General features: G+C 40.5%; 7 protein-coding genes and 3 non-coding genes across 31 annotated transcripts; 4 read left to right on the top strand and 6 right to left on the bottom strand.

The window, feature by feature from the left end:
* The first annotated feature begins 273 nt into the window (after positions 1 to 273).
* NEK4 (NIMA related kinase 4) lies at positions 274 to 41,777 on the top strand. Of its 2 annotated transcripts, none has more exons than XM_047776586.1 (15): positions 274 to 559; positions 2,145 to 2,411; positions 3,347 to 3,544; positions 3,726 to 3,833; positions 9,603 to 9,757; positions 12,781 to 12,922; positions 15,450 to 15,857; positions 16,373 to 16,522; positions 17,353 to 17,502; positions 17,955 to 18,021; positions 18,972 to 19,081; positions 20,163 to 20,251; positions 29,298 to 29,503; positions 30,234 to 30,367; positions 40,300 to 41,777. In XM_047776586.1, exons 1-15 carry the CDS (start codon positions 467 to 469, stop codon positions 40,390 to 40,392), a joined length of 2,370 nt encoding a protein of 789 aa, XP_047632542.1. In that variant the 5' UTR covers positions 274 to 466; the 3' UTR covers positions 40,393 to 41,777. The 2 variants fall into 2 exon arrangements, with proteins under 2 accessions (XP_047632542.1, XP_047632551.1); XM_047776595.1 differs by having other exon boundaries at positions 499 to 555; positions 40,300 to 41,776.
* Positions 41,778 to 44,900: 3,123 nt separating this feature from the next.
* On the bottom strand, positions 44,901 to 46,653 carry SPCS1 (signal peptidase complex subunit 1). The gene is made up of 4 exons (XM_047776571.1): positions 46,449 to 46,653; positions 46,050 to 46,109; positions 45,871 to 45,957; positions 44,901 to 45,386 (listed from the first exon to the last, which is right to left on the bottom strand). The coding sequence occupies exons 1-4, from the start codon at positions 46,482 to 46,484 to the stop codon at positions 45,261 to 45,263; spliced, it is 309 nt and encodes a 102-aa protein (XP_047632527.1). The 5' UTR covers positions 46,485 to 46,653; the 3' UTR covers positions 44,901 to 45,260.
* A 393-nt stretch (positions 46,654 to 47,046) lies between these two features.
* Positions 47,047 to 57,907, top strand: GLT8D1 (glycosyltransferase 8 domain containing 1). 2 transcript variants are annotated; one of them, XM_047776546.1, is made up of 10 exons: positions 47,047 to 47,177; positions 51,723 to 51,773; positions 51,858 to 51,956; positions 54,332 to 54,545; positions 55,833 to 55,950; positions 56,179 to 56,263; positions 56,428 to 56,540; positions 56,867 to 57,033; positions 57,128 to 57,240; positions 57,402 to 57,907. In XM_047776546.1, the coding sequence occupies exons 2-10, from the start codon at positions 51,758 to 51,760 to the stop codon at positions 57,590 to 57,592; spliced, it is 1,116 nt and encodes a 371-aa protein (XP_047632502.1). In that variant the 5' UTR covers positions 47,047 to 47,177; positions 51,723 to 51,757; the 3' UTR covers positions 57,593 to 57,907. The 2 variants fall into 2 exon arrangements, with proteins under 2 accessions (XP_047632502.1, XP_047632493.1); XM_047776537.1 differs by lacking the exon at positions 47,047 to 47,177 and adding an exon at positions 47,191 to 49,631.
* A 76-nt stretch (positions 57,908 to 57,983) lies between these two features.
* GNL3 (G protein nucleolar 3) lies at positions 57,984 to 65,612 on the bottom strand. 4 transcript variants are annotated; one of them, XM_047776505.1, is made up of 15 exons: positions 65,507 to 65,612; positions 64,564 to 64,622; positions 64,012 to 64,149; positions 63,787 to 63,900; positions 63,482 to 63,562; positions 62,352 to 62,484; positions 61,462 to 61,574; positions 61,087 to 61,204; positions 60,596 to 60,683; positions 59,674 to 59,848; positions 59,414 to 59,556; positions 59,195 to 59,331; positions 58,924 to 59,105; positions 58,603 to 58,669; positions 57,984 to 58,238 (listed from the first exon to the last, which is right to left on the bottom strand). In XM_047776505.1, exons 1-15 carry the CDS (start codon positions 65,517 to 65,519, stop codon positions 58,153 to 58,155), a joined length of 1,647 nt encoding a protein of 548 aa, XP_047632461.1. In that variant the 5' UTR covers positions 65,520 to 65,612; the 3' UTR covers positions 57,984 to 58,152. The 4 variants fall into 4 exon arrangements, with proteins under 4 accessions (XP_047632461.1, XP_047632479.1, XP_047632450.1 ...); XM_047776523.1 differs by having other exon boundaries at positions 58,929 to 59,105; positions 65,421 to 65,555; XM_047776494.1 differs by having other exon boundaries at positions 65,421 to 65,548.
* On the bottom strand, positions 59,909 to 59,985 carry LOC125114474 (small nucleolar RNA SNORD69). The gene has a single exon (XR_007131813.1). It is a non-coding gene; the product is annotated as a small nucleolar RNA SNORD69 (small nucleolar RNA).
* LOC125114511 (small nucleolar RNA SNORD19B) lies at positions 61,333 to 61,417 on the bottom strand. Its single transcript, XR_007131830.1, has one exon. It is a non-coding gene; the product is annotated as a small nucleolar RNA SNORD19B (small nucleolar RNA).
* On the bottom strand, positions 62,233 to 62,309 carry LOC125114461 (small nucleolar RNA SNORD19). Its single transcript, XR_007131810.1, has one exon. It is a non-coding gene; the product is annotated as a small nucleolar RNA SNORD19 (small nucleolar RNA).
* Positions 65,613 to 65,719: 107 nt separating the features above from the next.
* On the top strand, positions 65,720 to 194,591 carry PBRM1 (polybromo 1). 17 transcript variants are annotated; one of them, XM_047776354.1, is made up of 32 exons: positions 65,741 to 65,884; positions 71,248 to 71,400; positions 72,490 to 72,587; positions 84,197 to 84,344; positions 86,603 to 86,746; positions 94,999 to 95,115; positions 99,777 to 99,845; positions 100,854 to 100,952; positions 101,495 to 101,580; positions 105,553 to 105,648; positions 106,923 to 107,014; positions 108,456 to 108,669; positions 114,275 to 114,416; positions 116,643 to 116,740; positions 119,131 to 119,175; positions 124,888 to 125,164; positions 129,005 to 129,110; positions 141,737 to 142,379; positions 144,897 to 145,108; positions 155,554 to 155,739; positions 157,087 to 157,244; positions 157,943 to 158,206; positions 167,659 to 167,804; positions 170,705 to 170,862; positions 176,838 to 177,021; positions 177,732 to 177,942; positions 178,556 to 178,757; positions 182,252 to 182,416; positions 185,776 to 185,931; positions 189,055 to 189,125; positions 189,237 to 189,453; positions 191,716 to 194,591. In XM_047776354.1, the coding sequence occupies exons 2-32, from the start codon at positions 71,263 to 71,265 to the stop codon at positions 191,886 to 191,888; spliced, it is 5,115 nt and encodes a 1,704-aa protein (XP_047632310.1). In that variant the 5' UTR covers positions 65,741 to 65,884; positions 71,248 to 71,262; the 3' UTR covers positions 191,889 to 194,591. The 17 variants fall into 17 exon arrangements, with proteins under 17 accessions (XP_047632367.1, XP_047632310.1, XP_047632328.1 ...); XM_047776372.1 differs by having other exon boundaries at positions 65,751 to 65,884; positions 71,251 to 71,400; XM_047776362.1 differs by lacking the exon at positions 65,741 to 65,884 and adding an exon at positions 65,989 to 66,228.
* On the top strand, positions 173,221 to 174,149 carry LOC125125479 (40S ribosomal protein S15a-like). The gene has a single exon (XM_047776559.1). It carries the CDS (start codon positions 173,613 to 173,615, stop codon positions 174,000 to 174,002), a length of 390 nt encoding a protein of 129 aa, XP_047632515.1. The 5' UTR covers positions 173,221 to 173,612; the 3' UTR covers positions 174,003 to 174,149.
* A 3,689-nt stretch (positions 194,592 to 198,280) lies between the features above and the next one.
* On the bottom strand, positions 198,281 to 202,336 carry LOC125125387 (small integral membrane protein 4). The gene is made up of 2 exons (XM_047776324.1): positions 201,940 to 202,336; positions 198,281 to 198,385 (listed from the first exon to the last, which is right to left on the bottom strand). Exons 1-2 carry the CDS (start codon positions 202,088 to 202,090, stop codon positions 198,294 to 198,296), a joined length of 243 nt encoding a protein of 80 aa, XP_047632280.1. The 5' UTR covers positions 202,091 to 202,336; the 3' UTR covers positions 198,281 to 198,293.
* Between the last annotated feature and the right edge of the window lie 2,343 nt (positions 202,337 to 204,679).

Here is a 204,679-nt window from a genome sequence, read left to right as displayed (position 1 = left end):
CCCACAGTTAGAATGTGAGCTCTGGGAGGACAGCGATTTTGTCGGCCTAGTACATGGTTAGCAGTCAATAAATATCTGTGGAGCGAAGGAACAACACTTGCAAATTGCTTAGAAGTTCGCGCTCAATACACGGAAGCGGTCAGGAGTCTATTGTTGCTGGCAACCCGGAAGTTCTTCCCGTGGAACCAAAGCTGAGGGTGCGCGCGCAGGTCTGGCGCAGTCGCTCTGGCCGCCTCGGCTCCTTGGTAGGTCTTCCGGAGCCCGGAGCATGCGCGGATCTGCGCCGCGGGTATCGCTATGGCAGCGGCGTCGCGGTGGGTCGGGCCTCTGCGCTGGCGCGCAGGCCCCGCGATCTCAGCCGCCGCGGGCACCCTAGCCTCTCGGGCATGAGCGGTGTCCCCTGCTGCCGTTCGCTGGCCCACCCGCCGCTGCCGCCGCATCGCGACTGTGGGTTCGTGCCGGGATCATGCCCCTGACCGCCTACTGCTACCAACGTGTTGTGGGCAGAGGCAGCTACGGGGAGGTGACGCTTGTGAGGCACCGGCGGGACGGCAGGCAGGTCCGCGGGGTTGGGGCCCGGCAGGGCAAGGGGACAGACAGGGATTCGCCAAAGGTGCCGTTCAAGGGCTGGGCCCTGCTTGTCTGAAGGGAACGCACCTCGGATGGTACTTCCTCAGGGAAATCATCCCAGACCACCAAGACTAGGCCAGGCCTTCCTCTCATAATATGCGCCCTAAATTCCCCGGAATTCTTTGGTCTGCACACTTTCCCCTCACTCTGACAGTTCGTGCATTCCCAGCATCGAACGGCGGCGCCTGGCAAGTATTCCTTCTTCCTACCTGGAGACCGCTGGACTCACTCAAAACTCAGCTCATCACCTTCCCTCCAAACATCCTCTTACGGTCACCATTTCAGGGGTTAGTTCACCACCAACCAGCCAGTTGCCCAAGCTGGACATGAGTCATTCTGGGATCCCTCCTCCCTTTCCGCACTCCCACCCCCTTACGTCTGTCCACTAAGCCATCTGGCTTTTTCTTCATCTCCACAGGCACCTCCCCCCGTCCAGGACATCATTATCTCTAGCTAAGCTATAGCCATGGCCTCCCAGCTCGCCCTGCCACTTGACAGCCCTTGAGCAATTCACTTTCATTGCAGTCTCATTGATCATTCTAAAACTTGCCTCTAATGTGGCACTTTGTCCCATTACCTTCAGGAGAATGAGCCAGTTATTTAATGTAGTTTATAAATACAGTGACCATATAATGTATTGTACAAACTGAGACAGTATAGAAACGAAAAAGAGTCACTATTAATAATTACACCAGGACAATGGAACTACCCCATGCAAACTGAAAAGAGATGTCCGAATAAGTTTAAGTTCCTCGCCCCTCTTCTTTCTCAGGTGCTGGTCATTCCACCTGGAACACAAGCTCAGGCATAAGAGATTTATCCAGTGGGCAATGGGGAGGTGGGGGGGGGGGTTACTGGATTTTTGGAGCTGAGGATGGGATACTGGCTGTAATAATAGCCGCTCACATTTGAACAGTAGGTTACATTTACAAAGCACATTTATGATTGTGTTTGTTGAATAATGAATTGTATGGTCTGTCAGTTGATTGAAGCCAGTGTTTTAGGTGTTGGAGGACATTGATTTTTTTTTTTTAAACGAGGATAATTTTGGATGTTGAGGATAAGTGATTTTTAGCCTTATTGGACCACAGATCCCTTTAAGTTTCTGATGTAATCCATGGACCCATTCTGTCTGTAGATGTATGTTCAAACCATGTTATATGCACCTTTGTAGGGGGGATTTAGAGGTTAAAGAGCTTGTACCATAGATTTTTATGATTGATTCAGTGTATGTTAACATGGACTCATTTTTAGCCATTAATGAAATTGTAAAGTGCAGATGCAAAGTATGCTTTTTGTGACCCCTACCCTGATATAAGTTTAACCTATAAAAAGTATCGTTAGTGATAAATCTTTTTCCCAAATTTGTGCTTTGCAAATAACAAAATGAATAGGTTATGTGGCAGTCTCCAGAAGGTTGGTTTTGAGGATGCTCAGAACTGTTAAATACTTTTGAACCTATCAATATTGTATGTTTGTTTGCATATTGTGAAAACATGTGTGTTTTTTTGTAGTATGTCATCAAAAAGCTGAACCTCCAAAATGCCTCCAGCAGAGAGCGGCGAGCTGCTGAACAGGAAGCTCAGCTCTTGTCTCAGCTGAAGCACCCTAATATTGTCACCTACAAGGAGTCGTGGGAGGGAGGGGACGGTCTGCTGTACATCGTCATGGGATTCTGTGAAGGAGGTGATCTGTACCGAAAGCTCAAAGAGCAGAAAGGGAGACTTCTGCCTGAGAGTCAGGTGGTTGAGTGGTTTGTTCAGATCGCCATGGCTCTGCAGGTACTGTCAGGACTCAGAGCATCCCACTTGCTCCACAGTGACTGTGGCATGGCTGATGGGTTTTTAGGAAAATGCTTCCCCAAGTGCTTACATGAAAAAAAAAATTCTTTTAGAAATTCGTTTATGAACTGGACCTAGTCCTTCTTGCCATAGGACTGGAATAGTTCTGAATGAGTGATATCTCTATTGAAGCAGTCATGGATTTTGTCTAATTGCCCAGAAAGCCAGTTCTCTACTCATTTAATACTTAGAGCAAAATCCATTTTAAGGGCCCTGAATTGACAAAGAGCAGAGAATGACCATGTTTGTTATCAGTTGGTCAGCTATGTCATAATGAAAGATGGTTGGGCTAATTAATATGCCTAGACTGTGGGGCTTTGGGCTTTAGCTTTGCTGTGGCAGAGTGGAAATGAGAAACACGTTTATGTTTTAATATACACATATTCAAGATGAAACTGTTTATGAAATACCACTTTGGGACTGGGCAGACTTGTCCAGAATTAATTGACCTAGTTTAAGTCCTAGGGAACTCGTTCTAAATAAAAGTGATTGATCTTTTATAGTGGAAGATATTAAACTGAAGATTTCATGAGTATGAGAGGACTATGCATCTGAACTTATATAAGTCATCCGTCTACCTTCGTTAGGAGTTTGTAAGCATGTTTTAAAACTGGATCCATATAATGCTAGATGGTACAGTTGTCATGGTACCAGGGAACAGTTGTGAAGGAAGCTGGGCAAATTAATTCATGGAGCTTAATTTCTTACTTTGGAAAGTTGTAAATAGGGACTTTTTATTTAGAGATGATAAAATAGTAGTATTTTGACATGTAGGTAACAAAGGCACTTTAACTTATACAATTGTTGATGGTATATAAGAAGTCAGGAATAAATGAGTATATTTATATTTAATAAAATTTTATTTCTTTCCTCAGTATTTACATGAAAAACACATTCTTCACCGAGATCTGAAAACTCAAAATGTCTTCCTAACAAGAACAAACATCATCAAAGTGGGTGACCTAGGAATTGCCCGAGTGCTTGAGAACCACTGTGACATGGCCAGCACCCTCATTGGGACACCCTACTACATGAGCCCTGAATTGTTCTCAAACAAACCCTACAACTATAAGGTAGGATTGGACTGTGTATGCCAGCTCACCTTATCTCTAGGACAGTATTCATCATTTCAGAATCCATCTGAATAGTAAATTAAAAGAATTCCCTGTGAATTGCTTTAAGGAAATTTTTTTAAGAGGAAAAAATATAAATAAGGCATTCTCCATGTAACCATTTACTATTTTTCTTTTCTAGTCTGATGTCTGGGCTCTGGGATGCTGTGTTTATGAAATGGCCACCCTGAAGCATGCTTTCAATGCAAAAGACATGAATTCTTTAGTTTATCGGATTATTGAAGGAAAGGTAAAGAATATTCTGGAACTAATTGTTTTTAATATTTGGAGCAAGGTTAAATTACTGCAGCTTTGTAAGTAGTTACTGGCAAAAAGGAATAATCATTGATGTTGGTGGATAAGAATGGTGGGGAGTTCCTGTCATGGTGCAGCAGAAACGAAACCAACTAGGAACCATGAGGTTGTGGGTTTGATCCCTGGCCTTGCTCAGTGGGTTAAGGATCCGGTGTTGCCGTGTGCTGTGGTGTAGGTCGCAGACTCGGCTCAGATCCTGCACTGCTGTGGCTGTGGCACAGGCTGGGCAGCTACAGCTCCGATTCAACCCCTAGCCTGGGAAACTCCATATGCCTTGGGTGCGGCCTAAAAAGACAAAAGCCAAAAAAAAAAAAAAAAAAGAATGGTGTAGTAAGGATCCAGACTATTATCCATGAGGATGCGGGTTTGAGCTCTGGTCTCACTCGGTGGGTTAAGGATCCGTTGTTGCTGTGAGCTGTGGTGTAGATCGCAAATGTGGTTTGGATCCCACATTGCTGTGGCTGTGGCGTAGGCTGGCAGCTGCAGCTCTGGTTCAACCCCTAGCCTGGGAACTTCCATATGCTGCATATGTGGAAAGAATGGTGGGTTCTGTTCATGGGATAGGTTGAACTGGAGAAGGGATTGATTGTTTCTTTTTCAAAAATTTTATTGGCATATAATTGACTTATCGAGTTGTGTTAATTTCAGGTGTATAGCAAAGAAAATAAGTTATACATATGCATACATACATTCCTTTTCATATTCTTTTCCCATAAATTACAACACAGTACTGCGTAAATTTTCCTGTGCTGTGTAGTAAGTCCCCGTAACCTATGTATTCTAGATTGTAATAGTGTGTGTATATCAATCCCAACTCCGAACCTTATTTATCCCCTGCCGCACGTTTCCCCTTTGGTAAACATAAGTTTGGTTTCAAAATCTTTGAGTCTCTTTCTGTTTTGGAAGTTCTGTTGTATCATTTCTGTTAGACTCTGCATATTAGCAATCTCATATGATATTTGTCTGTTTGACTTTCTTCACTTAGTATGATAATTTGTAGGTCCATCCATGTTGTTGCAAATGGTGTTATTTAATGCTTTTTGTGGCTGAGTAATATTCCAGTGTGTGTATGTGTATATATATATACACATCTTCTTTATCCAGTGCTCTGTTGATGGACATTCAGCTTGCTTCCATGTCTTGGCTGTTGTAAATAGTGCTGCAGTGGACACTGGGATGCATGTATCTTTTCAATTTATGGTTTTCTCCAGATATAAGCCCACAAGTGGGATTGCTAGATCATATGGTAGTTCTATATTTAATTTTTTAAGGAACCTGCATACTGTTATCCATAGTGGTTGCACCAGCTTACATTCCCACCAATAGTTTAGGAGGGTTTGCTTTTCTCCACAGCTTCTCCAGCATTTATTGTTTGTAGACTTTGATGATGGCTGTTCTGACTGGTATGAGGTGATATCTCATTGTAGTTTTGATTTGCATTTCTCTAATAATTAGTGATGTTGAACATCTTTTCATTTGCTTTTTGGCCATCTGTCTTGTCTTCTTTGGAGAAATATCTGTTTAGATCATCTGACCATTTTTTAATTGGTCTGCTTGTTGCTTGTTTTTTTTTTAATATAAAGCTGTATGAGATGTTTGTATATTTTGGAGATTAATCCTTTGATGGTCACTTTGTTCGAAAAGATTTTTTTTCCCATTCAGTGGGTTATCTTTTCATTGTGTTCATGGTTTCCTTTCCTGTGCAAAAACTTTTTTTTTTTCCTTCTTTTCAGGGCCACACTCAAGGCATATGGCAGTTCCTGGGATAACCAATTCCCATCGGAGTCGGCGACCTACACCACAGCTCATGGCAATGCCTGACCCACTGAGTGAGGCCAGGGATCAAACCCCCATCCTCATGGATACTAGTCAGATTCATTTCCTCTGTGCCACAACAGGAGGTCCCAAAAGCTTTTACGTTTAATTTGGTCCCATTCGTTTTTATTTTCATTACTCTAGGAGGTGGATCAAAAAAGATACCACTATGATTTATGTCTGAGAGTGTTCTGACTATGTTTTCCTCTAGAAGTGTTATAGTATCTGGTCTAACATTTATGTCTTTAATACATTTTGACTGTATTTTTGTGTATGGCGTTAGAGAGTGTTGTAATTTCATTCTTTTACATGTTGCTGTCCAGTTTTCACAACATTACTTATTGAAGAGACTGTTTTTTCTCCAATGTATATTATTTCCTCCTTTTTCTTTTCTTTTTTTTTTGTCTTTTGTCTTTTTTGTTGTTGTTGTTGCTATTTCTTGGGCCACTCCCGCGGCATATGGAGGTTCCCAGGCTAGGGGTCGAATCGGAGCTGTAGCCACCGGACTATGCCAGAGCCACAGCAACGCGGGATCCGAGCCACGTCTGCAACCTACACCACAGCTCACGGCAACGCTGAATCCTTAACCCACCGAGCAAGGCCAGGGATCGAACCCGCAACCTCATGGTTCCTAGTCGGATTCGTTAACCACTGCGCCACAACGGGAACTCCTCTTTCCTCCTTTTTCGTATGTGACCATATGTATGTGGGTTTATTTCTGGGTTTTCTGTCCTGCTCCACTGATCAATATGTCTGTTTTTGTGCCAATAGCATACTGTTTTTCATGAGGCACAATCAATGGCCTCTTTATTTATTTGTTAATTTTGGGGGGCCACATGTGGCATGTGGAAGTTCCCAGGCCAAGGATTGAACCTGAACTACGGCGGTGACCCAAGCTGATGCAGTGACAACACAACCCTCTCTGCCACAAGAGAACTCCAGTACCATACTGTTTTGACGACTGTAGCTTTGTAGTATAATCTGAAGCCAGGAAGCCTGGTTCCACCAGGATTGTTTCTTAATGTTAATTAATAAATTGGTTTAATGGCTCTGAAGAATTGACTTCTTGAAAACCATTACGTTGTAGCCACTACCTCTAGGGAAGATGCCCCTAGAGGCTGTTGGTAGCTTCTAATAAGCTTATGGTTAAATGAGCCCCATTTTTTTTTTTTTTTTTTAGCAGCCGCACCTGTGGCATATGAAAGTTCCAAGGCTAGGGGTAGAATTGGAGCCACAGCTGCTAGTCTGCTGCACAGCTACAACAATGTGGAATCCAAGCCACAGCTGTGACCTACACCACAGCTTGCAGCAACACTGGATCCTTAACCCACTGAGCAAGGCCAGGAATCAAACCCACATCCTCATGGATACTAATCAGGTTCTTAACCCACTGAGACCCAATGGGAACTCCTGAATGAGCCCCATTTAAAATGAGTCCACTTGTTGCTCCTTTGATAATCCTCATAATCACTAGTAACCAGTTTAAAATTGCAGAAAGCAGAGTTCTTGCTGTGGTGCAATGGGTTAAGCATCCCACTGCAGCAGCTCAAGTTGCTGCAGAGCTGAGGGTTTGATCCCTAGCCTTGTACAGATGGTTAAAGGATCTGGTGTAGGTTGCACCTGTGGCTCAGATTCAATCCCTGGCCCAGGAACTTCCATATGCCTTGGGTGCAGCCATTTAAAAAAAAAAATTGCAGAAAGCGTTGTGTATAATAGATGCTAGAATGATCAACATTATATATCAATTTCATGAGGCTAGTTTCCCCCTGAAGTATAAGGCCCCCACACACCATTGAATTTTAAGACTATAAGCCACCTACTGATTTTAATATTATACCAGGACTCATTTAAGTTTTTAATTTTGAGAAATATTAAAAAACAAGGAGGAGTTCCCGTCGTGGCGCAGTGGTTAACGAATCCGACTAGGAACCATGAGGTTGCGGGTTCGGTCCCTGCCCTTGCTCAGTGGGTTAAGGATCCAGCGTTGCCGTGAGCTGTGGTGTAGGTTGCAGACGTGGCTCGGATCTCGCGTCGCTGTGGCTCTGGCGTAGGCTGGCGGCTGCAGCTCCGATTCGACCCCTAGCCTGGGAACCTCCATATGCCGCAGGAACAGCCCAAAGAAATAGCAAAAAGACAAACAAACAAACAAACAAACAAGGGGAGTTCCTGTCATGGCCCAGTAGTAACGAACCTGACTAGTATCCATGAGAATGCAGGTACGATCCCTGGCCTCAGTCAGTGGGTTAAGGATCTGGTGTTTCCATGAGCTGTGGTGTAGGTCACAGACACGGCTTGGAACCGTTGTTGCTGTGGCTGTGGTGTAGGCCAGCAGCTACAGCTCCTGTTTGACTCCTAGCCTGGGACCTTCCATATGCCACAGGTGCGGCCCTAAAAAGACAAAAAAATAAATTAAAAACAAAACACATGCACACACAAGGAGTTCCTATCATGGCTCAGCAGAAATGAATCTGATTGTCATCCATGAGGACACAGGTTTGATCCCTGGCCTCACTCAGTGGGTTCAGGATCTGGCGTTTACGTGGGCTGTGTTTTGAGTCACAGACGTGGCTTGGAACCTGCGTTGCTGTGGCTGTGGTGTAGGTCGAAGATGCGCTCTGATTCGACCCTTCGCCTGGGAACCTTCTTGATGAAAGATAAAAACAAAACAGGAGTTCCCATCGTGGCTCAGTGGTTAACGAACCCAGCTAGCATCCATGAGGTGGATGGATTCCATCCCTGGCCTCGATCAGTGAGTTTGGGATCTGGCGTTGCCGTGAGCTGTGGTGTAGGTCGAAGATTCGGCTCGGATTTTGCATTGCTGTGGCTGTGGCATAGGTTGGCAGCTACAGCTCTGATTGGACCCATAGCCTGGGAACCTCCATATGCCACAGGTGCAGCCCTAAAAAGGCAAAAACAAAACAAAACAAAAAACAACAGCAAAAAAAACCCACACGGAATGTAAAATTTGATTATAAATCCACTACTTAAAGAATCAAGCAAGAAAGGGGTGAAATTCCTCTCTGTTTCCATTTATTTCCATCCTCTGGAGATAACCACTGCTAACAGTTTGGTGTATAGTATTCCTGGCTTTTCCCTGTCTTTATACAGACATAGCTCTGGGTGTGTACGTTTAAAAAGTAACTGAAATGGTATCAGGCTATACACAATGGTACATCAACTTGCTTTTTTTTTTTTTTTGTCTTTTTAGGGCCACACTTGTGGCATATAGAGGTTCCCAGGCTAGGGGTCGAATCAGAGCTGTAGCTGCTGGCCTACAACACAGCCACGGCAATTCAGGATCCAAGCCACGTCTGCGACCTACACCACAGCCGGCCGGATCCTTAACCCACTGAGCAAGGCCAGGAATCAAACCTGTGTCCTCATGGATGCTAGTCAGATTTGTTTCTCCTGAGCCATGATGGGAGCTCCCACAACTTGCTTTTCTGACTTATATACAAGGGACATCGTTCCAGGTCAGTACCTGCAAATCTTCTATTTTTTTTAAAGGCTGCCTAGTATTTTCTTAGAAGGGTGTACTATATTCTATTCCACAAGTACACCATGAATGGCCACTTGCATTGTTTCCACTTGTTTACTACTACAAGAACAATACTGCAGTGAATATCCTGGTACATAAATCTTGAGGTACTCATGTTCTTATTTACGAAGGGGAGAGTCCTCAAATAGGACTGCTGGTTTGAAGGATATACTTTTATAATTTTATGAACTTGATATTAGAATCAGGACTCCAGGTGTGCCTCCTGTAGATTTATATGCTGGTTATTTTCTGCTCCCGTGGATAAAGATTTTAAATAAATATTGGGAAACCTCTACCTTCTTTTCTTCAGAAGACCATTAGTCATACCTGTGATATTATTTCTCTTTGTAGCTGCCACCAATGCCAAAAGATTATAGCCCAGAGCTGGCAGAACTGATAAGGACCATGCTGAGCAAAAGGCCTGAAGAAAGACCTTCTGTGAGGAGTATCCTGAGGCAGCCTTACATAAAGCACCAAATCTCCTTGTTTTTGGAGGCCACAAAGGCGTAAGATACTTCCCTTCCAAATAGCTGGGCTAAATATATAGATGGAATAAAAAGAGGGTGACTTCTATAATTTTCATGTGTGAGAATTTATGGTGAATTTATTTATTTGTTTATTTATTTGGTTTTTTACGGCCACACCTGTGGCATATGGAGGTTCCCAGGCTAGGGGTTGAATCGGAGCTGTAGCTGCCAGCCACAGCAACAGCCACAGCCACAGCCACGCAGGATCTGAGCTACATCTGTGACCTATACCACAGCTCACAGCAACACTGGGTCCTTAACCCACTGAGTGAGGCCAGGGATCAAACCTGCAACCTTATGGTTCCTAATCAGATTCATTTCCATTGTGCCACGATGGGAACTCTGAATTTTTTTATACCATGAAGTAGAATTGCCTGAGTAGAACAAAATTTGCTTAATTGCTAAAATCATAAATCTAAATTTGGAAAATCACTTTTACATTCCTCTGAGATTTCCAAGACATATGGAGTATGGTTCTTTTAAAAAGCATATGTTTTGGAAATCATAATTAACATCAGAGATTATCTAAGAAGCCTGTTATATTAGGTACTATGTAAGATAATAGTCACATTTAAAAAATTGTATTTGGGAAGTTCCTGTTTTGGCATAGCAGAAACGAATCTGACTGGTATCCACGAGGATGCAGGCTCACTCCCTTGCCTCTATCAGTGGGTTGGGAATCCAGCGTGGCTGTGAACTGGGGTGTAGGATGCAGACGTGGCTGGAATCCCACATTGCTGTGGCTGTGATGTAGGCTGGCAGCTGTAGCTCTGATTTGACCACTAGTCTGGGAACTTCCATATGCTTCGGGTGAGGCCCTAATAAAGCAAATAAATAAATAAATAAATAAATAATAGTAGTAGTATTTGAGAGTTCCCGCTGTAGTGCAGTGGGATTGACGGCATCTCTGAAGCACTGGGACACAGGTTTGATCCTCGGCCCAGCACAGTGGGTTAAGAATCCATTGTAACTGTGGTTCAGATCTGATCCCTGGCCCAGGAACTCCATGTACTGCAGGGTGGGCAAAAAAGATTTTGAAAAATAATAAAATAAAAAATAATGTTCAGGGGTTCCCATAAAAAATAGCATTCAGGAAACGAATCTGATTAGTATCCATGAGGACGTAGGTTCGATCCCTGGCCTTGCTCAGTGGGTTAAGGATCAGGCGTTGCCGTGAGGTGGTATAGGTTGCAAACGTGGCTTGGATTCTGCACTGCTGTCGCTGTGGTGTAGGCTGGTCACTATGGCTCCAATTCGACACCTAGCCTGGGAACTTCCATATGCTGCAGGTGGGGCTCTAAAAAGGCAAAAAAAAAAAAGTATTCAAATTTCAGAGAGCTTTTATAACGTTCCCTCTTCACTCACGTAACTTCTCAAAGGGTTAAGAATTCTTTCTTTGAGGAGTTCCCATCGTGGCGCAGTGGTTAACAAATCTGACTAGGAACCATGAGGTTGTGGGTTTGGTCCCTGGCCTTGCTCAGTGGGTTAAGGATCCAGCGTTGCCGTGAGCTGTGGTGTAGGTTGCAGACATGGCTGGGATCCTATGTTGCTGTGGCTCTGGCGTAGGCCGGTGGCTACAGCTCCGATTCAACCCCTGGCCTGGGAACCTCCATATGCCAAGGGAGTGGCCCTAGAAAAGGCAAAAAGACAAAAAAAAAAAAAAGAATTCTTTCTTTGATAAGAAATATCTTATCCTGGTCCTATTCACTAAATAGTCAGGATATCAGTCTTTGCCTTTTGACATGTTAAATTTGGGAGGCATGCTCTCTTTAGAGGCCCCAGCAGATAAAGAAGGATCATCTTTTTGTTTGCATTGCCTATAATCTCCCACCAGACAGACATTTGGACTTCTGCAGCTCTGGTCTTCTTGCTGCCCTTGAATTCCCCAGAGGTTTAGCTCAGTTGTATAACATCACATTTAAACAGCTGGAGATACTATTCCTGTATACAGTTACTTTGCAGGTCAAGGCTGAGAATACTGAGAATACTCTCAAACTTGGTGAAGCAGAAGCAAGCAATTGTGGTATTATTGCAAAGATGAAACTTGAGGTGAAAGTTATTCTAATACTTCTAATTTTGAGGCGATTTATCATAGACTTTTTTTTTTTTAAATCTTTTTAGGGCCATACCCACAGCATATGGAGGTTCCCAGGCTAGGGGTTGCATCAGAGGTGTAGCTGCTGGCCTGCATCAAAGCCGTAGCAACGCAGGATCCATTCTACATCTGCAACCTATACCACAGCTCACAGCAATGCCGGATTCTTAACCCACTGAATGAGGCCAGGGATTGAACCTGCATCCTCATGAATGCTAGTCAGTTTTGTTTCCACTGAGCCATGATGGGAACTCCTAGATTTTTTTTTTTCTTTGACCGCACTGTGGCATGTGGAAGTTCTCAGGCCAGTGATCAAACCTATACCGCGGTTGAGATCTGTGCCAGGGCTGCAGCAACACTGAACCCTTAACGCGCTGCACCACAAGAGTACTTCCTAATTTTTCATAGATTTTAAATTTTGGAATAATAATGTCTTTACAGAGAAGTTGCAGAGATAGCACCGAGAGTTTCCATATAACCTTTGCCCAGTTTCTCCTATCAACATCTTATAATGGTACATTTGTCAGAACTAAGAAGATGACAACAGTACCTTATGTTGACTAAACTCCAGACTTTATTTGGCTTTTAGCAATTTTTCTGCTAATGTCCTTTTTCTGCTTTAGGATCCAATCCGGGATACAATATTACATTTAGTCCCCATTTCTCCTTTTCAACTTGGCAATGAGACAATTTCTCACTTTCTTTGTTTTTCATGACCTTGACTGCTTCTGAAGATTACTGGTCAAGTGTTTTGTAGAATGCCCCCTGGTTTTTAGAAGACTGTTCTCTATAAATGGAGCAGTTCTATAAGGGAGTGTAACATGTATGCACATTTCCCCATATATATAGAAACCTTTAACCTTCACTGTATTGATAATAACTTTTTCTTCTTTTCTCCTTCATAAAGAAAAACCTCCAAAAATAATATTAAAAATAGCGACTGTAAATCCAAGCCTGTGGCTACAGTGGTTTCGGAAAAGGCCGAATCAAGTCCTGAAGTAGTTACCCCTCAACCACACTCTTCTGAGGGCTTCAAGACATATGTAATGGTATGTCTGTTTTTAAAGGATATGTGTTCTAGAAACTGAAAATGATAGGTTACCTAAGCTAGTTATTCTGTGTGAGATTATTAAGCTTCACTAGTGATTCTGTTGTATAATTAATGTTGTATTATAAAGAAGGAATACTGGAGAGGATGATTAACTTAGCCCACTTCTTCACAGTGGCCCATTGAAATGTTCATGAAGTCAGTGCTGTAACAACTTGACAAATTTAACATAAAGTTAACCATTTTAAAGTGCATCCATTATTTTATGCAATCATTACGTCTATCTCATTCCAAAACATTTCATCACCCCAATTGGAAACCCCACACCCATTAAGTCATCACTCCTCATTCCCTTCTCCATCATTTTTCTGGAAAACCACAGTGTTTTCTGTTTGTATGGGTTTGCTTATTCTCCATATCTAATATAAATGGGATCTTATAATATGTAACCTTTTGTGTCTGGCTTCTTTCACTTAGCATGTTGTTGAGGTTTATCCACAAAGCATATATCAATATTTATGTTTATGTCTAAAAAATACTGTCTTGTATGTATACAGCACAGTTTGTTTATCCTTTCATTGGGTCGTTTTCACCTGTTGGCTATTGCTGTGAACATTTGGGTATAATATTTGTTTGAGTACCTGTTTTCAGTTCTTTTGGGTATCTAGGAGAGGAATTGCTGGGTCATAGGAAAATTTAATGGGTAACTTTTTGAGGAACAACCACACTTTTTCCATCATGTCACACTTCTACAAACAATCCCTGAGAATTGTAATTTCTCCACAACTTCACCAAATCTTGTTACTTTCATTTTTTTTCTGATTCTAGCCATTCTAGTGGGTGTGATGTGGCATCTCATTTTAGGTGTGGGGTGTTTTTTTTTTGTTTGTTTGGTTTTTTTCTTTTTTTTTTTTTTTTTGCTTTTTTAGAGCTACACCTTCAGCATGTGGAGTTCCTAGCCTGGGGGTAAAATCAGAGCTGCAGCTGCCAGCCTAAACCACAGCCATAGTAACGCAGGATCTGAGCCATGTCTGTGAGTTATGCCACAACTTGGGGCAACACTGGATTCTTAACCCACTGAGTGAGGCCAGGGGTAGAACCCATATCCTTATGCATATTAGTCCGGGTTCATAATCTGCTGAACCACAATGGGAACTCCTCATTTTAGTTTTGACTTGCATTTCTGTAATGACTAATAACAAAGAACTTGGCCATTTGAATGCCTTTGTTGGAAGAATATCTGTTAAGTGCTTTGCCCATTTTTCATTTGGGTTTTTTGGGTTTTTTTTTTGTCATTGAGTTCTAAAAGTTCTTTCTGTATTATGGATACTAGACCCTCATCAGATATATGATTTACAAATATTTCCTCTCATTCTGTTGGTGTGTTTCCACTTTCTTGATAATGTTCTTGTATGCTTGGATGTTTTTAATTTTGATGAAGGCTAATTTATCTGGTTTTTTTCCTTTTGTTGCCCATTCTCATATCTGAGAATCCCTTGCCAAATCCAAGGTCACAAAGATATATGCCTGTGTTTTTCCTAGGTGTCTTATAGTTTTAGCTTTTATGTTTAGTTTATTGATCCATTAACCATTTTTTACTATGGTAAAATATATGCAACATAAAATTTGCCATTTTTAACCATTTAAAAATATATAATTCAGTGGCCTTAATTACATTCACATTGTTGTACAGCCATCACTTTGTCTTCCAAAACCAGTTCATCAGTCAAACAAACTCTGTACCCGTTAAGCAATAACTCCCAGACTGTGGTAACCTCTAATTTACTTTCTGTCTCATGAATTTGTCTGCTCCAGATGCCTTGTATAAATGGAATTATATATAACACTTGTCCTTTTGTGTCTAGCTTATTTCACTTAGCAAGTTTTCCAGGATTATCCACGTTGTAGCATATGTCATAACTTCATTTCTTTCTATGGATTTATAATATTCCATTGTATTTATTTATTTATTTATTTATTTATTTATTTTGCCTTTTTGCCTTTTCTAGGGCTGCTCCCACGGCCTATGGAGGTTCCCAGGGTAGAGGTCTAATTGGAGCTGTAGCTGCCGGCCTACACCAGAACCATAGCAGCACAGGATCTGAGCTGCATCTGCAACCTACACCATGGCTCATGGCAATGCCGGATCCTTAACCCACTGAGCAAGGCCAGGGTTCGAACCCGAAACCTCATGGTTCCTAGTCGGATTCATTAACCACTGAGCCACGACGGGAACTCCCCTTCCACTGTATTTATATAACACATTTTGTTATTCCATTCATCTGCTAATGGACATTTGGGATAGTTCCGTCTTTGGGCCACTGCGAATAATGCTGCTGTATACATTGGAGCACAAACATCTGAGTTCCTACTTTCAGTTCTTGGGGTGTATACCTGGGAGAGGGATTTTTGGGTCATATGGTTATTCCATGTGTAGCTTCCTAAGGAGCATGTTGTTCCATTTTGAGTTAATTTTTTAATGTAGTATAAGGAGTGCTATAATAAGTTGAAAGCATGTTTTCATTCAGGATGAAGACAGATGTTTGTCCCAGGAGAAACCCTTAGTCACTGGCCCCTTGAAGACACCCACAAGTGTGAAAGGCCACACCTACAAACCAGACATGAGCAATACTGCAGAATCACTAGCCACGATCAGTAGAGTGAATATTGACATCTTACCTGCAGAAAGGAGGAACTCGGTGAACAACAGCTTAGTTCAAGAGAATCAGCCAAAACAATTAGATGCCTCTAATGAGCTCCAGGTTAACTGTAGTATTTCTCAAGTGAAGGAGAGGCTGCAGGATAACACTAAATCCAGTACTCAGTCTGAAAACCAATTTCCTGTGTGGTCCTCTGACAATATTACTGGAGAAAAGAATGTCTCAGTGAAGCCTCTGCAGCTCCTAAACAAAGACCAAAATTTACCAAAGGACTGGGTAAGTGATATGCACAAGGCATTGGTTTCAGAGAAAAGACTAGAAAATGTAGTTACAAAGATGTGTGTTGTGTTCTTTGATTGTGCTTTTAGTTGTAGTGTTAGGGAAATGAGTTACTCCCGTATAATGGTTTAAGCATAACCAACCAGAGGAGAGGACTTTTGAGGTATTTTTAGATCCCTTCTGTGCCCTGGTGTAGGATACTTGCCAAGTTATAAAGAGATTTTTTGAAAAATTAAATTGAACATCAGTAGTTTCAGATTAATAACAATTGGAGCAATTTAATTATAATTACTTTTATTGAGGAAAAGAGAAAAAAGCAAAATATAAAGATAACTGATGTCAGCATTTTGTCTTTGCCTGTTAACAATGAAAATCAGCATTCATTCTGAGAAAACTTTCGTTTTTAATTTTCAAAGTAGACTTGGGGGGTTTGGCCATTTGAAAGTTCAAAAGACTTTCATTATTCTGTTTTGTTGTTTTGATGTTGTTTGTTTCATTTTGTTATTTTTAAGGATCAAGTTGCTGGTGGATGTGTTACAGAAAAGCAGGACAGAATCAACCCAAGTTTACAGCCATACAGGTCTGGGTCTGAGCCTTCCCTGTCTCGACAGCGGCGGCAGAAAAAAAGAGGACAGACTGAGCATAGTGGGGAAAAGAGACAGGTGAGCAGAGATCTCTTTGGAATAAGTCATTGTGCTGCTGCTTGGGAAATAGACTGTAGGAAGCTCCATTTCTGTATAGAATTATTAACAGTTGCGAAAAAAGTACATACAGATGGAAGAAGCATATGGAGAAGGGTAGAAATGGCAAGATGCTATATATTAGTTTTCAAATGTCAGTGAGTTAGAAGCAGAATAAGGATGTTAACTTCTCCAGCAAAGATAAACAGCTCATTATGAGAGTTAAAGGAACAGGCTGACAAAGGTAAATCTCTGATAACTCCTATGTCATATTGATGAACAGTTTCTCCCTCTACTTCTGCATAAGATTGTGTCAACCTCTTATTTCTGGAAGTAACTTCCACAGGCACCCTCTGTATAAGATTATTTTATTTTATTTTATTTTTTTAATCTTTCTGTATTTCTCCATGGCCGCACCTGCAGCATATTGAGGTTCCCAGGCTAGGGGTCTAATCGGAGCTATAGCTGCCGGCCTACTCCAGAGCCACAGCAACGCAGGATCCGAGCCATGTCTGCAACCTACACCACAGCTCATGGCAATGCCAGATCTTTAACCCACTGAGCAAGGCCAGGGATCAAACCCACAATCTCATGGTTCCTAGTAGAATTTGTTAACCACTGAGCCACGATGGGAACTCCTGTATAAGCTTCTTAAATGTTATTCACTTCTGCCAGAGTTTCTTCCCCCAAAAGCAGTATTTTGCAGTTTTTGAGAGTGAATCACTAACAAATACATCGATTTCCCGATGGGGAATCTTTGGAAGTGGATATACATGCAACTGATCATCTCCCTCTTTTTTTAATTATTTAAGTTCCAAGAGACTCCTCCCTGTCTTTTGCCTTCTCTTCCCACTATTGGAAAAATGGATGTCACATCAACACAGAATAATGCTGAAAACCAAAGTAAAGTGTTCACTGGATCTGTAAGCAGTTCAGGGAGCAGTGACATATCATCATCAAAGGTTGGATTTTTTTAAAACTTTATTATAAAGCTTTTTGATTGTAAAATCCTGCATATATTGTGAAGTTTTATATGAAAACATCTTAGCCCTGCTTTTTGCCAAACACTGGAAAGCACAAATTTGTGGTTCTCAACAGAAGCTTTGTTTGAAATGGATAGATTCTTTTGGTTCCAGGGCTGGTCACTTCCAGTTAATTAAGGAGACCAAGTGAATGCCGAATATAGGAAATATAAAATTTCCCATATGCCCTTCCAAAAGTGAGTTCTTCTAGCAATGAGTACTGTGATCATCCTAGCTAGTACTTATAACTCTGATGTGAACTGGTTTCAAATGGCCAGTTCTTTAAAGGCCTGTGTAAGGCCTTTGCCTGTGATGTTAGATGACACATCATGTATTGTAAGTGTTACAAGACTAGTGAGTAGAAATGGAAGTAACTGTGACTTTTTTAAAAGGACCGGCCATTATCAGCAAGAGAGAGGAGGCGATTAAAGCAGTCACAGGAAGAGATCTTCCCTTCAGGTAAAGTTGTTCTCTTTCCTTCATCTTTTTGGAGCTTGTTGATATAGTTCATGGACATAACATTGGTACTGGTTGTTAAGAATTTTGAGCATCAGTAATCTATTTGGGAAACTAATTTGGAAGAATTTTTGAAATTTCCTTGTCAAGCCTTTAAAACAAAATCAGCATAGTGTTGGATCTGGAACTTGTATTATTAAAGGAACAGGATACTAAAAAGAGAGCAAGAAGGCTTTGAATGGCAGTAACTCCTGGGAGATCTCAGACAGGAAATAAACCTGGTGAGTGTTTAATCTGTTTCCATGTTCAGAGTCTGTTGGTCAAAGAAGTGCTCTCTCTTTTATTTTCTTTTTTCTTTTTATGGCTGCACCTGTGGCGTATGGAAGTTCCAAGCCAGGGGTCAAATTGGAGCTGCAGCTGCCGGCCTCCATCACAGCCACAGCAATGCAGGATCCGAACTGCATCTGCAACCTACACTGTAGCTTTCGGCAACGCCAGGTCCTTAACCCTTTGATCGAGGTCATGGAGCAAACCTGCATCCTAATGGGTACTAGTCAGGTTCTTAACCCGCTAAACCACAACGGGAACTCTAAAGAAGTGCTCTCTTCTCAAGAACAGAGGGAGGAAGTCAGGAGAATGGTGATGCCTTGGACTAAGGGCCATGATTATTCCTATTCCTAACATTCTTACTTTGATTGTCAGAAGGGCATTATCTCTTTGCAGCTGAGGAGTCTGAAGCTCAGCAGGGTTAAGTAATTTGCCCAAGGTCACAGGGCTGGTAGACCTAGAGCTGAGATATGAGCCAAGGTATCAGACACGAATGATGATGAATATGCTGTCTGAGTTCCTTCTAGGTTGGCCCTTGCTGGGTTATCTTCCATACCCAGTGCAAAGCCCTCTTCTGTTTAGGCCAGCCCACTATAAACAGCCTCTGAGGCTGGTCACTTTTTCAGGCCCTTCAGTGAGGAGAGCTTCTTTGAGTCCATTGGAGCCAGGGAAACCACAAGAGGAAGGCCAGCCCATCCCTGCTCACTGGTTATCTTCTGACTGCAGCATCGCCCAGGTACATTACATAGTCCTAAGAGAAAAGGTGGATATGTCTACATCTGGCAAGCCTAATACAGTAAACCTCATAAATGCCAGCTCAGTTTATTTCTAGGACAGCACTGGCGTAAGTTACACTTTTCACACTTCCTTTGATAATTAAAAGAATTTTGTTTGCTTCATTAAGGAATGAATTTTTCAGGTGCTCTTATAGACAATGGGTGACGTAGTTAATATCTTTCTTAGTCTTTTAAATAAGACTTCCAAAGGGCTTCCACTAGGCAACACTTTGTTTCTTCTACTGTGTTAATAATGCACCAAACAGCATGGCCAGATATTTGTTTTACTTGCTGATCCTTCCTTGGTTTCCAGTTTGTCATAGTAGCTTACCTTTCCACCTAGGGATGATATAGGGGCACCATCTGGTGGCTGAATAAGTAATTGTAAGGTTTTCAACCCCATATTTGCTTCTCTGTGTAATAATACCATAGGAATAATTATCTACTTTTCTGTATTCCAGTTTTTGACGTTATTTCTTGGAGTATGTTATTTTTTTTTAAAAAAAAAGGAAGCGTCCTTCCCTTGAAATGAAGTTTTTTCTTTCACAACAATCTGTGATTTAGTTGTTTCACTAATTAAGAAGATCCTCTTTATTTTACAAAGTTGTAGGGTTTGTGTGTATAGTATCAAATAATCCTTTAAAGCATTTAATAGTGCTTTAAATGAGAAGGCAGAGATTACTTTTTTTAGGTGATATTCTGTCTAATTTAAAATGCCAGTATTGCTTATGGTACCAGCCTTCTGCTTAGAGATTGAAACACCAGAACTGTTTGTCCACTCTGGAAAGGAAGTACCATAGCTGAGATGTTTCAGAGCTTTATAAAACTTCACTTTAAAGTTCCTCAGGCTTCATTTATGAACTTCAAGGGTGACCTGGGACACCATTTGGGTAGAGTAACTTCAATTTTTATATTCATTTGTTCTAGGGTTAAATTGAACCTAGGTGCACATTGTATCTAGACACTGCATCTAAGATACTTTTGTGTATTACATTCTGGTTGTGTTGTCATGTGGAATTTTGTTTTTCCAAACATAAATAGGAAAGGAAACTCACCCATTGTCTCTCTGAGGATGAGTTAAGTTCTTCTACAAGTTCAACTGATAAATCAGATGGGGATTCCAGGGAACAGTAAGTTCTTATTTTTCTATCTCCCTTCATAAACTGTTTGTTTGAATTAATCCTAAATGTACATTTATAATAGAATTCAGACCTGCAGTACTGTCATTGATAATGTTGTAAATTTTTGGTATATGCTAGAGCTAAAGGTCTCTTCTACTGAACACATCTGTTTTTCATTCAGAATTCTTATAAAGTATCTTCTTAGCTCTGTGTTTATAGTTTTCGTCAGTAGAAACAGTTTGGCCATTATTTCTTCAAGTATATTTTTGGACTCCTTGCCCTCTTGAGGATGTGACAAACATGTAAATTAGATTGCTTAAAGTTGTCCCATATCTCACTGATGATGTTCATTTTTTAGACCTTTTTTTCTCTGTGTTTTGTAGATTCTATTGCTGTATCGTTATTTGTTAGTCTTTTTCAGGCTCTACCTGCAACATTTGCAAGTTCCCAGGCTATGGGTCAGATACAAGCCATAGGCAGCAGTGTACACCACAGCAACACCAGATCTGAGCCATGTCTCCAACCTACACCACAGCTTGTGGTAATGCCAGATCCTTAACCTACTGAATGAGGCCAGGGATCAAACCCACATCCTCATGGATACTAGGCAAGTTCATAACCCGCTGAATCATAACAGGAACTCCTATTGCTGTATCTTTGAGTTCATTAATCTTTTCTTATCTAATTTGTTAATCCTATCCCATGTATTTAACACATTTAACTTATTATTTGTAGTTCAATTGGATCTTTCTTATATCTTCATTACCTCTCCTTAACATGTTAATGCTTCCTTACCTTGGCCATATGGAAATATAATAACCATTTTAATGTCTTTATTTACTAATTCACTTCTGTCACTTCTGGATATATTTCTATTAACTGATATTTTTCTTTTCACAAATGTGTGCTATTTTCCTGCTTTGCATATCTGGTATTTTTGACTGGATGCTGGACGTCAATTTTAGTCCATTGGGTGCTGTTATTTTTCTTTTTCTCTAAATATTCTTTTCGGGGGGTCCCTTTAAAGTTTAATGTTATTTTATTTTATTTTATTTTTCGTCTTTTTGTCTTTTGTTGTTGTAGTTGTTGCTGTTGCTATTTCTTGGGCCGCTCCCGCGGCATATGGAGGTTCCCAGGCTAGAGGTCTAATCGGAGCTGTAGCCGCCAGCCTACCCCAGAGCCACAGCAACTCGGGATCCAAGCCGCGTCTGCAACCTACACCACAGCTCACGGCAATGCCGGATCGTTAACCCACTGAGCAAGGGCAGGGACTGAACCCGCCACCTCATGGTTCCCAGTCGGATTTGTTAACCACTGCACCACGACGGGAACTCCTTTTTTTTTTTGTCTTTTTGTAATGTTATTTTAATAAATGTATAATGTTTAAGTTTTTTTTTGTTTTTTTTTTGTCTTTTTGCTATTTCTTTGGGCCGCTCCTACGGCATATGGAGGTTCCCAGGCTAGGGGTTGAATTGGAGCTGCAGCCACCGGCCTATGCCAGAGCCACAGCAACGCGGGATCCGAGCCTCGTCTGCAGCCTACACCACAGCTCACAGCAACGCCAGATCGTCAACCCACTGAGCAAGGGCAGGGACCGAACCCGCAACCTCATGGTTCCTAGTCGGATTCGTTAACCACTGCGCCACGACGGGAACTCCATGTTTAAGTTTTGAGGAAAGTTGTTATATGACATTACATGGGTCACAAAGAATAATGTGGAAAACTAATTGTTTTCCTAAAAAATAGTTTCTCAAAGTTATAGCAGTTTTTAAAGTCTGACCTTTCTTGGACAGTAACAATCCTTTTTTCTTTCTTTCTTCACATCTTCCTTCCTCCCCTCCTCCCTCCTTCCCTCTCTGTCTCATTCTCTTTCTTCCTTCCTTTTTTTTTTTTTTGCTTTTTAGGGCCACACCCATGGCATATGGAAATTCCCAGGTTAGGTGTTGAATCAGAGCTACAGCTGCCGGCTTACACCACAGCCACAGCAGCCGTGTTTGCGACCTACACCACAGTTCATGGCAACACTGGATCCCTGACCCACTGGGCGAGGCCAGGCATTGAACCCACATCCTCATGGATACTAGTCAGATTTGTTACCGCTGTACCATAACGGGAACTCCCTTTTTTTCTTTCTTTTGTAGGAACAGATAACATAAGATCTGTCCTCTTAAGTATTTTTTCTTATTGAAATATAGTTAATTTACAATGTTGTGTTAGTTTCAAGTATAGAGCAAAGTGATTCACTTACACATGTATATATTCTTTTTCAGATTCTTTTCTATTATGTTATTATAGGATACTGAATATAGTTCCCTGTCTTATACAGGAGGTCCTTGTTGTTTACCTATTTTTTATATAGAAGTATGTATATGTTAATCCCACACTCCTATTTAGCACCCCCTACCCCACCCGCTATCTCCTTTAGTAAACTTAGTTTGTTTTCTTTGTGAGTCTGTTTCTATTTTGTTAATAAGTTTATTTGTATCATTTTTTAAGATTCTGCATATAAGCGATATATGATATTTGTCTTTCTCTGTATGACTTCACTTAGTATTATAACCTTTAGGTCCATGTTGCACAAATGGCATTACTTCATTCTTTTTTATAGCTAGTATTCCCTTATATACATATTTCTTTCCATTTTATACATACACACACACACACACACACACACACACACACACCCCACATCTTCTTTATCCATTCATCTGTCAATGGAGTTTAGGTTGCTTCCATGTCTTGGCCATTGTAAATAGTGCTGCTGTGAACATTAGGGTTCATGTATCATTTTTTTCTTTTCTTTTCTTTTTTATGGCTGCACCTGTGGCATTTGGGAGTTCCCAGGCTAGGGATCAAGTTGGAGCTGCAGCTGCAGGCCTATACCACAGCCCCAGCATTGCTGGAAATGAGTTGCATTTGTGACCTTTGCTGCCCCTTGTGGCAATGCTGGATCCTTAACCCACTGAGCAAGGACAGGGATCAAACTCTCATCCTCATGGAGTCCTTTTTGGGCTCTTAACTTGCTGAGCTACAGTGAGAACTCCTGCATATATCTTTTGAATTAAGGTTTTCTCCAGGAGTGGAATTGCAAGATCATATGCTAACTCTGTTTTTAGTTTAGTTTGTTTGTTTTTCTTTTTTGGCCACACCCTTGGTATGTGGAAGTTTCCGGGCCGGGGATGAAACCTGCACCACAGCAGTGACCCAAGCCCCCAAAGTGACAGCACCAAATCTTAACTACTAAACCACAAGAGAATTCCTGTTTTTAGTTTTTTAAGAATCTTCCTACTCTCTCCTCAGTGGTTGCGCCAGTTGACATTCCCACGTACAGTGTAGGAGGGCTCCCTTTTCTCCACACCCTCTCTAGCATTTATTATTTGTAGGCTTTTTTTTTTTTTTTTTGCTTTTTGGGGCCGCACCTGTGGCATTCGGAGGTTCCCAGGCTAGGGGTGGAATCATAGTTGCAGCTGCCAACCTGTGCCACAGCCACAGCAATGTGGGATCTGAGCTGTGTCTGTGACCTACACTACAGCTCATGGCAACACTGGATCTCCCATGCTCTGAGCAAGGCCAGGGATTGAACCTGCATCCTCATGGATACTAGTCAGATTCATTTCCACTGCGCCACAACAGGAACTTATATTATTTGCAGACTTTTTTTTTTTTTTTTGTTATTGTTGTTGTTGTTGTTGCTATTTCTTGGGCCACTCCCTCGGCATATGGAGGTTCCCAGGCTAGGGGTTGAATCGGAGCTGTAGCCACCGGCCTATGCCAGAGCCACAGCAACGCGGAATCCGAGCCGCGTCTGCAACCTACACATGGCAACGCCAGATTGTTAACCCACTGAGCAAGGGCAGGGACCGAACCCGCAACCTCATGGTTCCTATAGTCGGATTCGTTAACCACTGCGCCACGACGAGAACTCCTTTTTTTTTTTGGTGGTTGTTGTTGTTGTTGTTATTGTTGTTGTTGTTGTTGTTGCTATTTCTTGATTTGCAGACTTTTTAATGATGACCATTCTGACTGATCTGAGGTGATACGTCATTGTAGTTTTGATTTGCATTTCTCTAATAATTAGCGATGATGAGCATCTTTTCATGTGCCTATTGGCCATCTGTATGTCATCTTTGAAGAAATTTCTATTTAGGTCTTCTGCTCATTTTTTGATTGGGTTGTTTGTCTTTTTGATATTAGGCTGTATGAGCTTTTGTATATCTTGGAAATTAATCCCTTGTCAATAGCATTATCTGCAAATATTTTCTCCCAGTCCATAGGTTAGGATAAAAACTCTTCAGAAAGCGGACATATAGGGAACATACCTCAACATAATAAAGGCCATATATGACAAACCCACAGCTATCCAACATCCATTCATGATAAAAACTCTTACCAAAGTGGGAATAGAGGGCATATCTTAACACAGTAAAAGCCATTAATGACTAACCCACAGCAAATATAATACTCAAAGGAGAAAAGATGAAAGCTTTCCCACTCAAATCTAGAACAAGACAAGGATGCCCACTCTCACCACTTGTATCCAACCTAGTACTGGAAATCCTAGCCATAGCAGTTAGACAAACAAAAGAAACAAAATGTATCCAAATTTGAAGAGAAGAGGTAAAATTGTCACTATGCATATGACATGATACTATATATAGAAAACCCTAAGGACTCCACACAAAAAATACTTGAACTGATCAACAAATTCAGCAAAGTAGCAGGATACAAGATTGACATTTCAGAAATCAGTTGCATTTCTGTATACTAACGATGAAATATTAGAAAAAGAATACAAAAATACCTTTTAAAATCACACCCCCCCCAATTAAATACCTAGGAATAAACCTGACCAAGGAGGTGAAAGACATATGCTGAGAACTATAAAACATTAATCAAGGAAATTAAAGAGGATTCAAAGAAATGGAAAGAGATTCCATGCTCCTGGGTTGGAAAAATTAATATTGTAAAAATGGCCATACCACCCAAAGCAATCTACAGATTCAATGCAATCCCTATCAAATTACCCGTGACATTTTTCACAGAACTAAAAAGAAATCCAAAAATTTATATGGAATCACAAAAGACCCAGAATTGCCAAAGCAATCCTGAGGGACAAAAACCAAGCAGGAGGCATAACTCCCAGACTCAGGCATTATTACAAAGCCACAGTAATAAAGACAGTGTGGTACTGGTACCAAAACAGACAGACCAATAGAACAGAATAGAGAACCCAGAAATAAACTCAGACTCCTACAGTCAATTAATCTTTGACAAAGGAGGCAAGAATATAAAATGGGAAAAAGACAGTCTCTTTAGCAAGTGCTCCTGGGAAAACTGGACAGCTTCATGTAAATCAGTGAAAATGGAACACACCATCATACCATGCACAAAAATAAACTCAAATGGCTTAAAGACTTGAATGTAAGACAAGATACCATCAAACTCCTAAAAGAGAACATAGGCAAAACATTCTCTGACATCAACTGTACAAATGTTTACTTAGGTCAGTCTCCCATGTCAACAGAAATACAAGCAAAAATAAACCAATGGACCTCATCAAACTTATAAGCTTTTGCACAGCAGAGGAAACGTTTTTTTAAAAAAAAACAAAAAGATAACCTACGGAATGGGAGAAAATATTTAGTTTCTAATGATGCAACTGACAAGGGCTTAATGTCTAAAATCTACAAAGAACTTATACAACTCCAAAGCAAAAAACCCAACAACCCAATTGAAAAATGGGCGAAAGACCTGAATAGACATTTCTCCAAAGAAGATATACAGATGGCCAACAAGCACATGAAAAAATGTCCAACATCACTAATTATCAGAGAAATGCAAATCAAAACTACTATGAAGTACCACCTCATACCTGTCAGAATAGTCACCATTAACAAGTCAACAAATAACACATGCTGGAGAGGGAGTGGAAAAAAGGGTAACCTCCTATACTGTTAGTAGGAATGTAAATTGGTACAACCATTATGGAAAACAGTATGGAGGTACTTCAGAAAACTAAATATAGGACTAGCACATGACCCAGCAATCCTACTCTTGGGCATATATCCGGACAAAACCTTCCTTGAGAAAGATACAGGCACCTGTATGTTCATTGCAGCACTATTCACAATAGCCAAGACATGGAAACAGCTTAGATGTCCATTGACAGATGAATGGATTAAGAAGATGTGCCATATATACACAATGGAATACTACTCAGCCATTAAAAAGAACAAAATAATGCCATTTGCAGCAACATGGATAGAACTAGAGACTCATACTAAGTGAGGTAAGTCAGAAAGAGAAAGCCAAATACCATATGATATTACATATATCCGGAATCTAATATACAGCACAGATGAACCTTTCCATGGAAAAGAAACTCATGGACATGGAGAACAGACTTGTGGTTGCCAAGGGGGAGGGGGAGAGAACGGGATGGACTGGGAGTCTGGGGTTAATAGATGTAAACTAATGCATTTGGAGTCGATAAGCAATGAGATCCTGCTGTATAGCACAGGGAACTATATCTAGTCACTTGTGATGGAACATGATGGAGGATAATGTGGGAAAAAGAATATGTGTGTGTGTGTGTGTATGTGTATGTGTGTATATATATATATATATATATATATATATATATATATGTATGTATGACTGGGTCACTTTGCTCTGCAGTAGAAATTGACAGAACACTGTAAACCAACTGTAATGGAAAAAATAAAAATTATAAAAAATAATCTACAGCTAACATACTCAACAGTGAAAACCTGAAAGCATTTCCTCTAAGATCAAGGCCAAGACAAGGATGCCCACACTCACCACTTTTATTCAATATAGTATTGGAAGTCCTAGCCACAGCAATCAGAGAAGAGAAAGAAGAGCGATCCAAATTGGAAAAGAAGTAAAACTGACTCTTCGCAGATGACATGATGTTCTACATAGAAAATACTAAAGATGCCATCAGAAAACTACTCATCAGTAAACTCAGTAAAGTTGTAGGATACGAAATTAATATTCAGAAATGTTACATTTCTATACACTGACAATGAAATATGGAAAGAGAAATTAAGGAAACAATCCCATTTACCATTGCATCAAAAAGAATAAAATACCTAGGAAGTAAACCTACCTAAGAGGCAGAAGACCTGTACTCTGAAACTATAAGACACTAATGAAAGAAACTGAAAATGACACAAAGAGATGGAAAGATATACTGTGTTCCTGGATTGGAAGAATCACTATACTACTGAAGGTAGTGCAGTGCAATCCCTGTCAAATTACTAATGATGTTTTTTCACAGAACTCAAAATTTTTTAAATTTGTGTGGAAATACAAATGACTGAATAGCCCAAACAATCCTGAGAAAGAAGAGAGCTGGAGTAATTAGGCTCCCTGACTTCAGCCTATACTGCACATCTACAGTAATCAAAACAGTATGAACTGGCACAAAAACAGACATATAGATTAACGGAAGAGGATAGAAAGTCCAGAAATAAACCCATGCACTTATGGTCAGTTTATCTACAACAAAGGAGGTAAAAATATACAATGGAGAAAAGATAGCCTCTTCCATAAGTGGTGCTGGGAAAACTGGATAGTTCCATGTAAAAGAATGAAATTAGAACACATTCTGACACCATATACAAAAATAAACTCAAAATAGATTAAAGACCTAAATGTAAGACTGGATAATTTAAAACTACTGGAGAAAAACTTAAGAACACTCTTTGATATGAATCTCAGCAATATTATTTTGGCTTTGTCTCCTAGAGTAATAGAAATAAAACAAACAAATGAGGAGTTCCTACTGTGGTGCAATGAGGTTGTCGGTGTCACTGGAGCCCAGGTTTGATCCCCAGCCCCGCACAGTGGGTTAAGGATCCAGACTTGCCCTTGTGGCATAGGTCACAGCCATGGCTCAGATCTGATCCCTAGTGTGGGAACTCTGTATACCATGAGGTGGCCAAAAAAGAAAAAGCAAATGGGGCCTAAATGCTTTTGCATGCAAAGGAAACCATAAACAAAACAAAAAACCAATTTTAAATTTTTTTTTTTTGTCTTTTTGCCTTTTTCTGGGTCTGTACCCATGGTATATGGAGATTCCCAGGTTAGGGATCTAATCGGAGCTGTAGCCACCACCCTAAGCCAGAGCCACAGCAACTTGGGATCCGAACCATGTCTGCAACCTACATACACCACAGCTCCCAGCAACACCGACTGTTAACCCACTGAGCAAGGCTAGGGATTGAACCCACAACCTCATGATTCCCAGTCAGATTTGTTAACCACTGAGCTATGACGGAAACTCCAAATTTTAAATATTCTCGAACTTTGTACCTGGGTATAGTTAAATTATGTAGAAATAATTGGGCAGAATTTATATGCTGAATCTGAGACCTTCTTTGTCTGGCTGTTTCACAAGATTCCTCTCTCACTTTCTAGTGGCAGTTGTGGTCTGGAACTCTGTCGTAGGTTCTGCAGGCCAGAAGGACTGTGGGTTTTGTGTTGTACTTTAGCTGCCTATGGCCTGCCCTTAGGCTAAAAAGTATTGATTCTCCTCCAGAATCTGCTTGCAGATTTTGTCCATTCTCCACTGCCCTCACATAGTTTATTATTATTTTTTTTTTTTTTGTCTTTTTGTCTCTTTAGGGCCACACCCACTACATACGGAGGTTCCCAGGCTAGGGTTGAATCAGATCTACAGTTGCTGGCCTATGCCAGAACCACAGCAACACCAGATCAGAGCCGTGTCTACAACCTACACCACAGCTCACGGCAATGCTTGATCCATAACCCACTGTGTGAGACCAGGTATCAAACCCACATCTTCATGCATGTTAGTCATGTTCATTAACTGCTGAGCCACAACGGGAACTCCACATAGTTGATTTTTATGTTTTGCCCAGAATTTATACTTATTTGTGCAGTGACCTGTCTAGAAGCTTACTTGCTCTTTTAGAATCAGGACTTCCTAAAGCTTGTTTTATATCTAATTTCTAGTGAAAAATTCTCATGAAGCCAGTTAAATAATGAGAGAATTTTTTTTTTCCAGTAAAGGTCATACAAATGAAATGAGTGACTTAGTACAACTGATGACTCAGACCCTAAAGTTGGACTCTAAAGAGAGCTGTGAAGATCTCAGAGTACCAGATCCAGTGTCAGAATTTAAACTTCATCGGAAGTTCCGGGACACACTGATACTTCATGGGAAAGTTGCAGAAGAAGCGGAGGAATTCCATTTTAAAGAGCTACCTTCAGGTGGTCAGTTTATTGTTTTACACCAAGCTGGAAAGCATGTGTTTACTGGAGAAATGTATCAAACCAAGGAGATAATGCTTGCAAATTTTTATTATTTTATTCGGATATCTCCATAAAAGACATTTTTTGTAGCAGTTATGTTCCTGAAAAGTTGCATGAAAATTGATTTTAAAAATAAATGTAAATATGTGTTTGGAACTTTTCATGTGGATTTTCTTCAAATTAGACAATTGTAGTTTTTAGGTTTAGGAGATGGTAACGAGACATGAAGTGTTAGTTCATATATACATTTTAGTCATTAAAAATGCATGAAGTCATTAACCAAAATCTTGTCAAAGTGAAATGAATTTTTTTTTTTTTTTTTTTTGCTTTTTAGGGCCATACCTGCGGCATATGGAGATTCCCAGGCTAGGGGTTGTATCAGAGCTACAGCTCTGGCCTAAACCATAGCTGCAGCAATGCAGGATACAAGCTGTGTCTGTGTCCACAGCTCAGGGCAATGCCAGATTCCCCGACCCACTGAGTGAGGCCTGGATTCAAACCTGCATCCTCACAGATGCTAGTCAGATTCGTTTCTGCAGAGCCACAACGGGAACTCCCAAAGTGAAATGAATCTTAACATGACAAAATTAAAAAGAAAAAGCAACATAATTAAAAAGAAAAAAACAAACAACATTGTGTCCTTGTTGCAGTGGTAAAAGTGTTATTTTCCCCTGTTATTACTTTTTAGCTATCATGCCAGGTTCTGAAAAAATCAGAAGAATAGTTGAAGTCTTGAGAGCTGATGTAATTCGGGGCCTGGGGATTCAGCTTTTAGAGCAGGTGTATGATATTTTGGAAGAGGAGGATGAATTAGAGAGAGAGGTGAGTGTCCCATTATGTCAATTTCTTATGTTGTAGAATCTTTATAATGGCCTTTTGAGATCTAATTAACACACCATACATTTTATCTATTTAAAGTGTACAATCAGTGGTTTTTAGTATGTTCACAGAGTTATACAGCAGTTACCTCAATCAGTGTTACAACATTTAATTACCCCTCAGAGAAACCTTGTACCCATTGGCATTCATTCCCCACCATCTTCCAGGCTCTTTACCCCTAACGATTACTTGTATTTCTCTCTATAGATTTGCCTGTTCTGGATTTAAATGGAGGTGTACAAAACTATGTGGTCTTTTAAGATTGATTTCTTTTATTTGGCATATGTTTTCAAGATTCTTCCATAGGAAGTTCCCATTGTGGCTCAGCGGTAACGAACCTGACTAGTATCCATGAGGACGTGGGTTTGATCCCTGGCCTTGCTCAGTGGGTTAAGGATCCGGAGTTGCCCTGAGCTGAGCTGTGGTGTAGGTCAAAGATGTGCCTCAGATCTAGTATGGCTGTGGTGTAGGCTGGCAGCTACAGAAACAATTCAACCCCTAGCTTGGGAACTTCATGTGCCACAGGTGCTGCCCTAAAAAGACAAAAAAAAAAAAAAGAGAGATTCTTCCATGTTGTAGCATGCATCATGTACTTCATTCCTTTATATAGCTGAATAATATTCCATTGTACAGCTATACCACATTTTATCTGTTCACCAGCTCATGGACAGTTAGCTATATTTGGCTATTGTGAATAATGTTGCTATGAACATTTGTGTACAGGTTTTTGTGTGGACATACGTTTTCATTTTTCTTGAGTATCTTCTTAGCAGTGGAAATTGCTGAATCATATTGCCCTGGCTAGAACCTCCAGTACAATGTTGAATAGAAGTGGTGAGAAGAAACACCCTTATCTTGTTTCTGATCTTAGAAAACAACCAGTCTTTTATATTAATTTTGATGTTAACTATGTATGAGTTTTTAGATACCCTTTATCAGATTGAAGAAGGTCCCTTCTAGTCCTGGTTTGCTAAATGTTTTTTTTATCACAAAAAGGTGTTGGATTTGTCACATGCTTTCTATGTAGATGGTCATGTGGTTTATGCTTTTTATTCCACTGATAGAGGGTGTGTTACATTAATTGATTTTTAGATGTTAAATCATCCTTGTATTCCTGAGATAAATCCCACTTGGTCATGGGGTACACTGCTTCTTATATGTTGCGGGAGTCATGTTTCTAGTATTTTGTTGAGAATTTTTATGTCCACGTTCACATGAGACTTGGTCTTTAATTTTCTTCCCTTGTGATATTTTTATCTGGTTTTGTTATCAGGGTGATACTGGCCTATAGAATGAGTTGGGGAGTGTTCCCTCATTTCTTTCTTTCTTTTTTTTTTCCTTTTTTTTTTTGGCCGCCCCACAGCATAAGGTGATACTGGGCCAGGGATCAGATCTGAGTTTCATTTGTGAACTAAGCTACAGCTACAGCAATGCTGGATCCTTAATCCACTATGCCAAGCTGGGGAATCAAACCTGCGTCTCAGCGCTACCAAGATGCCACCAATCCTCTTGTGCCACAGCAGGAACTCTGTTCCCTCATTTCTTTTTTGGGAAGAATTAGTGAAGAACTGGTGTTAAAACTCCGTTAAATGTTGGATAGAATTCACCAGTGAAGGCATGTGGTCCTGGAAATTTTTTGTGGGTAGTTTTTTGAATTCATTGTCTTATTATATTCAGATTGTTTTTCTGTTTCTAAAATTTATGTCCTGGAGTTCCTGTAGTGCCTCAGTGGTTAATGAATCTGACTAGGAACCATGAGGTGGCGGGTTCAATCCCTGGCCTCGCTTAGCAGGTTAAGGAGCCGGCGTTGCCGTGAGCTGGGGTGTAGGTTGCAGAATCGGCTTGGATGCTGAGTTGCTGTGGCTCTGGCATAGGCTGGCAGTTGTAGCTCTGATTAGACCCCTAGCCTGGGAACCTCCAGGTGCAGCCCTAGAAAAGACAAAAAATAAAATTTGTGTCCTTCTAGGAATTTGTCTATTCCGACTGTTATCTAATTGGCATATAATTATTAATAGAAATACTTTTTAATCTAATTTATTTCTGTAAGGTTGGTTTAGGAGTGCATTGTTTAATTTCCGCATGTATTTCCACAAATACATTTCTCTATACGTTCAACAGTATATTATACACATACTTTTTTTTTGGTCTTTTGTCTTTTTTAGGGCTGCATCTGTGGCATATGGAGGTTCCCAGGCTAGGGGTCAAATCGGAGCTGTAGCCTCCAGCCTATGCCAGAGCCACAGCAACGCCAGATCCGAGCTGTGTCTGCAACTTACACCACAGTTCATGGCAACGCCAGATCCTTAACCCACTGAACGAGGCCAGGGATCGAACCCACAACCTCATGGTTCCTAGTTGGATTCATTTCTGCTGTGCCACGACGGGAACTCTGTACTTTTTTTTTTAATTGTAATAAAACATAATTTCAGATCTACCATTTTAGCCGTCTTTACTGGCCTTAAGTACATGTACATTGCTGTGCAAACATCATCATCATCATCCATCTTCAGAACTTTTTTCATTTTGCTAACTAAAACTCTGTATCAATTAAACAAAAACTCACGATTAACTCCTACTACCAGCTTCTGGCAACCACCATTCCAATTTCTGTATCTAGAATTCAGCTGCTCAAACCATTGATACAAAGCCTAATCCAAAGCCTAAACATGACGTCTAGAAAAAATAAAACTTGCCAATAAAGAAAACTCCAGGCCCAGATGGCTTTGCTGGAGAATTCTTCTAATCTAAGGAAGAAATAATACAAATCCTATGCAAAGTCTCCTAGAAAACAGAAAAGGAAGAGACATTTCCCATTTTTCCCCATAAGACCAGAACAACTGTAATGCCACAACCCAACAGGGATACTACATGAAAAAAGAGACCAGTATCTCTCATGAACACCTTAATCATCTAGTATTTTGTTGAAGATTTTGCATCAATGGTCATATTAGTCTATATTTTTCTTTTCCTATAGTGTCCCTGTCTGGCCCTAGCACCAGGGCAACATTGGCTTTACATATGAGCCAGGACATGCTCCTTCTTCGTTAACTATCTGTGGAGCGTGAGAATTGGTATCAATTCCTGTCCAAATGTTTCACCAGCAAAGGTCTGGGGCCTTTCCTGTTGGGAGGTTTAGATTACTGATTCAATCTCCTTGCTAGTTATAGGTATATTTAGATTTTCTATTTCTCCATGATTCAGTCTTGGTAGGACTTGTGCTTTTTGGAATTTGTCCATTTTGTCTAGGTTGTGCAACTTGTTGGCATATGTAATACTCTCACAGAATCTTTTTTATTTATGTAGAATTGGTGATTATGTTCCAAATCTATTTCAGACCTTAGTAATTTGAGCCATTTTTCCCCCTTAGTATAGCTAAAGGTTTTGTCAGTTTTGTTAATTTTTCTGAGAACCAGCTTTTGGTTTTATTGATTTTTCTCTATTTTTCTATTCTCTATTTTTTTTTTTTTTTTCATATCAGCTCTAATCTTTGTCATTGTGTTCCTTCTACTAGTTCCTGCTAGGTTTAATTTGTTCTTTTGCCACTTCTTCAGGTTGTTAGGTTATTGACCTGAGATCTTTTTTCTTTCTTTTTTTTGGCCATGCCTCCGGTATACGAAAGTTCTCAGGTCAGGGGCTGAACCTGTGCCACAGCTGTGGCAATGCTGGATCCTTAACCTGCTGCTCCATAGGGGAATTTAGGAGACTTTTTTTTTTAATTACAAGATGTTGAGTATAGCTCCCTGTGCTACACAGTAGGTCCTTGTTGGTTATCTGTTGGGTTGTTTTTGTTTTGTTTTGTTTTGGTTTGGTTTGGTTTGCTTTTTAGGGCCACACCCATGGCATATGGAACTTCCCAGGCTAGGGGTCTAATTGGAGTTACAGCTGCCTGCCTACACCACAGCCACAGCAACGCCAGATGAGAGCCGTGTCTTCAGCCTACACTGCAGCTCACGGCAATGCTGGATCCTTAACCCACTGAGCGAGGCCAGGGATTGAACCGGCAACCTCATGGTTTCTGGTTGGATTCGCTTCTGCTGCGCCACGATGGAAACTCCTGTTATCTGTTCTATATATAATAGTGTGTATGTGTTAGTCCTAAACTTTGTCCTTTCCCCTTTGTCCTTTCCCCTTTGTTTTCTATGTCTGTGAGTCTGTTTCTGTTTTGTAAATAAGTTCATCTGTGCCATTTTTTTTTTAGATTCCACATATAAGTGATGTCATATATTTGTCTTTATGTGACTTACTTCACTTAGTATGATAATCTCTCAGCCCATCTATGTTGCTGCAGATGGCATTATTTCATTCTTTTTTATTGAATCTACTGAGACCTAACTTGTGGCCTAACTATGTCTCTCCTTCCTGGAAAATATTTCATGTGCACTTGAGAAGAAGGTGTATCCTGTTGTTGTTGGGTAGAGTGTTCCCTGTATGTCTGTTAGATCTGGTTAGTTTTTGCATTGTTCAGGCCCTCTGTTTTCCTATCTTCTGTTTGGTTGTCCTATCCCTTATTGACTGAATATATTGTAGTCTCCAGCTATTATTTGTAGAACTGTCTATTTTTTCTTCAGTTCTGTCAAGTTTTGTGTCATATATTTTGATGGTCTGTTATTAGTACATAAATGTTTATAATTATTATATCTTCCTGTTGTGTTTATCTTTTTGTTAATGTATAATGTCTTTGTCTCTTGTAAACTTTTTGGTCTTCAAGACTGTTTTACCTTATATTAATAATCATACCTACTCTCTTTTGGTTACTCTTTGCATGGGATATCTTTTTCAGTCCTTTCACTTTCAATCTATTTGTGTCTATGGATTTAAAGTCTCTTATAGAAAGCGTATAGTTTTGTTATCCATTCTGCCCATCTCTGTCTTTTGGTTGGAGAGTTAAATTCATTTACACTTAAAGGAATTGCTAATAAGAACTTCGGTCACTTTGCTGTTTGTTTTCTGTAACTATTTTCTTTGTGGTTACCACGAAGATTACATTTAGCATCCTAGTTTTAATACTCTAATCTGATTTTATAGCAGGTTATCTTTAGTAACATACAAATCTCTGCTGCTTTAAAGATGTGTCTCCATCCCTTTTGGTTATTGATGTCACAAAATTACATCTTTATATATTGATCAGCCAAAAACATAAACTAGTAATTTGCAGGTTTTTTTGTTTTAATTATATTTTGTGGCTGTGCCTATGGCATGCAGAAGTTCCTGGGCCAGGGATTGAACCTGAGCCACAGCAGTGACAACACCAAATCTTTAACAGCTAGGCCACCAGCGAATTCCCAAGTAATTGGTGTTTTAATGTGTTAGTTTCTTAAATTTTGTAGAAAACAAAATGTGGAGCTATACACCAAAGTTAGATTAATATTAGACTAATGATTTTTTTATTGTATTAGTCTCTTAAGTCATGTAGAAAATAAAAAGTGGGATCACAAACCATTGTTACAATAATACTAGCCTTTGGAGTTCCCATTTGGCACAGCAGAAGTGAATCCAGCTGGGAACCATGAGGTCATAGGTTCAATCCCTGGCCTCGATCAGTGGGTTAAGGATCTGGCGTTGCTGTGAACTGTGGTGTAGGTTGAAGATGCAGCTTGGATCCCGCATTGCTGTGGCTGTGGTGTAGGCTGGCGGCTACAGTTCCGATTGGATCGCTAGCCTGGGAACCTCCATAGGCCGCCATTACGGCCCTAAAAAGCAAAAAAAAAAAAAAAAGGTACTAGCTTTGATAATTGCCCATGTATTTATCTTTTTTTTTTGTCTTTTTTTTTGTTGTTGTTGTTGTTGCTATTTCTTGGGCCGCTCCTGAGGCATATGGAGGTTCCCAGGCTAGGGGTCTAATCGGAGCTGCAGCCACCGGCCTATGCCAGAGCCACAGCAACGTGGGATCCGAGCCGCGTCTGCAACCTACACCACAGCTCACGGCAACGCCAGATCGTTAACCCACTGAGCAAGGGCAGGGACCGAACCCGCAACCTCATAGTTCCTAGTCGGATTCGTTAACCACTGCGCCACGACGGGAACTCCCATGTATTTATCTTTACTGAGACATTTATTTCTTCATACAGCTTCAAATTATTGTGTAGTAAGCTTTCACATCTACCTGCATGACTTCCTATAGTATTCTTGCAAGGCAGGTCTAAAGGTAACAAACTTCATCATTTATCTGGGCATGTCTTAAGTTCTCCCTCCCTCACCCCTAGTTTTATTGAGATATAATTGATGTGTAACATTGTGGCAAAGGTTGTACAACATAACAATTTGATATATGTATATATTGTGAAATGATTACTACAGTAAGTTTAATTAGCATCAGTCACCTGTCATAATTTTTTTCCTTGTGATGAGAACTTTTAAGATCTACTACTAGCAGCTTCCAAATGTATGGGTATAATTAACTATAGTTACTATATTGTGCATTGTACCCCCAAAACTTATTTACCACAAATTTATACCTTTTGACCACCTTTACTCCCCTCTCTGCCTCTGGCAACCACCAATTTGTTCTCTGTTTCTACAAGTTTTGTTTTTTTGTTTGTTTGTTTGTTTTTTCATATTCTACATGTAACTGATCATATGGTATTTAGCTTTTCCTGTCTGACTTATTTCACTTAGCATAATGCCTTCAAGGTCCTTCCATGTTGTTGCAGATGGCAAGATTTCTTTTTTTTCTTTTGAAGGACATTTTTGCCAGATACAAGATTTTTGTTTGACAGTTTTTGTTTTTTTTTTTTCACTTTGAAAATACTATCCCACTGCCTTCTGGCTTCCAAAGTTTATGATGAGAAATCTGCTTATTATCTTACTGAGGAATCCCTTGTTTGTGATGAGTTGCTCTTTTCTTGCTGCTTCCAAGATTCTGTTTTTGTCTCTGGCATTTAACAGCTTGATTATGTCTGGGTGTGAACTCTTTGTGTTTATCCTACTTGGAGTTTGTTGAGCTTCTTGGATATTTATTTTCACGTCTTTCATCAACCAGGAAGCTCTTGGCTATTTTTCCTTCAAATAATATTACTTCCCCTTTCTTCTTCTGACTCCCACAATACCTATACTGGTCTCATTAAATCCCATGGAAGTTACTTCAGCTAAAGGTAATGGTGTTTGTAACAATGTCAGTGAGGATTGCAACAGTATTTGCCTGCCTCTGTGTCTGCCTCTCTCTCTGATAAGAAGCAATTATCAGCTGTCACTGTACAGATCCCCAGTACTTGGAGGACAAGAGTTGTTTTTGTTTTTCTTTTTGCCACACTTGTGGCATGCAGAAGTTCCCAGGCCAGAATCAGACCCACACCAAGGCAGTGACAATGCCAGATCCTTAATTTGATGAGCCACCAGGGAACTCCAGAAAAAAGCTCTTACTGCCTACCCTGGCTCCTGAAACCTGTATACAAGCTGCTCCAGTAACTGCACAGTGGCCTGCTTCTGGGTGGGGGTGTGGGGTGTGGGGCTAAGAAATGAAATTTATCAAAATTTACTATCCCGGCCTTCCCCTGGATGTTTCAAGTCTTTAGTAGTCTGTAAAGTGCCAAAATATTTTCATCAGGCAGATTCAGCCCCTGCAGTTTTTGTCCTGGTAAGGAGGTAGATTCCTGGGCTTCTTGACATGCTCCACACAACATGGAAACTTCATTTTATGGTCTGGGGCAAAGGTGACTGTTCCCCAGTATTTTCAGTGGCCCCATACCCAAGATAGAGCCTCTATCATATGTGTGTCTGAACTTGGCATTAGAAAAAAAAAAAAAAAAAAAGCTCCCATCTCTTGGCTTCACTCTCTCAAAACTTATTGGGGGCAGGATGAGATATGCCAGTGTTCTGTCCCTCCCCGGAAGATAGCCTTCTACATAGGAGTTAGGGGGAAAGATTCTTGACATCACCAGTGTGGCGAAGTTTTTGTCTCACTGAGCTGGGAGTGGGAAGGGAGACATTTGATCTTAATTCAAATCACTGACTCTCATTGTTCTTAGTAGTTTTCCTATTTTTATCGAGTTTCAATAGATTTTCTTAGGGGGAAAATTGTCCCTATTTGCCATATGCCCTTAGGACCATCTCCAGAGACTTTATTTTTTTATGGCCACACCCACTACATATGGAAGTTCCCAGGCTGGGGGTCTAATTGGAGCTACAGCTGCCAGCCTATGCGACAACCATAGAAATGCCAGATCTGAGCCGTGTGCTCACAGCAATGCTGGATCCTTAACCCACTGAGCGGGGCCAGGGATCAAACCCACATTCTCATGGATACTACTCAGATTCTTAACCCGCTGAGCCACATTGGAAATGCCCTCCAGAGACTTTAAATGGTTGGTTTGGTTGTGTTTCTTTTTTGGCCCCACCTGTGACATATGGCAGTTCCCGGGCCACAGATTGAATCTGAGCTGCAGTTGTGATGTAAGCCACAGTTGCAGCAACATCAGCTCCTTAACTCACTGCACCAGACTATGGATTGAACCTGTGCCACCACAGAGACAACACTGGATCCTTAACCTGCTTTGCCACAGCAGGAACTCATGGTTCGTTTTTAAAGTAATTTTCACCAGTTTCACTGAGGAGGGGTCTGCAGAGCTCCTTGCAGTGTCATGCTGGATATGGAACCAATTAGGATTACATTTTATTTATTTATTTATTTATTTTTATTTATTTATTTGTCTTTTTGCCTTTCCTAGGGCCTCTCCCGCGGCATATGGAGGTTCCCAGGCTAGGGGTCTAATTGGAGTTGGAGCCACTGGCCTACACTACAGCCACAGCCACAGCAACGCGGGATCTGAGCTGCGTCTGCAACCTACACCACAGCTCATGGCAACGCCAGATCCTTAACCCACTGAGCAAGGCAGGGAACAAACCCGCAACCTCATGGTTCCTAGTCGGATTCGTTAACCACTGCGCCACGACAGGAACTCCTTGGATTACATTTTAGATTTAGTTATGTCTCCTTTAATCTGGAACACTTACTCAGTCTTTGTTTTTTCATGACCTTGACATTTTTTGAAGAGTATAGGCCATGTGTTTTATAAAATTCCCCTCAGTTTAGATTTGTTTAATGTTTCCTTATTAATAGATCCAGATTATGCATTTGGGGCAGGAATACCACAGAGATGATGTTGTGTCTTCTCCGAGCCTTGTATCAAAAACTGCATGACATTTGTTTAACACATTGTTAAGTGTTATTTTAATTTCAGGCATTTCTTTCAGCAGATGTACTTTGAATATCATATGGTACGTTTTAAATTTTTTGATTACTAGTCAGGTAGATTTTTATGTATGTTAATTGGTTGTATTATTTTGTAAAGACCTTTGCTAAGTTATCTATGGGATTGATTTTATCAATTCTAATATTCTAATATTGTGTTTTATTGATTTTAAGAGTTCTTTATACCTTAATTATATTAATTCTTTGGCATGTAGCAAATATTTTCCTTTGTTCTTTAATTTCTTATGAATTTATTTTTTGATATTTTGATGTTTTAATTTTTTTTTTTTTTTGTCTTTTTGCCATTTCTTGGGCCACTCCCACGGCATATGGAAGTTCCCAGGCTAGGGGTCTAATCAGACTGTAGCTGCCAGCCTACACCAGAGCCACAGCAACGCGGGACCCGAGCCGCATCTGAAACCTACACCAGAGCTCATGGCAACGCTGGATCCTTAGCCCACTGAGCAAGGGCAGGGATTGAACCTGAAACCTCATGGTTCCTAGTCAGATTCGTTAACCACTGCGCCACGATGGGAACTTCCGTTTTAAATTTTTATGTAAATAGAACTATTACTATTCTTCCATGAGATTTCCACCTTTGGTATCATCCTTAGAAAAACCCTTTTTAAGATTACAGAAATTTTTTTTTCTATCACATCCTGATTTTTTTCTTTTGTTTCCCAAATAGGTACGTTTGCAGGAGCATATGGGTGAAAAGTATATGACTTACAGTGTGAAAGCTCGCCAGTTAAAATTTTTTGAAGAAAATGTCAATTTTTGAGAATTTATCTAACCTGCTGCCAGAATATAACTATTTTCAAAGGTTTTTGGCTTATAAACAAGCATAACAATGACTGAAAGCCCGTTCACCATCCTTATATCTCCTTGGGTTTTTTTTAAACTGGAAAAAAATTAGACAAAAGAGTACCATGAAGCAAGTTCACAAAAGAAAAAACCTTTGGCTATCTTAATTCTCTTAATGAGGAAAAATCTGTTGTAAGATGTTTGTTTGGTTACTGTTTACTGAGCCTTAAACCACCAACTTATATCTAGAACTATTTTTTTAATGTACTTTTTAGCTTGAATACAGGGCCGTAACATACTGGATTGGAAGTTTTATATTATAGTGATAAAAAAAATAGGAGAGATAAATAGCATATATCCAGTGATACTACTTTTTATTATTAATAACCTTCAGTAGGTTGATAAATTATTTTTTTTATAATTCTGGGAGTAGATTTAAAAGTATGAAATTATATCTAGTACTTCAGCAGTTGAATTTATTTTTTTGTATATTGATAGATGTTTAACATTTTAGTTCCATTAAATGTGAACCTCATTCAGAGTATATAAAAATTGACAGTAGGAGATTGTTTTTACACATTGGGGTTTTTTGGCTACACTTGTGAGAAGAAGTTCCAGGCTAGGAATCAAACCCATTCTCTAGCAGTGACAATGCCAGATCCTTAAGATAGCTGCACCACAAGGGAATTCCTAGGGTTTTTAGATTTATTTTTCCATCAGTTAAAACATTTATTAAAGACTAATTCCTTTTCTGATTTAGCAGTTTTTAAGTAAAGTCCAGATTTTTTTAGTTATGCTATACATTAAGATATTGGCTCTCTTCCCATGTTTTAAATGTATGACATCTATTTTCTTAGTTGTCAGTTAGTTGTTTAATAAGGGGTAATGCTTATCTAGAAAATAGATTTTATAAAATAAAAAAGATCTTGGTTAGTAAGTTTTCACGTCTGTGTTCCAAGGACTGTAAAAATGAGTACTGCTTCAGAAAGTTTCAGTTTTTATAATTAAAAATGTATTTTACCTTTTTTGAAAATTACACATACACATAAAGTAATAAAATGTTCCGTTTCTAGTCACTTAACAGACTTTTACTTATTTTTTACTATGTGCCAGGTGCTAGGCCAGGAGCTGGGGACATAGTGTGAGTAAAACAATACTCCCTGCCATTACAGTGTTCACGGCCTGGTTTCTAAAACCTCTTCGTTTTATTCTGAAGGGTTTGTTGGAACTCATCTCTAAAACTCTTTAGTCCCAGTGCTCAGCTAGGAACAAATTTTTGGCAAAATGTTGGTCTTCCTGCACTATATACCATTCCTTGCGTGTTTTAGAAATCCATGTCTTTCTGGAGAGTCACCAATTTTACTCAAGTTTTCTAACTTATTGGTATAAAGATATACATATTAGTTTCTTGGAATTAAAAAAATTTCCCCCATACTTTTTATTCTCATTCTCTATACTTTTGTTTAAACATTCATTCAGTTTTTATCCCACTCTTCTTTTTTTTGAGATTCTTCGTTCTTGAGTGCTTAATCATTTTTCAGCTTTCTTATTATATTGTATTATTATTGTTATAAAACATATTTTTTCCCTCTTTGGGTGCACCCATGGCATGTAGCCAGGGACTTGGTCCCCGCCACAGCAGTGACAAGGCCTGAGTCTTAACTGCTAGGCCACCAGGGAACTCTTAAAACATATTTTTAAGACTATGGAGGAGTTCCCGTTATGGCTTCGCAGAAACAAATCTGACTAGCATCCGTGACGACACAAGTTTGATCCCTGGCCTCACTCAGTGGGTTAAGGATCCAGTGTTGCTATGAGATGTAGGTTGCAGACAAGGCTCGGGTTTGGCATTGCTGTGGCTGTGGCATAGGCCAGCTGCTACAGCTCCTATTTGACCCCTAGCCTGGGAATCTCCCTATGCCATGGGGAATCTCCCTAAGACAAAAAAAAAAAAAAAAAACTTATGGCTTTTCTTCTGAACGTGCCTTCAGCCACATTTGAGACTTTGATAGACATTAGTTTCTTTACAGTCAATAATTCTGTTTTTTATTTTCTTTTAGAAGGGCTTCTTGGCATTCTTGCTGTCATGTAGCAGGTTAAGGATCCAGTGTTGTCTTTGTGGTGGTGTGAGTTCAATCCCCAGCCCAGTGCAGTGGGTTACAGATGTGGACACAGCTGCAGGGTAGGTCAAATCTGTGACTCAGATTCAGTCCCTGGCTCAGGAACTTCCATATGCTGTGAGTGCAGCTGAAAATAAGTATTCTTAATTTCCATATAGTTAGAAAGCCCAGGAAATTCTATCTCCTTGCTCCAGATGCACTGCAGTGTTGTTACTGAATATGACGTGCACAACTCCTATTTCTTATCATCGTTTTTCCCTGTAACTCAGTACATGATCCATTACTGGAATAGTCCCATGTGTAAAGGTGAATTCTCTTATATACAGACAGAATCATTTGTCTACTAAATGTCATTCAAACCTTATATAAGATTTGATCAATAAAATTTTGGGTGTAAATGTTCTACACCTTCAGTAATACAGTAGCCAGTGGTCATATATAAGCTGTTGAGCCCTTGAAATGTGGCTAGTTTGAGAAAATCAATGTTTAATTCGAGTTTTAATTAAACTTAGACACATGAGACTTGTAGCACCATATTGGGCAGTACAACTGAGTGCCTGAAATGTGTCATGTACTCTTCTAAGTACTGGGCAAATAGCAGTGAGCAAAACAAGGTTCCTGTTCCCATGGAACATATGTCCTAAGGGGGACAAGTAACAAATATATACTGATGTGGTAAATGCCATGAATGTGGACATAGAATGATGGGGCATACACATACTTTATTTTGATAGCATAGTAGGAAATGCTTCTTTATAGTGACATATGCATAGAGACCTGAATGAAAGGAGAGAACAAGTCATGTATATCTGAGGGAATATGTTCCTGGTACACATGGAACAAGCACACCAGACTTTATGTCAGTTGTCCGTCCACTTTATCTATCAGAATCTGAAAAGTAGTGTTGGTCTCCTATAAGACTGCAGCTTTGCCAAATTCCTGTATATGTCTTTGCTTCATATACTTCACCACATCTTATTCAATGTATGATTCATAAGAGACATTTTAGCTATCAAATGTTCCTTTTTGCCCCATTTAATGCTGACATTAAGTATCTGACTTTTTCACTATTAGTCTTCCTTTCTGCTTGCATCTGCCTAATATAGCCTTGCTCCTGTTTTCAACCTTTGGGTGTCTTTTTTTGTTTTGTTTTGCTTTTTAGGGCCACATCCACAGCATATGGAAGTTCCCAGGCTAGGAGTTTAATTCGAGCAGCTGCAGGCCTACACCAAAGCCTCAGTAATGCCAGATCTGAGCTGCATCTGTGACCCACACCACAGCTCACGCCAACGCCAGATCCTTACTTAACACACTGAGCAAGGCCAGGGATCCAACCTGCATCTTCATGGATTCTAGCTGGGTTTGTAACCTGCCGAGCCACAACAGGAACTCACTTTGGGTATTATTTTGAGAACATGAGGTAACTTGATTCTTAACCCTATTGGGAGCTCTTAACTTTTTTTTTTTTTGTCTTTTTGCCTTTTCTAGGGCCGCACCCGTGGCATACGGAGGTTCCCAGGCTAGGGGTCTAATAGGAGCTGTAGCCGTTGCCGTACGCCAGAGCCACAGCAACTGGGGATCTGAGCTGCATCTGTGACCTACACCACAGCTCATGGCAACACCGGCTCCTTAACCCACTGAGCAAGGCCAGGGATCGAACCTGCAACCTCATGGTTTTTAGTCGGATTCGTTAACCACTGAGCCATGACGGGAACTCCAGGAGCTCTTCACTTTTTAATCACATTTATTACACTTGTTGATATGCTTGGTCTTATTTCTACCTCTTTATTTTTCTTCCATTTTGTTTTTCTTCTTCCCTTTCTTTAAAATCCTTTCCTGACTTTTGCTGTACTAAAAGTATTTGCTCTTTTTTTTTTTTTTCCAAACTCCTAGTTTGGAAATCATATATTCTAATATTGAGAAACAGAGTATTACCTGTAATAACCCTTCCACTCAAGACCTTTAGAACATTTTTCTCTTTAGCCCTCCAGAAAATTTTAAAGGAATTCACAGCTTTAAAGGCTCTCATTTTGCCTTTTTTTATTTTTATTTTGGCCGCACTCATGGCATTCCCAGGCCAGGGACTGAACTCATACCACAGCAGCAACCCATGCTGCTGCAGGGACAATGCTGGACAATACTTAATCCACTGTGCCACAAGGGAATTCCTTCTTTACCACAAATTTAATTACTAAATTTTTTTCACAGATGCTTCCTGTTGTGAAGAAAGATGTATAGTAGGTACTTGTAGGTTCAGAAAATAGAAATGGTTCTTAACACTTTCACAACCACAAACTTCTAACTTTGGCTTTTAGTAGTAGTCATGCTTGCAGAACAATGAACAAAAGACTCTTTAGACAATGACTGTACTCTTGAGTTTTAATTGAAAACATTAAAACAGCCTGACTACTCATAATGAATTACAAAACTTTGATAGTTAAATTGAACTATCATTTATGAGGCTTTTATTCTTCATTATTTTGTAGACCTGAAAGAAACTCTGCATACTTCTGTTTTCTGTTCTCCATTCAGAGAAGACTGTGAAGAGGTCTCAAATATTTATAAATCAAAACCTACTGAGAAGTGAAATATAGAGAACAAAACCTATACATAACTGAGCACAGGTGTTATTTTTAGCTCATGTTTTGGTTAAGAAAACAAGGTAGCTCATCTCACACAAAACAAAAGCAAGTGCAGTAGTAAAGCTGAATCATGAAATCCAGAATCAGTTATTTTTAGCATGCCTCTTAATTTTTCTTTCCCCTGGCTTCTTGTCTTCTGTGCCTGAGTCTTGAACAGGTAACCACTTGAGGGGGTGCCGGCGATAAATGGGCCACGGAGGAAGTGTCAGCTGGGCCAGAACAGAGGAAAATGCATCAATTATGGCCATTAAAAATTTAAAAGAACATGACGTATAATGCCAGGTTCCCAAACGACTCCTCTGCTTGAGGTAAAAACAATAAAACTGACATTCCTCTGAAAACTGTGCCACCATCCAGACAAGATACTCCAAGTGAGAACAAGCTTCACTGTTTACACACGGTTTTAAGAGCTAAAAGAGGAGGGAGCACTGTGAAGACCATAAAGTCTTAAGATCTAGCTTTGACTTTATAAGATTACTGCTTGGCGCACCTGCCAAAAGAAATGAATGAGCTGTATTCCTTATGGAGCTTAACCTCATGTGATACTACTTGGCACTTACTTTTCCAATAATAGCAAGGGAAGGATGAGGGAAAAGTTGGTGTTGGTCCTCACTACTAGGTCCGGCCAAAACAACCCAATTCAGAAAAAACCTGAGTTGCCACTAACATCCAAATATCCACAAATTTCCTTACCAAGCACGAAAAGGCAAATCCCGCCATAACTATATAGACAGTCCACCCGAACTGTTCAGCCACGTACCCGTAGATAAATCCAACTATCTAGAGACAAACAAAGTATATTAAATACGGTCAAGCTGGGGTGGGGGGTGGGGGAAGACGGGGAGAGAAGATTATGCAAAACCAATACTTACTGCAGAAAAAAGAATAATTCCCTGAAACATCTGTTCAGCTAGCTTCTGGCCCTTGTAATCCTAAAGGTGAAGGAGAGTAAAGCAGGAAATGGTTCCGCAACCTAGGAGGTACAATTCTTGCTCTGGCCTCACAGCTTTGGCACAGAGCAATCCCAACATCAGGGCCTCCCCAAAGAACCTGAGCAAGTAAAGACGTTCTGGGTTTCCCGAGGGTAACGAAGCATCCTCGCAGGGAAAGAACGAAGGGGACCCAGGAGGTACAATTCGGGGAAGAGAGTAGCCATCCAGGATACAAACTACACTGCACGGGATGGGTCGGTCTCGGACAAGGGTAGCGGAGCTGCCAGGCTCCCGAATGGCGTTCAGGGATCTTGGGGCCGAGGCGGGCAGCACCCTCACCATCTGCGTGGGCAGCGAGCTCAGATGCTCCAGCATGACTGGTTCAGGAGGCGGGCGACGAAGGGAGGGCGGCCGGGACTCAGGGACAGTAGGGACCTGGGTTAGTTTCGTACAGCTCAGCAGGCCTGCTGAACCGGAGGTTACGACGGCCACGGCGCCGGAAGCGGATGTCTCTTGCAGACTCGGACAGCCCAAGGCCCCGCCCCTGGTCTCTCTAAGCGACCCGCACTTTCGGAGCTGGCTGTAGGCCGGCCCTCTGTCTGCGAGGGCTGAAATGCTGACGGTAGCGGACGAGTCGAGGCATCGCGCGCCCGTGAGGGGTTCGCCGTCAGTGCTGTTCCGGGCCGGGAGCCGCGGCTCGGGTCCCGCGAACTATCATCGACAGTGCCCGCGCGACCCAACGGCGCCGGCGCGCGCCCTGTCTCCTTGGCGACGGGCTTTTCTCGGCAAGGACCCCGGCGGTGGGGCTGCCCGGTGGCGCCTGTTCGTCGAAACGCTTTTGCGGTCCGAGAGGCGGGCGCGCTGGGAACTCAGGGACTGCGTCGAGGCTGCGGATCTAGCCGGCGATTGGGCTCGATCTGGAGTGCAGGGGACGAGGGCGGCCCGGCGGCGGGCCAGGCCCCGGGACCTATGACGCGGGCGCTGAGCTGGCGGGGCGGGCCGGGTCGCGGGCGGCGGCTCCTCCTCCTCCTCCTCCTCCTTTTCCTCCTCCTCCTCCTCGGGCTACAGGTAAGGGCTACCGCGGGGAGCGACCAAGGGGAATGGCTTGCTGGAACGTTAGCCCAGGGTCTCGGGGCCTGGAGGGGGTAACCCCTGAAGCGTCACCCCGCAGAACACCTCTAAGCGTAAGGGAGCGTTGTTGACCCCCAGAATTTAGAGGGAACTACCCCAGAACCCATCATCCAGAGAAAGGGAAGCCCCTGGGAGAGGGGACTTGTCTTCGTCCGCTCTTTGCACCAGTATGGAGAGAGCTCCCACTCAGGGAGTCTCCAAGTTGGTCCGCCAGGCTGCTCGGCGGCTTCACCTTGCAGACTTAGGCTGGCGCTCCAGATAGAGGCCATCCAAGGGTTCTCACTGCTTCTCTTTTAAGGCTGGTGTTTATCTCAAAAGCTTAGGCCCGCCCCGGTTTCTCTGAGCAAGGTGGAATACCCACGTACCGGAAAGATAGCGTTCTGGGAAACCCCGGGCCCGTGAGTCCCAACTGGCTCGCTGGCCTCTGTGCTGTATTGTGCATCAGGGTTACAGATGGTGGGATTCTACTCACTCCAGGTCGGTCTCATTCATGCAGTCAAAAAACCTTGGCACCTTTTTTTTGTGCTAGGCAGTGGGCCAAGAATATGGCTATGACCAACACCAGGCCCTTACCTTCCTCAAGTCCAGGGTCTGTCAAGGGAGACAGTCACATACAGAAGCCAGATTTACTATGGGGTAGCGGAGCTCGGAGATGTGAGACCCCATTCAGCTTAGGTAGATTCAGCTGAATGTGGGGTTTGCAGGAGGCTCTCATGACTCCTGAAAGCCAAGTAGGAGCTAGCCAGATGAAGAGGCAGCAGAAAGTGGAAGCAGAGACTAAACAAACTTTCTCTTGTATGTAGAAGTAGACATGACCCTTTGTGTTAGCCTCTTTAAGTGCACTTCTCAGGGTGGCAGTTGCTGTAGAGACTTTACGGTATTTGAGCTGTAAAGATGTAATAGGAAAGGAGACTACCTGTCAGATTTGGTTTGAGAGAGTTCTCCATTGGAATTCATGTCTTTCCTTGTGTTTTGTTTTCATGATTATTATCAAAGATTGTATTCTGTTTCAGAGCTGAGAACCAGCCTTGTTCCTAGATTAACAACATCCAACATTAACATCATCCAACAAATAATCACATACCTACTACCATTGCCAGACACAGTAAGATACACCAGTAAATACTTTTCACCAGGGTCCCTGTTCTCATAGAGTTCACATTCTGGTTAGAGAAGGCAGAAATAAAGAAACAAATCAAACAAATGAGATAATTTCATAATTGAGGAGATGGAGTGGTGAGCTTTCTTGATGGCCTCTGAAGGGATGAGTAAGAGGACAGAAAAATGACCTTGGTCTTTTGTGACCTTGTCAAGGTCAGTTTGAATGGAGAAGTTGGGACCGAGCCTGGTTGGAAGAGGCTGAAGAGAGGACAAGAGGAAAGAAAGTGGGGCTAGAGATTTTATATCCTTTAAAGCTTTTGGAGTGAGAGGGAACAAAGAAATGGGTCTGTGGGTTCCACTGGGATATGGAAATGGTGTCTTTTTTAAAAAATTATTTTTATTTTTTAAATTAACTGGAAGATACCAGAGCCTGATAAGATGCTGCTGGGTGTGTGATCCAGCAGAGAAAGGAAGGGTTTGCTGATGCCGCACCAAGGAAGCAGCTACAGGATAGGTTGCAGAACATGAGTGGAATGGCCTTCCATGGGAGCATATAGCAATAGGAAGGAAAGCAGAAAAGATTATTGAAAATATAGGTACTAATGCAAGTCACTATGGAGTTAAAAAAAAACATTCTTTCCCCCTAAGGTTTTTTTACCCATCTTGCTGGGAATGCATGTCATATAGGTACATGTGTATGTGTGTAGTGTGTGTGTGTTGTGAGTGATTTGGGAATGTAAAGGTCCTATCATTTCTAAACAAAATACTAATTTTCATAATGAACAATTGAATATTACTGATCAAATTGTACACAGTTGTGTACTCTTGCAAAAATATAGCCACTATTGCACATCCCAGGGTGTACATGCATTTTCAAGAATTCTTTCTAACCAGATCAGTGAATTCCATGACCAGGAATTGCACCAGGAAAGGAAGTATGGATCAGACACTTCATAATTATTGGCATTTTGCATGGAGATAACTGTGGAAGAGTTTTAGGAGCAAGTGGTTTCTGCCATGCAGATTTATTTAAGTACATCAAATACCTGCTAGGATTGTGTTTTTCTTATATCTTGCTAACTGGAATAGCACAAATATAGGTGCCCCGTCCACATAGTACCTGCAGGTAATTGTTATTGGACATTGTTCAGCTAAACCACTGTCCCTTAAACCATTAACTAAATGAGATTTGTTCAAGTGAGATAGTTTTCTCCAGTCTCGGTGGAAGTTGGTTCCAAGCGGGCAGATTTTAGAACTGTCTGAAGAGCCCCAGTCTGTTGGCTTCTATAGGTAAGTCTCAGCCCTCAATGAGATAGAGGCACATAGCTCAAAGTATATGACAATGTGTATCTTTAGAGAGGAAGTTTGTTGGTATAATGTACTTTACATATACTATTCTAGAAAGAAAGAATGTGTGTGTGTGTGTATTTTAGATTGTTCTTTGAGAATCTGAATTACGTTCTCCCAAATTTGTAATCTGGCCTGTAAGTCCCAATTTTTTAAACAGCCCTTGAATATATTTCTCATTTCAAAGGCCTTGAGAAATCAAGTGCCTAATAGGTACACACTTTACTTTTACTTAAGATGAAATTAATTCAAACCAACTTCGATTTTAGAAATAGGCTGTATTTGAAAGTGCTTTGTAAAATTAATGGCCTTATGTTAGGTACTCCCAAGGGGGAAGATGAAGTAGTCAAAGTTTCAAATGTAGTATCACAATATCCTGGTTGAATAAAATCTGTTTTGTTTTGTTTTGTTTTTTGTCTTTTAAGGGCCACACCCACAGCATATGGAAATTCCCAGGCTAGGGGTGGAATTGGAGCTGTAGCCTCCAGCCTATACCACAGCCTATGCCACAGCAGGGCGGGATCTGAGCAGCATCTGCCACCTACACCACAGCTCACAGCAATGCCAGATCCTTAACCCACTGAGCGAGGCTGGGGATCAAACCTGCATCCTCATGGTTACCAGTCAGATTCATTTCTGCTGAGCCATGACAGGAACTCCTAAAATCTGTTTTTAATGAAACATTACCCAGAGATTGTTGTAGAAATCTAATTGTTTAATTTAACTCCACCTAAGGCCTTGAATTATTTTTGAAATTATTTGTTTTGAAAAAGTAGAGGCTTCAGGTGAGCTGGAGAGCACAAACCTCTGGCAGAGTGACAGTATTGGACAACACTCTTTCTTTCTTTCTTTCTTTCTTTTCTTTTCTTTTCTTTTCTTTTCTTTTCTTTTGGTCTTTTTAGGTCCACTCCCATGGCATATGGAGTGTTCTCAGGCTAGGGGTCAAATCAGAACTGTAGCCACTGGCCTATGCCACAGCCACATCAATGCCACCTCTGAGCTGTGTCTGTGACATACCACAGCTCATGGCAACACTGCATCCTTAACCCAGTGATCGAGGCCAGGGGTTGAACCTGTGTCCTCATGGATACTAGCCTGATCCATTTCCACTGAGCCATGATGGGAACTCCTGGACCCCACTTTCTTAAGAGATGGGTATTTCTGAGACTAGAGCTCTAAACTTTTGATCACAAGATTGGATTTTGTGAAATTTTGTTATTATGTTTTTCTGCTGTGAAGGATGAATTTTGGAATTGTTCTTTTTTTTTCTTTTTTTTAATTCCAATTTAAGGTGAATGGAATACAATTTGGAACAGGGATGTTTTGACCTAGGTTTACTTGATCACAGACAACTGAGTCCTGTCTGATTTAATTAGGAATTTTAAGTAGAAATTCATTTAAAAATGTTTCCATAGTGGTTAGACCACAGACATTCCTCTTGGTGGCAATTTCTTTTGCTTTTTATCTAGTGGTTTATGATAGACAAGGTTTTTTCTCCAAGTTATTGTAAGTATTTTTTTAATAAATTATTTGCAGTATAGGGAGTTCCCATTGTGGCACAGTGGAAACGAATCTGACTAGTATCCATGAGGATGGGAGTCCAATCCCAGGCCTCACTCATTGGGTCGGGGATTGGCATTGCCCTTAGCTGTGGTGTAGGTTGCAGGTGCGGCTCAGATTTGGCGTTGCTGTGGCTGTGGTGTAGGCTGGCAGCTATAGCTCCAATTTGACCCCTAGCCTGGGAACTTCCATATGCTGTGGGTACAACCCTAAAAAAAAAAACAAATTAATTGATTAAAATTTGCATTAAATTTTTTTATTGGATGTAGTTGACTTAGAAATTTGGGTTAGTTTCTTGAAAGTATTATATTATGATTGCCGTAAAAAATTCAGATCCCAGATTGGGTTCAAAACGAGTTTCTGGTAGAATATACCAAATGCTCCTCTTGTTTCTACCTGAGTAAAAATGTATAGGCATTTTGATGGCCATTTGAATGTACCTACTGACTTTAGGGGCTTGGTTTTGTTTTGTAGGGTTAACTAATATTTATACAAGACAGAAGAGAAAGATGTCATTCCGTAAAGGTATGTTCTTTCTACAGTTATGTTATGTTACACTGGGTCAAAAGGTGAAGAGATGTAATGCATGCTTTCTTCTCTGTGTTTCAGTAAACATCATCATCCTGGTCGTGGCAGTTGCTCTCTTCTTACTGGTTTTGCACCATAACTTCCTCAGCCTGAACAGTTTGCTGAGGAACGAGGTTTCAGGTATGGGAACTCTGACTGATGCCTTGGCATCTGTTGAGGACCTGGAGCTCCCTGTGTCCCACATCCTAAGTTATATCACTAGATTTAAGGGAAAGAAGGCTTTCTTCTTGGCCTTACAGAAGCTTCCAAAGATGTTGGGAAAGGCAGGTGGCATTGATGGTGCTCTTGCAGCCCTGCATCCTTGTCCCTGCTGGGAAGTTGATCTTTTCATGAACCCTTAGAGGAAGGAACCTCTGTGGGCTGCTGTCTGCAGATATTTCAGTAGGGCTGGGCTTCAGAAGCTGGAAAAGGTGAGTGTCTCTAGTGTTTGATGCCTGCTGTGTTCAGTAGAGCGTCCATCTGGTCCATCTGGTTACTTTCCTTCACCTGTTACTTTACTTTAATCATATTAATAGGACTCTAGTGGTAAAACGAAACCATAAAGTCTTGTCAACTGATTTAAAAAATCACTTTTGCATACTGTTGCATACTTCCACTGCCAGTCGGATGTTCATACTGCTCTGCCTTCATATTGAGAAATGTTTGAGGCTTCAGAGTGTTTGTCAAAAAACATTTCTGGATTATCACCCACCATACTTGACCAGAGCAAGAAAAGACTAATAGCTTTCCCTTTTACTAGGTGCTCTGACAGCATATTTTATGACAGTGCATATATGTGTGTGTGTGTATTTATAGACATACATATATATGTATGAAAGTAATGCATACTCTTGGTGGGAACATTTATAAAAAAGAAAATGGCATTCGGGAGTTCCTGTTGTGGCACAGCAGAAATGAATCCAACTAGGAACCGTGAGGTTTCGGGTTTGATCCCCGGCCTTGCTCAGTGGATTAAGGATCTGGTGTTGCCCTGAGCTGTGATGTAGGTTGCAGATGTGGCTCAGATCCTGCGTTGGTGTGGCTGTGGCTTAGGCTGGCAGCTGTAGCTCCGATTTGACCCCTAGCCTGGGAACCTCCATATGCCGCGGGTACGGCCCTAAAAAGACAGAAGACAAAACAAACAAAAAAAGAAAATGGCATTCAAACTCCATGAGAGCACTTGTGGCTGGTAAATGTTAAATAAATGATTTCATTGTTGAAAGATAACTATTAAAATTTTGCCTTAGTATCTTACCTTCTAGATTTTTTTCCTCTATGTATATTTTTTCCATACAGTTGAGATTATACTATATTTAAATGGCACATATGACATGTATTTTACATATCCTAAGCATGTCACTATGGTAATAGAAACTCTTAATACATAAATTTAATGCCACTTAGTTTACTAGTTACCACAGGGAAGTCTTTGGGTTCAATTGCTTTTAGACTTTTTTGATGGCAACCCCACAATAATGAATGTGTTACATACAGTATGTACGTATATTTGTTTATGTCTGTCTGCCTTTCGCAGTGGTAAAGATTTGACCATTTTATTCATGGCTGTAACCCCAGTGCTTAGATACTGACCGGCACTTAGTATGCACTCAGTGTTCAATGCATGATGAGTTAGTAAATGAATGAATGTATTATAAAAGTCAAAAAGGAAGATTTACAAAACAAAACTTGCAGTTGCTGTGTGAGGAGTGCTCTTATACTTTATTTTCTAAGTCAGCTACACTTCAGGAACTATTTTTTTACTCAAATTCTGATTGTGACCTACTAAACTGATTTCATGACTACTTATGGGACATGATTTATGGTTTGAAAAAAATGTTTTTTAATCTATTTCTAGGTTTTCACAATTGTAAATAAAATTGTGACTTCTAACCTCTCAGGTTTTGTCCTTAAAAGATGCAAGGGAAATTTCTGCAACTAAGGCCATGTACCTGTTTAAGGTTCTTGATACAAATTGCCAAAATACAATCTAAAAAGATTGGGTTTTTTTTTTTCCCTACCAGTAGTGTATCAGAATTCTATCAGCTTTTCTTATTTGTTTTAATGCTTTTCCAAAAGCCAGGTTACATATAGGAAAATACATAATTTCTGGGCTGTATGCTTCACATTGTCTTTTTTTTTTTTTTAGGGCTGCACCTGCAGCATATGGAAGTTGCCAGGCCTAGGAGTTGAATTGGAGCTACAGCTGCCAGCCTATACCATAGCCATAGCAACACCGGATCTGAGCCGCATCTGCAACCTATGCTGCAGTTTGCAGCAGTGCCAGATCCTTGACCTACTGAGGCCAGGGATTGAACCTACATCCTCATGAATACTAGTTGGGTCGTTCACCCACTGAGCCATAACAGGAACTCCTGTATGCTTCACATTGTAATGAGGGAGAGTGAGATGTAACTATCACAATCCTCACCTTACCTTTTTTCATGTCTTGGGCTCTGTATCAAAAGCTCTTGAGATTGTTTTGTATACACTACCTTCCTTGTGTGTGTTCTTTGCAGATTCAGGAATTGTGGGGCTTCAGCCCATAGACTTTATCCCAAATGCTCCCCAACATGCGGTAGACGGGAGACAAGAGGAGATTCCTGTGGTCATTGCTGCATCTGAAGATAGGCTCGGGGGGGCCATTGCAGCCATAAACAGCATTCAACACAACACTCGCTCCAATGTGATTTTCTACATTGTGACGCTCAACGGTACAGCAGACCATCTCCGGTGAGCTCTGCTTGCCTGATGATTCTGCTTCTAGAGGATGCTCTAGAGCAGGCCAGCTGTCAGTCCAGTAATATTTTTTCCAACATATTTGCAATTTTTCTATACAAGATTATACCACATATAAACTGCAATGTGATTTTTCATGTGATTGTACCATAAACATGTCCCTCATGGTAGCAGAGGAACTTGTGCCAAGATGTAAATTGTGTTACTGTGCACACTGTTAATTTGAGAGGATATGTTTTTGGTAATAAGACCTTCTCAGTGAAAGAAGCAGTGTGTTGATGTACATTCTCTTACAAGTCCCTTATCTCAAGGACATACTCTTGAGTGGTTCTGGTGTAGAGTGGGAAGGGACACCGGAGCAATGGTGAGGTAGTATGGTGAAGTGAGTACAGACACTGATCCAAATCCTGACCCAGAGTGACTGGGAAACATCACCTGACCTTTTGGAGCCCATTTACTCTTTTGTAAGTATGGGGAATAAACATCCAACTTAGAGGACTGTTGGGTTAAGTAAATGAGAAAAGATAACAAAAACACCTACCACTTAATGATCACTCAGTAAATGGTCCTTACTATTGTAATTGTTGTGATAATGGAAACCCATTCTGACAGTCTAAACTGTGGGGGGTTTTTTGGGGTTTTTTTTTTTGCCTATTTAGGGCTGCACCTGAGGGAGGCAGGTGGAGGTTCCCAGGCTAGGGGTCAAATTGGAGCTGTAGCCAATGGCCTACATCACAGCTATAGCAATGCCAGAACCAAGCAGCTTCTGCGACCTACACCACAGATCATGGCAATGCCAGAGCCTTAACCCACTGAGCAAGGCCAGGGATCGAACCTTCGTCCTCATGGATATACTAGTCCGATTCATTTCCTCTGAACCACAACGGGAACTCCTTAACTATGTTTTGAAGATGCTTTGAATTAAGATTTAGTCTGGGTGTTGCTGTGGCTGTGTTGTAGGCCAACAGCTGCAGCTCTGATTTGACCCCTAGCCTGGGAACTACCATGTGCCACAGGTGTGGCTCTAAAAAGCAAAAAGAAAAAAAGATAGTTTATTCCAAGAAATTTTTTGTCTCTACTTTGTTAATGGTGGCCAGAGTTCTAAAACACTTCTATCCTCGTGCTTTTCTGCATGGTTCATGTTGTTTGTGAAGGTTACTATGAATTATTTTTCCTTTTTTTTTTTTCCTTTTAGGGCTGCATCACTGGCAGGCAGAGATAAGATTGTGGTTTGGGACATGATTACTTAAAACTGAGTATTTGGTGTTTTATTTTCATCAGGTCCTGGCTCAGCAGCAGTACCCTGAAAAGCATCAGGTACAAAATTGTGAATTTTGACAGTAAACTTTTGGAAGGGAAAGTAAAGGAGGATCCTGACCAGGGGGAATCCATAAAACCAGTGAGTTCCATGCATCCTTGTTTGTACTTGGTAGTGTTAGGTAATGATTGGTGTACCTGTTAAATGTGGGTTGGGTGCATGTAGTTCCCTGGGGACCAAGCCTGCAAGTTGAGACCTTTGGCCGTCCTTTGCATGGATACTGAGAAAGCATTCTGGGAGATTCTGGTAAACCAAAGCTAAGCCTCTGACAAATCCTGTGCCAATGCCTCTTTCCTTTTCCTTTTCCAGTTAACTTTTGCAAGGTTCTACTTGCCAATTCTGGTTCCCAGTGCAAAGAAAGCCATATATATGGATGATGATGTAATTGTGCAAGGTACCAAAGAATGTCACCATTAGTGCCACTCTGTCCCATGTAGACTGTAGTGGTGGTTGTGTAATTTTTGGTATCCTATAAAAAGGTCATCCTGAGAAGAGGTGGGAGGAATAGGGAATCCTGGGACAACTACCAGTGTAAATCTTCAACCTTATCTACTTCAGGTGATATTCTTGCCCTGTACAATACACCACTGAAGCCAGGACACGCAGCTGCATTTTCAGAAGACTGCGATTCAGCCTCTACTAAAGTTGTCATCCGTGGAGCAGGGAACCAGGTAAATTACTTATTAGACCCTGGGAATAGACACTCCATACCCTATAATAAAGGTTAATGGGGGAGAGGCAGAAAAATTAAGGAACTCTTTTCTCAAGGCTGCTTTCCTATAGGTTGGTTCATAGATTTGACAACCTAATTCTCCTTGAACATCTGGCTTAAGGTTTATTGTGGGTTCATACTAACTTACAATTCCAAATGTCACTTCTGTTTGCTTTACATACAGCCCTTTGCTAATAATCAAAGCTAAGTCATAAGTAAGCAGAATGGTTATCAGAGTATTACTTGAAGCAGTAGACATACTATATATCCCATTTGTGTTTTTAGTACAATTACATTGGATATCTCGACTATAAAAAGGAAAGAATTCGTAAGCTTTCCATGAAAGCCAGCACCTGCTCATTTAATCCTGGAGTTTTTGTTGCAAACTTGACAGAATGGAAAAGACAGAATATAACTAACCAGCTGGAAAAATGGATGAAACTCAATGTAGAGTAAGTATATAACTGGCTTAGCTGTGAAAGCTCCTGTACTTCAACTCTGCTGGGTCTTGCCTAACAGCTTCTATTTGTTATCCATCCCACCAAGAGAGGGACTGTATAGCAGAACACTGGCTGGCAGCATCACAACACCACCACTCCTGATCGTATTTTATCAACAGCACTCCACCATTGACCCTATGTGGAATGTTCGCCACCTTGGTAAGTAGATAATTGACCAAAGGCCAAAGCTAATAAAGCATCTAAAGGACTGCCCTTGGGGATGGGATTTGTTGTTTCCATTAGGTTTCTTGCAGTTTTGATGTGGTACTGTCTTGAGTCTGACTAGCACAGTCACTTGGCCCTTTTTCTCTCAATGTAAGGTTCCAGTGCTGGAAAACGATACTCACCCCAGTTTGTAAAGGCTGCCAAGTTACTCCATTGGAATGGGCACTTTAAACCATGGGGAAGAACTGCGTCATATACTGATATCTGGGAAAAATGGTATATTCCAGACCCGACAGGCAAATTCAGCCTAATCCGAAGACATGTGGAGATCTCAAATATAAAGTAAGATGTAACTTGTGCGATTAAGCATTTCTCAGGAAATCCTGGCAGGCAGTACATGTGTGGCGTGATTTGCTAGGCTTCAATGCCTATCTGTAGGAACTCATGGAAAAAGGGACATTTCAGCTAGGTTAAAAAAAAAGACAAACTGCCCCATCTGCCTCGTCTGCCTTACCAAGAATCTGCTTACTGACAGTGCTGAATGATAGAGGTGAATGGACTTAGACACAGCCCGGTGTGGCTAGTTCAACACCGATGCTTGGTTTTGATTTTGTAACCTGTGGCTTAACATAAATAAAATAAAAACTACATTTCTCAATAAGTATCTGTTTTTTACTTCCAGGTAATTTCTACCTACTGTTTAAGAAATAAGCTGTCTTTTTATGGAATTCAGACACTTTTTGAGTTACTTGATTTCTATTTATTGTTACACATATTCACAAAATATTTTCTACACAGTTCATGTCATACTGGTATAACATACAGAACAGCTTGACAGTCTGTCCACAATATTAAGAACAAGCAAAAAACCCTTATCGAAAAAAACCCTTATAGAAGAATGAGGTTCTATAACACATAATCTGTACTGAAGTCATAAGCATCATCTTCCTCAGTCATCTTTTCCATGACAAAAGAAAGTGCAGACTGCTCACCTATATTGGACAGAAAAGTGAGGTTTAAAAAAAAAAAAAGTACAGGAGTTCCCGTCGTGGCTCCGTGGTTAACGAATCCGACTAGGAACCATGAGGTTGACGGTTCGATCCCTGGCCTTGCTCAGTGGGTTAGGGATCCATTGTCACCGTGAGTTGTGGTGTAGGTTACAGATTTGGCTCGGATCCCACGTTGCTGTGGCTCTGGCGTAGGCCAGTGGCTACAGCTCCGATTTGACCCCTAGCCTGGGAACCTCCATATGCGGGAGCAGCCCAAGAAATGGTAAAAAGACAAAAAGACAAAAAAAAAAGTATAAGTAATGCCATACCATACTGCTTTGTTAGAAGACCCCTCCACCCAACTCACCTGCTTGAGACCCCTTGGGCACAGCCCCACAGGCCTCTTCTGCAGGTGATGTGTCTGAGCTCTTTTCCTGTGGGATAGAGAAAAACAGTAGCACGTGTCATTAATCCAAGTAATTATGTACACACGAAAATCTCAAGATGCGTACACATTAATGGATGCACAAAATCAAGACTAATGATTGCAAGCCCTAAATTTCTAAATTGTATGAGGGGGTTTTTGGTCATGAAATATTTAATTCTATCTCTGCCTTAAGCTCTTTCTCGATGCTGTACAATACTACGCTAGAAACTTAATCAACTCATGTATGTACAACATACTTACATCACCTTCTTTGTCAACACTTTCTTGGTCGGTGTCAACATCTCCATAGTCCTCCCCCTCCTCTTGCTTCTGTTCTTTCTGTTTTGGGGGTTCTTCAGGTATGTCCCCTTCCTCTATTATTCCATTTGTCAAACCTGAAGACTGGAAAAGGATGCTCCCGGCTAAACGAGGACCCTTGATAGCTAGGAAAGGCAAATAGACCCAATATAAACAGATGAGACCTTTACTGGCCTGGCAGCTCAAGAGTGCAGTTAACACAGCCAATGCTTACCTTGTATGCTGCGTGCATTATTCTTTTCTAATTCTTCCAGATTAAAGCCCCGTTTCATGTCTGTCACAATGCTCTCATTAAAATGTGAAGAAAGAGTCCAGGATGTAGGGGGGTGACAATAGTAACCTAAGGAGGCACTGGTATTAAAAACAACATTTGTCAAAAACCAGTTCTTTCATCCTATGTGGTCAGCACCATGACAAGAAAAAGAAGCCTTACCCTGTCCACTCAGACCACAGCAGTTTGGCAGCACCTTCTACATTTGGACTTCCACCTTTTTGGTGCAGTCCTCTTCTCTGAGCAAAAGAAGTGAAAAATTCCAGCGAATTCTCAAAGTCTGGGACAGTAAATTTCAGTACTACCTTAAAAAAGAAAAACAAACTGTCAACTACGTCTTACAGTATTATAGATGTTTTTAAAAAAATGGCTTGCAATTACAAGGTGGAGCTCAAGAGAAGAGGAAAAGGGGATTCTTTTACCTGTCGAGCATCAGCATGGGACAGGATGGCGCTAGCAGCCTCCACTGGTTTTATTACTTCAATACTTGCTGGACTTCTCAAAGCAAGTGCAGAAGCAGAGTTCAGTGGAGATGCAATAAAACCTGGACTATCTATGAGTGTGATTTGTTTGTCCAAGGGGACAACCTGCATGCACCTTTAACAAGAAAGATAGTAATTAACGAGGGAACTGGTTTACCTAAAGGATAACACACACAACACGAAGCTCAGGGTTGGATTGAACAAACTCAGCATAGCTTGTCAGATCCAGTTTATCATCATTTGCTTCGTAGTTATCCAAAACTATAACAACAGGGAGTTCCTGTTGTGGCTTAGCGGTAACCAACTAGACTAGTATCCATGAGGATATGGGTTCAATCCCTGGTCCTGCTCATGTTGCATGAACTGTGGTGTAGGTTGCAGATGTGGCTTGGATCTTGAGTGGCTGTGGCGTAGGTTGGCAGCTGTAGCTCCAATTCAGCCCCTAGCCTAGGAATTTCCACATGCCTTGGGTGCTGCCCTAAACAAAACAAAAATAAGAACACACGAGCCCCTTCTAAAGAGAAACACTAGGTGTTATAGTTTATATACATATTGACCTAAACACATGCTGTTTTCCAGGCATAAACATTTTCCCTCTACCTGGAAGACTTCTATTCATTTCAATTTCAGATTCAAGCACTTCCTCTGAGGCAGCTTTCCCCTCTCTGAAGCTATTTGCTCATCTTTCAAACTAGATTGTGGGCAGCTATTCTACTCCAATCAGTTCTTCCCCAAGCCTAACACTGGCTTAACCCTATTCCTCTCATTGACTAGAAAAGTGAGGAAATAGAAAACGGTCTGATAACTAAAATCACATTTACTCATCTATAATGAAATACTAAAACCACGAAACTCAATTTACCTTGTAAGCCCCATGGATACACCAACATTACATATCCATTCTTGTTTTAAGCTATTGATGATGCTGCTTTTCCCCACATTTGGGAAACCTACAAATGGGAAACCCACAGATTAAAAAAAAAAGGCATTATGCGCTAACTTCAAAATTTCCACTGCCTTATTTTATGCCTTATAATGTTTAGAACAATATCAGAGTTACTTTAACACTAAGACCACTCTTAGCATCTTCATTTCTTGCACAAGTAATGAAAAAGGCAGGAAAAAACTACCAATTCAAAGAAACCAACACTCTTACAATATATTACCTACAGTGTCCAATTGCCAAAAAACTGAATTACACATCAATTACTTAAAATTTTTGTCTTTATGTTGTATGTGTGTGGTGAGGTAGGTAAGAAGCTAACATCTGAACAAGCCCTTCATTTAGTAGCAATGCCATACTCTGCATGGCACTTATTGAAGTGAGATAAAATATATTGAACTAAAACTCACCAATAACCCCAACGCAAATGGCTTTGCCATAAATCTCCTGAAAACCTCCAAGAAGCTTCCAAAGGCTTTCTTTACCAACACAAACTTCAGTTTTGAATGGAGCAGCTTTCTTCCTTACCTTCACAAATTAAAATCCCGAATAATTAGTTTAACTACTTCTGACAATGTACCAGTTAAAAATCTAAGCAATCTGGCTCAAGAGCCCATCTAGTAAAAATCACCATGCTCCACTGCCTTTCAGGTTTTTTCTGGATGAAATCAGAGTTGGATCTTAGAAGCTTTCACTTTTTTTAAATCAAGATTTTGTATACTCATCATATTTCACCCATCTAAAAGATAAAATAACCTTATTTCCCACCACTAAATTAAGGGTACCTTGATTCTCTTCCCTTTGTCCTTCAGATCAGTTGAGGCTTTGAATACAACCGTTGGCAACTCTTTCTTCAAATAATTTAGCCAGTTCTCCAAATTTTCCGTTGGTACCAAATCTGATAGGAATTAAGAATAAAACACTGCTCCATTTGATCATTTTGTTGAGGTGAATTTGCAGTTTGGAAAGCTCCGGATTTCACTCAGGATTACCTTTCCCCAGTTTTTTCACAAGTATCTAAACTAATGGGGAGGCAGTCAGCTCCCCATCATGCTTCTGTTAACAGAACTCAGTATCTACACCTCTGTATTTCTTCAATTCCCTTCTGCACTGCTCACCCTTTCAGGATTAAGCCAACCTCTAAATTATTACCCTACTAACCTTAGGGCTCTGTTTCCAGAATTTACTCTTAGGGAGCAGCCATGTTTACTGACTCCAAGAGTAATTTTAGATTCCAGCTTACTCCGTGCTTCACAAATCTCTTTTCTGGGTGTTCTTGTCCCTTCTGCCCAAACCCAGATACAAAACTATGTATTTCATCTAAATAATGCCAGGTTGACATTGTGCAGGTGTGGGGAATACAGAACACTGTCATCACTTCCTATGTGAAAAATACTGCACAGTATAAAAGCTTACACTCTTAAATAAGACAAAGTAGTTTTAAATATTCAACAGCAAAAAAAAAAAATTACAAACCAGTTAAATCACTTCTAGAAAATACTTCCAGTCTACTATCTAGCACTGTCTTTGTTAACAAGAGCGTACACATATGCACTGGTTTTGCTGAGGTCAGAGTTGGATCTTATCAGTCTTCAGACACAATCAGACTGTTCAGATGTTTTCCTCACACCTCAATAGTGCATATGGAACATAAAGGGCAATTGTTTTTGCTTACCTGACTTATTTAGTACAAGTACTAGCCTTTTCTGTCTACCCTTGACAATGGCTTCTTCCACCTGGGGACACCTGCAACCAAGAGGATCTCTGGCGTCTAATACCTCCAGCACAACATCTGAGGCTTCGATCACCTGTCAAAACAGAAGCTATCAGAACAGCACCCCCCGCTCTGGCACTACCCTCCACATAAGTACATCAGCATTATCTACTTTGTAACAAAGTAAACTCAGAGTTAAATCTCTTGTCTTCACTTGGGTTATCAAGCTAACACATTCACCATTTCTTATATGAAAATAAAACAGGTTTGTTCAGTTGCCTCTGATCAAAGTGGATTTCAAGGGTGGAAACAGTCAAACTATCTAAACATATAATCCTCTCCTTGTAAATTATATAGATTGATTAGCCTTTGTGGCCAAGACCTGATAAGCAGCCTAGTCACAGATGGGAATGAGCTTAGGAAAACAGATATTGGGAGTACTATAACAAGCCATCCCCTTGAAATCCCCTCACTTTGGTTTTAGCATTGTACTTTAACAGATTCTTATATTTTTTTGCACTGCTATTTTTTTTTTTTTTTTTGCCATTTCTAGGCTGCTCCTGTGGCATATGGAGGTTCCCAGGCTAGGGGTCTAATCTGAGCTGTAGCTGACGGCCTACACCAGAGCCACAGCAACGTGCGATCTGAGTTGCGTGTGCAACCTATACCACAGCTCACAGCAATGCCAGATCCTTAACCCACTGAGCAAGGCCAGGGATGGAACCTGCAACCTCATGGTTCCTAGTCGGATTCGTTAACCACTGAGCCATGAGGGGAACTCCTACACTGCTACGCTTAATGTATTGTTCTACATTTAAAAAACCACTGTGTCAACATGTTACTTTATAAAATGCCACTTTTGTAAATCATGCTTACGGTAAATTGTTCCCACGAAAAAATTTAAAACAAGAATATGTCCTTCAGCCAAACATAACAGAGTAAGCCAGCTTGCTGGAGGAGTCTTCCAGCTCCAGAGAACCCTACTTCTACCTTTGCAAGGTTGGTGTCAGAAGGAAAAAAAAAAAAAAAAAGATGACAATAGTCTTTCAAACATCATTACCATTTTTAGGCACTGACCTAAACTAAGATACCTTTTTAAGTTCCTGACAGTACAACTTCTTTGGATTCTGTTTGCTTGACTTGGCTTTCTTAGCTTTAGATCGCCCAAATTCCTACAGGATAAAGACAAAAGGAAGTAGACAAAATTAGAAGGTCAGTAGATGTAACCTGTTTCTCCATTTTTCATGAACAACTGGAGTACTGCAGTTGATGTTTTAATAAATAAGACAGAATTTGAATTCAGTCTTTTTTCCTCCCAAGAGGCATAGCAACCCCTGCCTTAGCATGTGCTTTTTTACTTCTAGAATTTATCTCTTGCTCACAGACCTCATCATACCTCTTTCACAAGAACCTTGTGAGACAGCTCAACACCAGGATTAGTTTCAAGTTTTCTTTTCTTGTCCTGTTCCTTCTGCCTCTCAAGTTTCTGCTGCTGTTTCAGTTCTTCAAGCTATGTCCAAGCCACAAGAGAAATGGGTGAGCCAAAGTGACCTGGTGTTCTGACTTTATTTTGAAAAAATACACACATCACTTGTTGAAAATTTCAGCTAATGCATCTTACCCGCTGTTTCCTTAGCTCAGCTTCCCGAAGAAGAGCCTCCTTAAAAGGAGCACTATTTGGAATTCCTGGGTCTTTCCTAGGCTTCTTTCGACCTCGTTTTTTAGCCTCTTTCCTCAATTTTCGATGGTGCTCTCGTACCTATCAAGAGAAAAAAATTTTTTATCAGCGTACAAAAATACTAAAGAGAACTCACATGAAAAATCAATCATGTTGCACTTTAGTTGTATTGGTAAGATGACCTAAAAACACTTTAACTGCAATACAAAGGACCCGCCACGTTTATATATAAATCAACAAGAAAATGTCAGCAGGAGATTCTTTTTGCAGCAATTCTTACCATGTTAATCAATTTTATAGACTTTCTCATCACTTTATCACTGCACTTTCCCACAGCTGTACTTCTGATGCCTAAAAGCTTGCTCTCATAGCTAGTCTATTCAATCTCTGTTTCCTGAGGTGAAGCCATATTAATAGAGACCTCTTTGCGGAGGAGTGGGGCAGAAATAAGTTTAGCTTTACACTTGCTTTAACTCTCCCAAGAACAAGACTTACCTTTTTCTGGATTTTATACCGCTTATGGCAGGTCATGCGTTTACTTGATTTCTTTAACTCTACAAAGCAATAGATCACAAAGATACTACTTTTTAAAATCACTTTTTATAATTTATTTCATCCATAAATGATCGATTTGTTTAGTTTTTGATGACTTTGCTCTAGGGTCATATCCATTTATTTTGTTAAGTAATTAACTACCTCTGAAACCTATTTTAAGTATCCTGTGGGGAATTCCTGTCCTGGCTCAACAGTAAGGAACCCGACTAGTACCTATGAGGAAATGGGTTGGATCCCTGGCCTCCTTCAGTGGGTTCAAGATCTGGTGTTGCTATGAGATGTGGTGTAGGTCAGCAGCTGCAGCTCGGATTCCATCCCCATCCTGGGAACTTCCATATGCCGCATGTGCGGCACTAAAAGACAAAAAAACAAAACAAAAAACTGTGGGGCCCCCGATAAAAACAAACATGGGCCACCCAAGTCCCAGAGAATGTGACTTAATTAATAGTTCTGGTATAGAGCCCAACTTTCATGGTCTCACTTTTCCAAGATTAGACTGGGATCACACACAGGAGCGTATAAGACTCAAGACGACAGCGACTTCTTGTCAAACAACAAAATCACAAAGGAAAACCTAACATTGGGTTTGAGAGGCGACTCAGACCTTACCAGGGCCGGACCGAACGTGGCCGTAGAAGGGAAAATGTTGGGCCCAAAACCTGGCTCAGACACTGAAATACGCCTCAAGAAACCCTGCCCTGATCTTCATCCTTGGGACTCAGTCTTCCTTCTGTACCACGGGCCCGCGGTCAACGTGGGGCCTTCCAACCCTCGGATGGACCAGGGAGACAACCTACCCGCTAGAGCCTTATTTCCACAGATCAAGCGGCACAGGCTCATCGACCATCAAGTCCCTCTACACCCGCCCCATGACCCGACTCACTCGGCCGCTTCATACTGGAAGCTGGAAAGGCAATGCCAGCAGTTACACCAGCGCTCGCAGACACAACGTGCCTCCGCAAGGGCCACGTGCGAACTAAGGCCACTAGTGAGCGTCACGCGCTCACGCAGCTGCCGTAAAGCGCACCGCCGCCGGCGCGCGTGCGCGCGCACGCAGTGTCGCGCAGAGCCAGGATCGCTTGGCGGCCGCGGGGCTGGTTTTGCGGCGGAACCGGGAGGGGTGAGGGCGGTGAGGGCGGCGGGTGCTGGAGCGACGGCAGCGGCCGCGGCCGGAGGAGCAATAGCAGCAGCCGTGGCGGCCACGGGGCGGGGCGCGGCGGTCGGTGACCGCGGCCGGGGCTGCAGGCGGCGGAGCGGCTGGGTAAGGCCAGGCGCGGGGCGGGCGGGGCCGCTTCCTCTCGGCCGACTGCCGGGCCTTTGTGTGGGCCCGGGCGGGCGGGAGCAGCGGCGGAGGCCCCGCCCCGGCCGTGGGGACGCGCCGGTCCGGCCGGGTGCGCGGGGCGGGGCACGGCGGCAGGCTTCGTGACGGGCCCAGCAGCTTTGCCGCACCTGCCGGCCGGGACAAAGGCGCGCCGCGGCCCGGAAACTCTCGGAGACCCGCTTTCCCGCCCCCGGCGGCTGATCGAGCGCTTGTCGCGGACAGCTTCAAAGCTGTCAACGTATCTCTTAGTCCCCCGTAGCAGTGACAGGTCGTACCAGTGACAGGTCGGAAAGTCTTTCATTTTCTCCACAGTTCAAGGCCTCTTTTTTTCCTTGTCTTTTCCTGGCGGTTCGGGCGCAAACCCTCCTAGTAATTTTTTAAAAACACTTTCTGGGTAACTGTGTTCAGACTGTTTTTTATCAATGGGACTTGTATTTATCGTAGGGGCCGCAGAGAGTTTCTTATCTGCAACACCATAAATAATCAAGGTTTAAAATTGTGTAAACTTCTGAGTTTTAATATTTTTCCGTCTCAAAATTTTTTACTGAGAGAGAAACATGGTTTTGTTATTATAGGGTACATATTGGTGACTTAAGGGGGAAGAAAAACTGGCAAAAATTTAGAGGGGACCCTCAGAAACACAGACAAATATACGGTATGGTGGTTATAGAAATTATTACTATGATTTTAGAAACATGTTGGAATAAAGCGTTTGTATTAACTTATTTTCCAACAAGCTAGGACTCCTCAAAAATGATTTCTAAGTATTGTTTTTTTCCATTTTGTAGTGTGCTCTTTTCCCAAATATAATTCAGAAGCAAATTGGACTCAATACAAAAGCGTAGTAATTTCTGCTTTATAACTTGTTAGTATATTGCTCATGTTTTAAGATCCAAAGAAATATCGAATGATATCTTTTTTTTTCGTCTTTTTAGGGCTGAACCCACAGCATATGGAGATTCCCAGGCTAGGGGTTGAGTTGGAGCTGCAGCTTCTGGCCACAGAAATGCCAGATCCGAGCCAGGTCTGCAGCCTACACCACAGCTCCCGGCATATGCCCTATCGCTAACCCACTGAGCGAGAGATTGAACCTGCATCCTCTTGGATACTAGTCCGGGCTCGTTACTACTGAGCTATGATGGGAACTCCTGGATGATATCTTTTGAAGAAATATGTCAAATCAGTTACATGTGCATGTGGATGAGTAAAAGGGCTTTGACCACTGTCTTTGGCTTTGGAAGTGTGCAAAATACCTCGCATATTAATATTCTTCCCAAATCTTCAAGATTAGTAAATTGTTGTATGTGTATGAGAGACTACTATGAAGCCATCCAACATCATGTGAAAGAATGTCAACTTAGGAGAATCATCCCTAAGTTAAAACACAGGCTGCGATATAATATACGCAGTTCGTAGTTTTGTTTTTCTTAAAGGCAGCTGAGGCGTGAATAAATACTGAAAGTGTCAACACTAATGTTAAAGGTGGATTTTCTCTGGAAATTAGTGTTATAAGTGGGTTTTTTTTTCTCTTTGAACCGTCTGTTTTCCAAGATTTTTGTTTTAAACATGTATTGCAGTACTAAAGAATCACTAGAAATACAGGAAAGTACTGAAAGTTTATAAATTGTCAAAATATACCAGTAAAGCTTTACTGAGTAAATAGTTTTCCAGTTGCACATTGTAAAGTTATTCTTTACTGTCCACTGTAATTTATCATTGGTTTTTAAACTTTTGGATCTGTGACTGTAATCAGTGCCATTTTAAAACTTGTAACTGAGCTTCAGAATCTATTTCTTGTTCTCTTTATATAAAAAGAATTGCTGAATGGATGCTCACAGACCTTCTAAACTACACAAACTTTTTTCTTAACATCCCATTTAAGTTCACTTTTAATACATTTATTAAACAGAAGTTGTTCACCCAAACTGTGCTGTAAATCAGGCTACAAAAATGGATAAAACGCCGTTCCTGGAGTTCCCGTTGTGGTTCAGGGGAAACAAATCTGACTAATATCCATGAAGATGCAGATTCAAACCCTGGCCTCTCTCCATGGGTAGGGGATCCGGCGTTGCTGTGAGCTCTGGTATAGGTCTCAAGACAAGGCTTGGATCCCACATGGCTGTGGTGTAGGCCAGCAGCTACAGCTCGGATTTGACCCCTATCTTGGGAACTTCCATATGCTGCCGCCAGTGTGGCCCTTAAAAAAATAAAAAAGAAAAAAAAATGCTGTTCCTGTGTCCAAGGGAGCATGCAATCCTAGAGTTAAAACTTAACACTTTTGTTGTGCTTTGAAGTTTCAAAGTGATTTCACGTACATCTCACTGTCACGACAATCTCAGGGAGATATGTACACTCTAGTGTTCTCATTTTAGAAATGAAGAGACAGATCTGAGAGGTTGTAACTCAAGCAACATCAAACGGATAGAGATGAAAGACTTGGGTCTCTTGTCTTCTGAACTCAGGTCTTATTGCTCCTCCTACATTGCCTTTCTTTCTTGCCAAACTTCCAAAATACATTTTAAAATGTATTCTTTGGATGAGATTTGAAAATTATTCTTAGGTAATAAGGACCTTTTTTTTTTCTTACCAAAGTAAATTAATGATTCAAGGAGTTTTTGATGTTGTATGGTCTAAACTATATATACACATACCCCAGTGATTTACATTTTTTGTCATTTGATTTTCAGTGGATTATTTGCAAAAGTAATTTTGATCTCCTGCCACATGGTTGAAGGCTTTTTTTTTTTTTTCTTTTGGTCTTTTTAGGGCCGCACCTGAGACCTATGGAAGTTCCCAGGCTAGGGGTCAGATTGGAGCTGCAGCTGCTGGCCCACACCACAGCAACACCAACTCTTCCATCTGCGACCTACACCACAGCTCACAGCAATGCTGGGTCCCTCAGCTACTGAGCAAGGCCAAGGATTGAACCCACATCCTCATGGATACTAGTTGGGTTTGTTACCACTGAGCCACAATGGGAACTCCACCCCCCCCCCCTTTTTAAACCTTTCCAAAGTTGCATGTGGTATCCTTTCAATGCTCTTAGGACTTTAGGAAAGAAATGTCTTTCTCTGAATTTTTTTTGGTGAATTTTCAAACTCTTTGCTCACATGAGCCATTCTTAGTTTGTTCCAGCTTGCTAACATTTGGTGTCACATGTGAGCCTTCCACATGTGTTCACCCTTCATTCCAACTCTAATTGAACTCTGCTCTTATTGACTGGGGGGCAGTTGGACAGGCATGCTTCATTCCTGGAATTGACAGTCATTCCAGGTGAGTAAAGGGGAGCCTCAGTGAGACATCTTTAAGCATGTGAAAAGCATTTGGTTTTAAAAATGGAAGCAATGGAAGCGTACTATTAGTGCCTGCCCCTTTGCAGTGGTTTGCTTAGCAGAACAGAACTGATATGCCTATTTTCTTCAGTTCTCTTATCTTTCTTTAGCAGTTCTGTTTGAATGTTTTCTATCTATCCGTACTCATTTTTGCTCTTTCTGACCCTTCTTTTTATTTCCCCTTTCTCTGCCTTGTTCTTCTCTTTCAGTTTTGAATATATTAACACTGAATCAGCACTTCTAAAGCCCTGCCTTCTCCCCCTGGCTTCACTTGGCCTTCAGACATAATGAGGAGACTGGCTTTTCGAGGCGCTGGTTGTGCTCTGGTAAAGCTGGTAAATTACTGATCATCTACACCCTTTCCCTTTTCTGTCCTTCCTTGCCTTTTCCCTTCCACCTTTCTTAAATTTTGTTATCCTCTTCATAAAGAGTCCCACCTTATGTTCATCAAATTCACTTGTGTCCTCGTCATAGACTGTTTACAGAAGTCTGGTCCTTAGTTTCTTCATCTTAATGAATTAAGGCCAGTTTGTCAACCTTTTATAAAGCAAACAAAGATCAGCAATATTTGGCTGGCCTTGATCTAAGTCCTTTGAAGCTTCGGCCAATTGCAAACTAATACACTGTATAACAAACCAAGTCCCGTAGGAAGGAACATCATCACTTTAGACTATTTTTAAACACCATGTGGATTGCAGTTCAGAGGAAGAGATAAGAAACTCCTCTTGTTTCTTAATTGGTTACCAGAATTTGTTATTTGTTGGTTGTTTTGCTTCTGCTTTCTGTTCCCTGGAGATACCCAGTTTTTCTCCCCATACCACTGGCAGCCCATTCTTTCAGCTGTTAGTGTCTTAGTTTCCTGAAATTGAATGTTGGTGAATGACATTGGGATCACTTTTTTCTTTTTGCTTTAGAGAAAGACTTTTGAAATCATAATATACTGTCTGATGTTGTTGTTAAATTGTATAAACCTTGTAGGACTTTCTTGGGTATACACCCTTTCCCTCTAGCTGTAGCAGATCGTTTCAGTAGTTGCATTTCTTGTGTTATAGTCAAATATGTGTATTTGTAAAGTTGTGTTAATATTATTTAGTAGCCTTACTAAAACCGAGAGCAAGTATTTACATATTTCTGAAAGGCCAAGGAGGACCTAAAAGCTCACTTCTGAGGTGGTCTTCCAGATCACCTACTGAAAATATAAAGCTGTGAGTTCCTTAGGGTAGAGCTGAGTACGTCACATAACTGAAAAGGAAGTTAGTTTGGATTAACAGAAAAGTTTTAAAACAGATTTGCTACTTTAGCATAGGTACAGTAAGTCATGTTAAGTGTTTTAAGGAATGGAGAAAACTCAATTTTCAGTGTGTTAATTTAGGGTGTATCTGAAATGCTAGAAGGTTAACCAGTCCTCTGTTCCTCTACCCTTTTGCAGTACTTATTTGCATCAAGGTCTGCTTCCAGTTTTTTTTGTTTTTTGTTTTTTGTTTTTCCCCCACATCCTGGCCCATCTGGAGATTGATCATAATTGTAAGAAACACGGGGGAAAACAAATGAGGTTGCTGACTCCAGAGGTGACCACCTTGGGGTCTCTGTCCCTGAGGCCTGCCTGACTGCCTCAGAGACTAAGGGATTAATACCTTTAACACACTGGTGTACCACTGCATTTTCCAAACTCCAATCCAGAATAAATTTGAGGCTAGAAGTGATTGATTCCTTCAAAATTGGTAATATACAAATGAGTATACTTTTGCTGAATTTGTCCCATCCAAGTAAGTGTAGCATTCTGGTAAGCGAAGGGGCTAAAGCAAGATTTAGGACTTGCCCTGAAAAAAAGTAGTCAACAGTTTAAATATCTTTGCAACAGTTTAAATATCCTCCAAAGTGAACCAGAAGCTTGGTAGTCAGTGGCCAGCTGAGGGCTTAGTGGCAAAGTATAAACTTAAGTATAAGAACATGGCTAATTATTTCTTATAGAAGAAGTTGGATTCCATGGGTTCCAAGAGAAGAAGAGCTACCTCCCCTTCCAGTAGTGTCAGCGGGGACTTTGATGACGGGCACCATTCTGTGTCCACACCAGGCCCAAGCAGGAAAAGGAGGAGACTTTCCAGTCTTCCGACTGTAGACCCTGTGAGTAACTTGGATCACAGTTTCTGTCTTCTGTCTTCTGTCTTCCCTACCCTTCCTCCGATGATAAGCAGTTACGATGCAAGGCCTTTGTACTTCTTTTTCCTCTGGTTTGATATTCTCAATTTTTCTTTTATGAAAAGTATGTATTTAGCCAAAAGTATTTGAGTGATGGAGTAATTTAGTATTATGAAATAATAAAGTATATCAGCATGTCCCGTTATATAGTCACTTAAATAACTGTGCTTGTCGTGTGCCAAGCATAAAAGATTTCTCTGTGATCAGAAAGCACCAGCCCTGCAGAGTGCTGGGTAAGAGTGTTTCAGGCAGAGGGGCTGCATCAGGCTTGGATTTGGTGTGTTGTGATTACAGAGCAATGGTTAAGATGGAGAGGGAAACTGGTAAAGTCTCCCCAGCCAGAGTATACCCTGCATGCTCTGTGGGCATTGTTAGGAGTTTAGATTTTGTTCTCTGAGTAGTAAGAAGCCCTTCTGTTGGATGATTTTTAAGCAAGGGTGATATAAATTGATTTTGTTTAAGATTATTATGATCATTATACAACTACAGATTGTTATGATCATTATACAACTACAGATGTTATAAATTCATTTGAGTAATAAAAAAATGAAAGAAAAAAATAAAAGAACAACTGACAGAAAAAAAAAGAAATTAGAACTTAAATGTTCTCATCAAAAATTATAAATTGAAAAATACATACAGTGATAGATATACTAATTACCTAGATGGGAAGGATCATTTCACAATATATACCTATATCAAATCATTAAAGTGATAACTTTAAATATCTTACAATTTCGTCGATTATACCTCAATAAAGATGAAAAAAATAGAAAAGGTTTTAAAAAAAAATTACTAGTAGTATAAATCCGATGAAAAATCTAATCATTTAAAATGATTTTAAATAAGGAGAAATACTGTCAGCATTATTTCAGACTTGGGTCCCTATGTGGGAATTGAAGGATTCATCTTTCTCTACTGGATTTTTATGTGTTTTTTGTTTGTTTGTTTTTAAGATAATCCTAATGCTTTCTGTTCACTTTTCTGGTGATTTTTCTCCTTTTTCTACTGTAGATTGCTGTGTGCCATGAACTCTACAACACCATCCGAGACTATAAGGATGAGCAGGGCAGGCTCCTCTGTGAGCTCTTCATTAGGGCACCAAAGCGAAGGTGAGTGGGAGGGACTTGGTCCTGAGTCCAAGGTGAAAGTGTTTGGAAATTGAGTTTTCCTTCAGAAGGAATGGCTTAAATGTTACTTGGGTCCACATTTTGGTATTTGTTGTCGAGAGGTAGTGAAGCATATATTTTTTAAATTTTTTAATTCAAGAAAACATTTTCAGTTATAAAATGTAAAATCTACAGTCTTAATCATTTTGCAATATTAATCATTCTTAATCCATCCAGTAAGTGTTAAGTATATTTTCGTTGTTACACAGCAGATCTCCAGAATTTTTTCATATTGTGAAATTGAAACTCTATGCCCATTAAATAACTCATTTCCCCCTCCCCCTCTCCAGTCCCTAGCAATCACCATTGCACTTCCTATTTCTCTGAATTTGACTACTTTAGATATCTCATGTAAGTAGAATCATATAGTATTTGTCTTTTCTGACTGGTTTATTTCACCTAGCATATTATCCTCAGGATTTATCCATGTCAATACCATGTTACAGGATTTCCTTCCTTTTTAAGACTGAGTAATACTCCATTGTATGCATATACCACATTTGGGTTGGTTTTACCTATTGGCTGTTGTGAATTATTGCTTCAGTAAATAAACATCAGTGTGCAAATACAAATACCTCTTCAAGAGGTTGCCTTCAGTTCTTTTGTATATATACCCAGAACTGGAATTGTTGGATCTTATAGTAATTCTATTTTTAATTTTTGGAGACGTCACCATACTGTTTTCCATAATCATGGCACCATTTTACATCCCACCAACAGTGTATAAGAGCTCCAGTTGCTGGAAGTTCCCTTGTTGGTGCAGCAGGTTAAGAATCTGGTGTTGCCACAGCTGTGGTGCAGTTTGCAACTGCAGTACGGATTCAATCCCTGGCCTGGGAACTTGCACATGCCAAGGACTCAGCCAAAAAAATGAAAAAAAAAAGTTCCAATTTCTCCTCATCCTCACCACACTCATCGTTTTGTAGTAAGTTTTGAAATCAAAGAGAGTGAGTACTCCATGATGGTTAATTTTGTGTGTCAACTTAATTGAGTTAAGGGACGCCCGGAGAGCTAATAAAACATTATTTCTGGGTATGTCTGTGAGGAGGTTCCTTGAAAAGATTAGCATGTGAATAGGTAGAGTGAGTAAAGAAGTTGGCTTTCACCAATGCAGCTGGATATCATCCAGCCCCTGACGGCTTGAATAGAATAATAAAAGGGTACAGGAAGGGTGAATTTGTGTCCTCCATTAGAATGGAGACATCCTTCTCCTGTCCTTGGACATCAGAACTCTGGGTTCTTGGACTTTTGAACTCTAGGTTCTTGACTTTTGAACTTTTTACATCACTGGCTTTCCTGGTCTCCAGCTGGCATATCCTGGGACTTTTTGGCCTCCATAATTAATTGCCATTTTCTGTAATAGCATTTATTCCCTCTCACTCTCGCTCTCTTTTTCTCTATTGTTTCTGTTTTTTTGGAGTACCCTAATATAGTCTTCCAACTTTGTTCTTCTTTTTCAGGATAGGTTTTTTTTGGTTTCTGCAAAAAAAAATGGTATTGGGATTTTGTTAGATTTTACACTGACTCCATGGATTGCTTTGGATAGTATTGGTATCTTAACAGTATTAAGTTTTCCATTTCATGAACATGGGATATCTGTCCATTTATTTGTGTGTTTTTTAATTTCTTACAGAAATGTGTAGGTTTCAGAAGTTCCTTTGTAGCATAGTGGGCTGTGGATCCAGTATTGTCACTGCAGCAGCTCAGGTTGCTGCTGTGGCAAGGGTTTGATCCCTGGTCCATGGACATGGCCAAAAAAAAAATTAAATGTGTAGTTTTCGGGAGTTCCCTTTGTGGTGCAGCGGAAACGAATCCGACTAGGAACCATGAGGTAGTGGGTTTGATCCCTGGTCTTGCTCAGTGGGTTAAGGATCCAGCATTGCCTTGAGCCTTGGTATAGGTCACAGATGCGTCTTAGATCTGGTGTTGCTGTGGCTGTGGCATAGGCCTGGCAGCTACAGCTCAGATTAGACCCCTAACCTGGGAACCTCCATATGCCATGGGTGCAGCCCTAAAAAGACCAAAAAAAAAAAAAAAGGGTAGTTTTCACTATATAAATCTTTCACCCCACCGGTTAGCTTTATTCTTTAATCTCTGCTTTGGATTGTTCACTGTTAGTTTATAGAAATACAACTCATTTTTGTGTATGTAGATTTTGTATCTTGCAGCATTACTGAATATACTTATTCTAAAAGTTTTTTTGTGTGAATCTTTAAGAGTATTCTGCATATGAGATCTATCGTCTTTGATCAAAGATAGTTTTACTTTGTCCTGTCTAATTTAGATGGCTCTTATATCGTTTTCTTGCCGAAATGCTCTGGCTGGGACTTCCAGTACTATGTTGAAAAGAAGTGATGAGAGCAATGTCTTTGTTTTTCACCATTTTTAGTATAATATTAGCTATAGGCTTTTTCATGTGGCCTTTATTTTGTAGAGATAGGTTCCATCTATACCTAATTTGTTGAGTGTTTTTATCATGAAAAGGATAGTGAATTTTGTAAAATGCTTTTTCTGGATTAGTTGAGATGATCATGTGGTTATTTTCCTTCATTCTTTTGGGGGTTTTTTGGCCACACCCACAGCATGCCGAAGTTCCTGGGCCAGGGATTGAACCTGTACCACGGAGTAACCTGAGCTACAGCAGTGACAATGCCAGATCCTTAATCACTAGGTTACCAGGGAACTCCTGTTTTCCTTCATTGTGTTAATATGATTCATTACTTTTATCAAATCTCATAGTTTGCACCATCTTGCATTGCAGGCGTAACTCTCACTCGATCATGGAATATAATTCTTTTAACATAACCGCTGAATTCATTTTGTTGTGTTTTTTGAGGATTTTTTTATATCAATATCCATAAGGAATATTGGTCTATAGGTTTCTTTCTTTTTCTTTTTCTTTCTTTTTTTTTTTTTGGCCGCCCTGCGGCATAAGGAGTTCCCAGACCAGGGATCAGATCCAAGCCTCAATTGAGACCTAAGTTGCAGCTGTGGCAATGCTACATCCTCAACCCACTGTGCTCGGCTGGGGATCAAACCTGCTTCCCAGTACCCCAGAGACATCGCCAATCCCATTATGACACAGTGGGAACTCCATTTTATTTTCTTGTAGTGTCTTTGGCTTTGGTATCAGAGCATTACTAGTGTCACAGAATAAGTAAGTTTTCCTTCCAATTTTTTTCGAAAAATTAGAGAAGAATAATGTTAGTTCTTTAAATGTCTGGTGAAATTCAACAGCCATTGAATCCAGGGCTTTTCTTTGCTAGGGGATTTTTTTTTTCAGGGCCACATCTGGGGAATATCGAAGTTCCTAGGCTAGGGGTTGGATTAGAGCTCCTGGCCTATACCACAGCCAAAGCAATACTAGATCTGTGCCACATCTGCAACCTAAGCTACAGCTTCTGGCAACACCAGATCCTTTACCCGTAGAGCAAGGCCAGGGATCACACACGCATTCTCATGGATACCAGTCAGGTTCTTAACTCATTGAGCCATAGCAGAACTCCCACTTATCCATTCTAAATGTAATAATTTGCATCTACTAACACCAAACTCCCAGTCCATCCCACACTCTCCCCTCTCCCCCTTGGCAAGCATAAGTCTGTTCTCTATGTCTATGAATCTGTTCCTGTTTTGTAGATAGGTTCATTATGCCATATTTTAGATTCCACATATAAGTGATACCATATGGTATTTGTCTTTCTCTTTATGGTTTAACTTTGCTTAGTATGAGAATCTCTAGTTGCATCCACGTTGCTGCAAATGGCTGAATAGTATTCCATTGTGTATATGTACCACATCTTATTCCATTCATCTGTCAATGGACATTTTGGTTGTTTCCATGTCTTGGTTATTGTGAATAGTGCTGCTCTGAACATTCAGGTGCATGTGTCATTTTGAATTGTAGTTTTGTCTGGATATATGCCCCAGAGTGGGATTACTAGATCATATGGTAGTTCTATATTCAGTTTTCTGAGGAACCTCCATCCTATTTTCCATTATGGTTGTACCAGTTTACATTCCCACCAACAGTGTAGGAGGGTTCTGTGTTTTCTGTACCCTTTCCAGCATTTGTTGTTTGTAGACTTATTAATGGTGGCCATTCTGACCAGTATGAGGTGTCACCTCATTGTGTTTTTGATCTGTATTTCTCAAATAATTAGTGATGTTAAGCATTTTTTCATGTACCTGTTGGCCATCCATATGTCTTCTTTGGAGAAATAGCTATTTACATCTTCTACCCATTTTTCAGTTGGGTTGTTTGGGTTTTTTTTGTTGTTGAGTTGTACGAGTTGTTTATATATTTTGGAGATTAAGCCCTTGTCAGTTACATCATTTGCATCTATTTTCTCCCATCCAGTAGGCTGTCTTTTTGGTCTTTTTATGGTTTCCTTTTCTGTGCAAAAGCTTGAAAGTCTCATTTGTTTATTTTTGTTATTTCTTTCTATTGCCTTGGGGGACTAACCTAAAAAAATTTGTGTGGTTTATTTATTTATTTATTTATTTGTCTTTTTTGCCTTTTCTAGGGCCGCACTCGCAGCATGTAGAGTTTCCCAGGCTAGGGGTCTAATCAGAGCTGTAGCTGCCGGGCCTACGCCAGAGCCACAGCAACGCAGGATCCAAGCCGTGTCTGCAACCTACGCCTCAGCTCATGGCAACGCTGGATCCTTAACCCACTGAGCAAGGCCAGGGATAGAATCTGCAACCTCATGATTCCTAGTCGGATTTGTTAACCACTGAGCTACGATGGGAACTCCAACATTTGTGTGGTTTATGTCAGAGAATGTTTTGCCTATGTTCTCTTCTAGGAGTTTTATGGTGTCATGTTTTAAGTCTTTGAGCCATTTCGAGTTTATTTTTGTGCATGGTGTGAGGGTGTGTTCTAATTTCAGTGACTTATATGCAGCTGTCCAGTTTTCCCAGCACCACTTCCTCAAGAGACTGTCTTTCCCATTTTATATTCTTGCCTCCTTTGTTGAAGATTAATTGACTATAGGTGTCTGGGTTTATTTCTAGGTTTTCTATTCTGTTCGTTTCATTCATCTGTATGTCCGTTTTTGTGCCAGTACCATACTGTCTTGATTACTGTAGCTTTATAATATTGTCTGAAGTCTGGGAGAGTTATACCTCCTGCTTTTTTTTTTTTTTTTTTTTCTCTCAGGATTGCTTTGGCATTTCTGAGTATGGTTCCATACAAATTTTTGGATTGTTTGTTCTGGTTCTGTGGAAGACATCATGGGTAACTTGATAGGGATCAAATTAAATCTGTAAATTGCTTTGGGTGGTAACTTTGCCAGGAGATTTTTGATTACTGATTCAACCTCCATATTAGTTGTATGTCTATTCAAGTGTCCTGTTTCTTCATATTCAGTCTTGTAGGTCGTATATTTCTAGGAATTTATCTGTTTTCTTATAGGGTATCCAGTGTATTGGCATATGGTTGTTCATTGTAATCTCTTATTAGCTTTTTATTTCTGTGGCATTGGTTGTACTCTCCTTTCTTTCATTTCTTTCCTTTTTTTTTTTTTTTTTACTGTACCTGTGGCATACAGAAGTTCCTGGGGCAGGGAGCAAACCCATGCCACAGCACAGCAGTGACAACACAAGGTCCTTAACCTCCTGCACAGGGGGACTTCCATGAGTTTCTTTTTGAGACTTTGTTTTGGTTAGTATATTAGGTTACTTGTACTAGGACATCCTAATTAACAGTGACTGAAACAAGAACAATTGCTTTCTCTCATGTACAATTCCTGTTCTGCGAGGTTTTAGGGCTGAGATACTGTCTGTCTCTTTATTCTTCTGTGCCTGAGTTATCACCCTTGTCTTCATGGTCTGAGATTGCTCACCACCACAACTGTCTTCCAGCCCATAGGAAACAAGGCATGTTAAGAATGTGACCTGAACATAATACACTTCAGCTTTTGCAATGGCTGGTCCTTAGCTGCAACAAGGCTGAAGAATATGGTCTTTAGTACCCAGGCAGCAACTTAGAATGCTCTCATCTTGGGAAGGAGGGAAAATAGGTTTAGGGGTAGCCAGCAGGTTCTGCACATCAGGCAAGGTGTTTCTTACTTTTCTGGTTAAAACTCTTATTTGTGCTTTGGCTATTCTACACCCATACACAGCAGGATATCCTATTGTTGAAAGAGAAAAGCTGTTAAGATATATGCTATATACAATCTTGCGTGCGTGCGTGCGTGTGTGTGTGTGTGTGTGTGTGTGTGCGCCCATGCACCCGCAGAAATTTGGAAGAAAATGGTTTTCATTTCGCTTTTTAGAATCGCACATGTGGTGTATGGGCATTCCAAGACTAGGGGTCAAATCGGAGCTGCAGCCTACAGCCTAGGCCACAGCCACAGCAACTCAGGATCCAAGCTACATCTGTGACCAACATGACAGCTTATGGCAACACAGGATCTCTAACCCACCAAGCGAGGCCAAGGATCGAACCCACATCTTCTTGGACACTAGTCAGGTTCTTAATCCACTGAGCCACAATGGGAACTCCCTAATAGTGCTTTTAACTCTGGATTAATAGGAACAATTTTTACTTTTTTTTTTTACTTTTACTTTTTCTATATGTGATTTAAGTGGGAAAAATCAGTGAAGCTATTTCATTTTGAAAGTGGGGGAACTTTGTTTTGACTTTTTATAGAGTAGAATGTTGGGATCCTGTTCCCTTTTGCCTGTATAGCAATTCTGAAAATGTTTGTGAAGAGCCCTCTAGCAGAGCTTCTGAGAGTCCTTTCTAGTTATGTGTCTTCACTGTGTTCTCAATTGTCTATAGATAATCCCCTAAGCCTGTGAGGTGGAGCAGTGGACTGTGGTCCATCAGGCCTAGGGAGAGAGAATCATCTTGAATATTAAGTTAACAAAGCCTTAATGCTCACTCTAATAAAGTCCCTTGGTGCCACTGACAACATCAGTATTAGGCCTGGATAGTCTTTTATTGTTACTCACTGAGACTTTTATGTTCTTACGCTCTCTCTGAATACTGCTATACAGAAATGTGTTAAGTTTTCCTTTTATTCCCTCATGCCTGATTTTATAATTCACTAAAATTGTAAGTAGTTGATAAAGGTTTTGAAAACTTAAATTTATTCTTTCTCTTCCTTTCCTTTCCTGGAGAATTCAATTGAAAGTCATTAGGTGAGGCTGCTCAAGGTAGGCATCTGCAAGGGACACAGGTGGTGGATAGGATAGGGGTTTTGGACAGGAGCTGTGTTACATTACAGGGTGTTAGAGCCTTGGCATGCTGAAGAGGGAGTTTATGTAGGACTTCCTGGCACCTTCCAGGTGTGGAGGCCTAAGTCAGGGAAGGAAGGTGTTCATGTGGGAGGAGTGGTGATGACAGTGGTCTTTCATAGGTGGCGTAAGGAGGGTATCTGTGTGGGATGTGGCATAGCACGGGGGTGTATGGAGTGGCAAGGTCATAGCCTTGAGTGAAATGAGAGCATTTTTGGGTGGTAAGACAGCAGCAATAGGAGATCGCTTACATACATGTGACCAGTCATGTAAATAAATAATGGGACTCAGACTTCTCATTATTTGAAAATGGGAGCATAAGTTGGGAAAGGAAAGTAGAATGAACCCTGAGGTGTTGGATTAGAATTGGAAATAGTAGGAATTCCCCTTGTGGCGCAGTGGAAATGAATCTGACTAGGAACCATGAGGTTGCGTGTTTGATCCCTGGCCTTGCTGAGTGGGTTAAGGATTTGGGGTTGCTGTGAGCTGTGGTGTAGGTCACAGATGCAACTGGGATCTGGAGTTGCTATGGCTGTAGCATAGGCCAGCAGCTGTAGCTCTGATTCGGCCCCTAGCCTGGGAACCTCCATATGCCGTGGGGGCAGCCTAAAAAGCAAAAAAAAAAAAAAAAAAAAAGAATTGGAAATAGTGGAGTTCCCATCATGGCTCAGTGGAAACAAATCTAACTTGTATCCATGAGGACCCAGGTTCAATCCCTGGTCTCCCTCAGTGGGTTAAGGCTCCGACATTGCTGTGGCTGTGGCATAGACCAGCAGCTACAGCTCTGATTTGACCCCTAACCTGGGAAGCTGCATATGGCACAGGTGAGGCCCTAAGAAGATAAAAAAAAAGAATTGGAAATAGTTTCCGATATATTAGGTATAGAAATAAACATAGATATAAATGGGCATATGTTGAGTCCATAGCTCTGTCCTTTGAGACAGCCTGGGAGCAGCAACACCCTAGTAGAAATGAGTACATCTAGCACTTAAGTCTTCGTTTTTCAATACCACTTACTATAAAGAGCCCAGAGTGGAAATGTTTGATTTAAAGGGCAAGGAAAGTATAACATTAGCTTGTGTCATGTAACCAGAAAATAAGCATATGCTCAAAGGGTAATGGGAATATGTCAAAAGGACATAGAAAATAGAAGCCATCTCAAAAGGTCTCCCTCTTACTGGCCAAACCTGGAGCAGTTTGAGCAGCAAAATAATTATAATAATTTTTTTAACCCACTGAGAAAAATAGGAACCCAGAAATCTACAGTGATATACATAAATGAATAAATTGATGAATAGTGGGCTTCTGCATAGTCTAGAGTTACCTTTCCCTAAAGTACAAGGAGCAGAAGAGTAACTTGGTCAGCTGAAAAGCTTGGCAGAACAAAATCAAATGACCAGAATCAACCTCATCTAAGTAAAACGACAAGTTGAAATCAAGCGCCACCTGGTAGGATACAGTGAGATGAACATGGCATCATTTCTGTCATAGTCCTGCCAAATAAGCTTAACCTGAATTTCTTCATCAGTAAAACAGCCCCAGATTAAGGGACGTTTTACAAAATAATTGGCCTGTAATTTTCAAAAGTATCGAGATCGTGGAAGTCAAACAAAGACTGAGAAATTATTTCATAATGAAGGAAATTAAAGAAATGTAACTAGGAGTTCCCATCGTGGCACAGCGGAAACGAATCCAACTAGGAACCATGAAGTTGTGCGTTCAATCCCTGGCCTTGCTCAGTGGGTTAAGGATCTGGTGTTGCCATGAACTGTGGTGTGTATATAGGTCAAAGACATGGCTGGGGTCCTCCATTGCTGTGGCTGTGGTGTAGGCTGGCGGCCACAGTTCCTGTTGGGAACCTCCATATACTGCAAGTGCGGCCCTAAAAAGCAAAAAAAAAAAAAAAAAAAAGAAAGAAAGAAAGAAAGAAATGTAACTAAATGCAGCATCAGTCTCAACTTGATCCTTTTCCTATGAAGGACATTTTTTGAACAATTGGCAAAATATAAAGGATCTCTGAGGATTGTATGGTGGGAGTGTATCAAAGTTAATTTTCTGATTTCAGTGATTGCACTCTGGTCCTTTTTGTAGGAAATACTCTTCAGCAGCTTACTCTCAAGATAGTTCAGAAAAAACATTCTTTGTACTACTATTCTTGAAATTTTTGTGTCAAACATTTTAAAGAATTAAATATATCATGCATACATAGGTAAAACATGGCAGCCAGTGTCTAAGAGAGATTAAAGCCTTAATGATCATGACTTTTTTTTTTTGGCTACTCCTACAGCTTGCCCAAGTTTCTGGGGCAGGGATGGAACCCAAGCCACAGCAGTGACAATTCAGAATCCTTAACCACTAGGGGACCAGGGAATTCCTAAGATCTTAAAGGTTCTGTGTTGTTGGGAAGAAGACACACCCACCTAGAACTTCATTTCTCCATTTGAAATTGGGGTGATATTTGAGAATTTATCCGTCTCAGTGAAAAAGTAGGGACACCTGTTAAGGCTGGTAAAATTCAATTCTTCCCCTAATTCTGAGTGTTGCACATGCCACCAGACAGAGGAGAAGCAGTGTGGCTGATGGAAAAGTATGGTCCTGACCTGCTGTGTGGTTTGGGGCAAGCCACCTCATCTCTTCTGGCCTCAGTTTCCTTGTTCCATAAGGGAGAAAGTTGATAAGACCATTTCGATGCTCTCCTGTTCTAAGAATTTCCTGCCCAAGAGAAAGCACTTCTCATCTTCCTCTGTTGGGGCCTCAGTCTCAGTATATTCTTGGAGTTCCCTGGCTTCACTTACTTTTCTCCACCCTTTCACAGTGCAGTGGAAATATGCCTGAGGCACAAGGAGGCTGCTAGCCCAGATGTGCTAATGGGAAATGAGCAGAAAACAGCCCAGTTAGGCTTATTCCTGTCCTCAACATTTTTTATATGTAATAAAACTTAATCTCTCACACATCTAGAATAAGTTTTACCTACCCCTCAAGGGAAAATTGAGAAAAATAGTTGGTTAGATAATTTTTCAGAAGGTTAACTTGTTTCATGGAACTCCATTTGAAAAAAGCTAGAAGGAATAATAATAAACATCCATGAGCTAAAATTCAGTGTAAGAAATTATTACTACCTTTAAAGTGTCCTGTGTGTTCTTCACTATCCCTCCTCTCCAAGGGATGATTGCTGTCCTAAATTTTGTGTTTATCATTCTCATGCTTTTTTTGTTTGTATTAGTTTTGTCCTGTTCGTTCATGTTTTATGCCCTTTTGTTTTTGGAAAGCTCCTTGTGCCAAGAGCCTCATCTTTCTCTTTTGTAACTTTAGCTTTTTTTTTTTTTTTTGGCTTTTTGCTATTTCTTGAGCCACTCCCGCGGCATATGGAGGTTCCCAGGCTAGGGGTCGAATCGGAGCTGTGGCCACTGGCCTACGCCAGAGCCACAGCAACGCCGGATCCGAGCCGCGTCCGCAACCTACACCACAGCTCACGGCAACGCCAGATCGTTAACCCACTGAGCAAGGGCAGGGACCGAACCCGCAACCTCATGGTTCCTAGTCGGATTCGTTAACCACTGCGCCACGACGGGAACTCCTCTCTTTTGTAACTTTAGTACTTGATATCAGAGCAGCTTATATATTAAGCACTTGATAGTACTTGGCAGAGAAAGTTCTGTGGTCACTAACTAAATGATGACAGTCTGTTTTATAAGTTTATAAAAAGCTTTGAAACATTTGTTTTCAGCCACTTTTTTTTTGTCTTTTCTAGGGCCACACCGTTGGCATGTGGAGGTTCCCAGGCTAGGGATCTAATTGGAGCTGTTGCTGCCCGCCTACGCCAGAGCCACAGCAACTCGGGATTCTAGCCGTGTCTACAACCTACACCACAGCTCATCGCAACACCGGATCTTTAACACACTGAGCAAGGCCAGGGATCGAACCCCCAACCTCATGGTTCCCAGTCAGGTTCGTTAACCACTGAGCCACAATGGGAACTCCTCAGCCGCTATTAAACACCATGGAAGGTAAGTCATTTTCATTTGCAGAAGATCCACTGACAGGCTGGTGCCCCAAATCTTAAATATTTAGCATATAAAAGACTTTCAAGATCTCAATTTAGGTTTTTGTATCTCTAATAGGTGTTATTAGTGATAACATGCATGCATATGCATCTTGCTTTTGTTAGTTTCAGTTCTAATAATTGGAATTAGTGTACTATGTTCTGTTATTTGGAGTGTTGTACATTACGACAGGTATTTTTGAGTCATACCTTTTTATAGACTTTTGATTAATACCCTTTTTAAAAAAACATTTAATTATGACAGAAATCAACCAGACTATTATGAAGTGGTTTCTCAACCCATTGACTTGATGAAAATCCAACAGAAACTAAAAATGGAAGAGTACGATGATGTTAATCTGCTGACTGCTGACTTCCAGCTGCTTTTTAACAATGCAAAGGCCTATTATAAGGTAAGAATGCTCAAATTTTAGAAGGTATCCAATTTGATAAAGGTGTGGCTTTTTAAATATTTATCAGTCTGGTAGGTAAGTTGTGGTTTGTGGTTTGGTAGTTTGAGTTCGCATTTCTCTTGTGAGTAAAGAAACTGAAGATCATTATAATTATGAACCATTCTCATTTCTTGTGTCTGCTCATATCTTTTGCTTGTCTCTCTTGGGTTCTTTGTCCTTTTCATATTTATTTTTAGAAAATTTTTTGATCTAGATACTGGTCCTTTTTTGGTTGTGTGCACTGCAAATATTTTCTACCCTGTGGCTATTTTACACTCTTTTTATGATGTCTTGTGATGAACATAAGTTTTTTAAATTTCAATTTAGACAGATTTATCAGTCTTTAACTTTGTGGTTTATCCTTCTTCGTGTCTTGTTGCTGAAATCTCTCCTGCCCAAAGATTGTAATGAAATTATTTTCCTGTTCTAAAACTTTAATAGGAGTTCCATCGTGGCTCAGTGGTAAGGAATCCAACTAGTATCCATGAGGACTCGGGTTTGGCCTTGCTCAGTGGGTTAAGGATCTGGCATTGCCATGATCTGTGGTGTGGGTCACAGACACGGCTTGGATCTGGTATTGCTGTGGCTGTGGCCAGTAGCTGTAGCTCCAGTTTAACCCCCTAGCCTGGAAACTTCCATATGCTGTGGGTGCAACCCTAAAAAGCAAAAAAAAAAAAAAAAAAGAAAAGAACTGAATAGTTTTTTTTTTTTTTTTATGGCTGTACCTGCGGCATATGGAAGTTCCTGGGCTAGGGGTTCAGTTGCAGCTTGCAGGAACTTGGGATCCTTAACCCACTGAGCAAGGCCAGAGATCAAACCCATAACTTCAGAGACACTATGTCAAGTTCTTAACCTGCTGAACCATAATGGGAACTCTGTTTAATCATTTTGTCTTTCATGTTTAAGCCCTTAAGGCAGCTGGGATTGATTGTTGTGTCTTCTATGAGGTATGGATCTATTTTTTTTCCACAGAAAAGAAGTGCCTTAAAATGGCCATTCACTTTTCATTTGTCCATGGTGTTACTGCTGGCATTGTTTCTGTGTGCTCATGGGTCTCTCTTTTTTTAAATTTTGTCCTTTTTTTTTTAAGGGGCACAACCACAGCATATGGAGGTTCCCAGGCTAGGGGTTGAATCAGAGCTGTAGCTGTTGGCCTACGCCAGGGCCACAGCAACACCAGATCCGAGCTACCTCTGCAAGCTACACCACAGCTCATAGCAATGCCAGATCCTCAACCCACTGACTGAGGCCAGGGATTGAATCTCAGCCACAGCTATGACCTGTGGCAATGCTCTATCCTTAACCTACCACTCCAGGCCAGGGATTGAACCCATGCAGCCATGCAGACAACACCAGATCTTTAACCTCCTGCACCACAGCAGGAACTTATATAGTAGCTTTCTTTATTATTAGTAATGTCTGTGTCGTGAAATTTGTTTTATCTGATATTAATACATGTAAAGTAATATCAGCTTTATATTTGTGTGCACCGAGTCTATTTTTCATTGTTTTACTTCCAACCTTTTCATGTATTTTTAATGCTAATGTATCTCCTGTAAACCATATATACATGAATTTCTATTCATCCAGGTGATCACCTTTACCTTTTAATTGGGACATTTCATCTCTTTACAGTTTTAGTAATTATCATTATATTTGGGTGTGTTCCTGTCATTTGAATTTCTACTTCTGTTTATTGCACTTTGTGATTTTGTTTATTATCTTGCTAAGTTCTCTGCCTTTTGTTTTTCTTTTTCCTTTTTTTTCTTGGTTTTATTTTGTTTTTAATTTCCTCTATAATTTGGAGGTTCTGAGATCCATTCATAATCTATTCTTATCCAAGAAGTTTTAATATTTATAATTAACTTATCAAAGTCAGAAGTTAATTGCTGTCTTAAACCTTTTTATAAACAATGCAAAACTTTAGAATAATCTAACTCTGATCTCTCTTTTTATTTATGCTACTGATGTTTTGTATTTTAATTCTATTGTGGCAAGTTTTAACCATAAAATAATGTTATGGTTTTATGTTGTCAGTCAATGGAAATTCTGAGGCCCATATTTCTTTTACTCATAATGATTTTTAAATTGGTAATGTAATTTTCAAAGTTATGTTTTAGAATACCAGTCTGCTGGCACAGGATGCTTTAAAAGTAGAAATTGATTTACAGTAGAATACTAAAGTGATACTTCTTTCTCTTCTTTTTGCTAACATAAAGCCGGATTCTCCTGAATATAAAGCTGCTTGCAAACTCTGGGATTTGTACCTTCGAACAAGAAATGAGTTTGTTCAGAAAGGGGAAGCAGAGGATGAAGATGATGATGAAGATGGGCAAGACAATCAAGGCACAGTGACCGAAGGAGTAAGTGTGCCACCAGAATGGTAATAGAAGGCTGTTGGGAGGCGGACAAGGCCCCTGCCTGTGATTTTTCTTGGCCACTGTGGGCAGCTGGGCTTCCTCTGCAGTTGTATTGGTAATGGTGAAGGTAAAGGGACCTGCAGCCAGAGAGCCCCACTCCAATTGCAAGGGATCTTAGGACATCTTGGACAACATGTGCCGTACATGTTTGGTTGCTTTCATGAATTTTTCTTACATTAATGTGTATTTCCTGCTGAGTTTTAAAGAGAATCTTCATGTCATCAAGGACTGGTCCTGTATTGCTAGATTTACGTATTATGTGAGGGTGGGCTATTCTGGGTCTTTCTTGCTTCCAAACAAACTATAAAATATTTTGTTCTTGTTCTGTGAAAAATGCCGTTGGTAATTTGATAAGGATTGCATTGAATCTGTAGATTTCCTTGGGTATTGTAGTCATTTTGACAATACTGATTCTTCCAATCCAAAAGCATGGTATATCTTTCCATCTATTTGTGTCATCTTTGATTTCTTTCATCAGCATCTTTTAATTTTCAGAGTAAAAGTCTTTTATCTCTTTATTAGATTTATTCCTAGTTATTTTATTCTTTATGATGTAATGATAAATGGGATTGTTCCCTAGTTTCTCTTTCTGATCTTTTATTGTCAGTATATAGAAATGTAGTTGATTTCTGTGTATTAATTTTGTATCCTGCAACTTTGCCGAATTCATTGATGAGCTCTAACAGTTTCCTAGTAGTGTCTTTAGGATTTGCTAGGTATAGTATCATGTCATTTGCAAACAGTGATAATTTTACTTTTTCCTTTCCAATTTGGATCCTTTTATTTCTTTTTCTTCTCAGATTGCCATGGCTAGGACTTCCAAAACTATGTTGAATAGTAGTGGTTAGAATGGACATCCTTGTCTTGTTTCTGATCTTAGTGGGAATTCTTTCAGCTTTTCACCATTGAGAATGATGTTAGCTATGGGATTGTCCTATATAGCCTTTATTATGTTGAGGTAGGTTCCCTCTATGCCCACTTGTTGGCGGTTTTTTTTTTTTTTTTTAATCAGAAATGGGTGTTGGGTTTTGTCAAAAACTTTTTCTGCATCTATTGAAAGGATCATAGGGTTTTTATTCTTCAGTTTGTTAATATGTGTATCACATTGATTTGCAGATATTGAAAATTCCTTGCATCCCTGGGATAAATCCCACTTGAACATGGTGTACAATCCTTTTAATGCATTGATAGATTTTGTTTGCTAGTATTTTGTTGAGGATTTTTGCATCTATGTTCATCAGTGATACTGGTCTGTAATTTTCTTGTTTTGTGTTACCTTTGTCTGCTTTTGTTATCAGAGTGGTGGTGGTCTCATAGAATGAGTTTGGGAGTGTTCCTTCCTCTGCAATTTTTTCGAATAGTTTCAGAAGACTGGGTGTTAACTCTTCTCTAAATTTTTGATAAAGCACATCTGTGAAGCCATCTGGTCATGGAGTTTTGTTTGTTGAAAATTTTCTGTTGTTGTCTTTTTTTTTTAGGGCCACACCCGCAGCATATGGAAGTTACCAGGCTAGGGATCGAATTGAAGCTGTAGCTGCCAGCCTTCACTCAGCCACAACAATGCGGGATCCAAGCCATGTCTATGACCTACACTGCAGCTCACGGCAAGGCCGGATCCCTAACCCACTGAGTGAGGTCAGGAATCAAATCCACAACCTCACAGATACTAGTCAGGTTCATTAACCACTGAGCCACAATGGGAACTCCTCTTGGAAGTTTTTTAATCACAGTTTCAATTTCAGAACTTGTGATTGGTCCGTTCATCTTTTCCACTGCATCTTGGTTTAGTCTTGGAAGATTGTATTTTTCTTGGAATTTGTCCATTTCTTCTGGGTTGTCTGTTTTATTGGCATATAGTGGCTTGTATTTCTATGATGTCCATTGTAATTTCTCCTTTTTTGTTTCTAATTTTATTGATTTGAGTCCTCTCTTTTTTTTTTTTTTTTTGATGAGTCTGGCTAAGGGTTTATCAATTTTGTTCATCTTTTCAACGAGCCAGCTTTTAGTCTCATTGATCTTTTCCAAGGTTTTCTTCATTTCTATTTCATTAATTTTTGCTCTGATCTTTATGATTTCTTTCCTTCTGCTAACTTTGGGTTTGTCTGTTTATCTTTCTCTAGTTGCTTTAGGTGTAAAGTTAAGTTGTTTATTTGAGATTTTTCTGGTTTCCTAAGGTAGGCTTGTATTGCTATAAACTTCCCTCTTAGACCCGCTTTTGCTGCACTCCATAGGTCTTGGATTGTTGTGTCTTTGTTGTCATTTGCTTCTAGGTATTTTTTAATTTCCTCTTTTTTCTTTCTTTTTTTTCTTTTTTGCCATTTCTTGGCCCTCTCCCACGGCATATGGAGGTTCCCAGGCTAGGGGTTGAATTGGAGCTGTAGCCACCAGCCTATGCCAGAGCCAGAGCAACTCGGGATCCAAGCCACGTCTGCGACCTACACCACAGCTCATGGCAACGCCATACTGTTAACCCACTGAGCAAGGCCAAGGCTCAAACCCGCAACTTGAGTTCCTAGTCAAATATGTTAACCACTGAGCCACGACGAGAACTCCTATTTTTCTCTTTGATTTTTTAAGTGATCCATTGGTTGTTTAGTAGCACACTATTTAGTCTCCACATGTTAGTGTTTTTGCAGTTTTGTTTCTTAGTGATTTCCAGTTGTGTAGCCTTGTAGTCAGAAAAGATACCTGATGTGATTTGTTTTCTTAAATTTACTGAGGCTTGATTTGCGGCCCAATATGTGATCAATTGTAGAGAATGCTCTGTGTGCACTTAAGAATGTGTATTCTGCTGCTGTTGGATGGAATGTTCTATAAATATCTGTCAAGTCTATTTGGTGTAATGCATCATTTAAGGCCTGTGTTTCCTTGTTGATTTTCTCTCTGGATGATCTGTCCATTGCTGTGAGTGGGGTGTTAAAGTCCCCCCCTCTTACCGTGTTATCATGAGTTTCTCCATTTGAGGTCATTAGCAGTTGCCTTATATATTGAGGTGATCCTATGTTGGGTGCTACTCCAGATTTCTGTTTGCATGGAATACTTTCTTCCATCCTCTCATTTTCAATTTGTGTGTGTCCCTAGAGCTGAAGTGGGTCTCTTGAAGACAACATATATATGGGTCTTGTTTTTGTATCCGTTCAGCCAGTCTGTGTCTTTTGGTTGGGGCATTTAGTCCATTTACATTTAAGGTAATTATTGACATGTATGTTCTTATTGCCATTTTATTAACTGTTTTGGATTTGGATTTGTTGTTTCTTTTTTCTTCCCTTCTTGTTCTCTCCTCTTGTGGTTTGATGACTATCTTTAGTGTTGTGTTTGGATTGCTTTTTGTGTGTGTGTGTCTATCTATTGTAGATTTTTGGTTTGCAATTACCATGAAGTTTTGATATAGGAGCCTGTATATATATATATGTGATTATTGTTGGTCTCTTAATTGCAAATGCATCTCCATTATCCTCCATTTGTACCCTCCTTTTCTCATGATTTCTGATTTCGATAACATATTTGTGTGTGGATGATCTCCTACCTTTACTATATTTGTGTGTGGATGATCTTTGGTCTTTTTTGCCATTTCTTTCTTTCTTTTTTTTTTTTTTTGTCTTTTTGCTATTTCTTGGGCCGCTCCCGTGGCATATGGAGGTTCCCAGGCTAGGGGTCGAATTGGAGCTGTAGCCACTGGCCTATGCCAGAGCCACAGCAACGCGGGATCCGAGCCACGTCTGCAACCTACACCACAGCTCACGGCAACGCTGGATCCTTAACCCACTGAGCAAGGCCAGGGACCGAACCCGCAACCTCATGGTTCCTACTCAGATTCATTAACCACTGTGCCACGATGGGAACTCCTGCCATTTCTTTTTTGCCTTTACTGGTGAGCCTTCTCATTTGTAATATTTTTGGTTTCTAGTTGTGGCCTTTTTTTTTTTTTCCAACTAGGAGAATTTCCGTTAGTATTTGTTGTAAAGCTGGTTTGGTGGTGCTGAATTCTCTTAGATTTTGCTTGTCTGTAAAGCTTTTGATTTTTCCTTGCTGGGTAGAGTAATCTTGATTGGAGTGTTTTTTCCTTTCATCAATTTAAGTATATCATGCCACTCCCTTCTGGCCTTCAGGGTTTCTGCTGAAAAGTCAGCCATTCCATAGTTGCTTTCATTATTTTCTCTTTGTCTTTAACTTTGGTCACATTGATTAACATGTGTCTTGGGGTGTTCCTCCTTGGGTTTATTTTATATGGTACTCGTTGTGCTTCCTGGATTTGAGTGAGTGATTCTTTTCCCATGTTAGGGAAGTTTTCAGCTATCATCTCTTCAAATATTTTCTGTGGTCCTTTCTCTCTCTCTTCTCTTAGAACCCTTATAATATAGATGTTGGTGCATTTAACATTGTCCGAGAGTTCTCTTAGACTGTGTTCTTTTCTTTTTTTATTTTTTAGGGCCACACGTGTGGCATATGGAAATTCCCAGGCCAGGGGTTGAATCAGCACTACAGCTGCTGGCCTACAACACAGCCACCATGACGTGGGATCCAAGCCACATCTGCGACCTGCACTACAGCTCATGGCAGTGCTGGATCCTTAACCCACTGAGTGAGGCCAGGAATCAAACCTGCATCCTTATGGATACTAGTCAGATTTGTTTCTGCTAAGCCACGACAGGAACTCCCTCTACTTGCTTAATCTTTAAATCTTGTATTTCTTTGTTCAGTGTTTCTTGTAATTTATCAATCTTGGCCTCCAGTTTATTACCAGGGTCTTGAATCATCTTCACTGTCATTAGTCTAAAGTCTTTTTCATGGAGGTTGGTAATCTCCAGATCACTTAGCTGTTTTACTGGGGTTTTTTGCTTGTTTCTTTATCTGAGTCATAATTCTCTACCTTTTCATTTTGTATAGGTTTTTGGCATGGTCTCCTTTTTGCAGACAATAGGGTTGTAGCCTCATGTTTCTGATGTCTGTCCCTCTTGTGGCTGAAGTTGGTACGGGGCCTTACTGTAGGCTTTCTGATGGTAAGGACTGGTGCCTGCCTGCTCATAGGTGGAGCTGATTCTTATCCCTCTGGTTGGTGGGGCTCTGTCTCTGGGTGTAATTAGAGGCGGCTGTGTGCCTGGGGGGTCTTTTGAGATCCTGTTTGTTGATGGGTGGTGCTGTGTTCCCACCTGGTTTGTTGTTTGGCCTGGAGCTTCTCAGCCCTGATGGGTGGGGCCAGATTTTCCCAAAATGGCCACCTCTAGAGGAGTTCAAGCTGATGATTATTCCCAAGACCTTTTCCTCCAATGTCCTTCCCCCACAATGAACCACCATCACCCCCCATTTTCCCAGGAGATCCTCCAAGAATGCAGACAAGTCTGTCCCAGATTCCTATGGAGTCTCTGCTTTGCCCTGGGACCTGTGCCTTTTAAGAGTGGCATTTCCATTTCTTCTAGTCCCATGGAGCAGCTGTGCACAAGTCCCACTGGCCCTCAACTCCAAATGCTCTGGGAGTGCCTCCTCCCAGTGTCAGACATCCAGGTGTAGGGACTTGACATGGGGCTCAAAACTCTTACTCCCGTGGTTGAGCCTCTGCAATATAGTTACTTTCCAGGCTGTGGGTCACCCATCTCGTGGGTATGGGTTTGCTTATATCAGGTAATCACCCCTCTTGCCATCTTGATGTGATTTCCTCTTTGTCTTCTAGAGTACGATACCTTTTTTGATAGTTTCTAGTCTGTTTTTTTGAAGGTTGTTTAGCAGTTGGTTGTAATTTTGTTGCTTTCATGACAGAAGGTGAGCTCCAGTCCTTCTACTCTGCCATCTTAAGCCCATCTAAATCAACTATACTTTTAATTTAAAAAAAAAAGAGGTAAAAGAGCAGTAAAGGGAATTTCATCTCTCTTCTGCAGCTAAATGGTAAGATACCAAAAGCAGAGTGTTCCCCTTTCTTCCCTAAGTTACCTAGACAAGCCTTGTGCTGAAACTCCCAACACCGAAAGGAGCAGTGGTGGATGAATTTCAAAAAAATGGTATTTCTTGGATTCTCAAAATCTAGTTTCTAGGCAGCTTGTCAATTTCTTTTAGGAATTAAATGATTGGAATTAAGTAGAAGGCAGTTAACTAGGGGTTCCCTAGAATTTCACTATCTGACATTCCTAAAGGAGTAACAGCTTAAGCCAGGCTTTCTTGGGTAGAACGTTACCTACAGAGGGGTCGGCCTTATTATAGGCCTCCAGGGTTCTACTCAAAAAATGAAAATGACTGCATTTAGGACTTGCCTGTGTTTCTTTTGGTAGGAAATTGGGAGAATCTTGCCCATTCATAATTAAACCTCCTAAGCTTCTTTCTAACCCTAAGTTATTTGTGAAGGAATAAGGAATTTTCAAGCTTCTCATTTTAAAACTAAGAATAGGAGTTCCTATTGTGGCTCAGAGGGTTAAAAATCCAACAGTCTCCGAGACAATGTAGGTTCAATCCCTGGCCTTGCTCACTGGGTTAAGGATCCAGTATTGCTGCAAGCTGCAGCCTGATGCAGCTCAGATCAGGTGTGTCTGTGGCTATGGTGTAGGCTTGCAACACCGATTTAACCCCTAGCCCAAGAAACTTCCACACACCACAGGTATGACCATAAAATGAAAGAAAAAAAAAGCTATTTCCTTGGACACCACAAAAAAGGAAAATCACAGGCCATTATTACTGGCATTTTCCCAATTGTGAAAATAAGTTATATGAATGCATTCACACATCCTGCTCACTTTGTCGTCTGCAGCATGTTTCTCAAATAGGTGGTTGGATTGGGAGGAGAGGAATCTTGGCTATGGTATATAACTCTCCTCTGTGAAGCTAATTCTGTGGTGCTGTTTTAAGTAGTAAGTAAATGACTTAAATGTGGATGTTTTAGTTTGCTTTCATTAGTCCTATGTTGGTTCTCTAAGCTTATGTGGTTGAGGAGTCTCAGCTATTCACATGCCTTATATGTTAAATATTTACTTTTTGTCTGTTATTTGCTGGACACTGTGCAGTCAGGCCCAAGAGATGTGAGTGCCCTGTCTGTGGAGTTAATACTGAACTTCACAGTTGAAACTGTACTAAAAAGACTTTTTGTTGGATTAGGACAAAAATACTAGTGCTTTTATGATTTAAACCAGAATTAACCATTAATCTTTACCTTATATGTACAAAACACGTTTTGGACTTGAAGTACCACTTAATATAAACCTTGACTGAGATATCCCATTTCTGACTGTAGAAACTGCTTCACACTTAGACTCTCCCTGGTCAAGTACTCTTTGGGGCATATACTTTCCCACATTGAAACCATGACTAAAGTAGGAGTAAGCCAGCCAATCTGAAGAGCAAAGGTAATGTTCATCAACTGGCTTATCTCTGTTCAGTTTTGCTGTAACTTCAATTCTGTTGTTTGATCTGGCAGAACACCACATGGTTACAAGTATATAGTTCCCGGGAGTTCCTGTGATAAGTGGCAACAAATCCAGCTAGTACCCATGAGGATGCACGTTCAATCCCTGACCTCGCTCTTTGGGTTAAGGATCCGGTGTTGCTGTGAGCAGGGTCACAGACGTGGCTCCAATTTTGTGTGGCTGTGGCATAGGCCAGCAGCTGTAGCTCCAGTTTGGCCCCTAGCCTGGGAACTTCCATATGCCGCAAGTGCATCCCTAAAAAGCAAAAAAAAAAAGTATGTAGTTCCAAAACTACGTAGTTGTTCTATCTGAATACCAAGATTTTAGTAGATATGCACAGCAGTTATAGAAATGGCCAGATATCATGGGGCATGTTTTCTTTGTCTCAGTTACTCAGACCATTAAAAGGTACACATTCCAATCATTTCACATGGATGGCACTCGAACTTCACTGTTACGGTGTTTACTGTGGAATAGAGTTCAGTAAAAGGACCTGATTCAAATGATTTAGTTACTGAAATGTTATGAGGAACCTCATAAGTTTCATATATGCTATTCTGGTTTTTTCTTTATTGTTTTATTTTTATTCTCACATAAGCATTTCTGAGAGTATAACCCCCATGCCCAGCATCACAGCATTTCTGTGGTATTCTTGAAACTTGTACTTAAAATAAATACCGTTTAGAAGTTGCTCTTTTGAATTAGATTTAAAATTTTAGAAGCTAATTAGTATCAGCATTTATTTTTGGATTTCTCTCACAAAATAGTTACTTCTCCCCTCTCTCATTCCTCACAACCCCCACCTCCCAGTCTTCTCCAGGTTACTTGAAGGAGATCCTGGAGCAGCTTCTTGAAGCCATAGTTGTAGCCACAAATCCATCAGGACGTCTCATTAGTGAACTTTTTCAGAAACTGCCTTCTAAAGTGGTAAGTGATGCAGTTAAAAACATATCGATTAAAGTGTTTGATTTTTCTTAAGTACTTCAAAAATTTTATTAGTTCTTTGTAAATAAAGTAAGGTTAATAAGGTATTAGAGGTAGCCAAGACATCCTCCTCATTGCCTCAACATCAAGCATATAAAATATGTTCTATCATTTTACTTTAGAAAGTTGTAGACTTTTTTTAAAATTGTGTTTTTTGCTTTTTTGATTGGTAATTCTTTTTTTTTTTATTTTATTTTATTTTCCCACTGTACAGCAAGGGGGTCAGGTTATCCTTACATGTATACATTGCAATTACATTTTTCCCCCAGCCTTTCTTCTGTTGCAACATGAGTATCTAGACAAAGTTCTCAATGCTATTCAGCAGGATCTCCTTGTAAATCTATTCTAAGTTGTGTCTGATAAGCCCAAGCTCCCGATCCCTCCCACTCCCTCCCCCTCCCATCAGGCAGCCACAAGTCTCTTCTCCAAGTCCATGATTTTCTTTTCTGAGGAGATGTTCATTTGTGCTGGATATTAGATTCCAGTTATAAGTGATATCATATGGTATTTGTCTTTGTCTTTCTGGCTCATTTCACTCAGTATGAGATTCTCTAGGTCCATCCATGTTGCTGCAAATGGCATTATGTCATTCTTTTTTATGGCTGAGTAGTATTCCATTGTGTATATATACCACATCTTCCGAATGAAGATTGGTAATTCTTAACTGGTAAAATAAGCACCTAAATTAAACCTTTTATTTACGAAAGAGAGGAAACAGAATCTCTGCTCAGGAGACAAAGTGAGAGGAAGATAAATGAGTTCTTCCTCACTTAGTTCTCTTTGATCTGGTGATGGAGAAGAGAGAAATCTTAGAATTAATTACTCTTCTACTACAAAGAGGAACTTTTTTCTAGACCACTGAAACCCTTTAAAAGTGCTAGGGCCCCTTCACACTCAAGAAGCAATTAACATAACTAAAGGTCCCCTTTAACCTGTGGAGCTACGAAAATTTCCATGGCCTCAGCATTCTTACATTTCTAGACAAGGATAAACTTTCAGAAGTACTCTACTCTAGCGCTTAACTCCACTGTGATCATTTTCTTTTGTATCTATCCCTTAAGGACAAGGACTGTGACATATTTTCTTTTGTGTCCCTGCTGTGTCATTGGAACCCAGCATGTCAGGTTTATAAGAAGTGCTTGGGGTTTTTTTGTTTGTTTGTTTTTAATGGTCGCACCCATGGCATATGGAGTTCCTGGGCCAGAGAGTGAATCTAAACTGCAGCTTTGACAACACCAGATGCTTTACCCCACTGCACCAGGACAGGGAGTAAACCTGTGCCTCAGCAGTAACCTGAGCTGCTGCAATTGGATTCTTAACCCACTGCGCCACAGTGGGAACTCCAAGAAATATTTATTTAATAATGAGTGGCATGTAGCTTTCCCCATCAGTCATTCAGTAAGACTAGTTATTTACAACATGATTAGTTGTAGGACAGTTATGATATTAGAAATACAGTGTGACCACTACTGTCCTAAGTGTGGATCTGATTAGAAAAATACAATAATTACATGGGTCATATGTTTAAAATTTTAAGAAAGGAGGAGTTCCCACTGTGGCACAGTGGGATTGGCAGCATCTTTGCAGTGCCAGGATACAGGGTCAATCCTCAGCACAGCAGGTTAAAGGATCTGGTGTTGCTGCAGCTGCAGCGTAAGTCACAACTGCAGCTCAGGTCTAATCCCTGGCCCAGAGCTCCATATGCTACAGAGTGGCCAAAAAAAAAGTTTAAGAGAAAAATGGTAAGATTCTTCAGAAATGGAGTTCCTGTCATGGCTCAGTGGTTAACGGATCCAACTGGGAACCACGAGGTTGCGAGTTCGATCCCTGGCCTTGCTCAGTGGGTTAAGGATCTGGCGTTGCTGTGAGCTGTGGTGTAGGTCGCAGACGCAGCTCGGATCTGGCGTGGCTGTGGCTGTGGCATAGGCCGGCGGCTACAGCTCCGATTAGAGCCTTAGCCTGGGAACCTCCATATGCTGCGAGTGTGTCCCTAGAAAAGACAAAAAGACACATAAGAAAAAATTTTTCCTCAAAAATGAAACATAGAATTACCATACGAGAGAGTTTTCTGCTCAGTGGAAACAAATCTAGCTAGTACCCATGCAGATTCAGGTTCGATCCCTGGCTTTGCTCAGTGAGTCAGAGATCCAACATTGCCATGAGCTGTGATGTAGGTTGCGGTCGAGGCTCAGATTCTGAGTTGTTGTGGCTGTGGCATACACCGGCACCTGTAGCTCCGATTTGGCCCCCTAGCCTGGGAAAAAAGAATTACCGTATGATCCAGCAATTCTGCTTTGGGTGTATTCCCAAAGGAAGTGAAAGCAAGGTCTTAAAGAAATATTTGTACCACTATGTTCATAGCAGTATTATTCATAATAGCTGAAAATTGGAAGCAACCAAAGTGTCCCTTTTCATGTAAATGGATAAATAAAATGTGGTATGTACACTAAATGGAGTATTACTCAGTTTTTAAAAAGAATGAAATTCTGACCCATACTGTAATAAGAATAAACCCTAAGGGAGCTCCCCTGGTGGCACAGCAAGTTAAGGATCTGGTGGTGTCACTGCTGTGGTGTGAGTTCCATCCCTGTTCCCATGCAGGGAATGCAGGGACTTCTGTCTGCTGCAGGTGTGGCCAAAAAAAAAAAAAAATTGCCCTGAACACACTATGCTAAATGAAATAAGCAAGGCACAAAAGAACAAATATCATATGATTCCTCTTTTAGGAGGTACTTAAGAGTAGTCAGATTCACAGAGAAAGTCAAATTGTGGTTTCAGGGGATAGCAGGAAGAGAAGGTGGAGAGTTATTTAATTGGCATGGAATTTTAGTTTGGGAAGATGAAAAGTTTTGGAGATGGTCAATGCTGGTGGTTGGAGATAATGTGAGTGTATTTAATGCCACTGAACTGTACACTTAAAATGGTTAAATGGTAAATTTTGTGTATATTTTACCACAATAAGGAAATAAGAAAAGAGCACAGTCTACTCAGGATTTATTCCTACTCTGCATGAGATAATTACGGGTCAAGCTACCAAGGGTGATTTGGAGAAGTAAAACTTTACTCCCATGTTCCCATATTCTGGGAGAGTTTTAAGGGATACCAAGCAGCAGGAGGTGATTAGAGAAAGCTAGGTTCCAATTGGTCCCTTGGGGTGTGACAGTATCAAAGACAAGGACTGAGACCTGGAAAGGTCAGCTCTTTTTTTTTTTTTTTTTTTTTCCAGGGCCACATCTGCATTTGGAAGTTCCCAGGCTAGGGGTCGAATGGGAACTGCACCTGCTGGCCTGTACCATAGCAACAGCAACAGCAGATCTGAGCTCTATTTGCAGCCTACACCACAGCTCATGGCAACCTCGGTTCCTTAACCCACTGAGCAAGGCCAGGAGTTGAACCTGCACCTTTATGGATACTAGTCGGGTTTGTAACCGCTGAGCCACGATGGGAACTCTGGGAGGGCAGTTTTTACCTTTCCTTTATAAATCTTTCCCAAGTGAGATTGTCTAAGTGGGAAACGTAGTTTGAGAGTACATGGGACAAAAGCTTAGATAATGCTCTACCCTAGCCTAGATGGACCTGCTGTAACTTGTTTTCTGACAGAAAAGGGGCAGGAAATGGGTTTGATCTAAGCAGGGAAAGGAATAGGGTTAAGAAAACAGGGAGGGACAAGCCCAGGGAATCAGATGAGGTAAAGCATCTCTGAGATCATCCCTTCAGTCTAGTAATTGAGTGACAGTAGTGCCTCTTGTTGTTACTATTGTTTTTATTTTTTGGGTCTCCAAGGATTTGAATAGGTAGGAAAAGCCTGAAGAGCATAGTCGGCCTCCCCCTGACACTTCTCCTTGCTAAAGAGACCAACTTTTAGGTTTTGGTCTTCTTTGATTATTTTCTCCAAGGAACAAAACCTGTAGGAAAGACTCAGGGCAGTGAATGCACTACAGGCTTTATGAAGTGCTTCAAGGATATTCTTCTAACATGTTGATTTTTTTTTTTCTCTTAGTATTTGATAAGGTATCAGAAATTGTTTATAATTTTGCTATTTCTTTACCATAGTTTCATTGAAAATGTGGCTTATTTTGAAATAATTATTTTGACCGAAATAAGTAGAAGCATTAAGGTAAACATAAAGCTAAAAATTCTTAACAGTCCAACTTCTTAAAAATCCTTAGTATCTTATATGAAATAGGATATAATTATGTCATTTAGATTGATAAAAGAGCCTGTAATAAGCCCTTCAAAAATGTTCCTCTACTTCATTTCCAGGAATAAATGTCTTGGGACTTTAAATTTAAAATTTGTGTGATCTAGGAACTTATAAATTTTTAAAACATTAAATTGTGATATATTAGTTATATATATAGTGATAATTACCAAATACTAACTTTAAAATCCTGTAACATGTTATTGGATATCTCATGAAGCTTGTAAAAGTCAAATGCTTTCTTCTTCAAATATAACAAACAGTATGCTGTACAGTTGTGTCTTTAGCCTTGCATCTCACAGAACTGCTAATTGATTAAGCAACTGATTGTCAGTATACTTCCTTGTTTTCTCATTAGCTGGATATTTTCACTTACTAAGCGTGCCTGGGTTTTGTCTTCTAGCAATATCCTGACTATTATGCAATAATTAAGGAGCCTATAGATCTCAAGACCATTGCCCAGAGGATACAGGTATGAATGTGACCATATGTAAATAGATGTGGTTTAAGACAGATTGGCCTGTGGTTTTCTGTAGGAGCTTTTAGTGACCAGGGAAGCAGCTAAGGGGTTATTAGCAATATAATGTGATCAAATTAGAGATATTGCTAAGTATAGTTTGGAGGAGGTAGCATAATGCTGCTTTTGTGCTTTTTCTGTAGGAGGGAAAGTGAAATTTCATTGGCATAGTAAGTCTTGATCTTAGGACAGAAATGAAAGAGCATGGTCATGGACATTTCTGAGTGTCAAAGATACATTGGCAGTAAAAGCTTTGTTTTGTATATTTTTCTCCTTCCAAATTGTTTTAGGATATCTCTGAGTAAGTTACCTATGACAGACATTAAGAGTGTGAGTAAGGTCAGTGAAAATAAAGACTTTGTTTTCTTCAGGTGCCTCCTTCTTTGTCTCTTCAGCAGTAATAGCAGCAACTAACAATCACCTCAAATTGCTAGGTGTTTGCTAATATGTATTAGTTAATTAATTTTTACAACACCTCTGTGAGGTAGATACTGTTATTATTCCTGTTTCACAGATAAGAAAACTGAAACACAGATGGTAAGTCACTTGCCTGAGCCATCAACTAATGAGAAGAATTAGGGTTTGAATGCAGATGGTTTGGCTCCAAAGACTGTGCTTATTATGAATCAGTATTCATGAAGTACTTAGAACAATGTGATTGGCACAGGGTAAACCCTATATGTTTGCTAAGTAAAACAACTTTTATCTTAATTTGATTTTTTTTTTAAGTTTTAAGTTGTTTTTATGACAGTAATATAGGTCTGGTATTGTTACCTACTTCAAAAGCATTTCTGTAAATGGACAGTAGTAGTAATTTATAAAAAAAGGTGAGTTTATATATTGTTCACGTGTACTTTCCAATAACGTATTAACATATAGCAGTTTAAAATTATATGGAGTTCTTTTTTGTTAAAGGTCATACTGATGATAAGAGGAATTGTTATATTTTGTTGTTTACTATAGAATGGAAGCTACAAGAGTATTCATGCAATGGCCAAAGATATAGATCTCCTAGCAAAAAACGCCAAAACTTATAATGAGCCTGGTTCTCAAGTATTTAAGGTTAGTTTTGTTCTTTTCATTGATAAGAGTCGAGACCTTTATTTATATATATATGTAAAATGACTTCATTGAGATAAAATTTACATATCATACCTTTTACTCAAAGTGTATAGTTTAATGGCTTTTATATATTCACAGAATTGTACAGCCATCACCACAGTGAATTAGCAGTCATTCTCCATTTCTTCCCGACCTCCCCAACCCTAGGCATCCACCAGCCTACTTTCTGTCTCTGTGAATTTGCTTATTTCAGCATTTCGTTTAAATGGGATCATATAATTTTTGGTCCTTTGTGACTGGTAGCTGCCAGCCTACACCACATCCAGAGCAATGCCAGATCTGAGCTTCGTCTGTGACCTGCATCACAGCTCACAACAACACTGGATCCTTATCCCACTGAGTGAGGCCAGGGATTGAACCCACATCCTCATGGGTACCAGTTGGATTTGTTACCACTGAGCCATGACGGGAACTCCTGGGGGCATTTTAACTGTCCATTTTTTCTTTACTTTTTGTAATCTGAGTAATTTTAATCTTAACAGGATGCAAATTCTATCAAAAAAATATTTTATATGAAAAAGGCAGAAATTGAACATCATGAAATAACTAAGTCAAGCCTTCGAATGAGGTAAGTTGTATAAATGTCTAAAATCTTTAAGACTTTATTATTTGCCAAATTTTCTAGCTAGTGAAATCAGTATAGTAGAAAACAAGATATATGTTGCATTTCAAGATTATATTTACAGTTGGTAATATGATTCTGAAGAGAGTAGGGTTAACTCTTACCCAGTCCCTTCATTGTAGCTGAAGGGCTCTATTTAAAAAAAAAAAATTTAGGACTTAACACCACTTTATACTTTTGTTGCTTTATATAAATGCCTATATGTATTTGTGTATCATATTTACATGTAATATATATTCATATATAATATATATAATAAATATATGTATAGAATACCTTGGAGATTCTGGGGTTCCATTTCCAGACTACTACAATAAAACAAATATCATTAAAGTGAATCATGTGAAATTTTTGGTTTCCCGGTGCATTTAAAACTTATGTTCATACTATACTGTAGTTAAATGTGCAATAGCATAGGTCTAAAGAAACAATGTATATACCTTAATTTAAAAATACTCTGTTGGGGGAGTTCCTGTCATGGCTCAGAGGTTAATGAACCCAACTAGCATCCATGAGGATGCAAGTTCAATCCTTGGCCTCGCTCAGTGGGTTAAGGATCCATCATTGCCATGAGCTGTAGTGTAGGTCATAGATGCAGTTTGGATCCCATATTGCTGTCGCTGTGGTATAGGCTGTCACTACAGCTCCAATTAGAACCCCTAGCCTGGTAACCTCCATATGCCATAGGTGGAGACCTAAAATGACAAAAAAATTAAAAATTAAAAAAAAAATACTCTGCTGGAGTTCCTGCTGTGATGCAACAGAACCTTGGTGTGTCTGGAGCACTGGGATGCCGGTTCAATCTCTGGACTCGCACAGTGGGTTAAGGATCTGGCATTGCCACCACCTCTGATCCCTGGCCCAGGAACTCCGTGTGCTGTTGGGCAGCCAAAAACAGAAACAAAACAGAACAAAAATACTTTGTTACTTAAAAGTGCTAACCATCATCTTCAAGTTGTCATCTTTTTGCTGGTAGAGGGTCTTGCCTTGATGTTGATAGCTGTTGACTGATCAGGGTTGTGGTTGCTGAATGTTGGGGTGACTGTGCTAGTTTCTTAAAATAAGACAACAGTGAAGTTTGCTGCATCAGTTCACTCTTCTTTTCACTAATGATTTATCTGTAACATTTGATGCTGTTTGATAGCATTTTACTCAAAGGAGAACTTTCAAAATTGGAGTTAATCCTCTCAAATCCTGATGCTGCTTTATCAACTAAGTTTATATAATATTCTAAATCCTCTGTTGTTGTTTCAACAGTCTTCATAACATCTTCACCAGTAGATTCCATCCCAAGAAACCACTTTCTTTGTCCATATGAAGCAACTCTTAATGTTGAGGTTTTATCATGAGATTACAGCAGTTCAGACACATCTTCAGCCTCCACTTTTAGTTCTCATACTGTTTCTACCACATCTACAATTATTTCATCCATCGAAGTCTAAAACCTCTGAAAGTTACCCATAAAGGTTAAAAATTCACCTCTTTTAAACTCCTGTTAACGTTGATATTATGTCTTCTTCCCCTGAGTCACAAATGTTCTTAATGGCATTTAGAATGATGAATCCTTTCCAGAGAGTTTTTAATTGTATTTGCCCAAATACATCAGAGAAATCACTATCTGTGGCAGCTATAGCCTTATGAAATGTATTTCTTAAATAAAAGACTTACAAGTGTAAATTACTTCTCGAGGAGTTCCCATAGTGGCTCAGCAGGTTAAGAACCCTATGCTGTCTCTGTGAAGATGTGGGTTTGATCCCTGGCCTCACTCAGTGGGTTAAGGATCAGGTGTTGCCACAAGCTATGGTGTATGTCAGAGATGGGACTAAGATAAAATAAATTACTCCTTGGTCCATAGGCTGCAGAATTGATGTTGTGTCGGCAGGTATGAAAATAACATTAATCTTATACATTTCTGTTGGAGCTGTTGGGTGACCAGGTGTGTTTTCGATGAGCATTACTGTTTTGAGAGAAATCTTTTTTCCTGAGCAGTAGGTCTCAGAAAATGTAGATTTCATCAGCAGGCTTAAAATATTCAGTAAACCACATTGTAAACAGATTTGATGTCATCTAGGCTTTGTTGTTCCATTTATTGAGTACACACAGGATAGACTTAGCATAATTCATAAGGGTTCTAGGGGTTTTTTCGAATAGTAAATGAGTGTTGGCTTCAACTTAGTCACCAGCTGCATTTGCCCTTAACAAGAGAGTCAGCCTTTATCCTTTGAAGCTTTTAAACTAGACATTGACTTCTCTCTAGTTATGAAAGTCTTGGATGACATCTTCTAAGGTAGGTCTATTTCATCTGCATTGAAAATCTGTCATCTAGTATAGTACATTTATTAATTATTTTAGCTAAATCTTCTGGATGACTTACTGCACCTTCTATATTAGTGCTTGCTGCTTCACCTTGCACTTTTATATTTTAGAGATTACTTCTTTCCGTAAACCTCATGAACCAACCTCTGCTAGCTTCAGCTTTCCTTCTGCAGCTTCCTCACCTCTCTTAGCCTTCATGAAGTTGAAGAGAGGACCTTGGTCTGGGTTAGACTTTGTCTTAAGGGAATGTTGTGGTTGGTTTGACCTTCTGTTGAGACCACTAACTTTCTCCATGACAGCAATAAGGCTGTTTTATTTCCTTATCATTCGTGTGTTCACTGGAGTAGCACTTTTCATTTCCTTCAAGAACTTTTCCTTTGCATTCATAACATGGCTAACTGGCACAAGAGGCCAAGTTTACAGCCTGTCTCTGCTTTCAACATGCCTTCTTCACTGAGCTTAATCATTGGTAGCTTTTGATTGAAAGTGAGAGATGTGCAACCCTTCCTTTCCCTTGAATGATTAGAGGCCATTGTAGGGTTATTAATTGGCCTAATTTCAGTATTGTTGTGTCTCAAAAAATAGGCCTGAGGAAAGGGAGAAAGACATGGGAATGGCTGGTCATTGGAGCAGTCAGGACATGCAGCATTAAGTTTGCCATCTTATATGGGGTTTATGGCACCTCAGAACAGTAGTAACATCAGAGGTGACTGATCACAGATCACTACAACAAATATAATAATAATGAAAAATTTGAAATATTTAGAGAATTGCAAAAGTGTGATACAGAGACACAAAGTGAGCAAATGTTGTTGGAAAAATGACACCAATAGACTTGCTTGATGCAGGGTTGCCACAAACCTTGAATTTGTATCTGCAAAGTGCAGTAAGGCAGAGTGCAATAAAATGAGGTATGCCTATAGTATTATAGTATTTGTATATAATATATGCAAATATATTTACATTTGCAGTAAGAATATTTAGCCAGGTGTCAGGAGATGTCTCATTCTAGTTTGCTTTATGCTAGGACTGTGACTTTGAACAAGTCTTACTTCTGGGATTCCATTTCCTTGTACCTGAAATGGAAAGATTGGCTACTTTTTTTTTTTTTTTTTTCCAGGCCAGGGGTCACATCGCAACTGTAGCTGCTGGCCTATGCCATAGCCACAGCAATGCAAGATCCAGGCCAAGTCTGTGACCTACACCACAGCTCATGGCAACACTGGATCCTTTAACTCACTGAGCAAGGCCAGGGATCAAACAGGTGTCCTCATGGATACTAGTCGAGTTCATTACCACAGAGCCACAACCGGAATTCCTTGAGTGGCTCTTTTTAGAGCTCTCTTCTGACCCTGACATTTGATATGTTACCACATTCTCTGGTAGCTGCAGTGACCATAAATTGTCTGGGATCATTCCTAATGTACTCTTTTCCAGCATCGCAGATTTTGGAGCAAAGCCTGCTACACAGTAGAGGGTCAAAAGTAAATATTTAAGTGTTTCTATTTAGAAGAGAAGAAAATGGTTATTTCCTTTTTGTTTACTTAACATTCTGATTTCACCTGTCAGTTTTCTGAGTTTTTTAACCTTCTCTCTGGATAGGACTTCATCAAATTTGGTTGCAGCCAGGCTAACAAGTCCTTCGCACAGTAAAGGCAGCCTTGGTGAAGAGAGAAATCCCACTAGCAAGTATTACCGGTGAGAGAGAGTGTATTCAGTTTGAGAACTGACACGTTTATGAAAATAAGGATACTATTGTTTTGTTTTCTTTTTTTTTTCTTTTTTTTATCTTTGCTTACTTTTTGGCCGTACCATGTGGTGGCTTGATGAGAAATCTCAGTTCTCAGACCAGGGATCGAACAGCAGTGAAAGTTTCTCGAGTCCTAACCACTAAACTATCAGGAAACTCCCATGCTAGTGTTTTCTTAATGGTTGTCTTGAAGTAGTATTTTTGGATGTAATTGGATTATGAATATTTATTTCTTTTTTGCTTTTTAGGGCCACATCCATGGCATATGGAGGTTCCCAGGCTAGGAGTCAGATTGGACCTACAGCCTCAGGCCTACACCTGCGACCTACACCATAACTCATGGCAACACCAGGACCTTAGCCACTGAATAAGGCCAGGGATTGAGCCCAAATCCTCATGGATACCAGTTGGACGTGTTTCTGCTGAGCCACGACAGGAACTCCATGTAGTTGGATTATTATGAGAAATTTTTGTCAGATGCTTTTTTTTTTTTTTTTGTCTTTTTGCCATTTCTTGGGCCGCTCCCGCAGCATATGGAGGTTCCCAGGCTAGGGGTCTAATCGGAGCTGTAGCCGCCGGCCTACGCCAGAGCCACAGCAACGCAGGATCCGAGCCGCGTCTGCGACCTACACCACAGCTCACAGCAACGCCGGATTATTAACCCACTGAGCAAGGGCAGGGATCGAACCCGCAACCTCATGGTTCCTAGTCGGATTCGTTAACCACTGCGCCACGACGGGAACTCCCAGATGCTTATTTTAAAGGTATAGTAGGCGTGACCTCATCTCTGAGAAAAATGCTCAAGCAGGTAGTATTTAATGTTAACAGTAAAATGTGTGATGAAATAAAAGATTTTGTGTTCATAGTAGAATTTGTTTTCACTGTAAAATATGAGCATCTTTAGAATTCACCAGTAATTATGAATCTTTATTTTTCATAAAATAAGGGTAGTGCTGCATTTAAGTAAAAAAAAAATTGCATGTTAACCTGCTCTACACTTTCTATCCCTCCTCCTTCTTTTCTCAGAGAAAGAAATTTCGTCTTGGTTAAGATTGATCATGGGGAACATGAAAAGTAAAATTACAAAGATAAATTGAGGAGGCAGTGGAATAGAACCTTTTCTTTGTTGTGAATGCCTTGTTAACTGTTCCTATTTCCTATAACATAACCAAATTATTGTAAAATCTTTCCTTGCCTTCTAATTGCTTGTTTTTCTTTGTAGTAATAAAAGAGCAGTCCAAGGGGGTCGTTTATCAGCAATTACCATGGCACTTCAGTATGGCTCAGAAAGTGAAGAGGATGCTACTTTAGCTGGTAGGCATTGTGTTGTGACTAGTTAAGTGCTGTCTCAGTAGATCCTTCTGGTTAAGGAAAATTGCATTTACTTTGGTCTTGCTGCAAATTTGTTTCTGGAGTACAGTATCAGCCCCGTCTACATTTATACTGTCCTAAATTATATGCTGTCACTTTAATTCTAAGATCTATAAATGGCTATTTGCTCCTTTTCTTGACCAAGCACAAATATCAAGAAGTCTCTACAGATGGCAGAGAAACTGTTTTGCAACCTATTAAAGACAGTGTAACATTTACTATGTAACCTTCTATTCCTATGTAACATTTCTCTAAGTAGTACACAGTTATACTAAGCATTACTGAAATTATCTTTAATGAAGGCTAGAAATTATTCTTTTAAAATACATTCTCCAGTATGGAGATTCCTCAGAAAACTGAATATAGAACTACCATATGATCCAGCAGTCCCACTCCGGGGCATATATCCAGACAAAACTACAATTTAAAAAGATACATGCACCTGTATGTTCATAGCAGCACTATTCACATTAGCCAAGACATGGAAACAATCTAAATGTCCATCAACAGATGAATGGATTAAGAAGATGTGGTACATATACACACTGGAAAACTACTTGGCCATAAAAAATAATGAAATAATGCCATTTACAGCAACATGGATGCAACTAGAGATTCTTATACTAAGTGAAGTAAGTCAGAAAGGGAAAGACAAATACTGATATCAGTTATATGTTGAATCTAAGATAACGACATAAATGAACCAATCTATAAAACAGAAGCAAGAGACACATAGAGAATAGACTTGTGCTTGTTGAGAAGGCGAGAGGGAGTGGGATGGGCTGGGAGTTTGATGTAGTAGATGCAAACTGTTACATTTAGAATGGATAAGCGAAGAGGTCCTAATGTATAACACAGGGAACTATATACAGTCTCTTGGCATAGACTGTGATGAAAGATAATATAAGAAAGGGAATGTATATGTACGTATGACTGGGTCACTTTGCTATACAGCAGAAATTGGCACAACATTGTAAATCAAACACATTTTAATTTTAAAATGGGGAAAAGAATAAAACACCTTAATCCTAAAAAAATAAATGTTCTCAAACATAGGTAGCATGGGGAGTTCCTCTTGTGGCTCAGTGGTAGCGAACCTAACTATTATCCATGAGGACATGGGTTTGATCCCTGGCCTCCCTCAATGGGTTAAAGGATCTGGCAGTGTCATGAACTGTGGTGTAGGTTGCAGATGCACCTCAAATTCCACAGCTACGGCTCCAATTCAGCTCCTAGCCTGGGAATTTCCAAATGCCTTGGGTGCAGCCCTAAAAAGACAAAAAATAAAAAGAAACAAGAAAACTTACATAGCATAATCTGGAAAATTGTTAAAAACTTTAAAGAATGTTTTTTTCTTCCCCTTATATATTTTATGTCTTTGTAGCTGCCCGTTATGAAGAAGGAGAATCAGAAGCAGAGAGCATTACTTCATTTATGGATGTTTCAAATCCTTTTTATCAGCTTTATGAAACAGTTAGGAGCTGTCGGAATAACCAAGGGCAGCTGATAGCAGAACCTTTTTTCCATTTGCCTTCAAAGAAAAAATACCCAGATTATTATCAGCAAATCAAAATGCCCATATCACTGCAACAGATCAGGTAAGATGTCATCTACTACAGTACTTAGTATAAATCTATTTTCTTTTAATTCAGCCTGCACATATGTCTTCCTAAAATGGATGAGGATATTAAAGGTGAAAGTGTTTTTCACATGTCTAGAGTGTGCGTAAATATCACTGCCACATAAAAGTGAGAAGTAAAGTTTAACTACAAATTACATTCTTTGAACCACAGTAGAGTCAGTAGGCAAATAAAAAGTGTTCCAGATAGCCATTTGTTAGATTATGGATTATCAAAATTCATGCAGCTCAGAATTTAACTCATTTTCTTTTTTTTTTTTTTGTCTTTTCTAGGGCCGCCCCTGCAGCTTATGGAGGTTCCCAGGCTAAGGGTCTGATTGGAGCTGCAGCCACCGGCCTACACCACAGCCACAGCAATGTGGGATCCAAGCCTTGTCTGTGACCTACACCACAGCTCACTGCAACGCCGGATCCTTAACCGCTGAGTGAGGCCAGGGATCAAACCTGCAACCTCATGGTTCCTAGTCGAATTCGTTAACCACTGAGCCACGACGGGAACTCCTAATTCATTTTCTTATAACTGTACAAATACAAATCTTTCTGCCTATATCTTATATTGATTTTGAATTACCATAGTTTATCTGTATTAAAATTTTGTATCTGTAATTGAACCTCAGAATAAGCATAGTCAACTCTTGGAGAACTCTTCAGCTGAAATATTACCTGAAAGATAGTTCATTTTGGTATCCCTTTTCTGTTTGGAAAACTTTAAAATGATCATTGGGGATTTAGCCAAACAAAATACTTGAACCACTGCAATATCATTAACAATAGTAAGAAATAAATAATACTATAAAATATGTTGTTTTATAGTTCTTACACTGTGGGTTAGGTTTGTAGTATACCCAAATAGAGGCAAGAAGCAAGTAAAAATACATTAAATGGGCAAGGTCAGAATGAGCTGGTGTTTTTTCTTTCTTTCCTATTATTTATTTATTTATTTTCTTAGGGCTGCACCTATGGCATATAGAAGTTCTCGGGCTAGGGGTCAGATAGGAGCTTCAGCTGCTGACCTACACTGCAGTCACAGCAGTGGCAGACCTGAGCCACATCGGCAACCTGTGCTACAGCTTTTGGCAACACTGGATCTGTAACCCACTGAGTAAGGCCAGGGATCAAACCTACATCCTCATGGACACTGTTTCAGGTTCTTAACCTGCTGAGTCACAATGGGCGCTCCAAGATGGTAACACTCTTATAGATGTTAAGAGGTTCCTTTTGGGGGGCAGGAGGGGCCATACCCATGGCAAGTCAAACCCACACCACAGCAGCAAACCAAGCCACAGCAGTGATAGCGCTGGATCTTTAACATGCTGGGCCACCAGGGAACTTTTTTTTTTTTTTTTTGTCTTTTATTCTAGGGCTGCCCCCGAGGCATATGGAGGATCCCAGGCTAATCGGAGCTGTAGCCGCTGGCCTACACCAGAGCCACAGCAACATGGGATCCGAGCTGAGTCTTCGACCTTCACCACAGCTCACGGCAATGCCAGATCCTTAACCCACTGAGCAAGGCCAGGGATTGAACCCATAACCTCATGGTTCCTAGTCGGATTCATTAACCACTGAGCAATGACGGGAACTCCAGGGAACTTTTTAATTGAGTGATTTTTGTCCTTAGTTTCTTTTCTCCCTCGGTCTTTTGTTTTGAAAAATTCAGTCTAATTAATTAGATTAGTCCAAAAGAAGTCAAATTCTCAGCCAGTCTGATCACCTGCCTGAGAGCTTTTTCCAAGTTAGAATTTTCTCTCATAAGCCATGCTTTGTTAAGTCATTAATGCTACTCCTATCCTCACTTTAAAATTTTACTCTTGAAGTTCCCTGGTGATGCTGCAGTTAAGGATCTGGTGTTCTCACTGTTGTGGCTTGGGTTGCTGCTGTGGTACAGGTTCACTCCCTCACCTGGGAACTTTTGCATACCATAGGCATGGCAAAACTAAAATGAAAATAAAATTTACTCTTGACAGGGCACACAGGGGAGTGTGAGGAATAGGCTAAGGTCCAACTCATAGCAAACTAAGGTCTTAAAGGGTCAACTTTTAGAACATCTATAACTGCCTCCTTTCCAAGGACATATATTGAGCCAGTGATGCCTGATAAGAGCTGGACTACCTCCCATTGTGCTCTGCATCAGAGCAACAGGGAAATATAAAACAATGCTGTCCCAATGGCGTGTTGTCCCCATCTTTTATTTCTTGTTCTGCCCTTCCCCCCACTCAGTCCTTGAATACCATCAGCCTGATAAAAATAAAAAATTTTAAACCATAACAAGTTTGGGTTCTCTGTTCTTTGTACATGTTGAGGATACCCAGCACATGATCCTTGCAATTATCAGGAATAAGTCTGAGGCAGTAGTTTATTTAAACTCTGTGCTCTAGTTTTGTAAGCTGGTAGTGAGAACTGAGTTTGTACTTCGTTGTTATTTTTTGCTTCATCCCAGAGATATTCTCTAACATTCGTATCTCTTATAAGCTCTGCATGGAATCTACATGTGATTTTAGTAAATTTTAAGTAAAACTTGACATACATAATGATATCATTCTAAGAAGTCTAAAATCTCTACATTCATTCTGTGAAGCTGTAATCATATTGTGGTTTCTAATGTCATTTTGCAACTTTGATCAGAGTAACATGCAGATGCTTTAATCAAGATTTAAAAGTGTGGGAGTTCCTCTTGTGGCTCAGCAGGTTAAGGACCCAAAATTGTCTCTGGGAGGATGAAGATTTGATCCCTGGCCTGGCTCAGTGGGTTAAGGATCCAGCATTGCTGTAGGCTGTGGCATAGGTCACAGATGTGGCTCAAATTTGGTGTTGCCGTGGCTGAGGTGTAGGCCACAGCTGCAGCTCCAATTTGATCCCTAGCCCAGAAACTTCCATATGCTGCAGGTGCGACCATAAAAAGAAGGAAAAAGAAGATTTAAAATATCTTCTGGGAGTTCCTTGTGTGGCACAAAGGAAATGAATCCAACCAGTATCCATGAAGACGTGGGTTTGATCCCTGGCCTCACTTGGTGGGTTAGGGATCCCATGATGCCAGGAGCTGTGGTGTAGTTCAGAGACAAGGTTCAGATCCCACAGCTCCAATTTGACCCCTAGCTTGGGAATTTCCGTATGCTGCAGGTGTAGCCCTAAAAAGAAAAAAGTCCTAAATCCATAAAGTTAGGGCAAACCATGACTCTTCACTTTGTACAAAGCATGTATAGGGACTTTCCGAGAGTTGCTATTAGTAGTAACCTTAGTTTCTGAGAGAGCTATCAGAATTCCTTTTCTTTTTTTTTTTTTTTGCTTTTGCTTTTGCTTTTTAAGGCCACACCCTAAAAAGCAGAAGAACGTTATCCTCCGTCATGTTTCATACAAGTGACTAGATAAAGTTCCTTGTGCTATATAGCAGGATTCTTATTACTTCTACTAGTGTTTTACTCTTTTGGATTTTAATTAAATTGTCATATTGCTAAATAGAATGGTGCGTTTGCCTCTTCATTTTTTGAAATTATCGCTTCCAGACCTCTAATATGGATGCTGCCAGGCTAGGGGTCGAATCGGAGCTGCAGTGCTGACCTACACCACAGCCACAGCAATGCCAGATCAGAGCCGTGTCTGCAACCCACACTGCAGCTCACAGCAACACCAGATCCTTAACCCACTGAGTGAGGCCAGGGATTGAACCCACATCCTCATGGATGCTAGTTGGTTTTGTTACCACTGAGCCACAATGGGAACTCCTTTTTTATTTATTTATGTATTTATTTATTTATTGTCTTTTTGTCTTTTTTTAGGGCCACATTCGCGGCATATGGAGGTTCCCAGGCTGGGAGTCTAATCGGAGCTACAGCTGCTGGCCTACACCAGAGCCACAGCAACACCAGATCCAAGCCTCATCTACAACCTACACCACAGCTCACAGCAATGCTGGATCCTTAACCCACTGAGCGAGGCCAGGGATCAAACCCGAAACCTCATGGTTCCTAGTCGGATTTGTTTCTGCTGCATCACGACGGGAACTCTTTTTTTTTTTTTTTTAACGAATTCCGAAGACAACATTCTCACTCATGTTTATCTTCACATTGTATGAATCTCATGTGAAGGAGCAAGCAGAAGTTTGGCCTAAATTTTTTGAAGCCTTGCTTTAACAAGGCTATAAGAGAGAAAAAAAAAGAAAAATATTAAAAAATGAAAGAATTCTTAAGACTTAAAGTAAGTAAAAACCTCGATATCAGACCGTCATAATTAATTACAGATGTTTGTATTGGAGGAGTAATAAATAGTGAATGGACTCTGACATATCTGCCTCTCATTTACCATCTTAAGACTTTTTTTTGCCTTTTTTTATAGCCGATCTCTCGGCATATGAAGGTTCCCAGGCTAGGGGTCGAATCGGATCTACAGTTGCTGGCTTACGCTACAGCCACAACAACGCCAGATCTGAGCCTCATCTGCAGCCTACACAGCTCACGGCAACGCCGGACCCTTAACCCATTGAGCAAGCTGGGGATCAAACCCAAAACCTCATGGTTCCTAGTCGGATTTGTTTCTGCTGCGCCACAACAGAAATTCCAAGACTGCTCTTCATTGTCCATGTGTAACTCCCCTGGAGGTAAATGCATATTATTTTAAATGCTGTTTCATGGAATTTGCCCAGTACTTTATCTTTTTTTAACCCTCCTCAGGTAGAATGGCCTCTTTTTTTGTGAAATTTGTATATCACCATCATTCTTCATTAAGGTAGTTTAAAACCTCCCTGATTTTTATCTCTTCCTAGGGTTTTTATATTAGCCACTAACAGGAGTTTTTCCATTAGGATTTTTGCTAATATATTTGCTTTTTAATTGACCATCTTACTGGGTATTCTTAGTAATCTTTTTAGAAGTTTTTTTAATAATAGTTGATGTGCAGGAGTTCCCATTGTGGCTCAGTGGTTAACAAACCCAGCTAGTATTCATTAGGATGAGGGTTCCATCCCTGGCACCACTTAGTGGGTTAAGGATCCAGCATTGTTGTGAGCTATGGTGTAGGTGGCAGACAGGGCTCAGATCCCGTGTGCTGAGGCTGTGGTATAGGCCGGCAGCTACCCCTGACCTGGGAACCTCCTTAAGCTGCGGGTGCGGCCCTAAAAAAAGACAAAAGACAAAAAAAAATAATAATAATAATTGATTTATGGTGTTCTGTCAAATTCTACTGTACAGCAAAGTGACCCAGTCATATATGCATACATACATACTTATATGTTTATATATACACGCACTTTTTTTTCTCACATTATCCTCCATCATGTTCCATCACAAATGTCTAGATATAGTTCCTGGTGCTATGCAGCAGTATTTTTACTACTTCTTGTAGTGTTTTATTCTTGGATTTTCAGTTAAATCGTCATATTGCCTAAATAGAATGGTGCATTTGCCTCTTCATTTTTTGAAATTGTCACTTTCAGACCTCTAATCATTATTACTAGTACTTTGTGATACAAGATACCTTGTAGTGCTTGTCAGGAATTTTGTACTGGGCTTTTAGGAAAGGTTTTTCCTAATTTTCATAATGTAAAATTTTAGCCATTCATGTTTCTTTCACAGAACGAAACTAAAGAACCAAGAATATGAAACATTAGATCATTTGGAGGGTGATCTGAATTTAATGTTTGAAAATGCCAAACGCTATAATGTTCCCAATTCAGCCATCTACAAACGAGTTCTAAAGCTGCAACAAGTCATGCAGGTATGATTTCTTGGTTTTGCTAAATTGTTGTATGTATTGAAATAATTTTATACATTTTGAATGTGTAATTTTGAGATGTGTGATTTCCCTCCTGCAGTATCACATCATTCATTTCAACCACAAACACTGGTGAATATTTTTTTTACAGTTTTCAAGACTATGTAGATTAGAAATAATAGTTTAGACTGGTTTAGATTTATGAGTAGAGGAAACAGGAATTTATCACTGGGGAGTAATTTTTGGGTTATCAGGAAGTTTCTGTCCAATCACAGATGATATTCTGTCATTTAGATTTTGTTTCATTGGTTCTAGACTTGTTACGGTAGGATTGGTCCTAGGAGAAGGGAAATCTTAAGGCTAATTAATCATTGTACAATGTCAATGATTTTATTGAGTCCTTTTTTTTTTTTTTGTCTTTTTGCTATTTCTTGGGCCGCTCCCGTGGCATATGGAGGTTCCCAGGCTAGGGGTCGAATTGGAGCTGTAGCCACCGGCCTACGCCAGAGCCACAGCAACACAGGATCCGAGCCGCGTCTGCAACCTACACCACAGCTCACGGCAACGCCAGATCATTAACCCACTGAGCAAGGGCAGGGACCGAACCCGCAACCTCATGGTTCCTAGTCGGATTCGTTAACCACTGCGCCACGACGGGAACTCCTTGAGTCCTTTCTAAGAGCACACCTTGGAGGGTATCTAAGGTCATAGGGTCATCTAGGTGTTTTGAGAAAAAAGGCATAAATTTGATATACAAATTGTATCTACTTGTCAGTTTTTGGTAGAACTTTCTGGAAAGAGAATCTCAGCGCTGTGAAGCAACAAAAGCCATTTTAGATCACCTGTAGAATCTTCATTTTGTATAGTCAGCATTATGATCAGAGATAAGGATCTCAGGTATTTCCTTTTCAGTACCCTGAGTTTATTTCTTAAGTCTGCTATGGTTGGACTTTCAGCTCTCTTTGGCAGAAGGTCTTTAAAAATGCATGTGTTGGAGTTCCTGTCTTGGCTCAGTGGTTAATGAACCCGACTAGCATCCATGAGGACGCGGGTTCGATCCCTGGCCTCACTCAGTGGGTTCAGGATCCCACATTACTGTGAACTGTGGTGTAGGTCAAAGACAAGGCTCAGATCCTGCATTGCTGTGGCTGTGACATAGACCGGTGGCCACAGCTCGGATTTGACCCCTAGCCTGGGAACCTCCATGTGCTGCGGGATGCCCTAAAAAGACAAAAAGGCAAAAAAAAAATGCATGTATTGGAAAGTAGATCTTATTTCACTTCTCACATTAAACTCTTCTCTTAGTCATACTGTTGCTTAAATCAAGGGTACTAAAGGTTGTCTTTGACTTCACTTTACTTAACTCTGGCTACCAGAGCAGGGTGCTCCTACAGCTCACCTCAGTGCTTTTAGCAAGTTGATGCCCTTTGTAGTTTTAAATTTAGTTTAGTTAGGAGTTCCCATCGTGGTGCAGTGGTTAACGAATCCGACCAAGAACCATGAGGTTGCGGGTTCGATCTCTGCCCTTGCTCAGTGGGTTAACGATCCGGAGTTGCCGTGAGCTGTGGTGTAGCTTGCAGATGTGGCTCGGATCCCGCGTTGCTGTGGCTCTGGCGTAGGCCCTGGGCTACAGCTCCAATAGACCCCTAGCCTGGGAACCTCCATATGCCGCGGGAGCAGCCCAAAGAAATAGCAAAAAAGACAATAAAATAAAATAAATTTAGTTTAGTTAGATTTGATTCCTTAACTCTCTGGATCCATTTTTTTTGAAGCTACTTTTCTATCATGAAAGCTTTTGTTAAATTGCAGGGGGTTTGTTGTTGGTTTTTATTTTTGTCTTTTTAGGGCCCTACCCACAGCATATCGAAGTTCTCCAGGTAGGGGTCCAGTTGGAGTTGCACCTGTCGGCCTGCACCACAGCCATAGCAATGCCAGATCCGAGCCATGTCTGCTGCCTACACCACAGTTCACAGCAACGCTGGATCCTTAACCCAATGATCAGGGCCAGGAATCAAACCCATAGATACTAGTCAGGTTCATTACCTTTGAACCAAAAGGGGAACTCCTAAATTCAGTTGGTGAAAATATTTAATGACTCCTCTTGATTTCATGTATCCTACCTGTGGTTGTATCTTTCTGCCTGAATCTGATGTGTCTAGCTCTTTATCATTCATATTTTCTAGAAGTGTTCAACAGAATGGGCTTAACTCCCCAAATCTTCTGTTTTAGGCAAAGAAGAAGGAGCTTGCCAGGAGAGATGATATCGAGGATGGAGATAGCATGATTTCTTCAGCCACCTCTGATACTGGTAGTGCCAAAAGAAAAAGGTATACACTCTTCTTATAGCTGGAGACATCGTCTCAGTTTCTTTTTGTTTTGTTTTAGGTTTAAGTGCAGAAAAATGTTTCCTTAAGCTCTCAAGTATGAATTATCTTACAAGCTTTAAATATTTTATAGGATTTAAAAATCATTTACAAAAAAAATAATAAAAAATAAATAAAAATTCATTTACAAACTGTATGATTAGTGCTTTTTTGGTACAAGTACCATATTGGTTTTAGATAATGTAGATAAAAATTACAACCATTGGCATTCCCATCGAGGTGCAGCAGAAACGAATCCGACTAGGAACCATGAGGTTTCGGATTTGATCCCTGGCCTCGCTCAGTGGGTTAAGGATCCGTCGTTGCCGTGAGCTGTTGTGTAGGTCGAAGACATGGCTTGGATCTGGCCAGCAGCTGTAGCTCCAGTTAGACCCCTAGCCTGGGAACCTCCATGTGCCACGGGTACAGCCCTAAAAAGCAAAAAAAAAAAAAAAAAATTACAACCACTTATGTAGCTTGACAAAATATATTTTTCTTTTTGTTGTCCAGGTTATTTTGTTTTATTGTGGCATTTTAAGAGTGCCCCTTAAATCTAATTTAGGTAATTTCTCTGTGGTGAATTAATTACACGCACACACACAAAAAATCAGTGCTACCACTGTAGTGAAGTAAGCCGTTATTCTTAGCCCTGTGTTTTCCTTATTAATCTTCTCTTTATTTGCCATTTTAAGGATGTCAGGTTGTAAAATGCCAAGTCATAACTTCTTGTAATTCATGACAGGTTAAGGTAGTTATTTGGCTTTCTTTTCTTTCTAACCTTTCTCTCAACTTCCCTAACCCTCCCTTTTTCTCATGGGTTTTATGGAAGGGGACCTAAAAAGAATCATGCAAGACCCATCTCTTTTGTCTACACCTCCCACACGGAGTTTCTCTGGCTTGATCTTTGTGGAACACTGAATTCTTCCTCAGCCTTAACTGTCTCACCATCTTTGAAACAGCAGTGAATCCAGGGAGGATACCTTATACAAGGAGTAGGCTAATCACTAATAGGGCATGACAGAGTCAAAGCTGAATGAAAAAGTCGTTAGTAACTGTTAACACAGTTTTCTTCATGCATTGGTAGATCCACTAAGATCAGAAGATTTTAAAAAGTGGTTTAGAAGAGAGCTTTTTTTGTCTTTCCCTGTAAATAGAATTTGGGAAATTTTTTTAGCTTTGAAAATAACTTTGCTATGCTATGCCAAGGTAACAAAATTGTTAGTGTGCCCTGAGATGTGAGTCTCCTCCATTACTAGTCTATGAATTTCATCCTTCCAAGTTCTTAATTCCTTGTTATACCAGGGGCAACGGAGGAAAAATGTGAAACCAGATCAGAGACATCAAATCAAGAACATCTTTGAGTGTAATTATATAACTACTTCAGCATCACCTGGTTTTCCAGATCAGTCACCAATCAAAGATAAAAACTTCTCAGGCAAAAGAAGGTAATGGAGGCAAAAGTGCTGGTACAGTTAGTGCCAACACTGAATGAAAAGAGAGATCTTAAACTAGCCGAGTTTTAAGAAAACATTTCCAAGGAAGCACTAGCCGAGGCCAGATACCTTAAAAATCTCTGTGGCTTATACTTTGTGGGACAACACAAGTAGATTAAATGAAAGTTATTTTCTAAAACATTCCATTAAAAGAAAACTAAGTATTACATTCTTGAAATAATAATATCCCACTTTAGACAAAAGTCTTTTTGTAAACAGGTTTCTTAGGAATTAGGAAATTCCTAAGTGTTTTATATAATGAAGTGAAAAATATACAAATAAGAACAAGTAGAAATCATAGCTAAAGCAATAAAAGAACATATCTGGGTTGAAATATAAGCATGAGCACACGTTGAGAGGTTGAGAGAAGCAAGTCCTATACTTTGGACTATGATGAATGAAATAACATAATGAGCCTTTTAGAAGGTAATTATGTTAAGAGGTTTTGGTAATAAGAAATAGACTTCTCCAGAATTCAGGCAGACATGACAGCCCTAGTGCGTTAAGTGAAGCTTATCCGGAGAAGTCAGGGCCAAGTTTTATAAGTACCACTTGACTTGACTCCTAAATATTGTGTATGATTCTGTCTTTGCTTTATTTTTTTTTTATATCAAAGATTGTAAGAAAAATTACTGTGGATATGTTCTCTTCATTCTGGGAATGCATTCTTTTCCCCAACTCCTCCACCCAGAAATCCACCTGCTGTCTTCTATGTTGAAATGTTCCAAATATTCTTAATACCTTTTATTCTTTGGATTGAATAATCCTCTTTTTTCTCAACCATATTTGGTTTATACATGACCCTCCAATGTTGCTTGTTTTGTTTCTCTTCACATGTAATGTTTGTTTCTGCTTTCCCAGGAACACTCTTGACAGTGAGATGTTGGGTCTCAGGAGGCTATCCAGGTGTGCAGTCCTTTTTTATGCATAAACATATTTTTTTTTAAGTGTTACTTCTGTGGCATGGTCAGTACTGATTAGGTGAAAAGTGTGGCCTTAAGCATGTGAAATAATGGTTTTTATTTGGATGCCTGTTTATTTTATGAATAAAGAAGGCAATATAGTTTAGAAGTATAGTTGGAAAATAAACTCAATTAGCCTAGGTACGTTGAGGAGCCTTAATTTGTTGCCAGCTTTGCAAGGGACAGTTAGCTCCCTCACCAGTCATTGTGCTTCTGGCAGCCACTGTAGAAATGGCTGAGAATATGGTGGCATTGCTGGTATCAGAGGCTGGCTGGTACTGGTTGCCTTTCATGGATGTCTTTTACAGATTGGGGGATGGTGGAGGGATCAAAATCACTGTTGACAGTCCAAGTGATGTCAGTCTGTCTATGTTGGCACCTGTGTATTGGGTTAGTGCTTCTTGAGCATGAATGCATTTCTTCAGTCTCTTATCTGTTTTCTTTAAAAGCATCCATTCTTTTGCATGTTACTTATGATTTTAAAAACAGCCCATAAGTTGCCATGTTATAGTCCTAGTAGTAATCATTGTGTGGTGCTTTTTATTTTTCACCTTTGCTGTCTGGCATTCACAGAGAGTCAGTTGTTTGCAGAACAGGTCATAGAGGAGAACATTTAGTCATCACCTCTACCTTCCAGGAATTTATTGGCCAGGGAAAGAGGCAGATTGAAAACAAATGAAATTAAGTAAGAGCACCATAGTAAAATAATTATGTAAAGTACATGATTTTACAATGGTTTGGAAATGTGTGATTGCCCAAATAGCTTTAGGACATGCTTTTCTTTGAAAGTTAGATATTCTAAAGTTATTTGTATGTCACTGCCATATGTAGTCCACTCTACAAAATTACTGTATTATTATCTTTTTCCTAGCAATTTCCTTAAGAACAATTTTCTTAGATAGTAAATTTAAGAGAAAGACTGTAGAGGGTTCCTGTCGTGGCTCAGGGGAAATGAATCTGGCTAGTATCCATGAAGATACAGGTTCCATCCCTGGCTCACTCAGTGGGTTAAGGATCTGGTATTGCCATGAGCTGTGATGTAGGTCACAGACGTAGCTCAGACCTGGCATTGCTGTGGCTGTGGTGTGGGCCAGTGACTACAGCTCCAATTAAACCCTAGCCTGGGAACTAACATGCACCATGGGTGCGGCCCTAAAAAACCCAAAAGAAAAAAGAGAGAGAGAGACAATAGATATATTTCTTTGATATCATTCGTAGTATATGACACTGGTTCTAGGTGTCAGTAAAAGAAAGAGAAATGTGAGGCATCGTGGAGTAGCGTTATAACCCCCAAGCTCTAGAGCCTGACTCCCCAGTTCAAATCCCTGTTGTTTTTATCAGCTCTTTTATCTGAGCTTCATCTCAACTTTCTCATCTGAAAAAGGAGTCAGTGACAATACCTACATAGGATTGCTGTGAGGAGCTGATTGCTTAATGTTTAAAGCCCATGGAACTGGGCCTGGATGCAGTGAGTACTCATTAAATATAGCTCTGATTTTTTTTCTGGAAGTATTTCCCTTTGACATCAAGACTTGGTAGATTTCATTTTGTTTTTAGACAGATATTACTAGTCTGGGGAACTTATTAAAAAGGTGAATAAAAAAGTTTTATTCCTTGAAGACTTGAAGATGAAATGTCGAAAGTCTTGTAAAAGAAAGAACCTTTGGGTTTACTTAGCTTCAGAGCAGGCACCGCCAAAGATCTAGGGTCAGGGAGTTAAATGCTGGGAGACCTTGAGGCCTGTGAGCAGGGTTGACTTTGGTTAGAGAGGCTCTTGGCAAGAGCTTACTTTTTATCATTCACTTGCATGATAAAAGCATCTTGGTAATTATTAGCTGATTCAAAGCTCAGGTCTGATTACTCATTTTATGGCTTTAGATACTCATTTGAGTCTTAAAGCCTCTATTTTTACATATGCAGAGTTGGGATAATAATTGCACCTGGTTCATAGAGTTTGAGGATTAAAAGATAGTGCTTAGCATAGTCCCTGGCATGTGGTAGAAGTGTTAACTGTAACTATAAATAGGAATCTTGTGAGTATATCTAAATATAGGTACATAATAAATAATAGTCATAAGAAGAATAAAGAAAAGGACATTTGAGAAAGTGGTCTGTCACAAACTGTGAAAGTTAGGATTAACACTGGAAAAAAGGTCAGATCTAGAAGGGCTATGGAGAACCCCTAGGACTAATAAACTAAGAGAAGCAGAAAGTGACCTTGATCCCAGTGTTTTAGGCTGGGTTGGAGGGTCAGGAGGGTAGTAAGCTGGTGGTCCTGAAAAATCAAGGATTCACAGCAAAGCCTCTACTGGCTCATAACCTTTGTGCAAATTAGAAGTACCACCAATTTCTCAAGACACTGGACTTTTATTTATTGTACAGTTGTTATAATACACTGATTTTTTAGCACAGGGCCATTTATGCCCATCTCCTGTACATTTCTAAAATTGTATATTTTGGAGTTCCCATCGTGGCTCAGTGGCTAATGAACCTGACTGAGATCCATAAGGATGCGGGTTCGATCCCTGGCCTCGCTCAAAGGGTTAAGGATCCGACATTGCCTTGAGCTTGGTGTAGATTGCAGATGCAGCTCAGATCTCCTATTGCTGCAGCTGTGGTGTAGGCCAGCAGCTATGACTCTGATTTGACCCCTAACCTGGGAACTTCCATGTGCTGCAGGTACGGCCCTAAAAAAGCAGTTTATGATCTGAATTGACATCCCCTTAATTATGGTACCCTTAAGTGCACAGTGATAAACAACCCTGGTTTTGAACCCCCTTAAAATGTATTTCACCTAGGTATGTTCACAGGTGCTGATTAAAAAAAGAATGAGTATGCCAGTTACAAGTCTGAGATTGAATTTTATGTACCTTTCCCAAAGTAAGAAGAGTGAACAAATCTTTTTTTTTTTTTATTTTTATTTTCCCACTGTACAGCAAGGGGATCAAGTTATCCTTACATGTATACATTACAATTACATTTTTTCCCCCACCCTTTATTCTGTTGCAACATGAGTGAACAAATCTTTATAGTTAATGATCTGAGAGAGGAAGAGAGGTAGGATGAATGGAGGGATTTTAAGAAGAGTCTAAAAATCAAAATGACATTGAAAATAGTAACCAGGAAGTATCAAATAGGGAAGTGTGATAGCTATCTTTTTGTAATGTAGAGTTAATCTCATTTCAAAAAGTATTTGAAGTTACTTTCAAAATTGTGGATATAATAAGGTTCACCGTCATATTGGAAAAAGATAAAGCAAATATACCAGCCACCCAAGTAAATACAGTTAGGAAAGAATATGAAGTTTAGCTCTGAGTGTTTTCTGGCAGTCAGATTAAAAGTAATGGGCCACTGGTTCTCAGTCTCAGAAGCAATATAATAACCTGGAAAAATATAAACAAAATAGTCAAACTAGATTTGTTCAGAGATGATCACCCTAATAGTTCACCATAAGTGACCCTAATAAAAATAGTTTTTCTTGCCTTTGAGGCTGGAAACTAGTTACACATCACTTTCTTAAAGTCCTAAAACAGTAAATTTGTTATTAGAGCAGTTGTCAAATCTTGTAATAGCAAATTCAGGTTCTGAAATTTTTCTTTAGGGGTGTCTTGAAGGCTAAAGTCGTCTGTATTCAAATCTCTGCCAAGATGTGGCACTCTGTAATGTTGGAGCTTCATCCTACATTCCTCCTCTGTAATTCACTTGCTCAAGTCCTGGACTGAGAGAGCTCTTTCTCTAAAGTCATCACCTGAGGATGCCTCTTTGGAAAAATAGTTTCCACTAGATGAAACTTCTAGGTTGCCCTCATCTGACAGTCACTTAATATAGACACAAAAGTACTGAGAAGAAGAAATGGCACCGTTTCCAGAGTCACCAGGAAAAAGAGCAGTCTCAAGTGAAGACACAGGTGACAAGGAGGATCCCAGTCCTTTTTGTCTCCTAATTGGATCACTTTCAGGTTGCCTTCAGCTCCATGACATTAGGAAGATACGCATTTTTGAGACACTTGTAAATGTCGACGTAGTATATATATCTATTTTTTCATCCATTAATTATTCTTTATTTGTGTTTTGTTTCTTTTTAAAAAACACATTTTTAACCTTGTGGAGAAACTGTCTGGCCTTTGGATTCTTTGTGACCCAGCAGTGGGGAGTGGACAGAGGACTGGACTAGGAGACTAAGTTTGCTTCAGGAATGAACTTTCTTCCATTTATAAGATAGGAAATAGGAGTTCCCTTGTTGCACAGTGGGTTAGGATCCAGCTTTGTCATTGCAGCAGCTTGGGTCACTGTTGTTGGCATGGGTTTGATGCCTGGCCCAGGAACTTCCACATGCCAAGGGTGCAGCCTCCCAAAAAAAGAAAAAGATAGGAAACAGATAAATAAAAAATATTTTCTTCAGAGTACTACATTATAGGATCTTAATTTGTTGAATAGCAATTAAGTCACAAGTCATTAAAAAATTAAGTTATTTTTATTTGTTATTTTTTTATGGGCACACCCATGGCATATGGAAGTTCCTGGGCTAGGGACTAAATCTGAGCCCCAGCCGTGACCTACCCCACAGCTGCAGCAATACTGGATCCTTTAACCCACTGCATCAGGCCAGGGATCAAACCCATGCCTCTGCAGTGACCCAAGCCATTGCAATCAGATTCTTAACCTAGTGTGCCACAGTGGGAACTCCACAAGTCATTTTTTTATTACCTACCTCAGAGACTGCTGGTTGAGTCTGGCTAGAATTTCTTTGTCTGTGTACTGAAAACATACCAACATTGGTCCAGAAATCATTGGAAGATCATGTTTTCTAACAATTCATTGGACAGCTCACCTTGGGCAAGTCGTTTAGCTTCTCTAAGCTAGTTTCCCCAATAATTAGGAGGCTAGCCCATATGTTCTCTTGAGCCCCTTTGTAACTCAGGCTGTAATCTGTATGGCCTTTTGCTTTGTTCTGTAGCACTTACATTTATTTCCTAGCATCATATATCACTGGGGCATTTTGATGAACAAGACAGCGATTCATACTCAAGGATGAAAATTTACTCAAGACTTCATAAGAACCACAGACCATTTGTTCTTTAAACTAGGTTGACATTATGGTATAATGCTGGTGGAGGGAGGGAGCAGGGACTGACCATGACAGGATAAATCCAAGAGAGACTTGTACCCGCTATAGAGACACTCATCTGGCAGACAGCCTCCTTTTGTTTTCTGGTAACCAGGATATACAGAAATGGTCATCTTAAGAGATGGAACACTTTTCTTTGTGTTTGTCTAAGAGAGGACTATTAGGAAATCAGCAGTTTTATTACTCTTGTGTTCTATTCTTAAAAAATATATTTCAGTTGATAATAGAATTTCGTATTTTTTGGAGTCAGACAAGATCTTTTTTCAAGCATTGCGTTTCATAAATGTTCTGAACAGGTTTGTCTGGTGTTATTTGCTGCTCCTGCCAGAGTCATTATGTTTTAACTATTTTAGAAAGTTTCCTAATATTTGCTTATAGCTTCTAGCATGTTCACTGTGTTTGTGGCATACATAATCAATAAATTATAACCGTTATGAAACACCTGACCCTTCATTTCATGTTCATCCTTGTATCAAGAAAATTGAACCTGTTCTCATTTTTCCCTTTTTCTACCTCTCCCCCTCAACAGTAAAAAGAACATAAGAAAGCAGCGAATGAAAATCTTATTCAATGTTGTTCTTGAAGCTCGTGAGCCAGGTTCAGGCAGAAGACTTTGTGATCTATTTATGGTTAAACCATCCAAAAAAGACTATCCTGATTACTATAAAATCATTTTGGAGCCTATGGACTTGAAAATAATTGAGCATAACATCCGCAATGACAAGTATGCAGGGGAAGAGGGAATGATAGAAGACATGAAGCTGATGTTCCGGAATGCCAGGCACTACAATGAGGAAGGCTCCCAGGTGAGGATGTGTGGGAGTCCTAGAGTAGGCACATTTTCTTTGGGGCATTCGTGGAATAATGTGCTGAGAGACTAGGTCTAGAGGCCTAACTTAGGTTACTCTTCTCAGTGATTAGCTTAATATTTTTGTCTTTTCTTAGTTGTTTAAATTGGGAAGCAGGAGTTCCGTCGTGACTCAACAGTTAGCGAACCCAATTAGCATCCACAAGGACACAGTTCGATCCTTAGCCTTGCTCAGTGAGTTAAGGATCTAGGGTTGCCGTGAGCTGTGGTGTAGGTCACAAACACGGCTCAGATCCCACATTGCTGTGGCTCTGGTGTAGGCCGCCAGCTGCAACTCCGATGGGACCCCTAGCCTAGGAACCTCCATATGCCATGGGTGCAGCCCTAAAAAAGGAAAAAGACTAAAAAATTTAAATAAAAATAAAATGGGAAGCAGAACATTGTAAGGTTAAAAGTTTATACTCTGTCCACTTGTCCATGGTGTTGGGGGGATTGGTTCCAAGATGCCCCAAATCCACAAATGCGCAAGGCCCTTATATATAATGGCATAGTATAGTCAACCCCCTGAAACCATGGTTTCCGCATCCATGGATTTGGAGTGCCAACTAATCTGACATCCTTGATTTGAATCCTGCTCTACCAGTCCCTGTGTAAGTAACTTATCTTTTCTGAGCCTCATTTTCTTCATCTCTAAATTGGGGTAATAATAGTACTTGCATCAGGGTTGTTGTAGGATTTAAATGAGATAACATTTAAAGAGCGTGTAGCACAGTGCCTGGTTTTCAAATAACACTGAAGAGAAAGCCAAGGACGTTAAAATCTTTCATCATCATCATTACTGTTGTCAGTCACCATGCTTCTCTAAGGATAGTCTATAAAATTGTGTAACTATATAAATATCAGGATATTCCCAGTAATGCTCCTCTGGAAAATTGATTTTGTTAATGAAGCATCTTGAGTTTCAGTTCTTTTTTTTTTTTTTGGTCTTTTTAGGGCTGCATTTGCAGCATATGGAGGTTCCCAGGCTAGGGGTCCAATTGGAACTGTAACCATAAGTCTACACCACAGCCGCAGCAACTCGGCATCCAAGCTGCATCTGCGACCTACACCACAGCTCACAGCAATACCAGATCCTTAACCCACTGAGCAAGGCCAGAGATCGAACCTGTGTCCTTGTGGATGCTAGTAGGGTTCACTAACAGCTGAGCCGCAACGGGAACTCCTTCAGTTCTTTATCAGCATAGCTAAGATACATTTTTCCTTCTTTCATATTTTTTTCTACATTACATTCTTTCCTTTCCTTTTTTTTTTTTGGTCTTTTTAGGGCTGTTCCTGAGGGATGTGAAAGTTCCCAGGCTAGGGGTTTAATTGGAGCTGCAGCCACCAGACTTTCCCACAGCCATAGTAATACCAGATCCGAACCACTGCTGTGACCTACACCACAGCTCACTGCAACGGCGAATCCTTAACCCACTGAGCAAGGCCAGGGATCAAACCCACATTCTCATTGACACAATATTGGGTTTTTAACTTGAACCGCAATGGGAACTCTGACTTTTTTTTTGTTAAGGTCACACCTGCAGCATATGGAAGTTCACAGGCTAGGGGTCGAATTGGAGCTGCAGCTGCCAGCCTATGCCACAGCCACAGCAACACCAGAACCAAGCCGTGTCTGTGATTTACACCACAGTTCGAGGCCAGGGATCGAACCCACATCCTCATGGATGCTAGTCCAATTCATTACCACTGAGCCACAATAAGAACTCCGACTTTATTATTTTTTAATTGAAGTGTAATTGACATATTTCAAGTGTTCAAAATGGTGATTTAATATTAATGTATTAAAACTTGTGTATATTACAAAATTATCACTGCCTTAAGTCTACTAAACATACATCACCATATGTAGTTGTGCAGTTTGTGTGTTTGGTGAGAACCTTTAAGATCTACTCTCAGCAACTTTCAAATATTCATATAGTAGTATTTTTTTTTCTTTTTTTTTCTTTTTGTCTTTTCTAGGGCTGCACCGGAGGTTTCTAGGCTGGGGGTCTAATCGGAGCTGCAGCTGCCAGCCTGCGCCACAGCCACGGCAACACGGGATCCAAGCCACGTCTGCAACCTGCACCACAGCTCACGGCAATGCCGGATCCTTAACCCACTGAGCAAGGCCGGGGATCAAACCTGCAACCTCATGGTTCCTAGTCAGATTCGTTAACCACTGAGCCACGATGGGAACTCCCCAAATATTCATGTAGTATTATTAACTATAGTCACCATACATTACATCCCCATGAAAGTTTATAACTGAAAGTTTGTACCCTTTGACTCTCTTTCCCTTTTTTGCCCATCTCCTATCCCCCCTTCTGCAACCACCAATCTGTTCTCTGCATCTGTGAGCTCGGGGGTTTTTTTTAGTGGGGGGTTGTGTTTTTAGGTTCCACATATAAGTGAGATCATACAGTATTTGTCTCTTCTTTGTTTCTTTCACTTAGCATAATGTCGTCAAGATTTATCCATGTTGTCGCAAATGGCGAGATTTCATTTTTTATGGCTGAATAATACTCCTGTTTGTATGTGACATTTTTCTTTATCCATTCATCCATTTATGGATACATAGGTTTTTTCCATATCTTAGCTATTATAGATAATGCTGCAGTTAACATGGGTGGGGTGCATATATCTTTACTGAGTTTACATTATCAACTTTAAACTCCCAGAAATAAATTATATTTTCAAATCATTTATTTCCTTTCTTATGCTATTCCATTTGAATTTAAAATAAAATAGTCACTGAGGGTGCTTGTGGCAAAGAAATGGTTCTCTCTGTCATAGGGGTTTACACTGTCCTCATGTCATTGTCTAATGGGCCACTTGCCTACTACTGGTATAGAAAAAAACCATCCTTAAGACAGGTTGCCAAAGAAGAGTGGTCAGTTATTCTCTCAGCCCCCCTGCTCTGGTGGCAGTCAAGGAGGAGAGCCACTGTGGGAGTTGGGAGGCAGCTTTGGGGTCAAAGCCATTAGGCGAGTAACCTCATCCTTGGCCCTTGGCTCAGTCTTCACAAAGAGAGCCTAGTCAGTGTTTATTGCTTTTTCACAGATCAGATTCTAGGCGCTGAACTCACACTGATGTTAAATCCCTTTTAACAATGTTTGAGGAGTTCCTGTCATGGCTCAGTGATTAAGGAATCCGAATAGAAACCATGAGGTTGCGGGTTCAATCCCTGGCCTCGCTCAGTGGGTTAAGGATCCGGCGTTGCCGTGAGCTGTGGTGTAGGTCAAAGACATGGCTCGGATCCCGCGTTGCTGTGGCTGTGGTATAGGCCAGTGGCTGCAGCTCCAATTAGACCCCTAGCCTGGGAACCTCCATATGCTGCAGGAGCAGCCCTGGAAAAGGCAAAAAGATGAAGAAGAAAAAAAAAAAGACAGTGTTTGAGATGTTACTCTTCAACTATTAGATATTTTTAATTTTTAATTTCCATTGAGCTAAGTCTGCTACCTTGAGGGACCAATGAAAGAGAGATTTATGAAGAAATAGCATATGTAAATATGTTTCAGAACTTGCATAAAAACTTGCAGTGATTCTACTATGGTAGTTCTCAAACTTTAGCCTACATGTGTGCACATTAGAATCACATAGAAAGCTTTAAACAACAAACCAATTGAGGCTGAAGCCCACCCCACAAAGACGTGATTTTGTTGCTCTGTAATGATCTCAGTTCATTTCATTAGTTCCCAGCTATCCTAATCTGTGTTTTTAAAACTTCCTTGTGGATGTATACTTCAATAGAAAAGCTTCTTAGAAAATAATTTCAAATTATGTTTGTACTTAAATACAGGTGTACAATGATGCGCACATCCTGGAGAAGTTACTCAAGGATAAAAGGAAAGAGCTGGGTCCACTGCCTGATGATGATGACATGGCCTCTCCCAAACTCAAGCTGAGTAAGGCAGTCTCACACTTCATTATTCAGTTCAGTCTACCAAGGAGATGTTGCTGAGTTACTGAAATATTATTTAATTGGTTAATATAATTGAACTTGCACTCCAGGGTAGCGTTTCTTGCCTCCTCTCAAGCACTCTCTTCTGTATTTTAAGTAAACATGAAAGCATGTGAGGAATAGAATAATGTAATATCGAAAGTTTTGTTTACTTTCTTGAATCCAGTGGACATTCTGTAAATGTTAAATAGTAAGAATGGAGTATATATGTGATACTCTACATGTGATGCCTGGAAGAGTATACTAGCAGATTTTCTTTCTCTTTCTTTCTTTCTTTCTTTCTTTCTTTCTTTCTTTCTTCCTTCCTTCCTTCCTTCCTTCCTTCCTTCCTTCCTTCCTTCCTTCCTTCCTTTCTTTCTTTCTTTCTTTCTTTCCTCTTGTTTTTTTTTTTTTATGGCTGCACCCGTGGCATATGGAAGTTAGCAGGCCAGGGGTCGAATCTGAGCTGTAGCTGAAGCCACAGCCATAGCCACACAGGATCTGAGCTGCACCTATGCCACAGCTTGCAGCAACGCTGAATCATTAACCCACTAAGCAAGGCCATTGATAAAACCCACATCCTCACAGAGGCAACATTGGGTCCTTAACCCACTGAGCCACAACAGGAACTCCTCTTTTTCTTTTTCTTTCCTTCTTTCCTCCCTCCCTCATTTCTCTTTCTCACTTTTTTTCCCCGATGACTAGGATTAAAAGTGAAACCCAGGAGTTGCCCTTGTGACTCAGTGGGCTAAGAACCCGACTAGTATCCATGAGGATGTGGGTTCAATCCCTGGCCTCACTCAGTGGGTTAAGGATCCAGCATTGCTGCAAGCTGCTGCATAGGTTGCATATGTGGCTGGGATCTGGCATAGACTGGTGGCTGGCAGCTGCAACTCTGATTCGAACCCTAGTTCCAGGAACTTCCATATGCTGCAGGTGTGGCCCTAAAAAGGAAAAAAAAAAAGTGAATCCCAGGATCTCCTCCTAGACAGAATTTGAGAGGTAGAGTTGTCTGGCTGCTGTACTGTCTGTTAATTTGGCTGTCTTTATTTTTTTGGCCACCCACACTGAATATGGAAGTTCCTAGGCCAGGGATTGACTCCCAGCTACAGCAGTAACCTATACCTCAGCTGCAGCAATGCCAGATGCTTAACCTACTGGCTGGGGATTTAACCCGTGCTGCCACAGAGAAAATGCCAGATTCTTAACCCACTGAGCCACAGTGGGAACTCCAACTCAGATGTCTTTTGAGTGTGGTCTGTGGATTGTTCTGTTCTGAAAAACTCTGAGAGAAGAGAAACAGGAAAAAACAATTAGTACCATTGGGCTAAAGAAGAGGTTTCTTCCTTATTTAAAATATATAGATAAAATAAATACCAAGCAAATGATATTAGTGTTGTCAGGTATTCTTTAGAAGCATATTTGCTGAATAGAAAAAAAAACAGACTGTGATTTTTTATACTAAATGACTATAAACTGAATTTTACAGTAGCTTTGGGTATGATTTATTGCTAAGTGATCATTCCTTTTTGTTAAGCCATTTTTCCCATGAAATTATAAAAGCATACAGAATGATTGCAGAAATGAAAACCTTTTTAGGAACATAATGCCTTTTAAAACTAGAATTAATTATACAAGTTAGGAAGCTAATGACAGATAATTATTTATTTTAATTTTATGGTCTCACCGCCTATGGAAGTTCCCAGGCCATGGGTTGAATCTGAGCCATAGCCTCAACCCTAGCTGCAGCTATGGCAAGGGAGGATCCTTTAACTCACTGCACCAGGCCGGGATCAAACTCACACCTCCTCAGTGATCCAAGCCACTGCAGTTGGATTCTTTGTTTTTTGTTATTGTTTTTGTTTTATTTTGTTTTTGTCTTTGTGCCTTTTCTAGGGCTGCTCCCGCAGCATATGGAGGTTCCCAGGCTCGGGGTCTAATCAGAGCTGCTGCTGCTGGCCTACACCAGAGCCACAGCAACACGGGATCCGAGCCGCGTCTGCGAGCTACACCACAGCTCATGGCAATGCTGGATCCTTAACCCATGCAGTTGGATTCTTAACCCATTGCACCACAGCAGAAACTCTGTAATGACTATCTAAATATATATAAATAAATACATAGGGAGTTCCCGTCGTAGCACAGTGGTTAACGAATCCGACTAGGAACCATGAGGTTGCGGGTTTGGTCCCTGCCCTTGCTCAGTGGGTTAACAATCCGGCGTTGCCGTGAGCTGTGGTGTAGGTTGCAGACGCGGCTCGGATCCCGCGTTGCTGTGGCTCTAGCGTAGGCCGGCGGCTACAGCTCCGATTCGACCCCTAGCCTGGGAACCTCCATATGCCACTGGAGGGGCCCAAAGAAATAGCAAAAAGACAATAAATAAATAAATAAATAAATACATACATACATAAATTTTTTTTCATGGGCACACCTGTAGCATATGAAAGTTTTCAGGTTAGGGGTTGAATTGGAGCTGCAGCCGCTGGCCTATACCACAGCCATGGCAATACCGGATCTGAGCCACATCTACAGCCTATGCCACAGCCTACATTACAGCAGTGCCAGATCCTTAACCCACTGAGCCTGCCCAGGGATTGAACCCTCAGTCTCACAGAGACAACATCAGGTCCTTATCCCACTGAACCACAATAGGAATTCCCATATATAAATTTTTTGAAGTTCAAGGATAGGAGATTTTAACTTACATTGTCAATTTGTTTTTCATTTATTGATTTTATATTATGAAAACTTCAAAACATATACAGATAGAAGGAATAGTACCATGAATTCCTGTCTATACCTTTTATGCAGCATTTATCAAGATTGTGCCATGCTTATTTCTTTTTTTTTAATTTTTTTTAATTACTCAGATGAATTTATCACATCTGTAGTTGTATAATGCTCATAACAATCTGATTTCACAGGATTTCCATCCCACAGCCCAAGCACATCCCCCCACCCCCCAAACTGTCTCCTCTGGAGACCATAAGTTTTTCAATGTCTGTGAGTCAGCATCTGTTCTGCAAAGAAGTTCATTCTATCCTTTTTTCAGATTCCACATGTCAGTGAAAGCATTTGATGTTGGTGTCTCATTGTATGGCTGACTTCACTTAGCATGATAGTTGCTAGGTCCATCCATGTTGCAAAAAATGCTGGTATTTCGTTCTTTTTAATGGCTGAGTAATATTCCATTGTGTATATGTACCACCTCTTCTTGATCCACTCCTCTGTCAATGGACATTTAGGTTGTTTCCATGTGTTGGCTATTGTAAATAGCACTGCACTGAACATCTGAGTACATGTGTCTTTGCAAGTCATGGTTTTCTCCGGGTAGATGCCCAAGAATGGGATTGCTGGATCAAATGGTACTTCTATGTTCAGTTTTCTGAAGAATCTCCATACTGCTTTCCACAGTGGTTGCACCAATTTACAATCCCACCAACAGTGTACTAGTGTTCCTTTTTCTCCACACCCTCTCCAGCACTTATTGTTTGTAGACTTTCTGGCTGGTGTAAGGTGGTACCCCATAGTGATTTTGATTTGCATTTCTCTAATGATGAGTGATGTTGAACATCTTTTCATGTGTTTCTCGGCCATCTGTATGTCTTCTTTGGAGAACTGTCTGTTTAGATCTTCTGCCCATTTTTGGATGGGGTTGTTTGTTTTTTTGGTATGGAGCTGCAGAAGTTGTTTATAAATTTTGGAGATGAATCCCTTGTCAGTCAATTCACTTGCAAAGATTTTCTCCCATTCTGTGGAGTTTTTTTGTGTTGTTTAGGGTTTCCTTTGCTGTGCAGAAACTTTGAAGTTTGAGTAGGTCCCATTTGTTTATTTTTGTTTTTGTTATCAATACTCTGATAGATGGATCTGAGGAGGTGTTGCTGTCGTTTATGTCAGAGAGTGTTTGGCCTATGTTTTCCTCTAGGAGTTTTGATAGTGTCTGGTCTTATGTCTAGGTCTTTAATCCATTTGGAGTTTCTTTTTGTGTATGGTGTTAGGGAGTGTTCTAATTTCATTCTTTGCCATGTGGCTGTCCAGTTTTCCCAGCACCACTTACTGAACAAGCTGTCCTTTCTCCATTGTCTATTCTTGCCTCCTTTGTCATAGATTAGTTGGCTGTAAGTATATGGGTTTAATTTTGGGCTCTTTATCCTGTTCCACTGATCTATATTTCTGTCTTTGTGCCAGTACCATGTGGTTTTGATGATTGTTGCTTTGTAGTATAGTCTGAAGTCCAGGAGCCTAATTCCTCCAGCTCCTTTTTTCTTTTTTAGGATGTCTTTGGCTATTTTGGGTCTTTTGTGCTTCCAAAGAAACTTTAAAATATTTTGTTCGAGTTCTGTGAAAAATGTCCTTGGCAATTTGATAGGGATTGCATTGAATCTGTAGATTGCCTTAGGTAGTATAGTCATTTTGATAATATTAACTCTTCCAATCCACAAGCATGGTATATCTTTCCATCTATTTGTGTCATCTTTGATTTCTTTCATCAGTGTCTTATAGTTTTCAGAGTACAGGTCTTTTGTTAGGTAGGTTTACTCCTAGGTATTTTATTCTTTTGGATCTGATGGTAAACGGGATTGCTTCCCTCATTTCTCTTTCTGCTCTTTCATTATTAGGGTATAGAAATGCCATCAATTTCTGTGTATTGATTTTGTATCCTGCAACTTTGCCAGATTCGTGGATGAGCTCTAACAGTTTTCTGGTAGAGTCATTAGGATTCTCTAGGTATAGTATCATGTCATCTGCAAATAGGGATAGTTTTACTTCTTCCTTTCCAATTTGGACTTCTTTTATCTCTTCTACTTCTCTGATTGCTGTGGATAGGACTTCCAAATCTATGTTAAATAGTAGTGGCAAGAGTGGACATCCTTGTCTTGTTCCTGATCTCAGTGGCAATTCTTTCAGCTTTTCACCATTGAGAATGATGTTAGCTGTGGGTTTGTCATATATGGCCTTTATTATGCTGAGGTAGGTTCCCTCTATGCCCACTTTCTGAAGGGTTTTTTATCAGAAATGGCTGTTGGATTTGTCAAAGGGTTTTTCCGTGTCTATCAAGAGGATCATATGGTTTTTATTCTTCAGTTTGTTAATACGGTGAATCACACTGATGGATTTACAGATATTGAAGAATGCTTGCATCCCTGGGATAAATCCCACTTGATCATGATGTACAATCCTTTTAATGTATTGTTGGATGCGGTTTGCTAGTATTTTGTTGAGGATTTTTGCATCGATGTTCATAAGTGAAATAGGCATGTAGTTTTCTTTTTGTGGAATCTTTGTCTGGTTTTGGTACCAGGGTGATGGTGGCCTTATAGAATGAGTTTGGGAGTATCCCTTCCTCTGCAATTTTTTGAAATAGTTTCAGAAGGATAGGTATTAGCTCTTCTCTAAATGTTTGATAGAATTTGCCTGTGAAGCCATCTGGTCCTGGACTTTTATTTGTTGGAAGTTTTTTAATCACAGTTTCAATTTCAGTTCTTGTGATGGGTCCGTTCATCTTTTCTGTTTCATCTTGGTTTGGTTTTGGAAGATTGTACTTTTCTAAGAATTTGTCCATTTCTTCTAGGTTTTCCATTTTATTGGCATATAGTTGCATATAGTAATCTCTTATGATCTTTGTATTTGTGATGTCCGTTGTTACTTCTCCTTTTTCATTTCTAATTTTATGGATTTGAGTCCTCTCTCTTTTTTGCTTGATAAGTCTGGCTAAAGGTTTATCAATTTTGTTGATCTTTTCAAAGAACCAGCTTTTTGTTTCATTGATCTTTTCTATGGTTTTCTTCATTTCTATTTCATTGATTTCTGCTTTGATCTTTATGATTTCTTTCCTTCTACTAACTTTAGGTCTTGTCTGTTCTTCTCTGTCAAGCTGCTTTAGATGTAAAGTTAGCTTGTTTATTTGAGCATTTTCTTGTTTCCTGAGGTGGGCTTGTATTGCTATAAACTTTCCTCTTAGAACAGCTTTTGCTGCATCCCATAGGTTTTGGAGTGTCATATCTTTGTTGTCATTTGCTGCCAGGTATTTTTTAATTTCCTTTGATTTCTTCAGTGATCCATTGGTTGTTTAGTAGCATGTTGTTTAGTCTCCACGTGTTTGTGTTTTTTGCAGTTTTTTTTCTTGTTGTTGATTTCCAGTCATATAGCGTTGTGGTCAGAAAAGATGCTTGACATGATTTTAATTTTCTTAAAGTTACCAAGGTTGGATTTGTAGCCCAGGATGTGATCAATCTTAGAGAATGTTCCATGTGCACTTGAGAAGAATGTGTATTCTGTTGCTTTTGGATGAAATGTCCTGTAAATTTCTATTAAGTCCATCTGGTTTAATGTGTCATTCAGGGCCTTTGTTTCCTTATTGATTTTCTGTCTGGTCGATCTGTCCATTGCTGTAAGTGTGGTGTTAATGTCCCCCACTATTATTGTGTTACTGTCATTTGTCCTTTTAAGGTTGTTAGCAGTTGCCTTATATATTGTGGTGAACCTGTGTTGGGTGCGTAGATATCTTCTTGGATTGATCCTTTGATCATTATGTAATGTCCTTCTTTGTCCCTTAAAATATTCTTCATTTTAAAGTCTATCTTGTCTGATATGAGTATTGCTACTCTAGCTTTCTTTTGATCCCCATTTGCATGAAATATTTTCTTCCATCCTCTCACTTTCAATTTGTATGTGTCCCTAGAAGTGAAGTGGGTCTCTTGGAGATAGCATATATATGGGTCTTATTTTTGTATCCATTCATCCAGTCTATGTCTTTTGGTTGGGGTATTTAGTCCATTAACATTTAAGGTTATTATTGATATGTATGTTCTTATTGCCATTTTATTAATTACTTTGGATTTGGTTTTGCAGCTTTTTTCTTTCCTTCTTCTCTTGTTCTTTTCTGCCTATAGAAGTTCCTTTAGTATTTGTTGTAAGGCTGGTTTAGTGTTGCCGAATTCTCTTAGCTTTTGCTTATCTGTGAAGCTTTTGATTTCTCCTACAAATCTGAATGAGAACCTCGCTGGGTAAAGTAATCTTGGTTGGAGATTTTTTCCTTTCATCACGTTAAGTGTATCATGCCACTCCCTTCTGGCCTGCAGAGTTTCTGCTGAAAAATCTGCCGATAACCTTATTGGGGTTCCCATGTATGTTATTTGTTTCTTTTCCCTAGCTGCTTTCAAGATTTTCTATTTGTCTTTCATTTTGGTCAGTTTGATTAATATGTGTCTCGGGATGTTCCTCCTTGGGCTTATTTTATATGGTACTTGTTGTGCTTCCTGGATTTGAGTGAGTGATTCCTTTCCCATGTTAGTGAAGTTTTCGGCTCTTATCTCTTGGAATATTTTTTCTGTCTCCTCTCTGTCTCTTCTCCTTCTGGCACCCGTATAATATGGATGTTGGTGCATTTAACGTTGTTACACAGTTCTCTGAGACTCTCTTCATTTGTTTTCAATCTTTTTTCTCTTTTCTGTTCTGCATCCATAATTTCAACTAATCTGTCCTGCACCTCGGTTATTCATCCTTCTGCCTCCTGTATTCTGCTGTTAGCTGCTTCTAGTGAATTTTTTATTTCAGTTATTGTATTTTGCATCTCTTCTTGTTTAAGTTTTATATCTTGTATCTCTTTGCTCAGTGTTTCCTATAAGTTATCCATCTTTGCTTCCAGTTTATTTCCAATGTCTTGCATCATCTTCAGCATCAACAGTCTATAAAGTCTTCTTCCTGGAGGCTAAGAATCTCCTCCTCACTTAGCTGTTTTTCTGGGGTTTTTCCTTTCTCCCTCATCTGAGTTATAGTTCTCTGTCTTTTCATTTTTATAGGTTTTTGGTGTGGTGACCTTTTTACAGACAATAGAGGTGTAGCCTCTCTTACTTCTGGTGTCTGCCCCCCTTGTGGCTGAAGTCAGTATGGGGGCTTGGTGTAGGCTTCCTGATGGGAGGGGCTGATGCCTGCCCACTGGTAGGTGGAGCCGATTCTAATCCCTCTGGTGGGTGGGGCTTAGTCGCTGGATGGGATTAGAGGCAGCTGTGTGCCTGAGGGGTCTTCAGGTAGCCTGTTTACTGAGGGGCAGGGCTGTGATCCCACCTGGGTTGTTGTTTGCCCTGGGGCTTCTCAGCAGCTGACTGATGGGTGGGGCCAGATTTTCCCCAAATGGCCACTTTCAGAGAATGGCACTGGCTGCTGAATATTCCAAAGAGCTTTGCTTTCCATGTCCTTCCCTCACAACAAACCATGTTCACCCCTGTTTTCCCAGGATGTCCTCCAAGAACTGCAGTCAGGTTTGACCCAGATTCCCATGGAGACTTTGCTTTGCCCTGGGACCAGTGCATGTGAAAGTCTGTGTGCATCATTTAAGAATGGGGTCTCCATTTTCCCCAGTTCTGTGGAGCTCCTGCGCACTGGCCTTCAATGCCAGGTGCTCCAGGGCTCTTTCTCCCTGTGCCAGATCCTCACACATGAGAGTTTGATGTGTGGCTCAGAACTCTCACTCCTGTAGGTGAGTCTCTGTGAACCAGTTAGTTTCCAGTCTATGGGGCTTCCCACCCAGGAGGTATGGGGTTGTTTATATCACGAAATCACCCCTCCTACCTCTTGATGTGTCCTCTTCTTTTTCTTCTGGCTTAGGATATCTTTCTTAAGGTTTCCGGTCCATTTGGGTGAAGAGTGCTCAGTCTTTAGTTGTGAATTTTGTTGTTTTTAGGAGAGAAGTTGAGCTCCAGTCCTTCTATTCCGCCATCTTAATCCCGTCCTCTGAATTGTTTTTGAGCTCCACACTGGGGTTGTCCTTTCTTTCACTTGCTGTGAGCTTGCTTTGAGTGACTCCAAGAGAGTAGCTTCCACACTCACCCACCAGAATCTTAAAAGTTTATATCGAGGCCTTTTATGTTAGTCACAGATGGTCTCAACAACTCAGTGCTCTCTCAAAGATGCATCCTGGAAAATAACTCCTCAGGTGCGAATGCTGGGTAGAAGTACGGTTCCAAGGACCAGGAGCCTCCTTTCCCGAGGGTAGCCTGAAATCTTTGTTTGGCTGAGTTAACAGCAAGCCCCATTCCAGTGCAGGTAGCCTGGCCACGAATCCATGCTTATTTCTTATATCTCCCTTTTTTCTTTTTTCTTTGTTCTAAATTATTTTACGCCAAATCCAATCATGTCATTTTATTTCAGTATGCATCTATAAAGTGTGCAGATTTTTCAAATAACCATGAAGTCATTGTCACACCTAATATCTATCTAATATTAATATTAATTAATTAATATTAATATTAGATATTAATATCATCTAATATCTGACAGATTTTCAGATTTTACTGATTGTCTCACAAATGTATTTTTCAGTTTTCTTCAAATCAGGATCTAGTTAAGTTCTGTATATTATATTTGATTGTTTTATCCTTAAATTTATAATTTAGAGCAATCCCCTTTTTTAATCTTCATTCCATTGACTCTTTATTGTTTGTTTGTTTTTGCTTTTTAGGACTGTGTTTGCAGCATATGGAAGTTCCCAGGCTAGGGGTCAGATTAGAGCTACAGCTTCCAGCCTACACCACAGCCACAGCAACACCAGATCCAAACCACATCTGTAACCACCACAGCTCACCACAGTGCCAGATCCTTAACCCACTGAGTGAGGCCAGGGATCGAACCCACATCCTCATGGATACCAGTTGGGCTCCTTACTGCTGAGCCACAACAAGAACTTTCACCATTGACTCTTTAGACACCTAGTCACTTTTTTTATACAGACCCAAGTTTTGGATTACTCACTTTCACCTCCTTGTGATGTCAGTTAACTTTTTCCTTTATTCCCCTTATTTCTTATAAATGGAAGTTAACTTTAAAGGTTTGATTAGATTCAGTTTCAGCCTGGCAAAGATGTTTATAATAGGTTTTCTACCCTTATACTGGGGCAATGTCTGGATGAAGTAGAATCCGAATAAGGTCCACACATTGCATTTGATTGATATTTTTATTTATTTATTTATTTATTTTTATTTTGCTTTGTAGGGCTGCACCTGCGACCTATGGAAGTTCCCAGGCTAGGGGTCGAATCAGAGCTGTAGCTGCCGGCCTACACCACAGCCACAGCAATGCCAGATCCTAGCCCCATCTGTGACCTATGCCATAGCTTAACGCTGGATCCTTAACTCACTGAGCAAGGCCAGAGGTTGAGCCCACAACCTCATGGTTCCTAGTTGGATTCGTTTCCACTGCACCATAGTGGGAACTCCTGACTGATATTTTTAATTTGTAAATTCTCCTCCATCTCTCTTTTTTCCCCCTTGCAGTTTGTTAAAGGAATTGGGTTTGTACTGTAGTTTCCCAGGGTCTCTGTTTTGCTAATTTTATCCTTTGCTATAGTTTCACAGGTTCTTTTATCCTTTATATTTCTTATAAATTGGTAGTTGGAGCCAGAGGCTAGATCTGATTTAAATTTAAATTTGATTCTCCCCTCACTTTAGCACAGAAACTGACTTAGGAGTGATATAGCCTCTTCCATCAGGTGGAACATAGTATCTGGTTGTTTCTTATTATGTCTAGCTATTGTTGCTTATTATATTAATTCATTAGAGAGATGTAAAATAGTGATAGTTTAATTTTATCTGTCCTTGCTCATTTACAAGCTGGCATACTTCAATGTAGAGAACTCTACCTTATCTAGTATTTGGTTTGGTTACCCAGTAGTATGTTTTCTGTTTGTTTTATGTGTTGTTTGGTTGGTTTTTGTTTATTGGGTTTTTTTTTAATTTTATGGCCGTACCTGTGCAAGTTCTTGGGCCAGTGACTGAATCCAGGCTGCAGCTGCAGCCTGTGCCACAGCTGCATCAGTGTCAATCCTTTAACCTGCTGTGCTGGGCTGGCAATCAAACCTCACTTCTGCAGTGAGCATATGGAAGTTCCCAGGCTAGGGGTCGAGCTGCTGGCTTATGCCACAGCAACGTCATATCCAAGCCACGTATGCAACCTACACCACAGCTCATGGCAATACCGGATCCTTAACCCACTGAGCGAGGACAGGGATCGAACCTGTGTCCTCATGGATGCTAGTTGGGTTTGCTAACCCCTGAGCCATGACAGGAACTCTTGCAGTCAGATTCTTAATTCCCTGTACCACAGCAGGAACTCCTTGTTTTGGTTTTTTGAAAGGATAAAACTAGATGTTCCCCCCCTTATTTACTAGTTTTCAAAATAGTGAAATACAAAGAAAATAATGCATTGGTTTATTAACATTCTCCGACATTTACCCCATTGTTTGTTTTGATTGTTTTTATCATTAAGAACCCTGGTGCTTATTGTTATTGTTGATACTTACATTATCATGGGCTGGCTGCTCTGGTCTTCTGACATGACCATGCTAAAAAGTCATTGATAGATTGTTTACTGTCTAGTGTTTTAGGATGATACAAGGCTCATCTTGCGTAGGCTGGGAGTCAGCCATTTGCCGAAGAGCTACTGCTATCAGTATTTGAAATCAGTACTCCAAAACTATAATCTTAATAGTAAAACTGTATGGAGTATACTGTAACTGGGTTAGTCACTGTTACTAGAATTTTCAGTGGATAGAACTAAGAAATTATGTGTGTGTTTATTTTATATTTAAAGAGAAAATACATCATAAGTTCATATGCTACTCTCAATTGAGATTCAAAACTACACAGGCTTTATTCAATGTCCTCTGTTTTAACTTCTGTATCTCTTTTCTCCCTTGATAAAAATATCAGTTCCCAAGGATACCATGGGAGGTGGACTTAAAATGTCACATCACTACTCTTTTTCTTTATTCTACCTTATTCACAACTACCTCAAAATAACAGTACCAGAGTTCCCGTCATGGCGCAGTGGTTAACGAATCCGACTAGGAACCATGAGGTTGTGGGTTCGGTCCCTGCCCTTGCTCAGTGGGTTAACGATCTGGCGTTGCCGAGAGCTGTGGTGTAGGTTGCAGACGCGGCTCAGATCCCGCGTTGCTGTGGCTCTGGCGTAGGCCGGTGGCTACAGCTCCGATTCAACCCCTAGCCTGGGAACCTCCATATACCGCGGGAGCGGCCCAAGAAATAGCAACAACAACAACAAAAACGACAAAAGACAAAAAAAAATAAAATAAAAAATAACAGTACTTAGTACTCCCCATCAGAAATATGAGAACTGAAAAGTTTGTTTTTCTAGTTCTTTCTTTGTTGATAGGATATATTTCATTAGAAACATGCTAATTAGGAGTTCACGTCGTGGCACAGTGGTTAACGAATCTGACTAGGAACCATGAGGTTGTGGGTTCGATCCCTGGCCTTGCTCGGTGAGTTAAGGATCTGTCGTTGCTGTGAGCTGTGGTGTAGGTCACAGACTCGGCTCAGATCCCATGTTGCTGTGGCTCTGGCGTAGGCTGGTGGCTACAGCTCTGATTCTACCCCTAGCCTGGGAACCTCCATATGCCACGGGAGCAGCCCTAGAAAAGGCAAAGACCAAAGAAAAAAAAAAAAAAAACATGCTAATTATAGTGTTCTATAAATCACTTGAAATAGTCTCTTCCTTGCAATTATGCTATCAACTATATACAAATAATTTAGGTTCATTTATTTTATCCACTTAACATTAATTCTCATTCTTTAGGTAGGAAGAGTGGTATTTCTCCTAAAAAATCAAAATACATGACTCCAATGCAGCAGAAACTAAATGAAGTCTATGAAGCTGTAAAGAACTATACTGATAAGAGGGGTCGCCGCCTCAGTGCCATATTTCTGAGGCTTCCCTCCAGATCCGAGCTGCCAGACTACTATTTGACCATTAAAAAACCCATGGACATGGAAAAAATTCGAAGTCACATGATGGCCAACAAATACCAAGATATAGACTCTATGGTTGAGGACTTTGTCATGATGTTTAACAATGCCTGTACATACAATGAGCCTGAGTCTTTGATCTACAAAGATGCCCTTGTTTTGCATAAAGTTCTGCTTGAAACACGGAGAGACCTAGAAGGAGATGAGGACTCTCATGTTCCAAATGTGACCTTGCTGATTCAAGAACTTATCCATAATCTTTTTGTGTCAGTCATGAGTCATCAGGATGATGAAGGAAGATGCTACAGTGATTCCTTAGCAGAAATTCCTGCCGTGGATCCCAACTTTCCAAACAAACCTCCTCTTACTTTTGACATAATTAGGAAGAATGTTGAAAATAATCGCTACCGGAGGCTCGATTTATTTCAAGAGCATATGTTTGAAGTGTTGGAAAGGGCAAGAAGGATGAATCGGTATGTTTTCAAAGTCATTTCTTTTCGAGAAGGTCTGACATTTAATGTAAAACAGAAGAAAGAATTTTGTTTTGATGTGCTCTTATGCTCTTTCAGCATAGGTACCTGATTACAATTGACGGGGTACTATTTTGAATTTTAATTAGCAGAACTAATTAGAGCGGTATATTCTATGGGGGACAGAAGGCACACTGCTAAATCATCTAGATTAGAGCCAATGAGAAGAAGAAACGAGACAAAATTGAAGATTTGTTGAAAAGTGTAAACTCTTAAAATGTATTTTTAAAGGGTGAAATGCTTTTAATTAGAAATAATAATGAAATAATAATACCATTTTCCTTTAAAGTTTGAGTTTAGTACAGGTGTGCTTTGCTGTAAGATACTAATCTGAGGTTAGACTGAAATTTTATTTTCACTTCATGGAGTTACCCTTGTGGCTCAGCAGATTAAGAACCCAGTATAGTGTATATAATGATGCAGGTTCGATCCCTGGCCTTACTCAGTGGGTTAAGGATCCAGTGTTGCCACAGGCTGTGGTATAAATCGAGATGTGGCTTGGATGTGTTGCAGAGGCTGTGATGTAGGCCTGCAGCTGCAGCTCCAGTTTGACCCCAGTCTGGGAGACTTACATGCTGCATGTGTAGCCATAAAAAGAAGAAAAAAATTTGTATTTGCCAACTTCAAATACCATAAAGAGGTTTTTTTGTTTGTTTGGTTTTTGTTGCTTGTTTTTGGCTTTTTAGGGCCACACTTGGAGCATATGGAAGTTCCCAGGCTAGGAGTCAAATAGAAGCTTCAGCTGCCAGCATATGCCACAGCAATTCGGGATCTGAGCTGCACCTGCAACCTACAACATAGCTCATGGCAACGTCAGATCCATAACCCACTGAGCAAGGCTAGGGCTCATACTCACATCCTTGTAGTTACTAGTCAGGTTCTTAACATGCTGAGCCACAACAGGAACTCCTAAAAGTTTCTTTTTAATCTCAGATTCCTCACTTTTAAGTTCATTCTGAAGACATTAGTGTTCTAAAAGAAGCAACCAAATTTAAGTTTCCATCAAACTTAACTTCCCTTCTAGGAGTTCCATCATGGTTCAGCAGTAATGAACCCAACTAGTATCCATGAGGATGCAGGTTTGATTTCTAGCCCTGCACAGTGGATTGAGGATCTGGCTTTGCTGTGGCTGTGGTGTAGGCTGGCAGCTGCAGCTCCTATTAGACCCCTAGCCTGAGAACTTCCTTAAGCCTTGGATGCATCCCTAAAAAGACAAAAAAAAAATAGTGTCTTGGGGTTTTTTTTCCCTCTTCGGCATTTTTCTTTATTTTATTTTGGCCATACCTGCAGCATGTGCAAGTTCCTGGCCGGTGATCGAACCCATGCAACCATAATAACCAGAGCTATGGCAGTGACAATATCAGATTCTTAATTTACTGAGCCACCAAGGAAATCCTCCTTTGGCCAGTGTTATTTTTGTTGCTTTCCTACAAGTGTCAGCATTTCTATAACCTGAGAAGATTTTAGAATCTTTGCAGAATATCCATTTAGGTTTTTATTGGCAATATAGTAGATTGCCAGCTCACCTTTGCTAATGAGGAAAAGCATTCTGGAAATTTCACCCAAGTTTGATACTTCAGTGGTTGGTGTCAGCAAACAGCTGACTGGGCTTGGTACACTATTCACACTCCCTTGACCCGTATTTCTCCATAACTGCTGTTAAGTCTTTGTCTGTGGTTACCTTTGTGAATCATTTTTCAGATCCTGGTATTCTTTTTTCTTTTCTTTTCTTTTTTATTTATTTATTTATTTATTTTTTTCTCTTTTGTCTTCTGTCTTTTTAGGGCTGCACCCACAGCATATGAAGGTTCCCAGGCCAGGGGTCTAGTAGGAGCTGTAGCTGCCAGTTTACGCCACAGCCACAGCAACACAGGATCCAAGCTGCGTCTGTGACCTACATCACAGCTCATGGCAATGCCGGATCCTTAACCCACTGAGCGAGGCCAGGGATTGAACCGTCAACTTCATGGTTCCTAGTTGGATTCGTTTCCACTGCACCACGACAGGAACTCCTCTTTAAAAAGTTTTCAATATGACACAGATAAGTTTTTTCCAACCTTCCACTGTGTGGCCTCTCTGCTGGTTCCCCAGAGTCTGTTATATCTATTAACACATTAAAGGGAGGTGTTGTGGCTCAGCAGTAACAAACCCAACTGGTATCCATGAGGATGCTGGTTCAATCCCTGGCCTCAGTGTGTTAAGGCTCAGCCAGTACCACGAGCTGAGTATAGGTTGCAGACGAGGCTTGGATCCCATGTGGCTGTGGAGTAGCCAGCAGCTACAGCTCCAGTTTGACCCCTAGCCTGAGAACTTAACATAGGCCAAGGGTGTGGCCCTAAAGAGACAGAAAAATAAATAAACAAACACACATTAAGGAATCATATAATAGAATTTAACATATAGTCAGTGTGTTTAAAAGAAGCAACGATGTGTAAATGAATATTCTTAATGCTGTTATAGGACAGATTCTGAAATATATGAAGATGCAGTAGAACTTCAGCAATTTTTTATTAAAATTCGTGATGAACTCTGCAAAAATGGAGAGATTCTTCTTTCACCAGCACTCAGCTATACCACAAAACATTTGCATAACGATGTGGAGAAAGAGAAAAAGGAAAAACTACCGAAAGAAATAGAAGAAGATAAACTTAAACGAGAAGAAGAAAAAAGAGGTTAGTTTCTTTTTGTTTTATTAAATATGAAGAAACATTTTACTCTATTCTAGCTTGTCTCCACTCTGCTGTGTAGAGTGTGTATATGAAGACTCAGGGTGTTGGCTCTTTCAAAATAGATGTGGGTAAGATAGGAATGTTTTTATCATCAATTTGATAATGAGACTAGAAAAGATTGGAAGTTAACATGTGACACAGCTGTTATCCTAGTATTTCAGGAACAGAGTCAGTTCCCAAGTGTGGGAGCTTAATACTGCTTGCAGATAAAAACCTAAGGGGCCCAGCTGAGGCTAGAAAGCATTCTCAGCAGTGCGTACATGCAGTCTCTGCCCCATTGTTCAACAGCCTGGCTCTTCCTCATATGGACTCAGCTGGATAAGTAGATGATATTTTGGTTGGTCACATGACTGGGAGCTCTGATTTGACTCCTAGCCTGGGAACTTCCATATGCCACAGGTGAAGCCCCAAAAAGACAAAAAAAAAGAAAAAAATAGAAAACGTTAGATTGTTTAAAGGAATAATAACCACACGTTGTTAGGTTTATAACATTTCTAGAAGTATGTATGTGACACTTAGCATAAAGGAGTAGAGTATTGGAGTGGATCTGCAATATTTAACAAAACTAAGTCAGTATTAACCTGAACTAGATGGTGATGAGTTAAAGATGCATATTGTAATGCTAGTGATAACAAATAGAAAAAGGTCAGTACAGGAATTAAAATGATACACCAGGGAATTACCTGGTAGCTCAATGGCTTAAAGATCCAGCATTGTCATTACTATGGCTTTGGTTGCTGCCATGGCATGGGTTTGATCCCTGGCTCAATAACTTCCACACGCCACCAGTGTGGCCCCCCCAAAAATGATAATACCAAAAATACTTGCTTAACACTTTAAAAGAAGGCAGTAAAGGAGGAAAAAAAGGAACAAAAAGAAGACATACTAAAAACAAATCCAGGGAGTTCCCTTGTGGCACAGCAAGTTAAGGACCTGCCATTTTCCTTGGGGTGGCTCAGGTCACTGCTGTTGCGTAGGTATAATCCCTGGCCTGGGGAATTCCACATGCCTTGGGCATAGCCAAAAAAAAAAAAAAAGGCAAAATGGCAGATTTGGATTTAGTCATATCAATAATTACATATTGTGAATAGACTAAATGCTCCAGTCAGAATGCATTAATTATTAGACTGAATTTAAAAAGCAAGATCCAGGAGTTACCACCATGGCACAGTAGGTTAAGGATCCAACTGTAGTGGCTCAGGTTGCTGCATAGGTGTGGGTTCAGTCGCTGGCCCGATGCAGTGGGATAAAGGATCTGCTGTTGCTGCAGCTGTGGCTTGGGTCACCACTGTGGCTCAGAGCAAAACTCTGGCCTGGAAATCTCCATATGGCACAGGTGGAGCCATAAAAATAAATAAATAATATATATATATATATATTATATTATATATATATTTTTTGTCTTTTTGCCTTTTCTAGGGCCGCTCCTGCGGCATATGGAGATTCCCAGGCTAGGGGTCTGATCGGAGCTGTGGCCACCGGCCTACGCCAGAGCCACAGCAACACGGGATCCGGGCTGCGTCTGCGACCTACACCACAGCTCACAGCAACGCCGGATCCTTAACCCACTGAGCAAGGCCAAGGATCAAACCCACAACCTCACGGTTCCTAGTTGGATTTGGTAACCACTGAGCCACGACAGGAATTCCAATAAATAAATAAATGTTTTTTAAAAGTAAAATTCGGAGTTCCCGCTGTGGCGCAACAGAATCGGCTGCATCTTGGGAGCACAGGGACAGGTTCGATCCCTGGCCTGGCTCAGCGGGTTAAGGATCCGATATTACTGCAGGTGTGACTTGGGTCACACCTGCAGCCGGGATCTAATCTCTGACCTGGAAACTCCATGTGTCAGGCAAAAAAGAAAAAAGTAAGATTCAACTGTATTCTATCTATAAGTTATACTGTCTTTAATTCAGATACAAGTAAATTGAAAGGAGGAGAAAAGACATACCATTCAAATAATAAATAATGAATTGGAGTGGCTGTATTAATATTAGACAAATAGACTTTAAGAAATATTACTGAGGAGTTCCCGTCATGGCGCGCAGTGGTTAACGAATCCGACTAGGAACCGTGAGGTTGCGGGTTCGGTCCCTGCCCTTGCTCAGTGGGTTAACGATCCGGCGTTGCCGTGAGCTGTGGTGTAGGTTGCAGACGCGGCTCGGATCCCGCATTGCTGTGGCTCTGGCGTAGGCTGGTGGCTACAGCTCCGATTCAACCCCTAGCCTGGGAACCTCCATATGCCGCGGGAGCGGCCCAAAGAAATAGCAAAAAAAAAAAGAAGAAATATTACTGAGAGATGCAAAGGACATTTTATAATGTTAAAAGGGTCAAGACATTTGGAATATATAATACCTATAAATGTATAGGTGCCTAACAGTGGAGCCCCAAAATATATGAACCAAAAGATGACAGAATTGAGAAGGGAAATAGTTCAATAATTATAGTCTCGATACACCTTTCTCAGCAATTGATGAGACTAACTGAACCAAAAATCAGCAAAAATATAAGATTTGAATAGCATTGCTATGAACTGAATGTTGGTAACCGCCATGAAAATTCATATATTGTAGTCTGACCCTCAGTTTGTTAATATTTGGAGGTGGGGCCTTTAGGAAATAATTAGGTTTAGATGGGGTCATGGAAGTAGTGCCACCACAGTGGGATTGGTGCCGTTGTAAGGGGATGAAGAGTGAGAAAACAGGAGTTTCCGTCATGGCTTAGCGGTTAAGGAACCTGACTAGTATCCATGAGGACACGGGTTCAATCCCTGGCCTTGCTCAGTGGGTTAAGGATCTGGTGTGGCCGTGAGCTGTGGTGTAGGTCACAGACACAGCTCGGAACCGGTGTTGCTGTGGCTTTGGTGTAGGCCAAGGGCTACAGCTCCAATTGGACCCCGAGCCTGGGAATCTCCATATGCCACAGGTGTGGCTCTAAAAACAAAAAGACCAAAAAAAAAAAAAGAGTGAGAAGACAGCTGTCTCTGAATCAGGAAGTGGGCCCTCACCAGACACCAAATATGCTAGTGTCTTGACTATGGACTTCCTAGCCTTCATAACTATGAGAAATGAATGTTTGTTGTTTAAGCCACCCAGTCTATGGTGAATATTCTAACAGCAACCTGAGCTAAGACAAGGACTGCCAGCCAGATTGACCTGACTGACATGTGTAAAACACAACACCCAGACTACAAAATATACATTCTTTTAGAGCATGTGTGGAACGTTATCTGGAATGGACCATGTGCTGGGTTATAAAACAAGCTGCAAAAAATTTAAAAGGATTGAAATCATACCCAGTTTGTTCTCTGAATACAGTAGAATTAGAAATCAGCAACAGAAAGAAATCTAGAAAATCCCCAAATATTTGAAAATGAAGCAGTACACTTCTGAATAACCTGTGGATCAAAGAAGACATCACAAAGACAATTAGAAAAATCTTGAACTGAATGAAACTGAAAATGACAAATTAAAACTTCTGGGATATAGCTAAGGGGGTTCTTAAGAAATTTATAGCTTCAAACATGTATGTTAGAAAGGAGTAAAGATCTAAAATGAATCTGTGCTGCCATGTCAAGAAGTTAGAAAAAGAAGGGTTAGAAAAATCAAACCTGAAGTAAGTAGAGGAAATAATAAAGATCAAAATAGAAATTAATGAGAGAGAAAAACAAAATGCCAGTGTTATACCAAATATGACATTTGGGACACCAATTTCTACTGACAAAACTTTATGTATTTGGAATTTTTTTTTCTTTTAAGTTTAGTTTATACTTGTCTTGGCACTGTAAAATTAGTAGCAATTGCTCCTTACATTACTCTAAGGCATTTCTCAAAGTGTGGCCTCTAGGAAGGCAGCATAAACATCACCTGATAACTTGTTAGAAACGCAGATACTCTGTTCCCATTCCAGACCTACCAGTTCAGAAACTCTGAGGGTGGGACACAGCAGTCTATATTTTAACAAGTCCAGTAGGTGGTTCTGATGCACATTTAGGTCTGAGAATCTCTGCTCCAAGACCTTGGATTCGCTGAGTAGAAGAGCAGGAAAAATGGCACCTGCCTTCCTTCTTGTTGGATTATCAATGATGTATGAACTCTTTATCTACTGTGGTGGTACATTCTAGAGAAAAAGCAGTACTGTCATTTTAAAGACTATTGGTAATTGCCTTTGATTGATCCTCACATACCAGGAAATATTTCTAATGACTTAATCTATGATGAAAGACCTATGGTAGAAAAGCAGAGCCACATAATGAAAAAGACAGTAGGAGGTTTCTGTTCCCTTCCCATCACTCTGTCTCCTGAGCCTGGGAGCCTTTGCAGAGTAGAGGGAAGAAAGCCTTGCTGCACAGAGCTGCTTTTTGAGGCTGCCAGAACATCCTTGGCAATAATTCTTTACTTTTTGCACTAACTCAGAGACTGTATTCCAGCATGAGACTGAAATTAGGTAAAAAGTGGTGCCTTGTCATTGAATGTGAGGTCAGCACCAGAAGGACTGAGTAGGAGAAGCTATAGAAGCAGGCTGCTCTGAGGGTTATTGTAGCTAGTTATTTCTAGCCATCCTATGCCCTGTTACTTTATAAATATTAAAAGACTGCAGAATGCTGGAAAGGATGGTGGTTGTGGATGTCACTCAGCCGTGTCTGTCTTTAAGCCATAAAGTAGGTTTCTTAATAATCGATGGAAATTGAGGGAAACTAGATCTCACACACCTTGTTTTTATATTAAGTGCCAGAACTGACTACTCTTACAGGGGTGAGTAAGCAAAGATAAAACAACATGAAGGACTTTCACTTAAATGTGGGCAGGTTTTATACAAATAACCCACTGTTCCTCCTTCTGAAATCTCTAAAATGATGGAAAGGGGATTTTAAAACAAAAGACATAACAAAAACGCACTCTTCTCCCTCAAAAAAAAAGAAAGCAGTGGAAGAGAAGATGATGGCAGTTAAAATTTGGAAGCTGGAACATGGTTAGATAAATTTAGTTTCTTTTCTTTTTTTTCTTTTTGGCACTGCACCCGTCGCATATGGAAATTCCCAGGCTAGGGGTTGAAATGGAGCTGTAGCTGCTGCCCTACCCCATAGCCACAGCAACCCAGAATCTCAGCTGCGTCTGCGACCTACACCACAGCTCAGGGCAATGCTGGATCCTTAACCCACTGAGCAAGGCCAGGGATCAAACCTGCATCCTCATGGATACTAGATGCCTTGGTTACCACTGAGCCACGACGGAAACTCTTGAATGGATAAATTTCTAATGCCGGCTTCAGTGCTAGCATCAGATGAAGACAGACATTAAGCAGGCTAATTCCTGTCTAGAAAGGTGCAGAGAAATTAGAACACCATGTACTCCTGAAAAGTGGGAGCGCATGTGGGGCTGGAAACAGAAGGATTAATTGAAAGTCTAGAGTTGAACCTCCAGATCACCTCCACACCCTTCCAGTGACTTACCTAAAGAGTCCAGACTCAGGGACACCAGGCATTCCTAAGGGTGGGAATATGAGTCTGAGGAAGGGGATTGTGAAAGGATTTATACTAAATAGTGAGACTTTTGACTCTCTTAACTGCTAGAATGCTGGCAGTCAGGATTTTAATTTTGAGACCGATTTTTCTCTTGAGAAATGGACCAAGCAATGGGGGAAAACTAAGATAACATCTGAAAGTCCTCAATGAAAACGATCAGTCAGCAAGCCCTCTGTATGCATAGAGAGCTTCTATCAGCTTTGTAAAGCTTTTTTTTTTTTTTTTTGTCTTTTTTCAATTTCTTGGGCCGCTCCTGCGGCACATGGAGGTTCCCAGGCTAGGGGTCGAATTGGAGCTGTAGCCACCGGCCTACACCAGAGCCACAGCAGCTCTGGATCTGAGCCGCATCTGCAACCTACACCACAGCTCACGGCAGCACCGAATCCTTAAAACCCACTGAGCAAGGGCAGGGATCGAACCCGCAACCTCATGGTTCCTAGTCGGATTTGTTAACCACTGAGCCATGACGGGAACTCCTGTAAAGCATTTTACTTTGACATAGGAGCAGGTATGTATTTAAATAGGACCAAATATTTAAGGGAAATCCAAGATGTTAAGATAAAGGACAAAACAAAAAAGAAAAAAAAAAAAGAGGACCTTGAAGGAAACAAAAGTAAAGGCAACAGGAGAAATATTTTTTTAAAAGCCAACTAAACTAAAATTTAGACCTTCAGAGAGATGAAAAGCTACTGTATCCATAAAACAAGAACAGGAGGCCATTAAAAAATGAACATTTGCAGAACAGAAAAATTCTTGGAAATCAGTGGGTTAAGGATCTGGCATTACCACAAGCTGCAGCATAAGTCACAGACTCAGCTCTGATCTGGCATTGCCGTGGCTGTTGTATAGGCCTGCAGCTGCAGCTCTGATTTGACCCCTAACACAGATATTGCCACATATGTGGCTGTAAAAAGAAAAAAAAAAAAAAGTGAGCAAAGTCTTGAATAGACATATCTCCAAGGAAATTATACAAAATGGCCATGAGCACATGAAAAAATCCTCAGTGTCATTAATTATTACAGGAAATACAAATCAAAACTACCATGAAATACTTTACACCCTTTCAAATGAATGTTATCAAAAAATAATAATGAATTCCATCATGGCTAAGCATTCAACGAACCTAGCTAGCATCCATAACGATGGATGCAGGTTCGATCCCTGGCCATGCTCAGTGGATTAAGGATCTGGCATTGCCTGAGCTGTGGTGTAGATTGCAGATGTGGCTTGGATCCCACATTGCTGTGGCTATGGCATAGGCTGGCGGCTGCAGCTCCTTTTCGGCCCTTAGCCTGGGAACTTCCATATACCGCAGGTACAGCCCTAAAAAGCAAATAAAATACAATAAAATAAATAAGGAAAATACAAGTGTTGGTGAGCATGTGGAGAAATTGAACCCTCATAAATTGCTAATGGGAATGTAAAATGGTGCATTCACTAGTTTTAATACCTTTTAAAACTAAACATTGAATTACTGTATTATCCATTAGTTCTGCTCCTAAGTATATATCCAAAAGAACTGAAAGCAGGAGCTCAAACAGATACTTGTATACCAGTGTTCATAACATCATTATTCACAATAGCCAAAAAGCACAAACAACTCAAGCGTCCATCACAGATAAATGGATAAACACGATGTGGAATTACATGCAATAGAATGTTATTCAGCTATAGAAAAAAAATGAAGTTCTGACACAAGATGTATGAACCTTGAAAACACTGCTAACTGAAATAAGCCAGATACAAAAGGACAGATACTGTATGACCCATTTATTTAAAGTACCTAGAGTGCCAAATTTATTGAGAGACAAAATAGTTTAGAGGTTACCAGGCTGTGGGGAGCAAAGAAAGGACTTATTAGTTAATGACTACAGAGTTTCTATTTGGAGTAAAGAAAAAGTTATAGAAATAGTGGTTTTGGTTGCACATTATGAATGTAATTAATGCCACTGAATTATATATACACTTTTTTTTTTTTAGTTTTGCCTTTTCTAGGGCCGCTCCCTTGGCATATGGAAGTTCCCAGGCTAGGGGTCTAATCGGAGCTGTAGCCACCGGCCTACACCAGAGCCACAGCACCACAGCATCCGAACTGAGTCTGTGACCTGCATCACAGCTCACAGCAACACTGGATCCTTAACCCACTGAGCAAGGCCAGGGATCGAACCTGCAACCTCATGGTTTCTAGTCGGATTTGTTAACCACTGAGCCATGACGGGAACTCCAAAAAACTGCTTTAATGATAACAGAAATGAAACATTTAGAGAAGGATTAAAAGATAAAGTTGAACTAGAACAACAACAAGTAAACAAAGAAAAAGATATCTAAGAGATCAGGTCAAGTGGCCCAGAATCCACATACCTGCAGGACACAGTTCTGCTAAGCTTTCTGCCACTATATAACAAGGATCCCTCCGCTTTCCAATAACATTTTCTTTGTTTCTTCTGAGCCCTCAGTGCCAAGTCTTTAATGTCCATTTCTCTACTTACAGTCTATTCAAAGCAATCTAGGCTTTTTCTATCATGCTTCTCGAAATTCTTCCAGTCTCTGCCTACTACCCAGTTCCAAAGTCACTCTCATATTTTTTTTTAGGTATTTATTGCAGAAATAACCCCATAATGGGTACCAAAATTTCATCTAAATAATCATCAACTCAGAAGTCCCAAGTCTCACTATTTGAATCATCTAAATTAGGTGTATAGGTAAGATCCATACTGAGACACAATTTCTCTTCATCTGTGAACTTGTTGAAATAGAAAGAACAGATTCTTTGCTCCTATATAGTGTAGTGATGGAACATGCATAGAACAATAATTAGAGACATACCCATTCAAAAGGGAGAAATGGAAGGAAAAAAAAAAAAGAGTCATCAATTCTAAGCGGTTTCAAGATCCAGCCAGGCAAACTCCATTAGGCTTCAAGGTTTGGAATTAGTTCTCTGTGGCTCTACATTTTTCCCTCTGAATCATCTTTTTAAGTAAAAGGTAGCACATGTCTGCAGCTGAGTTTTTTTTTATCAGCCTGTTTTCTGTCTAGAATTTTGAGGCTTTAGCAGCCTTTTTTCATTTTGTATTCCTTCTGTCCCTTTCAGGCAAATTGCCAGTATTCTTGCCAGTATAAAATTCTCAAGAACCTCGTGAGTCTACCTCATTTGTCACAGGGATTCATTTGACTAGTCAACTACTAGATAACATTTTCCACCTAAATTGGTAAAACGTTTAATTTTTTTAAATTTAATTTTATTCTTTTGGCCATGGCATGCAGGAGTTTGATATGAGATCTCAGTTCCCAGACCAAGATTGAACTTCACCGGCCCACAGAAGTGAAAGCACAGAGTCCTAACGACTATACCATCAGAGAATTCCCAGCAAAACTTTTTAAAAAAATTCTAATACCAGTATTAGAGAATGAATGGAGAAACAGGCTCCCCCTCTTGTAGCTAAACTGAATGACTTAAATTGGTATAGATTTTGGGGATTCAGTTTAGAATATGTGTTTTAAAAACATGTTTACTTCTACCTTTTTGATTTATGGAATATTATCCTAAGGAAGTGTTTGTTTACAAATGATGACTTGTATGGAACCATTCAAGTCTTGTTTAACAAAAATGAAAATCTTGCTGGAGGAGCTCCCACTGCAACACAACTGGATCAGCAGCATCTTAGGAGTGTTAGGAAGCAGGTTCAATCACCAACCCAGCACAGTGGGTTAAAGAGCTGGTGTTGCCACAGGTGCTGCCTAGGTCACGGTTGTGGCTCCGATCTCATCCCTGGCCTGGGAGCTGCATACGCTGTGGGGCAGCCAAAAGGAAAAAAAATCTTGCTGGAATGTATTAAATTTTGGGAAATATGTGTGATATATTAAATGTATGCATATGTGGTTTACAATATGTTGTATGAAATATGTATTTCATATCCCATCAATTCTAAGATTCTGGAGTTCCCATTTTGGCTCAGCAGGTTAAGAACTGTGAGGATGTGGCTTTGGCCCCAGGCCTTGCTCAATGGGTTAAGGATCTAGTGTTGTGATGTAGGTTGCAGATGTAGTTTGGATCCAGTGTTGCTCTGGCTGTAGTGTATGCTGGCAGTCACAGCTTCATGAGCTCCAGTTCAACCCCTAGCCTGGGAACTTTCATACGCTGTAGGTGTGGCCATAAATAAATAATTCCATTCCTTGTGACATAACCATGTAATAACTGTTAGAGGAAAAAAATTTAGAGGCATTAAGATGGAGAGAAAGTACATGAAATTACTTCTAGGAAAAAAAAAATATATATATATGGAGTTCCCATCATGGCTCAGTGGTTGATGAATCCAACTAGGAACCATGAGGTTGCGGGTTCAATCCCTGGCCTCGATCAGTGGGTTAAGGATCCAGGGTTGCCGTGAGCTATGGTGTAGGTCGCAGATGCGGCTCGGATCCGGCATTGCTGTGGCTGTGGTGTAGGCCGGTGGCTACAGCTCCAATTAGACCCCTAGCCTGGGAACCTCCATGTGCTATGGGTGCAGCCCTAAAAGACAAAAAAAGAAAAAGAAATTACTTCTAGGATTACATGATTTATGAGTGACCTATTTTCTTCTTTATCATAACTTTTTGTATCATCTAGAATGACTGTATTGGGCATATATTATTGATTGTTTTTATTCTGTAGATCCTTTATGTATTTATTTAAATTAATGACCATTGGTTGTAATTCAAACGAGTTTTGAGTAGAGCCTATTGGGAATAAGGATGTGGTACTCTTTGCCCTGGATCCTGCCTTTGAATATCTAGGAAAGAATTAAATGTTTTAGTATGTGTTGTTGAATCTTGCATCTGATTCCGGCATCCCTTCATGAGAATATTTTACCCTTTTTAACCTAAGAAGCTGAAAAGAGTGAAGATTCCTCAGGAGCTGCTGGCCTCTCAGGCTTACATCGTACATATAGCCAGGACTGCAGCTTTAAGAACAGCATGTACCATGTTGGAGATTATGTCTATGTGGAGCCTGCAGAGGCCAATCTACAACCACATATAGTCTGTATTGAGAGACTGTGGGAGGATTCTGCTGGTAAGTTTGTTTTTTGTTTTGTTTTGTTTTTGTAAGTTCTTTTTAAATTGAAGAGGAGATGCTGAGAGGTGGTTAGTTTACTCCTCCTTGTCCTCAGGGAAGAAAATAGTAACTCAGAGGTTTTATGTCTTACAACACTAGTTGTTCTACACTGTGTCAGTAAATACAATTAGTACCCATTATGAGAGACATAGGCTAGAGCACTGTTGGGCAGGGACACAGTTGAATCAAAAGGAATGCAGCTTCTTGAAGCCTAGTTGAGATTCACTCATTGAACTAATATTTATTAAAAATATGCCGTGAGCCAAACTCTGTAAGATGTCAGATAGTCAGAGGAACAAAAGGCTTATGTTTTACCCTTGGCAAAATCATAAATATACTGTCTAGCACAAAGAACTATCCAGTCTCCTGGGATAGACCATGATGGAGAATAATATTTTAAAAAAGAATGTGTGTGTGTGTGTATTTATGACTGAGTCACTTTGCTGTACAGCAGAAATTGGCAGTACATTATAAATCAACTATAATAATAATATAAAAAACATATGTAAACACATTAAATCATAAATAAGAAAGAAATTATAATAGACATGTGCCTTGGCTTAGAATTTTATTTCAAAAAGGTTTCCTAGAACGGTTGCCTTTAACTTGAGACATAAATAGGAGTTAAGGCAAAAGCAGGCAGAAATGTGATCCATACTGTGTGATTGTTTCAGCTGTTTATCCTGTAAAATTCCTTTGTATTTCTTTATCGAAGGGCTAAATATGTCCTTTAATATATCTAATAATCATTATTTAAAGCACACAGCTTTAGGTATGTCCTGACCAGCAGAGTAGAGCAGATCTCATTACCTTCTTCATTCTTTGTATTATACATCTTTTAATATGAGGGGGAAAGTAGCATTTTTTAGGACTCATTACACTTCATAATTTTAAAGTATTGTTTCTGGAATTCCCATCATGGCTCTGCAGTAATGAACCTGACAGATATCCATGAGGACACCAGTTCAATCCTTGGCCTTGCTCAGTGGATTAAGGATCTGGCAGTGAGCTGTGATGTAGGTCACAGACACAGCTTGTATCTGGAGTTGCTGTGCCTGTGGTGTAGACTGGCCCCAAGCCTGGGAACTTCCATATGCCACAGTGTGGGTGCAGCCCTAAGAAGACAAAAAAGACAGTCAATCAATCAATCAAGTATTGTTTCTGCTAAGATAATCATATTTAAGGAATTGTGGCCTAAGAAGCATATTGCTAGGTTCAGGCCGTGGCAGAGTGGAGTATTTGCTCATTTTGCAAAGAATGTTTGATTTTTGTTAATGGTAATTCTCTCTCTCTTTTGTTCTTAAGGTGAAAAATGGTTGTATGGCTGTTGGTTCTATCGGCCAAATGAAACATTCCATCTGGCTACACGAAAATTTCTAGAAAAAGAAGTTTTTAAAAGTGACTATTACAATAAAGTTCCTGTTAGTAAAATTCTAGGGAAATGTGTGGTCATGTTTGTCAAGGTAAGAAATTTATCAGTCCTAAAAGAATAAATTATCCCATGGGAATAAAATTCATAAACACACAAAAAATCAATATTTACAAAATCGGTGGCTCTGTTTTAAACTGTTTGAATTTTAAGCTGTGTCTCTGTGGCTTTATATAAAGATTTGGGGATATATCAACCTGTACATAATGATGAAAGACCATTTGCTGCCTACAGTGTATAGCTATATGAAGTTAGCTTAATTTTTTTTATATTGCCAGACAAATTTTTAAGGCTGACAGTTTCTGAAGGACCACTTATAAATTGTCACTGTCGTTTTTTATTTAATTAATTAATTTATTTGTTGCTTTTTAAGGCCGCACCTGCAGCATATGAAAGTTCCCGGGCTAGGGTTCAAATCGGAGCTGTACCTGCTGGCCTGCACCACAGCTACAGCAACACAGGATCCAAGCTATGTCTGCAGCCTACACCACAGCTCATGTCAATGCCAGATCCTAACCCATGGAGTGAGGCCAGGGATCGAACCTGCATTCTCATGGATACTGGTTGGGTTTGTTACTGCTGAGCCACAATGGAAGCTCCACAGTTTACCATTGTTGTTAACTGTCACAAAGTCTTAACACTTTGGCTTTTATTTTTTTGCTTGGTTGGTGTTTTTTGATTGGTTTCAGAAAATTAAATTCACCTAATCGATTTTATTCTTATATCCACCAGGAATACTTTAAATTATGCCCAGAAAACTTTCGAGATGAGGATGTTTTTGTCTGTGAATCACGGTATTCTGCTAAAACCAAATCTTTTAAGAAAATTAAACTATGGACCATGCCCATCAGCTCAGTTAGGTTTGTCCCTCGGGATGTCCCCTTGCCTGTGGTCCGAGTGGCCTCTGTATTTGCAAATGCTGATAAAGGGGATGATGAGAAGAACACCGACAACTCAGAAGACAGTCGAACTGAAGACAGTTTTAACTTGGAAAAGGTATGTAGCCAATAGCCACACAGAAAAGAATTTTACATTGCAAAAAATCTATTCCTAAAAATAAATGAATAAAGTTTTCAAATTCAGAATTAGAAAAAGAACAGCAATATAAAACCTAAGCCAAATATTTCTTCTTAGGGAACTATGAAGGAAAGAAATTAATATTTAGAAAACAGAACAATAGGGAGTTCCCGTCATGGTTCAGCAGAAATGAATCTGACCAATGTCCATGAGGATGCAGATTCAGTCCCTGGCCTGGCTGTGTGGGTTAAGGATCCAGTGTTGAGCTGTGGTATAGGTCACAGATACAGCTTGCATCTGAGATTGCTGTGGCCGTGGTGTAGGCCGGCAGCTACAGCTGATTCAACCCCTATCCTGGAAACTTCCATATGCTGCGGGTGCAGCCCTTAAAAAAAAAAGGCAAATAAAACAATAGAAATGAGAAGGAGACTTTGACAAGTCCAATGAGATAAACTACCAACTATCCTAATAAAGGAGAAATAAGGGAAATTAAACTCAGAATACAAAATGTGAAAAAAATTTAAGGACTTGTACATTGCTGTTAATAAATTTGAAAATCTGGATGAATGAATAATTTTCTAGGATAATGCAAATTACCAAAGTGTAATCAAGAAGATACATAACACATGTAAGTAGACAACCACCTAAAGAATTTTCTTTTTTTTTCCTTTTTGGGGCTGCATCCATGGCATAGAGAAGTTCCCAGGCTAGGGGTTGAATAGTAGCTTCAACTTCGAGCATACTCCATAGCCACAGCAATTTGGGATCCAAGCCACATCTGCAGCCTACACCACAGCTCACAGCAACATCAGATTCTTAACCCATTGAGTGAGGCCAGGGGTTGAACCCGAGTTCTCATATCCTAGTCAGGTTTATAACCCACTGAGAACTCCCAAGAAATTTTTTTTTAATGTCAAAGATCTCACCCCAAAGAATGCTCAGGTCAGATCATTCCATAGGTGAATTCCTTTTTTTTTTTTTTTTGTCTTTTTCTTGGGCTGCACCTGCAGAATGTGGAGATTCCCAGGCTAGGGATCTAATCAGAGCTGTAGCCACCAGCCTACACCAGGGCCACAGCAATTCAGGATCCAAGCTGCATCTGCAACCTACACCATAGCTCACGGCAACCCCGGATCCTTAACCCACTGAGCAAGGCCAGGGATCGAACCCGCAACCTCATGGTTCCTAGTCAGATTTGTTAACCACTGAGCCATGACGGGAACTCCTAGGTGAATTCTTTTAACCTTGTAAATTATTACTGAGCATAGGTAACAAAGAAAATTTCCCAGTTTGCTTTACAAAGCCAGGATAATGTTGATTCCAAAACCTGGCAAAATAAAAACAGGAAACTACAGTTCAGTCTCACTTCATGAATATTGATACAAAAATACTTAGGGAAAATGTATTCCTATAAGTGAGATCAGGTTAGTTATTTGAGAACAACATGACCAAGTAGGGGTGTAGTTCATTCTAAGAATGCAAGGATTGTTCAAAATTAGGAAAATTCAGTAATATACTTTATTACATTATTAGATATAAGATCAAAGAAATTATTTGATAAGGTATAGTACCTGTATTGATTGATTTAAATCTTTAAATGGGTATTTCCTCAAAGTGATTTTTTTAAAATTATTGTCATATCTCAAGCCTAATACCTGTGGGAGAAATTCCTTTTAGAGTTATACACATGACAGAGGTGCTTGCTATACCATTTTCTATATTTTCCTGAAAATAGCCAATGTAGCTAGACAAAAGTAGTAAAAATAATTGACAATGAGAGGCAAAATTTTTTTTTTTTCTTTTATTTTTAGGACTGCACCTGTGGCATATGGAAGTTCCCAGGCTAGGGGTCAGATCAGAACTACAGCTGCTGGCCTACACCACTGTCACAGCAAGGCTGGATCCAAGCCTCGTCTATAACTTCCACCACAGCTCGAGGCAATGCTGGATCCTTAACCCACTGAGTGAGGCCAGGGATTGAACCTTTGTCCTCATGGATACTAGTTGGGTTCGTTTTCCGCTGAGCCACATAGAGAACTCCCCAGAATTATTTTTTTGAAGATAATTGGGGGAGAAATTAGCCCCCCCAAAAAAATTATTTTGGTCTTTTTGTCTTTTGAGGGCCGCACCTGCGGCATATGGAGATTCTCAGGCTAGGGGTCTAATTGGAGCTGTAGCTGCCGGCCTACGCCAGAGCCACAGGAATGCTAGATCCGAGCTGCATCTGTGATCTACACCACAGCTCACAGCAATGCCGGATCCTTAATACACTGAGCAAGGCCAGAGATTGAACCCGCAACCTCATGGTTCCTAGTCGGATTTGTTTCCACTGAGCCACGACTGGAACTCCAACAAAAATTTTTGAAACTGAGAATTCAACAAGTAGATATTTGAAAACTATATGTCAATAGCTTTATTATATAAATACAATAATTCATGACTTTTGAAAATAAAGTGAAAATATTGAATACACTTTAACAACTGTTAGCAAAATCATAATGAAGAAAATATCCAATTCACATGACTGAAAAAAAAATTAAGGGAGTCCCCTTTGTGGCTCAGCGGGTTAAGAACCTAATACCCATGAGAATGCAGGTTCGATCCCTGGCCTCGCTCAGTGGGTTAAAGATCCGGTGTTGCCCAGGCTCCAGCTTAGGTCATAGATGTGGCTCAGATCTGGCATTGCTGTGGTTGTGGTGTTGTTTTGTTTGCTTTTTTTTTTTTAAGGGCTGCACCGGCAGCATATGGAAGTTCCCAGGCTAGGGGTCAAATCAGAGCTGTAGCTGCTCTGGCCTATACCACAGCCGTGTCTGCAACCTACACCACAGCTCCCAGCAATGCTGGATCCTAAACCCACTGAGCAAGGCCAGGGATCAAACCTGCATCTTCATGGATACCAGTTGGGTTCATTAATACTGAGCCATGATGAAAATTCTGAAGAAATTATTTTGGAAGTACCTCTTGTGGCTTAGTGGAGTAAGAACCCAGTATTGTCTCTGTGAAGATGGCGGTTCAATCCCTGGCCTCTCTCAGTGGATTAAAGATCCTGCATTGCCAAAGGTGCAGCTTGGTTTGCAGATGCAACTTGGGTCTGGTGTTGCTGCGACTGTGACATGGGTATTTACAGCTCCAATTTAGACAGTGGTCCAGGAATTCCCATATGCTGTAGGTGTGGCTCTAAAAAGAAAAAAAGAAAGAAAACTTATTTTGGTGTTCCCAGTGTGGCACAGTTTAAGAATCAAACTGCAGTGGCTCATGTTGCTGTGGCAGCATGAGTTTGATCCCTGGCCTGGCACGTGGGTTAAAGGATCTGGAGTTGCCCTACCCGTGGTGTAGGTCATAGGCGCAACTCAGGTTCAGTCCTTGGTCTGGAAACTTCTGTATGCTGACATTGCAGCAATAGAAAGAAAGAAACAGAGGGAGGAAGGAAGGAAGAGAAATTATCTTAAAAGAAATATATGGAACTTGTGGAAAGAAAAACAGTCTACTGAAGGACATAAAAGACTTGAATAAATTGTTTTGGAACTTGACAAAATTATTCTAGCATTCTTAAGAAGAATAAATTGATGACAATCATCAAAATAAAGTAGAAAAACTGAAAGAATAGTCAAGAGTGCTTTGCCCTGCCAAATAGTTTTACATTTTTACAAAACTACATTTAAAAAGAGAGGAGTTCCTGTTGTGACTCGGGGGAAATGAATCTGACTAGTATCCATCAGGACGCAGGTTGGATCCCTCGCCTCACTCAGTGGGTTAAAGATCCAGCATTGCCGTGAGCTGTGGTGTAGGTCACAGACATGGCTCTGATCCCACATTGCTGTGGCTATGGTGTAGGCCAATGGCTGTAGCTCTGATTCGACCCATAGCCTGAGAACCTCCATATGCTGCGGGTGTGGCCCTAAAATGACTACATAAATAAATAATGGTTAGTTAAAACCTGGAGGCTTTAAAAAAAAAAAAAAAAAGATATTAGCTCGGGATCGGTCAGTGGAGGGAATAGGCATATAACAGTTAAAGCCAGAATATAAAGATAATAATTTATTCATTCGTTGTGGTTTTACTCCCTTCACCTTTTTTTGGCCACACCTGCAGCGAATTGAAATTCCCAGGTCAGGGATCAAATCTGAGCCACATCTGCAACCTATACCAGCATCACTGGATCCATAACTCACTGGACCCAGCTTGTGATTAAACCAGCAGTGCCACAGAGACCAGCCAAATGATTAAACTACCACACCACACCGGCTTCTTAAATATTTTATTTTAACTTTTATTTTGGAATGACTTTCTTTCTTTCTTTCTTTCTTTTTTTTTTGTCTTTTCTAGGGTTGCACCCGCAGCATATGGATGTTCCCAGGCTAGGGGTCTAATTGGAGCTGTAGCCACTGGCCTACACCACAGCCACAGCAACACCAGATCCTTTACCCACTGAGTGAGGCCAGGGATCGAACCTGTAACCTCTTGGTTCCTAGTCAGATTCATTAACTACTGAGCCATGATGGGAACTCCTGGAATGATTTTAGAATTAACACATGTGCAAAGTGCTTAACAAAGATTGTACAAAGACATTCCTTATATTCTTCATTCAGCTTCTGCTAACATTAATATCGTATAAGAATCTGAACCAGAACATTAACATTAATACTAATTATTAATCTAGAGACCTCATTCATATTTCCCCTGTTGTCCCACAATGGCCTTTTTCTTTTTGTTTTCCTTCCAGTTTTATTGAGATATAATTGACATATAGCAATGTATGAGTTTAAGGTATACAACATAGTGATTTCACATACATACATCATGAAATGATTACCACAGTTTGATGAACATCCGTCATCTATTGTAGATACAATATTAAAGAAATAGAAACAAACTTTTTTCCTTATCACGAGAACTGTTAGTACTTGCTCTTTCATACATAATATCCAGCAGTGTTAATTATATTTATCATGTTGTACATTGTCTTGCTATTATTTATTTATTTTTCAACTGGAAGTTTGTACTTTTGACTGCCTTCATCCAGTTCCCTCTCCCCCTACTCCCTGCCTCTGGTAACCACAAATCTTAACTCTTTTTCTGACTTTGTAGGGTTTGTTTTGTTTTGTTTTGTTTTGTTTTTTTGTCTTTTTGCGATTTCTTGGGCCGCCCCTGCGGCATGTGGAGGTTCCCAGGCTAGGGGTCCAATCGGAGCTGTAGCCACCGGCCTACGCCAGAGCCACAGCAACATGGGATCTGAGCCACGTCTGCAACCTACACTACAGCTCACGGCAACGCCGGATCGTTAACCCACTGAGCAAGGGCAGGGACCGAACCCGCAACCTCATGGTTCCTAGTCGGATTCGTTAACCACTGCGCCACGACGGGAACTCCTGACTTTGTGGTTTTTGAAGTGTAATTGACCTGCAATACTGTGTTAATTCCTGCTGTACGACATAGTGAATCAGTATTTCTCTACATTTCAAAATGATGACAAGATAGGTCTAGTTGTCATCTGTCACCATACAAAGATATTATATAATTATTAACTATACCTCACACAGTACATTTCATACTTGTGACTCATTTATATATTTTTTAACTTCTTTTTTTCTTTCTTGCTTTTTTCTTTTTTTTCTTTTTGGCCACCCACAGCATATGGAGTTTCCAGGCCAGAGATCAGGTCCTAGCCACAGTTGCAACCTAAGCCACAACTGCGGCAACACCAGATCTTTAACTCACTGTTCCAGGCCAGGGATCAAATCTGTGTCCCACCACTTCAGCAATGCCACCAACTCCATTGCACCACAGGGGAAACTCCATGACTCACTTATTTTATAAAATAAGTGAAATTTTGTATAAAGTTAGTACTTTAAATCAGCAAGGAAGATGGAATCATGATATTGAAAAAAACTGATAGCCATTTTAAAAAAAAGAAAATAAGCCACCTGAACTTTCCCTCATTTCATATTCCAAAATAAATAAGATAAAAACATTAAAAAAAGAAACATAAGTTGCTAACATAAGTATACTTACTATTAATTTATCTCTAATCTTTTACTCATTTATAAGCTTAGATTCTTTATATGCATAATATAAAGTACAGTAGCCATAAGAAAAAAATTACTTATTTACAATTGACAGTATCAATTAGTTTAATAAAACAGTCTAAGGACTACTATTTTATACTACTATATAAAGAGCTCTTGGAGGAGTTCCTGTCATGGCTCAGTGGTTAATGAACCCAGCTAGGAACCATAAGGTTTTCGGGTTCAATCCTTGGCCTCCCTCAGTGGGTTAAGAATCCGGTGTTGTTGTGAGCTATGGTGTAGGTTGAAGACATGGCGCAGATCCTATGTGGCTATAGCTCCTATTCGACCCCTAGCCTAGGAACTTCTACATGCCTTGGGTGCAGCCCTAAAAAAAAAAAAGACAAAACTCTAGGGAAAATATACTAGAAAAATGGGCGGGGGACCAAATCATTTTTAGAAGATGATTCAAAAAACATAGGAAAGTGTGTTAATCTAATAGTTTTTAAAATGCCCAACAAACTGGGGACAAGAGTTCCGAAGACTGGTAGTGATGCAGCCTGGTGTGAGTGTAGAGCATCACATTTTCATTTCCCATCACTGGTAGGGGATATGCTCCAATAGATACACCAGGAGGTCTCTGGTGGCTTAGTGGGTTAAGGGTCAAGCATTGTCACTGCTGTGGCTCATGTTTGATCCCTGCCCCAGGAACTTCCATATGTTGCAGGCACAGCCAAAAAAAAAAAAGATAACACCAAAGGGTAACATCAGTGTTGTTTATAAAAGCAAACCCTAGACTAAATCCAAATCCAAATACCTATGAATAGGAATTAAGTTGTCATACATCCATATAATGCAAACTGTGCAGCCAGAAAAGGAGTTAACAGGTTACAGAATGAGATGTGGTTTCAACATTACTCCAAACAGCCAAAAATGTATGTTTATATATATGAGTCTATAAACAACATAGAAAGCTATTAAACTATGTGGTTATCTCTGGGATTGGATCAAAGAATATTTGTTTTTTCAATTTTATATACTCTAATGTTTGAATTATTTCCAGCGAATGTACTCTTTATATAGGGAAAAAAGTTTTTAAATTGTTAATGTAAAAACTGGAAAAAATGAATTTTTAATATCTTAGGGAAAAAAATACCTATTTCAGTGTCCTAATAGTGTTATAAGAGAAAAGGAGCTTAGAAAGAGCATGATATTTTTTACATTTTACCAGTATGTCTAGGAATCATAGAGACATTAGTTTTAAAAGAAATATCAGGGGAAGTCATGTGGGAATTAACTTAGTTTTCTTATTATCATTGTTATTAGCATTCCTAAGTCCCTAGGACCCTCTCTATTAGTTACCTTTTTTAGTCTCATATCTTTATCTTAATATTGCATGGCCAAAACGTGTCATGCCAAGGGCTCTTTAAAAGAATTTTAAAAAAAGTAAGTTCTTTCTAAATAAAAGAATAACTAGAACAGAACCCACTCCTAAAATATTCTTGGGAGTTCCCTGGTGGTCTTTTGGGAAGATTCAGGGCTTTCCGCTCTGCAGCCTGGAGTCAATCCCTGGTCTGGGAACTGAGATCCCACATTAAGCCACTGCACACTGTGGCACCCCTGCAAAAAAGTGTTCTTAATCTCAGAGCTTATTATGGCTTCCATTCCTTCAAGTGCCCCTCACCCAGCGTATGTGTGGGACTGCTCTTACTATTAAAAATTTCCCAAAAAGAGCATTTCAGCATCACATTTGAAGTCATAAAGATGAAAACTTTGGAGTTGCTGCTGTGTCACAGTAGGTTAAGAATCTGACGTTGCTGCAATTGTGGCAGGTCACAGCTGCAGCTTGAATTCAGTCTCTAGCCCAGAAACAACCATATGCTATGGGTGCAGCCATTAAAAAAAAAAATTCTAAACATTAAATTATTTGAGCATTCTAAAGGAGTTTTTTTTAAGTTTGAAGTTTCAGATATTCTTGGTCAGTGAGATGCAGTAGAAAATTTGAGGCTTCTGGAGTTTCCTCAGCTTTTTATATGTTTTAGGGGTAATAAAACACCTAATGCTGTGCTCATCATCTGCTAGATTCCCAGTAAATTGTGTTTCTTATTTCCATTAGTCAGAAATGTATTTATTTTTCTTTTCCTTTTTTTCCCCAAGACTATATAAAACAACAGTAATGAATGTTAAGTGCTTTTCATGAGCCCAGCAATACTATATTTTTAACATGAATTGTGTTAACAATTGTAACAACTTCATCTGGTGGGCACACTGTCTTCATTTTACAGATAATGAACCTAAGGCATAAGAGGTCAAGTAATTTACCCAATGTCCCAGCAGCCAGTAGGTGACAGACTCTATATAATTTATTCAAAAACAGAATATATGGGTTTGTCCTTTCCATGTTGGAATATATCAAAATGATAAAAATTTTAAATCTACCAGTTGTTAATATTAAGAAATTGAGAGCTCAGTCAATGTGGTAAAGAGGCAGCTTTTGTTGAATTTGCTCCATACACCTTATAACAATGAAATGCGGCTGTTTCTGAAAGCTGATAAGTTTTTTGGTTTTGGTTTTTTGCTGAAGGCTCTGAGAATGGGGGAGGGAAGGAGAGAGGAATAAAAGGACCTTGGAGTAACATTTTTTATGAAAACTAACTAGAAATTTAGCTAGATACTGGCGGAGTTCCCACCATGGCTCCGCGGAAACAATCTGACTAGTATCCATGAGGACATGGGTGTAATCCCTGGCCTCACTTGGTGGGTTAAGGGTCTGCCCTTTCTGTGAGCTGTGGTGTAGGTCGCAGACTCAGCTCGGGTCCCACGTTGCTGTGGCTCTGGCGTAGGCTAGCAGCTACAGCTCTGATTAGACCCCTAGCCTGGGAACCTCCATATGCTGCGGGAGCAGCCCAAGAAATGGCAAAAAGACCAAAAAAAAAAAAAAGAAAAAGAAAGAAAGAAAGAATAAAATAAAAGATAAAACTTAGGTGCTGAAACAGGTGGTTTCAGCAACCTGTTCTTTTGGTTTCCTTCTGTGTGTGGTTATTTTTTTTTTCTTTTTTTTTGTCTTTTTGCCATTTCTTGGACCACTCCTGCGGCATATGGAGGTTCCCAGGCTAGGGGTCCAATCGGAGCTGTAGCCACCAGCCTACGCCAGAGCCACAGCAACGTGGGATCTGAGCCGCGTCTGCAACCTACACCACAGCTCACGGCAACGCCAGATCCTTTAACCCACTGAGCAAGGCCAGGGACCGAACCCGCAACCTCATGGTTCTTAGTCCGATTCGTTAACCACTGCGCCACGACGGGAACTCCTGGTTATTTTTTCTTTTAAGTTGAACTTAAGACAAGTTTGCTTTCTCATCTGACCTTCTCTGACTACTCCTTCATGGTCAGCTGCCTATCTTCAACCAGTTTCCTTTGTCACAGGAGAAAGAAGATGTCCCTGTGGAAATGTCAAACGGTGAGCCAGGTTGCCACTACTTTGAGCAGCTCCGTTATAATGACATGTGGTTGAAGGTTGGTGACTGTGTCTTCATCAAGTCCCATGGCCTGGTGCGCCCTCGTGTGGGCAGGTGAGTGTTATTGAGGTAGAGGGGATGAGGTTGGGTCTGAGAAAGCTGGAGCTAGTAAAAATTCATCACTCTTGAGGATGAAGACAAAAGTCCCTCCCTTGGCAACTTCAACTTCCTCTCACACCACACTGTCCCTACTTACTTATTCAGCCACACTTACATTTCCCTCTTTAAATTCCTGCCATGAGCCTCCCCCTTCTTTTTTTTCCCTACCATTTGCTGAACTCTCAACCCAGAAATCTCCCTGCCTGTTTCATATGTTGAACTCCTTAAGCATAAATTTGAAATAGCTCCTGCAAACTGGGTTGGGTCTCCCTGTTGCACATTCTCAGAACACATGTCAAATACTATCAGGCTTCCATACCAGACTTTAAATGCCCTAAGAGTTAGAGACCCTCTGTTTTTGAGCAAAAAGGCAACATAAATCTTTACAGTCCCTGCTCAAAGCATAGTGTATAAGGCTCAAATATTTGATGAACAAGTAAATGAAAGAAAGTATGGTTGGATAGCACAGACTAACAATAAAGGAGTCAGGGGATGAGCTGGACAGTAGACAGTAGTAGTTAAGGACAGTAGTTAGTTCCAAAAGATTTTGGTTTAAGTCCCAGCCCTGCCAGTTTAATGTCCTTTGGCAAATGATTTAGCTCTCTGAGCTTCAGTTTCCTCATTGTATTTGTTTATCAGTTAGTAATTACACACCTGCTATTTGCCAGGCTCTGAAGACTCAATAGTAAATAAAACAGACAAGTATCCTTAGTCCCACGGATCTTTGTTCTAGTGGGAAAACAATAAACACTACGAATAGTAAAGTATGTATAGTACGTTAGATCCTCATATGTGCTGTGGAAAAAGCAGAGCTAGGTGTGGGCAGTCAGGAGTATCATAGTCAAAGTGAGGAGTTAAAAAACTTTAGGTGGGATGTGTGAAACCTCACTGAGAACTGACAGTTGAGCCAACACTTGAAGAAACCGAGGAAGTGAGTAATGTGAATATCCAGAGAGAAAACCTTTCAGGGAAAGAAAACAGCCATTGAAAAGACCTGAGAGGAGTTCCTGTTGTGTCACAGTGGAAATGAATCCGACTAGTATCCATGAGGATGTGGGTTTGATCTCTGGCCTCGCTCAGTGGATTGGGGATCTGGCATTGCCTGAGTTGTGGTTTAGGTTGCAGACACTGTTCAGATCCAAGTTGCTGTGACTATGGTATATAGGTTGGAAGCTGTAGCTCTGATTTGTACCCTAGCCTAGGAACTTCCATATGCCTCAAGAAGAAAAGACCTGAGAGAGAAGCTTACCTGGCCTGTTGAAATCAACAGAGCTTGTTACAAGGAGAGTGAGCTATGCGTAAGTTAGGAGATATGAGAGCCAGGGAATACAGAGCCCATCTTGCAGACCTCAGAAACCATTGTAGGGACTTCGGCCTTTACTGAATTAAATGAAATACCATTGGATAATTTAAGCACAGAAGTGAAATCTGGAAGTTCCATTATGACTTAGCACATCAAAGACCCAGTGCTAGTCACTGCTTCGGCTCAGGCCACTGTTGTAGCAGGGGTTCGATCCCTGGCCCAGGAACTTCTGCATGCTGCAGACGTGGCCAAAAAAAAAAAAAGTGACATCTGACTTAGGTCTCAGAAAGTTTGCCATGTCCATTGATTGTTAAGAAGAGACTGAAGCAGTTCCTGTCGTGGCGCAGTGGTTAACGAATCCGACTAGGAACCATGAGGTTGCGGGTTCGGTCCCTGCCCTTGCTTAGTAGGTTAACGATCCGGCGTTGCCGTGAGCTGTGGTGTAGGTTGCAGACGCGGCTCGGATCCCGCGTTGCTGTGGCTCTGGCGTAGGCCGGTGGCTACAGCTGCGATTCGACCCCTAGCCTGGGAACCTCCATATGCCTCGGGAGCGGCCCAAGAAGTAGCAAAAGAAAAGAAGAGACTGAAGAGTCAAAGGTAGAAAAGCAAAGGGATCTGCTGGGAAGCTATGGCAGAAATGATGGTGGCTCAGGCCAGTAGTCAGATTCTATTCTGCAAAGTAGTCAGATCCTGTTTTGAAAGATTAAGAAGATGTAGAGTCCAAAAGAGATAGAGGAGTCAAAAGTGACCTCTGCATTTTGGCCTGAGGAACTGGAAAGGTGGAGTTACTGAGAAGAGGATGCTACTTCATCTCTGAAACCATGAGACTATGGGACAATAATGGTGATAATTTTATGGTGTGGTTGTAAGGAATGGTACACTATCTTATACAGAACAGTCAGATGTTAACTTTTTATGTGTTTTAGAGTGATGGTATCTGGCTTTCATCAGATCCTTGTGGCTAAAGGGGTATTAGGTCTTGACTTTCAAAAAGGTCATGAACCATGGCCTTAAGGCCTCTGTCACTCCTCTGATCTGACGCCAAATATTGGTGGTCTGTGTGTTTATTCATCTCCCAAGTCCAATGATAGATGTTTAGCACATCAGGAAGAAAACCTGGGAGTTAGCTTAAACTTTTAAGTTGTATGCCTTGGTATTAATGTTAAAAACAATTTTTCTGGGGGTTCCCACGGTGGTCCAGTGGGCAGAGTATCCACATTGCTGCAGCTGTGGCAAGGGTCACAGCTGTGGCTCAGATTTGATCTCTAGCCCAGGAACTTCCAAATGTCACATGTGCAGCAAAACAATAACAACAGTTTCTCCCCCTCAGATGAGTAGCCAAATGTTCAGTTCTCTTTTCCCAAGTATCTTCTCATACTTGAAGGGGAAAATAATCAAGGAATTTGTCTTATCAAAACAGCCAATGAAAGTTCTGTAAATAGTATGTTTCATAAAGTTTTTTATAACAGAATTTTTGTTAAATTAGTCCTTCAAGAATAAAATCCATCAGAACTCTATTTTAATGAAATTTCTCCCTTTTTTTCCCTCTAAGAATTGAAAAAGTATGGGTCCGAGATGGAGCTGCATATTTTTTCGGCCCCATCTTCATTCACCCAGAAGAGACGGAACATGAGCCCACAAAAATGTTCTACAAGAAAGAAGTGTTTCTGAGTAATCTGGAAGAAACCTGCCCCATGACATGTATTCTGGGTAGGTATTTATGCTTTTCATTTAATCACATTCATTCCACAGTTGATTGGATAGTTCTTCTGTCCTGGGCACTGTTCTAGGCTCTAGGTTTACAGCAATAAACAAACCAAAATCTCTGCTCTCAGGAACTTACAGTGGAGCAGAGGCTGGGGAGTCAGTAAATAAATTAAAATTAAATATATCAAACATTAGGTAGGAATTAGGGCTGTGAATCAGAAAAAGCAACACAAGGGAAATTTTTAAAATTAAATTTTTTTAATCTACAATTTACATTTAATAACTTATCTTGTAATAGATAAGACTCACGTAGATACCCACTAAAAAAACAAAGACAAAACCCCCACAAAAATATAAGAAAATTATCAAGAGAAATTGAAGAAATGAATGAAGTGATCTGTTACAGTTTCAGCAAAATCCAGCAGGTTTTGATAAAGTTTTTATCCATTAATAAATGAAGTTTCCTAAACACTTTTCTTTTCCCTATCTTTTGAGGCCTGGTAGGAACCCAAAGACAACACATCTGTTCCAGGGTCACCAATCATTTACTCGTCAGCTATGAGCAGAGTTTTTACCTTTTCCAAATCTCTAATTTTTTTTTAATTTTATTTTTATTTTATTTATTTATTTATTTATTTATTTATTTTGGCCTTTTTAGGGCCACACCTGCGACATATGGAAGTTCCCAGTCGAGGGGTCAAATCAGAGCTTCAGCTGCCAGCCTACCAAAGCCACAGCAATGCCAGGTCTGAGTCACATCTGAGACCTATACCACAGCTCATGGCAATGACAGATCCTTAACCCACTGAGCAAGGCCAGGGATCGAACCCACATCCTCAAGGATACTAATCGGGTTCGTTACCACTAAGCCACAATGGGAACTCCTCCAAATTTCTATTTTTCCTTCTATAAAATATGGAAAATCCTAACTGTCCCTTTTCTGAATTGAAAAGCTTTTGATTATATAAGTAAAGTGCTATGTAAGTCCAATGCAGTGATAATAATTAATAGCTATTTTAATCATCTAATACACACAGACACATGTGTGTGTGTGTGTGTGTGTATACTTTTTTTTTTTTTTTTTTGCTGCACCCCTGACATATGGAAGTTCGTGGGCCAGGGATCAAACCCACACCACAGCAGCAGCTCAAGCTGCTGCAGTGACAATTCCAGATCCTTAACCTCCTGCATCACAAGAGAACTTCCTCTCTTTAATGTTCTTTACCATTATCGTTTATTAATAGAATATTGAAAATAGTGTCCTGTGCTATAAAGCAAGACCTTGTTGTTTATGTTTCTGACCTGTTTTTACATGTTTTGCTTATAAATGTTTAATTTACTAAATTTTGAACTGTGAACACTTCTGTTAAAGTCCAGAGCAAAATAGGAATGTCTTTATCACTCCTATTTAACATTGTTCTGAGGGTACTAGTCAGTGCAGTTAGAAGTAAGAAACAGAAATCTCAGGTAAGGAAATTGAGGAGATGAAACTTCAAGAGAATCAACCAAGAACCATGGCACATAATAAGAGAAATAAGATGGTTGAGTGTAGAGTTAGTAATAAATTATTTGCCTTAAAAGATTCAGTATTGGAGCTCCTGCTATAGCACCATGGAATCAGCAGCATCTTGGGAGCACTGGGATGCACGTTCGATCCCTATTCTGGCATAGTGGGTTAAGGATCTGGCATTGCTGCAGCTGCAGCTTAGGTCACAACTGTGGCTCAGATCTGATCCCTGTCCTGAGAGCTCCATATGCCGTGGGACAGCCAAAAAAGGGAAGAAAAAAAAAGGTTCAGTTATAATAAGAAGATAATATTACCTTGGGATAAATTTAGCAAGGTATGTGCCACATCTATATAAAGAAAGGCTTTTTAGTGCTACTTTTAATGCATTTAAAAGAGAATGCTTGAACAAATAGAATAACATACCATATGCTGAAATCTCAATGGGGAGTTCCCTAGTAGCTCAGTAGGTTAAAGATCCAGCATTGTCACTGTTGTGCGGTTTTGATCCCTGGCCCAGGAACTTTCACATGTCTTGAGTGTGGACCAAAAAAAATTATGTCTCAACATCATAGAAATGTTCATTCTCCCTATATTAATTTTTAATGTGATCTTAATAGATATAACAATGGAAGTTTTCTTGTGAGGAAGTTGGGACTAAATAAACTGATTTTTTAAAAAATCATGTTAAAAATCGTGAAAATTGTGAAAAGTGTAGTGAGGGGAGTTTCTGTCTTTACAGATATTAAAACATAACACTATAATAATTAAAATTATTTATATGATATATGAGTAAACCAATTATTTGAACAGAATAGAAAGTTTGGCAGTAGATCCAAATATAATTTATGATAAAGATGGCATCCCAGGTAAGTGAGGAAAAATTGATTTTTTTCTCTAAGTAGTATTTAGAAATTAGATAGGCGTTTAGAAAAAGTAAAATTGTATCCATCTCTGACATCAACTTCCAAATAAATTCCCAGGTAAATCACAGGCTTAAATGAACGTAAAATGAAGCAGCAAAGATACCAGAAAAAATGACGGGAAAGAAATTTTTATAACCTTTGACATAAAACTCAGAACCCATGTAAGAAAGATTTCTAAATTCAACTGCATAAATGTTTAAAATGTTTGCATAACCAAAACTGGCAGAATCAAAGACCAGTGACAACTTTGGGAAAGTATTTGCAATGTGTGTCATTAGAAAAAGATCAGATTGCTCTTTCTGCCATCTTTCCATGCCACCTTAATGGTGTGCATGAATGTCCTGGCTGATGCCCTCAAGAGCATCAGCAATGCCAAAAAGAGAGACAAATGCCAGGTTATTAGGCCATGCTCCAAAGCCATTGTTAGGTTTCTAACTGTGATGATGAAGCATGGTTACATTGGCGAATTTGAAATCATCAGTGATCATAGAGCTGGACAGATTGTTGTGAACCTCACAGGCAGACTAAATAAGTGTGGAGTCATCAGCCCCAGGTTTGATGTGCATCTCAAAGATCCAGAAAAATGGCAGAATAACCTGCTCCCGTCCCATCTGTTTGGGTTCATTGTACTTAAAGCCTCAGCTGGTATCATGGACCATGAAGAAGCAAGATGGAAACATACAGAAAGGAAAATCCCTGGACTCTTTTTCTAGGGATATAATATATACGTGCAAATAAAATGGCTCAGTGGGAAAAAAAAAAGAAAAGATCACATTTCCCTCATACATGAAGGGCTCCTATAAACAATTAGAAAAAAAGATCAACATCCAATAGGAAAATGGGCAAAAGATCAAGAGAAGAGAGGGAAGTTACCAGTGGTTCCTAAAAAATGCACCACCTCAGCCAGTAGAGAAATACAAATTAAACTACCTAGATGCTGCTTTTTTTTTTTTTTTGTAATTACCTATCAAATTGTCAAAGATAAGTATGTTTATTAATAATTGACAAGAATAGAGGGAAATGCATTCACCCCCTTTATGGTGGATTTATCAACTAGCATAACTTGTATGGAAGATAATTTGATAGTACCTATAAAAATTGAAGCACACAAGACACAGGTTTGATCCTGGCCCAGTGCAGTGGATTAAGAATCCAGCATTGCCGTGGCTGTGGTATAAGTCACAGCTGCAACTCAGATTCTATCCCAGGACTGGTAACTTCCATATACTGTGGATGTGGCAAACAAATAAATAAATAAATATTAAAGTATACATACCCTTTGACCTAGCTTTTGTACTTCTAGAAATTTCTCCTCCAGCATATTCATCCATGTGCAAATTGATATGTCTTAAATTATTTATGTCAACATTGTTTTGCTTCAGTGGGAGAACAAAAATTTGGAAGCAACCTAAATATCCATCAGTAGGAACTAGTTGAATAAATATATATTAATACCAGTAGTGATCCTCAAGATAGATTATTTTACAATAAAATTTAGGTGTAAATATAAGTGATACACTACTATTGGTATGTTGGGGGTAAAACATACATAACATGAAATGCAACATTTTAACCATTTTTAATTGGATGATTCAGTGACATTCAGTCCATTGACAGTATTGTACAACCATCACTTTTACCCGTTTCTAGAACTTTTCATCATCCCAAATAGAAACTCTATACCCAATAAGCAATAACTACCCATTTCTGCCTCTCCCAGCCCCTGGTAAGCCATTTTACTTTTTGTCTCTATGAAATTTGTCTTTTCTAGGTACCTTATACAGGTAGAATCATTCAAAATTTGTCCTTTTCTCTCTGATTTAACATAAATAAAAAATTTGCAAGGTTCATCCATGATGCAGAATCTATCAAAATTGTACTCCTTTTTAAGGCTGAGTAATATTTTATTGTATGTATATATAACATTTATCCATATGTTGGTGGACATTTGGGCAATTTCTATGTACCTTTTGGCCATTTTAGATAATACTGCTGTGAACATTGGTGTATGAGTATCTGTTTGAATCCATGTTTTCAGTTCTTTTGAATATTTACCTAAAAGTAGAATTGCTAGATGATATCATAACTGTTTAACTTTTTAAGAAACTACTAAACTGTTTTCCAAACCATCTGCACCATTTTTCATTACCAACATTAATATACAAGGGTTCCAGTTTCTCCACATCCTTACCAACACTTTCTTTCCTGAGAGGTTTGTTTGCTTTTTGGCCTTTTTTCCTTTAGAATGACCATCCTAATGGATGTCAAGTGGTATTTCATTTCAGTTTTGATTTGCATTTCTCTAATGATTTATGATGTTGAGCATCTTTTCACAAGCTTTTTGTAGAAATGTCTATTCAGATCCTCTGCCTATCTTTCAATTGACTTATTTGTCCTGTTATTGTTGAGTTGTGGGGGTTCTTTATATATTCTGAATACTAAACTGTTTTTTTTTGGGGGGGGGTTGCCTTTTAGGGCTGCACTTACAGCATATGGAGGTTCCCAGGCTAGGAGTCCAGTCGGAGCTACAGCTGCCAGCCTACGCCATAGCCACAGCAATGCCAGATCCTTAACCCACTAAGTGAAGCCAGGGATCAAACCTGCAACCTCATGGTCCCTGGCCAGATTCGTTTCCACTGCTCCACAATGGGAACTCCGGGATACTAAACTCTTACCAGAGATGTAATTTGTAAATATTTTCTGTTGTTTCAGGTGTTGTCTTTTCACTTTGTGTCCTTTGGAGCACTAAAGTTTTTAGTGTTGATGAAGTCTAGTTTATCTCTATTTTCTTTGGTTGCTTCTGATTTTGATGTCACATTTATGGAACTATTGCCTAATAGAGGGTCATAAAGATTTATACCTCTATTTTTCTTTTAGGGTTTTACATTAAGATCTCTGATCCATTTTAAGTTAACTTGTATATTTGTTACATGGTAGGCTTCCAGCATCATTGTTTTGCATGTGGAAATCTAGTTGTCCTGGTACTATTAAAGAGACTGTTCTTTCCCCACTAAATTGTCTTAACATTCTTGTCGAAAATCATTTACCCATAGAAACCCAATTATATGGGTTTATTTCTTTTTCTTTTTCTTTTTCTTTTTTTTTTTGTCTTTTTGCCTTTTTTCTAGAGCCACACCTGCGGCATATGGAGGTTCCCAGGCTAGGGGTCTAATCAGAGCTGGTAGCCACCAGCCTACACCAGAGCCACAGCAACGCGGGATCCGAGCTGCGTCTGCAACCTACACCACAGCTCACAGCAACACTGGGTCCTTAACCCAGTGAGCAAGGCAGGGATCGAACCCTCAACCTCATGGTTCCTAGTCGGATTCGTTAACCACTGCGCCACGATGGGAACTCCAATGAGTTTATTTCTTGACTTAATTCTATTCCATATTCTAGATATCTGTCCTTATACCTTTGTATACCCTTTAAATCTTCTAACTTTTGAATCATGTGACTATATTAATTTAAAAATAATACAAATTAAAAATAATTGTTAGCTATGACCACAATTTACTCTTTAATTTCTCTCCAATGTTCTCTTTCAGGAAAGTGTGCTGTGTTGTCATTCAAGGACTTCCTCTCCTGCAGGCCAACCGAAATACCAGAAAATGACATTCTGCTTTGTGAGAGCCGCTACAACGAGAGTGACAAGCAGATGAAGAAATTCAAGGGACTGAAGAGGTTTTCACTCTCTGCTAAAGTGGTAGATGATGAAATTTATTACTTCAGGTAAACCTGAAAAACTAAGGAAGAAAGAGCACTTCAGCTCCTAATAGTAAAACTGACATCAAAATAGCGTAGTCTAGGATAGGTTTTTTGTTTGTTTGTTTTTCATTAGGTCTGAAACTAGAGCTGTGCATTTCAAATAGAAAATATTAATTCAATTAAAGATTAAAGGAAAATCCTCAGAATATGCTGAAATGTGGTTAACTGCTATTATAATTCTCTTAGCTTACATTTAAGTAATTGTAATATGGAGGCAGAAATCTTTGGTTCTTGTATATAACCCATTAAGAGAATGCACACTAGGAGTTCCTCCTGTGGTGCAGCAGGTTAAGGATCCGCCATTGCCACACCTGTGGCATAGGTCAAATGATTTGGATTCAGTCCCTGGCCCAGGAACTTCCATATGCCACAGGTCCTGCCAAAAAAGAAAAAAAGAGAATGCGCTACACACACACACACACACACACACACACACACACAGATCTAAACAGGAAAATGTTAAAAAAAAGACGTCAAAATCATACGTGTGTGTGTGTGTGTGTGTGTTTCACTGTATAGTGGCAAGTGCTTTTGTGGCTATTCAGAATGTTTTTAAAAGAAGCAGATTGCAGCGACTTGCTTCTAGTTGTATTAAGGCAGAATACTGCTTTCTGATCAGTTCTGGAGTAGTGATAGGTGATTTCATTTTATTTTTTTAATGTCATTTCATTTAGAAAACCAATTGTTCCTCAGAAGGAGCCCTCACCCTTGTTGGAAAAGAAGATCCAGTTGCTAGAAGCTAAATTTGCTGAGTTAGAAGGTGGAGATGATGATATCGAAGAGATGGGAGAAGAGGATAGTGAGGTCATTGAGCCTCCTTCTCTCCCTCAGCTTCAGACTCCTCTGGCCAGTGAGCTGGATCTCATGCCCTACACACCCCCACAGGTGAAGGTGACAAGTTCCTGTTACTTGTCTTATTCCCAGCTCTGGTTTGCAGCAAATTCCAGCTAAAAAGTAAGGAGACAACCAGCCCCTACGTTATATGAGCTTCAACCTAGAATTCCACAAGAAGGAACAGATGTTTTTTTTCTTTCTCAATGCCATTATTAATTTAAAATTTAATGTAGTTTTTAAATTTCTCAGGTAGCTGGTTTTAATGGCAGGTTAGAATCTCTTCTTGGTTACAGGAACTGCATCATCCTGTTACTCTAGCATTTATTGCTTCTATCTTTTTAGACTCTCCTTTAGGAACTCATCTTTTGGCTAAGGTGATCCCTGTTGGGTTTTGTTTTTTTGTTTTTTCTTCATTCAGAATATTCTTAAGACTTAATTGTGAGGTCACTATTACAGAATTCAGTGAAACTTTCAATTATTTCTTGTATGGTAAGAGGCAAGGAAGAGAAGAGCTGTGTTTTGAACAAGAAAATGGGCCAGCTATAAACTGAACATGTCTATAAAACAGTAGCTATTGACTTGCATGTTCCTGGCTTCCAGAAATTTTGAGCAGTTGACCAGAGGCAGTGGTTCTGATGCACTATAAGGGCTTTCTGTCTTACAGTCTACCCCCAAGTCTGCCAAAGGCAGTGCAAAGAAGGAAGGCTCCAAACGGAAAATCAACATGAGTGGCTACATCCTGTTCAGCAGTGAGATGAGAGCTGTGATTAAGGCCCAGCATCCAGACTACTCTTTTGGGGAGCTCAGCCGACTGGTGGGGACAGAATGGAGAAACCTTGAGACAGCCAAGAAAGCAGAATATGAAGGTAAATAGAGCCTAGGCACAACTATCTCAGCTTTCTAAGCAAGGGGATGTTTTCAGCAATGCACGTGCATAGATAGGTTTTACTCTCTTGTTCTTACCCCTTGCACATGAACTTTGTGTTGGGGATGGTCCCAAATGGCTCCCATCCAGCGGTTTAAGTGCCAGCCTTGTCCCAACTGAGCAAGCACTGTCTCTGACTTGACCTCTGATCCTGGTGTAGTTATTTTTTCCCCAGATTTCTCAAAAAAAAATTTGCTATTAAAAATTGCATGGTTTTCTTCTTTCATTGAGTCCTATAAGCACACATGTGTTGAGCTGGGGAATGGTTGAACAAGGATGTTAAATATAATTTTGGTTTAAATTCATCTGAAAGGGGGCTTTCAAAATCAGTGATCTTCTACTATGGCTCTTGATAAGCCGTATGTATAAACTCTAGGCTGAGGCTTGATTGCCTAGGCCTATCCTGGCCTGTGATGCATTCATAGCTATTTATAAGGTACTTGGGTTCTCTTTGATAAAGCTCAACTGCCTTCATTTTCCTTCTTCTCTGTAATTAAGTCATTTTGAGCTACAAGCTATCATTCAACAATTTGGTGGTTCTTAGCTGTTAGGGACAAATACTTGAGAGAGATTTTTGTTTTTCTTGTTTAATACCAGGCATGGCTTTAATAAAGAAATGAGTAGTAAACATTAGATTAGACAGGACTGTTACCCTCAGAGCTGTATTTTTTTCCTTTTGGAATTGTATGTAATGCTTCATTTTTCCAGTTTAAAGCCCTCTCTCAACGATTGACCACAGTAGTCACCATTACTCTTCTTGGCCAGCAAACATAAAGAAATTAAGTGTTAAGTGTGCCACCTTTATTTATATAAAGTTTATAGAGTTTATGAAGAAACTCCTTTTTTAAAAAAAAATTATTCCTTTCGTTTATTACATTTGATTATTATAAAATTATCTGACAGATTTCCTCAAGGATCTTCTACAGAACCCTAATCCTACAAGGTGCTCAGCCAGAAAACACTGTGACAAAAACGAGTTTAAGAGGCACTCAGAATACTTTCTCTCTTGGAAAGTTATAGTGCATATTGCCATATTAAAGTCTTCTGTTTTGTTTTTTAGGGCCGCACCCATAGCATACGGAGGTTCCCAGGCTAGGGGTCAAATAGGAGCTACAGCTGCTGGTCTACACCACAGCCACGGCAACGTGAGATCTGAGCCACATCTGCGACCTCCACCACAGTGCATGGCAACGCCGGATCCCCAACCCACTGGAGCAAGACCAGGGATCGAACCCGAATCTTCATGGATACTAGTCAGATTCATTTCCACTGTACCACAATGGGAACTCCTTAAAGTCTTTAAAGCTACACTAAAGTACCTATTTTTTTCACCTGGTGTTTTCTGAAACTTCATCAGATATTCATGTATAATGCCTATTAGTATCCCAAAAAACTAGTATTTCACAGAACATTCTTTGAGAAACCCTAGTCAGTTCTATAAGAATCTAGAATTTTGGAGCACTTTGATATTTCTCACCTTAATGAAAGTTAAAACCAGGCATATCACTTAGTTGGAGGAATACTAGAAATGAAGTTCACATAGCTGTAAATCCTGGGCCAGGGCAGCTGGAGCCAGTACTGCATGGCTGGCTATTTAGAGTGCGAACAAGAGCAAGAATGTGTCTGGGGATAATGTAAAAGTAAAAAATGCTGGAGCAGAACTGAAGAGGAGGAGAAATGATGGCTTCTGGGAAATTGTTCCAAATTAAAAGGGGAGTCTGAAATTCAGAAATTCAGTGAGAACTTAATGAGAGGAGGTATATGACTCAGCAATGTCTGCTTGAGACACAAAATTTGGTATTCTGACCGATTGAACTCAAAACCCAAAGTTTGGAGTTTGGCTGACTTCATTTAATAGTTCTTTTTTCTAAGACAACTGGGCTCCTTCTGGAAAGAACCAGTAGGTAGCTAGTCCAATATCCCATCCACAGGCCTGAGTTTTTACTTTTCAGCTTCTTTTTTTTTTTTCTCTCCCATTTTACTGTGTCATTTCTATAGTGAAGATACTAGAGCTTAACATACAAAGAACACTCATTGTACAGAGGATCTGTAAACTGGGACAGTGTAGAGAGTGGTGACAGGTCTGTGCGGGCAACTGTTTTGCAGCCAAGGAAACTTTGACTTGCTTGACTTTCACATTCTCACGTGAAGGAGGACTAGAGCTGTTGCTTCTTGATGCTCTTTAAAGCCATAGGACCTCGAGCTGTTTTCCCCCTCCTTAGATCAGCCTTTTGAATTCCATGTTGGAGGGTTAATGTGTGGCAGTTGTAGTGTGATGTCAGGAATCAGGGCCACACGTTGCTGGTTCTCTCTCTGTATCCTTGGACAAGTCACTACCTGTCTCCCAGCCTCAGTTTGCCCATGTCAAGAGTGGAGAGGATTTCCTTTTTATGAATGGTGAAGCAAAATAAACCCTGTATTGTGGTAGTTTGGGGGATGCACATTTCTAGAGTGCTATAGTAAGGGTCCATCCTTTCAGCTCTCAGAAAGACTGGGAATGTGATTGTTGGAACTATTGCTTATGGAGATGCAGAGTAGCTCAAAGGAACGAGGGGTGTAGCACGTTTGTTCCACAGCCCAGCACTGGCACAAGCAAATGCTCCTCTTGCATTTTTGAATGAAATAAGTATGAATTCTGGAACTTTTGCTGATTTAGGATGATTCATGCTCAGTATTGAACTCAGCTTCAGGAAACCTGGTTCTGTCAGTACATTGTCCATTGCTTCATATGTGTATATATATTATTCCCTACTTCTGAAGACTGTAACCTAGAGTATCATCCATTTTTTTTCCTTGGGGTTTATTAAACATTAACATGACCTCTTTGCTAAGTTAGAATGTACAGATTAGCGTTTATTTTCCCTAAAACCTTGTGGAGGAGGCAGTAAGTTACTTTTCCCTTACAGAGTTAATTTTCTTCAGCTGCTAATAAACCCCATGACACTAATGACAAGAGTCCTCAAATCTTAGTAAAATTGGGTGCAGGGAATCAGGAAAATATAGTAAGTAACAATTGTGCCAAAAATTATAATGGGCCATGGAATTGCTTCATGTTGAAATTATAAATAATTTGTAATGCTATTAATACTAGAATAATGGTAGTGCTTCTCATCTTCAGGGTGCCTTGTGAGATTAACCACGTTGGTTATGCTGGTGACGTGTTTAAATAAAATCTGTGCTTTCTGAATGTGTGTTGCAGTCTTAACATTCTTGAAATCTTTGCAGACCAGTTCTCAAGATGGGATAGGAAAGCTGGACTCTAGGTTACCAAGTGAAATCGGCCCGACTCCTCCTGTGTTGAGACTAGTCATCTACTGTTCCTTCCATTGAGACAGAACTGTTGCCTGTGTTTTTACTAGTCCTGTTGAATGCAATGGATGGTATTTTGAATTCCTGGGTTAAAAACAGAATTGAAAATCTGAAATGCCTTTACAGAGCGGGCAGCTAAAGTTGCTGAGCAGCAGGAGAGAGAGCGAGCAGCACAGCAACAGCAGCCGAGTGCTTCTCCCCGAGCAGGCACCCCTGTGGGGGCTCTCATGGGGGTGGTGCCACCACCAACACCAATGGGGATGCTCAATCAGCAGTTGACACCTGTTGCAGGTAAAAACAGGAGCTAAGACCATTTTTTTCCACTTTAAGAAATTCCTTCATTTTTTTTTTTCTCCAACAAGGAGTAGGCCACAGTCTCTAGGCTTTTCTCATGATAAATTCAAAGTTTGAAGTCATCCATGTCGTCCTTATATCGCCTTTCCCATATGGGCAATGCCTCCCCTCTGCCCCAGAAGTGGGCCCTGGGCCCAACCCTGGAAATTGGTAGGGAGCAGCTCGTCCCTGGCTGTGGGCATGGTCTGGCGATATTCTCTACCCCAGACTGCTCTTGGTAGAGCACTGTAGCAGAAAACATAAATAGACGCTGAATTCTGTTCTGGAGGAACTCCCTAAAGAAAACCCAAAACTAGTCTTAGGTGATGATGATTTTCCCGTATCATTCCAGTATTCAGTTTGCCTTGTTCTGCTGCAGCCATCCTTAAAAGACTGACCATTTAAAAGGATTTTTGACGATGAATTATAAATCCTTTCTTGGTCACCAATGTGCATGACTGCTAAGTTGAATACAAAGTCCTTATTCAATTCATTGTGCCCACTCTGTAATGCTTTTCTATTTAATTACATTAAACTGCATTTTCTGTTAGTATCCCAGTCACATATTTTTAAAAAAAGAAAAGAAAATGATGAATGTGGTTTGCTTGTGTGTGTTGTCTCTGGTTCTGGTAGCCATAGCAAACTTGGCTCTTCTTGAATTGAATATCCTTGTCTGATGTGTCTCCAATGAGAAGCCTGCAGACCACTTCTCAGGTCCCTCCTTTGTGATCTCTCTAAGCCTGGTGAGGTCCATTCAAGCCACCTGTGTTTGTTCTTAAGCAAGCAGTCTGACCTCTTTTTGCAGGGCGTCCAAGATAGTGTTGTTCAAGGCAGGCTCATTGGGATGCTGTTTTTGTTTTTGCTTTTTTTAATTTGCTTTTTCAGGCAGAGTAGTAGAGGATAACTTTTCCATTGTCGCTCCTACCTTTTGTGATGGCAAGTTCTCAAATGCACTATCGCTGAACTCAGCAGTTGCACTCGCCAAAGCACATCTGAATCATGGCTTTCAGTACTTTCAGTGTAACTGATGTTGATCTAACAAATCTCATAATCGCCTGCTCTATTCCATGGCCCATTTTGGTTAATGGGGTTCCAGAGGATTTTAGAAATCAGACCTTGAACATGGGGACTTTGAAAGTTAGAATTCCCTCATTAACATTGTCTTTTGTTCTATTTGATGTGTGATATTATAGCACTGTGCCCTTGACTAAACAGCCCAGGGACACATTAACAAAATGAATTCAAACTGCTAAAAACACTAAAAAACAGCAGCTGCAGCATTTTAGCTCCCTGTTGGGGAATATCATTATAGAGCTCTGATGGGTAAGGAAAGTGAAGCCCCCTTCCAGCAAGCCCTTACTCCATTGTTGAGCATATGCTGCCCAGACTTCTGGGCCATGGGAGTGAAGGGCAAGCGTTCTGTACAGTAACCAGCCTTTGGTCCGCAATGGGAACTTTACAGCTAAGATGGTGATTTTTCATGGGTTTACAGGTTGCATAGAAATTAAGTCTTAGCCATGTTGCTGTCTGAGACCAGCTTTGCTTACAAGCATTGAAGCTCATTTGAACACATGTGACTGGGATAATAAATGCCAAAGTACAGTTTAATGAAGACAAGTGTCATATCTTTTGATTCTTAATAATTTCTTCAATCACAGCCTGTGAAGGCTGTGTTCAGATGGGCTTTTGTAATTGAAAGCAAAGCCTCCTAACGTTCTTAAATTCCCACATACTTATCCCAAAAGCTCTATCTGGTGGTGTGGTTAAAAGGCAGTTTGGTAGCATTGGATCTCCTCATGTTTAAGTTGATGATGTCTGTTCAAAAGCAGTTTTTACTCTCTCAACTCTCATTTTTAAAAAATGAAACTCATAATCCTATTTTATGTACAGAGGTATTATTATTTAAAATTTGTTTTATTGGTTTGTGTAAGTTTCTTAGCCTAGATACGATTAATGAGGCAAGCTGAACCAATTTCAGAATTTCTAGTAATTTTATAGCTTCAAAGACTAAACTTCGATAAATACCTTGTTTAAATAATTCTTCAGGGAAAATTAAAAAGTAAAATTCTTAGCATCTGGAGTTTCCCAGCATCCCTCTACAAAGAGTATTATATAAAACTGAGGTTTGGCACCAATCCCTCAATCCTCCCTTTGTGCAAGAAGCTATGACCAAAGGTGATTGCATTTTGGGGAATCTTTTGTTTTCTTCATTGTGATCATTTCAAATCCCAGAAAAATCAGGTTGTTTTTCCTGCTTAAAAAAATATCATGTGGCTTTAAAGTTCTTTTGATAGGTGAGTCTTTGACCTTTTGAAATTACTTTCTTCCTTTCATTCTTTTTGCTAAAAAATACTTGTTTCTTGAGACTCTTCCCTAGCCAGCAGAAAATATTTTGTGTTGTGAAGATGCACTTTGAAAATAAAGGAAGAAAAACCTCTGTTCACAGAAATTCCATACCTCATTTAAAATGTTCCCTGTTAACCTAAGTTTTTTGTGAGGACATTTGTGAACTTGGAGCAATGATGACAATTGGCATTTTCTCGTATCAGCAGAGCCTGATTCTCCAGCCATTCCTCCTGAGGTCTGCATGCAGGCTACTGAGTGACCTGGGCTTAGATAGGCTTGGGAGGGTTTAGGTTTTATCTTTATTTTATCAAGTTTTGAGATCTATAGATGAAACATCATTCATTGTGACAGCTCTCAGCTGTTCCCAGCTCAAGCCTAAGCATGATCCATTCTTACCAGCAGTGGTGGAGCTAGAAGGGAGAAGCACTGGGTATAGAAGTCTTGAAAAATTCTTGCCCACCTCCTCCATACGGGAGAACCATGCTTTGTGTTCAGGGCTTGTGCGCCTCATTTCCCTCCATTCCAGTTTCCCCTCATGTGTACCCAGGATAGGCATATGAGTGTGGCAGAGTGGAATGATGGGTTGTCTACTGTTCAGTGGAATCACAGTCGGCAGAACTGGTCACTCTTTTTGAACAGTCTGCAATAATCATGACCTTGTGAAGGCTGTTACTAGAACTCCTCTTTCTTATTATTTAACTGAAAACATGTAGCATATTTATCCCAGGGAAAATAACTACAAATAATCATATACTAAGTACTAATTCATCCAAAAATGTTGTATTTCATATTTGTAACTTTTAATTTTGTTCATTATTACAACAAAATAATTGCACTAATTGCCGTTTTATCATGCAGTACTAAGGGCGCTTTTATTCATTATTAGTGCATGTTGGGGTAAGGGTGTTGTTATTACTTAGCTCATGTTGCATGTTAATGATGCATGTCTGAAATTTGTTGTGTCCTTCAAGGCATGATGGGTGGCTATCCGCCAGGCCTTCCACCTTTGCAGGGCCCAGTTGATGGCCTTGTTAGCATGGGCAGCATGCAGCCACTTCACCCTGGGGGGCCTCCACCCCACCATCTTCCGCCAGGTGTGCCTGGCCTCTCGGGCATCCCACCACCGGGTAAGAACTTCATCCTCATTCGCTCATTAATCTCATCTTCATACTCTCTTTTTCCTCCCTCAACCAGTTGTTCCAGGAGGTACTTGCTACATGTGGGCAGGCCTTCCCTCACTGAGAATCCCAGAAGTGTCAGCAGCAGAGCCTGTCCTGTGTGTTGAGCAGGTGGCTCAGCACTTGTGTTCTAGGGCACCTGGCTGTCTAGCAGCAGCACGGGGCACATGGCAGGAACCAGACTCAGCAGGTCAAGGGGCAGGAGGTGTACTCTAAAATCATTCAGAACAATTTCTCATGTGCTCAGAAAGCCAAACACAGCCTAGAAGGTTATGCTTTGCTCTCTTTATCAGTGAATGAAGATTACCAAATTGTTAGTTCCGAGTGACATATAAAAAACACTTTTTGCTCCTGAGTGCATTTCTTCCTCCGATTCAGTTCTTATCTCACAGAGTCCTCTGTGTAGATTCCCTGCCCCATCTCCTGCTTTTCAAACAGCCCTTCTAAGTCACTAATGTAGAACTCTTTAGAAATCCTTCAGTCAAGGAATAAAAAGGAGGAGAGAACAAATTTGTACTGAACTAGTTTTCTGTACCCGAGTCCCCAGAGAAGCATGACATAACATTTTAAAGAACAGCATAGCCCCCTCTACTAACTGTAGACACTGGTTTGTCTATCGACAGAAACTCAGAAGTTATTTCATATAGAAGCATATAAATGAAGTCCAGAAAAAGCTACAGTTTTACCTTATAATTAAATAGTAAATTGAAAGATTATTATGAAAGGAAGATCACAAGTTCTCATATTAAGTGCCATCATATGCGAAAGAACTGACCCTTAGCTATAATCTAGTTGGAGGGAATGTGACCTTAAAATGACTTATAATAGAATTTGGTCCATCATCCAAAATATTAGCTAAAGACCAAACGCAGGGAGTTCCCTGGTGGCCTACCAGGTTGAGGATCCGGTGTTATCACTTCTGTGGTACAGGTTCAGTCCCTGGAATTTCCACATGCTGCGATGCGGCCAAAGAAAGAAGAAGTGAAATTTAAAAAGCCCCGGCCCAGATGACAAAACATCATGGCAGATCTGTTAAAACAGTATTAGACCTACCAATCCAGAGCTATAAAGAGTTTCAAGCAATCCTTCAGAAGGTGTACCCAGCAGTGTGTAGGGTGAGCAAACCTGGTGGCTTGGCTTAGAGCCTCCAGCAACACACAGACAATGACCATGACTCCACAGAAGTGTTTGCTCTAGACGTAACCCAGAGGAGAAAAGGTTTGTCGGAGTGGTATTTCATTATGGAAATGGTGGACTATGTGTGAGTTGCTCTTGCAGCAAATGTCAGTCATAAAATTGATGGTCCCTGTGATAGGCACAATTGGCCTTTGTGCTATGCCCTCTCCCCTTGGCACCGAGTATCTGACTGAACAATCAGACTAGCCTGGAGTTGACTTCCGGGTGCATGTGGTACTCAATGGGAGCCACAACCAAGGCCAGGACCCTCCAGGTAGCATGTTCTGATAGGTATTGAGGGACAGCTCTCTCCATTCCACCCCCCCCCTTCAGATTCTAAATGCATTTGAAGGAGGCACCACTCTCCTGATGATAGGAAGTCAGGGAAGAACCCCTCTTAGTGCCTACACACGCTTACACTTCTGATCAGGCTTCAAGGAGAGAAAGATTCAGTGAGCTCCCCGGTGACTTAGCCTGCATTCTCACCAGTTGCCCCTGGCGTGGCATTTGTAAACAGAGGAAGCATAGGGGATTAGTTGTTGATTTGTTTGTGCTGCCCTGCAAAGATTGTTACCGGCAGCTCAGGGATGCCCACTGAGTTGCGAGATTTAAGGTAGGTGAGTGTCTTTGGGAGGCAGGGGTTAATAATATGTTGCTGGCGCAGCAACTTACCCATTGCAGCCTCTTCACTCACTCAAAAATAAGTGTTAGGATCCTACCATTGTGATCCAGGTACCCTTCTGGATCCTTGGAATATAAAAATTTCTGCTTTGTAAACAGAAAGCTTGTTTTCACTTACTCTTTTCTAATACTTCTTGGGAGTGATAGTTAGCAATTCTGAACCTTAGAATAGTGGGCTGGTTCTGCCTCGTCAAAATATCAACCTTTTGACTCCAGAGAAACTGTAGAATATGAAGTTAGCTCCTATTGATCCTTCTGTGCAGCAAGCTGGACTTGTTTAAGGTTAAAACAACAGCTCTCCAGGGTTTTAGTTGTAGTTTATTAGTTTTTAATGAGCTGGGTTCCTTGCCTATTTCTCTCTTTTATAAAAGAGAATAAAATAGCCCTAGACATTAAATTTAGGACATTGCATTATCATCAGCTAGGACCTGTGAGGCAGAACTCGTTTTGAGACAAATTGTTTATGAGGAGTCACCAAGGGAATTTTATTTTATACATAGTACAAATATAGTAGAACCATGAAATCTTTCTTTTTCGCTTTGTCATTTTGCATTTGAAGTCATAGCACCAAGTCTGCTCTGCTTCCAGATGATCCCTTTTCAAAGTGTCACTCTATCAGATGTCAGTGTCCCCTCTCTGCCAGCATTAGTGACTCCAGTTAGAAACCAGAGGTACTAGTGACCTGTGAGGGGACAGCAAGAATATATCCCCAGCTTCCACAAAGGTCATTTAACCATGCACTTCCTCAACCTTTCCCTTGTGTCCCTACTGTCCTAATACACTGCATACAGCTGAGCCTGGTTGCACTGCATTACCACTGAAATTAAACATGAGCTTCAGTTTCAGGAAACTGCTGTCAAAAGAAAATTACCTTGAAAATAGAGGTGTATTCTGACTATAGGGAAATAACTAGAATTTTATGCAGAGTTCATATCATTTCTAAGCCATGAATAATTAATGTATATCTGACAGGTTGTACTAGTTTTGTATTTAAAGTACCTAGAAGATGAAAAAAATATGAATTTTCTATATGAATGCTACATATAGAAAATTCCTTATAGAAATTGCCTGTTTTGAGTGCTTAGGGTTCCTATCCACAGAGACTCAGGGCAGAGATCGTAGGTTTGCATTATGAATGGCATTTCTTATCAGACAGTAGTTTTTCAATCTTCTCAAACCAGAGCCTCTAATTGTGCCTATAATTCTGAATTATAGGTGTGATGAACCAAGGAGTGGCCCCTATGGTAGGGACTCCAGCACCAGGTGGAAGTCCGTATGGACAGCAGGTGAGCTTCCAAGTTGGATTTTTCTAGGCCTCAACAGAATTCAAGTTATCCTCTTTTCTCAGAGCATGTGCTGAGTATCTTTTTCCCCACCATGTGTCTGTACTCTTTCAGGTAGGTGTTTTGGGGCCTCCAGGGCAGCAGGCACCACCTCCATATCCTGGCCCACATCCAACTGGCCCCCCTGTCATACAGCAGCCAACAACGCCAATGTTTGTGGCTCCCCCACCGAAGACCCAACGGCTTCTCCATTCAGAGGCCTACCTAAAATACATTGAAGGACTCAGTGCTGAGTCCAACAGCATTAGCAAGTGGGACCAGACTCTGGCAGGTAAGGAGAGTCCTTCTCAAGAAGCCTTTTCAAAATCCATGCTTTACCAAAGTCCTCTTGCTGCTATTGGCATATTATTGCATAGGATAAATACCCATTTTTCCTATATAGGCATAGCTCATTTTATTACACCTTGCTTTATTGTGCTTCTCAGATACTGCATTTGTTTCAGATTAAAGGTTTGTGGCAACCCTGTGTCAAGCAAGTTTGTCAGCACCATTTTTCCAACTGCATGTGCTTGCTTTGTGTTTCTGTGTCACGTTTTCATAATTTTTGCAATATTTCAAATTTTTTCATTATTTGTTATGGTGGTCTGTGATCAGTGGTCTTTGATGTTGCTATTTCAAAAAGATTATGACTTGCTGAGGGCTTAGATAACAGTGTTTTTTAGCAATGTAATCTTTTTAAATTTAGATATATACTCTTTTATACATAATGCTGTTGCATACTTAATATACACAGTGTACTGTAAGCATAACTTGTACATGCACTTGGGAAACTGAAAAATTCATGTGAATCACTTTATTGTGTTCTGGAACCCAAACTGAGGTTTCTCAGTATAAGTAAGTCGTATGTTTACTAGAAGTGTTTAGAGCTTCTTTATATATTGACATCACAAGTATTTTTTTCGCTGAATTTCATAGCTTAGTTTTGTCAAACATCAATGCCATCTTCTTAAGTATATTCTGAATTTTTTCAGTTATTTTTCAGGCATTTGGGCATTGCATTGATGCATTTGGATAAATTAAAAGTTATTTCAGGGAGTTCCCATAGTGGCTCAACAGTAACAAACCTGACTAGTAGCCATGAGGATGCGGGTTCGATCCCTGGCTTCACTCAGTGGGTTAAGGATCCGGCACTGCCATGAGCTGCAGTGCAGGCCATAGACCAGGCTTGGATCTGGCATTGCTGTGGCATAGGCTGGCAGCTACAGCTCCGATTTGACCCCTAGCCTAGGAACTTCCATATGCCTAAGGTGCGGCCCTAAAAAGACCAAAAAAATTTTTTTTAATTATTTCACCTTAGTTTTTAAAAAAGATAATATTAGAAAACATTTCTATTAACCTATCAACTTATTAATTTAGTTCAGCACACTTAACGTATTTTCATTGCATACTAAAATAACTTGCCTAGTTTCAGGAAGGATATTTAGTTTCTATTCATTCTTCATTTCTAAGCCACATTTAATAATTTGATTTCTTTTAAGAAAGTAGAAAGTTTTTCGTTTCTTCACATTTGCCTTCTTAGGAATTTTTGTTAATATTGAAGTAATTATTAAATATCAGGAGTGCCTACAACAAAATATTATCTTTTAGGTGTTTGTGCAACTCTCACATTCCCATTCTAGTAATTATGTTATATTCTGAAGCTCTTTTACGAAGTCATTGTTAGAAGTTAGATTGATTAATTAATTTCTTTTGAGGGAGTGGGCCACGCCTGCATTGACATGTAGAAGTTCTCAAACCAGTAATTGAACCCACGCCACAGCAGTGACTATGCCAGATTCTTAACCAACAGGCCACCAGGGAACTCCCAGAAATTAGTTAATTTCTAAACTACAAAGTGTAAAATGAGACATCCTTGGCTAGGTAGCCTCATACCTAAGTGAAGTAGTTTTCTAAAAACCAAGATACCTAATGAAACTATATAAGAAACTTGCTTGGAAATATGCTACAGAGTTAAAATTCATAATATTTAATAAATAATAAATGTTTTAAATTTTAATAAATCTGTCAGACCTCAAGACTGAAGGAAAATTTGTTACCTTAAAATTCCTGTAGTTGGGAGTTCACTTTGTGGCTCAGTGGTTAACAAACCCAACCAGGATCTGTGAGAATGCAGGTTCGATCCATGCCCTCACTCAGCGGATTAGGGATCCAGCATTGGCGTGAGCTGTGGTGTAGGTCACAGATGGGGCTGGGATCCCTCATTGCTGTGGCTGTGGCGTAGGCTGGCAGCTGTAGCTCTGATTCCGAGGAACTTCCATATGCCACTAGTGAGGCCCTAAAAAAAAAAAAAAATTCCTGGAGTTCCTGCTGTGGCTCAACAGTATCCATGGTCTCTTTAGCAGCAGGGACACAGATTCAATCCCCAGCCTGGCGCGGCGGTAGGTTAAGGATCCAGTGTTGCCATAGCTATGGCATAAGTCACAAGTCCAGCTCGTATTTGATCCCCTGCCTGGGAACACCATATGCCATGGGGTGGCCAAAAAAATTTTTTAAAATCCTATTTATATTTCTTTTTATGCACTTTAACTTTCAGCACGAAGACGTGATGTCCATTTGTCAAAAGAACAGGAGAGCCGCCTCCCCTCTCACTGGCTGAAAAGTAAAGGGGCCCACACCACCATGGCAGATGCCCTTTGGCGCCTTCGGGATCTGATGCTCCGAGACACCCTCAACATTCGCCAAGCATACAATCTAGAAAACCTTTAATCACATCAATTACATTTCTTTTATAGAAGCATAAAGAGTTTTGTGGAATAGTAGCCATTTTAGTTACTGGGGGTGGGGGGAGGAACAAAGGATGATAATTTTTATTGCATTTTACTGTACATCACAAGGCCATTTTTATATAAGGACACTTTTAATAAGCTATTTCAATTTGTTTTTGTTATATTAAGTTGACTTTATCAAATACACAAAAGATTTTTTTGCATATGTTTCCTTCGTTTAAAACCAGTTTCATAATTGGTTGTATAAGTAGACTTGGAGTTTTATCTTTTTACTTGTTGCCATAGAACTGAAACCATCAAAGGTTTTGTCTTGGCTTGGGGTTTTTGGTGTTTGTTTTTGTTTTGTTTTTGTTTTTGTTTTTTAATAAAAGAACAAACAAACAAAAAAAACCACACACATAAGAGTTTACAGATTAGTTTAAGTTGACAATGAAATGTGAAGTTGGTCCTAGTTTACATCTTAGAGAGGGGAGTGTACTTATGTCTGTTTCATGTGCCTAAATATCTTACGCCACTTTTGCAAAAATTGTTTCTTATAGCTGAAGTGAAAGGTTATTAGGTTATAGACGTTTGGCAGACATGGCACCTTTGCTCTATTAAGTCAGAGATCTGAAGTCTGCGCTCTGCATCCTTTTACAGCTAGTGCATCTCCCGGACACCTGAAGGGAGAGAGCGCTTTTTCTTGTGCTGAGTTAGACATCTCTGGTGTCAGTTAATTTTGCAGAACATGTGCACAACCCTGAATTGTATTTATTAGCCTTGGCAGGTAAGTTTAAGGGTACTTTTGATCTATTTATAATGAATTCACAGTTAATTCCTATACATGTTAGATGATTTAAAACTTTAAATCTCTTACATTGAAAATCATTGAAGTTCATCTTGAAGAAAACATTGCAGTGTTTATGGAGGTGATTTATTTTTAAACATAACACCTAACCTAACATAGGGAAGGGAGTGCATTAATTATATATGAGCTATGTCAGAAGCATAATTGTAAAAGGATAGATTGCCTGCATATGCAAATATGTTTTTTTATTCTTTATTTCCTCATCAGATGCGGCATTTTTTTTCTTCTAAGTTTCAGAGTTAAAATTCTCAACCGGAAATTTAAGACTTTCTAAAATAATTTTTAAATTTTAGCTTGTGCTTTTGAATTTCAGGAGAAAGGAGTCATAATTTAATTAAGAAAATGCTCACTAAAAAGACCATTACAGATCCCCAAACACTTGGGTTTGATGACCATATCTCTCTTATATGACCCCAGTAAAAACATTTGGAGGCATTATGTAATACCCAGACAGGTAGAAAGTGTCAAACATGCAACAGTATTTCACTCAATGTTTTTGAAGTCTGCTTTATTGTAACAAGGTGGTTGCCATTGTGGTAGAGCTTCCACTGCTGTTTATGAATTGAGAGGGTGACTCTCAAAGGATACTTTTTTTCTTCTAATCTGGTATGAATCAATACCTGGACATTTAATTACCATTCTTGCTAAATCATGGGGACAAGAGTGTAGCTTGAAACAAAGTCTCTTGTATCCAGATATTTTAAATACAAGAGGCCCTTGTAATTTAGTTGCCTGTAGTCAACCACTGGATCTCAATTTGCATCAAGTATTTTAAATAATTCTGAACTTGGAAAAAAAATATATTGCAATAGTATGTCAGTACCTTATTGTTAAACTGAATCAGATTTAAAAAAATTCAGTTCCTGGTTATTTGGGCCATTGAATCATCATGGACTATATAATACAATCAGGTGATTTTATTTCTAGACATCATTGAATTACACCAAAGAACCTGAAATTTAATTTTGGTTAAGTTATTTATTTATTTCATACACCCATTTTATTTCCCTTTTTAAGGTCTGGAAGAGACTTCTTTGGGGAGCCTCTAAAAACTCTTCACTGTGGCCTATGTGGGGCATTAGAAGCCAGAGCACTCCTCCTCCAGGCTCCTTCTCAGTGTCTAGAGGTGCTGTAGGAACCATAGATCCAGCCAGGGGCTTCCCTAAGGCAGTGTAGAGCCGGGCCAGGGGGCCACTAGGCAGGCCCTAATTAAGTTTAAAAAAAAAAAAAAAAAAAACTCTATGTATTTATTTTAGAATCATGTCTTTCTGTATATTAACTTGGAGAATATCAGTTACTATTTAGGATATAAGATTTGAGATCAGCCATCTTCCAAGAAAGAAAAACCAAAAAGAGAAAAAGAAAAAAAGAAAAAAAAAAGTCCTGACTTTAAAAAGTGCAAGTGAACTATACATCTTTTTTTTCTCCTGAGTTTTAGGAACTGTAGTAATGCAGCTGAGAAAGTATAATGGCCTAAATGTTTTCAAAATATAAGTTCATATGGAAAAAAATTTTGTTTATGTGGGGAAAAGACCTATAGGTTTAAAACAGTATGTCAGCCAGCTGATTTAAAGGCCTTGAATTGCTTTGTTTTTGAACCCACCCTTCTCTTCCTCTGAGGAAGAATTGGGCAGGGACACTTCTTTGTGTAAAATCTCCAAATTGGTGTTACTGACTTTTGAACTTGAACATTTTCAGACCTGATTAAAACTTGGTTTATTCTGATTTCTGTATCAAAAGAGATTTAAGTGGTAACTAGTCTTATAATATGTATGTATCATATGTTTGTTCATCTAAAGCTTTTTAATCCAAATAAAAATGGAGTTTGCAAAGTGATTTGGATTAACCAGGTTTGGTTGTTCTGTTAAAGCCTGTGTCAGATGTTAGTTTCAAGCAGGTTTAATTTCTGCAAGCCTTGATTTGATGCTGATAAGGCTACAGCTGTCAGTCTAAGGGAAGAAAGCTTCTTGGGTGGAGGCAAAAATCACTGGCCAGACTGTGGTTCAGGGCTCAGGATGCATTAACACAGAAGGTGAGTGTAGTCACACTACAACCTGACATGCACGTCTTACCCAAGGCTGGCAGTCAGGGATTCCTAACACGTCCTCAGCATGGGTAGAAATGCAGGCTGAAGTTGAAATTGCAGAATTGTTACTGATGGTGGAAGGCAAGGAAAGCATGTTCTATATCATAAATCAGTGTAACCCATTTCAAATAGCTGTTGGTGGTTAGAAGAGACAGGTGGCCTGGATGTGTTTTTATCATGCTTATAAGCTCCTGAAACATGACCACACTTTTAATACAAAGTGTTGGTAAAAAAAAAACCGTTTTCCTCTAATATCACTTTGCAAATCCCTTTGGTTCTGTTCCCCTTACAGTTTAGGGCTGTACTGCCATCTGTGCTCATGGGCATATTTTGAATGATCTCCAAAGCATTAGTTAAGCATTTCACCTGAATGCTGCGAGTAATACTGCTGAGTATTCCTCTATTCCTTTTTCACTTGGAAGTGGCTAGGCCAGCTGAATGAAAGTTCCAACCTAAGGATGTTAATAGACTAGTTCTATCCCCCAAATAGATTTGGAATTCATGTCTTGTGGATTGCATATACATGTGGCAAGAAATTCTAAAATTGTTTTTTCCTTTTTTAGGGCCTCACCTGCTGCATATGGAAGTTGTCAGGCTAAGGGTCAGATTGTAGCTGCAGCTGCCACCCTAGGCCACAGCCACAGCAACACCAGATCCAAACCACATTTGCAACCTATCCCACAGCTCCCTGTAACACCAGATCCTTAACCCACTGGGCAAGGCCAGGGATCGAACCCACATCCTCATGGATACTAGTCGGGTTCTTAACCCCCTGAGCCACAACCGGAACGCCAAGAAATTCTAAATTTAATACACATATATGAAAACTAAGACCTGAATACTGCTGTACTAGGAGAGAAACTGTTTTGTAAAACACCATGATCCAAGTGTGTGTGTGTGTGTGTGTGTGTGTGTACTTTTTTAAGAGAAATAACTCACTGTGAAAAATCCAAATTTCTAAAAGATTAATTTGATTAAGCTACAGCTTTAGATATTTAGGCGATTTCCAAAATAGGACTGCTAGATGAACAAAGATAGCCCTCCCATACCAAGCATTTACTTTTTTTCTTTTTTCTTTTTTTTTTGGGGGGGGGGTCTTTTTGTCTTTTCCTGAGCCGCTCCTGAGGCATATGGAGGTTCCCAGGCTAGGGGTCTAATCAGAGCTGTAGCCACCGGCCTACACCAGAGCCACAGCAACTCAGGATCCGAGCCACGTCTGCGACCCACACCATAGCTCACGGCAATGCCAGATCCTTAACCTACTGAGCAAGGCCAGGGATCGAACCCTCAACCCCATGGTTCCTAGTCGGATTCATTAACCACTGCGCCGTGACAGGAACTCCTATACCAAGCATTTACTCTTTATTTACTCTAAATATTTTCCCTATCACTTAGATGATACAGTGAAGCTGCAAAGCTCACATTCTTTCCCCATCACCCTAGTGGAGGAAGTTGTCTTGCAATAAATACTAATTAGATTTTTGTCATTCTAGAGTTAAGTATTTTGGTTTTTAAAATGTAAGTTATTATTTGCCTTTTTCACATTGTGGGGCACTGCAGTTCTCTTAAGAGTATAATAGAGCATTGCTTTTATATTATGAAAGTTCCCTTAAATAATCCTAGTATCTGATAATTCAGGTAGAGTCACATGCCTTAGTAAAAATGTTAAAAAAAAGAAATTGAGGAAAAGTTTAAAAGTTTACATCTTGATTAGCAAAAATTAGTTTTATAGCATCCAAATTAATGTGCTCTAAAAGTATCTTCATTTTAATACAATAATTGCTTTGCTGCTTTGCTTGAGGTCAGACATTGTCCTGCCATCTTCAAAGTGCACATGAGGAGTTCCTGTCATGGCGCAGCGGAAACAAATCTGACTAGGATCCATGAGGTTGCAGGTTCAATCCCTGGCTTCACTCAGTGGGTTAAGGATCTGGCATTACTGTGAGCTGTGGTGTAGGTCACAGATGAGGCTGGGATCCTGTGTTGCTGTGGCCGTGATGTAGGCAAGCAGCTGTAGCTCTGATTGGACCCCTAGCCTGGGAACCTCCATATACTGAGGGTGTGGCCCTAAAAAGCAAAAAAAAAAAAAAGGGTGCATGTGAGAACCACCTTCCTCTCCTTGGTGCTGTTGGTCATCACTGGTCTTCACACTTGAGCCATCTCTGAGCAGTGACTCAGTAGTGCTTTAATGAGATCTGAGTCTTCAGTGGCTCTTTATATGAATTGGTTCTTATATAAATGGACTGACTTAAATTAGATAAAATCCCTTAGAACAATTGATTTGTGGCAGAGATCATTAACTTGAGGATATTCTGTGGCCTTAAGCATCTGCTTTTTTATTCATGAGCAATAGTTGGACACTATTTTGAAATTTAGCCTTCTTTAATATGCAGATATTTTCTTGATTGAAAAGATGTTGGATGTGATTCTCCAAGCATGGAAAGATGCCTTTGCTTTTTCTACCAGCTGATCCAAACATACTCTAGGTCAGACTATAAAATCTCTCCCAAAAGACTGAGCCTCTGATTTTGCTTAAGTCTATGGTGGATTTATGCTGAAGGTTCACTTTCTTTGGGAAGAAGTTGTGTCTTCACCTTCAACAGCTTGATGAAAGCAATATTATCACAGAGGGCAGTGAAGCCTATTGCTCCCCAGTCCTCATGGAGGTCCAGCCCTTGTATATTAATAGAGCCAGGCAAGGGAAGAGGTTGTTGCTATTCACAGGTGCTACTTACAGGGAGTAATAGACCTGGCTTTTATTCATATTAAGTCCAAATTCTGCAAAAAAAAATAAGTTTGTCCTTGTTGCCTAAAACAAAGGACCTCACAGACAATTCAGTGTGCATTGAAAAGAATCCTGATTGATGCTTGCTTCTTTTTATTATTATTATTTTCTTTCTTTCTTTCATTTATTGGCTTTTTAAGGCCACACCCTTGGCATATGGAGGTTCCCAGGCTAGGGGTCCAATCGGAGCTACAGCTACCAGCCTACACCACAACCACAACAAAGCAGGATCTGAGCCTCCTCTGCGACCTACACCACAGCTCATGGCAATGCCAGATCCTTAACCCACAACCTCATGGTTCCTAGTCGGATTTGTTTCCACTGTGCCACGATGGGAACTCCTAAATTCTTTTTTTTCCAGCCATGCCCATGCCATGAGGACATTCCTGGGCCAGGGATCGAACCCATACCACAGCAGTGACCCTCAACCTGCTGTACCACAAGCAAACTCCTTGATCCTTGAATTCTTTTAAGAAATACTTCATGGACTATAGTCAATGGGTAGATGTGTTTTAGTAGGAAATAATTTTCCCACAAGTGCTGTCCATCAGTGACTTGGGAAGTATTCAAGCAGAGACAGGAAAACTATAAAAATTCTTTGTAAAGGCAATTCTGTGTAAGAACAAGAGATCTTAAAGGAGTTGAAACCAGTAGTAAAGTTTCATATTCACTTTATTGACTGCTGAAGTTCAGTTTCTGATGCATCTTCCAGCCTTCTCTGATACTGTCTTTCTGAGGCTTTTCTACGGTAGACATCGTCTGTATCAAACAAAGATTATATTTAGGTTTTTAAGAAACTAAGGAATTAAAAGTACTCATATATCTGAGTAATTTAACCAATAATCTAGGATTGTCACCTGAATCTCGATGTCTGACAATACCAAAATAATCTTAAAAGAAGACATGATTTAAATGAGGGACTATGTTAATGCAGCTTTGCACAACATTAGCAGAGTCAGTGTCTTCAGAGGTGGAAACATGTCTTAGCATGCCTCTTAGCAAGTTATCTTCTCTCTGAAGTCATTCTTCTTAACTGGGTCCTCAAAGGCACTTCTGGCCCTGCAGGTCTCTGCTGCTCCCTCTGCCACACCCAGAACTAGGGGAGGGAGCTGAGGGAGGTCTCCTTGTTCTCAGCTGCTGCTCTTCCAGACTAGTGATTCTCTGCCCTCTTTCTCTGGGGCTATCCCATTTGCCACCATCTCTGCACTGACACCTTCTGTCCATCACTCCCCTTCAGTCTCTGAAAACGCTAGCATCTAGCCTAGGCTCCCTGACCCTGTCCTGTGCCATCTTCCTACCCCACAACAGGTATGAAGCACCAGCCCACTTCACCTTCCTGACTTCTCCAATCAACTTCTGCCATCTGCTTGCAGTGTTCCTCTGAAGTAATAAATTCATTCTGCTCTGACCACAACTTCTCCTACCTTTTTAGCTCTTGTGTCCTTGGACCTCTACCAACTTCCTCTGAGCACCTCGTCAGCCCCTTCTTGTTCTCGCTTCCTGCCCAAACCAGCTAAAATTCCTCTATTATCAGTATCAACTTCTTGACACATCTTTAAAACCCCAAGTATAAGAATTCCCTTTGTGGCTCAGCTTTATGAACCCGATCAGGATCCAAGAGGACGCAGGTTCGATCCCTGGCCTTGTTCAGTGGGTTAGGGATCCAGCATTGCCACGAGCTGTGGTATAGGTCGCAGATGCAGCTCAGATCCTGCATTACTGTGGCTGGGGTGTAGGATGGCATCTGTAGCTCCAATTCAACCCCTAGCCTGGGAACTTACATATGCCATGGGTGCAGCCCTAAAAACCAAAAAAAAAAAAAAAAATGAACCTAATACAGATTAACCCAACTTCTTTTCTTCTCCATGCCTTTTTTTTTTTTTTTTCCTTCTTTTCTCTTTTTTCAGGCTGCACTTGCAGCATATGGACGTTTCCAGGCTAGGGGAACAATCAGAGCTGCAGCTGCCAGCCTACAACACAGCTCATAGTAACACTGGATCCTTAACCCACTGAGAGAAGCCAGGGATCAAACCTGCATTCTCATGGATACTAGTTGGGTTCTTAACCTACTGAGGCACAACGAGAACTTCCTATGCCTCACCCTTCTTGCTTTGCACTGTGGGACCAAGTGTTGCATCTAACTGGGTCAGCTGTGATGCCTAACAATCCTGTTTCTTAAGCCACAGCCCTGACCCTACTTTACGCACCTCCAAATGCCCATGAACTCTTTCTTCAACAGGAAAAAGTCATCAGTAAGGAACTCTTCCAGTTGACTTGCAAGGGCTACTCCTTACCCTGCTCTGATCCCATCTCTCCCACCTTCCCTAGGGCCAAGGTATCTCCAGTCTCTCTCCACCAGCTTGCTTTCTTTGCATATCTTCAAGTCTCTTCTAGAAAGGAAGAGGGGGCTGACCTCCCATTCACTTAGTAAAACTTCCTGAGCCTTCTGTCTTCTGTGATAACAAATCCTTCTTGTTTCCCTCCCTTGTCTCGCTGGCTGCTCTCAGTCACCCTTAAAATGTTGGAGTTTGACTCTGATTTTTATCACAATCTGCTTGTGAATTACCTACAAACCTAAATCTGCCTTCTGAGCTTCAGATTTATATAACCATTTTCCCCCTCAGCACATCCAAAATGGAGCCCAGGATTGTCCTCCCCATGTTCCCCTGCCCCAGCTGCCCTACCAGAAGCTTCCATTCCTCATCTCCTGAATCCATTCAGTTACCAAGCCCTGTCAGTACTACCTCTGAGGTGCCTCTCAATTCCATCCACTTATTGGCATCTCACCCTAGACCAGGCCACCATTTCAAACCTGGACAACCACAGAGCCTAAGTGTTGCTGCCAATCTTCTCTCCACAAGAGACCATTCTCCACATGTGGTCATCCACTGCTGCTTAAAAACCTTCAGTCCTTTGGGATACATTCTTGATACTCCAGTCCCTTTGTGGCCCTGCCCCGGGACCTTTGTAACCACCTTATCCCTCACTCTGCTCACATGCTTCAGTCCCTCCAACACAACATACTTTCACACCAAAGCCCAGAGGTCTGCTCTTAACCACTGGCGTGAGATGCTTTCAACTCCACAAAACTTTCCCTCATCTGGCTGACACCTACTCAATCTTCAGGTCCTACCTGACAGGGTAACTCCTCCAGGAAGCCTTCCCTGCACCACATAAACCAATTCAAGTGCCCCACTCAAGACTCCCATGCTCCCTCTACTTTGTTCTCACATCACAATAGTAAGTGTATGATCCATCTCCCCCATTAGTGGCTGTTCCAGGTTGGTAGACCCTTCACCTTGTTCATTATATCCTCTCATCAGTGCTCATTAAATATTAATGAACGGATGAACAAAAGGATTAAATATCTTTAGAAAGCACTATTTTTTTTTAAATGGGAGTTGGTAATTCACAAGTAACTGTTTCTCAAAACGGAGAAAGCAGGGCCTGCCTAAGGGTTAGGAAAATCATCCCAGAAGAGCAACTACTTTGTCCAGAGCTAGTGCTCAGGAAAGCAATGCCAGGTACTGTTTTCATAGTGCCAGGCCCTGGTGCCAATGACTCTGGCCTGTAAAGACAGTAGTATTTAGCTAAGACGGGCAGACCAGTTCCTTCTAAGGTTTGGACTTTACAGTTCAGAGAGGACTAGCCATTGAGGAGCTCCCATGAATCCTCAGGATCCCATCTGCTTCTAGGTCCTGTGAGCAAGTCTGTTCCTTAGGGCCAAACAATATCACGGGCATGGGCGAAGAGCAGGCTCGAAAGGAGGGCGTCCAGGAGTTCCCGTCGTGGCGCAGTGGTTAACGAATCCGACTAGGAACCATGAGGTTGCGGGTTCGGTCCCTGCCCTTGCTCAGTGGGTTAAAGATCCGGCGTTGCCGTGAGCTGTGGTGTAGGTTGCAGACGCGTTGCTGTGGCTCTGGCGTAGGCCGGTGGCTACAGCTCCGATTTGACCCCTAGCCTGGGAACCTCCATATGCCGCGGGAGCGGCCCAAAGAAATACCAAAAAAAAAAAAAGAAAGAAAGAAAGAAAGGAGGGCGTCCAAAGTAGAGTCACGTGCCATCCTGTCAAAGTGCAGGGAAGGTCTCCAGATTGGACGCCAATACCCTCTGTTGCCTCGCTTACAGGAGACCCCAGGCGGTCTCCAAGGCCCAGCGAAAGGAAGGAATTGCACTCGCCCTTCTGACCGGGTAAAAGCAGCTCGGCGCTGAGTGGAATAAACGGTCTGTAACTTTAGAACATCCCTCAGGAAAACAGCTCCCTTGCCGCTTCCTGCCAGAAATGAAACGGAGGTTGCTGCACTCCCACTTACAGAAGGTCTCCTGGCCCACGCGCACTTTAATCATGATCCACTCCATCGTTCCTCCCAGGACAAAAAAGAAGGGCAGGAACCTGTAGACGCCGAGTCGCTGCTTCCCGGGTACCCGCTGCAGAACCCGCCTCACCTGGGCCCTGGAAAACATGCTGGACCGAGGCTGTGGCGGTGAGGCTGAACAGAGAACGACGGGAGCTGTCCTAGCCCCTGGACTGTAGCGCTGGAATGAAGCAGAAGCCGCCCTGACGGTCCTTGCTGACTACAGCAATCAGGTTGCCGTACGACCCCAAGCTCCTCCAGCTCCAAGGGATAAGAAGCTGAGCAGGACAGGAGCGCCGCTCTGACCTCCAGGATCCCAAGGCCTAGGACCGCTCCACCAATCAGAGTGCGGTGGGACGCGAAGGCCCGCCAATCAGAATGCGGCGGAGTGCGCGTGCCCGGCGAGGCCTAGCCCAGCCTGAGGGAGCAGGCGCAGATGCCTCGGCTCTGGAGGCGGGACGTCCTAGGGGGCGGAGCCTCCCACGTGGCGTCAGCCCGCCCCGCTCCCCACCCCTGCCCGGCCTCCCGGGTGCAAGCTGGCACTCGGGGTTGGCGGCCGCTCCCCCTACACTGCCACCGCCATCTTTTTTCTTAAAAGTCCTAATATCAGTGATAACCCTTTATGATGGACTAAACGTGTACTGCACCATGCTCTAAAATGCAATTACACAGTACCTTGCATTTATTTCGGGATCGTAACTAGTGCCTAGACTTCTAAAAGTAAAAGGAATTTGAAATGCATTGTTGAAAGTTGAACTTTATCATCATCACAATAAAAGTCTAAGTAAGCATCTTGTGACAAACAACCATAAAATTAATAAAAGCTATCCTGCATGGGGCACTTACCCGGACTTGTAGGTGCTTTTTAAGCATCATCTCTTTATCACAACAATCACACACCAGCAGAATGGTCAAAGAGCACCGCTTTGTCAAACCACATCCCTACTCCACACATATTCCCTTAGCTGGTCTGTGCCTCACTTGCCTTATCCACAAAATAGAGACCTTCCTCTGATCCTGTGGGGATTTAGAGAGATAATACAAATAAAGCACTTAACCCAATGCCTGGAGTCTATCAATTTACCTTACCTATAATATGATGATCAAGATGATGATTCTAGATCTTTACATATATTCTGGAAACTACTAAAGTTGCCCTATTTTCATCTCCCCCCCCCAATTTCATGGCTGCCCCCAAGGCATATGGAAGTTCCCCGGCCAGGGATTGAATTCCAGCTGCAGCTGTGACAACTGTGGGATCCTTTAACACATAGTGTCAGCCCAGACAGGGGATCTAACCTGAACCTCCCCAGCCACCAGAGCTGCTAACGATTCTTTTTTTCTTCTCTTCCCCCACCCTGCACCCAGGGACCAGATCCCAGCCGCAGTTTCAACCTAAGCTGCGGTTGCGGCAACACCGGATCCTTAACACGCTGTGCCGGCCGTGGATTGAACCTTCATCCCAGTGCTCCCAAGACATAGATCCTGTTGTGCTACAGCAGGAACTCCTCTTCATCTCCCTTTTTAGACAGGGAACCAAGAGCTCAAGCCAGGTAGAAATAGAGCGCTGACACCAGAGCCTTCACTCTATGCTTGCTGAAGATGTAAGGGGCTGTCACCTCATTACCTAAAGCTAAAAAAACTGGGGCGTATCTTTGAGAAGGGAGACAATTATTCTGGGGCGTATCTTTGAGAAGGGAGACAATTATTAGACAATCCAAGAAAGTCAAATGAAAACTTAGAACCAATAAGAGAGTTTGGTGATGTGGCCACAAAATATACAAAAACAGGCTAAAGAGACTGCACAAGCAGGGCCCCTGGAAAGTCTAGGGTCTTCTGCTCAGCCCTCAGGCCCAAGCTCCTGCCTGGATAACATGCCTTCTTCTGGGGCCAACCTCACACAACGACATGCACACACACCTTCTCTTATCACTCGTTTCTCTTGGTGGCTCTGGGGGCTAGACATCGCAGAGTACTCATCTCCCACCTAGAGAAGGATTACATATGGCCAATTCCTCAGTGCCCAGGTAGCTCACCAGGGCCTTAGGTGTGGGGGGCTCTGCCACCCACCCACAGGCCCCACCCACAGCCTTCATCCTGCACTTGCACTTGGCCCAGGGTCTGGCACACTAGGTCTTCAGCCTAGGTGCAGTGAATTTTCGAATGTACACACACCCTTAGACTCCGCGAGGCCACCGCAAGCACCCCCAGGGAAACAAGAGTGTCCATCAGGCCAGCTCTCCACTGACTAGGCCCACTGGCGCAGGGTCGGTCTTCTCAGGAACCAGGGCATAGGCTGGGATATGCGGACTGAGAAAATTTATCTGAGTGGAAGAAACGCAGGTGGAGAGTGGTTCCCAGCAGCAAAGAGGAATTTAATTGGGAAGTCTGGTAATATTGCTAGAAGAGCAAGAAGTGTCCTGCTCGGGGAACCAAAGAGTGGAGCATGTTGGTGGGGCGACTTGCTGATGTAGGAACCAGGCAGGGCAGTGACCCCTGGCCAACGGTCTCTGCTCCTAGTTAAAAGGGGTCATCTGTGTAACGCACAGGAGGGAGAGAGATGGAGCTACTTTAGCGGATGTTGGCTGCACTGTGGGTCCCAAGGTCTCACCCAGCGTGGGGCTGGTACTGGGAAGCGCGCGAGAGGGGCTCTTTATCCACTAGATAAATGAGTGAAAAGGACCGGCCTCTGGTCCGC

Source organism: Phacochoerus africanus, chromosome 1, assembly GCF_016906955.1.
Source record: "Phacochoerus africanus isolate WHEZ1 chromosome 1, ROS_Pafr_v1, whole genome shotgun sequence".
In the NCBI taxonomy this organism is placed as follows: Eukaryota; Metazoa; Chordata; class Mammalia; order Artiodactyla; family Suidae; genus Phacochoerus; species Phacochoerus africanus.
The sequence above is the reverse complement of the archived record's forward strand: the minus strand, read 5'-3'. Positions and strand labels throughout refer to the sequence as shown.

What these genes read in the sequence shown, in the direction of transcription:
- LOC125125479 (XM_047776559.1), top strand. Translation starts at nt 173,613, where the DNA reads ATGGTGTGCATGAATGTCCTGGCTGATGCCCTCAAGAGCATCAGCAAT.
- LOC125125387 (XM_047776324.1), bottom strand. Translation starts at nt 202,090, where the DNA reads ATGTTTTCCAGGGCCCAGGTGAGGCGGGTTCTGCAGCGGGTACCCGGG. An exon ending in CGTGGGCCAGGAGACCTTCT is followed by an intron (nt 198,386 to 201,939) that starts GTAAGTGGGAGT and finishes TGTTTGATACAG; the next exon opens with ACGATGTCTACCGTAGAAAA.
- SPCS1 (XM_047776571.1), bottom strand. Translation starts at nt 46,484, where the DNA reads ATGCTGGAGCATCTGAGCTCGCTGCCCACGCAGATG. An exon ending in GAATTATTCTTTTTTCTGCA is followed by an intron (nt 45,958 to 46,049) that starts GTAAGTATTGGT and finishes GTTTGTCTCTAG; the next exon opens with ATAGTTGGATTTATCTACGG. An exon ending in GATTTGCCTTTTCGTGCTTG is followed by an intron (nt 45,387 to 45,870) that starts GTAAGGAAATTT and finishes GTTCTGGCCCAG; the next exon opens with CTGACACTTCCTCCGTGGCC.
- GLT8D1 (XM_047776546.1), top strand. An exon ending in GGTACAGCAGACCATCTCCG is followed by an intron (nt 54,546 to 55,832) that starts GTGAGCTCTGCT and finishes TATTTTCATCAG; the next exon opens with GTCCTGGCTCAGCAGCAGTA. An exon ending in TGGATGAAACTCAATGTAGA is followed by an intron (nt 57,034 to 57,127) that starts GTAAGTATATAA and finishes CATCCCACCAAG; the next exon opens with AGAGGGACTGTATAGCAGAA.
- GNL3 (XM_047776494.1), bottom strand. Translation starts at nt 65,463, where the DNA reads ATGAGCCTGTGCCGCTTGATCTGTGGAAATAAGGCTCTAGCGG. An exon ending in TGGAAATAAGGCTCTAGCGG is followed by an intron (nt 64,623 to 65,420) that starts GTAGGTTGTCTC and finishes ATTGCTTTGTAG; the next exon opens with AGTTAAAGAAATCAAGTAAA. An exon ending in GGTATAAAATCCAGAAAAAG is followed by an intron (nt 64,150 to 64,563) that starts GTAAGTCTTGTT and finishes TTCTCTTGATAG; the next exon opens with GTACGAGAGCACCATCGAAA.
- NEK4 (XM_047776586.1), top strand. Translation starts at nt 467, where the DNA reads ATGCCCCTGACCGCCTACTGCTACCAACGTGTTGTGGGCAGAGGCAGC. An exon ending in CTGACTGCAGCATCGCCCAG is followed by an intron (nt 19,082 to 20,162) that starts GTACATTACATA and finishes AAACATAAATAG; the next exon opens with GAAAGGAAACTCACCCATTG. An exon ending in TTTTAAAGAGCTACCTTCAG is followed by an intron (nt 29,504 to 30,233) that starts GTGGTCAGTTTA and finishes ATTACTTTTTAG; the next exon opens with CTATCATGCCAGGTTCTGAA.
- PBRM1 (XM_047776337.1), top strand. Translation starts at nt 69,564, where the DNA reads ATGAGGAGACTGGCTTTTCGAGGCGCTGGTTGTGCTCTG. An exon ending in AGCTGCAACAAGTCATGCAG is followed by an intron (nt 114,417 to 116,642) that starts GTATGATTTCTT and finishes CTTCTGTTTTAG; the next exon opens with GCAAAGAAGAAGGAGCTTGC. An exon ending in GTGCGCCCTCGTGTGGGCAG is followed by an intron (nt 167,805 to 170,704) that starts GTGAGTGTTATT and finishes TTTCCCTCTAAG; the next exon opens with AATTGAAAAAGTATGGGTCC.